The sequence below is a fragment of the Spermophilus citellus genome (assembly GCF_964194105.1).
Source record: "Spermophilus citellus genome assembly, chromosome: 4".
NCBI classification, from domain to species: Eukaryota; Metazoa; Chordata; class Mammalia; order Rodentia; family Sciuridae; genus Spermophilus; species Spermophilus citellus.
This window is the reverse complement of record NC_138185.1, coordinates 26,654,825-26,938,082: the sequence shown is the minus strand read 5'-3', so window position 1 is coordinate 26,938,082 and position 283,258 is coordinate 26,654,825. Positions and strand designations below refer to the sequence as shown.

General features: G+C 48.8%; 8 protein-coding genes across 15 annotated transcripts; 5 read left to right on the top strand and 3 right to left on the bottom strand.

Moving 5' to 3' along the window:
- Nucleotides 1-9,104: 9,104 nt before the first annotated feature.
- SCRT2 (scratch family transcriptional repressor 2) lies at nucleotides 9,105-21,443 on the top strand (the record flags this gene model as incomplete). The annotated part of the gene is made up of 2 exons (XM_081291484.1): nucleotides 9,105-9,237; nucleotides 19,607-21,443. 2 exons carry the CDS (start codon nucleotides 9,105-9,107, stop codon nucleotides 20,395-20,397), a joined length of 924 nt encoding a protein of 307 aa, XP_081147610.1. The 3' UTR covers nucleotides 20,398-21,443.
- A 7,773-nt stretch (nucleotides 21,444-29,216) lies between these two features.
- SRXN1 (sulfiredoxin 1) lies at nucleotides 29,217-34,011 on the top strand. The gene is made up of 2 exons (XM_081290124.1): nucleotides 29,217-29,562; nucleotides 33,346-34,011. The coding sequence occupies exons 1-2, from the start codon at nucleotides 29,362-29,364 to the stop codon at nucleotides 33,547-33,549; spliced, it is 405 nt and encodes a 134-aa protein (XP_081146250.1). The 5' UTR covers nucleotides 29,217-29,361; the 3' UTR covers nucleotides 33,550-34,011.
- Nucleotides 34,012-66,375: 32,364 nt separating this feature from the next.
- On the top strand, nucleotides 66,376-71,866 carry TCF15 (transcription factor 15). The gene is made up of 2 exons (XM_081291308.1): nucleotides 66,376-66,978; nucleotides 71,446-71,866. Exons 1-2 carry the CDS (start codon nucleotides 66,460-66,462, stop codon nucleotides 71,518-71,520), a joined length of 594 nt encoding a protein of 197 aa, XP_081147434.1. The 5' UTR covers nucleotides 66,376-66,459; the 3' UTR covers nucleotides 71,521-71,866.
- Nucleotides 71,867-122,647: 50,781 nt separating this feature from the next.
- CSNK2A1 (casein kinase 2 alpha 1) lies at nucleotides 122,648-184,722 on the top strand. Of its 4 annotated transcripts, XM_081291555.1 has the most exons (15): nucleotides 122,702-122,791; nucleotides 139,135-139,221; nucleotides 154,899-155,108; nucleotides 157,446-157,557; nucleotides 161,647-161,748; nucleotides 162,263-162,313; nucleotides 163,495-163,554; nucleotides 165,369-165,452; nucleotides 169,213-169,323; nucleotides 170,165-170,266; nucleotides 171,380-171,480; nucleotides 172,170-172,318; nucleotides 173,110-173,196; nucleotides 174,219-174,367; nucleotides 184,215-184,722. In XM_081291555.1, exons 2-14 carry the CDS (start codon nucleotides 139,199-139,201, stop codon nucleotides 174,332-174,334), a joined length of 1,308 nt encoding a protein of 435 aa, XP_081147681.1. In that variant the 5' UTR covers nucleotides 122,702-122,791; nucleotides 139,135-139,198; the 3' UTR covers nucleotides 174,335-174,367; nucleotides 184,215-184,722. The 4 variants fall into 4 exon arrangements, with proteins under 4 accessions (XP_081147682.1, XP_081147681.1, XP_081147683.1 ...); XM_081291556.1 differs by lacking the exons at nucleotides 139,135-139,221; nucleotides 184,215-184,722 and having other exon boundaries at nucleotides 122,648-122,791; nucleotides 174,219-174,571; XM_081291557.1 differs by lacking the exons at nucleotides 122,702-122,791; nucleotides 139,135-139,221; nucleotides 154,899-155,108; nucleotides 184,215-184,722 and adding an exon at nucleotides 161,483-161,567 and having other exon boundaries at nucleotides 157,448-157,557; nucleotides 174,219-174,571.
- A 7,004-nt stretch (nucleotides 184,723-191,726) lies between these two features.
- TBC1D20 (TBC1 domain family member 20) lies at nucleotides 191,727-212,765 on the top strand. The gene is made up of 8 exons (XM_081291559.1): nucleotides 191,727-191,920; nucleotides 201,496-201,681; nucleotides 203,059-203,139; nucleotides 207,465-207,651; nucleotides 207,896-207,997; nucleotides 208,702-208,843; nucleotides 210,224-210,411; nucleotides 210,627-212,765. The coding sequence occupies exons 1-8, from the start codon at nucleotides 191,851-191,853 to the stop codon at nucleotides 210,880-210,882; spliced, it is 1,212 nt and encodes a 403-aa protein (XP_081147685.1). The 5' UTR covers nucleotides 191,727-191,850; the 3' UTR covers nucleotides 210,883-212,765.
- Nucleotides 212,766-214,830: 2,065 nt separating this feature from the next.
- On the bottom strand, nucleotides 214,831-230,239 carry RBCK1 (RANBP2-type and C3HC4-type zinc finger containing 1). 5 transcript variants are annotated; one of them, XM_081291546.1, is made up of 13 exons: nucleotides 230,109-230,239; nucleotides 229,417-229,505; nucleotides 228,335-228,479; nucleotides 224,989-225,082; nucleotides 224,691-224,889; nucleotides 223,371-223,489; nucleotides 223,125-223,298; nucleotides 222,131-222,291; nucleotides 221,079-221,190; nucleotides 218,287-218,466; nucleotides 217,446-217,672; nucleotides 217,161-217,338; nucleotides 214,831-215,406 (listed from the first exon to the last, which is right to left on the bottom strand). In XM_081291546.1, exons 2-13 carry the CDS (start codon nucleotides 229,436-229,438, stop codon nucleotides 215,326-215,328), a joined length of 1,692 nt encoding a protein of 563 aa, XP_081147672.1. In that variant the 5' UTR covers nucleotides 229,439-229,505; nucleotides 230,109-230,239; the 3' UTR covers nucleotides 214,831-215,325. The 5 variants fall into 5 exon arrangements, with proteins under 5 accessions (XP_081147672.1, XP_081147675.1, XP_081147676.1 ...); XM_081291549.1 differs by having other exon boundaries at nucleotides 217,574-217,672; nucleotides 230,109-230,237; XM_081291550.1 differs by having other exon boundaries at nucleotides 217,161-217,304; nucleotides 217,574-217,672; nucleotides 230,109-230,236.
- A 5,300-nt stretch (nucleotides 230,240-235,539) lies between these two features.
- TRIB3 (tribbles pseudokinase 3) lies at nucleotides 235,540-245,654 on the bottom strand. The gene is made up of 4 exons (XM_081290240.1): nucleotides 245,396-245,654; nucleotides 241,244-241,534; nucleotides 239,529-239,821; nucleotides 235,540-236,989 (listed from the first exon to the last, which is right to left on the bottom strand). Exons 2-4 carry the CDS (start codon nucleotides 241,532-241,534, stop codon nucleotides 236,497-236,499), a joined length of 1,077 nt encoding a protein of 358 aa, XP_081146366.1. The 5' UTR covers nucleotides 245,396-245,654; the 3' UTR covers nucleotides 235,540-236,496.
- Nucleotides 245,655-262,879: 17,225 nt separating this feature from the next.
- On the bottom strand, nucleotides 262,880-270,079 carry NRSN2 (neurensin 2). The gene is made up of 3 exons (XM_081291473.1): nucleotides 269,260-270,079; nucleotides 266,455-266,649; nucleotides 262,880-264,381 (listed from the first exon to the last, which is right to left on the bottom strand). Exons 2-3 carry the CDS (start codon nucleotides 266,638-266,640, stop codon nucleotides 263,956-263,958), a joined length of 612 nt encoding a protein of 203 aa, XP_081147599.1. The 5' UTR covers nucleotides 266,641-266,649; nucleotides 269,260-270,079; the 3' UTR covers nucleotides 262,880-263,955.
- Nucleotides 270,080-283,258: the final 13,179 nt, after the last annotated feature.

The window sequence follows — 283,258 nt, the reverse complement described above, 5'->3', positions numbered from 1 at the left end:
CGAGGGACCCCCACGAAGGTGACACCAGACCCTGGGACTCCCCGTCAAGAAAAATACTTTATAAAAAGCCCCCAAATCAGCCGGGCCCCGTGGCACATGCCTTAATCCCAGAGGCACAGGAGGCTGAGGCAGGAGGACCGTGAGTTCAAAGCCAGCCTCAGCAACAGCAAGGCGCTAAGCCACTCAGGGAGACTCTGTCTCTAAATAAAATACAAAATAGGGTGGGGAAGTGGCTCAGTGGTCGGTTGCCCCTGAGTTCAATCCCAGTACCCCAAACAAAAAAGCCCCAAATCCTATTGGGTCCCTCCACTGCCAACACCACGGAGCCCCAAGATGAGAGTTTGTGCCGCCAACACCAAAGCTGGATGCTGACCCCAGGACCTTTGTCCCTGCTGGACACTCAGTAGCAGTCACCACCTGCAGCCAGTGTGGCACAGGCTCCCCTGGGTCAGGGACGCTCCCTTGGCTGCAGAGGAGGCTGGGAAGGCAGTGTCAGTTCCATTAGGTGGATTCGGGGGCTCACAAGGCCAGGATGTTGGAAGGTGCCAGGCAGCCAAACAGAAGGTCCCCTGCCCACTCCAGCCACCAAGGATCAGGGCCTCTAGTGCCCCAGCTCTCCAGTGCCCAGTGGGACCTGTGCTTCTCTGTCCCATTTTCCAGAGGAGAACAGGGAGGCTCAGGGAACCCAGGTCCCTGATCCTCTTTGAACTCCTCCCCGCGGGGCAGGCAGTGCTTATTATCCACTCTGAAGCTGACCCGGGACATGGAGCTCTGGGAACCCCCAATCCTGGGATCCTGGAGCGTGCCTGACCTACAGGGTCACCCTGGGTCACGACCCATCACTGCACTCCAGACTCTATGCAGAAGAACAGCCCTCCCCAGGTCGGAGCCCCGTGTCACCTGTCCTCGCGTTGCTCCTTATGACGCGACATTGGTGTACTTGCTGACTGTTGGCTCAGCAGCCTGTGGGCTGGAAAAGGGCATCTTTGTCTTACCCACCGCTATGTCCCCAGCCCTTAGCACGGAGGCTGGCACATAGTAGGTGCTCAGTGAACACCTGCAGCCCTACGGCTGCGAGCCCGAGGGCAACGTCTTAACCTCTCTGTACCCAGCATGATTCTTTAATGACGATAATCACACAATCTACCCTTCAAAGTAGCTGTGGGGCTGGAAGCGGTGGTGCACACCTGTGATCCCAGCGGCTCAGGAGGCTGAGGCCAGGAGTTCAAAGCCAGCCTCAGCAACTTAGACCCTGCTTCAAAATAAGATATAAAAATGGGTTCAGTGGTAAAATATAAAAAAGGGTTCAATCCCAGGTACCCAGACAACCTCAGATTCGGCATTAACAATGGCTGATGTTATTAAGCACCAACTGTATGCAAGCACCTCTCATCTCCTGCCTGCCCTGTAGCTGCCAATAGTCCCAACATTCCTGAGAACTGAAGAAAATGAGGTCCCCAGGGATCAGCAGCCTGCCCAGGGGACAGCCTGTCGGTAGCGGGCAGAGCAGGAGTCCAGCCAGACGGCTGAGCATCTAACCCGGGGCCCCCCTGGCCTCTGTGGCTGGGTGAGCAGGAGAGGGCGGAAGGGGAGCGTGGAGCACTCTGGCGCCTCAGGAGCCCCTCCGCCCACCGAGTCTGAGGTCAAGCATAGGTCAATACTGATAGTCCCCTGCCTCCAAGCACGCGGGCCAGCCGATGGTTCCCAGCTGGTGCCCCAGCAGAGGCAGGAGGAGAGCCGGGGTGTGGAGCGGGCGCTTCCTCGGTGCCAGGAGCCCTGGGAGCCGCAGCGCCCGCTCTGCAGCTACAACAGCTGCCGCAGCAGCATCTGCCAGGGGTGGCTCTGGGCTCGGCTGGTGGGGAGGGGAGGGAGGCGGCAGAGGCCCCCGGGAGGTGAGCGAGCCGAATGTCAAAAGGAAGGCACTTCCCTGTCCCTTGCCTCAGTTTCCCCAGTGTCAATGGAGGGGAGGGTACGGAGCCCATGTATCTGAGGCTGTGTAGGCGACATCCTCATTCACGGCAGAATGGCTCTTCTCCAAGCCGCATGGAGTCCTGTTGAGCAGGTGCTGGCACTGACTTCAGTCTACAGAGGTGAAACAGGCAGGCAAAGTGACCCAGCCAAAGTCACACAGCTCCCAGAGGCAGAGTTGGGTCAAAGTTTGGCTCAGGATCACCTTGGCCTTAACTCTGAGCTACCTCACTTGCTTGAATAGGGAGCTCTTGTATGGGAGCTTGTCCCAAGTCCCCTGGCCCCGCAGGGAACCTGGTGATCAGATTCCTACCAGCCAGTCTGTCCCAGAGGTTTCAGGGAGCTGCTTAAGATGCAGCCTTGTCAGAGACAGGAATTCGCTCGTTCAGGAAAATCTCCAACTTTGAAGGTGACACTTTAGTGGGGGAAATACCAATCTCTGTGACAGTCAAAGTGGGGACTCGGTCAGCCCCAAAGCAGAGGGAAAACTCAAGGGTTGACAAATCAACCTGGCGCCGGACACAGGAGTGTGTAGTGAGTGGGGAAGTTTTTACTCATGAGGGTTTTGTGTGTATTTACTGAGCACCTACTATTCACCCAGCACTGAGGAGGTCTGGGTCACCTAGAGAGAGGGACTCATGGTTTAAGATCAGGGCTCTGTAGACAGACAGCCCCACCTAAATACTGACACTGCTGCTTCATGGCTGGGTCTCCTTGAGGAAGTCACTCTGCCTCTCTGGGCCCTGGACTTCCACCCTGCAGGCTGTTAGGATGATAGAGTGGAGAAAGGATATAAAGGCTTGGACTCGCCGCCTGGCTCATAAGTGCTCAATAAGTCGGCATTATGATCCAGAGAGACCTTGAGACATGCTCCTTCCCAAATCACCCGCCCTGGGCTAGGTCCTGGGGTCAGGCTGGGAGGTGATGGGAAGAGGAGCTAACTAGGGAGGAAGAGAAGGAAGAGTGGGGGGCAGTGGGGAGGGCACCCTCAGAGGCCTGGTGGCTGAGGTGGTACGGGGTGGAGTGCCCAGGGGTGCTGTACCACTGAGCCCCATCCCAGCCCTTTTTATTCTGAAGCTTAGAATCTTACTTAATTGGCCAGACTGGCCTCAAACTTGCAATCCTCCTACCTCAGCCTCCTGAGTCACTGGGATTACAGGCATGGGCTACCGGGCCCAGCTGGATGAGGTGGGAGAGTTAGAGAGAGCAGAGAAGGGGCTTCAGGTGGGGCTGGGACCTCCCTTGTCCTCAGCCACCCCCAAGTCTGTGCAGGCTGCGTGGCCCTGAGCCAATAAGAAATGAAAATGGAAAAGTCCCCAGGAATCTCTGCCAGGGCCTTGTGGCTGGAGAGGAGACGGTGGCAGAGACGTGCGGGTACCGCCTGGGGAGCAGACTGCCAGGTTGGACTGGTGGCTGGCAGCCCGCTGCCTGGGAAACCTCGGGCAAGCCACGGGACCCGTGCGGGCTCAGTTTCCCCCTCCATAAAATGGGACCCACAGCAGCGTCTGCCTCAGAAGGCGGCTGTGAGGAGTAATGAGGTGATCTCTGTGAGGCGCACAGACCTGCACCTGGCACGTGGCCCAGAACTCCACGTTTGTTAAATGAGTAATGGAAGACATGTGGCATCCACAGGGAGGGGCACTGGGGTCTCCTCTGGACTGCGGTCACAGGCGTCCTCCAGCTGAGCCACCTTCACTACCCACGGGGACACCCTGGCTAATGACTGAGCGCAGTCAAGGACCAGGTCTGGCCTGTCTGCCCGGGCGGGGCTCCCCTAGTGGAAGGCGGGCCCCGTCAGGCTGGCCAAGACTCCCTGATTGGTGCCACGGCCTGCCACTCCCCCACCCCAGCTGCCCTTCTTCCTCCCCTGGCTTCCTGGTGTGGCTCTGCACCCCAGACTCCCCTCCTGGGTTCCTGACTATCATCCCCAAGAAAGAAAGAAGGCAGCACTTAGCAGATTGCAGGGGACCCACCCGGGCCTGGGGCTGCCCATCTCTGTGACCCTGGAGCTGAGAAATGGGCCCAGCCTCCTTCTCCTCCGGCCTTCTTTCCTTTGGCTCAGAGGAGAAGGGTCTAGAAAAAAAAATACACCGAGAAACAGGGCAGAGTAAGTGAGGCTTACCGAGAAAGAGCCCCGTCAGCCGGGAGCGGATGCATTTGTGGCCACTCTCCTCCTTGGAATTCGTACAGAATTCCATTAACAGCTCTGGACAGCAGCTCAGGGACCATCCTGTCCCATCCCCACTCGACAGACAAGAAGCTGGCCCAGCAGGAGGGCAGAGGGAGCGCAGCCGGGCAGGGGTGGGTCCCTGGGTCCAGGCAGCGCTCCTTCCTCCTGCCCTAGAGGCAGCCTCAGAAGTGCAGGGGGCACCAGCCTCTCCTTCCACACGTGCAGGGGAGGCTCAGATCAGCTCTGCGGCCGCAGAGGGTCGCACAGCCCTGAGACTCACACCCAGATCCTGGGAGGTGCCCTCCTTCCTGACGAGCAGGGTTGAGATCTGGAGGGTACCAGAGCGGGCTGGGCAGGGCAGCCCCCAGCCAGGCCCTCTTGCCAAGGCTGGACCTCCGGAGGAGGCATCCAGGGGGCCTGGTGTGGGACCCTCCCCAGCTCCTCTGCTCAGTGACCAAGAGGCCTGAAGCCGGTCACTTCCCCCATGTCTGTAGAACAGGCCGATAATAAAACCTTCTCCCTGGGCGCCATCGAGAGGCCGAGATGGGTGGAGATGCATAATCATCAGAGTCGGCGAGTCACCCAGTCATGTCACCCCGTGCCAGGCCACATTCTTAACATCACCACCCAGTCATTACCGCAAGCTTGGGCGGCAGACTCTAGGTTGACCCCACTTTACAGAAGAGAAAACTGGGGCACCCAGAATCACACAGCTGGGAAATGCTAGCACAGGAATTTGAATTGAAAAGAAATGAAGCCCAGGCCCCTTGAACTAAGGCCCCGGGCAACCCAGAGACTCAGGAGGCTGAGGCAGGAGGATTGCAAGCTCAAAGCCAGCCTCAGCAACTTAGCGAGGCCCTAAGCAACTCAGTGAGACCCTGTCTCTAAATAAAATATAAAATAGGGCTGGGAATGCGCTCAGTGGTTAAGCCCCCCCTGGGTTTGATCCCCCACCACTGTCAAAAAAATAAATAAAATAAAAGCCCGAGGCAAGTCCAGCTTCTCCTAGAGACCAGTGCTTAGCACAGTGCCTGGCTGGAGCTGTGGCTTGGCATGTCCCTGGTGCAGCATTAATGGTTGCCACCAGCTGTCTTCTCCAAGGCAGAAGAAGGGATCATGAGTATCCTGCAGGTTTTTACTGAACTTCATCATTTCTTTCATTGGGAAGTAAACAGATAGTGAGCAAGTGTTTGCTGAGCTGAAATACTTTATAGACTTTGGGGATGATACAAAAAGAAGAGGGGGAGGCCCCTGCACGGTTCCCCAAGCCCTTCACTTTATTTTTGCTGGGGATTGAACCCAGGCCTTGTGCATGGGGCAAGCACTCTACCAACTGCGCTACGTCCCCCGCCCCCAGCCCTCCACTTTGCCAGGCATGTTGTTTTTTATTTTGGTTTGTAGTTGGGGACACGCTGCGAGAGATTCCTGGGTTCTTCACCCTCCACTGCACATAATTCCACGAGATTTTATGCCCTATAATAATAACTTTTTGATAACTTTTAATGATAATTTTAATGGTGATGGAATATTCCACCGAGTGGATGTTTTCTTCCCAACCCTCTGCCCACTTCCTGCAGCTTGGGGTTTTATTCTAATTTCCGAGGCTGCAGCAAACTTTCTTGGGAATAAAGTTATTTCCTTCTTTGCTGTGACTTGGAGAGATGAATTCAAACAGAAGACTTTCCGAAACTCGTAAGCTGGTGTGGGGGGGGGGGAGGCTCAGGGGACAGAAGGCCCTTCTTTGGTGCCCTAGTGATGAGACGATGGCAGCCATTGTGCACCCCTCCAAGTTGAAGTCTTCCTCAGGAGGGCAGAGGTGAGCTCCGTGGCAGCAGCTGTCTTCTTTATCCCCAGTAGAGAAGGCCCTGGTGGAGGACAGTACCCAGCACAAAACCCAAAATATGCCAGGCGCCGGGGCACACGCCTGTCATCCTAGCAGCTCAAGAGGCTGAGGCAGGAGGATGGCGAGTTCAAAGCCAGCTTCAGCAACAGCCAGGCACTAAGCAACTCAATGAGACCCTGTCTCTAAATAAAGTATAAAAAAGGGCTGGGGATGGGGCTGCATGGTAAAAGCACCTCTGGGTTCAATGCTTGGTACAAAAATCCAAACAAAACCATGGCTACACCATAAATAACAGTCAACAACCGAATAACCAAGCAGCCACCTCCCTGCAGGAGCAGAAAGTTATTCTCCAACAATGGCCTTGGGCTGTAGGCGGCACCTCCCTACCACCCTCTCCCACCCACCTCTGGGTGCAGTGGACACCCTCACTTCTGGCCCCCCAGCCACTGGGCCTCATCTCCTTCCACCTCGGGCTATTCCTCACTTGGCCCAGGCTCATTCCTGCCTTTGAACTTTGAAGACTCCTCCTGGAGCTCCTCGGTGGCCTGCTCAAGTGGCCCTTCCCCCAGGAGACTTGCTGGCTGCGGTGTCTCAAGGCGCCATCACCCTCCTTTATCTCGCCCTGGGCTGTTCCTCACAGCCTGCTCTGTTCCTGGGAAGAGCAGCACAGGCCTGAGGGTTTCCTCTCCCTCCTTAGTGTCCATCCACTCTCCTGGGTTGCCAGCTCCAAGGCTGCAGGGCCCGGGGCTGTCTAGTTGACACTGATTTCACAGAATCCCACAAACATGGGCTGGGTGAATGCTGGATGCTGCGGGCAGTGTCATACACGAAATCCCAGCACACTGAGCACCTACTACATGCCAAGTCCCTTGTACACAGCAACGCTTGTAGTCCTCCCAATGACCCCGAGGCAGCAACAGGTATTGTTCCCATTTTATAAACGGAGGGACCAATACAGAGCAGTTGCCCAAGGCTCCAGAGCTAGTAGGCAGGAGAGCTCAGCACACACAGTTGAGAGTGGGCCAAGGCGCGCGCGCACACACGACCGAGTCCTCCTGCTCAGGAACCCAGGGGCTAATGGGCAAGATGGCTTGGTCTATGGTGAAGGCAGGCAGGGACAGCTCCTGGCCAGAAGTCCTGCCTCAGCCAAGGCCTGGCGACCAGCAGGAGTTTCCTGGGATGACAGGGAGGGAAGGACCAGGCCTCCAGGGGATAGTATGGAGGCAGAGGCGGAAGGAGGAGAAGCAGGCTCAGGAGCTGGAGTGGGGAATACAGGAGTGTGCCAGGCGTCCAGGGCTGTGGACCCCTTGGTGACCAAGGTTACAAAAAGCCCCAGGGGGCAAAACAATATGACTAGGAAGGTGATCAGAGACTCCCCGATCTTACAGAGCCCTGGCAAGATCAGGGGTCCAAATTTGATTCTGAAATTTCTAAGCCACCATTCAAAGACTGTGATAAAGCCTTGACTCAGGGGTGCCCAGAAGACATTGAGGTCTCTGGAAATTGCTGCTGACTCACTGTGTGACCTCAGGCACCACTTTGCCCTCTCTGGGTCTTACACTCCTGGTTGGTATTGGATGACACAGTCCCCAGAGGACATCCCCACTCCATCAGCTTTGCCACCATCTACAGAATGCCGGAGACCAGAGAGAGCCTGGCATCCCTAGAGTCTGATTCTGGGACTCTTGGGCACTGACCATCCCACACTTGGTGAGTCTGGCCCACCACCCTGGGGCTCTGCCCAGCATCCTCTGGTAAGGGACTGAGTTCTCCTGCTCCTTAGTCCTGCCAAGGCACCCCCCCTCCCCCAGGTTTGGGTTGGATTGTGGGGGGGTCTTCTCAGATCCTTCCAGAGACAAAGGAGCTGACCTGCGGAGTTCCAGCAGGAGTCCCGCTCCCCCTCCCTTCCCCCCTCTCCCTTCCCAGTCCACGTGTCTCTATTGTCTGCTCCCCGCTTCAGGGAAAGACACAGCCTCGGATGTGTCAAAACCACCACCCCCGGCAGCAGGGAAATTAATTACTGGACGATTTTCACTTCCTCTGGCAGCGCTCGCCTGAGCGAGGCACCGGAACAGGACCGGCTGAGCGGGCTGGGCATCGGCCTGGGGGTCTCGCTCCCCCCACCAGTTCTAGGAGAAGAAAGTTGAGCCCCAAACCCAATAGGAGGCTCCGGCAGGCACGCGAGCAGGGAGTGGGGGGACTTCCTCTAGTTAAAGCTGGGTGTCCACACTGGCCCCTTCAGAACTGGGGCAGAGGGAGCACACTGCAGGCAGGAGGGCGGCTGCCGGGGACTCACTCTTTTTTTTGCGCCCCCTTCCCCGTGTCCCCATGTTCCTGACCCCGCCCGCTCAGGACTGCTCCCCCTCTGCGCCCCTCAGTTTCTCCCTCTCACTTTTCTTTCCCTTTCTTTGCCTGCCGGGGGGCTCCCTTTTTGTGTGCCTGGATCTCCCTTCCTCCCGTGGGTGCGGGAGTGCGTGCGGCCACTTTCTCAGGCTCTCTTTCTTCTCCCTGTTTGTCGCTGGTGTCTTTTTGTCCTTATCTTGGCCCCTCTGCGTGCATCTCTCTCTTTCTCTGCATGTTTCTCTCTCTCTCTCTCTCTCTCTCTCTCTCTCTCTCTCTCTCTCTCACACACACACACACACACACACACACTCCCCTTTCTCCGTCTCTGCGCCTTTCTCGCCCTCACTTTCTCCCTCCTGCCTGCTCGCCGTTCCCCGCGCCTGGCCTGCCCCCACCGCCGCCGGTTCGGGGGAACGTGTGCGGAGCGATTGTCCTGGGGGACATTTGATGGATTAGAGCGCTGAACAGTTCCATTGCTAGGGGACCACCTGATCTCCTCCAGCCTGCGTCCCATATAAAGCCGGCAGCCGGAGTGCTGAGCACAGCTCCAGCGACCGCCTGTCTGCACGCCGCCGCCGCCGCCGCCGAGCCCGAGCGGGAGCCCGAGCCGAGCCGGGGCCGCCGCCACCGGGGCCGGCTCCGAGAGCCGCCCGCCCGCCGCCCGCCCGCCGGGAGCTGTCCAGTGCTGAAACCGCGCGGACAGCCAATCGCGCCCGCTGGCCGCCTCCCCCCACCGGGCCCGCGCCAGTGCCCCCCGCCGAGCCCCCCGCCAGTTGCGCCATGCCGCGCTCCTTCCTGGTGAAGAAGATCAAAGGGGACGGCTTCCAGTGCAGCGGGGGGCCGGCCCCCACCTACCACCCCTTGGAGACTGCCTACGCGCTGCCCGGCGCCCGGGGGCCGCCCGGGGACAACGGTGAGTGGGACCGGGCGGGGGCGGGGAGAGCGGAGGGAGCTCGGCCCTCCCCAACTTGGACGCGAGGAGGGGCGCGCGCGGCAGGGAACCCCGGGAGGAGATCGCTCCGGCTGCCAGCGCCTCCCGGACTCGCCGAGGGCCGGCCGGGCGGGCGGGGCTGGGGCCAGGTCGTACAAAGGGAAAGTCACAGGGTCGGCCCATCCCACAGCCACGCGCCAGCCGGGACTTTGAAAGTTGTGGCCCTGGAACGGGCTGGAGTGAGGGGGCCGATGGGAGACTGCGGACAGATGGGGAGCTCAGGACCGCCGGTGCTGGGGGGCTCCTGCACAAGGCAGTTTGAGGGTACCCCCTCCCCGTGGGAGGACGGAGGCCAGCTGGCTGCCCACTCCCGGTGGGGAAAGTAAAGGGGCCTGACTACCAGTCCCCGGGGAGGTGGGGTCGGCTCCCTGGGGGTGGCTGGATGCACCCCCTTCCTTCAAACCTGCTCCCCCTGGTGATGCCAGGCGAGTGCTCTCAGACCCCCTCTCTAAATAACTCTTTTGTTACCCTCAGCCACACGCCTGCCAAAGGCTGGGCTGTCCTAGGGACTGCAAAGAAGAGGGGATTTCTGGGAGGGGTTCCCCCAAAGTGGTTCCTGGTCCCCTGAGCTGCACTCCTTCCCCATCGCCAGCTTCTTGCCCCCTCCAGAGCCAGCCCGGCTGCTCCCCGTGAGCCTCCCCGGCTGCCTGCCCCACCCCCACCCCCACCCCTTCTTAGAGCAAGTTCCCGCAGGGACAAGGGTTTGGGGGACGAGAGAGGTCATCCTGGCCGCAGAGGGGGTGATCTCTGGAGGCTAGGGAGGAGACTGTTTCTGTGGGCCCCCATCTCCATCAAGGGTATCACAAAAGGCCTCCCCTCTGATGGCCCCCTCCAGGGCAGGTGCCTGGAGAGGAGGAGTCACTTTGGTAGTGACAGATCTGACATCAAGTGTGGCATCAGCTTTGGGGTGTGTGTGTATGAGAGAGAGAGAGAGAGAGAGAGAGAGAGAGAGAGAGAGGGAGGGAGGAAGAAAGGGCTAGGGATGAAGGATGCTGAGATGGCAAAGACAGGCATCCTGGAGGGTGGGGGCCCCCTGCCTCGGGATTCCAAGCACTTTGCTCATGTTCCCACACTTTGCCAAGCCAGGTAGAGAGAGGGTGCTGGGCAAAGGGCCTTGTGACCTCACCAAGGTCAAAGAAGTTAGGGAGTGATCAAGGACACAGCTTCAGCCCCCAAGCCCCTGGGCTCCCCCAGCTACCCAACACATCCCCCTTCTCTTTAGCCACACACCCCTTATTCTACTCTCCTCTTCTCTTGGCCCTGGGCTCCATGGGGTGGCGGGCAGAAGCTGAGGGACATGGCTGGGCTGAGGCTGGTAGGACAGAGGGTGGACCTGGGGCCATGCCAAGGCTGGGGAGTATGTACCGGAAGCTGGTAGAATTGGAAATATCTGCAAGATGAATATGGATCCCTTAGGGGGTGACACAAAGCTCCAGGATCCCTCCCACTGAGGTCCCTTTGGTCCTACCCCTATGCCAGCTGAGGAAACCCAGAGAAGCTAGAGAATTTCCCACGAAAAGCCAAAACTGTGGGATGTTTCTTGGAGAATGCCTGGCCTTGAATTCAGTCCAAACAGGTTTTGAAAGGAACCCCCGAATGAGTGGTAGGAAGCAGGGTGGGACAGTGGTATTACTGCCGAGATTCCGTCAGGTTTGACACCCCAGAACCCCTTATCTTTGAACCCCTTTCCCCCAAAGGACTCCAGACCAACTCACTGGCCTCTGGGGAATCCTTGGACTGGCCGGATAGCCTAGCCTGAAACACAGGGGGCCTGGACTCTAGGTCTCTCACCTGCTGTGTGACCTTGGGCAAGTGTCTTCCCTTTTCTGGTTCTCAGCCTCCCCGGCAGTGAAAGGGTTTGGATGTCATGCACTAAACATCCTTCCAACTTTGACGAGCTCAGCTTCTGTGAAGGTCAAGTGTGGTTGTGAGAGACACTATAGACACCTGGACAAGGGCCTAACCAAATGCTGGGAGGCCATTGTCAGGTTCCCTTGGGGCTCTGGGAACATATGCCCCTGGTTGAGGGTGGCAGAGTTTCTGCAACCCGGCATTTTTCTTAGTTTCTTAGTCTCAGCAGGCTGCCCACAGTGAGGACAGGCACTCTGACCTGGCCACCTCAGCTGTGTCTGCGAGGGACAGTCAGTGGGGGGGCGGGGGCGCTCAAGGCCGGGAAACACAGGGTCCGCCTCGTCCTGCTTTCAGGAGCATCTCCCTTCCTGGGGTGTGGCCAGACTGGGCAGTGAGGCCCCCGTCGCTCCAGGGCTGGGTGGGGGTGGGAGGTCCTGGGGGGTCCTTGGAGACCCCGCTGGCTCCTGGTGGCCCTGTTGTCTCTGCTCTGCCGGAAATAACCTTGCTGAGCGGTTGAGGGAAGTGTGAAAAATTGCTGAGCCGACGTTTTTCTCTCTCCCAGCGTGTGTAAGTGTGCTGGGTAAACAAGGAGAAAGGAGGGGGAGAGGAGCGGAGGGAGGAGGGGGAGGAGGGAGGGGGAGGGCCTGGGGCTGGGGCTGGAGATAGTTCCAGTTATTAGAAAGATCCTCTTACAAGCCCTTCCTGCAGCTCCCGCTGCAGGGTCAGGATGAGGCTGGTGGGAGGAGAACCGACTGGGGTGGGGGGTAGTGGGGAGCTGTCAAAGTGCAGGTCAGAGGAACCTCAGGTTCCTAACTGATAAAGATGCAGGACCCCAAATTAAAGAGGTGTGCCCCAGCTCCAGGAGCCCCCGGGATTGCTAGAGAATTCCTGGAGGTTCCTCCCACACAGGCGCACAGGCGCGCACACCCTGAGGCCCGCCCTGCTCCGCCTTCCCACGCCCGCCTCCTCAGCCTCCGCCTCCTGGCTGGGCACAAGGCACCGCAGGTGTACCTGGACTCCGGGTTGCCCCCAAACCCACAGAACCTCAAAATAGGAAGGGACATGCCCCAGTGGAGAAAGCTCTGGGTCTCTCTGCAGAGTTCCTGAGGAGGAGGGGCAAGATCCAACGTCCCTGTCCCCTCCAACGCAAGGCCTCCTGTCTCCTGCCTCTCGGGCTCCTCCCCTGCCCCTGCCCCCAAGGACCCTCGGCTTCCTCTCTCTTCCCCTGGTGATTCTGAGCAGCCTGCCTTTGAGATGCCAACCCATATCCTCCTAACCCCCACAGCACCTCCCTCCGCCTCCACCAAGCCCAACCTCCTCACAGCCCAGCCCTCCCCCCAGGGTGACGTGGGGCCCTCCACCACCCCCAGAAGGCGGCCATTCATGACACTGTGTGTAGTGGTCTCCACGACCCCCTGAAAAGGACGTCTCCTAGAGCGTCCACTTCCGCCTCACCCTCACACTTAACTCTGAACTCCAGCTGGGAGTCAGGGTCCCTCCCTCTGCACCCCAGCTCTCCCCTACCCCCAAACCCTCTCAGCGCACCCGACCCAGGCAGAGGAAGGATCAATGCCAATCCAATAGCGCAGCTGTCTGCCCTCTGCAGCCACAGGAAGCCTCCCAGCAGGCCGAGGAGCGCTCCTGCTTCTACCCCTGGGTCTGTCTCGCTGACCACATCACACCAGCACTCCCCTTGATGGCGCCGAGTTGTCGCTCCAGGCCAGGCTTGGGAGCCGGCTGAGGAGCCCCGGTTACTGCACATTACCTGAGGAAGTCCACCTGGGGAACAGGGATGAAAAAGGGCTGCCCCGATCCCCTGACAGGGGTAACCCAGAGTAGGCTGGGGAGGCGCCTGAGGACACACAGCAGAGCCACCAGAGTCCTCTATAACCACAGGCCCCTGGCATCTTCATCTTGGTCCAGATCTAAGATCCAGATTAAAGACATGTCGGAAGTCCAGATCCGATATCCGGTCCAGTATCCCAAACCAGATCTGAGGTCCAGGTCCTATGTCTATGTCCAACTCTAGGTCAAGGACCAGGCCCCAAGTCTAGGTCCAAGATCAGGGTCTGAAGTTACAGGTACAAGTGTGGTATCCAGGGCAAACTCCATGTCCAAGTTCAAGTTTCAAGGTCTAGGAATTGGTCCAGGTCAACCTTTTGGGTCTGGGATCAAGAGCCAGGTCCAATTTCCAGTTCAAGGTCATATCCAGATTTATTGTCAAGCCTGACTGACTAGTCTTAGCTTTGGTGGCCTTAGCCAGTCTTCCCTGCCCCAGCCTCAGTTTCTCTCTCACGGAATTGAGCAATTGAACATGACCTCTCACAGCTCTTTCTGGAGGCGTGGAAGTTTGACTTTCTTACGACCCAGCAGGGTTCAGTGGGACTGTGGACATCGGGGGCCCACAGTCCCCACCAAAGCCTGAGGTTCCGAGGGAGATGCTGCAGGCCCACACTGAGCTGCCCCACCTTGGACAGTCTCAGCCTGTGATTCTGAAGGGAGATCAGGAGAGTGCCCAGAGTCCCTTATGACAGCCAGCAGCTGACATCCCCGAGGCCCAGCCCCACCCCCACCCCCCCACACACAGTGGGCAGAGGGCGGGAGGGCTGGGAGGGTGCACTGCACCCAACAGAGGCAAAACTAGGCATCGAGGGTACCCCAAATCACCAGAGCATAGGTGTTCCCCCCCACCTCTCCTGTGGGTGCTTCACCCGTGTGTTTTGGGGACCCCTCAGCCTGGAGGTTCTCCGGGATCACAGTGAGATGATGCTGGGCACGGTGAGGCCCTAGACCTCTGGGCTTCCTCCCCAGCTGCAGTTTCCCTTGGAGAAAAGTGTTCCGGCAGCCTCTGGGTAGCAAGGGTGTGGAGTGCCCCGCCACAGCACCCTCCTGGGGCAGAGGGAGGGCAGGGCAGAAAGCAGGAGGCCTGCAGAAGAGGTGGGGCACTGCCACACACCCATCCTCAAGAGGAGGCCCAGCAGAGGCCAGCCAGAGACCCTCCCAGGGGCGGAGGAAGCTGCTCTTCCACCCAGAGCCGAGCAGCTCAAGACCTAGAGAGGTTCCCTCCCATCTCCAGACCCCTTGAAAGGCTTTCCTATGGGTTCCTGCAGAGCTAGGGACCTCCCTGTGGGCCACAGGAATTGGGTCACAGGAAAGACCAGAATATGGGGAATACCAGAAGGTTAGGAGGACATGAGGAGGGGTCCTGGAATTCTCTAGCAGCTCCCTGGGTGTGGGTCAGTGGGCAACAGCCCCATAGCCCTGGTCAGGTTGCGCCTACCTCCCTAGACCCAGGGACCCCTCCCTGTGGGCAGATGCACCAGCTGCCAGGCCTTTGGAGGAGGTGGGTGTCATTTCTGGTCCAGCGCCCAGGGAACCGGGAACAAAGATGCTATAACAAGGGGAGGGGGAGGTACCGGCCCCTGTGCCCAGCTCTGCAAGCAGACAGGAGAAACTATTTTTATCCCGCTTTGCTGCTGACAGACCTGGCTTTCTGCTCAGCTGGCTGGAGCTAATTCTCGAGGCCCGAGGCCCTGGCACAGCAAGAAGCAGCTCTAAATATACCCATGCAGCAGCCCCCATCGCCCCCCAGCGCAGGCCAGGCCTCCTCAGGAAACCAGGCCACCTGGGAAGCCGTCTCCCACTGGGCCCCTCTCTTTTCCTGCCCATCAGGACAGGGAGGATGGGGCTTGAGTTGCCTCAGGCAGCCTGGCACCCTGGGAGTCAGGGAGATACTGGGGAAAGGAGCCCGGGCTGGCTCCATTAGGAAAAGGAGACCACCCTGACTCTGGTGAGAAGTTCTGTGTGACCTGAGGTAGGTCAAGGGCCCTCTCTGGGCTCGGGCTTCAGCAGAAGGGCCTGGGAAGACTTATCTTAAACTTGAGCTCATGTGCATGAAGCACTTAGCAGGGAGCCCTGCACACAGTATGTGCTCAATAACTGTGAGTCATTACTGTTAAATATTATTTACAAAAATTCACAGGGTGCTGGAGCACTTTCTAGAACAACAATTTCTCCCTATTCCAACACCCCACCGCCCCGCGGGATACCACCTTCCCTCCCCAGCAGGCTCTGCCCTCCCTGGGCCTCTGGGGCAGTACAGCATGGTGCCTGGTGCACAGGGAGGGCTGGTGCTAGCTAGAAGGCAGGTGGTCCCAGGATCTGTTATGGGTCCCCACTCCCATCCAGGGGGCAGAGCAGCTGAATGACACAGTATCTGCAGAGGACCCAGCAAATTGATTTTCATAGATTTCCTTTTCCAGAACTCCTTTGGCCATATATATATATATATATATATATATATATATATAAATGGATTCTTTTTTTTTTAAATTTCATTAGTTATTGACGGACCTTTATTCATTTATTTGTTTATATGTGGTGCTGAGAATCGAACCCAGGGCCTCACACGTTAGGCAAGCGCTTTACCACTGAGCCACAACCCCAGCCCCATAAATGGATTCTTGATCTTCAGTCTAAAACATCAAGACTCTTGGGCAGGAAAAACCAAAGTCATTCTCAGGTCACATGTGTACATCTCTGTGTTTCTGAGCCCTTCCCATGCCCCTACATAACAGGTGTAAATCAGGTAACCATCTCTCAAATGGGAAATTTCAGTCCAAAGAGGCAGCATGACTTGCCAAGGGTCTCACAGCTAGGGTTCTTTGTGCATGGGCCAGGGTGACAGCCAGGTCTCCTTTCTTTCAAGTTCCAGCTCTTCTGGGCCTCTATTAGGACCCAAACAAAAGGGAACTGTCTCAACCTAGCAGCCAGGAGACAGGCAGCTCAGCCCTCTAGTCACTCCTGAGACAGAGAAAGCACCCAAAACCTGTCTGTATTCCATGCACGGGGGAGAACATGGTTTAGAGTGTCCTAAAGGATTTTCCAGGGTTGAGGCCCAGAGAGAAGTGGCTTTCCACAGTCACAGAGCAGCTTGAGATACCTCTGTGTATTTCCTACTCTCTGGCAGATTAGGATGTCACCAGAAAATGTAGAAATAATATTGATCCTAGCAGCTTGAGAGGCTAGCTATTATGGGCCTGGCCTTGTACAAAGCACTTCACCCCCCATTAACTCATCCGGTCCTGTTAGGAACTCCCATATACAGATGTACGAAGCAGAGATTGAGGAACTTGCTCAAGCACACACAGGGAGATGTCTGTGGATCTGAGAAAAATGAAGTCGAGTTGAAGGAGCAGGGAGTGGAGAGGACACAGGGGATCACTGATTCATCCACAATGCAGAAAGTCTTCAGAGCATCCCAACCTTCTTCCCACAGACTGAGCCCAGAGAGGATCAGCAACCTGGTCAGCCTCAAAGCAAGTTTGAAGCGCCTTCTAACATGACCAAACTTGCATACGATGCCCCCAACCCATGTCAAACTTCTCAGCCACTGGGCAATCAGGTCTGCCCTGAAGGCCACCCTGAGGCTTGTTCTGAGGCACCCCTAGTTCTATAGAAAGACATCAGCATCAGGAGTAAGGAGTTGCAGTGCTGCCATCTGCCAGCAGAGGGCGCCGTGGGCCGCACACTCATTCTAGTGAGGGCCCCAAGGTTCAGGAGTTCCTGTGTACCAGAAGTTTTCTCATTAGCATGGGAGGGAGGAAATGACCCATTCTGGAGGAGGAAACAGGCCCAGAGAGCAACAGCAGGTTTATCAGAGTGTACATCAAGAAAACTGAAGCACAGACATGCAGCCGGGGAGACTGTCATTGTGACTGGTAATAGCTGACATGTGTTGTGGGTCACTGGGGGCCAGGCAAGGGGCTGCAGTCCTGGATCTGACTTCCTGCTGCATGACCCTAGGCATGTTGCTTAACTTCCTTGCGCCTTGGGGTTCTCATCTGTAAAATGGCAGGGTCAGGAGAGGAAAACACACTCGTGTGTGACAAGTTAGTGTCCTTGGAGCGTCGGTATTATTCACTTATTGCTTGTTCACTGGGGGACTCCTTAGTGAAAAGGTAGAGGCAGACAGAGGGCAAATCGTTTGTCCAAGGTCACACAGCTGGGAATGGTAAAGCCAGAACTCAATCCAGGCAGTCTGGCACCAAAGTCGTGCTCTTTACCAATATGTCATTCTTCTTTAATAATAGAACAGTGCAAAGCCCGGGACACATGATCATTCACGGCCTCCGAGCGGATCCCATACTCTCCTCATTTCCAGAAAAAAGACCCCAAAGCACAGAAAGATGGACTCGCCCAAGGTCATCACCTAGATAGAATCTGTGTTGGGGAACCAGGTCGTCCTCACCTTTCAATGGCCCGGGCCACGTGAGGTGCAGACCTGTCCTCCCTACAGCAGACCCTGCTGGGCTGCCGGGCAAGTCTTTATCATTCATTCCTCAAATACTTATCAAATGCCCACTGGCTGGGTCCCTCGTGGTAAGTGGCAGCTGAGTCACAGACCCTTCTTCAGGACCTCCAGGGGTGTAGGACCTCAGGGGGAGCAGTGCACCTGGGCAATAAGGACCACCGCCACTTGTACCTCAGGTTCCTTATTTGTAAATAAGGACTGTTGGGGTGATATGGGTGGGGATGGGAAGGAAGCACTCAGCCCAGAGCCTGGCACCCATCGTGTGCTCGGTCACCACCATCGGTGATTACCATGCAAGAGGACTCAGGAGGAGGAGGGGGTCTGGAGGCCTGGCAGTCATTCAACCCAGTCCCAAGCAAACCCGATGCACGCTCTGGGAGCTGAGCACCAGGCCACTACCTGGCATGGGAGGTGGGACAACCTCGACACCAGAGGCAGGTGGAAGCTGGGCACCTCCTCCCCCTTGGATTAAAATCTGCCACCACCACTGCCCCCACCCCGCTTCTGACCACAGAGCACCTTGCACCTGAGTCACCCATGCCACAGCCCACAGCCACCTCTAAGCATAGGGCCCTGTACCAGTTGCTGAAGGGACGGGGAAGATAAGAGCACACCCTCACCTTCAGTGCCGGGGAGACTTTGCCCCGTGCCCACCCAAATGCCAAACAAGAGGCAAAACCCTAAAGGCTGAGTCAGCCAGGCCCCGTGACTAGAGGCCCAGCGGAAGTCTGGAGGTCACAGGAATCGGGCCTCAGGATTACAAAGCCCAAGTCTCCCACCTGCTCCCTGGAGAGGGGGCGGTTACAGATCTCAGAGGTCAGATGCAGAGGGTCCAATGGGATTTGCCACTCCCAGGCTGCAGAACCTCAGAAAGGGGTCCCGACTTCTATTGTTCTCTGCAATGAAAGGACAATGGGAAACGCTGGGTAATTAAGTGCCAGGATGATAAGTTTGTTAATGCCTGCCAGAAACCCTCCAGGGAGCCCAGGGAAGGTGTGGACCAGGCAAGGCCACCTGAGGCAGAAACAAGCGGAGGTGGCCCCTATCCTCCAGAAGCCCCTATGGCATCCCCTAGGGAAGAGCCAGCCTGCCCATCCACCAGTCACTCAAACATGTGACAGACAGGATTTCTGGTCCAACTCCAGCCAAGGGCAGGAGGAGGGGGAGGCGATTGTCATGGGGGCTCAGGAAGACTTCTAGAGCGCAGGGCAGAGCAGGTTTGGGAGCAAACACAAGGAGGTTCCCTCTATGCCAACAGCTATTACATGCCACACACTCGACCCCCTGTGAATCCTCCAGCAACCCCAGGAAGTGGGTCTCAAAGGAGTGCAATTGGTCTATGCCACACCTAGTCATGGCACACCTACTGGGAGCCAGACACTCTCGCACAGATCCAGCCCTGGGAAGCTCAAAGCATAGAGCAGGAGGCAGACAATTAAATAGTCTTCAGCGAAGTCACTTTTTCAAGCAAGTAAAAGGCATAATTATAATAGCTAACATTTATATAGCAATTATTGTGTGCGCTTTCTCAATTTCCTTACATGTAAAATGGGGGCTCTAATAATACCTACTTCCTGTGGCAATTAAATAAGTTAACGTATGTAAAGCATCAAGGCAGAGCCTGGCATACAGTTAGGGCTCCATACAGGACACCTTCACTGCCATCATTTACTTGGTCCTTCCAACGACGCTGGAAGGTTTTTAAGTGAAACTTGTAATTCCAGCCTGGCCTGGAACTCCTGGGCGAAAGTGATTTTCCGCTTCAGCCTGGAGAGTAGCTGTAACGACAGGCATGCACCATGTTTGGGTGGGAAAGCTGAAATCCATAGACGATATAGGACTGGAAAAGCAGAATGTTCTTGGACAAAGAGAACACAGGGTTTGAAACTTGGCTCCACCTCTCACTGCTGTTAGTTTAGACAGATTGAATGCCTTGCCTCAGTTTCTTCACCTGCAAAGTGGTGTAATAACTACCTTCAAAGCGTGCGACACTGTCTTACAAGCGGCCATCATTCTCCAAGTGCTGCCACGGGGTCTCGGAGCTAGGGGGCGCCGGGACGGACGGGGTCAAAGAGGAAAGCCTTCCCCCGGGGCCTCGGCTCAACATCCCTCTCCTCGCCCCTCCAGGTTATGTCCCGCACTGCCTGCCCCCAAGCAGCTACGATGGCGACCAGAAGCCAGGCCTGGAGCTGGCGCCGGCCGAGCCCGCGTACCCGCCCGCGGCGCCGGAGGAGTACAGCGACCCCGAAAGCCCGCAGTCGAGCCTGTCCGCGCGCTACTTCCGCGGGGAGGCGGCCGTGACCGACAGCTACTCCATGGACGCCTTCTTCATCTCAGACGGGCGCTCGCGACGGCGGCGGGGCGGGAGCGGCGGGGATGCGGGGGGCGCGGGGGACGCCGGGAGCGCCGGGGAGCGCACGGGGCGCACGGGGGCGCCGGCGGGCGGCGGGCACCGGCACGCGTGCGCCGAGTGCGGCAAGACGTACGCCACGTCGTCGAACCTGAGCCGCCACAAGCAGACGCACCGCAGCCTGGACAGCCAGCTGGCGCGCAAGTGCCCGACGTGCGGCAAGGCGTACGTGTCCATGCCCGCGCTCGCCATGCACGTGCTCACGCACAACCTGCGCCACAAGTGCGGCGTGTGTGGCAAGGCCTTCTCGCGGCCCTGGCTGCTGCAGGGCCACATGCGCTCACACACCGGCGAGAAGCCTTTCGGCTGCGCGCACTGCGGCAAGGCCTTCGCCGACCGCTCCAACTTGCGTGCGCACATGCAGACGCACTCGGCCTTCAAGCACTACCGCTGCCGCCAGTGCGACAAGAGCTTCGCGCTCAAGTCCTACCTCCACAAGCACTGCGAGGCCGCCTGCGTCAAGGGTGCCGAGCCTCCCCCGCTGCCCCCCGCTGGCCCGGCCAGCTGAGCCTCTCGCCCGGCCGGGGCGTGGGAACTTGCTCTCCACGCGCCCCGGGCCCCCCACCTGCGCCCGCAGCGCCCTCTCCAACCCCCAGCTGCGTTTCCCTGCCCACGCCCCTCGCGGCGACCCCCATCCTGGCCCGGAAGTTTGTTCTTCAGCCCCCAAACTCACACCTCACTTCTGGAACTGTCTCCCCCAGCGCGCCCTATCCATACCATCCTTTCCTGTCACCGCTTGGACCTTGACTCCACTGTCGGCCTTCAAGGCTCCCAACTCAGGCACCAGGTCCGCAAGTCTCCCAGGTCCCCATTCAGACCTTGCACCGCTCTTTCAGACCTTTCTTCTCAACAAAGTCTCTGACCATTCCTCTCTTGAAGTCCCCAAATCGAAGGCCTAAACCTACCCACGTCTGCCACAGTTTCCCCTAATCACATTAACTCAGGCCCGGAAGAACACAGTGAACCCCAGGCCATGCCCTGGGCCTCCCTGCTGGGTCTCCCTGTGTATTTCCACCTGGGGATCTAGTTTGAGAACCCTCCTTTGGGTCTCAGTCTGTTCCATCCCCTCCATGCCAGGGCCTTAGATCTAGCTATTCACTCACCCCCACCCCTTCCATTTCTCACCTTTAATCTTGGGGGGGTCCTCACCACTCATCCCCACTTCCTGCTCTGTCCGGATCCCCTCCCTCTACAGCTCTCATTCCCTGACTTTACCTAACCTAGAGCGGACCTGAGGGGCAGTTCAGGGCCCTGCCCGCTCATGTAGCCCATGTCCCCAGGACAACCCCTCCCTGGGCTTCAGCCTGGAGTTACCCACTCCCCAGATTCTCTGAGCACTTTCCTCCATCCCCAGGACTACAGGTACCCCTCCTTATTTTCGGAATGGGGGACGCCTGGAACACCTCACCAACGTCCCCAACCTTTGTCCAGCTGGGCCCTTCCAATTATTTATTTGTGTATTTATTTATCTATTTATTTATCTATTTATTATTCTATTTATCTCTTGGCCTCACCCAGGGACAGTCTGACTTCCCCAGCTGGACTGGGGGGTCAGGGAACCAGGCAAGGAAAGGGACAGCAAAGGCTGCCCCTCCCCTCCACCACACACACACACACACACACACACACACACACACCTTCTGGTCTCGGGAGAAGCCCCACCCTCATCAGAGCCTGCACTCAATAAGGAAGAGGGCCCCAGAATGAGAGGGGAACCTGCTGACCCTCAACTGGCAGGGAGGGGCGGGGAGGGGGCACCAGGAGATCCTGTCACGGGGCAGGTCCCCGCCCTCCTGAGTCTTCCACTCCTGTCCCAGGGAGCCCGGAGAGAGGAGCCTCCTCGTTTTCTTATTTATTCCTCTTCTCGAGGGACCCCAGGTTCCAGGGACCGACTGAGCCCCGGACCCCTCTGGGGCCCGCTCCCCGGGAGGAGCGCTCTCTCCCGGCCACGTCTATGCAACTCTCCCGGGCAGAGGGCCTAGGGCTGCCAGCCGCCGGCCCGTTGGCTGCCACTACCTCCTCCGCCGCGCTTTTGCATGCCCGCGTGAGGACCGAAGCACACACCTCCACGCGCACGGGCCCTGGCGCCCTCTGCTTTAAGCACACGCCTCTGCCCCCTTCGCGGGCGAGTCCTGGACTCTCCCACCCCTCCCCCTCTCTAGCCGCAAAAGAGGGTGGAGACTGGCGCGGCCCCAGCTGCAGGGGCCCCTCTCCAGGGCTTCAGAGAGGTGGGCGGAGCTTTGTCCTGCTCCAGGCCCCCTGGGAAGGGAGACTGCGGGGACGGTGGGAGAGAGAGGGGTCGCAGAAGCAATTATGGAGGGTGTTGACCCTGTAAATAGGAACTTCTGACAGCAATAATTTTCCATGCATGCTAAGCCTTTTGGCCATATTTTGTATGAGCGCTTGGCGCTCCCCCTCCCTCCCCCTCCAACTCATCCCCAGACCCTCATCCCTTGCCCACCTTCAGCAGTATTACTTGTAACACAATTCAGGGATATTAAAGGGACTTTGGCCACTTGCCAGCGCCTCCAGACCTTGTGATTGTGGGGTAGGGGCGTCTGAGAGAGAGCTGGATTTTCCCATTCCATTCCCCCTCTCTGGAAACTGACCAGCCTGTAGCTGCCACCTGGGGTTCCCTGCGTGTGCAAGTCCCAGGCATTCTCAATCCTAAATATACTTCAAAGAAGGGTTCAAGAGCCACATTAACAACAAGTGAATGAAGCCAGTCCCCGGAGGACATTAGGGAACGGTGGAGCCTGTGACTAATTGGAAAGAGTGTGTCTCCCCTCCAACAACTGCAGTTTGAATTGCACCTGACAAACAAAGCCAGCGGTGGGCGTGTTTGTGCCTGACAGCCCGCTGATAACCCATTTTCTTCCCCACTTTATCCCCAGATCCACACATGTATATGGTCATGCGGGCAGCAAATGCAAGCATATAAAACTGTTGGCTTTGGCTCAGCAGTCAACTAAAACCGGCAAGATGCCCCTAAAGCTTTTGAGCTACCTATCACCAAAAGTTCAGGAAGCTGTCGAACAACCAGATTCTTGGTGATCTTTCAAGATACAAATCTGTCCTTGCCTTACTAAAAAACTTCACTGAAGCTCAGTAGTAGAGTGCTTGCCTGGTGTGCCTCAGGCCCTGGTTTGAGTCTAGAAACACCAAAAATAAACAGAAAAACAACCTCAGTGGGACCACAATCTCCGGCCACTAGCCCCCAGTCCCAACACAGGCTCACCAAGAAGTTGGGCCCTTGTGCCTTGAGGGGGTGTTTGGCCAATGCCAGGCTGGACCTACACCTCTGCTGGGCCTCCTTGGGGTTCCTCCTTTTCTAGCAGGGCACTCACTTTTTAACCCCTCGCCCTGGTGCCCTTCACACACTTCAAGACAGGTGCTGCTCCCTGAGAAGTGTGCTAGGTGTTGCCACCAGCAAATGTAGGGCTGGGGCTGGGGCTCAGTGGTAGAGCGCTCGCCTCGCAGGTGTGAGGCGCTGGGTTCCGTACGTAGCACTGCAAAAATAAATAAATAAATAAAATTAAGGCATGCTGTCCATCTACAACTACAACAAAAGCTAAATAAGAGCAGAATAAATGGTAATGGTATCACATAAAATAATAATAATAATAATAATAATAATAGCAGATGTGGGGCCACCTCCAGTCCCCAATGGGGTCTTGAGGGGCAGGGCACCTGTTGTATTCTTCAGCCCTCCACTCACAGCCCTCTGCACCTGCACACCGTCCTGATCAGCTGTTGCTTCCATTATATCTATTTTAGGGGCAGGGAAGGGAAACCACTCTAGATCAAATCTTATATGCATGTATTAGATCCCTGTGAAGCAGAAAATGTTTAATACAAGGAACTGGCTGCTGACTAAACTGAACTGACAGATGTAACATCCTCAGCTGGACATCCAGAACTCCACATCAGAAGTCCAGTAGCCAGGAGAGCTACTTCCCCTTCCACAATAAGAAACGGAGGGGAGTCTGCAAAGCAACTCTGAGTTCAAGGCCACAGCACAGGACACACGAGAACACAGGGTCCGCATCCCTGGTCAGCACCAGAGATGGGGAAGGCCCTGCCACGGGCTGGGTGGCTATCTCCCATTGTGCTGTGGCTCAATGCTGCAATGCAGCTATAGAGCTCTGCAGCATCTCCAGGGCCATCCTCAGAGTAGCAAGAGTCAAAAGCAGTAGGAATACATTCCCTGCCCACTTCTGCCATCCAACTTTCATGGAAGCGCGTCCGACTGGCAGAAGTTAATTCACTGCTAGTAACCTTGCCGCAAAGCAGCCTGGGAAATGAAGTCAGCTCTCCTCCCAGGCATCTGGAAGGCACCCTACAGGGAGGTGGGAATGGATGCTGGTGCCCCCCAGCAATGTCCAGCCCAGTTTCAGGGATGCAACACCCACTCCATCCCTCTCCCTCCCTGATTAGCAGCCATGCAGTCTGGGGACTGACATCAGCTAAAGAGATGGTCTTGACTGGTCTATGAGTAAGAACATCCCCCATGCGCTCAGAAGGGCATGTGAACCACGTCTGACCAATGAGATTTCAGAAGAGGATTCTGGAAGCTCATGGAAAACTTTACTGCTGCCTTTCCCCTCCCTCTTTTTGTTACTGGAAGCTGAACACAGAAGCACTTTAGTGCTGAACTGCATCCCCACATCCCCATACCTTTTTCAAGTTTTTGAGACAGGGACTGACTAAATGGCTGAGCCTGGCCTCGAACTTGCGATCCTCCTGCCTCAGCCTCCTGAGATCACCCTCACTGGGATGACTGGTATGTCACCAAGCCTGCTGCTTCCTCTATCTTAAAAGAAAGGTAGTCCAGGGCTGGGATTGTGGCTCAGTGGTAGAGCGCTTGCCTAGCACGGGCCGGACCCAAGTTCGATCCTCAGCACCACATAAAAATAAAAGGCATTGTGTTGTGTCCATCTACACCTAAAAAATAAATATTAAAAAAAAAGGAAAGTAGTCCAGTCTCTCTTCCCCTTGAACATGAACAGGGAAGCATGTCTCCTGACCATAAAGGGAACCAGCCTTCGCCCGAAGCCTACACCATGAGTGATACAGCAGGGCCACGGAGAGAGCCTGGGTCCTTGGTGACCTCAGGGAGAAAATGAAAGACCACCCTGAAACTTCACAATCTATGAGGAGTGGCTTTATTGTTTAACCATTTTGTTTGCTCATCCTAGATGTGGATGCCTATGAAAACTTAAATGTAGTGTATAACGTATAATTGTATAATGTATAATGTAATTACCCAAGAGTAAGAATATAATTATAATATTAGTATATATCCAGGGCTTGTGCGTATCATCAGTCATAATAATCAGCTCTCGGTGATGACATCCAACCTATGTTGATGCCCCTGTGTCGATTTCATCAAAATATTCACAAAACTGAGTGGTTAAGGGGTTCTGACGGCTGAACGGGGACCCTGTTACCTGCAGCCCAGGGCAGCTCAGCTGGAATAGGGATGCTGTCCCCTTTCACGGTCCCCTCGAAGAAGCCGCAATTCTCCTCCAGCGATTCCGCCCCTGAGTGGTGCCAGCATCACCCAGACTGAACAATCTCTGAACTCACTTTTCCTGGAGGTGCAGCTTCACCCACCGCCAAGGGGCAGCCTGCCGCCATCAGCTGGTTCACTTTGGCTTCTGTCACTTACAAAGAAGAGTCTGAACTAACGCCTCAAAACTACTCTGGAAGTGCAGACATGGAGATCGCCGAGATCTGTCCGTCATTTAAAATGTTCAGGATGCTTTGCACTTTCCTAAGGACTTGACTTCACATCATCTCTTCTTATATCTCCAAGACCCCTCAGATGAGGTGACATCACGCTGTCCACTTTGCAATCAGGAAACTGAGGCACAAACAGGTGACTGGCCAGAGATCACGCACCTGAGTTTTAAGCCAGGCAAGGTGCAGAACCAGAGGCGGTGACCCCACGTCACCTGCCCCTTTGCCTCAGTTTTGGCTCCCTGATAGCAAAGTCTGGGTCTTGAGTGCAAGGTGTTTACATGGGGGGACCCCAGAAGGCAGAAATGAGGGGCAAGAAGAATAGGGCAGAGGGTGTGTTAGTGAGGCCACTGTTGTAGCCAAGGGCTGCCGACTGCTGGTCTTGGAGAAGGTTCTAGAAAGGTCCAAATGGTCTAGAACACTCCTCAAGTTGCCCACCTGGGATGGCAGAGATCAGCACCTGGAGAACACCTGCTGTCCCTCTCTGGTGTGTGCCTGTGTGTGGGCAGAGCTCCCCAAGGATGGGGATGTGAGGACACAGGGGCTCAAGTCTGAGCTTGCATGGAACTTCGCAGCACAACTGCAGATGAAATCAAAGGTGAGTCGAGGGGGGAGCCAGTGACAGCAGGCCTGGTATTCATCGGACATCTGCCCATTGCTTAGCCATGTGCAGGTGGCTCAGAGCAGGCTAGCCCCAGGAGGATGACTAAGGGGTCCCCTCTCAGCCCTCACAGTCATCCCAAAGAGTGCCAGGCCCCTGCACTCCTGTTTAAGCAGCTCAGCACATGGCATGTCCCAGGAGGATGTGAGTAATCTTGGGCAGTCACATGACTCAAGCTGGCCAATCAGACTGAACGGAGGAAGAATTTCATATCACCATTGCTGGGAATGGATTCTCTCTTTCCTCCTGGATGTGAACAAAGACGGAGATTGTCCCGTTGGTCCTGGAACTCATCTTGTGACCATAAGAAGCAGCAATGGAAGAGCAAACCTGCCTCAGCACCCCAAGGAGCTGCTCAGCGTGCACCCAAGATCCCAGAGGAAGAGGCAACTCTTCTACGTGAAATTAAAACAGAACTTAGGAGGTCAGCAGAGGGGACGAAGATGGAGAGGAAAACAGGGAGACAGGGGGCCGCTCAGGATAAGCATGACGGCTGTGGTGGCGCCCGCCTGTGATCCCAGCAGCTCAGGAGGCTGAGGCAGGAGGATCGCAAGTTCAAAGCCAGCCTCAGCAACTTAGTGAGGTCCTAAGCAACTTAGCGAGACCCTGTGACTCAGCCACCAAGTCTCCCAGCTGCTGAGTCACCTCCCTGCCATGGCCCAGACACTGGAGAGAAGAAACACTAGTCCCCCGCGTTCCCATCTGAGTCACTGACCCACAGAATCTGGGGATAATAAATGACTGTTTTATGACACTGATTTTGGAGTGATTTATTTTGCAGCAATAAAAACCAGAACAGCTCCCAAATAAGCCACCCACACACGTCCTTACATCAGGGTCTGCTTTTGAGAGCATCCAACCTAAGGGACAATGATGTCGGGTAGATGTCAGAGTTTCTCCGGCTTCCGGTTCTAGGCCTGTGAAGGTGAGATGCCCAATTCATCCCAACAAAAGGATGATGTCCGAGTCACATTGGCTTGGGGACACACAGACCAACATAAAGGAAATGCTGACTGGGCAGGGCAAGTCAAGTCCTCTGGCCCGCCCCCCAACCCCAGAAGATGGGGTTGCCTTGGCAACCACAGGGTCCCGAGAGTAGAGGGAAGGAGGAGCCCACAGGAGAACTAGGTTGCTGCTACCAGGCCTCCTCAGTTCTGTTCTGAAATCGTGGGTCATGCATTTCAGGAAGGGCAAACCCTTTTGAGCCCAAAGGTGAACACCAGTCAAGCTAAGGCAAACATGGTAATTTTACTCCCCTTGCCAGGGATTGGTTTGGACATGGACATATAATTCTTGATCCTGAAGGGGCAGGAAGGGGAACAACAAATGATAGGTTTATTCACTCTTAAAAAGAGGCATAAAGGAATGTCCTAACTTCCATCTTTAAATGTTATATAGTTATGTGATACTTGGAGCTACAGCAGCCACCTTGGGACCATGAGGGGTAAACCTAAGGAAAATGGTACCAAAAGATGAACAGAAGAACCTGGATTTTTGATGACACTTTTCAAATTTGGATACAGCCACCTCCAAGCTTTTGTTATGTGAGAAAACAATTTAAGCCAATGTGACTTGGGACCTGGGTGTCTCAACAGAATTTGATACCAGGATCAGGGCCTCACTGAGGAGGCCCCCAATGACAGAATTGGGTCAAATCTCCACTTTTCCACTCCAGCAACTATGATCCTGCCTTCTTTACCTCCTATACTGAGGAAGTAGTTTGGGAAGGGACAGCTTCTCGTTGAAATTTGCCAATTCTCCATAATCCTGGGGCTAAGAGGATCCGCTCTTTCTGAGATAGGGTGTGATTCAGTGCTCACAAGGATTATGTTTGGGAACTGCAGAAAGGGAAAGGTCAAGGTCAAAGTCGTGAGGACTTCAGGGTTCCAAAATTTGGTGAGAGACCCATAATGCACCAGGAAGGAGCTCAGGCAGCTCAAACATCCAGCTGCATTCTCTGCTCACACAGCTTTGAGGGATGGGCAGTGTGGCCTCATTGTACAGATGGGGTTTAGAAGGTGTTGTAACAGAAAGGCCCCCGGCCCTTGAGCTTCACCCCGCTCCCTGCATCTCTGGTTTTCCCCTGCTGCCAGGGTGGGTATTATGCACGAGAGTGTCCACAGGAAGAAAGCCAAGCCATCCACGTCCCTGCTTGGAGCTGGGGGCTAGGTGGCCTCCCCTTTGCCCTCAGATAACTTCTCATTTCAGCTGATCTACTTTGGACGCGTGTTCCGAAGCCAGGCCCACTTCCTAGGTGGCGTTTGGATGATGGGATGGGACACTGTGGAGCTCTGGGCAGCGCCAGCACTGTCCAGAATGGCTCCCTGGGGCAGTTACTGGTGCTGAACAGGGAGCCAGCGGTGGAGCGGAGAGCGGCCTCGAGGGCCAGGTAGACAGGATTTGAGCCCTGGTTCCGTCACTTATCTAGCTCTGTGACCCAGGGTAAACCGTGTAAACTTCTCTGTGCCTCAGTTTCCTCTTTTGCAAAATGGGAATGATCATCGTCCCTACCTTGCAGGGCTTGTGGTGGGGGGGGGGGCGTAAATAAATCAATCCACCCGCAAAGTGTCCCGAACTGCGCCTGCACGGTCAGTGCCACGTCCCTACCGTTCCTGGAGTCGCCACGGTCTCACCTCGGTGGCAGGCGTCCCCGAGGCTCCGACGCCGGGGGCGGACGCGCCCGCGGTTTTGCCGACTCATCCTGGCTCTGCAAGTCCGGCCGCCGCCCCCTCCCGCCCCAGCGGGCCTGAGTCACCCTCGCTGTGCGTCACACTCGCTCCTCCCGCCACGCGACCTGCAAACTCACCCTGAGTCAGCCCGCCCGGGCGCTTCCACTCCCGGGGCCGCGGCCAGCGCCGGCGGAGGGGCGCCCCCCAGCGGAGACCCGTGATCGCGCGGGTCGCGGGCGCCGGGGGAGCGGGGCGTGTGCGGGTGGAGACCGCGGGGACCGGCCGGACCACTGCGGGCCCGGGGGAGGTGCCTGCCTGCGGCCCCCACCGGCGGCGCTGAGTGGTACGGCCCGGCCGGAGGTGAGGCCCGGGAGGCGGCTGGGCTAGCGGCGACCGCGCGATGGGGCTGCGCGCTGGCGGCAGGACTGGCGCCAGCCGGGGGGCGCCCGAGGGTCCCGGGTCGGGCAGCGGCGCGCAGGGCAGCAGCATCCACTCGGGCTGCATCGCTGCGGTGCACAACGTGCCGCTGAGCGTGCTCATCCGTCCACTGCCGTCGGTGCTGGACCCGGCCAAGGTGCAGAGCCTGGTGGACACGATCCGGGTGAGTCCCCGGGGAGGCCGTCCGCGAAGGGAGGGCTCGGGAGGAGGGAGGTCGCGCCGGACGCCAGGTGGGACTGGTTCCCAGCGTTGGCTGTGTGACCTTGAGCAAATGGCCGGGCCACTCTGGGCACTCTGTTTCCTCGTTTGAGCAAGGAGGGGATTGTAATAGATGATTAAAATAATGATCGCTAACTTATAAAGATAGCGCTTGCCGTGACGCAGGAGCTGTTTTAAGCCCTTAGCTTCTTGTGCCAACCCTGCGAGGCAGATGCTGTCCCTAAAAACGGAGGTACAGGCGGATTCCAGCAACTTATTCAAGGTCAGGCACTTGGAAAGTGGCGCAATGGGAATTCACACCCAGGCCGCCTGGCCCCAATACCCAGCTGGCGGCCACCACCCTATCCAAAGATAAGCCATGACTTTCCACCTGTGACAGGGCAATGGAACTGGGTGTGTCATGTCCGCGGGAGGGCCCCGTCTGGAGGAGAAATGGGAGAGGACAAGGGTTAGCTTCATCCCAGAGACACAGTGCTCAGGAATGCGGGAGTGGAGCCCTGGCTGGGAGACAGGGCCACTGGGCTCCGATTGGGAGGCAGAGCTCGAGGCTGTCTGAGCAGTTTAGCAAGATCCTGGCTCAAAAAAAAGTTAACAGTCTGGGGGTGTGGTCCGTGGGAGCCCAGACACCTAGCTGGTGCGAGGCCCTGGGCTCCATCCCCAGTCCTGCCAAAGGCAAAAGAGGGCTGGGGTGACCCTCCCTGCAGGAAGGGGGACACTCAGGAATATGTGTCACATTAGGCCCAGGTGGCTTCCTGTCCCCTTCTCCCAGACCCTTGGAAAGTGAGGGATGGAGGAGATGAGGGGTGGGGACACTTCTAAACCCCACCAAACACCTATACAGCCAGCCCCGAGTCCTAGAATGTGCACTCTGTCCCCACTGCCTAGAGCCACTGCTGCGGAGAGCCACAGCACCTGCTCCGCTGCTTGCCATAGGTCTCTGTCCCCTTGACCACCTTGCAGATGGAGCCTTGGCCTCTTGCTCCCCCCGTTATCCTGAGGTGTTGTGGATAGCACTCATGTCCACCAGAAATTGTGTGTCATATTGTTCTGTCTCCGTTGTGTGAACTCCACAGGAGCAGGGACTCTGTGGTCTTGGCTGTGGCCTCAGCCCGGCCCCAGGACCTGGCTGTCAGTGGAGGAGGTCCAGCCCTGCACACCCTCCCCACTGCTGGGCCTCTGTGGGGCCTCTTTCCCTGCGGGAAACTCTTGTGCATAGCCTCTGACTCTCCCTCAGGCCTCCTACCTCAGGGTCAGCCTCTTTCCTGCCCTCCCTTGCTGGATTAGGGGTCCCCTGTGTCTGGAAGCCCCCTGTGACCCCACCAGCATGGCTGTGGTCCCCCTGGTTGAGACGCCCATCTCTGGTGCTAACGGTAGCCTGGGTGAGGCAAGGATCGGCCTGCCTCCGCTAACTTTCTGACTGGACTCATTTTCTTCGGCCTCAGTAGCCCGTCACCATAGAGTTCCTGGCTTAAAGCAATGCTGAGGTCCTGCTTCACAGTCCTGTGGTTCACAAGTCCAGAGTGGGTTCCACTGGGCTGAAATAAGGTGTCAGTGGGGCTGTGTTCTGGAGGCTCCCAGGAGAGTCCGTTTTCTTGCTTTTCCAACTGTGACACTGTGAGGCTGTCCCCGCTCACTGGCTCTTGGCTATTTTTGTTGTTGTTTGTTTGGGGGTTGAGCCTGGAGGCGCTTTAGCATTGAGCTACATCTTTGTCCTTTTTGATTTTTTTATTCTGAGACAGAGTCTCACTAAGTCACTTAGGGACTCGTGTAATTGCTGAGGCTGGCCTGGAACTTGCGATCCTCCTGCCTCGGCCTCCCGGGCTGCGGGGGGGTTACAGACATGCCCCTGTGCCTGTGACTCACGGCCTCTCCACATTGCTTCACTCCAGCCTCCACTTGTGCCACCGTCCTCCACTCCTAAAAACCCTGGTGAGTCCCTTCAACCCATCTGGGACATCCCACCATGACCTTCTGTCTTAAGATCCTGACCTTAAGTCCATCTGCAAAATCCTTTCTATCCTGTAGGGTGACATATTCACAGGCTTTAAGGATTAGGACTTAGACATCTGTAGGGATCCTTATTGTGCCCACCCATTATCCGCCTGCAGGGCGGTGTAGACGCTTCCACTAACATCTCTCGGGCACCCACTCACCACCTCCTTAGCAGCCACCCTGGTGGGTGCCTCAGTCCCACCTATGGGTGAGCAGCAGTGTTCAGAGTTGAGGCCAATGCACAGGATCCCCCAGCCGCTCAGAGCTGAGACCAAATTTGGGTTTTCCTGGTTCCAGAGCACTGGCTTGTGACCGCGTGCCTCATGCTCACTGGGGCAAGGTGGGGTCGTGAACCATCAGCCAGCTCCAGAGGGGTCCTGTGGGCCAGTGGCAGAGGCCTTGCTTCTAGGCCAGTCCCACGTATCAGGGTCTCCCTAGTGTGCTCACCCGGCTCCCTGCTCTGCCCCAGGCTCTCCCCACCTAGAGGATACCCACCCGATGCTCGGGCCCTACTGGGAAATCGCCTTCGATCCTCCTCTTTCTCTTGCCCTCCTAGCCACCCTCTCTGCCTGACGCCTCCGACCTGCCTCCTACACAGGTCCCAGAGCTGTGCCCTCTCCCGGTCCCCCCACACCAGCAGCCAGGACAGCATCTTCTGCTGATCACCTCTGGAGGCCTCTCCTCTGTCCACCCTGCTAAGTGGGCTCTGGGCACATTTCTAGAATGGCATCCCATCAGGTTCAAAATGCTCCAGCCCTCCAGGTACAATGGGGCCTGCCTGTAATCCCAACCGCTCCGGAGGCTGAGACCGGAGGATCGAAAGTTCAAGGCCAGCCTCAGCAATTTAGTGAGGCCCTAAGCAACTTAGGGAGACCCTGTCTCAAAATTAAAAATAAACAGAGCTGGGGATGTGGCTCCATGGTTGAGCACCCCCTGGGTTCAATCCCTGGTACAAAAACAAACAAGCAAAAACCTCCTGACTGCACTCCTTCACTCTGCCTCATCTGGCTTCTGCTTGACCTCTCTGATCGCTCTGCCTCCTTGATGCTTTGAATCCACTCTGGTCACACTGGCCTCCTCCTCATGCCTCCACCACAGTGGTCCCACCCCAGGGTATTGCGTTTGCTCTTCCCGCTGCCTGGAATGCTGTTCCTCAGGTAGAAGCCAGCAGACATTATGGCCCGTGGAACCCCGGAGCTGCAGGAGGTGTGTCTGCGTCTCCATCCCCATTTGACAGGGCAACTGAGGCACCAGTGAACAGCCCGAGTAGCCGAGCTCTGAACCCAGGCAGTTCGTCTAAACTGCTCCCACCGCTGGCTTCCCAGATGCATCTCTGTGTCACTGTCCCCTCTCAGAGCCCTCAAGGACCCCTTCCCTGTCTTGTCACCTGCATTATTGTCTTCCTAGCCCTTACCACGCAGCGATCCCTTCTTGGCTCCACCTGTCCCAGTAACCCACCGCCCCGTGTGCACAGGGACTGTGTCTGTCTTGGCTGTGCCTCGTCCCCAGGGTCTAGGACAGGGCCAGATGTGGAGTGTAGGTAAGTGACTCCCCACCGGGGCTCCTGGCAGCTGCCCACTGCCCTGGCGTGGACCCTCTCCCGAGGCCGAGGCTCAAGCTGCCCTCGTGGCGCCTCCAGCCTGCACACCCTGGCCTCGCCCGCCCGCGTGAGCTCCCTGTTGGAGCGCCACTCTGGCCCGGGGCCGTGCTCACTGCCCTGTGCCCTTCTCTGCAGGAGGACCCGGACAGCGTGCCCCCCATCGACGTCCTCTGGATCAAAGGGGCCCAGGGGGGCAACTACTTCTACTCCTTCGGGGGCTGCCACCGCTACGCGGCCTACCAGCAGCTGCAGCGCGAGACCATCCCTGCCAAGCTGGTCCAGTCCACCCTCTCGGACCTGCGGGTGTACCTGGGGGCCTCCACTCCCGACCTGCAGTAGCAGCCTCCTCCCACCCCAGGAGCCCAGAATTCCATCAGGCCCAGCAGGCCCAGCAGGTGGGGCCACGCAGAGGATGTGTGTGGCTTCTTTGTGCCTTGGGGGATCGGCTGACTCTGGCTCTGCCTTTGCTGACGGCCAGGCCTTGGACTCAGGCAGAACAGGGTGGGAGCCCCAGTTGTCACCTCTGAAAGTATGATCGTGGCCTTATCCTCTAAGGACTGTTGAAGATGAAAGGAGAAAAGAGATGGACTTGGAGAGCTTCGAGCTGCTGGGCTCCAGAGTCCCAAGGACAAGGCCCTTCTCACACTCTTCATGATACCTTGCTCTGTGATTACGTTCGGCTGCAAGTAAAGGAAAGCCCAGGTTCCGGTTAACAAGGAGAAGTTTATTTTTCCACACAGCACGAATTCTGGAGACAAATGGCCCAAATGGTGTCATTTCAACAGCACAGTGAGAGCAGGGCTTATGTCTCTGTGATCCTTTTGCCCTGTCCTCCTTGTTTGCTACTTCATGGTCACAAGATGGCTGCTGTGTCTCCAGGAATCGTGTCTGTCTTTAAGGGAGAGGTGCTGCTAAAGAGGAAGGGACAGGTCACCTGGGCTGTCAATTTCTACCAGAAAGTCAAACCTCTTCCAGAGGCTTGGGTCCTGCCTGCCCCCTCCCCTGCATATATCTGCTTAGGTCTCCTGGGCCGGCCGTACGTAACTGCAAAGAAAGGTAAGGCAGCAGGGAACAGAACTGTCATGGTTGAGCACACCAGTCATGTCCCATCTTCTGAGACCGGCATGTTGCCTGCTGAAATAAAATTGGGATGCCAGGAGAGAGGAGGAGCAGGGTATTGGTGAGACTTCACTGTGTCAGAAGCCTTCCGTCCTTAGCAGCCCAAAAGTTATTTCTTTACGCATAATTCTGTGGGTTGGCAACTTGGGCTGGGCAGCTCTGGTGTCCTGCCTGGGGCTATCCTCAGCTGTCACCTAAGCCGGGGCTGGATGGGCTGGGTTAGCCCTACTTGCTTGTCAGGCAGATGACTGGCTGTTGGCCGGGGTAGCTTGATTCTCTTCCAACAGGCTAACTCAGGCTTGCTCACCAGATTTTGGCCTCAAGATTCCAAAACAGTGAGAACTAGAACTTCTAGAACTCTAGATTAGGGACTGTGACAGTGTCACTTCTAGGTTCTTTTGATCAGAGCAAATCGCAAGTCTTTGTCCAGAGTCAAAGGATAGAAACCACTACACCTCTCCTTGCAGGGAATTGCAGAGAACTTGGGGCCATTGTTCATCTATCACAAATAGGTGTCAAATAACTCCTCCTTCTCTCTCTCTCTCTCTGTCTCCCCACACACACCTTGGCCAGTCTTATGTCACTAAGACGATGTCTTGGTCCTCAAAGTCTAGGGGACGAGGTGATAAGGCAGAATCTGGGTCTCCAAGGGCCAGATCCACTCTAGTATGGGCATCTCATCAGCATGGGTGAGATGAGATTGGCCACGTGGAACATTCCAGAAGAATTCCAGAAGGTTGCAGAGTGAGGTGGGGCTTGCTCTCGCTGGCCTTAGGCAACTCAGCCACTTGGCAACTCCAAGCCTCAGTTTCCCCAGCTCAGTAGTGAGGACAACAGCTTTCCCCATCCATTGGTGGGCGTCCTGGGGAATAGGATTGGAAAGGTACAGAATGCAGTATGGCATCCTGGATTAGATCTTGGAACAACAATGACAACCAAAAACAAAAGACATTAGCAGAACAGCTGGGAATCTGATGATAAAGTCTGGATGTTAGTTAATACTATACCAATGTCGGCCTTGGTTTTGGCAAATGTACTGTGGTCATCCGAGAAGTCAATTTATTGTGAAGCTGTTGGGGAAGGCTGTGTGGAAAGGGTGGGATCTCTTTGCACTATCTCTGTACCTTTTCCATAAGTCTAAAGTCATTCCAAAATAAACGTTTATTTAATAAAATTAGGGCTGCAGTTGCCTTAGTTGGTTCGGACGCTCAGGCTGGATTGGTGGACTCCACCCCAGCAGGTCCGTTGACTCTGCTCAAGAATGTGCACAGCTAACAAATTCCTGGGTGATGCCAATCTGCTGTGTAGGGACCTCAGGCTGAGAACGGCTGATTTAGACTGCCTCGGTTATTTTCCAATAGGGTGACACCCCACACACTGGCGCTCCCAGGGCAGAGGCAAGACCCTTGGTGGGGCCCAGGAGATCTGGGTTCTGAATCAGCTGGTGGACCCACTCGATGGGTGACATTGGGCATGTCTTTGCCTTCCCTGGAGGGTTTCCCCAAGCTGTCAAATAGACCGTCTGCCCCTAAGTGTGCAGGAAGGACGTGTCCCGTAAACTGCTGCTTTGAGATGCCGCTGCCTTGCATGAATGAGCCCCTCAGGCCTCCAGGCTGAAGTAAGTGAGGCTGGCCTCTCCCTTCTGAAAGGACTTTTCCTTTTTGTAGAGAAGACCCAGCCAGGCAGGCCCTGAGTGGGTGGTGCAGAACACATCAGGTCACACTTAGGAGGAGCTGGGGTTTTAAGGGTGTGACCTGATGGTGCTCCGGAGGCGGCCTGAGAGCTGCATTTCCCACTTAGACCAGCAGGTGGTGCTGCTTCCCAGCCCAACCGAGCAAGGCTGGGCCTCTGGCCCACAGATCAGCTGCTGGCTGGAAGGGCCTGGCCAGGGACAGCAGGCCACTGGGGCTCAGAGAAGCTGGGGACCTCTGGGGACCTCGCTGGGAGTCTGGAGCTTCGGGTTCTGTTCATCCCTTCTGCACTTGCTCTGTGGCTTTACACATGTCATGGACCCTTCCAAAAGGAGGCACTTCCTCCAAGAAGCTTCTAGACCCTTCCAAGCTGGGCTATGGTGCCTCTTTGGGGCTCCCATGATCATGTGGGTCCCCTCCCCAAACAAACCCCTGCCCCCAGGAACCTGGATGCAGTGAAGGCAGTGTGTGGGGAACCCCTGAGGCCCTTCCATGCTCTAGAACCCACAGATGGTAGATTTTAAATCAGTTTTAGAATTCATAGCTACTTAGTTATATTTAGTTACACAGTTATATTTAGGTTAAGATAAAACAATAAGGTATTGAAATGTTAAATAAATAAAATTTAAAAAATTAAAATATCAAAGCCTTCCATGAGTGCTGGTTCTGGTTGTCCCTGTGCCCTTTGGGGACATTTACCTTCAGGGATTAGGCTATGCCCTTCCTGCCTTCCATCTGCCCTTGCAGTAGTGAACATGTGCGAGTTCCCTTGCAGATTGCCCCTGGCAGCGTGCCCTGGCCACCTGCCCCATTGGCACTGTGCTCTTCTCCCAGAGTTCCCGCATTCTGGTCTCTGCCCAAAAGTTACTTCTTCTGAGGGGCTTTTCCCCATCATTCTGTCCCTGTCCCAAGTTTTATTTTCTCCATAGCTTTTATCACTCTCTAAAATGATCCTCTGTGTCTGTTCCTATCTGCCTCACCCACTAGAATGTGAATTAGTAGTGGTACTAGTAGTAGTACCAGGGATTGAACCCAGGGATGCGTAACCACTGAGTTACATCCCCAGCCCTTTTTATATTTCATTTTGAGACAAGCACACCCTAAGTTGCTTAGGACCTCACTGAGTTTCTGAGGTTGGCCTTGAACTTGTGATCCTCCTGCCCAAGCCTCTTTGATCAGCTGGGATTACAGGTATGTGCCACCGTGCCTGGATAAGGATTCTTGAGGCAATACTGGGCCTGTGTAAGAAGCCAGCCAGTGCTTCTTACCCTTTTTTTGTTGGGGGAGGGCTGGGAACTAGAGAAAGCCTTGAGCCCTTCCCCCAGGAAAACAAATACATACTTCGGGCAATTTCTGGGGCTCCCTGTACCTGATAGCCTGCTCCCCCCCCATCCTGATTCCAAACCTAATTGTCTCATGGGGTGGGGGCATATGCAGATGAGTGTGTGAATGAATTAATGAGCTCTAGTTTCTTTTTTTTTTTTTTCTTTTTATATCAGGGATTGAACCCAAGGGTACTTAACCACTGAGCAACAACTCTAGCCATTTTTATTTTAAATTTAGAAACAGGGTCTCACTAAATTGCTAAGGCTGGCTTTGAACTTGCAGTCCTCCTGCCTTAGCCTCCCGACCAGCTGGAAATACAGGCATGCAGCACGGGCCTGGCTGGGCTCTAGTTCTGTAGGGAGTAGAGGATAGAATTCAGACTGTGACCTGCTTCCAGTCAGGGGAAAAAAAAAAAAAAAAACCCTCTCTGGGTGGTTTCTGCCCTTCCTTACCCTCTGTCAGTCAATACCAAGGATGGACTCCACCTGGTCCCTGGGCCCAGCCTGGGCAGTTCCACCTGCCAGTGCTGGAGGAGACAAGCCAAGCCTGGCATCCAGGATCAAATCAGGGAATTGAGGAGAGGTCCTGGCTGCCCTGGGTTGGAAAGGACCAAAGACATCCATCCCTGCCTCTAAACTCTTACACTGTGTGTGACAAACCACACTCACTCCCAGTGTCCCTCCCAGCCCCTGGCCCCAGCCCTCCCACAGAGCAGGAAGTGAGGACCCACTCATTATAAAAAGGATGTCTTGCCGGTTGTGGTTGCGCATAGCTGTAATTCCAACCTCGGGAGGCTGAGGCAGGAGGATGGCGAGTTCAAAGCCAGCCTCAGCAAAATCGAGGAGCTAAGCAACTCAGTGAGACCCTGTCCTAAATAAAATACAAAATCGGGCTGCGGATGTGGCTCGGTGGTCAAGTGCCCCTGAGTTCAATCCTCAGTACCCCCCTCCCCGAAAAGAGCCGTCTTCATCCCCCATCCCCCTATCCCCACCACCCCCCAGGCTGCCCTCTCCGGTCACCTGCACCAGCACCAGCAGCAGGACCTCCCTGACTGCCCTAGTGGAGCCCCAGAGCAGACCCGAGAGGTGACCAGGTACCAGCAATGACCTTCCGTTGGACAGACGGGTAAACGGAGGCCCAGGCGACCTGCTGCGGGCCCAGCTGGCCGGCGGGGTCCCGGCCCCCCACCCGGACCCGCGGCCCGGCGCCCGCCCCGCCCCTCGCGCTGCCCGCGCTGCCTGGCCCCTGACCTCCGCGGCCGCCAATCCATTGGTTCCAGCTCCAGGGGGAGCGCAGAACAAAGCGCGCTTTGTGGCGGGCCGTCCCCTGGCCCCGCGCGTCCGCCGCCGGGAGCCTCCGGAACTGGGAGCGACGCCCGCGGCCGACAGCCGTGTAATGTCTTCCAGGCCTCCCGCCACCAGCCGGCCCGGGAGGCTCTGCGGGCGCCCCGAACCTGCCCAGCGGGCGGCGGGAGGCGGCCACCTGGTAACCTGTCCCCGACCCTCGGCACCGATCGCAGGCGGCGCTGCTGCTGCTGCTGCTGCTGCCGCCCCGACGCGGTGGAGACAGACTTTGGTTTTAGTGCAGGGCCACCGACCACTGAGCCACATCCCAGCCCTAGAGTTCTTATTTTGAGACAGGGAATCACTAAGTTGCTTAGGACCTCGCCACGTTGCTGGAGCTGGCTCTGAACTCGCGGTCCTCCTGCCTCAGCCTCCTGAGCCCGAGGTTACAGGCTGTCAGTCACTTTAGATGGATTGACCTAGGTTTCAGTTGTTGATGCCACCTAGGAGCTGTGAGAGCCTGGTAAATTCACCACTTACAACAACAATAATAGCCAACATTTATGGTGCACCTACTGGGTGCAGGAGGGACCCAGTTTGGAAGGGAGGAGTTTTAGATGTTTCTTTTTCAGGGCAGGGAATGGACTCTCCAAATAATCTGGAGCCAAAGTCACCTCTTCCAGCAGTTTCCTTATCTGCAAAATAAGGACAAACATAGGAAGTCCCCATGGGCTGTCTTACCTGTTTCCAGATGACCACAGGTGCTCTCAGGCTTATGGGGGAGGGAGGCTCTACCCAGCTGCCAGAAACCTCTCCCCCAAGGACAAGGGACAATGTCACAGCCCTGACCTGCTCTGGAGACTGGGGGTGTGGGAGAGACAGAGAAGAAAGCCACTGCCAGAGACGAAACTGAGGGACCCCAGAGAGGGCAGGACAGGGCTGTCCCGGAGTGACTGTTCCCACCATCACACACCTCCCTGACATTCCTGCTACAAATGGTCACAGAATACACTGCCCCAGGCACCAGGCCATCTGGAGCCTAAGCAGATGAAACCCCTGTTCTCTTGAAGTCCCCCCCCGGGGGGGAAATGGGCAGTAAGAGGTGCCCAAACTGGGTATAGCTTTTTCAAATCTAAATTTGATTTTGTTTGACTTATTTTTTTTTTTAATTTTTAAGAAACTTGAGATATTTGGGGGGGGAGGAGTGCACACCTGTAATCCCAGTGACTGGAGGCTGAGACAGGAGGATCAGAAGTTTAAGGCCAGCCTCCGAAACTTAGGAAGGCCCTCAGCAGTTTCCCTGTCCCAATTGAGAGAGAGAGAGAGAGAGAGAGAGAGAGAGAGAGAAAGTCTGCGGATGTAGCTCAGTGGTAAAGTGCCCCTAGGTTCAGTCCCCAGTATCAAAAATAAAAAATAAAAATAAACTTGAGATAGCCAAGGAAAATTGGTATCAATGACATAAATAAAGGTAGCCACAAATGCAAACGATATGGACCCAGCCCCATTATTAACTCCCTCCAACCTGGCATAGGTCACACTGCTGACTCTCAGTTAGCAAGTGTCAGGGAGCCCCACCCTACAAGATGGGACTCTTCCTGCAGGAATCAGGAGAGGAAGCCATTGAAAAGGGATCTGTCACCTTGCTCTTGTGTCCTTGTCCTTCCTCATCAGATGTAACAATCAGAAAGCACTTAGGATGTCCTGAGCCACCTTAGAGATGAGAAAACAGGCTCAGGGAGGTGGGGCCTCCCAGGCCATCACAGTAGGGATGAGGCAGAGCCAGGGTTTGTCCTGGGCAGGCGCTCTCTGGAGGCCACTCATCTGGGCACCATACGACCCTGTCTCTTGAGGGCAGATCAGTCCCACTTCAGGAAGGCTGAACTATTGGAACTAGAAGGTCTTCAATTCTAATTTAGTAAGTATGTATTGAGCATCTACTAAAATTTATGTCACACCATATTGTATGAAAGTGTTTGAGAATCAGATTTAGAAAACAATCTGGGCTCTTCACCATCCACGTCCTAAATGACTGCCCTTCCCCAGCCAGTGGCCTCCAGCCCACCCGGCTGCCTCATAGTTCCCACTGGCTTTCTGACCCCAGGGCCTTTGCGCTTGCTCTTCCTCTGCTTTGAATGCCCTTTCTCTGGTTCTTCTGGTGACTTTATGCATCCTTAAGGTCTCAGTTCACATGTCACCTCCTTAGAGAGGTTTCCCTCGCCTCTCTCCCTCTGGTGGTCTCCCTGGCCCTCTCAGTCTGTGTGCCTTTGTGTTAGCTTGTAGTCATTCTATTTGTTTGTCCATCCACTTGTCTTCTGTCTTGCTGCCTCACCAGGTTGTAGGCTCCAGGCGAGCAGGACTTGGTGTGCATTATGGCTAAGCCTCTGGGGTGAAGGACTCGGAGAAGAGCAGACTAGAAAGGGAGGGCATTTGGGCTGCCCCAGATAGAGGAGCAGATGAGTCTGTGGGTGGGGTCTCCAGGATGATCACCTTAGCTCTGGGCAGGACCACCCAGTGTGCTGGGGCTGTGCAGAGCAGATCACCTCCATAGGGGGGCGAGGCCTGGGTTCCCTGGCCCCCCACCCACTCCCCGGCTCAGTCATTCCTTCACCCACTATGTCTCCTTTTTCCCTTGTTCACTGACTGCAGACTTTTCTGTAGCAGACAAGCTTCCTGGCTAGGGCCACACCCTTATGGCACCTGCACTACTATTTCTTTAATATCTTGAACTGGAGTTCTTCTTAAATTTAAACACATGCACATTAAAATAAATTTGGAGGTTACATGCAATAAAAATGCACCCATTTTCTGTAATCCCAGCGATTCTGGAGGCTGAGGCAGGAGGATCGCGAGTTCAAAGCCAGCCTCAGCAACTCAGCAAGACCCTAAGCAATCAGCAAGACCCCGACTCGAAATAAAATGCAAAAGGAGGACTGGGGATGTGGCCCAGTGGTTAAGCACCCCTGGCTTCAATCCCTGGTACAAAAAAAAAAAGCACCCATTTTAAGTCTGATCAGGAAATACATCCTGAGAAATGAACCCAGCCATGTAACCACGGCTGCAGTTAAAATACTAAACATCAATCACCATGTTGGGCGGGGGGGGGGGGGGGGAATAAAAATCTTCATCAGAAGGTACCAGCGTTTCTTGGGAGTGAGGGTGCTGCCTCCAGCCCCCACTAGCAATTTCCAAACATCAAGTGAATCATCAGAAACCCTCATTCCAATTAGAAGGTAATTGACCAAAATAAACCAAACGATACTTGCCTGCATCCTATTCTAGCTTGGTCACGTTGTCCGCAGTCAGAGCCGAAGCAGGACCGGCCATCTGCGGGCCGAGGGAGGGAGAAAGCAACGCTCGGAAGGTCACGGCTTCTTGGTCTGTGAGGACCGGGGACACGGCGTTCTCTCTGTGGGTCGGTTGGGATTTAGGAATTTCTGGCTGCTCACCCACATCATCTTTGATTCCCTCCCCACCCCACCCCGTGACAGGTTGCACACCCAGGACATGGTACACAGCGAGGCCCTCCTCACCCTCCGTCCCCACCCAGGCGTGCATTCATGTGACCAGGGTCTTTAGTAGCTCCTCAGGCTGCAGCTGGCGCTACGGACAGAAACTAGGTGCCACGTACTGTCAGCCCTAAGGGTGGCACAGTGCCCGGCCCACGGCCAGCAAGGATCTGTTGGCTAGACGACTGTGAAATCAGAGACGCGATACCCAAGTCCCCCTTGCGATGCTAAAATGTTACTCTAACAAATCAGCCTGGAGCAGTCTGGGAAGGCTTCCCAGAGGAGGGGACCCCTGGACAGAAGCGTGATAGTTCTTTCTCCTTCCCCTCATTGAACAGATAGATCTCCATCTGTCAAATGAGGCACAGAGAGGTAAAGTGACTGGTTCAGGCTCACACAGGAAGAAGAGAGAGAAGCAGGAGTTGAATAGAAGCCAGGACTCAGGGCCCAGCCCACCATTTCTCCCAGGGCCTGGGCCAGGTCCCCGAGCAGCCAGCCAGGGAGCAGCCTGGGGAGGGGGCTCCGGGCACTGTGTCTGGAATCCATTTGCTGGGGGCCCTGCAGTGTTTTCCCAGGGAGAAGTGGGAGGCCCTAGCCTGCCCCTCCCAGCCCCCCCCCAACCATCTGCTCCCTGTTTATTTATTTATACTTAAGTCTCACCTCCCAACCCTGCCGGGGACACCAAACATACTGGCATCCCTGCAGAGAGGGGAGGGGGAGAGAGGAACTGTCAGCCCATCACAGGGAAAGCCCAGGCTCACATCCCAGCTCAGCTGGTCCCTGGCTGTGCGACTCCTCGGTGCCTCGGTTTCCTCATCTATAAAATGGGGTCAATACCAGAGGCTCCCTCATGGGTTGATAGAGAGGATAAACACAGCACCCTTGGTGGACGATTCCATCGTCCCTGCAGCGGGCAGCTTGCGGCTCCATCTGAGGGTCCTCCGAGCCTAATGTCCTCAGGTTTGTGAGGGCCACAGCCCCTGTCCACTCCCCAGGAATCCCAGCTCAGGCCTAGGCCTAGGACAGGAGAAACATACCCGTTCCTTCCCTCCAGTCAAGATTGTCCTTCTGCCGTCTTCTCATCTGCAGGGAAGGCAAAACCACATGGAGCCAGCGATGTCACCTCGGCACCCTAAATGGCCACCCCGAAGGCTGGCACTGGCTGCTTTCCACAGCGGGGCTGATGCTCACTCTGCATGCAAATCCAGGAGCCCAGCTGCTCATTAGCAGTAATTAGCTCAGGCCCGTCAGCTGGGAAAAACTGGGGCCGATGCTCCCCAGGGCTTTGCTCCAGAGCTGCCAGCCCCCAACCCTCCACCTGCGCAGCCCTCCTCTCCCTGAGCTGTGGGGGCCTGTGTGCCCCCCCAGGGATCCCCCCTCAGTGCCACTTCTGAGCTTTCCTCCCCTTAGCTGAGTCCCCAGCCTCCCTGTGCCCCGTTGCCCTCTGTGAATCTATGCTACCAACCCCTGAGCTTCACCGTCTCTCTCTGCGCCTGCCGTCCATGTCATGTGGGGCTCACTGGGTCCTGGCTCCTCTCAGGCTCACATCTCCCCCTGTCCCCTGTCTGGATTGGCCTGTCTGAGAGCCCAGGACTCCCCGGTCCCCCCCCCCCCACCCGCACACAGCAGCTACTCGGTACCCACTTGAGATGCACGTGCCATCTGAGGGCCTTTCAAGTGTCACCGGGCATCGAAGCAGACCCTGCCTTCTGGGGTCCACTCCGCCCTGGGGAACCGCACAGCTGATGGCAAGAAGGGACAACTTCTGACAGGCGGAGCCATGCGGCCCCTTGGGCTGGGGACTTCCATAGCAGAAAGGAAATGTGGAGTGGGGTTTGCAGAGGCCGTGAAGGACATGGAAAGGGCCCTGGCCGCGCCCTGTGGTCTGCTGGGGACGCTCATCTCCTCCCCACTGTCCTGAGGAAGCTGAGGCTCAGGAGGACCTGTTGGCATCACAGGAGGGAGGGTGACACCACGAGGAGACCAAGCAAGACCCGCTCACACCCCGGGTCCCCAGGCCTGGGACAGAGAAGAGCTGTAGGGGGAGCAGCAGCCCCCAAAAGGGTGGGAGCCCGTGGGGAGGGAGCAGAGGCAGGTGTCTGTGGGATGCTCCTGTCCCCATCCTCGAACTGCGTCCCCTGCTCCAGCGGGCCCTGGCCCCCAGCCCAGCCTCATCTGGCCTCCATGTGCCAGAGCCTGCACCTGAATACACACTCCAGCCCATCCGTCTTGGGCTGTCAGAGGATCAATGGGGCTCCCAAGGCCCGGCCCAGCAGGGAGCTGGAGGGGGGTCCCTAACTCAAACTAAGAAGGGGCCGGGGGGGGGGGGGGGGCGGGGAGGGCAGGGAGAAGCCAGGCTGAAAACTGGGGCATGAGCTGGAGCCGGCATCTTGTAGGAAGGCCCCGAAGGCCTGGCTCACCAGCCTGAGACCTGCCCACTGTCTTGTGCGGGAGTCCACAGCTGCTGTCCAGGTCCGTTTGCCTCTGACCTTAAAAACCCAGTCCTGCCCCACCCTGGGCCTCAGTTTCCCTAGTTTTTTAGTGGAAAGAGATTTCACTGGCCTGGGATTGCCTCTTGGGCGGATTAAAGTTTCTAAAATTGGTTCTAGATCTTTCCATAGGTGCAAATGTAAAATGGTCTCCAACTGTTCATTGAAATAAGGCAACAGGGGCTGGGGCTGGGGCTCAGAGGTAGAGCGCTTGCCTGGCATGTGTGAGGCCCTGGGTTCGATCCCAGCACCGCATAGAAATAAATAAATAAAATAAAGGTATGTGTCCAACTACAACTAAAAAACTATTTTTAAAAAGAAAAGAAATAAGAGGCAGAAAGAATGCTGCGTGTGTTGAGCTACCTTCTGGGTGCTCAGAACTACCAGAGGATGGTGTGGATTGAAGCTTGTCCATGACATGGAATTTTCTGGAAGGACATAAGAAAGTACGAACAGGGAAGGACTGAGTGCGTGGAGATGGGGGGGCGGCCTTCCACCACCTCGGTTGTGCTATTAGAGTATGACTCCCTACTTCTATTTTCCTTGGTCAAATAATAAATACATCTAATGTAAAATATATCATCCTGTTCATGTGGGCGTGAAGGAGGAAGAGAAACAAGGAATTTACTTAGTTTCAATGTGTCTCTCCAGATTTTAATTAGTTACAAAGAAAAAGAGTCACTACAGTGGAGAAATCTTGCAGACGCCACCTTAAATAAGTGGTCCAAAAAAACTTGTTAGTAACAGAGCAAACCCACATCACGGGTCCCCAGATTCTTTGCATTGTAAAGGACATAGCATTATTTCTGTGGCATTCTTGCCCAAAGCAACTGATCTGAATTTAATCATAAAGAAATAATAGCAGAATCCAAATAGAGACTATCTATAAAACCACCCCAGTCTATACTCTCCAAAAAATGTCAAGGTTGCAAAAATCAAAGAAGTAAAGAGCTACTCTAGAAAAAGGAGATTAACAAGACATTAAAAACTAAATAGCCAGGTGTGGTGGCGCAGGCCTGTAATCTTGGCTATTCGGGAGCTGAGGCAGGAGGATCAAAAACTTGTGAATCACACCTGTCATCCCAGCAGCTCAGGAGGCTGAGGCGGGAGGATCGAAAGTTCAAAGCCAGCCTCAGCAAAAGCCAGGCACTAAGCAACTCAGTGAGACCCTGTCTCTAAATAAAATACAAAATAGGGCTGGGGGTGTGGCTCAGTGGAAGAGCACCCTGGGTTCAATTCCCAGTACTGGAAAAAAAAAAGAGAAATAATATACATGAATTAACTCAGAGGCAAAGAGGTATCCTGTCTGCAATTTACAACAGTTCAAACAAAAATGTAAGCAGAGAGATGAAACAAGAGTAATAAAATGTTAATATTCAAGGAATCTGAATGAAGCATGTACAGGAATGAATTCTTTGCACAGTTTTTATAACTTCTCTGTGTTTCTGAAATCATTGCAAAATAAAGTCCAGTATAGACACGTCATTGTCATGGCTAACAATCAGTGGGCATGAATGGTGTCCAGGACCTGCACTGCTGGCACACACGGTTTTATCCTCGAGACCACCCATGAAGATGGTGTCACTGTCCCCCGTGTTGTGCAGATGGGGACAGGGTCGTTAAGTGTCTTGTCCCTCATCACCCAGCAGGAAGAGGGAATGCCCAGGGACTCTCCTTCAGCAACGTTCTCTTGCTCTAGAAAAGAAGGTCTAGGAATCCCAGTTCTACTACGTGAGATCCATGATGCGCTGGGAATTGTTTTCTCAGCCCTGGGACTGTGCTGCTGTTGGAAAAGTGGCCTTGGTGTCCGTAGTGATCTTTCCATCCTTCCTTCCTTCCCCCATCCATCCCTCTGTCCATCACACGTGTGGAGCACTACGTACCCGGCTCCCACCATGTAGCAGGCTCTGGGGCCCCGCGGGGACTCAAGAGATGAGCCCCCCAGGCCCTGCTCTCTGGAGCCCACTGGACACAAGTTGGTGGAGTCAACCAGAGGACAGAGGTGCAGAGGGCTGTGGCGGCCCAGAGGAGTGGAGGCTAGAAACTGGTGTCACTGACGGGAGGCCGGAGGCTGGGTTTTGGTGGATGTGTAGGAGTTCCCGAGCGCGTGGGAGGAGGCAAGGGTGCTCTCACTGAGGACAAGGCCCAGGCAAAGGCTCCAAGGTGGAGCAAGCAGGCTTCTGGGACAGGGAGAGGCTGGAGACTGGGGGAGGGTCAGGACCAGACCCAAGAAGCCCGCTAGGGGAGGGCCTGGGGCCCAGGGGCTCAGGAGGACTGTGATCCAGAGGGTACAGCCGAAACGTGCTTTCTTCCCGCCTCTTTTCCTTCCCCTCCTCTCCTGTGCCCCCTCCTCCTCCCTCCTCCTCCTCTTCCTCCTCCTCCATCTTCTTCCTTTCCTCTTTTATTTCTCCCTCTCCCCCTCCCCCCCCGTTTCTCCCCTCCCCTCCCCCTCCTCCCCTCCCCCTCCTCCCCCTCCTCCATGTCTCCTTCCTCTCCTGTTCTCCGTCCTCCTCCCTCCTCTCTCCTCCCTCTCCTCTCTCCTCTTTGCATTAGGTGCAGGGAGCCGAGTTGACCCCATTCTCAGATCCAAGCTCATTATCACCACATCCTCATTTTCATTTTCTCCCTCATATCCCCCTCCCCCCAGCCCCCAGCCATCATGGTGCCCACGGACGGGAACAGACGCTGGCAAAGGCATCGCAGCAGCCGGTGAAGCGCTCGGATTCTGGAGTTGGACTGTCCAGAGCCGAAACCTGGGTCTGCCTCTTGTCGGGGTGTGACCTTGGGCAAATGACTTAACCTCTCTGTCCCTCAGTTTCTGAATCTCTGTAAAATGCTGATAATGGTGGTAGGACCTGTTATCCCAGGTCAGCTATGAGGAGTGAGCAGGTTATTATTTTAAAAACACTTAGAAGCCAAATGGACTGGCTCAGGCCTGTCATCCCAGCAACTCAGGAGGCTGACGCAGGAGGGTCACAGGTTTGAATCAGCCTCAGCAACTTGGCCATGCCCTGCCTCAGAGTAAGTAAGTAAACAGGGCTGTTAGAGTCTGTAAACAAGTCAGGATGGCGCCTGGCATTTTGCCAGGGGGAGTGGTTTGTGAAGTAATGCCAGCGAGCCATTAAGTGTGGAGATTCCTTATTGGTTGACTGCTGTATCTAGTTTATGTTAATTAAGATAAGCTGTGTGGAATGTATATATACCCCTCCTGTCCTACAATAAACGGCTCCCACTCCAGCTGTATCAATGTACACAAGTTGCTCCTCACCTCCGGTTAGTTTGCTGCAGCAGGACTGCGGCACAGGGCTTGGGATTTAGCTCCGTGGTAGAGGGCCCCTGGGTTCCATCCAAAGTTTAAATAAATAAATACCTTTAGGGGGGTCTAAGTATCTATTTAACGTGTCACAAAAGCAGCAAGTGCTTGGATACACCCACAGAAGACCTGTGTCTGACCCCTCGGTTCTCCCTATTCCTGCCCTAAGAGCCCGCTGCAACCTCCTGGGAAGGGCTCCCAGTGGGTGTCCCCAGTCCAGGTCCCCTGCACTGCTGCCTTGACAATCCCTGTCCAGACCCCTCTCCACACCAGCCATCTTCAGTCCTGCCCGAAGCCTCCAGGTCACCCAGGACCGGTCCTTCTCACCTTTAGATCTATCAGCAAGTAGTAAGGGGTCCACCACCAAGCAGATCCGTGACCCAGCCAGTCCCACTGCTGACCAAGCCACCTCCTCCCCGCCAGGATTGTGGTGGCGTCTCTGTGGGCTCTTGGCTTCCGACCTGTCTTTCCCATTATGTTCACAAAGTGACCAAAGGAGGAGCATCACAATGTGACTCAGTAGCAGGGTGCTTGCCTAGCATGTGGGGGCTCTGGGGTTGGTCCCCAGTGATGCAAAAAAAGAAAGAGGAAAAAAATCTGATGGTGTCATTTGTCCACTCCAAACTCCCAATGAGCAAGTGTCATTGGGAGGAAAAAAATGGGCAGAATAAATGCTAGGTTCCTTCAAATGACCCCTACCCTGGGCCCTCATCACCTCCTGCTTGCCCCTTGTCATTGGGTTGAAGCAACACCTGCCTCTTTGCCACACCTCTGCCACACCAGGCACCTCTCCCACCCTGGGGCCTTGCACATGCTGTTCTCTGTTCCCTGGAGCCCAGAGGGAGAGACCCTCTTGAATTCACCAAATTCCCCTCCACCCGTGTGCCTGGGAAAGTGCAAGGTGCTGGTTTGGAAAGACCTCAGAAATTCCATTAGAGCTGAGACCCCCCAGAACAGGAAGTTGCCATGGGAAGAGGGTGGAGGGAAACTATGTTACCTGCACCGTTGTTTTTCATAGCAAAAAAAGGACCAAATGTCCATGAACATAGGCTTTCTGATAAGGTCTTGTGGTCTATTCATCTAATGGACACGATCCGGTGGAAAAGGGGACCCGCAGCTGCTGCCTGGCAACAGATAAGTCTCAGAGGATGCTGTGGAAGGGCAAAACCCGAGTGGCCGGGGACCCATGTCGTGAACAGAACAGGAAGGCCCTGGAGACGGACATCTGGGTGCTCTTAAAGGGATCCACAGCCCCATGTGCTGGGTCAGGATTTATAATGTGTAGTAAAAGTGGAAAGACTGACAGGAATGACAACGTCAGGATGGTGCTTCCTGGAAAAGGGCTGTTACTGGGGAAGGATGGCAGAGGGCGCCTCCTGTGGGCGTCCACCTGCAGAATGACCTCCAAACACGGTGTAAAGCGTCGGTGATCTTATATCATACCTGCTGGGCCTGGGGGTCGGGAATTGGAGAGCGCTCAGCCGAGGGAAGGTGGTCCTCTGGTTGCACCGGGGAGCAGTGCAGATGCCCGTGACAGAGACCTGACTGGCTGGAGCATCCTGTCCCGGGGACTCATGTCACGGCAGGCCCCTTGGAGCTGGTGATGGCCAGGCTGGGGAGGATGGAGAGGAATCAGTTCCTCCCCATACCTGCCTGTCCGTGGGTTCCCACTCCATCCCATGCGGTGGCTGAATCCCAGAGTGAAGGCTGGGAGACAGGGGGGTGGACACAGGTCCCTTTACCCAGCCTGGCCTCAGACGCCACCTCTGCCTCGCCGTCTTCACCAGACACGGGCGTTCAGTGCAGTGAGTCAGAGGTGGGTGGATTAGCGCTCTGTGAACATATTTGAAAACCACTACCCCCTCGACTGTATTTAAAAAGTTGATTTCCAAAACTGGGGAGTGGGCACGTGGGCCCCATTACATTATTCTACATATGTGTGTGTTTAAATCCACAGTGGGGCCTGGCACACGCCTGTGATCCCAGCAGCTGGGGAGGCTGAGGCAGGAGGATCTCCAGTTCAAAGCCAGCCTCAGCAACTTAGCAAGGCGCTAAGCAACTCAGTGAGACCCTGACTGAAAATAAAAAAAAATAAATAAAAAGGGCTGGGGATGTGACTAGTGGTTAAGCACCCCTGGGCTCAGTCCTGGATACCAAAGGACAACAACAACAACAACCATGCTATTTGCATATAACCCACACATCCTCCCTGTGCTGCTGCTGCTTCTTCTTCTTCTTTTTTTTTTTTTTTTTTTTTTTTTTTGCTGTGCTGGGGATGTAACCCAGGACCTTGCACACTTTACCACTGAGCCTCATCTCCAGTCCCTCCCTATGCTTTAAATCATCTTTAGCTCACTTATAAACCCTGGTACAATGTAAATTCTATGCAAATAATTGTTACACTGCATTGTCTATACATATTCAGTATAAAAGCTATTTTTTTTTCAAGTAGTTCTGTTGCCTGATTGGTTGAACCCATGAGTACGAATCTGCAGATACAGAGGGCTCACTGGATTCCTTTCTTTCTTTTTCTTTTTTCTTTCTTACAGTACTGGGGATCAAACCCAGGACGTTGAACCTCTGAACTTCACTCCCAGCCCTTTTTAGTTTTTATTTTGAAACAGTTTCACCAAGTTGCTGAGGCTGGCCTTGAACTTGCAATCCTCCTTCCTCAGCTTCCTGAGTCACTGGGTTACAGGCCTGTGCCACCATCCCCCTCCCCATTGTCCAGGCCCTGTGGAGCCCTCCTGGTAGACCTCCGTGTGTTCTGTGGTGTCTGGATCTTCTTGTGGAACGTGGTGTGCTGGCACGTGACTGCTGCTTTCTGTGTTTGCATTTTTATTTCATCTCATCTCCTGTTGAACACCATCTGTCTGTGGGGTGACCTGGGGCCCCCACTGGCTGACTAGGACTTTGTGTACCTGCCGGGCTCTCCCACCTGCCACCTGGTCGTGGTCACCTGGATGGCCTCCAACCCATGGCCCATCATCACAAAGGCCGATGACCGTTGTCATACACGTACCAGGAGTGCCATTGCTAGCTCCTGGAGCATGTCTTCTGGTCTCCTTCTGGGCCACCCTAGCTCCCCAGCTAGGAGGCGCAGTACAGCCACTGTGTTCTGTGCATGATTTGGTGGGTGAGGAGGTCGGGGAGGGCTGGGCGGCTCGTCCTGCAACCCTGGGGCCTCGGCTGGAGGTTCCCACCCAACACGGCCTCCTCACTCGCATCTGCACCTCGACACGTCTGGCCTCTGTCCCCCCTCCTGTGGGGTCTCTGGTTCTAGGACTCCTCCCAGCACCTGGCTGGACTCCCTGAGGTGTGGAATCTTGGGGTGACTGGGCTTCTTTCAATGGCAACTGGTTTCCCCCAAATAATCGTCGGTCCAAAAGTCCCAGGGCAGGCCCGAGGGTGGGTATGTGGACCCGCAGACGAGGGCTTGTCAAAGACTCGGTGGCCTTCTTGCATACCTGGCAGTTTGTCCTCCAGATGGACACCCCGTACCGTGTCCACCTCCCTGCCCACACGAGGCGCTGTCCAGCCCTCCCACTGGGGCAGCCTTGCCCGTGCAGCAGTTCACACCTGTGCACGGTGAAATGCAGGACAAGTCCCCGAAGCAGGCTTGCTAGGTCAAGGGGCATGTGCAACAGCGAGGTCAGGGGACACTGCCCACCCTCCCATGACCCGTCCCTCTCCTTACCTCTGATCTGGAAGCTGGGGCCTCTCTTTTCCTCCCCCCACATGGCCTGGTTCGCGCTGCCCTCCTCCCAGGCCCCAGAACCCCCCTGACCCCCATGGTCCCCTCTCCACAGGCAGCCGGGGAGTCCCTGCGATCCACGAGCAGATCCTGTCCTGCCTCTGCCTAGAGGCCTCTGACGAGCTCCCTCCTCACCCAGGAAGAGTCCTGCCTGCGCCTCCAAGCCCAGCCCACCCGATCCCGGACCCTCTCCTGCACCGCCCCTCTGCTGCCCACCCTGAGCTCCAAGATGCGCGCTCAGGGCCTGGGCAATACATGCCCTGTCCACCGAAACCATCTCTCCCTCCGTGTCTCCATGGCTCACGGTCACTCCATCCCCGCCTCAGATGCACCCCACCCTCCTGGCTCACACCTTCCATGACCCCCTCTGAGCTTCCTCAGAATACCCCTCCCTCCCCTGCACCGCACCAGGGTGTCCGTCTCCTCTTCAGATCCCAAGTGCTGGGCTAAGGGGCTTCATGGGAGCACCCGGCCTTGGGTGGGGCTCTACAGAGGAATCTTGGATGCTTGTGGGATTCCATCTCCCTCCCCGGAGCCCGTGGCCATCTGCACCCCCCAGTAACGCCCGAGTCTCAGTCACTTGGACTCACCCCCCCCCCCCACTGCCAGACTCCTGCCCTGGATTTCCACACTCCTGCTCATACGTGAGTCTTGGAGACTCCCTCTCACTGTGCACGGTTTATCTCAAACAAGGCCTTTTAGTGGAATTCAGAGCCATGAAGTGACACGTTTAGGGTCCACACGGGGAGAGGGCTGCGTCCTGGATTTGAACCCTGCACCCAGCCTCCTCTCCCAGAAGGCTGAGAGGCCTCCTGGGGTTCATTTTAAGAAAAAGATGTGCTCACGGGTATGGCCTTGGGCGGGGGGAGTGGTCACCTTGACCTTGGGCAACAGTCTCTGTGACCAGACTGAAGTAGATACAGGGCCGAGTCCACATCCTCTCTGGGCTATGAGCTGAGGCTCCTGGGCTCCCGAGTGACCCTTCATTAGCATCTGATCCCTGCCACCACCGTCAGTCACGGCTAATGACGACTGGCGGCTCCCGCCCTCCCCTGGGTGCTGGGGATTGTCGGGCACCGTGAATCCCTGGGCAGCTCTAGGAAGGTGGCGACGCACATTGGCCTCATTTTTCCCAGGAAGAGAGAGCTCAGTGGCGGAGTGAGACTTGTGCCCGTGCCCCGGCCCCTCAGCAGGCCTGGGAGGGCCTCCATGTCCACAGGCCTTCCCACATATCACTCAACCTGCCAGCCACTCGCGCCACCCCCACCCCCCATTCCCACTGCGCAGGACCCTCAGGGCCACAGGGCTCCCTGCAACGAATCTCTCTGCCTCACTCCCCGAGTCAGTCCAGGATGGCACAGTGGGAAGGGACTGGATTGTAGCGCGGGAAGGAGCAAGTCAAGGCCTCCGGGCCCTGGCAGGGTTCTCGGCCGTTGCCCCAGGATCCTGTTTCCTGGGAGAGGACAGAGGCACAGAGATCAGGAAGGAGGGAGGCCCCGGGAGAGGCGTCTTCAAAGCCTGGTCCTGCCTCTCCGTCCTCGGGCCCCAAAGGAGGGCAGTAGGTGGTCACAGCCAGTGTCCTCTGGGGTCCAGCCACTCACTGGTCAGCACCAGGCACTGCTTTGGACACCAGGGAAACATGAGAGAAAACAGATTCTTGCACTGTGGTGCTGGGATTCTGGGTTGAAGGAGGCAGGACAGACAATCAATAATATACACAATAAGTAAAGTGTATAGTGTGGTCATTGTGAGGGCCACAGAGAGATGGCAGCATGGCATTAAACAGTTCAGACAAGGAAGGCCTCAGGAAGAAGGTGATAGGGACTGGACAGGAAAGTGTTCCAGGCAGTTGAGCACCATCCACAGCAAGTGCAAAGGCCCTGAGGCAGAGCATCTAGCATTGGAGGAGCAGCAAGCCAGCTAGTGTGGCTGTAGGAGACAGGACAGAGAAGCATGGAGTAGGAAAGGGGCCAGCCACATAGGGCCTGGAGGACGTTGTCAGACTTTGGCTTTTGCTAAGAGTGAGTTAGGAGCCAAGTGAGGGCTTTGTGCAGAGGGACACGTACGTGGTCTTGTGTATGAGTTGGTTGTTAATCGGCTTTTCATTGCTGTGACCAACTGCCTGAGGAAAACAAGTTAAAGGAGGAAAGGTTTACTTTGGCTCATGGTTTCAGAGGTCCACAGTCAGCCAGCTCCACAGCTCTGGGCCTGAGTGAGGCGGAGCATCATGATGGAAGGGCGTGGTCAAGAAGGTGGTCAGCTCACGGCAGCCAGAGAGCAGAGAGAGAGAGAAGGGACTGGGAACAAGACGTGGGCCCCAGGGTGCACCGTGAAGACCCACTCCCTCCCGCGAGGTTCCCCAGCTCCCAATGGTCCTTCCAGCGGGACCCTTCCACGCACTGATCCCTGACGAGGTCGGAACCTTCACGGTCCAACCTGGCAAGTCCAGTCTCTGAGATGGCTGCCCTGGGGACCGGCCTTCACCACACGAGCCTTTGATCACAACCAGGTCTGGAATCGCCTGGAGGCCTCCGGGCGGGTTGACCTGGGGACGGGAGCGCCTCTGCGCACAGCCTGGCTCCAGGTCAGGACTCCAGGAAGTAGCCTCAGAAGTCACACAGGACCCGTCTGCCTCCTCCTGTGGGCCAGAGCCCGCCAGAGCCCCCAGACTCCAGTGAGAGCCACAGACCCCGCTGCTCCAGGGGCACTTAGAATCTTCCAGATAAGTTGAAGTTTGCTGGTGTTGGCTGAGGCAGGGGGCAGGATGGAGAATCAGGACAGGCTTTGCCCTCCTCCCCCAGGGGGTTCACAGCCCAGTGAACAAACACAGTCACCTCCCAGGACTGTGGGCAGTCAGAGAGGGTCCCTGCCCAACCAGCCTGGCCAGTCAGGGCAGGCTTCCTGGAGGAAGTGTCGCATGAGCATGAGCCGAGTCTTAAAGAACGAAGACGTCCCAGGGCAAGGAGAACCGGGACTGCGTGTGTTGGGAGGCAGGAGAGAGGACACTTAGGGTCGGGTTCTGGCGCCCACTGTCAGGCTGGGATCCGGTGCTGCCTGTTTATTCACCTGTAAAACAGGTGACACTTCACTGCTTTCCTGGCAGGAAATACAGGACGGTGCCTGATGGATAGAGAAGCTCACGATGTCATTCAGTCCCACGTCCAGGTGGGCACAGATGCGGAAACCGGTGGAGACTTGCCCAGTGTCGGGGGAAAGTAGGGAGGCATGTCCCTTCTTCCTGACACCTGCTCCCCAGGAGTCCAGAGAGGTCTCCAGGGGAAGTCCCCTGACCTGCAGGTGGGGCCTTACGAGGGGTGTTCTCTGCTCTGATAAGATGGTGGTGCAGGGGCGCACACCTGTCAGCCCAGCATCTGGGGAGGCTGAGGCAGGAGGATCGCCAGTTCAAAGCCAGCCTCAGCAACAGTGAGGCCCTAAGCAACTCAGTGAGACCCTGACTCTAAATAAAATACAGAATAGGACTGGGGAGGTGGCTCAGTGGTGGAGTGCTCCTGAGTTCAATCCCTGATACCAATAATAATAATAATAATAATAATAATAACAACAATAACAATAGATGGGTGGTCTCTGCTCTGATCAGGGCCAGGCCAGACCCCCGCCCCCACCTGTGTCCCCACCTCCCTGTGCAGCAGGAATTCCTCGGGCAGCGGGCAGTTCCGGGGGTTTTATGGGCAGCCACTAGCAGACAAACGGAGAAGAAAAATATCCCTCCAGAGCCCCGTTGGGCTCTCAAATCCGACTTCCGCTCAGCCTCGAGGAGGCCAGGCGGCTCTAACCCTCTGTAGGAGGGGCCCCTCCCTGCCTGATGCCCCACCCTTGGTAAAACTGCCTGGAAGGCCCAGGTCCCGGTTTGTGTCGTGGTCAGCACACCCACTCCCCGTGGGCCAGCTGCAAGCCGGGCAGAGAGCCCAGCACCCGTGGGACAGGGGCTCCAGGCAGGTGTGGCCAGCGAGCCGGGAACACTGAGATCCAGTCCTAGGGGGAAAGGCGTGTGTGTGTGTGTGTGTGTGTGTGTGTGTGTGTGTGTGTGTGTGGCTGAGCCCAGGGCACTCTACCCCTGAGCACACCCTCAGCCCTTAATTTCCATTTTGAGGCAGGGTTTTCCTGAGTTACTGAGGCTGGCCTCGAACTTGTCATCCTCCTGCCCCAGCCTCCCAAGTCGCTGGGAGGATAAGCGTGTCACTGTGCCCAGCTCGTTTGTCAATGTCCAGCAAAGTCCCTAAATCCTGCCAGGACTCAGCTTCCTTTTGTGTAAACTGTCCTATAGGGTGGTGTCGAGGACTGACCGAGATCAGGTACGAAAACCGCTCGGCTTGGGGTGCCCAATAAATTGAGCTGCTGTGGTCACTACTCTTTCCCTCCAAATACGTGATGGGGGCGGGGAGCCTTGTCACCCACGTTGGATAAATGAGAAGAGGGAAGCTCTTGGGACTCTTCCTCACCCACCTGTGTCCTGCCTTTCCAGTTACCAGTCAGGGCCACAAGCCCTGAGCCTACTAAAACAGAGTCCATCCTTCCTCCCAGATTCCACCCAGTGTCTTCCCTGCTAGCTGAAATGTATCCCCAGATCAGTGCTCGCTGGCGTTCTCGTGGTCGGCAGCGGACCTGTGAGGGGTGAGGAAAAATCTGAGACTCCCCATGCATGTGTTCCCCGCGGCCATCAAACAAACTGACACACTGTCTTCCTGTTGGGGCTCAGACCATGCACAAGTGTCCCTTTGGCAGGCTATTTTTTGCCACATTTTGCAAGTTTCCATGCTTTTCACGGTGATTTTGCGTTTTAAAATGGCCCCGTGTGCCAAGTGCCGTGGCGCACCCCGTTATCCCTGCAACTCAGGAGGCTGAGGCAGGAGGATGGCAAGTTGGAGGACAGCCTCAACAATCTAGCAAGATTCTAAGCCATATGTCTCAAAAGTAAAAAATAAAAAAGGCTGGGGATGTGGCTCAGTGGCGAACACCCCTGGGTTCAGTTCCCAGTACCGAAAAAAAAAAAAAAAGCCCCATGTGTGTCCAAAGTGTGTCTAATGTCCCTGAGCACAAGAAGGCTGTCAGGGACTACAAGCTGCGTCGCCTCCCTCCTCACGGAGGATCACATTTGCCAGAGTCCTTGGTCAAAGGAGCCAGGAGCCCCTCAGATTCAGAGGAGGGGGAACAGATCTGGACCTCAGTGAGGGAAACGGGGGTCGTGACTTCAGACCTCTGTGACTGTGAACACAGACCAGGAGAGCCCAGGCTCAGAGTGGGCGCGGCCCCTCTGCCCACCCGGCAGGCCTGGACACGCCCCTCACCTCTCAGCTCTCGAGTTCCATCTCCTGTAACACGGGGATGATTTCAACACGGACTCTAGGACGGTGAGGATGAAACGAGACGCAGGGCGTAAAGCAGTGTGTTCAGCACCCGGCGCGGTCACGGCACACTCCTTGAGCATTGCAGACCGGCATATACTGATAATGGCTTGTATTCAGCTGCATGTAACAGAAACCTAACATAGTGGCTTCCATCAAATAGGAGTGTTTCATTTTTCAAGAGGTTGGGGACTCCTGTGGCAGCTCAAAGAAATCATTAAGGACTCAACTACCCTGCTTTCCACAGTGCCGTGTTAGCATGTGACTTTTATCCTCATAGCCCCAAACTGACTGCTATACCACCAGGAATTGCATCTCCATTCCAGGCAGGAAGAAGGTGAAGGATAAAAATCAAATAGTTTCTCAGGTGACTGTCATTTCATTTGGCAAGTAAGCCCTCCCTAGGAACTTCCATCTTTACGTCACTGAGCCACGTGGCCACCCTTTGCTGCACGGAAGGCTAAGAACAAAGATGATTTTATCGAGGCCCACTACTGACCCAGACCAATTGGGATTCTGTTGATGGAGGTGGTGATTGTGTAGACAGACAGTAGTGTTTGCCTCCAACCCTGAAGAGCAACCCACAAACGCATCTTTTGTGCCAGCACTGCCAAGGACCTCTCAGGATAGACTAAAAAAAAAAAAAACTTCATAGGGGGCTCCCTCGTTTGAGGTAGCTAAGACCCCCCTTAACTTGATCCAGGCCACCTCCCTCAAGAAGCTCTGGGAAAGAGCCTAGGAGAGCACCTGGCACATTGTAACCTCTAGATGATGTTATTACCTGAATTGACATTGTCCTTTCCTTGGGAGAAGCACAGGAAGCGCCTTTTTCTCTGGTACGTAAAACTCCAGTGATGTTCTAGCATCCCTAGGGAGGAGGACTCCAAGGATGCCTAGACATCCCCCTGATGGCCTTCCTCTCCGGCCACCGGCACCCACAGGCCTCTCCCACCTTGCACCTATCAAACACGCTCTCGGGAGAGAATAAGAAGCCAGGTGCGGTGGCGCACACCTGCAGTGACTCTGGAGACAGAGGCCGGAGGATGGCAAGTTCAAGGCCTGCCTGCGCAACTTGGTGAGACTGAAAAAAAGAGAAAGGAAGGAAGAAAGAGAGGGGGAGGGAGGGAGGGAGGGAGGGAGGAAGAGGAGACAGACAGACAGACACAGGATTCCCACCAATGTGGATGTCACCCATAACAGCCGGAGAGGTGCTGGGTAGCTGTGCCGCTTGTTCTGTCAGGTGTGTGGGCACAGGGTGTCTGTGGTCGTCAGCCGGGAGAACAGGCGGAAATGAAGGGTTCATTGGCTGCAGGACCTCTCAGGCCCTGTACCAGGCACACGTGCTGCGGCTCTCTGGAGAGGGGGGCAGCAGCCCAGATCAGCTTTTTTTTTTTTTTTAATATTTTTTTTAGCTGTAGATGGACACACAGTATCTTTAGTTATCTTTACGTGGTGCTGAGGATCAAGCCCTGGGCCTCACACCGCCAGGCAAGTGCTCTACCCCTGAGCCCCAGCCCCGCCCCCAGATTCGCTTTTATCATGGAAAACCCTGGGCATCCTCCAGAACAGGCCTTCCCAGGAGTCCACCCTGGCTTGGCCCACAGAGGAATCCCAGCTGAGGCAGGAGGCTCACAGGTTCGAGGCCAGCCTCCCAACTCAGCGAGATCCTGTCTCCAAATACAAAATAGAAAGGGTTGGGGATGTGGCTCGGGGGTAGAGCTGTCCTGGGTTCAATCCCTGGTACCAAAATAAATAAATATGAAAAAAAGAAGAAAATATGCTCGGAGGGACTCGGAGGGACCCTGGAGGGACGCTGGAGGGACGTTGGAGAGCCCCTGGCGGGAACCTGGAGGGACGCTGGAGGGACTCTGGAGGGACCCTGGAGGGGCCCTGGAGGGACTCTGGAGGGACCCTGGAGGGGCCCTGGAGGGACGCTGGAGGGACCCTGGAGGGACGAGGGACGCTGGAGGGACCCTGGAGGGACGAGGGACGCTGGAGGGACCCTGGAGGGATGCTGGAGGGACCCTGGAGGGACCCTGGAGAGACCCTGGAGGGACCCTGGAGGGACCCTGGAGGGACGCTGGAGGGACCCTGGAGGGACGAGGGACGCTGGAGGGATGCTGGAGGGAACGTGGAGCGAACCTGGAGGGACCCTGGAGGGACCCTGGAGGGACCCTGGAGGGACGAGGGACGCTGGAGGGATGCTGGAGGGAACGTGGAGCGAACCTGGAGGGACCCTGGAGGGACCCTGGAGAGACCCTGGAGGGACCCTGGAGGGACCCTGGAGGGACGCTGGAGGGACCCTGGAGGGACCCTGGAGGGATGCTGGAGGGACGCTGGAGGGACCCTGGAGGGATGCTGGAGGGAACGTGGAGCGAACCTGGAGGGACCCTGGAGGGACCCTGGAGGGACCCTGGAGGGACGCTGGAGGGACCCTGGAGGGACCCTGGAGGGACGCTGGAGGGACCCTGGAGGGATGCTGGAGGGAACGTGGAGCGAACCTGGAGGGACCCTGGAGGGACCCTGGAGGGACCCTGGAGGGACCCTGGAGGGACGCTGGAGGGACCCTGGAGGGCTGGGTCCTGGTGGGGAATCTGAGGCCTCAGCCCATGGAGAGAGGAGTCTCACGGACAAAACAGCCCCCAGCCTTTCTCCGCTCTGACGGTTTGTAAGTTCATCCAACACCTTCACTCAATGGCTGTGTCTGGAGGCTTTGAAGGCCCTGATCTGGGCCTTGGTTTTCTCCTCTAACGATTCCAGTGGAGGAGGCGAGATGGGAGAGCGCTCAGGCCAGCTTCTTATCCCTTTAAGAACCCTGTGAGGATCAGACAGCCACCAGAAGGAATGTCTGCCCGCCCACAGCACTGCAGGACTGTCCTACAAGCACTGCGGACAGAGGACAGACAGGGGCTCATTTCATCCTCACGGCAACGCTATGAGGGGCGACTGGGGTCCTGGATTCCCAGATGGGGAAACAGACCACTTCCCAGGATCACCCGCTCATAAGTGGCAGAGCTGAGACTTGAGGCCCATCGGGCTCCCAGCTCTGCCAACGGACCCATGTGACTCTGCATCACCTCCAGAGATGACCTGGTGGTACAGATTGCTGTTGTTGCCCAACATCCGTATTTTCCTTTCCTTTTCCTAAGAGAAAGCCAGAACTCCACTGCATGCGCGCCACCTGCACTCAACACTGCATTTTCAGCCTCCCTTTCGGTCACAAGTGGTCTAATGACAAGATCTTCCCATTGTGATGCAGGTGAAGCGAGACTGTAACTCTTCAAAACCCAAAATAGCTCTTCCTTCTTCTTTTTCTGCCAGCTGGGATGCAGACAGAATGGCTCCAGCAGCTGTTTTGGTCCATGAGACACCTAGGGAGTAGAAATCATGTATGCTGGAGCAAAAGGATATACAGAGCCTGGATCTCTGACCCCGTCTGCTTTAGTGATCTAGTAGTGCATTTTTAAAAAAGCCTTAAACTAAGACAAGAGCTAAGATTTTTTTTAGCAGTGATAATAACATACACTAGCTGGGTGCAGTGGCGCACACCTGTAATCCTAGTGATTAGGGAGGCTGAGACAGGAGGATTGAGAGTTCAGAACCAGCCTCAGCAAAAGCAAAGCTCTAAGCAACTCAACGAGACCCTGTCTCTAAATAAAATACAAAATCAGGGCTCAGGATGTGGCTTAGTAGTCCCCCGCAAAATAATAATAATAATAATAATAATAATAATAATAATAATAATAATGACATATGCTGAATTTAAAATCTATTTTATTATAGAAAGATCTGTTTCTAACAAATAAAAATGTATTACCTGTTCCTCAATCGTGTAAATAATATTAAATTAATTAAACTGGGAAAAAAATCCTCACTCTTAGGGGTTTGCACCCTCAAGGATACTTGATTGTCTTAGGCGCTGGGCATGGACAGACAGTGGCAAAGCCAGGACACCACTGAGCCTCTGCGCTGCGTGCACATGTGACCTACCTGGGCAGTCCTCACCCCAGGAACCGCAGGCTGCTCAGTGACAGCCCTGACTCCCAGTCCCACGCACTGGGTGGAAGATTCAATAATGACACACCTGAAAATTCATGATTGTGGTTATTTATCATCTTTCCCTTTCTTCCTTGACCTTCCTTGATTGTCTTTGTCACTTTCCAGGGTCCCTGAAGGTCAGGGATTCAGGCTCCACATCCAAGATGGTCACTCCTGTGGCTGGAGAATCGGTCGGTGCTGGCTGGAGGCTGGGGCCTCCTTCCTCTTCATACGGCTCTCCATGAGACAGTGTGAACTTCCTCATGGTTGGTGGCTGTTGTCCCCAGAGGGAGTGATTCAAGAGAATAAGACGACAGAAGCTCCATGTCTTTTTTAGGGAAAGGGGGCATAACTGGGATTAAACCAGGGGCGCTTAACCCCTAAGCAAGGTCTCCCTAGCCTTATTTATTTATTTATTTATTTATTTGGGGGGTAGGGGTACTGGGGATTGGACTCAGGGGCACTCGGCCACTGAGCCACATCCCCAGCCCTATTTTATATTTTATTTAGAGACAGGGTCTCACTGAGTTGCTTAGCGCCTTGCCCTTGCTGAGGCTGGCTTTGAACTCACGATCCTCCCGCCTCGGCCTCCTGAGCCACTGGCGCCCACCACCACACTGAGCTGAAGTTCCATGTCTTCCTGAGTCCCCTACTGTCCCCTCTGCCATACTCTTTTGGATGCAGAAGTCAGATCTGATTTGGTGGGGGAGGGTCTGTACATGGAGTAAATGCAGGAGGCAAGGATCATGGGGCTCCCTTGGGGGCTGGCCACCACACCGCGGAGACCAGACCAGCCCTGCCAACAAACACCTGGAACAAGAGAGAGAGTAGGTTTGTGTCTTGTCTGGTGAAACCTGAGGTCTGGGTGCATGTACCCACGAGTTGTTGACATAGTGGGTCCTCCCCAGATGCTGTCACTAGGGTTTTTCTTCTAAGCTGATCAAGATGTAGGACTCGTTACAACCCCCTGTGCACACATACACATATCCCCTGCTCTTTAGGCAGAGGTTTGGTACAAGGTAGGTGTGGGGGGATCGATGGTAGCTGTGCATCACTCATTCACTCACTCATTCTTGCCCACAGGTGCCAGACCCTGGTGCTGTGAGATACAGTGGAAAACAACCTCCTTTTCTGCCATCAGGAAGCCGGCCGATTCCAAATGCCAGGGGTAACGTGGGCAAAGGGGCCTCTCATGCCCTGCTGATGGGCGTGTGGACAGGGACAGTCACGGTATAGTGCAGTTAGATAATACTAGGCTACGGATGTGTATTCTCTGGGCTCCAGTCATCCTGCCCTGGGTGTGGATTCTGCATAACACGCACAGGAGCCCCTGAGAGTCACGCACCAGCCTTTGCTTTAGGAGGAGGAAGCTGCAGGTAACCAGCATCCAGTCCCTCACCACAGAACGGGAAGAGGAGGCTGGTGATGTTCAAACACCACGCAGGCGAGAGTCAGCAATCAGAAGCAACACACTCTGGTTAGACTCCGCACAGTGAGCAATATGGAGGACACAAAATAAAACAAAATAGCCTAAGAGAAAGATCTATGGAAACTACCACTGTGTATATTCATGACCCACTCACGCAAATTAGACCATCTATGTTTTATAAAGACCCACACACATCGGAAGACATGCACCCTGAATATTAGCATGGACCTGTGCACATTGCAATTTGGGAGGCTGAGGCAGGAGGATCAAGAGTTTGAGGCCAGCCTCAGCAACTTAGCAAGACCCTGTCTCAAAATAAAATATAAAAAGGGCTGGGGATCTAGCTCCGTGGTAGTTCAATCTCCAGTTCCACCCACCTCCCCCAGCCCCCCAAAAAGAAAGAAAGAAAAGTAAGAAAGAGAGAAAGAAAGTAGCATGGGTCCTGTGGGAGGCGGGAGTGGAGTCAGGATGGAGGTAGTCACCGTGTGACGTGATGCACACCCCGAGACTTTTCACCAGGACACAGGGACAAGAGCTGCGGAGAAGCCACCAGGGACCTTGGTGGGGGACCAGGGCTGTCTGGTCTGAGGCAAGGGGACCGGCCTCACCTGGGAAGGACAAAGGCTCAGAAGTGTGCAAAGCTGGTTCCTCAAGAAAACACAAGTGCCTCAGGAGCACAGAAGCCCCGTGCCCACGACCCAGCGGGAGGGCAGTCCTGCGCTGGCCCGGTGGCCTGTAGGGCCCTCCTCTTCTTGCTCAGCAGACTCCCACTCAGTTCCCAGAAGCCTGTGGGCTGCCACAGAGGTCACGTCATGGGGAAGAAACAAGAGCTCTGCAACCAGACCAACTTGCCCCCACCCGTCCTCTGTCCCACCTTGGGCAAGTCCCTCTCTCCTTGATGAACCTCAGTTTCTCCATCTGAAAAATGGCAGAACCACAATACCCACCTCAGAAGGGTGCTATGGGCAGGAAGAAGGTGAGTAAAGTACCGAGCTCCTGCTGCATGAAGCTTGTATTCCAGTGGAGGAGACAGGTGGTGGGCAAAAAAAAAAAAAAGGGGGGGAATTGTTCACTGCTCTATTCCCAGTACCCAGGATGCCTAGCACATAGCAGGTGCCCAATTAAAATTCTGTAGAATAAACAAATAAGTAAATGAAAGGTGGTGATCAATGCCATGGAAAGACAGCAAGCCGGCTAAGAGGAGAAAGGAGGGCCCGGGATGCCAGAAGGTGGGAGGGCAGAAACAACCTGAGTCCTGGAGGTCTGGGAGGAGCTCCTTGAGATGGAAGCCAGGGAACACACTGTGGGTACACCCGGTGACGGTGGTGCCAGGCAGGAGCGGGCTCCAGGGATAGAGAAGAGGCCAAAGGCTGGAACAAAGTAGGGGAAAGAGAACGGAGGCACTGAGGCCCCTGTATAGGTGGACTGAGAACAGGGAGGAGGTCTCCCATTCTCCACGCTGCTCCCAGCCACAAGGGCAAGAGCCCTGCGCCATGCTCAGCCCTTTCCCGGGTGTCCCTGGGGCCAGACCCCAGCATCCTTGGCACACACTCCCAGCACCTCACATCCCGAGAGTGGGGATGCTGCTCCCCAGGTTTGTTTCTGGTGTTGCGTTTGCATTTGTTGCTGGAACTTGAACCCAGGGTGCTCCACCCCTGAGCTACGTCCCCAGCCCTTTTTATTTTATTTTATTTTGCTAAGTTTCCAAGGCAGGACTGGAACTTGCCATCCTGCCGCCTCAGCCTTAAGAGGAGCTGGCTTTACAGGCTCCGTGTTTGTCCCCAGCTTTCAAAGCAGGAAAATCAGACTCCAAGAGGTAGCTAACCTTGGAGCCGGCCCCGGGTCTCCCAGGCCAGACCCTGACCGGGTTCTAGCTCATTGTCCTGAAATGCTTTGTTTACAGCGGGCCTTCCCCTGGCTGGAGCCGCCGGCCTCAGACTCATTCATGGTTTTAGTTTACTCCCAGGGTCCCTTGTGTCCAAACCTGCCCAGGAGCAGCGAATGAATGAAGAGCCCACCAGGAGCCCCCTCCCGCCTTCCGGGCCAGTTCACGCCCCGTTTGACGTCCCCAGCCCTGCGCTGGCCTGGGGAGGGGGCGAGCGGAGGAATTTTAAACAGCCTGGGGGTCAGGAGCCCAGAGCAGGGGGAGAAAGCGAAAGTGGAGGGGGCTGGGAGCCCCCGTGAGGAGGCGCAGACAGGGAAGGAAATCTCCCCGTAATAACTCATCGGCTCAGGAAGCAGCCGCAGGCCGGGCTGCGTGTGGGGCTGGCCCCGAGGGACGGGGGCGTGCAGACTCCTCCTCCCCAGCTCAGCCCGGCTGGGGTCACGGTCAGGCGGTGTGGGAGGTGGGAAGCCAGGTGTGGGAATAGTCTCCCGCCGACCTTGGGTTCTGGGAGTTCAGGGACCCCTCTCCCGGCAACCAGGGAAGCCCTCCTTCCCCGCCCTCTGGCCTGGGGCTGGGAGGCCGGGAAAGCCCAGCGCGACCCAGGGGCAGGCATCTCCAGGAAGGAGGCTCAGGGGAGACCAAAGCACCTCAAAGCCCCTCCGCTCCCGTCCGCATCCTCTCTCTGCCACACTGGCAGCCACTGCAGCTGAACAGAAAGTTATTTTCCAAGGCCCAGTGGATGCCGACTTGGCTAGTCCCGGGATGGAGCTGGGAGACAGTCTGGGTGACCTAGGGCTCCCAGTGGCCATCATCAGCCCAGTTACGCTTCCCTGGAGGGAATGGGGCAGACATGGGGTGACCAATCAGAAGTTTCTCCAAGACAGGCACACTGGAGGGACGCAGCCTGTGTGTGAGGGGGCGGAGGCGGATTCCGAGAGGTGGTGATGCCAGGCGGGTTGAAGCTGCTGTCCCCGCTCAGCTACCTGTAGCTAAAGGCCAGCTGTCTTACCTGTGAGTCGGGGTCATGCGACAACCTCAGCTGGGCACGGTAAAGTACTCAGCGCTGAACCCCTGAGTCTCCCCGAAGGCAGAGAGTTTATTTCGTTCAGATCGGAATCCTCTGATCTAAAACCGTGCCTGACACATAGTAGGGCCAACTAATATTGTTGAACTCATCAATGAAAGAATGGAACTACTGGAATTTGTGTTGTTGTTGTTGTTGTTTTCACAAGAGTTTTTAAATGCACATCCTTCCATAACGGAGAGAGACCGATTAGTGTGTTTTGATGTATTTTGTGTGTGTGTTTTTATCTTGGCGTGTGTGTGTGTGCGCGCGCGCGCGCGTGTGTGTGTGTGTGTGTGTGCGCGCGTGTGTGTGTTTCAAAACTGTCGTAGGGGAGGTGATACGGTCGAGTCCTTTTTTGGAAAGGTTATAGTTTTCCCCAATGTTCCCCACGGACATCAACACCATTACCAAGGGCTGGTACAAAGTGAGATTCCTGCGTCGTTCCAGAACTGCTGGGTCACAATGCGGGCGATCTGAGAAGCTCCAGTGTCAAAAGTCCCTTCCCCAAATCACACGCACCAGAAAGTTGCCAAACCACTGATTGGAATGTGAGGGCGGGAAGTCGGCGACAATCGCTTTCCGAATGAGGAAACAGGGTAAGCGAGAAGGCACTCGCCCGTGGACTCCCAGCCGCCGAGGCTGAGGACCAGGAGGCCAGATCTGAGTTCCACTCCGGCCACCCAGAGCCCCAGCATCTGTCCGGCTCGCCAGTGGAGACCCAGAGCCTTCGGGGCAGGCCTCGAGCTCCCGGGGAGCTTTCAACCGGAGGAACTGGGGAGACCCGCGCGTCGCCATTGGCCGGGGCACGTCGGGCGCCTCCCCATTGGCCCGGGCGGAGCTCCCCGCCCCCGCCCGGGGCCGCCCCGCGATTGGCCCCTCCCCCGGCTATAAGGCGGCGGCCGGCGAGGCCGTGGGAGCGCGCGGGAGCGCACGGCGGGCGCGGCCGAGGCAGGGACACCGCTCACAGAGGGACGCGGCCGGGCGCCCATGGCGTTCGCGCTGCTGCGCCCCGTCGGTGCGCACGTGCTGTACCCGGACGTGCGGTTGCTGAGCGAGGACGAGGAGAACCGCAGCGAGAGCGACGCGTCCGATCAGTCGTTCGGCTGCTGCGAAGGCCTGGAGGCGGCTCGGCGCGGCCCGGGCCCCGGGGGCGGGCGGCGGGCGGGCGGCAGCGCGGGTCCCGTGGTGGTGGTGCGACAGCGGCAGGCGGCCAACGCGAGGGAGCGGGACCGCACGCAGAGCGTGAACACGGCCTTCACCGCGCTGCGCACGCTCATCCCCACCGAGCCCGTGGACCGCAAGCTGTCCAAGATCGAGACGCTGCGCCTGGCGTCCAGCTACATCGCGCACCTGGCCAACGTGCTGCTTCTGGGGGACGCGGCCGACGACGGGCAGCCGTGCTTCCGTGCGGCGGGCAGTGCCAAGGGCACTGTCCCCGCAGCCGCCGAGGGCGGCCGCCAGCCGCGCTCCATCTGCACCTTCTGCCTCAGCAACCAGCGCAAGGGGGTGAGTGCACCGCGCTCCTGAACGGGGCGGCGAGGAGGAGCAGAATTAGTCGGGGATCGAGTGAAAGAGGAGCAGAGTCCCCCTAAGGCGAGGGAGAAGCGACGTGGTGGGCGCGGCGTCCCAAACCCAGGGCTGAGTGTGGAACTGAGCCACTCAAGGTCCCCCCAAAGAGAAAGCGTTCAGGAGCCCAGAGCCCGGGTCTGATTTTATTAACTTTGAGACATCCCCACTGCAGCTAAAGGTGTTGCGGGACATCCTTTCTTCTGGGAAGAGGGCAGGAGCAAAGAATAACTAAGACCATCATTTATTGAGCTTTTGCTCCATGCTGGCTCCGCCAGTGCACTTTTTTACTTGGACCAGAATCCAGTCTGGCTTGCCCGTTTCCCCTCACTTCATCACTAAGAGGGACCTATGGCTCAGAGTGACGAAATCGCCTGCCCATATTCACGGGATGCAACCCTGGGTTGATTGGGTATGTGTTGCCGTGGGCTACCACTTTGTATTAATTGTCCCCCATTGTAAGATCTGATCCAAGAGCAGGAGACTGAAAAGAAATGGAGACACACACCTCCCACTTGAAGTACCCAGCGGATGAGCAGTTGGAGGAAGAAGGGTGTCCCCTGAGAGCATCCAACCCCCAATAGAGGATGTAGTGTTGGGAGAAGGCGCCTTTGGGCCAGCTGGACAGAGCTGGGGTTAAGAGGCTTCCCACAGGGTGTCCAAAGTAATGCTGGGAACCGGGCTGCAAGGCCTGGGTAGCAGCAGCGGTGGCTGCCAGAGGGCCTCCTGGCTGAAAATGTGCCCAGGCTCCGAGGAACCCGCTTCATCCCCAGTCCCTCTGTCTTCCTGGCCTTGGCTCCTCCGGCAGTAAGGAGGCTTGTCTGGTGTGACAGTGTTGGGTTTCAGTAGCTGCTGTTTGCATTTAGGGAAACTGAGACTCAGAGAGTCCTGCCTGGCCTTCGATGGCCAATGAAAGGGTCCTCTGACTCTGCCGGAATTTGGTTCTTGTAGCTGACATAGGTCCCTTGCTCCATGCTGTGCTGGTGATGAGGCCTCCCTGTTCAGGTCTCAAACCATCTGCTTCCGGTTCATCAGACTCTCAGGTGGCTACTCACTCCTGGGTGCCTCAGTTTTTCTGAGTCAGTCTTCTTGGCCTCCGATTTGTACCCTCTTCAAGGGTCCCTGCTGGTCCTTGCTGTGGTTAGGGCCGCTGACTGGGCTGGGAACCCAGGGAAGGTCTTCAGGCCCATGTGTGGAAGGCTGACTGGGCCCTCTGCTATTCCCCTGACCACCGGTCACCTCCATTCAGTTCGGCAACCCTCAAGTTCCCAGCAGCTGGCGTGTGTGGGCTCTGAGGGTGTACCCCGAGAGGCAGGCGTGGGTCCCCATCTGGCGGTCAGGGCCAGGGTGGGGAGATGAAGGTAAGGGTGCTGTGGTCTGATGGCAGGAGAGGGGGAGCACAAAGGGACTGTCAGAAGAAGCCCAGGCCTGCGACGAGAGGTGAGGGGCCTCTGTGCTGAATCCTAAAGAATGCCTGGGGACAGAGACAGGCAAGGAAGGGCAGCGCAGGGAAGAGTGTTCTAGAAGCTGGGCTCTGAGGAGCTAGGTCCAAAATCGTGGGCTAGAGAAAGGAATGGGAAGAAATGAAAGGTAGTGGGAGGTGGAAGGCGCTCATAGATGGGCCAGTGACGTGACAGCTGTCTTCTGCTAAGTCTGAGTTACCGTTTAGACACCCCACACTGTCCCCGCCTGCTTAGAGATGCTGCCACCACTTCAGAGACCCACAGCCAGAGAGGGAGTCAGGATTCGAACTCAGGCCTGACTGACTGGGAAGTAGGAGAGGTTCCACTGGAGGGCCCCGCACCTGCAGGCCCTGGGGAAGGTGTGTGTCCTATGCCTCCCCCCTGGCAGGCAGGCGGGGGGCTCCTGCCTAGGTCTCTTTGGCCTGTCCTGCAGCTCACAGGACCTTGCCTGGGCCTGGCTGCTTCCCTGGAGTCAGTCTGTGTGACCAAGAACCCAGCCAAATTTGGCTGCAGAAGCCACACTCAACTCCAGAGGCCCCTCTGGGAGTAAGCGAGGAGGGTGATCGTCGCCAGTTCTGGTCCCTCCAAGATGCAGCTGGAAGAAAACTGGTTGTCGTAGTCCCCCCCCCCCCTCCTTTCTGAGCTTTGAGGCCCAGCAAGTTCCAAGGTTCCGGACCCTATCCCTTCACCTGGGGCCACCACCTCCCTCCGTGGCTGGTCTGGGGCTGGGGTGGCTAGGGAAACAGTTCCCTGGAACACCTGGCTAATTAGGGGCGAGGCGTGGCCCTCTGTAGATGGGAGGGGTTCTTGGGTATGACCCAGTTACCCTTTCGTTACCTGGGGTGGGAGCTGGACAGGGTGCTCTTGTGAGGCTGCTAATGTGCCCAACTCAGGAGGAGGTGGTGGAGAGGCGACAGGGGCCAGGAAGTGTCATGGCCAGATGATGCTGATGATCATATTGTGGACATTTACTGAACAGTGGCCGTGTTCCTGGGCTTTCCCTGTTGGGCTGAGGAGCCTTTGTTAACCTGTACAATCTTACACAGCAACTCCCCCTCCAGGTGAGGAAACCGGGGCTCCCTGAGCTGAACCACTTAGCCAGGGTCCAACAGGCAGCCCACGGCAGGAATTAAAGGCCAGGAGTGTCCCTCTTGAGCACAGGAGTGTCCCTCTTGGTCACAGTGCTTCCGCTAGACCCTTGGTGCTAAGTTCTCATGGGACACACGGGGCCCAGGAAGGACATCTCACACGGCTCTCTTCACATTTGACTGTGGCCGGGGCAGCAAGGAGAATGATCTGTCCCCATTTCATAGATAAAGAAACTGAGGTTCAGAGAGGTCCCAATATTCTAATGGGACCAAGTCTTCGGAAGATCTTCAGACTTGGGGTGGGAGGTGGCACTCCCCGTCCCTGAGGCTCAAAGAATGTTCCCAACCTCAACACTCTACCTCCCCCACCGCCACTGCCCCTGTGCCTAGCCACCCTTCGCAGCCACTCCTGCCAGAGTCTGTCTGAGAAGCCCAAGCCCCAGGCTCTGCTGGGACTATGGCTTCAGCCCTCAAAATAGCCCTGCCTGTGAATGAACATGCTGTCCCTGGGCCCAGAGAGCCTCCAGGGAGGCTGGGCTCACATCTGGATGGATCTGCCCCAACCTGAGCCCAGTGAGGGGGGCAGGCGACAGAGCTCCCAGATGGTCGGTCGCTAGTCCTCTAGACGGGCCGAGAGGCCGCCAGGTCCGTCCTCTGGGCGACGAGCATTTACAGTGAGATTTCGTGCAGCCTCGCGTCCTGGAGACAGAACTGCTTGTTGGCCACATGGATTTCTAGGCCTGCTCTTACCAACTGACTGGGTGGCTCTGGGCCAGTCACTCAACGCTGGAGGCCTCAAAAAAGGGAGGCCGTGACCTCTCTGGCTTATGTGTATCCACCTGAGAATATGGATGGCAGGGCGGGTAGAGACTGCCCCTGTCGGGCGAGGGACTGGTGGCTTCAGGGGCTCCACCATTAGCTCATCTTCCAATGGCCACCACTGCTTCCAAGTCACCTGCTGGTGCTTGCTCTGTGCCAGCCCCTGAGCTAGAAATGGAGCCTCAGAAGGGAGGCCTTCTCCTGCCACTCCCAGCACCTCCAGCCAGATGGGGAGCACGGGAGACCTGTCTTCCCTTTCTGTGTTTTGCCCTAGTGAATGCCCCCCCAAAAAAGGCAGGAAGTACTAAGTGATTCCAAGAGTTTAAAAAAAAAAAATCCCAGGGAGACAAGACCTGAGAGCATATTCCCAGCCAAGGGAGACCAAGAATGGAGGTCATGTTTCAATTTCTTTAAGGCAATAGATCATGTGGGGAAGGATGGGAAAGGTAAAACACACACACACACACACACACACACAAAGTGAACAGGCCTCCCCCCTCTCCTGTCTCCTCATCATGAAATCCCCGTCCTCTAAAAACTCCCACTGGCCATTTCCCACATGCACTTCTCTCTAGAAACCACAACTTACAGAAGTATTTACTCAAGCCGGGCACTGTGGTGCATGCCTGTAATCCCAGCAGCTTGGGAGGCTGAGGTAGGAGGATCACAAGTTCAAAGTCAGCCTCAGCAACAGCAAGGTACTAAACAACTCGGGAAGACTCTGTCTCTAAATAAAATACAAAACGGCTGGGGATGTGGCTCAGTGGTCTAGTGCTCCTGAGTTCAATCCTGGTACCCCCCACAAAAAGAAACTATTCACTCAGTTCCGCCCTTGATTTACCCTTGAACAGTGTCCCTCCACAGCCTTCCCTGACTGTGCATAGGGTTTCTTCTGCTTTTTACAACAGAGAACTTTCTTTAGTGAATGGCTAAACTATGATTTACTGATCCAGTCCCCAACTGCTGGACATAGAGGTTAGTTCCAGTGTTCACAGTGGGCCAACTCATCTCCTAACCCTCTTTGTTCCCTCCTACAGGGTGGCCGTCGTGACCTGGGAGGCAGCTGCTTGAAGGTGAGGGGAGTGGCCCCCCTTCGAGGGCCACGGAGATGAGCCAGGGCCCCTGCGGAATTTGCTCCAAACAGGACACCAAAGGAGGCCAGGAGTCAGCCATTGGCTGCACAGGGGAGAAGACCCCAGAAGCCGAACCCACCCCTTTGTGTAGGGACCAGGGACAACGGCTGGGCAGGGCCTTTGGGACGTCTCCACTCCACCCTGGAGAGCTGTGAGGACCCATTCAGCCCACTGAGGCCTGGCGGGTCAGAGACAAGGTGGAACTTTGGGGAAAAGACTGTTGGTGACAGAGGTGTCTGCGTGTCTGTGTGTGAGTGTGGCATGTGTGAGCAAGAATTGGTAGCTTAAGATAAAAGTATTTTTAAATAAAAGATGTCGTTCCCAACTGAGGAATGAAGGGCCTGTGGACAGTGGACTCCTGGGACCCTGGGTGCGGGCGGGGGCTGGGTTGGGCCGGGGCCCCTCTCCAGAAGTAGAGATGGCCAGTCCGTCCTCCCGACTCCCGTTCTCCCAGTGTTGGTGAACAACCTTCAGGTGTCTGGTGTGCTGCCTACAGAAACCCAAACTTTATTTATTTCTGAATAAGGACTAGATCCATGGTTTAAAAATTCAAAAGGTACAAGAGGACATAAAGGTGGAAAATCTCCCTCTCCTATCCTCCCAGAGGGTGTCCCCCGACACCAGTTTTTTGTGACCTCCCCATTCCCTACGAATAATCAAGCAAGGACACAGACCATAGCTACTGTATGACTTTCTGCTTCCTTTAAAAAAACTTTCCTTTGACCCATATTGTCCCACCGCCCGGATATGGAACACCTGTGAAAACTTAAAATTGAGCCACAATAGCTTAAGGGTAACTTTGAAATAATATTGGAGTATTTATTCTGTTTGCAGAATTGAAAACTCGGGACTTATTGGGTTAATGAGGCCTGCTCCCAGCCCACGTGGGGACAGGAAGGGTGTCCTTGTTCCGTTGTTAGTTGCTTCACATTCCCTCGTATGACTGCACCGTTCTTGAACCTGACCTTCACTGACTGGGAGGCCGGCAGGTGTGCCGTCTTCTGCGTGTGCAAATGGGTGTGTTACAGTGGACATTCTTACCTTGTTTTAGCTGAGATGATTGAGGACCAATGACACCCAAAGGCACATGGTGGGGTGACACGCCACCTTCAAAGCTCAGAGCAGCTCTTGCCCCTGCCTGGATGGAGTGCCAGCCCCCAGGGCCCTGAGCGTACCCCCAGAAGCCCTGGGAGGTGGGGACCAGGTTTACCATTTTAGAGTCAGTTGAGCCCAGAACTCTAGGTGCTCTTCGTGAGGCCTGTGTCCCTGGGAGACCAAGGTCAAAGGAGGTCAGGAGGCCAGAGGGAGGAGGAGGCAGGGAGAGGCCCGAGCTGCCTTAACCTAGCAAGGTGCATCCACATACCTGGTTTTTATTTTTTATTTTATTTTTTCTTTTCACAAACACTTGTGTGGGTCACGGGAGGCAGTCCTGCTCCACCGTCCACGCCCATGTTCCCTGCGCCTGGCACCCCCCTCCCGTGCATTTGCCCTTCTGACCGAGCCTGAATCGGGGCTGCCCATTTTGCAGATCAACAATTTCCCAGCATCCTGTGCACCATTGCTGTGCCAATTCGCCACAGGACAGAGCCTGACCCACCTGGTCTTTGTCACTGATGGACTAAAACCCAAGCAGGCAGGGGAGCGGTCAGAAGTGCCAGTGCTGGTTGCAGCCAGTCCTGAAACCAGCACACCTAACCCCTTTTGCATGCGATGTGGAGCAGGAGGATCCCAGGGGCCTGTCCACCAGAGAGCTTTCTAGCAGCTCTACCTCACTTCCCTGGTGTGCCAAGGACCCTGGTCTTGCCCATCCTGTGTCCCCATGGGCTGCACTTTCCCTTGGTAGCATACTGCTCTCACTGCGCCTACCCTGATCCAGGTACAGGCAGCCTCTGGCAAGGCCACAGGAAAAGGACCGTGACCTTGTCAATGGCAGGAAACCTGGGATGGGGGCAGGGCAGACACTTGGGTGCTCTGGGCTGGAGGCCCACTTCTGCCACCAGATTTGCTGGGTGACCCTGGGGTTGTTGCTTGACCCCTCTGAGCCTCCTTGGCCCAATCTCTAGCCAGCAAGAGCAATTACAAAAGAAAGAAGAGTGTTTATTTTGCTTTGTTAAATAGTTTTTAATAGATTATTTATGCACTGAGTAAATAGTTCAAGTTCAAATTGTATCAGATACTAGGCAGTGAAAAGTCCATAACTTCCCTGAGGCCCCTCCATAAAGGCCTCTGCTGTTAGCAGTTTCCTGTGGGTCCTTCCAGAAAGCTCTACACTGATTACTATGTCTGAAAAAATATTTGTAGGTTTCTCTGCTTATGTCTTCATTATAAAAAGTTCAGACACGGGGCTGGGAAGGTAGCTCAGTGGCCAAGCACTTGTCTATCATGTGCTAAGGTCCTGGGTTCCACCCCCAGCACCACAGGATGGGGAGGGGAGTTCATAGGTTCATATGTTCCAAATCCTAGAAATCACCACACTGTGGAGCCCATGGGGTTTTCATTACGCGTACACTCTACATCTACAGCATGCTAAGTTAAAACTTTTTATCACACGCCTATACTCCCAGCAGCTCGGGAGCCTGAGGCAGGAGGATCTCGAGTTCAAAGCCAGCCTCAGCAAAAGCGAGGCGCTAAACAACTCAGTGAGATCCTGTCTCTAAATAAAATATTAAAACGGCTGGGGATGCGGCTCAGTGGTGGAGCACCCCTGAGTTCAATCCCTGGTACCCCCTCCTCCCCCCAAAAAAACACAACTTTTTATCAAATCATAACATATATTTGGGAAAGTGCACAAGTTGCCAAAGCACCGCACAGTGAATTTCCGCCAACTCAGCGCACCTGTGTGCCCAGCCAGCAGGTCAAGAAATGCAGTTAGCAGCTTCCTGGGATCCTGGGGCCAGCACTCCTGCTTGTGCTGGGTTTTTCAATTGCCTCTCCTTTGACATGGATGATACACTTGCAGAGCTCAAAATCCAAAAGCCACAAAAGACAATAAACTGACAAGAAGTCTCCTCTGCTCTCAGCCACTCAGTTTAAGTTCTCAGAGGCAATTACTGTGATGCAGGGACTTAGGAGCTCCTGCAGGGAGGATCAGCAGTTAGGGAAATCATGTACGTTATATACATTATACAGATTTTTCACCCAAGTGAAAGCATGTTAGGTTCTTTGCTTTATAGTTGGATTTTTTTTCTCCTTTACTAATACTTCTTAGAGACCCTTGGTGTTCAAGGAACTGGTCCATACTTTTTCACAGCTGCATAGTGCTCCACGAGGCACTGGAACTGTCATCCTGGACAGGGGACAGTTAGTGTCCTTGAGTGAGCTGAAGGTCAGTTCCATCCATGTGACTTGGGAGAAGCACAGCTGTGGACCAATACCTCTGGGGGTGATTTTCCTAACACTGCCCCTCCCCCACCATCCACGCTTTCCCCCTCCAGGATGGACCAGCCCAGCCAAGGTTCTCCAGGCCAACTTGGGGCCAGAGGAGCAACGTTGTTCAGAGAGAAGAAAACCAGGGCTGAGGGGACATGGAATAACCAACCCCAGCCAGACCACCTCACACGCACTGCCACCAAGCACAACACACTGATCATCTCACACGCACTGCCCCCAAGCACAACGCACTGTTTCGAGGGCTTTCTATAATTAGAGCGTCTACAGAAGCATCAATTCTGGGAGGTTCATGTTGATACCTTCCTCATCCCACCTTCTCCTCCTGCTGTCTGTCTGACCTCACGTGGTTCTGATATCCGAAGTCCAGACCTGACAGCTACATGCAACGCATGCCCTTGAACTGGATCCTGTGCTATGGGGTGGGGGATGCTCCAGGGGACGTTATTGGTTGACAAAATTAGAATGTGAGCAACAAAATGTTGTATCAAAGGTGAATTTTCTGAATTTGCTAACAGGACCGTGGTCATGTAAGAGGATATCCTTGTGCTTAAGAACTAAGGATCCTTCGGGGACACAGGAGCTGAGGTAGGCCACATACTCTCAAAAGAGTCAGGAAAAAGTAAACTGTGGGCAATTGAGAGAAAAGGGATAAAGCAACTGTGACCACTGGTGAATGCTGGTGGCCCTGGGTGAGGGCGTAAGGGACTTCTCCACGCTGCTCTTGTCACCTCTGCATGTTTGTAAATGCACAATGAGGAGTTAGAGAAGCCAGGACCTTGGCCCACTCAATTCGAGGTCTCCCAAGAGGTCCCCTGGCCCCGCTGACCCACCCTTCAGCTAATCTAACGAGGACAGATAATACTCCCAGGGGACCCAGGCTTCCCTGCTCCTGACTTTCAGGCCTCTGTGGCCCTCAGGAGGCTAAGGTGGTCCCACCCCCCGAGCCTCCTGCCACCATGATTTATGTCCCTGTGAGCCTCAGCAGCTGTGAGCTCAGGTCCCACCGGGCGGCCAGCTCGGGTGGGGGGCAGCAGCCTTTGCTTCTCAGCGTGTCTAATCCAGACCAGACTTTCAGACCCCACAGGCCTGGGATTGAGCTCCCAGGGGGCCCAGGGTCACAGGTCCGGCCAGTAGGGCCTGGAAACCCAGGAGGCACTGAGGGTGAACCAGCTGGAAGGCAGGTCTAGCCTGATCTAGTTTGGCCACTGCTCCTGTGTGTCCCAGAGTGGGTTCTGCCTCTCTCTGGGCCTTGCTTTTCCTTAGCTCAGGCTGCACATGGTGAACCAGAAGGACTTTGTCAACAGGACACACCCACCTTGAGGAGGGACGGCTGGTAAAATAGGAGTTGGCTTTTTCTGAACACCAGATCCCCCAGGCTTGGGGAAATGCTTGACTTTTTGAGAACCTACTATGTTTCAGGCCTCAATCTACATATTTGACATAAAAGAATTAATATAGCTTTCAAGTTTGCCAGATTATATACTATTGTTGTGGCATTTTATAGATAAGGAAGTTGAGGGACAAGATTGTTAAAGAACTTGCCCAAGGTCCCGCAGTGGTTGGTAAATAGATTGATTTGAATCAGGTTCTCTGGCTGCTCATCTACCACCCCCACCTGGCCAAACAGGTAGGTGCCTCCTCCTGCCACTGACAGGGCTGACTAATTGAGGTACTGCCCTGAGTGACTCTCACTTATGGCTTCACTTAATCTTGCAGCAATGCACAGAGGTAGGTCCTGTTGTTACCCCCATTTCACAGACTAGAAAACCAAGCCCAAGCTCACTGGGCTAAGCAATGATTGGCAGAGCCAGGAATCAAACCCAAGGGACCAGGCTGAGTCACTGGAGGAGATAAGACTCCCAGGAGGCACAGGATTGAGTTTAACATCAGGAACAACTTAAGGTAGGCTCAGCCTGTCAGTCCTCAGTCAACACACATGCATGGAACTTCAGGGACCAGCAAGGCTCTAGGGAAGATGAGAGAATAGGACAGATGTGGTGCCCGATCCTGAGATGGTCACAGCTTATGGAAAAAGCAGACTCTGAGCAAATAATAAAAATGTGGAGGCTGAGGATGTAAATCATTCACAAGGCCCCGGATGGGATCCCCAGCAAAACACCCCACACATACACACACAAAGTACGGGGTGGGTTCCAAGGCATGAGGGAGTATGTGACCGGGAGACCAGAGGTGTCATTTGGGATGGTGCTGCCAAGGTGGAGAAGGCTTTACCAAGTGTGGAAGATTCTGCTGGGTGATCTGGCCACTTGTGCATCTGCATCAATAATGGTGCGTCTGCGGGGCCTTGAGTGTCCCCTGAACAGAACCCAATAATCCCCAACACATCTCCTTGAGCGTCCAGAGCATTGGCCCAGAGCAGCCGGTGGCCATCAAAGTCACCCAAGTCCTCTCGAGGACACTAGCACTCCCAGCACTTCCTCTGTGCCAGGCACTTCTGAGCCCTGGAACTCATTCTGTCACTATTCTTCTGGCTCCGCAAAGTCACTGAATGACAGAAGCAGATTCAGGAGGCAGGCTCGCTGGATCAGAGCCCTTGCTCTGAGCTCCTTGCTCGCTGCCTCTGTGCTGAACACAGAGGTTTCCAGGCAGGAGGCGAGTCTCTGCAGGCCACAGATGGACCTGGAGCCCACCTTCCGGCTGCCACCTCTGCGGAACCTGCCACCTCCCTTAGTGCCCGCTGGTGGCCGGTGCTTGTGGAGGGTCTGGGTTTCGCTCCGCCTGCACGCCCTGCTGCAAGATGGGCTTGACCCACTTCCCAGAGGTCACTTCCCAGAGGTCACAGCCAGGAGTGCGGAGGAAGACCCCGCTTGTCCCATCCGCAGAAGGGCCAGTTTGGAAGATACTGGCAAGGCGCCTCTAGCCAGAGGGGAAGGCAGGGTGGGCCCGCGGTTTGGAGAGGGAGAGGCGCTGCGAGGTCCGTGGGAAGGTCTCTGGCCCCCCCACTCCGCCGCCTCCCCAGGCAGCGGCCAGGGCAGGCGAAGGGTGGGAGCAGGGGGCGGGCCCCGGACCCGGGAGCGCGCCGGGCGCGCCCCCGCGGGCTGCGGGCGGAGCCACTCCCGCGCGCCCGGCGGGGCTTCTGCGCCTCTCCCGCTCGCTCCCCGTCGCCCTCCCCGCGGCGCTGGCCCTCCGCCGCCCAGCAAGCCCTGGAAAGGCCGCTTTCCCTGAGACAGGAAGGTGTCCTCAAGTCTCAGGAAGGAAAAACAGTCAAGCTGAACCCAAGACCGTCTCCAAGGGGCCGGGGCTGGCGCCGCGCCAGGACTGACATCACCTGGGAACCGCCACGACTGCAGCTGCAACCCGCCTCCTGGGGGGACGCGCTTTTGCTATTTAAAAAAATAATAATACTACTAAAAAAACTTTTCCAGTCTGGTGTTTTGAAATGTGCTTTTTATAGTGGGCCCTGGGGTGTGGGCGTTGGGCGGCCTCCCTCCTCCCTTTCCTCGCCCTCCTGGATTCTGGCAGCACACGGTGCCGCCTTGGACCAACCACGGCCAGTTAACTCCCGGGGAGTGCGGGTGGGGGCTCTTTCCAGGCCCCACACCCTCCGACTATCTTTTCTCTATTTGGATATACTCAATTTCAACTTTTAAAATATGGTAATAGCGGAGCACGCTGACACACACCTGAAATCCCAACCATTCAGGAGGCTGAGGCAGGAGGATCACGAGTTCAAGGCCAGTCTAAGCAATTTGGAGAGTCCCCAAACAATTTAGCGAGAACTTGTCTCAAAATAAAAAATAAAAAGGACTGGGGTGGGGCGGGTGGCTCAGTGGTAGAGTGCACTGGGTTCGATCCCCAATAGAAAAAATAAATAAATAATATTCACCCAAGGTACAAATTCAAAAGGTACATAAGGGTATCAGGTGCAAAGTCTCTCCCTCTACCCCCTAGTCATCTGGTTCTTTCCTTTTATTTTATTCAACAAAATCTTCTTGCTGTGCTTACTGTGTGCCAGGCTTTCTCCTGAGCAATTAGGTAATATGAACTCATTTAACCCTCATAAAAACCCTATGAGGTGGAGTTTCCATTGGTTCTTATCTTGTGAGTATTGCCAAAGATGGCAATACTCCCTTTAATTAATCTACTTATTTATTTTTGTGGTACTGGGGATTGAGCCCTGGAAATGTTTTACCACTGAGATTTTTGTTTTGTTTTCTTGTGCCGGGGATTGGGGGATTGAACCCAGATGTGCATAACCACTGGGCCACATCCCCACCCCTTTTTATGTTTTATTTTGAGGCAAGGTGTCCCTAAATTGCTGAGTCTGGCCTCCAACTTGTGATCCTCCTGCTGGTATTACAGGCGTGCTCCACCGCCACAGGTCCTAGCTGTGGAAGATTATACCATAACATATATACTGCTACACTCTTGGTGGACATTAAGGAGGTTTTCAAGTTTTTTTTTCTCTTGTGCATTACACTACAATGAATGACAGGTTGAAACCCAACAGTTCAATACTCAAAAACACTCCCTTCATTCAAAGGGGCAAAAAATTAAAGGTTAGCAAGAACGCCTCTAAGACTGACAAAAAAACAATGGACTTGCTGGGCAGTGGTGTGCCTGTGTCACACTGGGACATCCACATTAGAAATGATGAACTTGGGCCGGGGTGTAGCTCTGGGGAAGAGCGCTTACCTAACGTGGAGTTCCTGGGTTCAATCCCTGGTACCTAACAGCAATAGCAAAAGATGATCTTGTCGCACACAATCCATGGGCTGTGTGTGTGAGCTATGGGCATTTGAGCATCTGAGGGGACTGGTCTGGTCTTACATGCTGATTGGGCTGTGTGACGCAGATGTGCCTTTCCTCTCGCTCTGCCTATGATCCCACACAGCACCTGAGATGGGTGTGACTTGCCAAGATGTCCATCAATCTGTGACCACATGACCTCACCAAGCAAGACTCCACTCTTCAAAACCCTACCCCTTGCCTTATTGGGGTGGAATATTCTATCAAATGTCTTCTCCCCAAAATATAGGGGGATTCCGGGTGAGCCTGCTCTCTCTTGCTCTTTCCAGTGCTGTCCAGCGTGGAGCTGACTCTTGGGGGTCACCGAGCTGTCCTGCTCTCTTTCTTAGAAACTCATGTTTGTGTGCTCCATGGCTTCTTCGCTGTTTTCTTAGTTATTGATACAGCCAGCTCCTTTGAACCCAGCTAATCTAGCCAGCCAGCTGGCAACCCGATCTCAATTGGGTAGTGGTCATGAAGGTGCAGAAGACAGCAGCAGCCAGGAGAGCTTTCCAGAACCATAGGTGAGATAACCGCCCCAGTTAAGAGACACATCAAGTGCACAAGAGGAAAGAGTTGACTAGAAAAGGCCAATTCAAGTCCCTCCTCTGCCCAACACACCAATGACTTTCTGTCACCTTCATAACCCAAGTCCAGAGTCCTGTCCTGGCGTGAAAGCCCCCCCCCCTCCTTGGACCACAGTAGGCTCACTCCACCCCCACAGCCTTTGCCCTAGCAGTTCCCTCTGACTGGAATGCTCTGCTCCCAGGTATCTGCAGGGCTTGCTAAGCCCCTTCATTCAAAGATCTGCTCAAAGTCACCTCTGCAGAGAAGCATCCCTACCACCTTAGCTAAGATAACAACTTTTTTTTTTTTGGGGGGGAGGGCAATAGTGGAGATGGAAACCAGGAATATTCTCCCACTAGCCCTTTTCATTTTCTGAGATGGACCTTGAACTTGCAATTCCCCTATCTTGGGCATCTGAGCAGCTAGGGATGACAGGAGTGTGCCACTGAGACTGGCTCTCTCTCTACCAAGCCTTATGCCCTTAATGTTCCTTTGTAACAGTTACTGACACTTTGATACTGTCTTTGTCATGTTTACTGCCTGTGTTCTTCCACTACACTGGAAGCTACCCCAGGACAGGGACTTTGCCTACGTGTCTTACCAGCCCTTGGACAGTGTCCAGCCCATGGTGCGTGCTTAGTAAATGACTGTGGATAAAGTAACCAATGAAGGGCCATCTTCCAGAGGAGGAGGAACACACTGGCTCTCTGCGCTGCTGGGCACCTCCCTCCCCTCCAGTCCCTCCCACCACCCATCCTCTCTCCCCTTCTCTCCGACCACATTGGATTCTCCACCTCCCTGGACCGTCTACCATCGAGGCTTTGCCCAACCTGTGACCCTGATTGGAAATACTATCCCTTCACCTTCTCCAGGTATCTCAATTTCTCCATTTTTCAAAATCCTACTCAAAATTCACTTCTACCAGGCAGGATTCCCAGAAAACTCCTCCCAGGCTCCCAACCCCTCTCCCTTTCCAACATTCCCCTGACACTCTTTCTGCCTGGAATTAGCCAGAACTTCCTTTGGCTGTGACAGAAATCCTTCTTAAGGTGACTAATAAAAGATAAGCTGTTGGCTTCTAGAACTAAGTTCAGGGGCAGCAATCTCATTGCTGAATCCAGAAGGCAGCCATGCGGTAGCATGAGAACGCCATGGCTGTCTCCGCCTCTCCTGCTTTCCTCTCCCCTTCATTTTCAGAGAGCCTCGCCCCTTTAGACCGCAAAGATGGCTGCCAACAAGCGCGGGTGCAATGACCTGCTTAGAAACCCTGGGCAGTGGGTCCTGTTGGAGCAAAAGTCCCAGGGAAGGCCCTCATTGGCCTGCCTTAGGTCACATGCTCAACCCTGGGCCAATCACTGCCGTAAGATGGATGACGTGCTCTAATTGGCTGGGACTGGTCATGTGCCCACCTCTGAAGTGGGTGTGGGGTTTGTGGGGCAGAACTACAGGAACTAAGAGGGGATCATTTCCCAAAAGAAAATTGCCCCTCAGCTGCCCAAACTGCAGATGTCATTAGAGATGCCTCTGTTGTACCACACTCCCACGGGGAACCTGAGCTATTTTTATAGGAGGTGCCTTCTCTCTCAATCTGTGAATTCCCTAGAGACAAAGTCCAGTACCCAGCCAGGGTCTAGCATGGTCAGTGTCACGTAGCCAGTGCTTGATAAACACCAAATCCTTCCCTCCTATCCCTTAGGCCCCCAGATCCCTTTGTACTCAGTCCATGAGTTGGCCTGCCGTGGGGGACCCTGGCCAGTGGATGGGTGCAGTGGACTGTCCAGAGGGGGTGCACTCCAGTCCTAACTTCTCTTCTACCCCACCTGGCACAGGACATCCCACAAGGGGACCAAGGGGTCAAGTTCTTAGCCTACAACATCAGTGTGACCTTGGAACAGTCTCTTCCCCTCTGAGCCTCTCTGGTTCGCTCAGTAAACAGGGGCCGGGCCAGGCATCCACCCCAGAAGCATCTCCTTCTTTTCAGCCCTTGGCGCACATTTTTAATATTTGTTCTCTCTCTGGTACCACCTGTGCTGCCAGTTACATAATATTTTCAAACGCAAATATATTATTTCAAAAGCAAACTTTAGATCCCTCCATAAATGGAAAACCAGTATCTCATGCCATAAATAGAAGGTAACCATAAAAATAAGCACAATGAAAACAAAACAATGTCATTCAATTCTGGCCAAATCCGGTTGCCTGCTCAGGGCTCTGGAGGCCTATTCTCTGTTAAAAAGGGAAGTAAGTATTACTAGAGGTGTTAAAACACACCGGAGCTCAACAGGGACTTTCTCTTTAATAACAAGTTGAAGGAAAAGTGGAAAGGGAGGAAGGTTCCGCCTCTGGCTTTGATGACCCGTGGTTAGCGTGGCTACTGCCCGGGTTCGATCCAGCCTGTCCCGGGAAGCCCTGGGTCTGGCCATCCTTCCCATGGAGGGGCTGCCCTTGGCCCTCACAGGCCAGGGGAGGCCAAGCCCCACCCAGGTTGAGCCCGGGGGGGGGGGGGGGGGGGGCAGGTCCAGTTCATGTTCATGTTCCAGGGTCGGGTGGACAGTCGTGCTCCCCTGAGGACCACTGGCTCTCTGTCGTTTGGATCTTGAATGTTCCCCAAGGCTCAGGTGTCCAAGGCTCTGTGGGCAGCCAGTCCACTGGGAGGTGGGGCCTAGGAGAGGGAAGTGAGGTCACTGGGACATATTGGGAACTAGGTCCCTTTCTTTTCCTTTTCCTTCTTTTCCTTTTCTTCCCAGACACCCCAAGGAGAGCAGCGTTGCTCCCCATGGGCTCCCGGCCATGCTGGCCATGCTGCTCTGACTTGCCACAAGTGACCGTGGACTGAAACCCTGACACTTCCTTGAACCTTCTCTTCTTTTGAAGTTGATTGTCTCGGTGTCGGTTACAGGAATGGACAGCTGATCCACTCAGTGGCTGGGTGGCAGAGGCAGCAGGATGAACCGCCCAGGGGTGGACTCGGCCCCCACAAGGCGCTGCGTATGTGCTCCCAGCTCCACACCAAGCCCAGGCTGGGGTGACAATGGTTTCTTTCTCTCTCTCTCTCTCTCTCTCTCTCTCTCTCTCTCTCTCTCTCTCTTTTTGTTCCAGGGATTGAACTCGGGGGAGTTTAACCCCTGAGCTCCATCCCCAGCCCTTTCCATTTTTTATTTAGAAACAAGATCTCACTAAGTTGCTCAGAGACTGGCTAAATTGCCCAGGCTGGCTTTGAACTCAAGGTCCTCCTACCTCAGCCTCCCAACTCGCTGAGATTACAGCTGTGTGCCACTGTGTCTGGTGTTTCACTTGCATAAATTTATATAAATTTGCATGAAGAGCTTCTGGAAAGAAAAAAAAAAAGTGGTGATACCAACAGCTCAGCTTGGGAGGCTGAAGCAGGGGAATTGCAAGTTCAAAACCAGCCTCAGCATCTTAGCAAGACCCTGTCTCTAAATTTAAAAATGCAAAAAAGGACTGGGGATGTGGCTGAGTGATTAAATGCCCCAGGTTTAATCCTCAGTACCAAAAAAAAAAAAAAAAAAGTGGAAACCAGATAGGTGAAAAATGGAGTAGGAAATGAGACTCTTCACAGTTACCTTTTTTTTGAGGGGTGGGGGATTACTGGGGATTGAACTCAGGGGCACTCAACCACTGAGCCACATCCCCAGCCTTATTTTTTATTTTATTTAGAGACAGGGTCTCACGGAGTTTCTTAGTGTCTCATTGTTGCTGAGACTGGCTTTGAACTGGCCATCCTCCTGCCTCAGCCTCCAAAGCCGCTGGGATTACGGGCGTGTGCCACCACACCTGGTTCCTTTTATATTTTTTGAACCATATAAATACCTCGCTCGATTTTTATTTATTTGTTCATTTTTTTAAGTACTGGGGACCCCGTGGACACTCTACCAGTTTTTATTTTTGATGTTGAGACAGCATCTCACTAAATTACCAAGACTGTCCCTTAAAGTTGCGATCCTCCTGCCTCAGTCCCCCAGTCACTGGGATTACAGGTGTGTGCCATAGCTCCCAGTTTCAAGTTTCAAACAATAAAAATGAATATTGGCCTCTGTCAGTAAGCAGACCTGGTTTAGGCGCCAAGGTCGCCCGTTCATTGTTCTCTCCCAACTGATGGTTGAACAAGCATCAGCGCAAGCCAGGCAGGGAGCCCAGGGAAGGCACAGGGGCTCTCTCATTCCATGAGCGCCTTCCGGGGTTCCGTGACCGTGTCCATTTGTGTGGGGTTGGAGCCACGAGAACTCTGGTCTCTCAGGGGTCGCCGTCTAGAAGGGGGCCGGTGCCCTGGCAGACGAGAGAAATACCAGACGGTAGGCGCAGCCTGGGCGCAGGTGGGGACAGAGAAGGTTGAACCTTACGCCTGGGGTGGGGTGGGGTCTTGGATGCTAAGTTGAATCCCACACAAATCCTGTCCCTGCAGGACCTTGGTCCCCATTGCTCCCAGAGCTCTTAAAGTCACATAGGACGTTCAAGTGCCAACTCCCCAGGTTGTGTCTCCATTGCATCCGTGCTCCACCCCTCGGCAGCATTTGACAGAAGCGGGACCAAAACTTCTGATCGTCCTCTCCCTCCTCCCTTTTTACTTTAGACAGAATCTAGCCATGTTGCCCAGTCTGGCCTCAAACTTGCGATCCTCCTGCAAAGTAAAAAATCGAGCAATAAGTTTATATGGTTCAAAAATATAAATCTTGGTTTCCAGAGTAGCTGGGATTAACACCACCAAGCTGTCATTCCCCAGGAAGTTGGGAGCGGTGCCCCTTCACTTCTTCCTTCTCCCTGCTTACTGGAAAGCAGCTACAAAAACTGGAGCACCAACCGCTATTTTGTATCAAGAGGTGACCTTGGTAATAAAAGCCACTCACAGTGGAGCCAGAGCCCAGGTTTCTAAAACCCCGGGGTGCCTGACCAGCTGTAAACTGTCTACCTCAGGGATTAATGGATGTGAGAGGGAAATAAACTAATTTTATTAAAAAGGCAATTCTCAAGTTCTAATGTCATTTTTAAAAGGCTTATGCTAATATGTTAAGCAGCTGAATCCAAGACGAAGTCACACAGTTGCCACCCAACAACATTTTCCTCTTTTTCTAAGCTGGCAGATCTTCACTTTGTTCTTGTGTCTACCCCTCTTATCTTCTCTTTCCTTGGAAAAAGTCTGACTGTTCTAAATAAACATGGTGATTTAGAGATGGATATATGACCTATTTCTGGCCAATGAGACATGAAAGGGAAGGACTTCTCAGAAGGTTTCTTTAAAAACAAGAAAAATATATGGAAGAAACAGCCCTTCTCTGCATCTGTACATGGCTGGGTGAGGATGTGATGTCTGGATATGTGGCAGCTATCTTGCAACTATAGGGAGATAGCTGAAAACAGTGGAAAGATGGGGGGAAAAACCTGAGTTGCTGATGATATTGTTCAATTAACCAAGCCCTGAATGCCCTACATCTGGGTTTCTTCTTGTATGATAACAAATTCCCTTTATGTTGAAGCTATTCAGGTTTGTGTTAGTACTTGCATGTGGAGATATTTTAACTGATATATTTTCCTTTTTAAAACATTCTCTTCTTCTTTCATTTAAAAAAGAAAAAAAAAAAAGCTTTTAGAACTAATAAGCGAATTCAGCAAAGTTGTTCTATCTTAGCCAGGACGCAGAGAGGGAAGAAGGGAGGAAGGGCTAGACTTGCACCTTTTACAACAATCCTCAGGAGGACACCTTAAAGCATTCTTAAAGCATTTGCAGGGCAAGGACCCAAAGATCCAAGGACCTCCCACTAAGTCCCACCTCCCACTAAGTCCCACCTCCCACTAAGTCCCGCCTCTTAAAGGTCCCACAACCTCTCCCAATCTCCCTGTTCTGGGGACCAAGCCACCAATCATTTGAATCCTTGCAATAACCTGAGCCATATCAAAACCATAGCGAAGGTCATGCCTGTTCATTTATATTGCCTATGGCTGCTTTCCCACCCTGGGGGCAGAGCTAAGAGCTGTGACAGAGACAGGATGTTTTGCAAAGCCTAAAATATTTACTATCTGACCCTTTACAGGAAATGCTTGCTGACCCCTCATCTAAAGAAATCCTTCCCGCTTCTCAAGTTCATTCCCATTGCCAGTCCCCATTCTCATTTCTTACATGGCACTTAAAACAATCTGAAGTGTGTGAGTGTGTGTGTGTGTGTGTGTGTGTGTGTGTCTAATTCAGACACAAAAGCATTTGGAAAATGTTATGGTTTAGATATGAAATGTCCCCCAAAAGCTCATGGGTGAGATAATGAAAATCCTCTTAGAGGATGATTGACTGGGTGCTAAAAGGTTCAACCTAATCAGTGCATTAATTCTCCTCATAGGGATTCAGCTGGTGGTAACTGTAGGCAGGTCGGGTGTGGCTGGAGGAGGTGGTTCCCTGAGGGCCAGGCTTTGGATCATATTTTGTCTGTTTTGAGCAGATCCATATCCCCCCCGCCCCGCACTCTGCTTCCTGATCATCATGGGAGCCACTTCCCTGCACCACACTCTTCTGCCATGACTCAGCCTCACCTCAAGCCCTGAGGAATGGAGCTGGCCATCTGTGGACTGAGACCTCTGAAATTTTGTCTGATGGTTATAGTCTATTGGCATCCCAATGGAAAGATGACTCTGTTACCATACCTAGCACACGTCTGACTTGGATCAGGAAAAAGCATAAAAGACTTTGGAATGGGCCAGGCTCAGTGATGCACGCCTATAATCCCAGCAAATTGGGAGGCTCAGACAGTAGGATGGCAAGTTCAAAGCCAGCCTCAGCAGCAGCAAGGTGCTAAGCAACTCAGTGAAACCCTGTCTCTAAATAAAATACAAAATAGGGCTGGGGAAGTGACTCAGTGGTTGAGTGCCCCTGAGTTCAATCCCCAGTATCAAAAGGGAAAAAAAAAAAGACCTTGGAATGGAAAAAGAAAAGAACTCAGCCTCCCAAAGATCACTGGATATGCGGATGTCCTGTAGAAGGCCTCCCATCATCTCCACATCATTTCTGGTTAGATGATTCTTTGGTGGTTAATGTCAGGCTGACTAATACAGCTGTGTTCAAATAAAACTTTATTGACAAAAACAGGTGGGGGGCCAGATGTGGAACATGGGCCGTTGTTATTTTTGAGGTGTTGTATGCATCTGTAAATTTTAACAAGACTGATAATAATATAAATAATTATTGTCATAGAGATGTAAATAAATTCTATCTGCTCACCATGTAATTAGTTCCCCCCAATCCTTCTGCAAGAAAAGTTTTGCATCTTCAGCAATTTCAGCATTCCTGGGGCTGGGGATGTGGCTCAAGCGGTAGCGCGCTCGCCTGGCATGCGTGCGACCCGGGTTCGATCCTCAGCACCACGTACCAACAAAGATGTTGTGTCTGCCGAGAACTAAAAAATAAATGTTAAAAATTCTCTCTCTCTCTCTCTCTCTCTCTCTCCTCTCTCACTCTCTCTTTTAAAAAAAAATTTCAGCATTCCTCATTACTTATCTGTCTTTTCTTTGGATTCTCCTTACTGGCTTCCTCATAAATTAAGTTAAATAAAATATTTTCATAATTTTTTTAGCTGCAGATGGACACAATATTTATTTATTTTTATGTGGTGATGAGGATCGAACCCAGTGTCTCATGCATGTGAGGCAAGTGCTCTGCCATTGAGCCACAACCCCAGCCCTAGATAAAAATCTTTGACATGCCTTCATTTTATATTGAAAAAGAGACAAGACTTTATGCTTCTGTAAAAATTATCTTCTAGCACACATAATCCCTTTTATTAAATATTTGTTTAATGAATGCTGGAATAAATAATGTCTATTTTCTCATAGCCCCCTGTGTTTCTTTGTGTGTGTGTGTGTGTGTGTGAGTGTGTGTGTGTGTGTGTGTTGGGGATAAAACCCAGGGCCTTGTGCATGGGAGGCAAGCATTCTACCAACTGAGCTGTGTCCCCAGCCCCCAGCCCATATTTCTATAGTACTAATCGATGATCACATTGAATCATATAGCTATTTAGCTATTTGTCATTTGTGTAATAGCCGTTTTTCTCTCTTTTAAAAAAATTGTTCTTTTTATATATATATGACAATAGAGTATATTTTGACATATTTGTACAAACATGGAGTGATAGCTGTCTCTCTTGACCATAGCTTCACAAAGGCAAGAATCTTGTCTGCCTTGCTCACCACTGTGGTCCCCTGTGACTAGCTGAGTCTCTCCTGTCACATAGCAGGTAATCATTTGCATATAAGGATGTGTACATGTTTCATTGTGATACATATCCTTGGATGTACATGTTTCTATGTGTGCATACATATATCCTGGTTTAGGATAGCCCCAGACACCTCTTTGAAGCTCACAGTGCAAGACGGAATCTTTTGCCAATGCAGTGGCACATGCCAGTTTGCTTGAGAAGTTGAGGCAGAAAGATGACAAGTTCAAGGTCAGCCTGGGCAACTTAGTGAGCTCCTGCACCAAAAATTTTCAAAAATTAAAATGGCTGGGGGTGGAGCTCAGTGGTAAAGTGCCCAGTTGGTGGGATGGAATCTTTAGGGAAGATGGGAGAACAAATGGAATAGAGGAGGGGAGGGGAGAGAGAGGGGGCGGGGAGAGGAGCCAGAACACCAAGAAGGAAAGAAGGGAAAAAAGAAAAAGGAATGCAATGCCCCTCGGCAGGGGGCTGGCACTGCAGGGGCACCCTCCCAATCCCCACTCTGCTCCAGGTGTCATTTGTCCTCACAGCGAAGTCACAGGCCAAGAAGCTCTGTGAGCTGCTGAGCATTCTGTTTGCTGTGGGGAAAACTGAGACTGTGAGCCGAACTGCGTCCTCCTTTCCTTATTCTTCTCTGCCCCTTCACCTAACCCAGTCCTCCTGGTGCAGGTCGCCTTCCTGTGTCCTTCCACCGTTGCTGGCTGCCACCCAGACGCCCAGCCTGACCTCTAGCCCTCTCCAGTTTGGTCATTTCCAGGCAAAAAGCCTCTGACCCAATTGTATCTGGTTCTGTCAAATCATCCAGTCTCTATCCAGGGCTCAGGACGTCTTCTTCCTTAAGTCTTCCAGGGACCACAGGGTGATAATGCCGCCCCCCGCCTTCAGAGGGTCTGCAGTCTATGGCAGAGGTGATTTATGTCCCCATGGCACCTCCACACAGTGTAGAATATGGGTGCCCACGCATCTTCTCTTCCATGCTACAGATCCCCCTTTCATGCACTGTCCCCATCTCCTATAGAAATAAAACCTCTGACCTTCAGCTGGACACTTGGCAACGCAGAAAAAACACTGCACTCCCCGGTCTCCCTTTGCAACAAGTTAGAGCCACATGAACCTTGGCTGCGCCTTGATGCTCTCTTGCCCAGTGGCTCAGCCACCTGAGATCATGGGGACCAGGGCAACATCCAAGAGATGTCAAAGTGCCAGACAGAAGGCACTTGAGCCCCAGCACCATCAAATCAGCCCTGGGATATTCACACCCAGTAAATTCTATCTTCTTTATGCTCTTACTTTGGATGTGTGTTAGGACACGGTCCTACCTGCCCTATGTTCTCACAGACCATCCATTTGTCTTTGTGACAGAATCCAAGTAAAACCCAATATTTATTTCTTATTATGTGCCAGGTGCTGTCTCAGCATCTGGGGACACAGAGGGACTCTCCATCCAGTATGATGAAACACACGCTTTGGTAAATGCACAATTGTGTCTGAGTCGTCTGTGGCTCTCCTCTTCCTGCTCCCCCTCCTCCTTCCTCACTTGTCCCCCTTGACAAGTGGGGACATTCAGTAATTAGCATAACCACACACCCTGTCCAAAGAAGGATCCATCAGTTCGCAGAGAGGCAGCAGAGAGGAGCAGGAAGGACATGTAATGTTTAGTCACATGGACGATGCTTAAATCCTAGCTTAACCTCCAACACTCAGTTTTCTCATCCATAAAATGGGCACAAGAGTAATAACTTTCTCAAGGTTGCTGAAGGTGAAGGATGAGATGATATCATGCATGGAAAACTTAGAGTGTTAATACTCTTCCGCCCAGTAAAACGTGGCTGCTGAAGTAGCAATGATCTGAGTGAAGGTAACAGGGAAACACTCTCTTCTGAGCCAACTTAGATTCTAAGAATACAGCACTTAAGAGTCCCTCACCTCAGCTGCTCCCTGCCTCACTTCCTCCTTCCCAAGGCCGTTATTTTCTACTCTTTGTCAAATCTGCACCGGTTCCTTGGGCTTCTGCTGTCAGCTCTCCTTGAATGGGAAGCTGAGGTCTAAGGAAATCCCCTTCTCCGCCCACCTTCAGCCAGAGCCTGCAGCAGCTGCCCTCTTGCCCCACCTTGAGGGGGCGTCCCCTGCATAACTGCACTGTTCCCAGAAGGAAGTGGCCACGGGGCTAGTCAGGAGGCTACCGACCCTGCTGCAAGTCTCTGCCCAGTAAGAACCCTCAGTTGGGTTGTACACGCTCACTCCCCGCCTGGGGACTCGCTTTCCCCTACAAAAACACCAGCCCGCTGCTCCTCATCCTCCAAGACCCAGTTCACCCGCCCGGTCTCGGGGACCCCTTTCTTTCTTCCCTCCCATGTGGAATTTGTGGCTTTCTCTTCTGTGATCCCCCTGGGGCACGGGAATGGCCACTTCTCTGGTCCAGCAGCCTTCGTGTTATGGAGACCTGCTTCCTGTCTGTGCATCTTTCTCTGTTAGACTCTGAGCCACTTGAGGACAGCTGGGAGCTTCTTCAGTCTGTGTTACTAGTGCACATTATCTGGCGGGTGGGATGGAAAATGGACCTAAGAGAATGGATGACTGGACGGGAGGATGTAAACAGATGACAAGATGATTAGATGAAGTGTAGGCAGTCACACAGATGGCAGGTACAGGGACAATGACATACGTGGATGACAGATGACAGATATTTAATGAAAAAGCAAATGAAGGATGGATGGTGTATGGAAGAGAAATGGCTGAAGAATAAATTTATGAGTTGATGATTGGCTTGTGGGTGATAGATATGAAGAGTAGATGTTGAATGAATGCATGAGAAAGGTATGCAAAAGTGACCAATGGATGGGTGGATGGGTGGGTAGATGGGTGGATGGGTGAGTGGATGGGTGGATGGATGGATGATGAGAGAATGAATGAATGGGTGGGTAGATGGGTGGGTAGATGAATGGGTAGGTGGATGGGTAGATGGATAGATGGATGAATGGAGGATGGGAGAATGGGAACATGGATACATGGATGGATGGATGGATGGATGGGTGGGTGGGTAGATGGGTGGGTAGATGGAGGGTGGGTGGATGGGTGGATGAATGGATGGGTAGATGGGCGGATATTTGAGGAAGAAATGGATAGGCACATGCAGAATGTTTGGGTGAGGAACTAATGAATGCATGAGAATGATGAATAGGAAGTGAATGGCTGGTGACTGGTGGATAGATGGCTGATGAATGGAAGGTAAGTGGATTGACAGATGGAAGAATGATGGCTGGCTGGAGATCTGGCTGAGTGGGTGTATGGATGAGAAATAGATTGACGAGGGATAGTGCGTTGATGGATGGTGGGGAAGCCACAACGATGGATCAGGATAGATGGAGAGCGAAGGGTGAATGGGCTGGATGGGTGATGAATGGGTGGTGAATGGATGGTTATTTAAATGGAGGTATAAAAAATGGGTAAATAACAGCTGCACAGATTGATGGATGGTGTGTGAACAGTGCGTGAACAGATGTGTGTGTTAAGGCAGGAAATCTTCGAGGGTCCTTCTCACCCTGATATTTTGTGAGCACCCTCTCTTTGGGGAAAAAAATGACATTTGATGCGGTGCCAGGACCAGGCGCCCTCCTGAATGCTTGACTTTTGTCATCTCCAATAATCATCCACTGCACAGCAAGGGCCACTTTACCCATCAGGAAAGCAAGGCTCAGGAAGAGGAAGTGATTTTCTCTGCCTGGCTCCACCTTGACCTCGGTTTGCTTCCTCCTCCTCTTGAGAGGTGCTGCCTCACATCCTCCGCCAACCCCTTTACACACCCTACCCCTTCCATGGCTTGTGTCTCCAAAGCCTCCCCATCCCCTGCTCCTCGGGATGGCTCCTTCCACACCAGAGACCTCCTGGCCCTGACCTTCCCCACCTTTCGTTTGGGGCTCAGCCTGACTCAAAATCAGCACCTGAACCATCAGCATGTATTGAGTAACCTACTGTGTACTTGGCACTGAGTTTGTGCTCTGTGTACGTGACCTCATATCATTTCCACGAGAACCTTAGACATAGCTGTTGTGACCCTCCTTTTAAATATGACGAAACCGAGACCAGAGAAATAAAGAGACTTGTCCAAGGTCACTGGCTAGGTGGTAATGAAGACGGGGTTGTCACTATGGTCTGTTCAACTCCAAAGTCTGTGTCCTAGACCTCTGCGTTGCATTTCCTCTTGGCTCCTTTGATGCTTGATGAACCACTTTGTCTGTGTGTAGGTGCGTGTGTCTGCCCCCGGGTTGTGGCCGGTCCCCCCACGGCGTGGACTAGAGACACTTTTAGGGCACTCTGCCTGGCCCTCCACTGCCTCAGTTCGAGAACCAAGGACATGTGAAAGAGCAGCCTTGAACCTGCTGCAGTTCCACCCCTCCACGTAAGGTCCCCAGGGCTCTGAGAAGGGCTGTACCACCTCAAGGCCACCCAGCAAGTTGGGGGCGGGGCTGGGACCTGAGCCTGGGTTTTTATGCTCAGCAAAAATTTATGATAAAACTCAGCCCCTACGTAGGCTCCTGGGCCAGGCTCCAGGAATAATAATATAATCCTAATAAAAAGTGAAGCAGGTACGATGCTCAGCCTGTCCCCAAGATAAAAAGTCTCCCTTCCAACAGGTGTCAGAAGCTCAGTCTTGGTCAATTCTGGGTGTCTTCTTTCACTTCTTCCCCTTTGGGTCACTTCCTGCCCCACCTCTTCAGGGTACAGAAAGGATCCCGCACACCCACGCAGGCAGGCGTCAGGCTGGAATGAGGCCCTGGGTCCTGCCCTTGGATCCCATCAGACCACACAGGTTTCCATTGTTTTTTCAAGGTCACACCAATGTCTCCACGCTCCTGTTTCCTGTACCTGACCTCTGTATCACTTGGGATGTGAACTCAGCCATTGCTTTCCCTCTCACTAGCCAGCAGAGGGTAAGGAGTGCAGGCCTGGATGGGTCCTGCGTGGGCTTGCTCTCGTCCAGCGAGATGGTCCACGGAACAGGGTACAGGAGAGTGTGGCTACGGAGTCGCTAATCAGGACTTCCGGAGACCAAGCAGGAAGCAGGTCTGATTTTATTGCGCAGTTACTATGTGCGTATATATACTCAGGCAGTAGCCAAGCAGATCACAGCAGCCACCAGTGCAATGTCTGCTAACTGTCCTTGCAGCCACCAATCTAGAAGTGGGCCATGGAACAAGCACAGGGACTGCAACATGGCCTCACGCCCAGGCTGTGCCTGCGGGGTTTGCCGCTCACACGCCTAGCACGAGGGAGTGGTTTGCCACTCAGACGCCCTTAACGTATGCCATGTGTGCAGTACTCCATGCACTTGTCCCCACAGGGTCCCAGGTGTTCAAGAGCCTAACCCCTTCCACGCTGCTGTCTGGCATTCTTAACGTTCATACCCTCCCATCTTGTGGCCCAGGGTGGCTGCTCCAGCTCCTGACACCATATCAAATGCCACCTGGCAGAAAGGGAGTTGGATAGATGCCCCTTTGTTTCTTTCAATGCATGACCCAGAATTGCATACACCATTTGGTAGCCATCTCCTGGATGTGTGGCCACACCTAACTGCCAGGGAGTCTACAAAATGGACAATAATAATTTCTGTGTGTTTATATGAGACAGGGTCTCGTAAGTTGCAGAGGTTGGCCTCCAACTTGTGATCCTCCTGTCTCAGCCTCCCAAGTCGCTGGGATTATAAGCATGCACGGCCACACCCAGCAAAACGTGCAGTCTTCTGCTACATGGCCCTCTGCAGGGTTAGAAGGGAAGTCAGATAGATTGCATGTCAGACAAGCATCTCTGCTATACTTCCCTTCTCCCACCATGCAGATAATCTTGTTTCCTACAGACAGAAACCAATTTTGACTCATCTATTTCTCTCAATCTATGTATGGCATAAATTGTATGCCCTCAAATTACTCAGGGCTGTGACTAAACTTCCATTGCTCTGATAAGCCAAAAGCCATGGCCTTTGGGAGTCAAAAGGAATTTCTTCCATTTCTGCCTTATTGTTCCCTTCCCTAGGTGACAGAGGGTAGGCCATTAACAAACAGGGGAAAGAAGAAGGTTACAAAGACATGCAGGAGATGCTTCCAAGGCTACAAAATGCTTCACAGCTGTAAGCATCACCTGCTAAACCTTTTGGAGGTTTCCCCTGACCTTGAACTTGACTTGAATGATAACGACTGAAACTTTCTGTGCTCACTCGATTTGCTTCCTTCATAGCAGGCATCTCAATATGTTTGTTATAAATATATACACATCATTTGGCTCATACATGACATGAGCAATTAGACCACATCTGCTTTTTAATCTGTGTGTTTGGCACAATGCCAGCACACAGTAGCTGCTCAGCAAAAATATATATGATGGAATCACAGTTTTGTATACCAGAGCCCCAAGAGATACCAAAAATGATGAAATATTTTACCAGATGACTGAAAATTAAGGGGCTGTGATTTATTATAGTTGGTGGCCCAAGAGGAACAAGGTCAAAATATCAGCAGGGGCAGGGCTTTCCCCAGTGAATGCCAACAGGGCAGAGGCATGTTGGAGACCAGAGGTGCTGGAATATCTTGAGAAATTCGAGTCACGGGTGACCCTCTTTTCAATAATGACAAGCTACCTCTATCCATTTAGGACTTAAGTCAAAATACAAGGAAGGAGAGGACTGAGTACTCGATCTAGTTCAAATTAGAAATAACTGGTTTTGTCTAGATTTTATTGCATTTTTGCATTTTCTGGCATCAGGTTAAAAAAATATACATAAGCTCTAGAAAATCAAAATTCAGTTATAGCCAGGCGCAATGGCACATGCCTGTAATCCCACTGATTTGGGAGGCTGAGGCAGGAGGATCTAGAGTTCAAAGCCAGCCTTAGCAATTTAGTGAGGTCCTAAGCAATTCAGTGCAACCCTGTCTCTAAATAAAATATAAAATGGGTGGGGATGTGGCTCTATGGTTAAATGCTCCTGGGTTCAATCCCTGGTACAAAAAAAAAAAAAATCTGTTATAGAGAACAGAGTGTTATATTTCCTGTGTGCGTGGTCAGTGGGTGTATTTTGACCACCTTTAGAGCAACATCCATCTAGAGTCAGAGATGAGTTAACTTATGAAAATTTGTAATCATAGAGTTAAAGTCTCTAAATCTTAGAATCACATAAAGTTAGATTCATAAACTGTACTCAGAAGAGTGGGGCCTGACTCTGTTCTGGGTTCTTCTGAAAGCAGAGCCTGAGTCTAGGATTTGGAGCCTGTAGCCCAAGAAGCCAGAGAGACCTGGGAGAGCAAGACAGGGAGAGGAAGCCAATTAACAAAAGGGGAGTTGCTGAGCCAGTTTCCAAAATGGGCAGCCGTGCCATCTCACTGCAAAGAGGACTGAAGCTCGGATGTTTAAGGAGGAGGGCTCGGACCCAGAAACTCCCATCTGCCAGTGATCAAGGGTCTTCCTGGGACCTTGCTTGTCCCAGGTCCTGGCTGAGAGAGTTCCCAAGGCTCCAGGGAAGCAGAATTACAGCTGAGCACTTGAACTGAAATGCAGTGTGACCTGGGAACCGCCCACTTGGGTACAGCTAAATCAGAGGTGGACTGATCCCATTTCCCTCCAGAAAAGCTCTGGACACGGTGTCTATAGGCTGCATCAGTCTGGCGGATTCAGGATGTTTGAATAGCACCAGGTTGAGCTGTCTGGGTGGGCAGAAGGATCCCAAGTTCAAGGCCAGCCTCAGCAACTCAGTGATGCCCTAAGCAACTTAGTGAGACCTTGTCCCAAAACTCCTTTTTTTTTTTAAGAGAATTTTTTTAATATTTATTTTTCAGTTTTCTGCGGACACAACATCTTTGTTGGTATGTGGTGCTGAGGATCCAACCCGGGCCGCACGAATGCCAGGCGAGCACGCTACTGCTTGAGCCACATCCCCAGCCCCCAAAACTTCTTTAAAAAAATAAAATAAAGGGCTAGGGATGTGGCTCAAGCGGTAGCACGCTCACCTGGCATGCGTGCTGCCCGGGTTGGATCCTCAGCACCACATACCAACAAAGATGTTGTGTCCGCAGAAAACTGAAAAATAAATATTTAAAAATTCTCTCTCTCTCTCTCTCTCTCCTCTCTCACTCTCTCTTAAAAAATAAAATAAAATAACATAAAAACGGCTGGTGATGTCGCTCAGTGGTAGAACACCCCTGGGTTCAATCTCCAGTAATTAATTAAAGAAAATTAAAAGGGCCGGGGATAGAGCTCCGTGGTAGAGTGCTTACCTAGCACGGACAAGGCCCTGGGCTCAGTCCCCAATACTGGGGAGAAAAAAGAAAAAAAGGAAAAAACAAGAATAACACCATATTGAAATAAAATCTGAATCTAAAAGCCTTTGGAAGATCTAGGTAGTCACACTTTGCCAAATGCCCCACCATTCCCAGTTGCTTGCACGCCTTCAGATTTCTGTCACCTGCCTGGTCCTGAGGCATTTGACTGGGAATCTCCTGCTCAGGGTCCCTAAGGACAAGATCCCCCTCCCATGGAATCTCCAGTTCCCGACACGCAGGCCAGGCCCTCGGAGCAGGCAGCCTCCCTGGCCGTGCCCCTGCCCGGTGGCAGCCGCCCCCAGCCCCGCCCCGCCCCCAGGCGTTCCCAGCGGGGACTGGGGGTGAAACTCGCGGCTGGGGTGAGCAGCAGGTTAATTTCCTCCTGGAGCTTCCCTCGGCAAACAATGAGACAATGGCGAGCCGGAGGTGGCCTGCGTAAGACAGCCGCGGAGGGGAAGTTGTAATCTGTGCGTGAAGCCAGCGGGTGGGCAAAGGGGCGAGGAAGGCAGCCCCGCCAGACTGGGCCCTCCGCCCAGCAGGCCCTAGGGACCCAGCGGGCCCCAACCTGAAGGTCACCTGAGTCGCCCTTGAGGAAAACAGCCACAAATTGCCATCCGTGGGGAGAAAACAAGGATGGGTGGGGCTCGGTCCAGCTGGTCCTAGCTCCTCCCCAGATAACCCCAACTGCCCACCCTCTGGGCCCAGCTTACAGGGAGACACCCCCAGCAGAGACCCTCTGGTTCTGACTGTGACTGTGTGACCTGGAGACAGGTCACCTGCCTTCTCTGTGCCTTTGGTTCCTCATCTGTAAAGGAGGATCCTCAGGTTGTCAAGAGGACTTCATTCTTCCATCCCCCCAAAGCATTTATTGAGCATGTACTAGGTGCAGGCACTGCGCTGGATGTTGGGATACAGCTGTGAGGGAGAAAACATCTCTGCCCTCATGGGACACACAGTCCTGATATGGAGGGAGTCAGCAACCTGGTGGTGGCAGTGAGACATCACGTGAAATCACAAGTGACAGGTGTCACCAGGAGAGGAGGTGGCAACAGAGAGGTGATGTGTAGCATGAGACCCAACCCAGTCTGCAGGTCAGGGTGGGCGTCCACTGGCAAGAGGACTTTGATGGAGCTGAGCCGAGTGAGTGAGAGATTCCTGGGTCTATGGGCCCAGAAAGGAAAGAGGGCTGCAGACAATTCAGGGATAGCTCCACTGCAGGTCATGGCCTCTGATGTCATGCAAATCTACGCAGCCACTGGCCTAATGTGGGCTGAAGAGTAGCTTTTGACTCTGCCCCAGAAAGTGGCTCCACTCCTAGGAGGGTCTAGAGACAGTGGCTCCCAGCTGGGCTCAGTGCAGCACACGCCTGTCACCCCAGCAGGTTAGGAGGCTGAGGCAGGAAGATCTAGAGTTCAAAGCCAGCCTCAGCAACTTGGCGAGGTCCTAAACATCTTAATGAGACTCTGTCTCAAAAATAAATAAATACAAAGGGCTGGGCATGTGACTCAATGGTTAAGTGTCTCTAGGTTCAATCCCCAGTACCAAAAAGAAAAGCAAGAGCAACTCCCACTCATGGAGGGCTGCGGCCGTGCTCTTCCTACCAATCACCAGAGTGCCACGAGCACACTTATTATTTATTTATCTGCTACTAGCGATTGCACCAAGGAGCACTCGACCACTCAGCTACATCCCCCTACAATTTTATTTTTTGAGACAGAGTCTGGCCAAGTTGCTTGCGACCCTCCTGCCTCGGCCTTCTGAGCCACTGGAACATCAGGTGTGGTTCACCAAGTCCAGCTATGAGCTCACTTGACCAAGAGGGAAACTGAGGCTCAAGGACACAAGGCCTCACACCCCATCTATAGACCTGAGGAGGAGCAGCATCCAGGTGCCAAGCTGACCTCAGAGCCCCCTGCTCCACAGGTCCACCACCCGTGGGTCTCCCCCCAACCACAGAGGGTTATGCTATAGCTGTTTCAGAGCTGGCTCAAGAGCCCTTGGGCTTCCCATCAATGGAGCCAGAGCCCCTGTGTGGCCCCAAAGCCCCCAGCCCTTTCCTTCCCCCGCCTTTCTTTTTTTTGGGGGGGCAACTAGGGATTAAACTCAGGGGCACTGAACCACTGAGCCACATCCACAGCCTTATTTTGTACTTTTCTTAGAGATGGGGTCTCACTGAGTTGCTTAAGGTCTTGCTGAGTTGCTGAGGCTGGCTTTGAACTCACAATCCTCCTGCCTCAGCCTCCCAAGCTGCTGGGATTACAGGCCTGCACCACTGCACCCAGCCCTTTCCCCACCTTGGACTGCTCCCTCGGTCACTGCCCAGAGGCCTCCCCAGCACCTCAGGACCACCACCCTGCCCCTGGTTTCTCTTTCCTTGGAGTACTGCCCCCAAAAGGGGTTTGTGTGTTTGCTGTCTGTGAACTCCTGGGGCACAATATAGTGATCCAACAAATATTTGTCACATGAATGAAGGAAGGAAGAAAATTTTTAGTCCTGTCCCCAAGGCGTCCCAAAACAGGCATCCCCAGCTGTCCCAGGTCTGGGAAGAGCCGTGCACCCTCATGGCCTCACTGGACCGTCCCACCAGCCTCAGCTCAGAGGGCCCTGGAGCTGAGATTCTCCAGGGGCGCAGTCACTGGCCTGCAAGCAGAGGGCCCGGTGGAATGGGAACGTGGGGACTTGTCCCCTTCTCCAGCGAGGCCCAGCGATGTTGGGAGGGGGTCCCCGGCTGCCAGTGGCTTCCCCCCTCCTGTCACGGGACTCCAGCTCCATGTGTTCCAGGAAATCCAGGCCACATTTCCCTCCCTGGAGCCGCCGCCCAGAGGGACCCTCTGGGGAAAGACACAGCATTTTTGAGGAAAAGGGGTGGGAGGGGTGTGGGAGAAAAAGTCATCAAAAAAAAAAAAAAAAAAAAAACAGTGGCTGGGCCAGGAATGTGCCGGGGTGAACCGGAGCCAAAGGTCCTGTCACATCCACAGCTGTGCAACCAGGGCGGGGCCGGGTCACTCCTGGGACAGGACACCAGCTGCCAACCTGCTCCTGGCTGGCCAGTGAGCTGAGCTCCCTGCCACTGGGCTGGTCCGGGAGAGTCAGGGAATAACCCAGCCTGGAGTGGGCACGAGTCTCAGCCACCAGCAGGGCAGGATGATCCAAGTCCACTGTCAGGCTTCCCAGCTGCACCAAGACTGGGGGAAATGCTGACATTGGGTGACTTCTCCATGACAGACGGGTTGAATTCAGAGAGGGACAGTGCATGCTTATCATCCCAGCGGCTCAGGAGGCTGAGGCAGGAGGATTGCAAGTTCAGAGCCAGCCTCAGCAACTTAGTGAGGCCCTAAGCAACTCAGCAAGACCCTGTCTCTAAATAAAATATGGAAAAAGGACTGGGGATGTGACTCAGTGGTTAAGCCCCCTGGGTTCAATCCCAGTATCCCCCCCCCAAAATAAATACATCAATAAAAGAGAGGGAGGGACTGACACATTTTTTCAGCATGGGTTCTTGAACTCAGGGACTCTATGAAGTTGGAAGGGGGAAAAATAATAACTTTGTTTTTATTTAATTTTATTTTCTTGGTACCGGGGTTTGAGCCCAGGGGTGCTTAACCACAGAGCTACATCCCCAGTCTTTTTTAAATTTTTTTTTATTTAGAGACAGGGTCTCACTAAGTGGCTGAGGCTGGCCTCAAACTTGTGATCCTCCTGCCTCAGCCTCCTTACTTGTTGGGATTACAGATGTGTGCCACACGCCTGGTAAAAACATTATATTCACTAGCTTCTCACTGAAATTTAGCACTTCCTTCAATATGAATGTGAAACACATGAGTCACGACAGGGTTGGCAGTGGCTCTGTCAGAAGCCAAGATACTTTAGTTCCACAACACAGGGGTGGGAGACCCTCCACATCCTACTGCTGAGGACCTCTTCCTTTCTATATGCTGATTAAGAGGCTCCTGTAGCCAAAGGCTCACCTGTAATCCCAGAGAGTGGGGAGGCTGAGACAGGAGGATTGCAAGTTCAAGGGCAGCCTGGGCAACTTAGCAAGACCCTGTCTTGAAGTGAAACATAAAAAGGGCTGGGGATGTGACTCTGTGGGAAAACACCTGCAGGTTCAACCCTCAATACTGGAGGAAAAAAAAAAATGAAGAAGCTCACGTATCACCGTGTAGCGCACCCCAGTTAATATTACAACAATCAGGGCTGCAAATGTAGCTCAGTGGAGAGCACGTGCTTAACAGGTGGAGGGCCCCGGATTCCCTCCCTAGCACCAAAAAGTAAAGTAAAATAAAAACAAGCATTTCGGCACTATTGGCTTCCTTCAGAATGGTATGCACTGTATTTTATGCATTTTAAATACTGTGATAATAAGAAGTCCATCCTTTCACCAGGTGGCACAGAAATTCCCAGGACAAAAAGCAAAACATCCCACTGTACAAACAGCCATTTTTATTTTTAAATGGGAAAGTACTAGGTACATTAATCTGGAAAATAGTCGCGCACTCTGTTAAGGCAATACAAAAAGCAAGATGCAAAGTAGCGCGTACGGCCAACTATTCTTTGTGTAAGAACGGGGCTGGGTCCTGAGTTTGCTAGATATACATGAAATACATCAAGGAGCCCCAAACTGGCACCGAGGTCATCTCTGGGCTCCAAGGAGAACCATCACTGGACTCCTGAGTGCTGATGTTTTTCATGTGCATATATTTTGGGAAAGGGTCAAGGTTCTGGGGAGCACGGCAGGGGCTGTGGTATAAAACAGGTTTTGTATCTTTCCAAGTCCCCACGTAAGAACGTGCAAAGCAATAAGATAGCAAAACCAAAGCCCCATGAACAAGATTGACAGCAAATCTCGGTGACAAGGATCCCCCACAAGCCACCCCCCAAATATAAGCGGCAGAGACAAACTTGCAGATTCTTAAGATTTGTGTGGGAAAATACATTTGTTAGTCCTTGTTGGGGGGAAACAGAAATTAATAAAAACCAAGTCTTCATCCCTGCTCTAGAACCCACGATTGGTGGGGAACACAGAGAATCAACCAGACACATGTAAAACTGCAACTGTGACCACAGAAAAGTAAGTCTACAGGTTCAAGATTCTGATAAAAAGAATTCACGTGTGTAATACGGTCAGAGTTTAAAAGAACAAAGGAAGAGAGAGAAAAAGAGGCTGGGAGACAGACAGGTCTCAGGGCAAGTTCGTTCCCAAGGCCCAACCTCCCAGCCATCTGAGACCAGCTGGTCATCTGCAAAGGCAGCAGGGGCCCTGCCCAGCCCCCAGCCCAGGCCTCAACACCTACTGCCCTGCGTCTTCCTTCGTGATGAACCATGTGTTTGTGGACTGAAAGGCAGGGTTACCCCAGCCAGGAAGTCCTTGGAGTCATCAGATGGTGGCAGCCCCTTGAAGCGGAAAAAACACAGCCCTCAGAGGCCGGAGACGCAGGTTCGGGCCCCAGCCTGGCCTCATAATCCACAGGAGTTTGCAGATCTGAGGACAAGGAACAGGTACCTGTCCCAGCAGACCGGCAGAGGGGCCCCTCCAGCTCCCCTGTGGGGGAACTGGAGATCCTGGGCACCCACCCTAGTTAGGAGGAAGGTAAAGTCATGTTACACCCTCCGCTTGGTTCTTGGGGTGCTCGGACTGCACCCACCACGAGCAGGACAAGAACAGAGCCCTCCGCAGCTAGGTAGCCTTGTCGCCACTTCACAGCTGAGGAAGTTGAGCTCCAGGAGGAAAATATCGAGGCCTATGGTCACACAGCCCTCACACGCTTTGACCCTGGTCACTTGGAGGGGACACCTTGGTCCCCAGGGCAGTTCTGTCCTGGCAACCCCAACCCCACGCCCAGCGCTCAGGGGTGGGGCTGGCTCCCTGTGAACAGGACTATTTTTAGAGTGGACAGCAGGGGCCAGGGGCCGCAGCCAGGAGTGACAATGGGGGGAAGGGGGTGGGGCTGCTGGCGGCCGCCCCCGCACCCAGCAGCCGCCCCATTTCCTCGAGGAACCAGGCTGTGCACAATACAAGGAAAGCCGAATGGGGAGCGGCTGGGGGCTCCTGTTGTGGGGGCTGACCTGGCCCATCAGGGCAGCTGGGGGCCCGGCGGAGGCCCGTGGACCAGGGGAAATGGACCGTTAGTCCAGATGCCTGGCTGAGCAGGGAACTCCGGCTCCGCACGCACGCACAGCCTCACACGTTCCTCCCGGCCTCGGCCTCGCCCTCGCCCTCGCTCTCTCCCACCCCGAGCGCACGTTCCACTGATGCCTGGGCAGGGGCATGACCCCATCTCCAGTCTCCAGGGTAGAGAACTGGGCCCCGGGGACCCAGCGAGTTAAGTCAAATAGAAATGGATTTGGGGGACCCGGTGGGAGCACCCAGACACTCTGTCTAGGTCCTGATTTGCCAGAAGGGGTGTCCCATCCGGAGAAGGTGCTGGCCTGAGGCTGGAGCTGCCGTCCAGGGGCCCTGTGACTACAGCCAGAAGGGGGTGTCCTCAGCCTTCCCAGCCCCTCTACCAAAGGGTCTCTAGTTGTGACATCTGTAATCCCAAGGGCTCTGGGAGGCTGAGACTGGAGGACTCCAAGGTCAAGGTCAGCCTCAGCAACTTAGTGAGATCCTGTCTAAATAAATAACGGGGGGGGGGGGGGGGGGCTGGAGATGTGCTCAGTGGTTAAGCGCCCCTGGGTTCAGTCCCTGGTACCAATAAAACCCTTATGAAAAGGTACACTTAAAACAGGAAAAAATGGGTGCCTTTGATTTGATGTTAGCTATATCCTGACACAGTTGAGCTTTAAAAACTGGCGCTGTCTTTCCAACCTTGAGAATCCTATGCTGCCTTCTTCTTTCTGGGGCCGCAGTGTACATGCCTCATCCCAGCTGACTTGTGAGGCCCAACACCAAGGTTGCATTTAACTATCTGGTTAATTTTTCTCCAGGGGTGGGAGGGGAGCTGCAAGGGAAGGCAGGGAGCTGGTTACCGAGCTCCTCCACGCCAGCGCTGAGCTTTATGCACAGGTAAGGCACATTCTCCCAACATCCAATGAGGAGGGTGTACTTCTTATTTCAACCCGACAGAAAAGGGAAAAGGTGGGAGAAGGGAGGTCTAGCCCAGGAGACTGCAGCCAGCAGGTGGGAGAAAGGAACTGGATCCAACAGCCTGGTTCCAGACCCCCATCCCTACCCCATACCACCCTGGAGGAAGATACTGGGGTCATAGTGCAGCCTTCTCCCTTGCCCCCCACGCTGGGACCAGGAGTTGAACCCAAGGGCAGTTTATCATTGAGCCACATCCCCAGCCTTTTTATTTTATTTTTTTATTTTGAGACAGGGTCTTGCTAAGTTGCCTAGGCTGGCCTCGAACTTGCAGTCCTCCTGCCTCAGCCTCCCACGCTGCTGGGATTCCAGGTGTGCGCTCACACACCACCATGCCTAGCGCGCAACTCAGCCCGCTTGATGGTTTCTTTTCTCTGGCCTCAAGTGTCCCACACCCTTCCATAAAACAGGAACCCAGCAAGCGATACAGACCTCCCCTCCCTAGAGGGCAGCTCCGCAGAGCTATCTGGGGGTCCCAGAAAGGGGCTCAAACCCATCCTTGACAACTTGTCCATATGTCCCTGCCAACCCCCATGGCTGGCTTGTTCCATTTCCTGGCTGTGTGGCCTGGGGCATGTGACTTCTTGGCCTTGCCTCTGCTTATTCATCTGTAAAATGTGGATAAAAACACTATCTACCCTTAATGGATACGGAGTTTTCTTTGGGGGTGAGGAAAAGGTTTTGGAGCTAGATGGAGAGGTGGCTCCCCAGTCTTGAGGATTTATTAAATGCCACTGAATCTTACACTATAAAGGGGTTGATTTGTGGGACGTGAATTTCACCTCAATCTTTAAAAGACGGTGGGATACAAATAGACATAGATACACAATTTTTAAATCTACCTAAAAGCTGTATTGAGGATTAAAAGAATATTAAATATCAAGTTCTTAAAATAGTGCCGACCCATAGCAAGCAGGCGATATAGAAGTGTTTTTCTTTCTGCTGGAATTTAACACCCCAGATTGTTGACCAAGCTGCCGCCCCCACTGGCCAGCTGCACCAGCTTCTCTGCTGGGCTCCCCGCTGCCGCCCTGGCCAGTCCCATTCTCCAGAGGCAGCCAGAGAGTTAGCGTGATCCTGACAAGACCAGTCTCTCCCGCACATTCCTCTGCTCAAAAGCCTCTGGTGTCGGTGGCTTGTGAGAAATAGCTTTGAGACCCCACAGGATCGGCTCCCCTGACCCCCATCCCATCTGCTCTCCTCTTCATCACCTTCCTCTCACCAGCCACCAGCTGCACTGGCCTACCCACTCTTGCCCTCTCCCTACTCCCTGCCAGGCCTATTTATGCCACAGGGCCTTTGCACTTGCTGTTTCCTCTGCCAGAAACCCTCTTCCCCCAGGCTCACATAGCTGCCACCTCACCTCTTACTAGATCTCTGCTCCAAAGTCACCTTCTCAGATAGACCCTTGCTGGCCATCTTCAAAACCAGCTCCGCTCCAGCCAGTCACATCCCCTGCCCAGCTTTCCAACCCTGAGTGACACAGAACATTGATTCACTTTCCAGTGTTTGTCCACCTCTCCCATGAGTCTGCAGGCTCCTTGGAGAAGGGGTGAGCCCCTCTTCAAGGGACTTCGTTTCCTGTCGGGCACCCAAATGGCAAGTTGAGAGCTCGCCACGGATATGTGTTGGATGAATGGATGAGTGAATGTCCGACACCGTGCAGAGGCTCACCTGCTCATTCAGCTGGACCCTGAGGATCAGAAGCCTGGCTCGATGCAATGGCCCCTGCGTGGACGAGGGAAGGCCCCTGCCCAGGGCAGGGTCCTGCCACCTGCTGAAGCTGGGGAGGCTGGGGCCTGGGACACAGAGCCCCAGCCCACCCCCACCCCACCCCGGCCTCTCCCTCGGGACTGGGGACTCTTCCTCCCTGTGCAGCTGTTCCTTCCGCCCGCGGCCTCTTCCCTTCCTCCCCATCTTGGCCCCGCTACGTCTCCCCAGGCCTTTATCTCTGCCCTCAGCTGCTCCAGGGAGGAGCGGGTGTTCCGTTCCCCTCTCCTCCCTGCCTTCCTGGCCTGGGCCCTGCACCTCCCTCGGGCTCAGCACCCATCCCACCTCTCCCCGACCCCTCAGCCACTTCCCGGAGGGCTGGGAGGAACAGAGGTCACGCAGGAGTGGCCAGGGGAGCCCAGGGTCCCTCTTCCCAGCCTCCAACTTGCTGTGTGACCATCGCTTCACTCAGAGGCCAGCCTGGGAAGAGGCCGTTAGAAGTCCAGACCTAGCTCTGGCCTCGGCTGGCTGTGAAGTCTTTAGCAAGTCCCAAGACCTCTCTGAACCTCAGTTTCCTCATCTGAGAAATGAAGGTCAAGGCAGCACCTACGTGGAAGGGTCCTGAAGGAATGAAAGAAAGCAGAGAACCTGTCTTAGCACGGGACGCAAGGCCAGGAGGTGGGAGGACTTGGAAACTGCCAAGTCCTGGGCCACCCTTGGCAGTGTCTTGGGCCACATTCCTGGCACAGCGAGCCTGGAATCTGAGGGATTCCTAAGCTGATTCCGACATTACCTGCCGTCACCATCCTTAACATGACACGATCGTTAACGTCCTCAGGGTCCAGAAAGGCCAGTGGGGTCAGCTCCTGGAAGCACTCTGGAATGGCACCCCTCCAGCTGGGCCCACTGCCCACAGGGGCCACAGGATAATACAAACACAGAGTTGTCATCGTTCCGTTTCCCACATCTGGAAGCTGGAGCCCAAAGAGCTTCAGGTGGCCTGACTCCAAAGCCAAAGCTCTGTCCCTGTCCCTGGCCGGCAGACTGCAGTCCCTCTCCTGCCTTCCACACCCGCTCCCACGGGGGCACACGTGGGAACTCCTTTGCCTCCCCACCACCACCTGCTGTGCAACCCCCTCCCCGAGTTTCCCGGGCACTTGCTCCTCCTCCCAGGACACCTGGTCCAGGCTGGGGAAGAACAGATCGGTGGCTCTTTCCCTCCTGACTGCAGAACGGAAGAGGCAAGGGAGAGGCTCGGGTCCCTCTTCATGGGCTCCTACCCCCAATTAAGCTCTGCCTAGGGCCTCCGAGCTAGGGTCTCCCCTGAGATAGAGGGGAGACCAAGGTCTGCCTGACTCCAAAATCTCTGACATCGACCTTGGAATAGGTGGGTGACATTGGGCAGATATTTCTCAGCTCCATCGCCTCCTCTCTAAAATGGAGATAGTAATAGTTCATGGAAATCATGGGGATTAAATTGAACAAGTTTAAAAAGTGCACAGAGCCAGGCTCCCTGGAGCACTCCCTGGAGGCTGGGTCAGGAGGACTCAAGTTTGAGGCCAGCATAGAACACCCTGAGTTCTGTCCCCAGTACTGAAGAAAAAAAAACTATTTGTATAGATATATATGTGTGTGTGCATAAAGATTATATATATATATATCACCCCAAGAGCTCCAGGTGTGGTGGCTCACACCTGTAATCCCAGTGCCTAGGGAGGCTGAGGCAGAGGGATCCCAGTTTCAAAGCCAGCCTCAGCAACTTAGCAAGGCGCTAAGCAACTCGGCAAGACCCTATCTCAAAATAAGACATGAAAAGGGCTGGGGGTGTGGCTCAGTGGGTAAGCCCCTGGGATCAATCCCTGGTACCGAAAATAGTCCACAGAGCTGCCTTGGGCACATGGGCATGATACCACTGAGGCATGGGGGGCTCTGGGGTCAGGCAGATCTGGGTTACGTGCCAGCGGTACCCTTTGGCAATTGGAGACAATGATTCTCCTTCTCTGAGCTTCATTAAACCCATTGAAAAGCAGAAATGATTATCCTACCTCACTAAGATGGCCCTAGAGCCAACAATTTTGTGTGTGTGTGTGTGTGTGTGTGTGTGTGTGTGTGTGGGCGTTTCCTGGGGATTGAACCCAGGGACCAGGGGTACTTATCCACTGAGGCACATTCTCAGTCCAATATATATTTTTCTTTTTTAATTCTAGAGACAGGGTCTTGCTGAGTTGTTCAGGGCCTCTCTGAGTTGCTGAGGCTGACCTTGAACTCGTGACTCTCCAGCCTTAGCCTCCCGAGCCGCTGGGATTACAGGAATGCGCCACTGCACCTGGTTTCAATGCATCATTTTTTAAAATTTAAAAATATGATCCTCCTGCAAATAAAAAGTGAACTCGAGCTGAGACCACAGGCACCGCAACAGCAGGACGGTGAAGCTGCTTCAAGAAGCAGAGAAGGCCGGGCTGGGGCCCAGTGGTAGAGCGCTGGCCTGGCCCGCACGAGGCCCTGGGTTCGACCCTCAGCACCGCATGTAAATAAATAAATAAAAGATCCACTGATAACTGAAAACTCGCGATCCTCCTGCCTCAGCCTCCCTAGGCGCTGGGATTACAGGCCTACGCCACTGCACCCAGCCGGGACTAGTTTTTTCTTAACCTGAGAATGCAGTAGTGGAGGGCAAAGGGACTTATAAATTTTAAAGTACCGAATCGTCTTTGCTTAGTTGTTTCTACAGGTTTCTGTCCACTAACTCCAGATCTCTGAGGGAGTCCCACTGTCCAAATGAGGTGGCAGTCAACTAGGAATCCTCACTGGATATAAAGGGTTTGCAGACATGGTCTCATCTTGATTTCCTCTGGACCCCTCTGGGCCCCTGGGCAGGGCATAGGCGAAGGGATGCTGAACGTCACGTGGTCTGTGGGCACCTTGTCCGTGGAGTCCTTTCTCACTCTCTGGCTCTCTGGGAGAACCTGGGAAGTCTTTATTTTTCATAGGCAACTAGTATTTCCTGGGGTCCTGCTTGATGCCAGGCACTGTCTTGGCACTTAGGGTGAAGCAAAAAATAAGACAGACTGGGTCCCTGCCCTCAAGGGTTAAGAATCCAGACAGTAGACATGCAACTAACCAAGATAGGAAATAAATAATTACCGACTGCATTAAGCCACTATAAGGAAAGGGACAGTGATTAACAGGAGGGGGAGCTTCCCAGAGGGTTGCCAGGGAAGCCTGTTTGATGAGGAGACACTGAAGTTGGGATTTGAGGAGCAGAGGAGAGGGCCAATGGAAAAGTTGGGGGAAACCCATCCCAGGCAGGACACATCATGTGCAAAGGTCCTGGGACAGAAAAGGCTTCAAGGAACAGAGAAAGTCCATAGTCATTGTTTAGACAGTGGAAGAAGATAAAGTGGGGAGAAGATGTCAGGACCTGTATTGTGGTGGGTGTGGACGGGCGACCTGGTAAGAGACCTGGGTTTCATTTTGAATGTAACTGGCAGGATAATGGTATAATGTTTGTGTCAGACACCTCCAATATGGTGACATGGGGAGGTTGTCCTGGTTTCCACCTCAGGGTTTCAAGCAGAGAGTCTCAAAGTGGGGTGCCTGAGAAGCATGGCCTTGCCTGGTACTTGTTAGAAATGCAAACTGTTGGACCACCCCAGAGCTACCCATCAGATGCTCTAGACCTGGGACCTGCAGGAATCAATCCAGTTAGAAACATGACCCAGAGTCTCCACCTGGTGGTAGTTCATGGGCACTACCGCATAGTCAGTGCGTTTCCTGCTAACCCCGGGTAAATAGGACATTTGCTGATCAAACTATTGCAGACCCCAATCATGCACAGCAGGGCAGCTTTGGAATGTGCCCAGCCCCTTCACTCACTTGCAAAAGCACTCAGCATAGCAGGGCTCCCACTCTGAATGACCAAATGCCTTACACAGTCTGGCCTTTCCTAATCCCTCTGCCCTCACTTCCTCCTCTTTTCTCTCTTCCTACTAGCCATACTGGCCTCCACACTACTTCCCCTTTTAAAAAAATTTTTGAGGGCTGGGGCTGTAGCTCAGTGGCAGAGCACTTGCCTCGCATGCATGAGGCACTGGATTCAATCGTCAGCACCACATGAAAAGAAATAAATAAAATAAAGGCATTCTGTCCATCTACAACTACAAAAGGTATTAAAAAAATTCTTTTTTTTTTTTTTTGATCTGGGGATTGAACCCAGGGGTGCTTTACCACTAAACCACATCCCCAGCCCTTTAAGTTTTTTTTTTTTTTTTTTTGAGACAAGTTCTAGCTAAATTGCTTAGGATACTAATTTGCTGAGGCTGGCTTTGAGCTTGGAATCGTTCTGCCTCAGCCTCCCGAGTTGCTGGGATGATAGGCATGAGCCCCTGCTCCTGGTCTGACATTAACTTACACAGATGATTTTTGTCTTCCTCATGAAACCATGAGCTCAAATGAGGCAAAGCTGTTTGTCTGTCCCCCCCTCCCCCACTGTTGTATCCCCAGTACAAACACAGGTGCTCAATAAATATTTATCAAATGAATAAATAGACTCCATGAGGCAGGCGTTAACACCCTTCCTCCACCAACGGGGAGAATGACACTTGGCAAAGTGACATGACTCACTCAGGGTCACCCAGTGCATAGATGGCCAGGATCTAGATTGGAGGTGGGATTTCTGGAAACAAGTGTGAACTGTGTCCATGGTGGCACCTTGAGATTCCTGAGGCTGGGGGACTTTTCAATCAGGACATCAAGTCTCCAACACTAAAGATCAGCAGATCGGTGGCTGAGGGTTCTTAAGAATGTTCCTCATGCTTAGAGGGACAGAGGGCGAAGACAAACATCCTCCTGGGCAGCACCTCTGGGAGTGCGGGGTGGTCTCCAGAGACGGGGGCACCCTGGGCATTCAGAAGGAGTCCTGCCTCCTCCATGTTCAAATCTCCCCTTGGTTCACGCAGGTGACAACCTGGTTTTTAAGGATTGGAGCCTCAGACAAATGGTTATTTTCCATGTAAACACAATGTGCAGAAATTTGGTTTCATTTTTGAGGGTTTGGGGGTGTTTCGTTTTGCCTTGTTGGAGACAGGGTCTCGCTATGTTGCCCAGGGTGACTCGCCTGGACCTTCCAATCCTCCTGCCTCAGGATCCCAAGAAGCCGGGATTGCAGGTGTGCCTCACCCCATGTTTGGGTTTTGGGGTTTTTTTTCCCACTTTTAGTTACAATGCCTTTATTTTATTTATTTTTTTATGTGGTGCTGAGAATCGAGCCCAGGGCCTCACACATGCTCCGCAAGCACTCCACCACTGAGCCACCACCCCAGCCCAACGACATGTTTTGTTTCCAATCTTTAATTGACTTTTATCTTTTAAAGAAGTTTTAGATTTACAGAAAAATGGCACAGACACTTGCAGAGCGTTCCCTTAAACCTTCTGTCCCCAATACGCGATTTCTCCTACTGTTGGCATCTTGCCTGAGTGTGGCCATTTGATCCACTTGATGAGCCAGCACCTCTGTGTCATTAAGTCACGCCCACAGTTTACATCGGGGTTGACTCTTCGGGTTGTACGGTCCCGTGGGTTTTGATGAACGCGTAATATCCCGTATCTACCATTACGGAATCAGACGGAAGAAGGTCACTGCCCTAAAAGAGCCCCTCCCCTCCCTCCCCTCTGCCTGAGCTCTGGCAGCCACTGATCTTTTCATTATCTGAAGCACTGCCCTCTCCAGCACGATGGGTCTTGGCTCGGTTTTAATACACAGTGACTCTGCCAGGACAGCGACCTTGCACAAATTGGTGTCTTCGTCCATTCAGGTTGCTGTAAGAAACTACCTCAGGCTGGGCGCAGTGGCACACGCCTCTCATCCCAGTGGCTCGGGAGGCTGACACCGGAGGATTGCAAGTTCAAAGTCAGCCACAGCAATTTAGTGAGACCCTTAGCGACTCGGTGAGACCCTGACTCTAAATAAAATACAAAATAGGGCTGGGGATGTGGCTCAGTGGTTGAGTGCCCCGAGTTCAATCCCTGGTACCCGTCCCCCAAATAAGGAAATAAATCACCCAGACAAGGTGGCCTACAAAGTGCAGATACTTATTTCTTGCAGATCCGGAGGCTGGGAAGTTCAAGTGTCGGCTTCCAGATTCACAGGTGGCTTCTCTGTGTCCTCACGTGGTGGAAGGGGCGGGGAAGCTCCCTGGGGCCTCTTTCCTATGAGTATAGATCCCATTCATAAGGTCCCCACCCTTGTCACCAGTCACCTCCCACAAGTACCCCTCCTAATACCAGTCCCTGGGGGATGCATTTGGGGGAGACAGGAACATTCAGTCAACAGTAGTTGGGAACAAACAGGGCTTGCATGTGGCTCAGGACTTTACCTAGAACCGTTCCGTCTTGGACCACTGCAGGCTCACAGTCACAGTGCTCCGGTTGCCAGAGTGGCACTCCAGAGCCACACCCTCTGCACTATTTAGTGCTGTATTTTTACATATGCACCAAAACCCTTGTACATTAATTCATTCTAAACTACTCCCATTTCCTTTTCTCCTGAATCACAATGGAGACGTTGTTCTGTGGAGGCCATGTGTGTTAGAAAAGCAAAGAAGCATTGCAGCCACCATCACAGGAAGCGCTGGGTCTGTGGGGTTTCAGCCCGCAGTCAGACCTCGTGACCGCACAGCGGCTGCAGGTGCTCACAGGATCAGTAAGTGACTTGCAGGAGTCAGCGCCACATGGGGGCAGACACCAAAGACAGCCCCAAGGGGAGGAAGCCACTGGGGGGAAAGTGGAAGGCAGAGGAGGTCCCTGATGGGATCCATTCACCAGCCGACGTGAGGCCACCTGCGCCAGTCACCAAGCTACATGCTGGGGACAGCCAGTGGACATCAGGCTGGCCAGAGGACAAGCTTTGAGCCACTCCACCCCGGCTCAGAGCCCAACTCTATACCCTAGCTGTGCAAGCGCTGTAAGCCACTAAACCTCTCTGAATGTTTCTTCCTCCCCATTTCCAGCCTTGAGAATTAAAGCCATTTTTTCTGGACACGCTGGGGACTCCTTCTCCTCTCTGGCTGAAACTCACTGGTTGATGCCTGCGCTCTGTGCTTGTCCCCCGGCAGTGGCACGTGGCTGGAGGAAAACACCACCGTGTGGCCCGGTCTCAGTTCATGTACAGGATGGCTGGCCTCCAGGGGTCTTTAGTGCTGCTGGGCAGTCACCTGAGGCTCCTTTGATCTCTTCATTTTCCCCAAGCCATTCCTTCCCATCTTCTCACACCTCCTTCACCTTCTCCAATGTCCTGCGCCCAGGTGAAGAGCTGCCTGTTCCTCAGGGGAGCTGCTGCAGCCCTGTCTCCCAGCTCCGCCACACAGCACCCACCCACCACGTTGCACCCGATCCTCTGCCCTCCCTTCTGTGACCGCGATGAACCACCTGCTCTCCAAAGTCGACCTCCCACAACTCTAGGGTCCCTCCTGGGGGGGGGGATGTCTTTCTAGCCCCCCTCTCTCTCTCTCTCTCTCTCTCTCTCTCTCTCTTTTGCGCCATCAATTTCCTAATCTGCTGAATCATTCTCATCAGCACAAAAAGGCACTAATATTTCTAAATTTAAAAAATGACTCTTGGGTTGTGGCTCAGCGGTAGAGCACTCACCTAGCGCATGTGAGACCCTGGGCTCCATCCTCAGTACCACATTAAAAAATAAATTAAGAAATTAAAGGTATTGACAACTACAACTGAAAAAATAAAAAAATATTAGAAAAAACTACTCTTGGGCCGGTTGCAGTGGTGCACGCCTATAATCCCAGCAGCTCGGGAGGCTGAGGCTGGAGGATCGCAAGTTCAAAGCCAGCCTCAGCAACTCAGCAAGACCCTGTCTCTAAATAAAAAATAAAAAGGGCCAGGGACATGGCTCCGTGGTTAAGCACCCCAGGGTTCAATCCTCAGTATGAAAACAAGAAGCAGAAAACTTCTCCTGGCCGCACTTTGCTCTCCATGTGCCAGGCCACCCTCCGTCCTGCTACAAAATCCCTCAATATCTTCTCTGAACTCACTGCCACATTGTCTCAACTCCCAGCCCTTCCATTCCTTGTAGACTTGACTTTGACAGAAGGTCATCCACGATTTATTGTTTCCCCCTGAACTTGAATTTTCTACAGTAAGGGGCAAATATAATGTCCTATTATCCCTAAAAACCAATGGTTATTTCCTAAAATCAAGGTCATTCCCTTATAGTAACCAAAACCAGGAAGTTTTATATTGATGCAAAACTATTATCTATCTAACCAGTAGACCCTATTCGAATTTCACCAGTTGTCTCATTAACATCTTTTATAACAAGTGGGAATGATATTTTTTACTGGTGTACAGCCTTACATTAGTTGTTTCTCTTTAGTCTCCTTAATAGAAATGTCTCTTAGTCTTTGTATTTCATGAGTTCAGTATATCTGTGTGTGTGTGTGTGTGTGTGTGTGTGTGTGTGTGTTTTAGTACTGGGGATTGAATCCAGGGGTGCTTAACCGTTGAGCTACATCTTCAGCCATTTTTTTTTAATTTTTAATTTTGAGACAGGGTCTCACTAAGTTACTGAAGCTGGCCTCAAACTCATGATCCTCCTGCCTCAGCCTCCTAAGTCACTGGGATTATAGGTGTGCACCACGGTGCCCAGTGAGCTCAATATGTTTAACGAGCACAGGCCAGTGATTTTGCAGAAACATCCGCCACTTACGGTTGGTCTAATGCTTCCTCATGAGTCACTTAGACATTTTCCACAGAAACACTGACGTGATGGCAAGTCCCTCTCAGCGAGCGCCTCATCCCAGGGGACATGCCATGTGGATTTGCCCCACTCTTGGTGGTGTCCACTATGGCCACTTGGGTGATGTGTCTGCTGGGCCTCTCCACTGTCAAGTTACTATTTTAACCCTTGTGACGAGTAACTGTCTTGGGGAGAGATGCTCTAAGACTCTGCAGACGTCCTGTCCTGTTTCTCATCAAACTTTAATCCCCTCTGCAGCATCCATTAGTGAATCTCTTCTGAAACAATTAGTACCGTGGTGGTTGCCAAGCGGTAATTGTATAACTCCTACTCTTCTGCATTTTGTATTTCACCTTCTATTCTTTAAAAAAGAGTCTTTCCTGCCTTTATCTCCTTTTTTCCATGCTTTTTAATTTTGTCTGCCCTCACTTTTTGTGTGTGTGTGTGTGTGTGTGTGTGTGCGCGCGCGCGCGCGCATGTGCAGTACCGGGGATTGAAGCCAGGTTGCTCTACCACGGAGCCACATCCTCAGCCCTTTTTATGTTTCTATTTTGAGACAGGATCTCGATAAGGTACTGTAGCTTATCGAGATGTAGCAGCGATCCTCCTGCCTCAGCCTCCTGAGTCACTGAAATTACAGATGTGTGTACTCCCCCACCTCCATTCCTTACTCTCTTAATTCAATCGCAATCAGATTTTATTCCTGCCAGTCCACACACACCCTTTCCTGTCGAGGCAGCAGTGCGTGTACTTTGCTACATCAATTCTCGGTTCTCATTCCTCCACCTTTCAGTGGCATCTGACATGGGGGACCTGTCCCCGCTCCTGGAGATGCTTTCTCTGGTTCCAGGACATGTGCTGGCTGCTCCTTCTCAGGCACATTCGCTGCTGCCTTGTCTCCTAATGGTGCTGCCCCAGGGCTGGCCCGTTCATCTTTGCCTGGACTCGCGCCCTTGCTGGCCTCACGCAATCTCCTTCATTAGTTGCTCTGGCTGCTGTAGCAACGTGCCATAGACCGAGGGGCTTAAACATCAGAAATTTATTTTCTCACAGGTCTGGAGAGTTCAAGTGCCGCAGTCTGGCTGGGCACAATTCAGGAGCCACTTGTCAAAAGAAACTAACTTTATTATTAGAACTACACAGGCCAAACAAAACCGCTCTTCAGGAAAAAACCCTCAGAGCCCAACTGCCACCACCGTCTTCCCACAAGCCTCTCACCCCCACCCCAGCCTCTCCACCTCCCACAATCCTCCTGCTCTTGAGGCCGATTGGCTGGGTTGCATGGGCGGAGCCAAAGAAGTCCCCCAATGAGCAGCTCCGTGGTCTGAAAGGGCAGGGAAACAGCCCAATGAGCATCACAGCAGAGGAGCCAATCAGCTAGATGTTGCTGGGGCGCTGTGAGCCAATCATCAGCCGGCAGCTGGAAGTTTGCTGGCAGCTGGAAGTTTGCTGGGGCCCCTTTGGCTGTGGCTCTCAACATTCAAGATCAAGGTGCAGGGCAGGCTCCTAGAGAGGCCTCTCTTCTCAGCCTGTGAATGGCTCCCTGCCCCCAAGCTGTCTTCACCAGCCTTTCCCTGGCTTGTACGAGGGCAGACAGTGAGTCCCAGTGTATTAGCACCCGACACCATAACTTCATTGAACTTTCTATCTCCCTGTCTCCAAATACAGTCACATTGGGGGCTAAAACCGCAACATAGGAATGGGCAGCGGGCATGATCCAGTATGTGACAATGCCCAAAGTCAGGTCTCTGGCCTGGGCCTCTCTCCTGGGCTGTCATACATCTAACTTCGGTCCAGGGCCAGCACCTGGCAAGTCTGATGGTCACCTCAAATTTAAATGCTAAGTCTTCTTCCCGACTCGTGACCTGAAACCTTCTCTTCCTATAGTTCCCATCACTTATTGGCAAATTCCTTCTTCCAGATCCTCAGACCAAAAACTTTGGAGCAATTCTAAATTCTTTTCTACTCTCAAATACCTTATGCCCGACCTCTAGCAAATCCTCCTGGCTTTACTTCTGATATAACCCTAGAGTCTAACTTGTGTTAAAACCATCACCATCCCTTGTCCAGATTATGGCAGTAGCCTCTTTCCTGGTCTCCCTGCTTTTGTCCTATCCCCATCCATGTATTCTACCTTCAGTCCCGATAGATCCTATAACAATGCAAACAAACAAACAAACAAACGGGCCCTGCCCTGCCCCTGGTCAAAACCCTCCCCACCACCCAGATCTTTCCATCTCACTCAGGGCAGAAGCCAGAAACTCTACAATGGCTACAGGCTGTGCAGGAGCCAGCCCCTATGCGTCTTGGGTACATGGCCTTCTTCTTGCTCACTTAGTCAGCCACCTCCTCTTCAGTCGTTCCTTAAACCCCTTAGGCATAGCCCACTTCCTGAAGACCCTGTCTTTGCCCATCCTCTGTTCCTCTGCCTGGGACAATCTTCTCCCACAGACCCCCACGGCTCCCTGCTTCCCCCTCCCAGGCCTTTGCTCCTCCCGCCCAGTGAGGCTTCACTACTGACCCCTGGAAGCTGCTGGGAGCACACACCTCCGCTCCATTTCCCCCATGGTGCTCACCGGCGCCTGAGATCCAGGAGGACAGGGGTTTTGTGTGCCCGCAGTTGTGCCCCACTAATAACAACAACTCTCATGGAGCGTACCTTTGCTGTGTGCCAGAATATTTTAAAGGGATTTACTGTGTTCATTCATCAATCCTGACGAAAGCACTAAGAGGTGAGAGTAGCATTTAGTTATTGCTATAACCATGTTGCATATCTGCACACACCCCCCCCCCCCGAAAAAAAGCTCTGTGACTTGCAGAGGCAAATGTTGATCTCTCCCCATCCCACCTCTGTCCTTTGGGTTTGGCTCTGCCGGGGTTGGCTCCAACTCAGGTCTCCTCCCGGGGTCTTCTGTTCTTCTTGGACAAGCCTATCTAATGCTGGGGGTAGATAGAAGTCACTGCTTCCTGAAGCTGAGACTGAGCATTCTCTCCCTACCTGTTTAGTTTCCTGCCATTTAAAAGAGATGAAATTCAAGAAAAACTACAGCTTATATTTTAATACAGACCACACACTAAAATACAAAGCTATAAGACTCTTATCTCAGACCTGCCCACAGCACCTTCGATGGGTCCTCTGTTTCAAAAGATAGGGTGCACCAAGGATGGACCCCTTCACGGCAAAGGAGGAGATTCCGTGGACAGCAACTGGAAACACAAGAGGCTAGGCTGGGACTTAAACATGGCCACTTCCACCTACATTCTGCTGGCCAGAGGGACTCACACGGCCAAGCCTAATATCAATGGGCTGGGAAGTAGCAACCACCCGTGCTTAGGGGCCATCTGATTTGCCTCCACATGTGTAATGCTATTTCTTTCTTCCTTCCTTCCTTTCCTTTTCTCCCTCTCCCTCCCTCCCCGTCCCCTCACTCTGCTTTTCTCTCTTTTCGTGGTGGGGATTGAACTTAAGCCTCAAGAATGTAAGGTAGTGCTCCTCCACTGAGCCACATCCCCAACCCCGCTTTCAAATTTCTTTTTAACAGACGAGGAAACTGAGGCTCAGAGAGGTCAAATAACTTCTGCAAGTTTGTACTGCTAGTAAGTAACAGCTGGAATCCAACCAAGCTGGAGTCTCCTCTATAAACGCCCCGTTCACCAGGCCAAAGGGTTTGGACCTTCTCTGCAGGCAACACAATGCCATAGAAAACTCTTGGGCAAGAAGGGAACAGGGTGGGAAGTCAACTTTCTTCCAGTGGCAGCCAGCCTGCGGTCCGCACTGGGGAGAGGGGAGGAGCCCCGAGGTAGTCACGAAAGTTCGGGCCAGAAATTGATAAGGAGTGGAGCTGGGTGGTGCCAAAAGAAAAGAAACAAATAAATAAAAGTAGAAAACGACAGAGACAGGGACAAGGTGAAGGACATTTTAAAAACACTTTTATCTTCATGGAGTGTTAAAATAAAAATTCATGTTTGCTATAAAAAATTCAAGCAATGCAGATGGATGCGTTGAAAGAAAAAGTTTCCTCCTCTTCCCCCTCTTCAAAGATAAGCTCCATCAACAGTTTGTGGTAAATTCTTCCTGAATCTTATCTAAAACTCTAGAACACAGATACATCAACTCATTTCTTTTCTTCTTTTTTTAATATTTATTTTTTTAGTTGGACACATCTTTATTTTTATGTGGTGCTGAGGATCAATCCCAGGGCCTTGCATGTGCTAGGCAAGAGCTCCACCGCTAAGCCCCAGCCCCAGCCCTCTACTCATTTCTTAATGTGTTTCAACCAACCAAACTACTGTCTTGTTTCTTGCTTTTGGTTATGTAACAGTATGTCAGAGATGTCTTTCCATGGCAGGACCTACTGCTGTCCTCATCTCTATTATTTATTTTTGGTACCAGGGATTGAACTCAGGGGCACTTAACCACTGAGGCACATCCTCAGCCCTTTTTTGTATTTTATTTAAAGACAGGTCTTGCTGAGTTGCTGAAGGCCTTGCTAAGTTGCTGAGCTTGGCTTTGAACTTGAAATCCTTCTGCCTCAGTCTCCTGAGCCCCTGGAATTACAGTCATGGATCAGGGCACCTGGTTTCTTACTCTTTTTAAAGGCTTTGTCACTTGCTAACTGTATGACTTTGAGCAAGTCATTTAAACTCTCTTAAGACCTGGTATGCTTAATCTTTAAAATGGGGATAAAATGTACTTACTTCAAAACGGCTGTTGTGAGGATTAAGTATGTTAATATATTGAAGGTATCTTATACAGTGGCTGACACACATTAACTGCTCAAAAACATTAGCCCGCTGGGGACAGTAATGCATAACTGTAATCCCAGCGGCTCAGGAGGCTGAGGCAGGAGGATCACTAGTTCAAAGCCAGCCTCAGCAAAAAGCAAGGCACTAAGCAACTTAATAAGATCCTGTCTCTAAATAAAATACAAAAGGGGCTGGGGATGTGGTTCAGTGTTTGAGTGCCCCTGAGTTCGATCCTCGGTACCAAAAAATATATACATATTTTTTTTTGTATATATGAGCTCTCCTTGCTGGGAATAGCTCCATGTTTAGCTGTACCATGATTTACATAACCAGTTCCATAACTATGATTACTTAATATAAGATAATGTTTACAAATATGGCCACAAAAATTCCATCCTTTCTGGTACATGTGACTCTGTGAGATGACTTTGATGTTTTCTTCATCGAGAGATATTATCTATTTCTAGTCTTCTTGAATCTGAGCTGGTCAGTCTCGTGCAACTGGCTTTGATCAATAAAATGTAGTAAAGGTGATGCTGGAGCATTTGTAAGCCTGTGTCTTGAGAGGCCTTGCTGCTTTTGTCCTCTTCCTTTTGGAGTCCATCGTGTAAGGAAGCTCAAGCTGGTTGACTGAAGAAGCCACCTGGAGGAGAGCCAAGGAGCTCCAGCCGCCAGCCCCAGCTGTACTTGTCAACAAGGCCACACAGGACAGGTCAGGTTACTGACCTGCCACCTAACTGCGAATGCAGGAACAACCTCCTCCAGATGTGTGGAACAGAAAAGAGCCTTCCTGGCCAACGTGTCCAAGCTGCAAATGCACACAAACACAATAAATGGTTGTCACTGGAAGCCACTTTGTGGGGTTACCTGTTAAACAGCAACAGAACGCTGATACACTTAGGTTGTTAGTGCAGTGATTGAGACTCTAATGGCCCAGGTTGGAATGCAGGCTCCATCTCTGCTATGTGACCGTGGGCATGGCCTGTAGCGTTGCTAAACCTGTTTACTCACTGGTACCATAGGATGCTTTGGGTTCCTATCTCATCAAATTGCTGTGAGGATTCAGTGAGATAAAGACTGGGTGTGTGTGTGGTACAAGGCCAGTCCTCCCAATGTCTTCACAACTGCTGCTGCAGTTATTGTTGTTTAAGGAAGACTAACCTGGAGGGTCAGGGAGAGTGAGTGTTAAGGGTAAGTATTCAATCCATGAGGTGGACACTGGGGACTGAGAGCCTCTTGGGACCAGAAACCCATGCTAGAGTAGTCTAGGAAGTGGCAGCAGTTGGGCAGCAACTGTGTTCTGCGTGAGTATGAAGAGATGTACACATATGTACAGGTGAGTTCTCTGAATGAGGTCATGGGTTAAGGTCAGAATGAGGAAGAATGGACGCTGTAAGGGAACTTGAGACCACTGGAAAGGCATGAGGGTTAAGCAGAGGGAAGACTTCACTCAGATGAAAGCCCAGCTTCCTGACCATGACCTGAATGTCCTGGCCACCTCTCCTTCATATTCCCTATCCTCCTCCTTACTTACAGTGCTTCAGTCACCATGGCCCCCTTCAAACTTAGCAAGCTCTTTCCTACCTTGGGACTTTTATACTTATTATTCGCTTCCCCAAGAGAGTCCCTGAGCCACTCAAGCAAGAGTACTCTATTTCAGATGACTTCTCTGTTTCCTTCACGGTGCGTACAGCTATCTGAAGCTTTTAGTCTATTTCACAGCTACTTACCTTCTTCCTTCCTTGCATTTATTGCTGCCTGAAATTATTGTGTTGATTCATCTGTTTCCCACTTTAGCAGGTGAACTCCACCAGTGAGGAACTGGTATCTGTCTTGCTCATACCACATCTCTAGCACCTAGCTCCTAGCACAGTGTCTGGCAAGCAATGAACGACAGTGAGTTAAACAAACATGAATAAAAGTTGGGAAAAGGAAGCCATACTCCAAGAGGTAAGAGGATGGGCAGTCATTTCCTGGAAGAGGGTTTCACAGAAAACGAGGAATCACCTTGTATAACGTCTTCATTCCACAGGAAGGGAAACTGAGGCTCGGGGAAGAGGGATGGCTGGCTATCAGGCCCCCAGAGAACAAATTTCTAAGGAAACTGAGGCATTTGGGATTCAATCTCACAGACCTGAGTGGTGGATGAGGTCCACAAAAGGTCAAGGCCACCCCTCTGAGGTCATCACTGTAGGTCTGTAAGCCACCACCATTCTCATTCTGTCTCTTTGAGATCAGAGGTGCCAGTCAGCTGAAAATCTGAAAGGCGAGCTGGGGAGGGCAGAGAGGCCCATTCCCGGAACAGGCATTTTATATTCTGAGGTAGCTGGGGATAATGGCTTTTACAGAAATAACCCAGCCTCTTCGCCCTCCTTCCAGCCCTCACACCTCTGCCCTCCCAAAGGTGAGGCTTAACACTTGAATTCCTCTCAGCAACACTTACAGCTTTCACAGGGCCTGCAGGGAACAGGGTGATCATCAGAACCATCGCTGTCCACTGGGGGCTCACAATCTGTTGAAGGGAGCAGAGTAGGAACTTCAAGCTGCTAAGTGATGGTGCTTGGGTTTGGGGGAGCTCGCGAGAGAGATCCCCAGAGGAAAAGCGCCCTGAAATAGATGAACATACAAAAATTACCCAGTCCATGAGGTAAGAGTAACAGAAGTAACTGCCAGTGAAAAGGGTGGGAAGCAACACAGCCAAGTTGGAGGAACTGTTTGCAGTTTCAGTGAGTGGAAGCATGAGGGATTTGAGAGGGGGGCCGCTGAAGAGGAGAAAAGAAAGGAGTTTGAGCAAATGTGGAGGGTCTTGAATGTCAAGCAAGAGTTCAGTGTAGGTGTACAGAGAGAGCCACCAGAAATTTTTGACCAACGGACCAAGATCAGGTTTGCACAGTACCAAGTGCCCTGTTTTAGAAAGGTGGGCAGGGCCTGAGAATGCGGGTAGGGTGCGGTTGGGGGGCAGATGGAAAGGTAGAACACCCTATGGAATTCTGGATGGGCAGCTCGAGGTAGGATCCCTATAGGAGGAATGAATTGAGCCTGGGTCTCTACAGGGCTACTATCGTCACTTCCCGGCCTCTTGCGCCATGCCCATCCTGACACCCAACTTTCGCCCATTCGTTTCAAACTCCAAGTCGGAGCAGAAAAAAAGCTCTGCTGGAACCCTAATCCTAGACGTGAGGTCGGAGCAGGAGACTTCAGCTCCCAGGATGCTTCTCCAGCTCTGCAGATCGCGCAGGCTTCTTTTCCAGAAAGGAGGGGCGACTCGTAGGCTGGTGGGACTCGCCGCCTGGGCAAAGTGCACGAAACCTGGGGACCGCCATCTTCACTGGGAACAGACCAATCGCACACGGAGTGGGAAATTCGTGCTCATCTCTCTCGTCATTTAGTATGGATACTGAAATAAAATGCGTCTAGTCATTGGAAGCCTCGTTATTATGAGTTACACCGAGAATTCATCCCATTTTGCGCCTCAGACTGGAACGGCACCCCCAGGAACACAATAGGCCAGCCCAGCATGGCCGCACTTAGCCGGATTCCATTGAGGGCGGAGTCGGAAGCGGTCCTGCCCCGCCTCCCGGCAGGAGGGGGCTTCCGCTTCCGGCAGCGGAGGCTGCAGCCTCGCTCTGGTCCCTGCGGCTGGCGGCCGAGCCGTGTGTCTCCTCCTCCGCCGCCGCCATATTGTCTGTGTGAGGAGAGGGGAGAGCGGCCGCTCCCGCTGCCGCTTCCACCACAGGTACCGCGGGAGCCACCAGGCGAGGTCGTTGGGGGTTGGGGCTGGGCCCAGGATGGGGCAGCCGGGCGCGGCCGCCTCCCACGCTTCCAGCGGACTCCCGAGTAACCCCGTCGCCTTCCCCTGCCCCCCCTCCACACACACACCAGCCGAGGCCCCTGCAGTCTATAGGGGAGGCCCGGGGCCACCCCCAGGGCTGGAAAGCGAGGCTTGGGCTTAGAGGCGGATGTGAGGGTGGGAAATCGTTGTCGGACTCCAGTTTTTTGCAAGAGAGGGGTGCTGGACTGGGCGGAGGCTAGGGGGCAACTTGGAGGTGGGGTCGCGGGGGGGGAGGGAGCTTGAGGGGTGGGGCCACGGGGGGGATGGTGGGGGGAGGGTGTCGAGGGAGTGGTGCCTGCTGGGTAGGGTGGCGTGAAGCCTCCGGGGAGAGGGGCAGCTGGAGTTAGGGCCTTCCTAGGGTCCCTCTGGGTGGAGCTGAGCTTCCCACCTGCAAACTGGGTGCGAGGTGGAGGGGTCCCTGGGCGGGCTTGCTGGGGAGCAAGGGAGATGGAGCCGTGAAGTGGAGCAGAACGGGTGGAGTTGGAGTTAAGGGCTACCTGCCAGCCTGGGGGGAAAGGAGAGGTATGTAGAACGAAGGGTTGGCTAAGAGTTACCTGTGTTGGTGACCTTTTAAGTCAGTAGGACTTTTAAATTTTGTTTCTTGTTTATTGCAGTGTTGGACCATATCTAGGTTAGGCAGGTGATGGGTGGAGCTTCTGTAGTTTGTTTTGGGGAAGCAAAGTCAAGAGTCAGGGGAATTGCTTTGTGGCTTTTGCTTTTGTGGCAAAGGAAAAGGTTCTGAAAAGGAGGTGACAAGTTATTTGGGAAGACTTGATTACCTTTTAAGTGCTAAATTGTATGAGAAGGGGACTTGGGGGGAGGAAATGAAAATAAAATTAGTAAGGGAAGATTCCCCCCCCCCCCCAAGAGCTGAAGAGCTCATTCCATTTAAGGAGTGCAGTATAGGCCAGTGCTTAAGAACTAGACTTCCTAGTTTCCAAATATCAGGGCCTCTGTAAGCCTTTGTTTTCCTGTCTATGAAATGTGGATGATACATCCTAGCTCAAATTTATGGCAAGGAAATAAATTAGATAATTTGTATCAAGTGCTTACCACAGTGCCTGGAAGGCAATAAGCACTCATCAGTTCTTACTGGACACTGTTATTAAAGGGCGTACCTGGTATATTTGGGGTGTCTCCTGTCTAGATAAAGTTTATTCAACAATCTGACTTCAGAAACTATCTTTTAGTTACTGTGAATCAGTTGACCTAACTGGCTTCATAGACTTGGGGCTGAAGTTCCAGGACCAATACTAGTTCTTTTCCATATCCTTTGGGAAAGTTCACCTGCTTAAGTCTTACAGAGCAGGTTTGTCCTTCTATGATTTAGAGATATTTGACTTTCATTTGTTATTGGAGGAGGGTATGTGATTTGAAGAAAGAAGATTGGATGTTTATTTAGATTGGTTTTATCATTTGGTTACAGAGTTCAGTTACCTCATGACAACTTTTCTTTAAAAACTAGAACAACAGGGCTGGGGATATGGCTCAAGTGGTAGCACGCTCGCCTGGCATGCATGAGGCACTGGGTTCCATCCTCAGTGCCACATAAAAATAAAATAAAGATATTGTGTCCACCTAAAGCTAAAAAATAAATATTTGGAAAAAAAACTAGAACAACAAAGCACATATGCCTAATTAATTAATTAATTAATTTATTAATGGAGAACAAGAAAAGCAGAGTACATATTTAAGGGGGAACATGGGTCAGTTTCTGAATTATTGTGGGACTGCCATGGTGTTCGAGGATGAAACAGGTGCAACTTCTTTTCCACAAGGTGTTTTTAGTTTTCCTGTTGCTTACACACACGCACACACACAAACACACTCTTCCAGGATGGGACTTCGCTTTTATTTAAATATCTTTAAATGTATACCTTTACATCACATATGCTTAAAAGGGTATTTTTTGTGTGTGTGTGTGGTGCTGGGGTTCAAACCTTGGGCTTTATTCATGCTAGACAAATGCACTGCCACTGAACCATATCCCCAGCCCTGAGATTTTCTTTAGAAAGTGAGTTTAAAGACTTACATCGGGTTTCCGTTTATAGTTGGCAGAAATGACACCGTCACCCTGCATGATGTCCATACTTTAATCCCCAGAATCTGTAAATAAGTTATGTTACAAGGCAGAAAGGGCTTTGAAAATGTAACTAAAGTTAAGAATCTTAATAGGACCTCCCAGTGGTGGCACACACCTGTAGTACCAACTACTGTGCAGCCTGAGTCAAGTGGATTGCAAGTTCAAGATCAGCCTGGGCAACTTTGTGAGGCCCTGTATCAAAATTTTTAAAAAGTGGGATTGGGCCTGAGATTGTAACTCAGTGGTAGAGCACTTGCCTGGCATGTGTGAAGAGGTTCACTCCCCAGTACTGCAAAAATAAACAAATAAGAATCTTAAAATAGAGATATTATTCTGGATTTTCTGGGTAGGCCCTGTCTAATCACATGAATCCTTTAAGGCTCAAAGAACTTTCTCCAGCTGGATCAGACAAACATAAGGGAAAACCAGAAATTTAAAGCATGAGAGGAACTGTATTTGCTATTGTTAGATAAGAGTCACATGGAAAGCATAAGAAGGAATGTGGGCAGCCCCTAGTATCAGCCAGTGAGGAAATGGAGACCTCAGTCCTACAACCCTGGGAACTGAATTCGGCCAACAACCTAATGAAGTGAGAAGTGTATTCCCCAGAGTTTCCAGCAAGGACCAGCGATGCACACACCTTGATTTTGGCCTCAGAACTCTAAGCAAAAGATCTAGAAAAACCTACCCAATTTACAACCTGCAAAATATGTGAATTAATACAATTGTGAGATTTTAAATCACTACCTTTGGGATAATTTGTTATAGAAATAATAGCACACTAGTATAGATTTTTGTTATTGGGAATGGGGTACTATTACCTAAAAGTGAAGTTGACTGTGGGTGAAGTCTGGAAGAATTTTGAGGATCATGGTAGAAAAGACTTAGAACAGACTGTTGGTAGTAATTTGAATGTTAATGACTGCTGGTGAGGGCTCAAATAGAAGTGAGGTACCTGTTGTTGGAAACTGCAGAAAGGCAGTCCTTTGTATTTACAGAGTGGCAAATAAGCTTAGTAAAATTGTATCCTGTGGTTATACGGAAGACATAATTTGTTAGAAATAAACCAGATATGTAGCTGAGAAGATTGTCGAGCAGAATATTGAAGGTGCAGGTTTATTTGTGGATGTCTAAGAGAGTGAACCTTGTGAAATTCATGTAAAGCCCCCTAGATTCTTGATAATTTTATGCCAGCGGAAACAATGCTGTCTTCAATCAAAAGAGATGGAAATTAAATAGGCTTGGTAGACCCCTCCCAAATTCTGACAGGAAGAAAGTGGAGAAAACTATTCACATACTTGCACGTGAATGTGCTGCTTTTTCATAAAAAAAGAAGGGTGACTCAGAGGTGGAACCAGGAGCCCAGAGGGGCGGAGCTAAAAGGCTCAGAGGATTTTTCCCAGAATATAAAATAGAATGAATTTTAAAATGACTTTGCCGGTTTTCTTTAATGTTTTATTGTAGATGGACACAATACCTGTATTTTTATTTATTTTTATGTGGTGCTGAGGATTGAACCCAATGCCTTACATGTACAAGGCAAGTGCTCCACCATTGAGCTACAACCCAGCTCTGAAAATGACTTTGAATGTGTGGCTCTCTTTCCCCTTAAATTTTCTTCAGTTGAAGTAGAATGCCTGTGAAGTTATTCTATACCTGTCTCATTATAGTATGTTGGAAATAGATAACCTTTAAAAAAAATAATGGCCCAGGTATTGTGCTTAATTTTATTATATACAGAATGTCCTATACCTGAATTAAAGGATGAGAATTGGGACTGTCTGAATTGATAAGCTTTAGATGAGATTTTGGGACTTTGAGTTGATACTGTAGTGATATGAGACCTTTGGGAAGCTTGGGATGGGATGAATGTATTGCATTTGGGAGAGATTTGAATCTTTGGATGTCAGAGGGTAGATGGTGGTAGGCATTATGCCCTCCACACCAACTCCCATCCCTTTGTCTGTTTTAATCTCTGGAATCTGAGCATGTTATGTAGCAGAAGGAACTTTATGGGACCTTTAAGCTTAAGGATCATAAAATTGGAAGATTATCTTGGATTTTCTTAGTGGGTCTAGTCTAATCACATGAACTCTTAAAAGCAGATAACTTTTTCTAGCTGGAGTCAGAGAAATAGACAGAAGTTAGAAATTTGAAGCATGAGGAAGACTCAACCTGCCCTTGTTGGAGGGGGCTACATGAAAAGTATACAAAATGCAGCAGTCTCTAGAAGCAAAGGTCAGTCCCATTTGACAGCTGCAGAGAAATGGGGACCTCAGTCCTTCAACCACAAGGAACTAAATTCACCCAACAACCTGAATGAGCAGGACAGAGTGTCCAATGATGAATGTAACTGGTGAAAACCCTGGTTTGGGGGCTTTCAGAACCCTAAACAGAGGACCCACCTAAGCCCACCTAACTCTGGCTCTAGAAACTGAGAAAATAAATTTGCATTGTTTTGTTTGTGGTAATTTGTTACAGCAACAATAGAAAACTAATACAGGGCCAGGCATGGTGTGCATACCTGTAATCCCAGCAATTCTGAAAGCTGACGACAACAAATTGAAGGTAGCTTCAGCAATTTAGCAATATCCTGTCTCAAAAAGATCTAGGGATGTAACTCAGTGATAGACTGTCCTAGGGTTCAGTCTCTGCTACCACCAAAACGGGTAAAAAAGCTAATGTTTTATTTTAGAATTTTAAAATCCAGAGCACTTTGGTCTGAAAGTCTTCACAGAGTATAATGCCAGCAGTGCATGAGGCTGAGGCAGGAGTATCCCGAGTTAAACACCAGCCTCAGCAACTTAGCATGGCCCTGACTCAAAAAAAAAAAAAAAAAAATTGTAGGGGGGGAACTGGGGATGTGGCTTAGTGGTTAAATGCCTCTGAATTCACTCCCCAGAACCACAAAAAAAAAAAAAAAAAAAAAGACTTCACAGAAAAATGGTGTTGAGTAAGGCCTCTTCCTGAATGTTTAAATATTCCATTACTAGATTCAGTTTGAAGGAGATAGATGACTAGATTGGTAAATATAGATTCTAGAACTCTGGCCCATTTTGGTAGGATTTTTATAAATTGGTAATTTTTCCATGTCTATAATAAACTTATTGTCTAAACAGCATAATTACTTCCTTAAATTTTGTTACTTGATTAAATAGTAGGTTTATATGACCTAATGATGCATTTTTAGAGGACATGGAAATGGGTAATATGTTTTTAAGAATTAATAACCAGTTATACATTGATCTATATGTTGTATCTTCCACCCTACCCCAGCTTGATGTTGTAAGACCTTTTCTCCCTATCACTGTCATTTGGGGTTAAAAGTCAGATTTAGGAAGCATAACTACATAATGGAGCTTCTAGATTTTTTTGTCCTATTTAATTTTTAGCACTGGGGATTGAATGTGGGGATGCTTTACCACTGAGCTACATCCCCAGGCCATTCTATTTTGAATCAGGTTCTAAGTTGCTGAGGGTCTTGCTAAATTGCTTAGGCTGGCCTAGAACTTGCTGTCCTACTATAGACTGCTCAGTTGCTGGGATTATAGGCACATACCACCATGCCTGAATGAGTTTCTTTTAAGAAAAATCTTTTGTTTTTGTTCTTTAATAGTATCCTGTTAATTAAATGGAGGAAATGAGATTATAGGCGTGCACTACCATGCCTGGTTCACTTTTCAAAAGCATTACTTAAGACTAGTTACTTTCTCTTTTTCTTAATAGGGTCATTGTAAGGATTAATGGAGATATATATATATTAACACATTTAATATGTTACCTAACACATAAGTGTCTTCAAAATATTAACTGTTTATAACATTTATGATAGCTGTTTTGACAAACTGTACAGCAATTTTTTCATAAATATTACAATTTGTATGAGTTCAGAAACTGATTTACCATTGAATGAAGTAAGGGCTTTGCATTTTCAGGTAATAATAAATAACGCTTATAATACTTGATTTAATGAGAAACTGGATTTGATCCTTGGTCTGTCACAGTTTACTGGGTGACCTGGGCCAAGTTTGTTTCATAGGAGTATTATTGTGTTCTTACATCTAAATTTCTTTGGGCTCCTAAGATGAATAATTTCAAAAGTAGCATATAATTTAGTTATTTTTTAATAGAAATCTAGGCCAGCCAGCTTTTCAAATGAAGAAATTCCTCTAGGATTATTAAGGAAAAGTGGCTGCTGTCATTGTAACAAAGGATATATTTGCCTTGGGTTAAAGACAATGGGTAGTTTTCTTGTGTGTGCTTTTTGTGTGCTTCAGAGTAGAATTCAGCAGACTTAGTATACACACAGTCACATGTAGTATATCTTTTTTTTTTTCTCCTTTTAATGGGAATCAAGGATTGAGCCTTTTAAAAGTTTAGGGTAAAATAATTCACAGTATTGCAAGATAAAGCTTGGAGTGGCATTTTCTGGGTCCTAGAAATTCTGTGTCTTCAGCCTTAGACATAAAAAAACCTACTTAGCAACAGTTGCTATCATGGGAAAGCTTTTTTTTTTTTTTTAACATTAGTGATGATAATATTGTCTTGCATAGAAAATGTTATCTAAAATGAGGGTTTTGTGTTTAAATAACCAGGATTAGGTTAATCTTTATAATTTTGTATGTTTATCATCTTAAATGCCCTTTATATTGGCTGTTCTTTTTACACTTTCTGCTTTTGTGGGTTTTTCTGACAAGATTTTTATTAGCTGAAACATTTTAGATTGCTTGGAATAGTGAACACTTGGAATTTTTCTGAAGTTATGACTAATGTTCTAATGGGCATTTCTCAATTTAGCTATCTCTCTAATGTTCTAAATTTTAAGAAAACCACCCTGTTATAAATGAATGGGTAAATTATTTTCTAAAAACAAATTGTGTCGTTGTCAGAAAGTACAAAATAGCCATTGTTGGCTATTGGATTTATAACCAGTCAAAAGATGTTCATTCAGCAGGTCCTAAATGCCTGCTACATTTCTTGCAGGTACTGTGCAAAAGATCTCCAGATTGTCCCTGCCCTCAAACTTACAGTTGACATTTTGTCAGATATATTTTGCCACCACCTAGTAACATTTGAAGGTGTTATCTCAATGAAAACTCCTATACTTTGTGTCTTAGCTATACTTTCTAAAACAGCTACAGAAATGAAGGGGTGAGGGTGGGAATGGGATCAGGAATTAGTTGAGATGGCCAGCTGGTGGTAGAAGGCAGCGGGATAGTGGGAAAGATTCGGGAGTTGGGGGAAGCTCATTTAACCTCTCAAGCGTGGTTTCTCATCTCTGCCTCAGTAACTTATATTCAGTTTCTTCATCTGTAAAATGGGGTTTAGTATTTCCTACCTCAGGATTCTTAATGAAGATTAATAATAAAAGCACCATCTAATATTATCATCTCAGGATTACTGTGAGGATTAAAGGAGATAATTTATAAAATGCCTGACCCAATTAGTATTTGTTCTTTCCCTTCCCTGTCAATGAAGACACTATGTTTATTGCTGAGGCTGCTCTTTATTTTCATTTTCTGCTGCCAAGCATTCTTAGTTTTAATGAGACTTTTGACTTGTACTTCCTGTTTCTGGTGTGGCCTGCTAGGTAGGTGAGGTACTTAATTGCTGATTAGGGGTGGATCTGTATGTAATTCAAGGACCAGTGTAGATTGTTTTAGTTACTCAGGTACTGTGTATATTGCCAGAGGGTATATTGTCTTGATGAGTCTAGGATCCTCTTGATTCTAAATAGACAAGTTTTTGTCTCAAATTCAGGATTAAGTTCTAGGTTTGCTCTATAGATGTGGGGTCAGAAATTATTTTCTGTAGTACTTTAGTGTGATTTGGGAATTGTTTGAATATCATGTGATAGGGATATGTTTGCAGGAGGACTTCTTCCTGCATTAACATCTTCTCTAAGTCCTGCTCACTCAGATAATCCACTTAGTTTAGTTTGCTCTGGTTGCTGTCATTTTTTTCTGTGTGTGTGTGTGTGTGTGTGTGTGTGTGTGTGTGTGTTTTGGTAGTGATAGTGGTGATTAAACCCAGGGACTCTGCTAAGCATGTGCCACAATCTTAGCCTTGCTCTGTATTTTTAAGATATAAATTCCTTGGAGTAGGAATTTACCTTTATTAGTACTTATAAAGTGTGTATTTATGATCATATTGAATAACTATAAATGACCATTCGTACTGGAGTTGTTCTCCCATCCTTTTTTAAAAAAATAAAACAGACTTTATTGTCTGGCATTTAAAATAGTAAGTATTCAAAAGTGCATTTTTGTATATAATTTATTGTGAGATTATCACTATCAAATAAAATGTTTTCATCATTTGCTTGTATTTATCTGTGCCTGACCAGTTCATTTTTCCTTCTAAAATGTTGCATGCCACACTTAAGGCCATGAAGAATTTTTCAGAAACTGCAACTAAGGACTTCACCGTATACCTGTAGCTACTTATATGCTCTTGCTACATGTAGTGGGTTTTTTTTTTTTCCCCCCCACAACCTATCTCTGACAGTTTTGGGAAACTTTTACCAGGATGACTTTCATACATCTTAAAAACTCATAGGATTTGTTGCACCTTAAAGAAGTCAACACCAAGGCCCATAGATCCTGCCACCTAGCTAGTATGGGGAGGGCGTATCTTGTACCCCTTCCTCTTTCCCCGTCCCCCTTGGCAGTCACACAGAAAAGCTTTTCCATCTTTTATTTTATACAACTGTGGCCTGGTGACCAGCTTATAGTGTTGGATTTAGTAGAAAGAACCTGTTTGGGTCTTGAGTTCAAAATCCACCTAGGTTCAAATCTCGCATCATCGGTTAGTGAGCCTGTGATTTGGGGCAGGTTTTTTCAGCTTTTGAACTTGTTGACTTCTAAAATGTAAGTATGTGCTGTGTGCAGTGGCACTCATCTGTAATCCCAGCACATCAAGAGGCTGAGGAGGAGGATCTCTAGTACAAAGCCAGCCTCAGCAAAAGTGAGGAGCTAAGCAACTCAGTGAGACCCTGTCTCTATATAAAAGTACCAAATAAGGCTGGGGATGTGCCTCAGTGGTCGAGTGCCCCTAAGTTGAATCCCCAGTATCTCCAAAAAATAAAAAATAGAATGGAAGTATGCCTCTCATCTGGTTGTAAGGGTCATTCATATGGTAGCAGTAATTATTAAAGACAAATCCTGGATTACGCTTTTGATTACTCTAGGTCTGAAAGTTTTCCATCTTTTGGTTCCATTGGTTTGGGCCATTGGAATAGTTTCACATTATGACTTTTTTTTGCTTGTGTTGCCTGATCAAAAGGTACAGTATGCAGATGATGATTCCTGTCATTTATTATATTTTGTATTATAGAAGACAACGCTAACTTCAAATTTTAGGATAGAACTGTGTTAACCAAATCAAACTGCTTGGTAATGCCTCACTTCATTGGAAAACCTTCCATTGTTGCTGTGTCATCTATGTAACATCGATACTTTGATCCTTCTGACTTAAAAGTAGAGAAATGAAATTTTCACACAGAGAGCCCAGACACTTTTAACGTTTTTTGTTTTGCCTTACTTCTTGGTTTATATTAGAAATATTGTATGTATTGGCTTTTAAAATAAGACTTTTGTATACTTAATAGGTAGGAATAAAAATAGAAGCCCCAGTGATATGAAGGATCATAATCTCTTAAAAGTTAAATATCCTGCAGGTTCACATAAGCAGAAATGTCATAAATTCAGGATTTATTATGGATATTTATATTCCAAATTTCAAAGAGCTTAATAAACCATGGGGGAAAAAAACATTATTATCTTGACTTTGAACAGGTTGTTTTCTTAATTCAGTGTGCGCCTGCAGTCTTGGAATTTGAAGGCTAAAAGAGTCAGGAAGTTGTCAGGGAGCTAGTTATTAACCTCTGGAGATATATTTTTATTCTCAATTTATAAACCAAAGCAAAACTTTTCTCTTTACATGGCATTAGTTTGATATGTGAGGGAAAATGCTGTTGGCCATGATTACCGATAGCATTAAACATCTCAGCTTAAATTAAGACAGGAAAAGAGAATCAGTATTAATTGGAGGAGCATATCTGGCAAGGTGGCTGCAACTCTGGAGTCTGAGTCAGGAAGATTGCAAATTCAAGCCAGCCTGGGCAACTTAGTGGAACCCTATCTCGAAATAGAATTTGAAAATAAGGATAGTGGCCAGGTGCCGTGGCACACACCTGTAATCCAGCAATCTGGGAGGCTGAGACAGGAGGATCACAAGTTTGAGACCAGCCTCAGCAATTTAGTGAGGTCTTAAGCAATGTAGGGAGACCCTGTCGAAAAAAATATAAAGGGCTAGGGATGTGGTTCAGTGGTAAAGCGCCTTTGGACTAAATCCCCTGTACCCGCCAATAAAATAAAGTAAGCGTTGGGGATGCAGCTCAATGATAAGAGTGCTTGGCTGGTGTGCGTGAGGCGCTGGGTTTGATGCACAGTACCATAAAAAAATTAAGTGGGAGGAGGAAAACTTCATTTACTCATATGTATTTTTTTATTGTAAGGTTTGTTTATTTATTTATTTTGTAGTGCTGGGGTTTGAACCCAGGGCTTTGTGCATGCAAGGCAGGCACTCTACCAACTGAGCTATATCCCCAGCCCCACATGTTTTATCCTATTTACTTTTATACTATCTACATTATCTTATTTACTTTTTACTTACAAGCTATGGTTTGGAGGTCTACTTTGTGATTGATGTTTTATTTTTGTGCTGGTGACCTTCCAGACCTTCTGGACTATACTTGGAAGTGTAGAAGGTGATTGCATGTGTGTTGAAATAAAGGTGATTATGAAATAATGTTCTTAACCTCTTCTGCATGGTTTTGACTATTCAGGTTAGGATCTCCACAAGTTATATAAATCAGAATTTCTTAACCAGTATACTTTAAATGAGTTTGAGATGAAATGAGATGCTGGTCCTTTAAGACCTGGTCATTTGTGTGAGGTACAGTGTAGCCACATGATCTAGATCCAGAGTATTCTTGATCATTTACTCCAGTGTCCATACAAACAGTATTTTTTTTTCTCTATATCATGACCTTTTTAAAAGGCTGAAAGCACTGATTTAGAAGGTTCAGTAATTGGGTGTCTTAACAGTTTTTAAGATTCAAGGGATCACTAATCTGAATTTGGCTTCAGGTTTAGAAAAGACCATTTTCAGGTATCTATCTAACTCTGAAATAATTCTGTTTTTCACAAATGATTCAAGGAATTTTTTTTTTAAGACTAAATGATTTAATGTTGGTCACTTGTGAAGAAATTCAAGTGTTTGTTGTTGTTTTGTTGTATGAGGGATTGAACCCAGGGGTGCTCTATGACTGAGTTGCACCCCACTTCTTTTTATTGTTTAATTTTGAGACAGGGTCTCACTAAATTGGCCATGCTGGCCTCAAAACTTGTGATCTGGTCTGGGGATATAGCTCAGTTGGTAGAGTGCTTGCCTTACATGCACAAGGCCCTGGATTCAATCCCCAGAACCACCAAGAAAAAAAAAAGACAAAAAAACCTGTGATCCTTCTGCCTCAGCACTCCAGATCCCTGTAAAGGCGTGTATCACTATGGCCAGCTCAAGTTCGTATTTTTTTTTTTTTTAATTTTTTTTTTTTACTTTTTTTTTTAGTTCTCGGCGGACACAACATCTTTGTTGGTATGTGGTGCTGAGGATCGAACCCGGGTCGCACGCATGCCAGGCGAGCGCGCTACCGCTTGAGCCACATCCCCAGCCCAAGTATTTTTTTTTTTAAAAAGAGAGAGAGAGAGAGAGAGAATTTTTAATATTTATTTTTTAGTTCTCGGCGGACACAACATCTTTGTTGGTATGTGGTGCTGAGGATCAAACCCGGGCCGCACGCATGCCAGGCGAGCGTGCTACCACTTGAGCCACATCCCCAGCCCCTCAAGTTCGTATTTTCTTAAGCAGTACTGTGAGGCAAAATAAAGTTAGCTTCTGTAAAACTTGTCCTCACCTGACTCTAAATGCCACTGTATCTTTCCTGAAGCTGACATTTTGTTAATCATTCATTCATCAAGCTTGGGTCTAGCGCTGGAATATAACTTGAAGCCTAGGCTACTTTGTCTTTTCTTCCTTTGGGAAAGGATGAGATGTACTTACTTTGAGCGACTTAATTTTAAAAATATTTTATGTATATCATCAAGTTAACCTTTTAAAATGGATCTTTTACAATGTTAAAAATGTACATTTCCTGCCTGGGGATGTAGCTTAGCACATGATTAGCATGTGCAAGGCCCTGGGTTTAATTCCTAGCAAAACACACACACACACAAATGCTGATTAAAATGTGCATTTCCTGTTTGTCTAAGTGGGTAATTCTTTTTTTTTTTTTTTTTAATGGTTTACAGATTCCTCTAAGCCTGTAATAAATTTTTCCTCAAAATATATGTGCACATGCACTTTGTATACATTTTCAGGGAGTTTATAGCCTCTGATCTCATTGGTGAACTTCATTTTTAGTGCCATATCTTGTAGTCCAGACAATTGTTTCACCTTTTCATTACTTTTTAAATTTATTTATAAATTTATATAGTATAGAGCAAAGATTGAAGCTCAAGTGTCTTCAAGAATCAGTCCAGTAAGGTAAATGAATAGAGTTGTCCAGGTTTACTAACAGCATCTCTAGTGGGTGGGTTTTAAAAGAGCCTGTTGTTAGGGGCTGGAGTTGTGGCTGTATGGTAGAGCGCTTGCTAGCACGTGTGAGGCACTAGGTTTAGTCTTCAAAATATGTTTTTTAAAAAAATGCCTATTGTTGAATAGGCAGATCTCAGCAGATCTGATTTTTGTCAGTGCAGGAGGGAAGAATTCATTATTGCTAGACAGGTAGACCTCCCCACCTTTCACCTTTTTTCCTCCTTTTGACAAACTAAAAAATAAACTAAACTGTTACTTTTTAAAATACTTATTAAAAAAATAATATATAATTCAACTGAACAGGTTATTCATTTTTAAAAAACATGAAAAACTCTTACACAAATATTTAATAGCAATATTATTCATAGTTATTATATATTTTTTTTTCTAAAGAGAGAGTGAGAGAGGAGAGAGAGAGAGAATTTTTAATATTTATTTTTTAGTTCTCGGCGGACACAACATCTTTGTTGGTATGTGGTGCTGAGGATCAATCCCGGGTCGCACGCATGCCAGGCGAACGCGCTACCGCTTGAGCCACATCCCCAGCCCTCGTAGTTATTATAAACAAACATAGTTAATATAAACATTATTCATAAGCAAAATGTGATTTACCCATATAGGATTCAGCCATAAAAAGGAATGGACCACTGATAAAATGAAAGAGGCCAGACGCCTAGATTTGGGGCTTGCTGGTTTAAAGGTGATAAGTCTAAAGAGTCAGGGACTGACATAGGGATTCATATATTTAGCTTTGAAAGCTAGCTCACTGTTTGCTGCCCCAGTACCATCCTATTTTCTATCTTTGGCAAGTTAATACAACCCACTCTGTTAGCCCACATATTGATCACCTGCAGGGAGAATGGTTGTCTTCTGTGTAACCTACCTCCCGGACAGTAAAGGAATGAGAGGGTGTTAACCCAGCCGCCACACAGCCTTGTAGGTTCAAAACAGGAACTCCTTTATTCCCCGCACTCCCGTGAACGCCACTCAGCCACTCACGCTGCCTTCTCCCGGGACACACCACATTCCAACCGGAAATCCTTACTCCCACACTTCCCCAACCAATGGGAACTACGAACCAATGGGCTCCAAAGGCCAGGCGGACAGCAGGGGTCTAATATACAATTGAATACACAGCTTAAACATAACCATCCTCATCTCAATGGCTTGCTGGGGTCACCTCTCAACCACTCTGGCAAAAATGCCAACTGGGCTATGGCTCTCAGCAAATTCCTTTGTTCCCAGTTTTCTCACTAATTAAATAGGTTAAATGACATACTTCAGGTAATATCCAGGGACAATTCAAGCTTTTCATTTGCATGTCAGTTTTTTCTTCTGTGTCCCATTGGGTGTCAGAGAGTTGTTCATAATATCCTTTCACTAGCTACCAGGCCTACAGTGATGTATCCTTTACTGTTCTCTTAAAAAAAAATTTATTTTTTTTTTCTTTTTCATTCTTGATATTGAATGTTTTTGCTAATTTGTTGTCAGTCACACTAGCAGTTTTTAAAATCAAGTTTTTTGTGTCTTTTCAAAGAAATAGTTATCTTTGTTGATTCTCTTTGTTTTCTTATTTCTGCTTTTATTTTTTCTTCCAAGTTTCTTTGGGTTTATTTGTTTTTTAAGTTTGAGATGTGTGTAACTTCTTAATTTCTAGTAAGTTATTTTTTCAATGTATTTTTCTTGTTTGTTTTGAGATGGGTTCTCACCATATTGCCCAGGTTAATTTCAAACTCAGTGAGCTCAAATGATCCTCCCACTTCACAGACTCATGAGGCATGTACCACTGTTCCTGCTTTGAGATGAATCTTTTAGAAAGCTTATGGTTGAATTATTTTCTTTTTGAAAAATTGTTTTTCAAATTAATGTACAGTAAAATATACTCCTTGTGCATCATTATATGAATTTTAACACACACAGATTTAGATAACTGCCTTCACAACCAGGACACAGAACAATTATGTCTTATCACCTTCTGCATGTTAACTTTGGTAGTCAGTCACACCTATTCTTTCACCACTAGTAATCTCTGGTAACCAGTTTTCTGTTATGGTTTTATCTTCTCAAGAATGTCACACAGTGGTATTCCTTGGTTCAGTATCTTGTCTTTGAGATTCATTATATTAATGTTTCTGTCAGTGGTTGGTTCCCCTTTTTTTTTTCCCGAGTATTATTCCATTGTATGGATGGATCAGTTTAGCCATCCATCTTTTCTTTTTAATTTTTTTTTAAGTAATAGATGGACACAATACCTTTATTTTGTTTGTTTATTCTTATGTGGTGCTGAGGATTGAACCCAGTACGAGGTAAGCGCTCTACCGCTGAGCCACAACCCCAGCCCTAGCCATCCATATCTTGGAAGTATATTTTGGTTTTCACTCTTCGTTGATGATGTATAGAATTGCTATAAACATGTATATGGGCTTTTGTAAATATAAATTTTTATTTCTCTGTGGTAAAATTAATTGTGAGTGGGATTGCTGGGTCGTGTGAAAAGTATGAGTTTAACTTTTTAAGAAACTGCCAAACTGTTTTCTAGAATGGTGTAATAGAGTTATCTAGAGACACAAAACCAATAGAAAATGTATACATATGTATGTATGATAAAAGGGCCTTTCTTAGAGCAGCTTAAATGATGAGACAGATGCTGGATAGTTCCATAATGACTGTCTGCATATGGAGAGCCAGAGGACCAACTTTGCTCAGCCCAAGAAATTGGAGCCTCAGAAAAAGAGGCACCAATGACATAGCCCCAGTCTGAGATTGGAGACCTGAAAACTCTTTTGGAGAATAGCTGGTGAATGTTATGGGACTAGTGAAGAAGCTGCAGTCTGCTGTCCATGGGCATTGGCAGAAGCACTAGATGTACCTGCTCAAGAAGAATCCAGCTTGCACCTGCTGAGGCTTCCTCCTGCTTTTTGTTCCATCTGGCCCCCAGCCTACTGGACAATGCCACCCACATTTAGGATGGGTCTGCCCCCTTTGTTTACTGTCCCACATGCCACTCTGGAAACGTCTTCATAGACTCCCAGAATTCTCTCAACCTAGGAGGGTGTCAGTCCTATCAAATTGACAGACCAGATTTAACTATCACAAATGGCTATACTATTTTGTATTCCTACCAGCAATGTTTGAGTTTCAGTTGCTCTAATCTTTTCTAGCACCTCATATTATCAGTATTTAACTTGTACTGTTGAAATAATTTTAGATTTAAAAATAGTTGCAGATATAAAATTTTTATATACCCTTTGTTAACGTCTTACGTAGTCATGGTACGTGGTTAAAACTAAGAAATTAACATTGGTACAATGCTAATGACTAAATTGTAGAATTTAATTGGGTTTTAACCAGTTATGTCATTTTTCTGTTTAAGTGTTTCATTCAGTATACCACATTGCAATAAGTTGTCATGTCTCTGAAAATGTCATCGTCCATTCTGTGATTTTTATGACTTTTAAACATTTGAAGACAATTGGTAAGATTTTGTGACTATCCTTTAATTTAGGTTTGACTGGTGCCTTCTCAAACAGATTGTATTTATGAATTTTTGAGAATACAACAGAGGTGAAATGCCCTTCTCATCACATATCAGGTATATTATGTCAGTGTGACTTTTGGTATTTCAGTAATGTCTCCACCATTGAGTTATTTCTTCCTTTTCACACTTACTCATTAGAAGGTCATTCCTAAGTTCAGCCCACCTTTGAAAGGGAGGAAAATTAAACTCCATCTCCTCAAGGGAGGCATATCAAATAATTTGTGGGCATACATTAAGACCATAATAGTAATTAATAACTATCCTGGAGAATATGCTTTGAGGATCTGCATATAATCCTGTTTTTCGAAAAAGCTTTACTCAGTAATTTTGTATTTGTCAGTGGATCTTACCTACAGCAATTACTGATCTCATGGTGATCTCCTATTTCTTTGTTTCTACGTGTTATTTGGAATTCTTACATAAGGAAGGTTTTTAAAAATTTAGTCATTTATATAGTATGGATATTTGCTTTGTTGTTCGGGGTTACAATCCATTACTGTCGTTTGTTTTTGTTCACGTTGTTCCCTCCTTGGACATTGGCATGCTTTCAGATTGGCTCTGGTATCCTTTGACAACAAGATTTGCCAGGCTATCTTGTATTTTTCCTGCCTCGATCTTAGAATCAGCCATTTCTTCAAAGAGTCCTTTTTCCTTTTATTGGAGTATTATATTTATAAGCCGAACTCTGCAAGTATTCTTTTTGCTACTCAGTGTCACTACTTTTATGTCCTCCCAGCAGACAGGGCTAGGTATTTGGGTCCAGTAATGTCCATTTTGTGGTGTGCAATACTATGAATTTTTATAAAATCATCTCTAGAGTATAGTACTAAATAGAACTTGCCATGATTAAACACTCATTGTTTTCTATCTCTGTTTTTGTTTTGTTTTGGTTTTTGTTTTTCTGGACTCGTAAATGAAAGTATACAGTATGTAAAAACAAAATACATGTAAAATATATCCACATTGCCTGGCAGTGGCACACGCCTGTAATCCCAGCAGCTCAGGAGGCTGAAGCAGGAAGATCACAAGTTTGAGGCTAGCCTCACCAATTTAGTGAGGCCTAAGCAGCTTAGCTATATCCAGTCTCAGAATTAAAAAAGGGGGGTGGGCTGGGGATGTGGCTAAGTGGTTAAGTGCCTCTGGGTTCAATACTCAGTACACTTCCCCGCAAATAAAAAGATTTATCCATGTGTATAAATTGCTTCCTCTGAGGAATATTCCATTTTGTGGTTGTGTTACCATTTGTTGTCCATTTACCTATAAGACATTGGTTGTTTTTATTTTTTAATTTTGAGAGGGTCTAACTTCATTTTTGAGACTGACCTTGAACTTGGAATCCTCCTGCCTCAGCCTCCAGGGCACTACGTGGGGTTCATTGTTATTTTAATTACCTTATCTCTATCTTTTTGTGAAGTGTCTGTCTTTTGCCCATTTTTTAATTTGGTTATTGGTGGTGGGTTTTTTGTTTGTGTTTGTATTGGGGATTAAACCTTGAGGTGCTTAACCACTGAGTACCTCCCCAGCTGTTTTTGTGTATTAGATAAAGGGTCTTGCCCAGTTGCTTAGGGGTTTGGGGGCCTCTCTAAATTGCTGAAGCTGGCTTTGAACTTATGATCCTTCTGCCTCAGCCTCCTGAGCCATGGGGATTACTGGTGTGTGCCATGTACCTCTTTCTTGAGTTTTTTATTTATCAAATATGATTTGCAAATATTTTCTCCTTGTCTCTGTCAAAAATCAGTAGCTCTATTTGTGTGGATATGTTTGTATTTTTTGATTCTGTTTTAATTGATCTTTTGTATCCCTTTGCCAGTCCCACATTGTACTGATAGCTGTAAATTAGTAGAAAGTCTTACAATAAGACAGTATGATGCTTGTAGACTTATTATCCTTTTTCAAAGTTGATTTGATAAGTCTAGTTCATTTGGTTTGTGTTTTCTTTTTCTTCTTTTTTGAGATGAGACCTCATAGTATTGTCCAGGACTGCCTTTGAACTTCTGGGCTTTGTTGATTTCTTCCACCTCACCCTCCCAAGTAACTAGAACTATGGTGTGTGCCCCCACCCCTGGCTGGATTTTTAATCTAGCCTGATAGTCTTTGTCTTTTACCTAGTTGATTTATTTCATTTATATTTTATTAGTCATAATTCAGTTTAAACCCCCAACCTCAAATTCTTGTCTTCTGGATTTATTTATTTTTTTTAATTTTTTGGTACCAGGGATGAACTCAGAGGCACTTAAACACTGAGCCACATCCATAGCCCTTTTTATTCTTTATTTTGAGACAGGGTCTTGCTACATTACTGAGGCTGGCTTTGAACTTTGGATATTCCTGCCTCAGCTGCTGGAATTATAGGTGTGTGCCACTGTTCCTGACTATTCTAAAGTTTTTTTGGAAAAAAAAAAATACCTTGCCATTCTTTGTATTTTTTTTTCTTTCTAGTTTGGAAATGTATGCTATTTGTGTTCTGTAATTATTGTAGATATTAAAACTTTGTAGCCATGACTTATTAGCATGCAATATTACTTGATAACTTTATCCTCTTTATTTTTATTTTTGGTACTGGGAATTGAACCCAGGGGTGCTTAACCACTGAGGCACATCTCCATCCCTTTTGTGATACTAGGGATTGAATCCAGTGAGATCCTCGTGCCTTAGCTTCCCAGATAGTAAGTTCTACAAATATTGTTATTCTTTTATATATAGTCTTCCATAAACCTTCCACTTTTTTGCTCTTTGTTTTCTCTTTCAGCTCAAGTCTTCCAAATGGGATTCTTTATCCTTAGATATTGCTTGATGATAAAATGTTTTTTTTATAGTAGTAGAATTTTAATTTTGGATTTTTCTTCTTCAGCACACTGCAAATGTATAACTATCTTGAATTCATTGTCAATTTTGGAATATAAGCTGTTCTCACGTTATTCAGATGAAATCATCCCTGCTTGTTTTCAGATTTCTCTTTTGACTTTGTTTTTTTCTATATCAAACCCTTTTACCAAATTATTTCTCACTTTTCCATAGTTTTGACTTTTGCTAATTTTTATCCTATTTTTCTTGGTTCACTTTTCTTTTCAGCTTTATTGATTTTATTATTGCAATATATTTCATTTGTTAATGTCAGTCATCCCTGGGGGGGTGGTTCCTATTGTCTCTTCTGCCAGTTCTTTTGGTATATTCAATTCCTAGTTATGTTTTATTATAAATTGGACAGCACTTTTTTTTTTTGGTCAGGCATCCAGAGAACACTTTACAAGCGTAAGATATTCTCTCCAATAGAACTTTAATTCCTCTGTGGATCTTCCACTCAGCACTACACTAAGGGTGTAGCTAGCTCTCTGAAGTTCCTGGTACCTTTGGGAAAGGTCTCCTATTAGACTTCTCACATTGTGACTCTTGACTGTGACTTAAATCAGAACAAAATTCTGCTTCTTGGGGATCAACAAAGGTCCTTTAGATTTCCTTGATTTGCTTCTCTAGGCTCTCATTTTCTTTCTTTTGGCTATAATTGCTCCTCTTTCTTATTTAAGAATGAAAGAGCATGCCTGTGCACATTATCTTTAGTTGTTCTCAGTGGAATGGTGGGTCCAAATAACCTAGTTCACCATTAATGAGAAAAATCTTGGTTTCTTACTTTGGAAACCAAGCTCTAACCACATTTTTTAGAGATCATCTCTACACCTTTAGCTACTTGCCTTTCTAGGCATTTTGTTTTGTGACCTGTGCAGTAAAACTGATTTGTGTGGGGAATGAATGGATAAAGGAAGAAAAAAAATTGCAATGACTGTGAATTAATGATTTTGTTTGTTTTAAACACAAATGGTCTTGGTTGAATGTGGTAGACTAATAGTCTCCAAATCAGATACAAAGTTTTTGCTTATCTGATGAGCTTCTTATAGGGAATAACACAATACGCTAGCCTTTGGTCATTTTAGGAGACAAACTGTAGCTCTTTAAAATTCTTAATTTGCTTAAAAGTTTGTTTGTTTGTTTTAGTGTTTTTCATCTGAATGCTTCCTATGCAATCTTTAAAACTTAAGCTTAGATGTTATTTTTTCCCTAATAACTTTTCTTCAAAACATTTTAGGTACTTTGTAAATATTCATTGATTGAATATTAAGTAGAGCACCAAGAGTTAATTCTTTAAAAAAAATTTTTTTAGTTGTAGATATACATAATGATATGTATCTATCTGTTTATTTTGTGGTGCTGAGAATCGAACATATGAGGCAAGCGCTCTACCACTGAGCTACAACCCAGCTCCGAGTTAATTGATTCAAGAACTAATTACTTTAGATTATAATGACTAGTTTTCTTTATTTGAGGACTGAGATACTTTCTCTTTGCTCTCCAGGGTCCAGTCAGGCACTCATTTTCTGAACATAGTAAATGTTCAATAAATGTTTATTACTAAATGGCATTCTGCTATTAAATTTGAAAGGAAAAGAAAATCAGAAATTAAAGGCAACTATGAATATTTACAACATGTAATTCAATATTAGTTACTTATGCTTTTGTGTGTTTAGTTAGCCTTCTATTCATTGCCACTTTTGTAAAGGAGAAAAGGCAAGTTTGTTCCCCAGATTTTGTTCACCTCTTCCAGTTCGCTATCTGCTTGTTAGAAGAACAGTTCATTCTCTGCAGCAGGGCTTAAAAGGTGTTTTCCTCATTGGGCTACCTTTTGTCTAAACAAGTAGTCCTAAATCATGTCATCTGTGTAATCTGAGCACATTCCTCATTCTTTTTTTTAATTTTTTTAATTTTTTTATTGGTTGTTCACAACATTACAAAGCTCTTGACATATCATATTTCATACATTAGATTGAAGTGGGTTATGAACTCCCAATTTTACCCCAAATGCAGATTGCAGAATCACGACGGTTACACATCCACATTTTTACATACTGCCATATTAGTGACTGTTGTATTCTGCTACCACATTCCTCATTCTTTACTACAGAAATCCTTATCCTGTCTGGGTGATTATGAGGTTTGTTCATTCAGTGTGGATGATCTAAGGATAGGAACAGTTATTTAGTTTTGCTTTTGATGTAGACTAATATAAACACTAGGGTTTGAAAGAATTAATGAAGGTAGGTGTTATGTTGCATGCTTGTAATCCCACCTAATTCAGGAGGCTGAAGCAGGATAGCAAGTTCGAGTCCAGCTGGGCAATTTAGCAAGACCCTGTGTCAAAATAAATAATGAAAAAGACTGAGGATGTAGGTCAGTGAAAGAGCTCCCCTGAGATCGATCTTCCGTCCACCCAAATACACGGAAATTCTTCAGTAAAAATAAAGTAGCAGAAGTGGCCAGATGCTGTGTGTGGCACATGCCTGCAATCCCAGCAATTTGGAAGGCTCAAGCAGGAGAATCACAAGTTCAAAGCCAGCCTCAGCAACTTAGCAAGCCCCTGTCTCAAAAAATAAAAGGGGGTGGGGAATGGCACCCTTGGTTCAATCCTGGTACCCCCCCACCAAAAACAAAACAAAACACCAATAATGACTAATTGGACTTGTGTAATAATTGTCTGGCACTGGATAATAAGTCTCTGGTTTTCTTTTTAGTTGCCAAATTGGAGGAAACCAGAGCCACAAAGGCTGGTTAAGGACAAGAAGAGTTTACATTGAAATTGAGTCTATATACAGTTGATGATGTCAGTAAATTTAGGATTTTGGCAATGCGTAATTTAGCTTTGTGGTTTAATGGAGTTTTAGTTTAGTTATATTTTATTAAATAATAGTTTTGCAGATCCATGTCATTGGCTTTGGTATTGTGTGACTTTAGTAAGGGAAAATTTGTTGACAAAATATTCTACATTGAGCAAACAAGACTTAGCCATGTCTTCAAAGTCCATCTTTTTAGTCAGCTTTTTTGCTGTGACTAAAGGACCAAACCAGAACAATTATAGGAGAAGAAAAGTTTATTTGAGGGCCTTCAGTTTCAAAGATCTTAGTCCATAAGAAGGCTGGCTCCAGAGGGAAGCAGCTTACATAATGGAGATTAGGAAGCAAAGAGACTCTACTCTCCAGATCCACAATATACCCCAAAGCCACACCCCCAATTCCCACCTCTTCCAGCTATACCCTACCATTTCATTTACCACTCAGTTAATCCCTATCAGGGGATTAATTTACTGATTGGGTTAAGACTCTCACAACCCAATCATTTCTCCTCTGAACCTTATTGCATTGTCTCACACATGAGCTTTTGGGGGATACCTCACATCCAAACCATAACACAACCTGAGGGCTTTGAGATATATAGTGGTCTTAAATTGTCAGCTACTAGAAATATACTTCCTTTTATGTAGCAGTGGGGAGTCAAGTAAAGTAATTTAAAATGAGAATAATAGGAAAGAATACTTTTTCTGTAGTTTGGATTTTTAAGGTACATTTGTATTATGAACAAGGGATTGGAGAATTGACCTTCCTGTTATCCTGTACTCAGTTACCTTTTCCTAATTTCCAAATAAACTATGTCAAAGTTACTAAAATAAAATTTTTCCAATAGTTTCTTAATTTGAATTATTTTGGGGAGAGAAAAACAAATCTTATTTTTTTTTTAAAGAGAGAGAATTTTATTTTAATATTTATTTTTCAGTTCTCGGTGGACACAACATCTTTGTTTGTATGTGGTGCTGAGGATCGAACCCAGGCCACGCAAGCGCGCTACCACTTGAGCCACATCCCCAGCCCTAAATCTTAATTGTTTATAGAAGAAGTTATAGTATAGAGAGAGACTTATAGAAGAAGTTATAGTATAGAGAGAAAGAAAGCAGAAGGATCAATTAACTTAAGAACTTATCGCTGGGTCTGGGGTTGTGGCTCCATGGTAGAGTACTTGCATAACATGTGTGAGGCACTGGGTTCGATTCTCTGCACCATGTTAAAAAATAAATAAAAAATAAAGGTTCATTCACAACCAAAAAAAAATTTATTGAAAAAGAAGAACTTATGGCTCAATTTTTTTTTCCAGTTTTCCTGATTTTGCACCAGATAACCTGAAGTGCACCAGATAACCTTATACTTTGATTGATGGCTGCTTCATTTTGTTTTATTTAAAAAATATAAAACCAGGACCTTCAATAGATGAATGGATTAAAAAATGTGGCATATATATATATATATACACAATGGAATATTACTCAGCAATAAAAGAGAATAAAGTCATGGCATTTGCAGGTAAATGGATGGAGTTAGAGAAGATAATGCTAAGTGAAGTTTGCCATTCCCATAAAACCAAATGCCGAATGTTTTCTCTGATATAAGTAGACTGATTCATAGTGGGGTAGGGAGAGGGAGCATGGAAGGAATAGAGGAACTCTATATGGGGCAGAGGGGTGGGAGGGTAAGGGAGGAGGCATGGGGTTATAAATGATGGTGGAATGTGATGATCATCATTATCCAAAGTACATGTATGAAGACATGAATTGATGTGAATATATTTTGTATACAACCAGAGGTATGAACAATTGTGCTCTATATGTGTAATAACAATTGTAATGCATTCCGCTGTCATATATAAATTTTTAAAAATAATTTAAAAAGGAAAGAAAAAAAATATATATAAGACCTGGCTGGGGATATGGCTTAACAGTAGTGAACTTACCTAGTATGCAGAAGGCCATGGATTCCACCGTGGTACAACCAAAAAACAAAAAGATAAGATTGATTGGTCTTCCCATTAGCCAGGTGTTTTTGGTGCAGTCCTGTAATCCCAGCTACTTGGGAGGCTGAGTTAGGGGGAACATAATATGGGCTAGGTGCTATGAATTTTAAAGGTGATATTGGACGATGGAGTCTTGATTTTGGAAAGTTAAGATCCAATAATGAAATTAAGATTTGAAGACTCTTATGTGGTAAAAAGCATCTAACTTGGCTTGAATATCAACTCCATCTGTACTGGGTATTCTTGATCAAGCTGCTGAATTTTCTTGGGTTGTTTTCTTATTTGTACATTAGCGAAAGTAATGCGGCTTCATAGAATCATTGAGAGGATTAGGTATTTAAAGCTAAGAAACTCTTATCTAACTATGTTCTAATATCTAACTATGTTCAGAATATCTTTTGAACATCACAAAGCCATTTTTACATTAAGACCAAAACTGTCTTGTGAGTTACTTTCCAGAATTTTTTGTCTCCTCAAATGGCACCAATAATCTGTTCAGCCAGAAATCTGAGTGGCTTTCCACCTTTCAAACACATTTTCTAATCTACTCAGGGTGATTGAGTTTACACTACAAATTCTGTTTTACAGGGCTGGGGATATGGCTCAAGTGGTAGCACGCTCACCTGGCATGCGTGTGGCCCGGGTTCGATCCTCAGCACCACATACCAACAAAGATGTTGTGTCCGCCAAGAACTAAAAAATAAATATTAAAAATTCTCTCTCTCTCTCCCTCTCTCTCCCTCTCCTCTCTCACTCTCTCTTAAAAAAAAAAAAAATCTGTTTTACAGATTCTTCACCTGTCTCCATTGCTGCCATCTTAGGTAAAGCAGCCATCATTCTCTCACATAGGCCACTGTAATAGCCTTCTGTCTTCCTAAGTCCTGCACCGTACCCAGGACTTTTTTTTTTTTTTTTTTTTTTTTTTTTGGTTGTTGTTTTTTCAATACCTATAGGCCACTTTTCTGCTTAAATTTTTTTCAGTGGATTTCCATTTTTCTGAGTCCACAGATAAATCTTAAATAAGTCTAAATTTTCTAACACCTGATTTGCCTTGCTCATTCATTATTACAGTTAGCCCTGTGTATCTATGGATTTTGCATCTGTAGATTCAACAAGTCAAGGATTTAAAAATACAGTATTCAGGGCTGGGATTCTGGCTCAGCCATAGAGCACTTGCGTAGCATGGGCGGGACCCGAGTTCGATTCTCAGCACCACATAAAAATAAAAGGCATTGTGTTGTGTCCATCTACACCTAAAAAATAAATATTTTAAAAAATACAATATTCGGAAAGATAAGTTGCATCTGTACTGAATATGTGCAGACTTTTTTCTTTTTTCCTAAACAAGACGGTGTAACAACTATTTATGTAGCATTTACATTGCATTAGGTATCATACATATTATACATTGCAGCATAAATAAGGTAGATCTAATTAAAAGCATTCAGGAGGCTGTGCATAGATTATATGCAAATGCAGTGTCATTTTAGATAAGAAATTTGAGCATTTGTGGATTTTGGTGTCTGCAGGGCATTCTGGAACCAATCCCTTGAAGAAACTCAAGGACAGCTGTATTCCTAAATCCTAGCATAGTGCTTTTCATAGTAGATGTTTATGTATTTATGGGATGGACAAAGGCTCTTTTGAATGTTTGAAAGAACCAAACTAGTAATTTAAGAAATTTAGGCTGTTCTTGTTTTCCTTTCTGTTAAGCTGCATATGAAATATACAAACACTTTACATAGGAGCAAATGAAATACTATATCTGAATAAAATAATGTTTGTTTTTGATGACATAACCTGTTTGTTGCCAACCCTTTCTTTTTCTTTTTTTTTTTTCTTAAGTTGTAGACACAATATTTTTATTTGTTTTTATTTTTATGTGATGCCGGGGTTGAACCCAGTGCCTCATGCATGCTAGGAAGTGCTCTACCACTGAGCCACAACCCTGCCCCCTCAACACTATCCCTTTCTTAGCCTTGTATTTCCACTTACCTGAAATTGCAGAGCCACGTTTCAGGAATCCTATTTTATTCCCCCCCCCCCATATAATTAATGAAGGCCAACCATTTGAAATTCATGTGAGTATCTTTTACTGAAAGCAGACTATTTAGTTTTCATGAAAGTAAAGAGAAGCATCTCTTTGGGATACTGCAAAACAGTAGCTAGTCAGCCTCCCAATGGAGAATCAAATCCACCAGTTCATAAATTAGGTCCCAGTTAATGAAACCCAGAGCTGTACAGGTCATTCAGAATAGTACTTGAGAATCTCAAGAGGTTCATTAGTAATTAGTCATACTGTGCTCTTCACAGAGAATGTCAAGGCCTAAAGAGTGCTGTGGAAGACTGGATGGTAAGATTGCAATAGAAGCATGGACTAGTGAATAGATATTGAGGAATAGTTCCACTTATTTTTGTAAAGTTATGTTTGGCCACAATTTACCCTTCACAAGCTAAAAGTTCCTGTACTTTTTGTATTTTAAAGAAAACAAAAGGGACTGGGATTGTGGCTCAGTGGTAGAGCGCTCACCCAGCATGGGTGGGACGTGGATTCTCAGCACCACATAAAAATAAAGGCATTGTGTTGTGTCCATCTACACCTAAAAATAAATATTTTTTAAAAAAGAAAATGAAGATAAGTTCCTCTTTATTAGTTTTCACTAAAGAGCTATGTCATGGTAATCATTTAATATTAGTATTGTTTCTAAGCCCTTTCTGGAAGATCATCTCACTTGCTCTTCCCTTTACTCCATAAGTGCAGTTAGGTGAAAACTAGAAGAAGGCCAGTACAGGTTCTTACCAGTTAGGGAACACTACTTGTTCTAATCGTTCTAATGCATGTAGTCACAGTTACTAAATTGGTGGTGTTTTATAATTTCTTTCTTTTCTTTTTGGTACCAGGGAGTGAACCCTAGGGGTGCTAAATCACTGAACTATATCCCTAGCCTTTTTTGTTTTTTGGAGACAGAATCTTACTAAGTTGCTGAGGCTGACTTTGAACTGGTAATCCTCTTGCCTCAGCCTCCAGAGCCATTAGGATTACAGATGTGCACGCGCACTACTGTGCCCATTGGCTTTACAAGTTCTTAAGCTCTTAGAAAAGGGGCTTTGAGAGCCACAAATGAAGGGTGTCTTATTGGTTTAAAAAATAACAAGCATCTGGCATGCAGGCCTGTAACTCAGCTACTCCCAGAGGCTGAGGTAGGAAGATCTCAAATTCAAAGCCCCCCTGGGCAACTTAGTCTCTGCCTCAAAACAAAAAAAGATTGGGGTTATAGCTTAGTGGTTGAGCACTTAGCCTAGTTTATGTGAAGCCTAGGGTTTAGTCACCAGTACCATAAAACAAAAACAAAAAGTGCAGGAGAGTAGAGTGTCTATAAAGATATTTAGATATCTGTTCATTTAATGCTGCTTTATTATTTTGGCTGTTTTAATAAGCACACACACATATCTTACCTGTTTTCCTGATGTCTTCTGCCTGCTGTCAGTGCAGGCGTAGTAGTTATCCTATAATTCAGATGATATGTCTTTGGGAAGAAGGAAAATAATAAGAAAAGTATCTGCTTTCGGTATTTTGTTTGTTTGGTGTGTGCCTGTTTCAATTTGCACTATTATTGGTAAAATCAAAGAAATATTTGAAAAATTTTATAGACTGTTTTAAGTATGACATATACCTATAATCCCAGCAACTCAGGCTTAGACAAAAGGATAGAAAGTTTAAGACTAGCATCAGCAACTTGGTGTGATCCTGTCTAAAAAATTAAAAATTCGAAAAGCTGGGGATATAGCTCAGTGGTAGAGTGCTCACCTTGCATGTTGAAGGCCCTGAATCCAGTCCTCAGTATGCCTGAAGGAATGTTGGATGAGAAGGGGATGTAGCACAGTGGTAGAGTACCCTTGTGTTCAATCCCCAGTACTGGGTGGGAGAAGTTTTGGTACTTTGAATGACTTTGTTGTTGTTTTCTGGCCATTGAGAACATACATTTATGTAACACCAGAGGTTGGGGTTTTTTGTTTTGTTTTGTTTATTTATATATTTATTTATTTATTTGGTTTCAGTTTTTGGTACCGGGAATTGAACTCAAAGGCACTCAACCACTGAGCCACGTCCCCAACCCTATTTTCTATTTTATTTAGAGACAGGGTCTCACTGAGTTGCTTAGCACCTTGCTTTTCCTGGGATTCTAGGGGTGTGCCATCATGCCTGGCACCAGAAGGTTTCTGTTGGACAGGAGAATTCATAGTAAATACATGATTTTAATTTCATGTATTTGGGGTGGGGAGCCCTGATATCATTGATTGTGTTTTTCATACATATGGAGCATAGCATTGCTCACCTTCCGGTCTCATGCTATTCATCTGAAAGCTTTAAGCCTTTGAAACCATCAGAATAAGAGGCATCTTTTCTGGCTTATCTTCCTTTGGTAGCTAAACTCTAGCTTAAAACTTCACAGATCTCACAGCTTTCTTTTTTGGTGGGTGGGGAGGTATCAGGAATTGAACCCAGGCCATCTCTAGCCCATTTTTGGTATTTTATTAGAGACAGGGTCTCACCTAGCTGCCTAGGGCCTTGCTAAATTGCTAAGCACTGGGTTTGACCCAACTCAAAGTCCTCCTACCCTCCTGAGTGGCTGCAATTACAGGCATGGGCCACTGCACCAGGCTCACAGCTTTCAAATAAGCATAATCTTAATATTTTTACATTAATTCCAGTCCTTCCCTACAAACCTATATGGTAAATACAATTAATTCTTTGAAAGTCTGAAAATAGGCCAACAGGGTATGAAATACAGCCCCTTGTTTTTTTTATCAGGTCACTTAACCTTTCTTTACCTCAGTTTCCTCTATAAAAATGAGGATAATGGCAACTTCCTAACTACTTCCTTATGGTAAGGATTAAATTAAATAAATCCTTATAAAGCAATATATGGCACATAGTAAATGCTTATAATTATATTGTTATCTAACTAGTTTATGATTATTTGGGGAGAGAGATCACAGTCACAAGACAGAGACAGAAATTTGATTTTTGATTCTTGCTACTGCTATCAAGTGGCTGTGTGTTTATGGATAAATTTTCCTTTATGGCCATGAGGTTTTTTTATACTGTTTCAAACTTTCATTGGAAATAACTTCAAATTTACATAGGAGAAAAAAGTTAAAAGTAGAATACCTGTGATACCAAAAACAGACAACAAAATGCATAAATGCTTTGAATAGACATTTCTTCAGAGAAGATATACAAATGGCTAATATGCACATGAAAAGATGTTCAACATCCCTAATCATTAGGAAAATACAAATCACAATCAATAATATACCACTTCATACCAATTAGGAGAAATTGGAAACTTTGTGTACTGTGTAGGAACCTTTGTGTACTTTGGTGAGACTGTAAAGTGATATAACTGCTTGTGGAAAGCAAAATGGTAATTCCTCAAAAAATTAAGCATTAAACTACCATTTGAGTGAGCATTCCTACTTCTGGGTATGTACCCAAAAGAATTGAAAGCTGAGTCTCAAACAGATATTTGTACATCCATGTTCATCGTAACATTATTTACAGTAGTAGAATGTGAAATCAACCCAAATGCCTGTCAGCAAATGAATGGATAAGCAAAATGCAGTAAATACAGCTGGGTGTGGTGGCACATTACCTGAAATCACAGCTGCTCAGAGACTGAAATAGGTAAAGGAAAGCACCTCCGGGCTCAATCCCTAGTACTACCCCCAAAAATGGTGGTGTATAAATTCCAGTTATCGTTCATCTTAAAAAGAAATGAAATTCTTAAACATGCTACAGTGTGAGTGGGCCTTCAAGACATTGTACTAAATTAAATAAACCAGGTATTGTCTTGTTCTGCATGTACAAGGTACCTGAAGTAGTCATCTCATAGAGCAGAAGATAGAATTGTAGATTCAAGAATCCAGAGGTGAGGTGCTAGTGTTTAATGGGTACAGTTTCGGTTCAGAATAGTGAAAATTTCTAGAAACAGATGGTGTAGTGATAGTTGCACAAGGATGTGAATGTGTTCAATGCTACTAAACTGTATACTTTAGCATGGTTTAAATTTTATATTTCACATATTTTAACACAATTTTTTTAAATGTTTGCACAAAAACATATAATAGTACAAAGGATGTATGTATCCCCTTAAGCCAGATTTATTATTGTAATATTTTATCCTGTGTTTTAACATTTGTGATTGTGCTTTCATGTGTACTTCATATATACACACATGTGGGCACATTTATTTCTGAACCATTTAAGGGTATATTATATACATCATGAGCTTTTACCTTAAGGACTTCAGGAAAAGTTTTTCTTCTTTGCACTGGGGATTGAACCCAGGGGCATTCAACCACTGAGCCACATCCTCAGCCCTATTTTGTATTTTATTTAGAGACAGGGTCTCATCAAGTTGCTTAGCGCCTCGTTTTTGCTGAGTTTAGCTTTGAACTTGCAATCTTCTGCCTTAGCCTCCTGACCTGAGCTGCTGGGATTATAGCACTGTGCCTGGCGTCAGGAAAATTTTGTAAGAATAGATGATATTCTCTTAACTATCATAAATAAATCTGTGCCAGCTTCATAAATTTTATTAGCACACTAATCTCTCATCCATGCTCCATTGTTATCATTGTTGTTTTCATATCATCCCAACTCTTCAGTACAGTGTACAGTCTAGAATAATGTATTACATTTACTCATATGTTGCTAGCCTTCCTTTGTCTTTTCTTTTTTTTGTACCAGTTGAACCCAAGGGTGCTTAACCATTGAGCCACATCCCCAGCCCTTTTTTGTATATTATTTAGAGACAGGGTCTCACCAAGTTGCTTAGGGCCTTGCTAAATTGCTGAGGCTGGCTTTTAACTTGGAATCCTCCTGCCTCAGCCTCCTGATCCACTGGGATTACAGGAGTATGCCACATCATCCAGCCCTTTTTCTTTTATGATAATAATATTACTTAGGACTATAGATTCTCCCTTTCTTTTAAAGATGCTTTCTCATTTTCTGTTTGTCCAGTGTTTCCTAATAATTAGATTTGTGTTATTCAGTCTCAACCAGAAAACTACATAGAAGATGTGTTAATTATCATATAAAGACTCAGTACAATTTTAATTAAATACATAGTAAAGGGAATCAATGGATGCTGTAGGATTTTCAGAGAATGAAGATAAAAGGTTGGAATAGTCAGGGGATGCATTTGATTTGACTTGATAGACTGATTTGCTAGAATCATTTTGTAGTAGCTTAGCTAATATACCTAATACTGTGTTTATTAAGTTTCTATATTAAACAAAGCAAGAGGAAATTACTGATTTCTGTTTTTAGATTTAATGAAATCAAACGTCTTTCCAGTGTTCAAATGTCTGCTAATTATTATATAAGATTCTTTGAATGATTTGGATCAGTATAAGGTAACATTGAAGATGTATGACATTATTTTCTTTCTGTTTTTCATCAGATATTAAAGTCAAACTGACAATTTGTATTCTCAACTTTGCCACCATTCTAGAACCTTTTAGCACTCCTTCTTAAGTTGTAGAAAGCTGCTGAAAGGAAAGTACTGTTCCTGCCAGTACTTTGTGTAATGTGTGAACAGTGGTAAATGCTGATTTATCTATTCTCAATGCCATTTTTGCCTTTTCTAGACTATTTTACAAAGAACATTCATTTCATACAGAAGTTATAGACTGCTTTGCAAAATATGATTCGGACCAACATCAAGTTTTAGTATCTATCTTAGGGGTTTTTTCCCCCTCCATATTAATAAGAACATTGTGGGGCTATGGTTGTGGCTCAGTGGTAGAGCACTCGCCTAGCATGTGCAAGGCCCTGGGTTCCATCCTCAGCACCACATAAAAATAAAATAAAGATATTGTGCCCAACTAAACTAAAAGAAATTTAAAAAAAAAAAAAGAACATTAGTTGGGATTTATTCATGGATTAATAGGTAGAAGAGCCTAAGGTATAATTAAGGCCGTTATTATTGTAAAACTTTTTTCTTCCTCTGTACTTAAAAAAATAATAATTTATTGGACTTTTTTGCATTTTGTTTCTGTAGTTTGAAGAAAACAGGTCTGAAACAAGGTCTTACTCCCAGCCATCTCTGCACACAGTTACTGCCAGATCTTCAAGCCTCAAGTTCAGCTTTGTCCGCCAACCTGTCTGACATGTCGGGACCCGTGCCAAGCAGGGCCAGAGTTTACACAGATGTCAATACACACAGACCCCGAGAGTACTGGGATTATGAGTCACATGTGGTGGAATGGGGGTAATTATTCCTATTTACTTCACTGTCCTCACTCAGAGTACTGAGTCTTGTGGATTCATTGAGTCAGTAAATCTTCCCAACTCTGCTTCTCCAGACCTCAAGGTTGAAGTTCAGCTTGTGATTTCTTTTTTTTTGAGCTGCAAATTTGGTTCTGTAGTAAAGAAGCAGAGCATTGTTTTGGTAAGGTAACAATTTTGAAGGACTGACTTTAAAAATCATTTTCTATGTTTTCTTTTCTCTCATTTATATATTTTGTACATGAAGGTGGTAGCTATGAGCTTGTGTCTCAAGCTAAGGTTATTGCAAACAGGTGAGAATTAGTGCCTGAGAGACTGAAAACACAAAACTCTTACATAAAGTATTTTTGAGGTCAGTGAATGTTGTCCCATGCTGATACTAAAGGATGGAACAGTTCTCCAGAAAGGTGTCCTTTTTGATGAGAAGCAAAATTAAATCCTTAAACATTTGCCCTTATCATGAGACTAGGCATTTTTAACATGGAATTCAGCCCAGATTCCATCTTGAACAGTTGTAGTCTGCCTGAACAGCTGTGTTTGCCCTTCTGATTCTCTGTGCAGACTCATTTAAATGTTTGCATTTCCTGTCCCAGTGTGGCATTACATTTAATTGATCTGATCATAGTTTTGTGATAAAACTATTTTGACATTCAAGTGCAAAAGAAAGCACGAAAGCTCATAAAGATACAGCTCTGATTACATAGCCTACATAAGTGGTTCACAACTGTCTCCCTGAATTGTGTGAGGTTGTATTCTTTATAGTGGTTATGCAATGATTCTTAGCAGTAAATACTTTTGTCTCTGCATAAAGAGGCACACTGTGTGCTTTAAAGATATCATCAAGAACCAGAGGCACAATACCAGTAAATGTGTGCCAGACTTCAGACTCTAGGTAATATGAACCACTATTTGCAGATTGAGTGCTTTACATTTAGTTCTGCTTGAAGTGGCACTAAACAGTCCGTTGTCATTTTTTGGCATGGTGCCATTGCTTGCTAGGGTTTGTTTTATATGCCCTCACACAGGAGGAGAGCTTTAATGAGAACTAAGAAAGGTTCCTTCCCCTAGACCTCCAGGATTATTACATTGTCTGTTGCTCTTAGTACCTTTGCCTTCTCTTTTCACTCACTTGTTTGAGCTTTCTGAGGGAAATGACAGACTGCTATGGAAAATAATACATTCTAAGAGTAAATGAAATTTTGACCTGTTGGGGAAGCCATGTTTTTCATTCTTTACAGCATAGCCTCTAAGTTGGAAGCAAGGGCAGGAAAGGGGTGTCATTTCCCTTTTTTTTTTTTAACCTCTGTTTATGACAATTGACATTGCTTCTTAATGATGGAGTATGAGTCAAAGTAGAGAATGGGACCCCTAACCATGGTTTATGGTCTGCAGTGTGGTTTGTTAACTTTGTAACATGGATTATTCTCCGTGTTTGCCTTGGAGAGCAAGTGGGAAATCAAGCTTATGTATTTAAAGCCACTTAACCTGCAAAGAGGCCCATCTCTAAGAGAAATACTTGTTGAAAACATACGTAACAAATTCTAATAAGAACTAAACATTTGTGGAATGTCAGTAAGGGCATAAGCAGTTTGGGATTTGAAGAAATCATTGAAAGGCTTCATTTTTCAATTTCTGGGATTTGGTGCCCCCATCCCCACTACTGGGCTCTATATTACTGAGCTATATCCCCAGCCTTTTTTTGACACAGGGGTTCTCACTAAATTGCTAAGGCTGGCCTTCACCTTGTGATCCTCCTTCTTCAGCCTCTTGAGGCACTGGAATTACAAGAATGTACCCTGGTGCCAGGCTTTTGCACTCTGTTTTTAAAAATTAGGCCAATTAAAAATATGTGGAGCCTGTTATAGTTGTGCATGCCTGTAATCTCTGGCAATTTAACAAGACCCTGCTTCAAAATAAAAAGCAGTTGGTGCAGTGGTATTGCCTGTTATCCTAGTGGCTCAGAGGGTTGAGGCAGGAGGATCACAAGTTCAAAGCCAGACTTAGCAACTTATCGAGATCCTAAGCAACTTAGTGACACCCTGTCTCTAAATAAAATATTTTTAAAAGGACTGGGGATGTGTGGCTCAGTGGTTAAGTGCCCTGGGTTCAATCCCAGTAGCCTAAATAAGTAAATAGCACTGAAGATGAAGCTCGGTGTAGAGTGCTCATGAGTTCAATCATCAGTACAAAACCAAAATACAGTACAACATTTGAAAAATCTTTTCTAATTCCTACTATAATAGAATTTTATAAGTTGACTTGCTGCTTGATAATTTGAACTTTTTAAATCATTGTGACTTTGACTTTTTTTTGTCTACAGAAATCAAGATGACTATCAGCTGGTTAGAAAGTTAGGCCGGGGTAAATACAGTGAAGTATTCGAAGCCATCAACATCACAAATAATGAAAAAGTTGTTGTTAAAATTCTCAAGGTGAGTATAAGAGAGGATTTTAGAGGTATTTAGAATGTAGGTTTTTAAAAATAATAGTGATGCCTTTTTATAACCTCATTTGAGAGGTTTTTGGAGTGCTTTCACCCCTTTATTTTATTATATTCTCTGAAGTTGATAGAACAGGTAATCCTTGTTTGACAGATAATGACCTGAAGCAAAGAAGTGATTTGATTCAAGTCGTATAGTTATGCTGTGGCAGAGAATGAAAGTAAACACATTGTCTCCTAGGTTTTGCCTAATATTCATTTCCTAAATTTTTAATTACTGTCTATGGTTTTGTTTTCAATAAATAAATCATTACCTCTACTTTAAAAGGATGAGAGGGCACAAAGGCAGACCTTAAAGAGACAGGCAGAGACATCAGTGCATCTAGTCAGGTATAATTTCCTGTGTTGAGGTGATGTGATAGGGACTGATGCAAATTGGGAAGCACGTATCCCTTCAGAAGGAGGTCGCTGCTTCTCAGTCTTTGTTTTCTTTTTGCAGTACAATTCTATTGTTGCTTAATTTCTGTTTTACAGAAAGAAGCCAGAAACTGTTGTTAATGTATGAATACCTGATTATTTAAATGACTCAAGATTTAAAAAAAAAAACAAATCTGCACAGTCCAGATTTGGCCAATGGGCTACTAATATGCAACTTGTAATTTAGTTATTACTATAGTGTGCACTATTGTTGGGAATTTATTCCATAGTTCCTTACTACAGGTAACCAACTCAGTTACAAGCCAAGCTGTTTCTAATTTACAGCAGATACATTTTTACATTGTCTAAATGGTGTTTTGTTGTTGTTCTTTCTTTAGGGTAATCCTAAGCCAAAAGAAATACCTAATGGTTCTGTATGTTAATAGGAACTTTGTTCAAATAAATAAGTGATTGTTATTTCTTTAAATTTTTATGTGTTCTTTTTAGTTAATAAATGACAGTAGTCTATTTTGAACTATTTATACAAGCATGGAGTACATCTTATTCTAATTAGGATAATAAAGTGATTATATTTAACAAGTTGGTGGCCATCAAGAGATTGATACACATTCATTAAAAGAAATAATTATTTTATTCTTATGTAACCATAATTGATTGCTATTGAGATGTGTATATTTCACTGCTTCTCAAATATTGGGATCTGTGTGGACACCACCATGCTCATTTCCTGGTCTACACTGACTTTTTGCATAGTACTTGCTTTTATCACAGCAACAACCTGAAAACCCAGCTTCATAAAAATAGGTCCTCAAATGTTGAAACTACGATCTACCTCAGGCTGGTAATGTACTTACTGTCTTGCTAATATCAAGTGTGATTGATGAATTTCCCTCAAAATTTAAAGCATTCTACTGTGACCCTGGGAATTTGCTAGGGTTCTTCATTACCATTTCAGAACCAGTGTTTAAATATTTATATCTGACATCACATGAAGAAAGAGAAGTAGGCTGGAAATCAGAACACTTGTGCTTTAATCCAAACTCTAATAGCAGTCAACCATGGTAGTTCATTGTGAAAGTGAGATAATTTTGTTTTACCTACCTTTCTTAGGCTTTTTATAGGGATCCGATATGAAAATGTGTATGGTGACTTACTTGGTGCCTGAAATTCTGTTATTGTAAGATGGTGTTCATACTGGAAACTATATGATAGAATGAGAGAATGTTATTTATGTCGTTTTTTTTTTATTGCTAAGAGTTGCTTTGTGGCCTAAAATATGGTCTATTTTGCAGAAGGTTCCATGAGCTGCTCAGAAGAAAGTGTTTTCAGCAATCTTTGGATGAAATATATGTCTTTTTTTTAAAGTTTCTTTTTGTAGTTGTAGATAGATAGCATACCTTTATTTTATTTATTTTTATGCAGTGCTAAGGATTGAACCCCAGTGCCTTACACATGCTAGGCAAGTACTCTGCCACTGAGCTACAGCTGCAGCCCCTGTATATGTATTTTTTAAAATATTTTTTTAGTTGTAAATTTACACAATACCCTTATTTATTTTTATGTGGTGCTGAGGATGGAATCTAGTGCCTCACAGTGCAAGGTAGGCACTCTACCACTGAGCCCCAGCCCCTCTTTATATGTCTTTTAAGGAGATGATAATACTTATTATATATATTTGAGAGAGAGAGAAAGTATACTATACAGTATATAGTTAGGAAAACTGGGCTAAAAATAAATTTCTAAATCACTGTTCAGTCATGACCACCAATGGCTCTCACCTTCCTAGAAAAGATAATTTCTGAATTTCCTCACAGTCTTAAAAGGTAGATGTATAAATGTCCTTCACAAACTATATTTAAAATTTTTAGGACTGGGATGTAGTTCAAATGTAGAGTGCTTATCTAACATGCATAAGGCCATATTTTGATCTCCTCAACTCAGAATTTTTTTTTCCTTAAGAAAAATTTTAGTCTGTCCTTGTTTTATCCAGTAAAAGTTACAGTGATCACATTGAACTGGGGTGTAAGTCACCTACCTGGTCCATATTAAACCAATTTTAGAAGTTAGGATTAAATAAAAGATTTGTAGACCAATAGTTGTTGGTTGTTTTGTTGTTGTTGTTCTTGTTGTTGTTGTTGTCGTCTTGCCATAGATCAGCTATTGGGAAATAGTAATGTAATAGAAAACAAGAGGGGTGGATTGATGGGTTTGTCTCTGGAGGGGAGAAAATCTCCCAGATAGGCCCACAGATTAAAAAGATCTGATCTGGTGAAGCAAAATGGGAATACTGATCACCTTGCTTCCCAGCCAGCCAGCTAATGTACTGAGTTCTCATAGGAGCAAGGTAAAGCTTTGAGTTGAATTGAATGTGGACTATATAAAAGTGACTATAAAAAATACTTCTATTAAGTGTCATCTTTGCAATGGGACATACATATCACAACAGCTCTGAGGGAACTATAGTCCTTTTCCACCAGTAATAAAAATAAAGTTGAGAAACCTTTAGATGTTTTCCCCAAAGCCATATAGCTACAAAGCTAGGCTTTTAGGACTGTTTCTAAAACCTGCTTGCTTCCTGCTGTACCAGAACTAGAACTTAAGGTTAAAAGAGTTTTATAGTACTGTAGTTCCTGGACCTAGATCATCAACCTGGGGACTATCTAAAAATACATTCCCAGTTTCATCCTCAACATTCTGATTTAGGCTATGTGTGGTGGTGTATGCCTGTAATCCTAGAAATTTAGGAAACTGAGACAGAGGATCCCCGGGTCTAGGCCCGCCTCAGTAATTTAGCAGCACCCTAAGCAACTAGACCTGTCTCAGAATTTAAAAAGCAAGGGGCAATAAGATTTTGAATATGAGTTGAATAAAACATACTTTTAAATTAATGTCTATTTTTGCTTATTTGATGTGACTATTGAACCTTTAAGATTACACATGTGGCTTGCATCATATTTTTCTTGAGCCAGCATTGTTTTAGACTCTTCAGATAAGGCTAAACATGTATTTTCTGTGTTATGCCCAACCATGTTCTGAGGTCTTTTCAGATAACCTCATTTGATTCTTGCTGGGTCCTCTTTTTACATGTAATGAAAGTCTTAAAGAAGTTAAGAAATTTGCCCAAGGGTACACAGCCAGCAGGAATGGATATGGGGCTGGCACCGATGGCAGGCATGACTATGAAGCTCACACTTGACCCACAGGTTATGCTGCACAGAAACAGTTTGGCTGTCCTTGCTGTTGCTCCTGTTTTCTTCACATAGGGTCACACACTTAGAGGAAGGAATGAAGAGAATCAGTGTTTCATCCTAGAGGACAAGAAGTGTTTTTACAGTATACCTTAGGATTACCAGCCATTTAAACTTCTAGTGTGTAAGGTTTTAAAGACTGTCAATTGAAATTAAATGTTAATTCTGTGGAAATTAGCATTTAATTCTTTGGAGTGGAAATCTTTTCCCCTTTAATTCAACTTTTGTAAGTACCTGCAGAGTGCCTGGCACAGTGGTAGGAGAAGGGGATTCAGAGACGAGTCTGACACATTTCCTTCCTTCAAGGAGCTCATAAGTAAGCCATTTATGTATTATCCTACCTGTTAAAATACTCTGAAATAATTGTTTTTGCTGATATACGTTTACCCTTTCAGCCAGTAAAAAAGAAGAAAATTAAGCGAGAAATAAAGATTTTGGAGAATTTGAGAGGCGGTCCCAACATCATCACACTGGCAGACATTGTAAAAGACCCTGTGGTGAGTATAGTAGGTGTTAGCAAGGCCCCCCGGGGCTGAGGTGGTCTTGGAACTGGAGCACAACTTGCCTCTTTCTATTCTCCCTTTCACCATTCAGTCTGGCATTATAAGTGCTTAATCAGATATACCATTTAACTAGCTTAGGTCTTTCTTTCAAAGAGACCTCCACCCACAGACTATTTCTTATTCTTCTAGGCTAAGAGACTGATAGCACTGGAAACTGAAATGTGTTAATCCATTTTGCAAACTCAGGTCCGATGCCGATGGGCGATGGGCGCAATGTCGGGCTGCCTAGAGCCTGGTGAGACTTCAGCTCCATGTCTTCTGTTTGAAATCCATCCCAAAAAATGACCTAAGTGTGGTGACAATCAGAGTGGGGGGGCTTGTAGCAATAAAGGGTTCCTTACTTCTGAGGCAAGGACTGCCAAATTCACCACACAGCATCCACAAACTTTGTGCCCACAAAAGCTGCCAAGGCTATTACTAATGTGTGTTTTCTTTTTCTCTCCCCTAGTCACGAACCCCTGCCTTGGTTTTTGAACACGTAAACAACACAGACTTCAAGGTATAACATATAGCCAACCATTTTAAGCTGTTGGGTTTTTAGACCACATGGAAAACGTTTTTGGGGGTGATAGTTAAAAGCACTTGCTTCTTAGTGGTTTTAAATCAGTTTTTCATCCTTATGATGCAAAATGTTTAAGACTTAAGAAAAAAAATTCTTATATGATTAATACCCACTTTGCATATTTTGCCCTTTTATAATGACCCCCGTGTTTTGATAATCACTGGGATTCCTCAGAAACTTTGGGATCTCCTTTCCTCCAGGTGGTACTGGTGATTAAGCCCAGAGCCTCAAATCCCTAGATAAGTACCCTATCACTGAGCTACACCCCCAGCCCCTTGGGCCATAAATCTTAAGAGGTGAGGAATAAAGAAGGGTGTAGTCAAATTCTACCTCTACAACAATGTCTGAATCCTAGCTCATCCAGAGACTTACTTGTTTCACAGTTCTTAATTCCACTACAACGGAAAATGTAGGTACTCTATTACAGTACAAGTTGTAAGGGTATTTCACCTGTCCTTGTACCAGTCATATGAAGACTGTTATTAATAAATGTGTGCATTTTATTGAGAAGGAGAAAAAAGAAGAGGAACTATTTTAGAATCAGAACAATAACTTCAATATAAACTTTGTCAGAGAATACCACTAATCATTTAAAGATGTATATGTAAAAATTCTGCAACCTTTTGGAGACTGGAAAGATTATATACAGCTGTTTGAATTTATTTTCAGCTTGGGACAGGAATAGTTCTTTTAAATTGGCTTAACTGGTTTGGCATTGTGCCATCTGTATGCCCACTAGTGATTTGTGGTGCTGACTGTGTAAGTCAAAGATGGTTATTTCCCTACTAAAGAAGTTCTGTCTTTGCCAAAATGCCTTTTATAAAGGAGGTCTGAAGGTAAAGGAAAAACAATTAAATTGTAAACATGTATTAGTATAGTAGATTTAGCTTCAGCAATATACTTAAGTAAGTAATTCTTCACTTTTACATGTAGAGATGAAGACCCAAATTCTCTTTAAGTGAATGTTATGTTGGAGATATAGAAAGCAATGAACAGACAGATCTAAGAACAGTGGCAAAGGAACCAAGTCTTAGTTTGAATTACAATGAGTGAGAGTGAGAAATTGCTTTCTTCTTAGCATTATTTTGTGGCTCAAATATTGCATTTGTCTTTGACAGCAATTGTACCAGACGTTAACAGACTATGATATTCGATTTTACATGTATGAGATTCTGAAGGTAAGGATCCTTGGATGTCAGATATCTTTTTAATTTGAATTGGTCTTACCTTTGTAAAATAGTCCCACTGATGGTAGAAAAGCCAGTGAATAAACTTTGTGAAGTGTTTTGGAAAACATATTCATTTGTATTTTTTCAGTACTGGGGATTAAATTTGGGGCCTTGTGAGCACTCTACTGCTGACCTACATCCCTAGCCCTTTTTATTTTGTGACAGGATCTCACCAAGTTGTCCAGGCTGGCTTTGAAAGAGATGTTTGTAAGAACTGAGTGTGAAACAGTTGATGTGATAGCTTCTGCTTTACTTTTATTTCACTTATGATTCAACAAGTAAAACAGCAAACATTAACTAAGCCTCAGAGGGTCATTGTCCTCAGGATTATATAAATCTCTGTTTAGGGATTTATGATTGAGAATGAACTTTGATTTCTCAAGTGGGATCATCAAATATCTTGCTCTATCAATTTTATAGAGGAGAGAGTTGCTAAGACTTGGCTAAGGTTTCTTATTAAACAGGGTTAACATCAAGCCTTTGGAGATATTTGATCTGTCCATTGGCCCATGGAGTCCTATGGCAAGTAAGGCTTCAGAAAGTTATGAATATGTTTGCCTAGTCCTGAGAATTGTGGGAATCCAAGTTGCCCTTAAGTTAGGACAAGAACTTGGGTGAGGATCACAAGTTCAAAGCCAGCCATAACTAAACAAGGCCCTCAGCTCAAATAGGGCCAGGGATGTAACTCAGTGGTAAAGCGCCCCTGGGTTTAATCCCTAGTACCAAACCACCCCCCCCCAAAAAAAAAAAAAAGAACTTGGGTAGTGATATCAGTAGACCAGAATTAATGAACCCCAAAGATTATTCAGTTCATCTTAATTTGGGGTAGGAAACTTTTCAGATGGGATTGGATGACCTAGATCATGGGTTTGCAAAATTCATTAAAAGGCTGAATGGTAAATATTTAGAATTTATGAGCTAATGGGGTCTTTGTCACACCATTTGGCTCTGTACTTACGAACATAAAAGCAGTCATGGGGCTGAGGTTGTGGCTCAGTGGTAGAGTGCTCACCTAGCATGCATGAGGCCCTGGGTTCGATCCTCAGCACCACATAAATGTAAACTAAAGATATTGTGTCCACCTAAAACTTAAGAATAAATATTTTTTAAAAAAAGAAAAGAAATAGTCATGCAAACAAACAGATGTGACTTTGTGCCATAACATATTATCCACAAAAATGGACAACAATCCAGATTTGGTCCATAGGCCTTGGTTTTCCAATCTCTGTTGTAAACTCTTAGCTGCTAAACATGTATTCTTCTTCAGATATAAGGTTTACATATAGGCTGGTTTTCTTTTGTGAGGCCTATGTTTATGGAAATAATCTAGATTTTGGATAAGAGGTAAAATTGAAGTGGTGCAACTGGTATATACTTTTGGGTCTTTCTGAATAGAAAGGTAGTTGAAACAACTGTGTAAAGAACAGAACTTGAGGGCTGAGGTTGTGGCTCAGCTGTAGAGTGCTTGCCTAGCATGTGCAAGGTCCTGGGTTCAATCCTCAGCACCACATAAAAATAAATAAAGGTAATAAAAAAAAAAAAAAAAGAACAGAACTTGAAGTTCAGAGACCTGAGTTTGCTTGACTATGGAATCCTGGGAAAAGTCTCTGAAAAATAGCTGTAGAAGTGATTGTCCTAATCCTGATTCCTAGGGGTGTCTCCAGAGGATAGGAGGAAAATTTAGTTGGAGAAAAAAAAATTAAAGAACTGTATTAAAAAAAATGACTTTAAAGAAATCTGACTTTTATCTGCTCCTTCCACAGGCCCTGGATTATTGTCACAGCATGGGAATTATGCATAGAGATGTGAAGCCCCATAATGTCATGATTGATCATGAGCACAGAAAGGTAAAGAGATAAACAGATTTTATTTATCCGCATGATGGAATCTTCAACACTTTATCCCTAGTATCTGTTATGGTTACAGGTGCTTGTTTTTGATAAATATTTGGTAACTGACTAGATTAATTAAATCACCATTTTTAAACCATTGTTTATATGCCTAGGAATACTGTCAAGGAAACAGATGAGTATAGTGGACAAAACATTTGTCTAGACCAGGAAACTTTGTTTCTAGTCTTTCTTATTGAATAATTTGTTTCTGAGAAACCCTTTTCTCATTTGCCTTCTTTTTCTTACCTGTGAAATGAGTGTAATGGGGCTGGAGATGTGGCTCAAGCGGTAACGCGCTCGCCTGGCATGCGCAGGGCCCTGGGTTCGATCCTCAGCACCACATAAAAGATGTTGTGTCCCCTGAAAACTGAAAAATAAATATTAAAAAGAAAAATGAAATGAGTGTAATGATTGCCTTGTACACCATTAAGTTAAATGTGAGAATTAAAAGTACATAGCTGTGAAGTGGCTGAAATATTTGAAAAATGCTAGTTTGGTTAATAAGCATCCAAGGCCTCACCCCTACTATTGCTTTACGTGGGAAGTGTAACGGCCACATTTTTTGAGGTGACCAAAAATTAAGGAGTACTGAATGGCCAAGGGTGTTGCTGTTTCAAAAAAGGGTTAAGAGAAGCTTTCGTTGGAAAGGTGACAGAAGAATCCCTGCCATGCTGTCTCAGGGGAAGTATGTTTCAGATAAAGGAAATAGCAAACACAAAAGCCCTGAGGCAAGAATGTGCCTTCCTGAACAGAGATCACTTCTATAACCCCCAAAAGCGTGGGGATTTGTTCCCACCAGTAAGCCAGTAATTAATTCTGCTGCAGACAACATCTGGACATTCTCTAATTTGATTCATTTCTGACCTGAAGATAACCTTAGATTCCAAGATTGCCCTCTTCCCTTTTTTAGCTACTAATCCCAAGCCCCAGGTTGTTTAACATTTTGCTTCTGACTAACTGGCTTTAACTTGGACTTCCCACAACCCCTTTCTCAGAACTAGGGGAAACACATTTACTGGTTTATTATAAAGGATATTACAGAAATAATAGGTGCACAGGGCAAGGCATGTGTGAAGGGGTGCAGCTTCCATGCCATCTCCAGGCACACCACCCTCTTGGAACCTCCCCATGTTCAGCTGTTGAGAGTTTCTCTGAACCCTGACCTTTTGGACTTTCATGGAGACTTTATTGCATAAGTGTGATTGTAACATGGACAACTGTATAGCAAAGTGATTGGACAGAAAGAGTATGGTCTAATGCTAATAGACTAAGAGGAGAAACTCATCAAATCCTGTCTGTTTGGATTCTTCTTGGCCTTTCTGTACAGTATTCCTCCTAGAAATGGCATAGGACCTCTTCTGAAATAGTGGTCTTAGGGTTGGGGTTAGGGTTACGGTTAGTGTTTAACTGGAGTTCCCACAACTCTTTCTCAGAACTCTTGCAATGTGGCCAGCTCAAACAGGTTTTCAGTTCTGTGATTCACCTTAAGAGAAATTCAGTTCTGTGGTCTTCATTGAGGAGAAAAAGGTATAAGAAGAAGGAAAGCAGCAAGAAATCTTGCTTTCTAAGTCCTAAAGTACCACAGCATTAATTGTCTTACCTGTATTGCTCTGAAACTGCTTCAGGAACCAAGCACAAAAGGCCAGATACTTCAGCAAAAGAGATACTCTTCATTCTAGTTATTTAAGGAATAGGTATTATGGAAATCATGAGCAAGGAACTATGGAAGAAAACAAGCTTATGTGTGTGTGTGTACATACACATATATATATGTATGCACATGTATGTATGATAATGTCACAGCCTCACATGTTAGAACAGCAGTAAGGATGCAACTGGGATACAATGGAGAAAAGAGGGAAATGAGATCAGAGCTAAAGAGAATCAAGTTATGCACATCTTAAGAGGTAATTGTCAGTCCCTGTCTCTGAAAATGGAGAACTTTTTCAAGGTCTGAGCAGAACATTGATATATTCTCACTTGCGTTTTAATGTTCATTGTATATGTATTAGAACAGCTAAAATTTTAAAAAGCTGGCAAGGTTGTGAAGAAACTTGATACCTTGCTGTTGGAAATACAAAATTTGGCATGTTTGTAGTTTGTCACTTTCTTAAACTAAATATCTGCATACCATATAATCCAACTGTGTCATTTATCTCAAAAGAAAAACACTTGGGTCCACACAAAAAACAATATACATAAAATGTAGCTTTATTTGTGATAGCTCAGAATTGAGGGAAAAAAACATGCTTCCATGGGTGCATCTCAAAAAGTTACATGCTAATTCTAAAAATGAAAGAACCAAGGAGATTGAGAACACAGGTTACTAGGAATTGACATCACATGAAACATCTCCATGGTGATGGAACACTTCTGTATCTTTTGGTGAAAGTGATGTGATTAAAATTGTATAGAACTGCACACATGTGCATACATGCACCTCCATAGTGCATTTAAGACTTATGAATTATTCCAGTATCAATTTCCTGCTTTTGCTATTGTACTTTAGGTATGTGTGATGTTGCTATTGAGAGAAACCCATTGAGGGAACACAGATTTGCTACTATTTTTGCAACCTCCTGTGGACCTCTAATTGTTCTAAAATAAACAGCTTTACAAGAAATGTTCTGGTTGCTGTGTAGATGATAGAGGGCAACAGTAAATGCAGGGATATTACTTAGGAAAAGGGGCAAATGCAGTAAATCAGACAAGATGGTGGTAGAGTGGATTGAGGAGGTAATGGTAATGGTCAAAATATGGTACAACAGCAGGACTTGTTGACAGATTAAATAGGAGGTTTGAGGGAAACAGAAGTCTAAGGTGAATCTTAAAATTGGCCTGAATGGCAAGTTGCTTGAAGTCATCTTTTACTGAGAAGGAAACTGAATGGAGTTGATTTTCAGGGAATAATCAGGTTTAGATTTGAGATGTATACAGTGACTTACTCCAGAGCAGTCAGTCATTTTCCCTCAAGGTGTGCTGCTCACACCAGAGTATGGTCATGCTTTGCCTATGGTCAAATAGGGTTATCTCTTGTCTCTACTTGTCCTTTTTTTACTTTCAGGACACATTTTGGTAAAAGTTTTATTTATATATGTGACTTTTGTAAAACTTCATTCACTCAGCAAGTATTTACTCAGTTTTTTTTCCTCCTGTGTACCAGGTATTGCGTTAAATTCTAAAAATTACAAAGGTAACTAAAATAGTTTTAACTAACTCAAGGAGTTGACAGTCCATATTTAAAATGAAATGTGGAAAACAGACAATAAAGAGTTAAAGAAATATACCTAAGGTTCAGGGAACTAAAGGCAATGGTTTCTTCTACTTTGGGTGATTAGAAAAGACTTCATTGAGGAGCTAACTTAAGTATCCCAAAAGAAAATATTCACTAGTAAGTTGAATAGCAATAATTTAGTCCAATGAGATGGGCTGGGGATAAAGTTTAGGGATAGAGTACTATACCACATGCCAGGCCCCACCCAGTAACACAAAAAAGAAAGAAATTTGGAGAGACATAAAATTAGAGTGTCTTCATAAACTAGATCATGGGAAAAGCTGAATGTCAAGCTAAGTTTAATTATTATAAAAGCTAGTAAAGGAGTTTCAATAAAGAGTGACGTAGGTGATGTTTTTTAATAGAATACTCTAGTGGCCCAATGGAAATAGCTTAGAGGAAGATAAAGTTGCTCATGGTTTATTCTCTCTTTCCTTTCAGCTACGGCTAATAGACTGGGGTTTAGCTGAGTTTTACCATCCTGGCCAAGAATATAATGTCAGAGTTGCTTCCCGATACTTCAAAGGTCCCGAGCTACTTGTAGACTATCAGGTGAGAAGGGAAGGGCAAGTACAATTTTGGTCCTATGTTAGTTTGCACATAATTTACAAATTACATCACTTTGAGCCTTTGAATAAGCCATTTATGTACATCCATAGCAGTCCCTTTTATGTGAAATGTAACATGAATCACTTTATTTCTCATAATTTGTGTTGCTTTTGTTCTCATAATGTTGGTAGAATATCAATAGGTCTGTATTTGATCCTAAATTAAGGGAAAGTATATCCAAAATATTTTTTCTAGTCAGAAATTTCAAAATTTTTGAAAATTATAAGCGAGGTTTAACCAATCTTAAGAGTAAACTTAAAAATGTTCCCTTTGCTTCTCCTAACTTGCACCCTGAATATAAAGATACACACACACACACACAAAGGTAGTGGAGGGATACCTAAATTTACCACGTTCTAAAAATCTGAAAATTCTTTGAGGTACTTTTCACGGTCATTCTTCCTAGGTTATTATCAGATGCATTGAAGAGTTTCAGACTCTGGGAGTGGGGATGTAGCCCAGTACTAGAGTGTTTGTCTTACATACACAAGATCCTGAGTTCAATCCTCCGAAGTGCTGTTTAAAGTGGGGGTAGAGGATTTCATAGACCAGGGATTTTCTTATGTAAGTTTTTTTTAAAAAGCAATTTAAAGTAGTATGTGCACATTGTTATAAAATTGCATGAATGCATAAATAGAAAAGATAATATGCCTCTGGTTTTTCTCAGAGGAATGTTTTTTTTGTTTGTTTGTTTGTTTTATTTTTTAATAATAGACAATTTTCTGCTTTAAAGTCAAAAGCCTGGGCATTCACATATGATAACATTTACTTTGTTTTAATACAGATGTACGATTATAGTTTGGATATGTGGAGCTTGGGTTGTATGCTGGCAAGTATGATCTTCCGGAAGGAGCCATTTTTCCATGGACATGACAATTATGATCAGGTGATATACATTGTTCCCATTAAGAAACTTATGTAGTGATGACCAGACCTGCATCCTCGTTAGAAACCTCAGTGGACTTGTCTAAAATACAGATGCTTAGCCCTCTATCCTATCTCTGAGGATAGAGAAAAGTTTTCAATTTACTGCTTGTTCAGTCAACATGACATTCATCTTCAAGTTGATGCTTGGTAGCCACCAACTTAGCTTTTTGAAATCAGACAGTCTTTTTTCTCTTCTGTCTTTTTAGTTTGCAGTACTTGTTTTATTGTGAAATATACATATGAATATTAGGCATGTGTATATTTCAAAGAATTATATTAAACCAATCATGCAACTGTTATTCAGATTAAAAAGTGTACATTACCATAGAATCTCCTACTGTAAGCTTTCATTAGAGTTGGAAATATTCTCTCTTATATGTTGATTTATATGTAATATTTCTGTGATCCATTTCTTTATATGGATTGAATTGATACATATCAGTAGAAATAGAGATGGTGTTTTTTAGACTAACTCCACTTCCCCCTTGAAGATCAAGGGGCCATTTCATTCATGAGGAGCTAGCATAATTGTAGCACCTTGTAGAAGGCACTGTTGCCTTGTTCCCATTGAGTATTCATTTCTAATGAATGATAGAATACAACCTGACAAAGGCAGTAACTGTCAGGTGCCACGCAGGACTCAGTCTTTATCAAGTATTTCATAGAGCATCTGTAAGAGAATTAAACAGATAAGGAAATTAATTAGAGCTGTAACTGTCAGAGTACCAAGGTACAAAGACAGTGGTGGAGAGTATTCTTCATGTGCAAGGTCAGCTTCCCAAAAGAAGTGATATCTTCAGTTGGGTTGGCAGGGTGAAGGGTGCAGTTCCAGTAGGGGAACATTTCAAGGGGAAAGTTAAAAAGCAGTTTTTTCTAACATTTTCACATTGAGTTGATTTGAGAATTTTATGTCAATTCATTCCTGCTGCACACAAATTTGAACCACAAACTATTAGGAGGTAACATTCATACCTATAGGCATAATGGTACCTTTCTGTTAATTTGGTTGTGGTTGTTGATTTAATCATGTAATGTACTTGTGGTCTGGGTTTTTGTCTTTCTTTAATACTAGTTGGTGAGGATAGCCAAGGTTCTGGGGACAGAAGATTTATATGACTATATTGACAAATACAACATTGAATTAGATCCACGTTTCAATGATATCTTGGGCAGGTAAGTCCATAAAATCTGTGCATCTCTAACATAATTGCTTAGGTTTGAGCTGACGCTTTGGATTCTTGAAATAGTTCTGTTGGTTTTGCCAGCAATGCTAGAGTGCCCATGTTCTGGTGCTGCAGGATGCTGCATTGAACAGGCTTGTAAAGCATTGGGTTGAATGACTATTTCTCACATTCACTTAGAGGATTTTAAGTATGAGGATTGTAATAAGAGAATTCCTATGAAATTAATGAAACGGGTTTTAGAGTAAGGGTTACAGTTGAGGCACAAATCAGAATCTCTCTTGATTTAGGTTTAAAAGAAATTTGTGGACTTTCCTAATGCAAGGGCTTCTGCTTGCCAAGTGGCAAAGTTGTCGGGGATGTGTGTGGGAACAGGAAAGAGGTCTAGTTAGCTCAGTGTTGCTGCAAGGAACATTCACAACATCCTATAAAATAACCTGAATTCATGGATCTTACAATTGGAGGACTCTGATTTCTCCTTTTTGTAACGCTCCTACTTTCAGCCTCCAATTAGCTTTGTCATCTTCTCACCCCACCCCACCCCTACTGTGGTAGAGTGGTACAAGACTGCTATCTTGAATTTTGCCTTTCTTTTCTGTTGGCTGAGGAAGATGTAGCAATGAAATATTGGGCTTATTTATCCCTGTGATCCATTTCTCATTCTCCCTTTTGTCCTTGTAGACACTCTCGTAAGCGATGGGAACGCTTTGTACATAGTGAAAACCAGCACCTTGTCAGCCCTGAGGCCTTGGATTTTCTGGACAAGCTGCTGCGGTATGACCACCAGTCACGGCTCACTGCAAGAGAGGCCATGGAACATCCCTATTTCTGTGAGTCTTAACTGCACACAGCCTGTGGAGGCTCTCCCATCACTTCCCAGCAGAATGTGAGAAGTGAGGCAGAGTGTATGCTGTGAAGAAAGCTCTGCTCCCTTGGTCCCCTTGGAGAGAGCTACAGTCTAGCTCCTGTTAGCTCCCTGCAAGTTACTTGGCCCACATTGAGCCTCGGTATCTTCAAGTGGACATTGATGGCAACCATTGTGCAAATTTAGGGGGAGGTTTCAAATCTATAAATTTACTGTTTAGAGGGTGGTCTGGAATAGTTGAATTAGAAATGAACAGTACTACATCTGTCCTTTCTCTGGTAATCATTTGTTGGGGAGACCCAGTAAGGCTTATAATATTATAGGTAGACTTTGATTTATGTTTATGACTATAGCTAATTGTGCTGTCCTGGATTAAATGCTGCTACAGTGACACATCAGTGTTGGATTGTTCCCTGAGGAGTGTTGTCTTGATCAAGTTAGTCTGTATTTGTTTCCATTAAGCCCCAACTTCATCACTACCAACTTAACATCTTAAGTTAGTGCTATTATGGTAATTACCTTATCTTCCTACGATTTGGTTTCAGAGTTTACCTTTGTCACCGTTGGACAGAAAAGGTATTTCTGCTTTAAGCTACTTGTCTAATTTATGGTGAAGGCAATTACTACCTTAAGTTTCAGGAATAATATGGAGTAAGATAAAATGCAAAGTTTGAAGGTGGCTACTATAAGGCCCCCCAAGGCTGGTTAGTTTAGCCTTCAAACAAAACAGAGCCTAACCTTTTGTCTCTTTTCTAGACACTGTCGTAAAGGACCAGGCTCGAATGGGTTCATCTAACATGCCAGGGGGCAGTACACCTGTCAGCAGCGCCAATATGATGTCAGGTCAGTTTGTTGGTATATTCCCATTTAAAATGTAGAAGTCCATTACTGTTAGTTTCATGCCTTCTTTGGGCCTGATTTCTTATGTATCTTCTCTGTGGGATGTCCTTGATGACAGACCGGCCCATGTGGCTTTTCCCATCAGGTCTCAAGGTGCATTTTGTACTTAAATTTACTTTAGTGACACTCTCTTGACTATGGAGTATAATTCATACAAAATTGTTTTCCATTATTATTAAACTGTGGTTTTGTGATTTTTAATAAAATGTACAATTATTCAAAAGTATCTATAGGTCCATACCCTAAGAATTATGCATTCAGGTAACATCCAAGTGGATACACTGGTGATTATAAGGCATTTACTCATATATCCTCAAATGATTGCTGTATTCTTTGTACTGGGGACCAGTGATACCCAGGGCCACATGCATGTGAGGTAAGCATTGTATCAGTGAGGTACATCCCCCAGCCATTTCTTTTTTTTTTTTTTTTTTTTCCTGGTGCTGGGAATTGAACCCAGGAGCACTTTACCACCAAGCAACATCCTTGGCCCTTTTTTTATCCTGAGAGTCTCAGTAAGTTGCTAAGGCTGGCCTCAAATTGCAAACTTCTGATCTCAGTTTTCTAAGTACCTGGGATTATAGATGGGTGCCACTGTGCCTGTCTCAATTCTTTTTTTTTTTTTTTTTTTTTTTTTAAAGAACTAGCTGCCGTTTATTTTTTATCCTCTTAAAGTATTTTACCTATGTGCACAATAATGTATAGCCGAGATTACTTACTTGAAAACAGTTATCAGTAGGGAACTGGTTAAATCAGTTATGGGGCATCTGTTCAGTGGGATATCATGTGGCTATAGAAAAGAATGAGTAAGTGTTTCATGTTCTGTTAGAGATCTGATTCCAAGATAATGGGTAAAAAATTGACCAGGAGGGAGCCTTCATTGAAGAAAAGAGTCCTAGGAAAAACTAGTGACTGCTGTTGCTGTGCTTGGTATCTCTGACTCACTGTTAACTGTTTTCTTTCAGGGATTTCTTCAGTGCCAACCCCATCACCCCTTGGACCTCTGGCAGGCTCACCAGTGATTGCTGCTGCCAACCCCTTGGGGATGCCTGTTCCAGCTGCCGCTGGTGCTCAGCAGTAATGGCCCCATCTGTCTACTGATGCCTGAGCAGAGGTGGGGAAGTCCACCTTCTCCTTGATGCAGCTTGCGCCTGGCGGGGAGGGGTGAACACTTCAGAAGCACCGTGTCTGAACCGTTGCTTGTGGATTTATAGTAGTTCAGTCATAAAAAAAAAATTATAATAGGCTGATTTTCTTTTTCTTTTTTTTTTTTCTTTTTTCTTTTACTTTTTTTTTTCTTTTTTCTTTTTTCTTTTTTGTTTTAACTCGAACTTTTCATAACTCAGGGGATTCCCTGAAAAATTACCTGCAGGTGGAATATTTCACGGACTGATTTTTTTTTCTCCCCTTCCAAATTCAGTTCCTCATGACTAAAGAACAAAGATAAACCAGCCTCAATCCCAGCTGCTGCATTTGGGCGGAGATTTCTTCCCATTCCCACTGTTGCTTCCCCCATCTTCCTACACTTTGGGGGGTGTATCTCACGCTCTTCTCCAGAGATTACAAAAACGTAACTTCTCAGGAGGCAGGAAGGAAGAGAGGCAGGGCGGACCCAATCTAAGAGCAGTGTACTGCTGGTCACTTACATCACTTTACTCCAGAAGTGCTTCAGTGTGGTTATCCTGGCGACTCTAGTGGAAGCGTGTCTTATGTTGAGATGTTGAAAATCTACACAAAGTGCAGACAGATCCTAAAAACTTCTGTTTAGTATGAATCATGTCTTACTGACCTAACCCTAAATCCAGCTCACTTATAATTTTAGTTTTAGTTTAGTTTAAAATTGTGATACCTTCCCTTCCGGGCTCCTTACTACCTTGATCTTTTCGCCTTTCACCTCCCAACATTCTGTGCTCAATAGCTGGTAGGAGGGAGAAGGCAAAAATCTTTTCATTTTCTTTGACTTGGCCATGTTGAAGTCACTTGGTTACTGGGCATAACTTACTGCTTTTCTCAAAAGAAACATTTTCTATGTAGGTTTCATGATAGCAGCTCTTGAGAGCTAATGGGCGGTGAGGCCACGCTGAGTTTCATTTTAAGCTTTCTACCTTCTTTTCCTCCTACCCTCCCTTCCTTTACATGCCATCCAATGAGAAGACCTGTTCCTCGGTCTTATAAATATATCTAAAAGGCAGGAGCAGAGCCACTATTTCCAGTGAAACAGAAATGGTAGACCTGTAATCGTGGGCCACTATCAACTCTTGTTACAGCCCTGCCACCCCTTGCTGTGTGTGTATATATATAATACTTTGTCCTTCATATGTGAAAGATCCAGTGTTGGAATTCTTTGGTGTAAATAAACGTTTGGTTTTATTTATCAAGGTTAGATTTAAGTTCCCTGTGTAAAGGTCTCGCTGGGTGGGTGTTTCACATTCACATCTGAGGGGCCTGCAGTCCTGTACCATGGAGGCTTCCCAAAGCCCCGGTTTTTATACACCCCTTGTTTGACCCATGGTACTGGGCAGGGCAGAGAGGCCTTAAAAAAGCACCACAAGCCAAAGCGTCTCTGGGGATTAAGGATCCTTTGCCATAAAACTCATTTTGTGTCAGCAGTGCAGGGATTGGGGATGGGAAGTCGCCAGTTTTTGTGTGTTTGTGTGTGTGTATAAAGTGGACTTTCCACTGTACTCCAACCACCTAAGTTTATCAGGTGCTTCACTAAGGAAGCCTAGTTTTTTAAGCACAATAGCAAAACCATCAGCTCTGTATTTTCTCCTGTTATTTCATTACAGTAGCTGCTTATGGGGACTAGGAAAAAATTCTTCCAACGTATTTTAAGGCCTAAAATCTTAGTTCCCCATTCTCCTACTTTATAGATTCACGAGCCTTTCTCACCTGGGCATCATAAATAAGCAGTTGTTTAGGGAGTTGACTTTAATGAACTTATCTAACTTTGTAATCCATCTTGGTTTTAGTAACTTTATCAAGATGGTGGCTTTGGGGAATATAATGGTAAACTCTAGAGGAAGCCGACGCCTCCTTTTATAATGCTTCTCAACTGTAGGGAGAGCTGAAGGGAAAACATTCTGACTGACGGGATGATTTTCTTCCTTGTAGCCACTTACAGTGATTATTTATTGTACTTGACCCTTTGATGCCCTAGAATGCTGTGAGGGTTACCATGTTGAACTTGTGCAGAAGCTAAAAAGCACCAGATGTGCCAGAGATGCAATTTGTGATTACGTTTGCACTGGATTGTGCTTGAACAAGACTCTTATGATTAATGAATTTTTTTCATTTGAGGTGGGGGAGGAGGGTTGGAAATCAAGGCTTCACACCCCAGTCTTGTAGCTCAGAAATCTAGTTGTAGCTGAGATTGATGTGGAGAGCTACAGACAGTGGACCTCCTCATACCTCTCAGACTTTGTGAGAACTGAAGGTGACTGCAGAGGACTCTGAAGTGCCACCAAGAGCCTTTTAAAATACATAAATGTTTTTAAAAATGCTACTTAAGGAGTCATTGCAGAAGCATGGAGAGAGGGTTTTTTTTTTTTAAAGACCCATTTGGGTGGGTGGGTGGGGCAAGGGTTTACAGAGTAACAACTTCTGTGTTGTTGTAAATTACCTCATCTGCATACCTTGTATTGGGACACTATTTCTCAGCACTACCTGTGTCTGCATTGCTTAGATGGCAGGAAATGGAATGCCAATATAGAATGGCTATGTTGGCAGTTACTCTGAAAGGGTTTTAACATTTTTTAACCTTGTTTGAAGTGGTCTCTTCACCCCACCTTTTTAAGTTTAAAGTCAGAAATCCTCCCTCACTTTGATTTATTGGTTGTAATTGTATTGTAATTGGTATAACTAAATCATAACTGTGCTGGGAAGAAGTTGTGCCATGAAGGTCTTTAATTTTTTTTTAAATAAAAACATTTAAATAAATGAAATGTCCCTGCAGCCTGAGCAATATGCTTCTCCACCCGACACCGTGTGTGCTTAGATAGCTTTCACTTGGTTTAAATTTAGTATTGGGTTGATAGAGATGACAAGTGGAATTGAGATTGGTTGAGAAGCTCGGCAGTCTGGGAGTTTTTGAACTCAGGGTACCGTGAATGGAAAATGATGTTGTTGCCAAACAAGACTGTTCAGTCCTCCCCTTCTCACATACTTGGTTACTAGGCAAACCACTTCACTTCTGAGTTAGTTTCATCTATTAAATGGAGCCTCTGATGCCTTGGAATTTAGTGACAGTATATGTCAAGTGTCTGGCACCTGTTAGGCCCTCATAAACCTTATTCCTCTGGCCCTTTGCTATGGAGTATTAGTCCTTGGTCTTGACTTGAACTGTAATTCCCAGTACAATCTCTGGCAAAGGCCCTTCCTTAGTACCTCTGTGTGTATTTAAGCTCGGGGAGACTGAGGGGTCTTTTGAGATCTTTTTCATCTCTGACACTAGTTTTACGAAGTTTAGCGCTTAAATACAAAGGCTTGTTTTAGCAGAAAAGACCAGTAAGTGGCATAAGTCCTATGAAGGGTCATCTTTGCAGATAGTCCAGCCCTGGAGGCCACTTGTTAAGTCTTGGGGACCTGGATTGAGTGTGTGCTGGTGGGCTTGTGGGAACATACTTGATGACTTGAACATAAACCATCAAAAGGCTGGGGAAGAGGTAAAACATGTCACTGGCTTATCAATACCAACTTAGTAAAACCCACAAAAGTAGACTTGAATTGCTTTTAATTCTCATTTAAACACAGTTTAAGGGCTGGGGATGTGGCTCAAGCGGTAGCGCGCTTGCCTGGCATGCGTGCGGCCCGGGTTTGATCCTCAGCACCACATACAAAGATGTTGTGTCCGCTGAGAACTAAGAAAAAATAAATAAATATTAAAATTCTCTCTGCCCCTCTCACTCTCTTAAAAAAAAAAAAAAGTTAACTCTTTAAAAAAAAAAAACACAGTTTAAAATTTTGAAATCAGAGAAAATATTAGTATCCCAAATATCTAGTTTCCTTTAAGTGTTCCCTGTGTACTATTATTTTATGGTCCTGATATGTTGAGGTTGAGATTATTGGGAATTGAGAAAGGTTTGGATATAAGGAACTCTTGTGTAATATCTTGTATTTGAAATTATCCCTCAGGATCCAACTTTTTGAATGTGTACATGAGACAAGACATTACAGTGTGACTGTCAGATACAGTATATTTGATGAAATAGCTCTTCAGAATAGGGCTAAATTACTATAGTCATAAAATAGTAGAGAAAATCGGAGATTGACACAATTGGGGGTTTTCATTTTCTCTTGCTCTTGAAATTTCATTTTCACCTATTAAATACAATTGTAATTAGAACTGACCATTGAGTACATCCTGAAAATCTACTTTTGTCACCACCACCTGCAGATTCCCACCAGCAGATTCTCTCCCAAGATTAGAATTGGGTGTAAGGAGTTGTTTATTAATCACCAGCCCTTGCCTCCCTTGTGCTTCAGCTTTAGAGACTATATGGTCCTAGGTAACCCAGGCTGGCCAGGGCCTATTCCTGGTGAAGGAAAAAGTTCACCGAAAGGCTCTGAAGTGGTCTTCAGTCCTGCCTCAGAGAATGTGTCTAAAAACCTTGATCCTAACTCATCTAAAGTGATCTCCCCTGCTTTTCCCACTGCCGTTTCTACCCATGTTCTTTTTCTTCATAGCATGTGGAGGCAAGCACTCTACCAACTGAGCTATATCCCCAGCCCCATACCTAAACTTTTATAGGATTATTGTTTCTTCTGGCCATAAACTTTTCATTTAATACCTGGCCTATAAACTTTTCATTTAATTATCCTCCCACATACAGGTACACTTGATTACCTTGCATGTCTTATCTGTGCATCCTTATAAAAAGCTGCTTCTTTTTAAAAAAAAAAAAAAAAGAAGAAGGCCCATCATCCCTTAAGATTTAAGAGGACTGGATGGAAGAGCATGATTCTTAAAAATAGGTAGTTCCTCCTACACTCCTACTGTCACCGTCATTGATTCCCCCCACACACAAAATAAGTAAATGGAAGTATTGTCGCATAAAGAGCAGCTCAATATTATAAGGTGATATCCTTGCCCTGAGGTTTGTATCTGTAATTATAAGCCATGAAACAAGCTAACATAACAAGAAAATATTTCATTAAATGATCTCTAGTGAAATCATAGATGACTAAAGGCTTAGCAAAGATCGTAGTCAAATTAATAGACTAAAATTCTGCAGTCTCCCTACTTTCTACCACTTGTATGTAGTAAGACAGATGTACAGAAGGTGTCAGGATATTTTGAGTCGGAGTTCATCTTGTTTTATTTTGGTGCTGGGGATTGAACCCAGGGGTGCTTTACCACTTAGCTACAGTCCTCCTTATTTTGAGACAAGGTCTTGCTCAGTTGCTGAGGATGGTCTCAAACTTGTGATCCTCCCTAATTGCTGATATTAAGAGCATGGGCCACTGCACCCAACTTGGAATTCATTTTACATAGATAAGTACTTTATAGACTGTGGTGAAATTAACCACTTCAGAGAAGCAACTTAGTAGAACCACAGATTCCCTGCTTCTAATCAGCTCTGGCTGGATGATTTGGGTTCAGTTACTTAACCTCTCTGAATATTTACGCAAGTGACTTATTATAAAACATTTTTACATGTGTATCAGATTTTAAGGAAAGCTGTAACACACCCATAAACCTGCTACCCAAGTTAAATCCTTATTACCAATACAGATGGGTCCTCATCTTCCCTTTCTCGTCCTTCTTGCCCCAGAGGTCCTAATATTTTCTTCAGCATTAAAATTAGGGCAAAGATTGCTGTTTTATACTTTGGTAGTTCACATTTAGATGATAAATATGGAAAGTGTCCAGCACAGTGTTAATCATACAATAGAATTGGACCAGATTTTCCTTTCTACTTTGATTTGTCTAGTTGTGTAGAGTATGTGTTGAAAAGTATGCCTTAATTGTAAAGATCTCATGATTTGTGTGTTTGGGATTTTTCTTACTATTTTCCAGGAGATGGCAGTATTTGCCAGAAAAAAAAATAATAATAATTTGCATTAAACCTGACGGGTTTTGAACAGATGTTAAGTCAAGTTTCTGATTTGTACGAAGGCCACCATTGTCCCCTCTTGAAGTTCTGTCATTCTGAATTTTAAACTTCTCTGCTGAAAGCCAAGTATTTTTTCGCCATAGCTAGCTACAAACAATTTGTCTCCCTGTGGCCACAATCACCAGGGACTCTTACTGACCGCAATGTAAGAAACTCTTCCCCAGGTACCTCCAGATTGCCAATCTGTTTCTTGGAGAAGTACCTAAGGGATTTGAATATTTCTGAGTCAGCAACAGTCTTGCATCACCTGCTTTGACAGAGTTGTCTTGGCTCCTCTAATGAGAGAAAGGAAAAATGCAGCAGCTGGTAAGTGGCATCCTGATCCGGCATCTTGTGAGTCGCTCTCAGCAGCCATAGAGCAGCATTTGTATTCAGACCTTGCTTCTGTGTATTGAGCAGTTGGGAGCTTCACAGTGAAATTTTTACAAAGAAGCCTAATTCCCTTCATTTCTTCACACCCTATTTTGTTCCCCATTTACCAGGGTTCAGCCAGGCTCTTAACCCCGCCCCACGCACCCCCCTCCTTTGACTGGTCTTTCCAGAGTTCATTTCTATATGAGATGTCCTTCAGCAAACATTTGCTGGTATCCATGAGCTTGGCCCTGTGCTGAATACTGGGGTGTGAGGGATGAGGTACAAGCCTGTGGGGAAATGTTCTATTTTTAAATAGAAAAGTGATATACGATTATGTAGATGAGATAGTCCAGCTTGCTTAATTCCTTAGGAAGGGCTGGGGATGTAGCTCAGTAGTAGAGCACTTGTGACCTGGGTGAGGCCATGGGTTGACCAATCCCCAGCAACACAATCAATGTATAAATAGATTCCCTAGGAAAATTGCAGATTTGCAGTCAGTGTGGTAAATTGAGTGAACTTGCATAGGTACCCACTTGTATCATAAGCACATTGCCGGTACTAGTCAAAATACTTTCAAATAAATAGCGCATTTTAAAGAAAGAAGTCAAAATTCTCAGGTGGCAGAGAGGAAGAGAATTAATTTTGAAGGTGTTACTAGTGGACTCCAAACAAGATACCAGGCCTACATACAGATGAGACTCAGGCCAGATGATAAAGTTTGAATGTCCCCAGGAGGTGGGAGGCAGCCTCAAAGATGTTCAGGGCAGAAACTGAAACAGTCCCCTGATACTTAAAAAAAAAACTTGTCTCCAGGGGAACAAAACTGGAAGAAAACAAAGCATTAACTATAGTTGCCTCTGGGAGATGAAGTTAAGATAGGTGTTGTGGGAAAACTCACTAGGAAAGAGCCCTGAACTCTTAGAGAAGGGAGAAAGGTCACAAAAGCATTTTCAGGAATAACTTCCTGTGTTGCCAGGGAATGGCCCAGATTTAAGAAGCTCAGGCTAGGGCTGGAGATGTGGCTCAAGCGGTAGCGCGCTCGCCTGGCATGCGTGCGGCCCGGGTTCGATCCTCAGCACCACATACCAACAAAGATGTTGTGTCCGCCGAGAACTAAAAAATAAATATTTAAAAAAAAAAAAAAAAAAAAAAAAAGAAGCTCAGGCTACCTGGGCCCACATCTGAGGTTGGAACTCCTGGCTCATTTTTGCTGTCTTCCTGTGCTGCTTTTGCCCAGCTAGGCTGCCAGGATCCTTGTCCAGCTAGCTTGCTTGCTTCCTTTCCTTTCTTTTATTTTGTTGTGGTTATTATTTGTTTGTTTGTTTTGGGTGCTGGTAATTGAATCCAGGAGTGCATAACTACTTTGTCTCATCCCTCAGCCCTTTTTTATTTTTTTGAGACAGGTTTTCACTAAGTTGCTGAGGCTGGCCTCAAATTCGGCAATTCTCCTGCTTCAACCTCACAAGCCACTGGGATTACAGGCATGTACTGTAACAACCAGCCCTTGTCCAGCTTTCTAACCATTCACAAGAGAAACATTTTCTTTCTCTTGATTTTGTTCACTCTCAAGTCTTGTCTTCACATAACTCTCTAGATCAACAATAGTTCAGCTGATCAAGACTGGGTCCAGCCAAGCAACTCTGCCTCAAACTGATGATTATTTAGTTTGGGCAACTCCATGAGAATTGAACTCACATTCACTCCATGTGGTTCCTCTGGGTACCATGCCGAAGCTGATGCTGCCCAGGACATGCTCTATTCAGGATAGACTGCTGAAGCACAGAAGCCAAATGAAATCACATAGGCACATGTCAAGGATTTGCCATGTCACATGCACTGTTATCCCATTGGTCAGAGCAAGTCACATGGCCAAGCCCAACAGCAGTAGAAGAGGGAGGTACACATTCCACACTGGGTAAACTAGAAGTTACAGGACAAACAGTATGTATATATAGTTTGTTATAGGGCAGTGAAGAATTGAAACCAGTAATGCAATTGGCCACAAATAACATTTGTATGTATAGTATACATGAAAAGGATTATGCCAATTCTTAGCTTGTTAGCATTGAGGAATAGGAATTGTGGGTATTTCTATTTAATTGTATTACCTAAGTTATACATAAGTTACATATATAGTCATCCCTTGGATCCATGGAGGACTGGTTCTGGGACATGTACACACCCATACTAAAATTCACAGATACTCAAGTCCCTTATATAAAATGTTATAGTATATAACCTTATCATTACCTAATACAATTTAAATGTTATGTAAATAAATATTATGCTGTTTGGGCATAATGACAAAATAGAACATATATGAGTCCAGACATATTTTGTTTTTCTGGATTTTGTTTTGTTTTATTTTGTTTTGACTGGGGATTGAACCCAGTGGCACTTTATCACTGAGCTACATCCTCAGTCCTTTTAATTTTTTTTTTTTTTTTTTTTAAGTTTTGAGACAGGGTCTCACTAAGGCTGATCTGGAACTTGGAATCCTCCTGCCTCCCAAGTTGCTGGGATTTCAGTTGTGTGCCACCACCCCCAGCTTTCCAAATATTTTTTGTTCTGGGTTAGTTGCATCCATGATGGAGAACCCATAGTTATATGGGATCGACTATGTATGTATATATCAGGGACAATTATTGTTTTCAAACAACAGAGATCAAATCAGGCTTTGATGCTTTCCTGAAACAACACAAATTCTCACTGTACAAAGAAATCTTCTGGGGGCATGTAGCGTTCTACTTATTGGGGTGGTGGTTACGTGTGGTTTTTCTCTGTAATTACTTGTTAAACTATACATTCATGGGCTGGGGATGTAGCAGTGGTAGACCCTGGACTCGATCTCCAGTAACACACGTACACACACAAATCCACTATACATTTATGTTTGGTAAATTTGTTAAAATTCATCAGTTTAAGTTTTTAAAACAGACAACTAAGCAAACTAAAACCAAAAAAGTGATTATTAATTTTACGTATCCTTAGTGGAAACACTAAATATTGATCTAATCAACATAATAATATTCCTTAGAGTAAATCTGGAAAGTGTGGGTAGCTGTGATAATGCTGGTAACAGGATAAGCAGTTTAAAAAGCAATAAGTCGTCTTTTATAAGGAGGAGTAAATAATGACTAAAATTGAAAAATCAAGTAGTACTATATGCATGATATTATGGGGTTTTTTATTTTTAACATTGTAGCACTATTTTAAAAACTGGTTTAAAAAAGTAAACTATTTTTATTTACATATATTTTTGCAACACTGGGGATCAAACCTTGGGCCTTTTGCATGCTAGACAAGTCCTCTACTACTAAGCTATATCCCCAGTCCAGTAAACTAAATTTTAATAAAAAATGTGTATTTATTTTGAATGTGTCCACTTCTCACCATTCAACTTACCAAATCCCACATCCAGGCTACCATTCTCTCTTGCCTGGATTATCACAGCTGATAACAGGTCTTCCCTTCTCTCTCTCTTGCTTCCAGATTCATCCTAAACTGTGCAGAGAAATCTTTCAGAAACAAATCTTCTCATCTTTTTAAAAAACCTTTTAAAGACTCCTCAGTTGCATGTTTCCTAAGTCATTTTATACACGTATTGTGTTCAAAATGCCAAGACAGGGAAAATCTTAAAATCAGCCAGCAAATAAAAAAACATTATGTACAGAGGATGCTAAGAATTAGAGACTTGTCAAAAACCACATAAGCTAAGAACAATGAAGTGATTTTAGTACTGAAAAGAAAAATTTGTCAATGCAGAATCTCAGAATCCTATACTCAATGGAAATGTTTTTGAAAATGAAGGAAAAGTAAAACAACACTTCTCACACTGAGAAATAGCTGAAGGAATTCATTTCCAAAAGACCGTTCTGTAAGAAATATTGAAGGAAGTTCTTCAGGGGAAGGAGTATGATATCGGAGAGAAACCTGGATCTGCACAACCAAAGTAAGAGCACTGGAAATGGAATGAAAGTAAATTTTTTTTTTTTTTAAAGAGAGAGAGAGAGAATTTCAATATTTATTTTTTAGTTTTTGGCAGACACAACATCTTTGTTTGTATGTGGTGCTGAGGATCGAACCCGGCCGCACGCATGCCAGGCGAGCGCGCTACCACTTGAGCCACATCCCCAGCCCCAGAAAGTAAATTTTTTAATTACTTTTAAAATAACTAAAGTCTATTGGGTTTTTTGTTGTTGTTTTTCTAATTTGGGTTCTGGGGATTGAACCCAGACCTTGTTCATGTTAAGCACACATTATACCACTTAGGTATACCTCCAACCTCCAAAATAGAATAAAGTCCATAGTAAAGTTTTTGCAAACATTTCTGTAAAAGAATATACAGTAAATACTTAGGGTTTTGTAGATCATATGCTCTCCCTATTGCCACCACTGACCTCTACCCTTAGAGCACAAAAGCAGTCATAAACTACAAGTAAGTGAATGAACATGACTATTTTTAGTTTAAAAAAACAAAAACAAAACACTATGAACATAGATTTGAACTTCATGTATATGTGTGTACCAGAGTTTGTACCCAGGGGCACTGATCCATATCCCTAGCCCTTTCTAAATTTTTTATTTTGAGATAGGACCTCACTAAGTTTCTGAGACCGGCCTCAAACTTGTAATCAGTCCTCCTGCCTCAGCCTCCCAAGTTGCTGGAATTACAGGCCTGTGCCTGGTGAACTTCTTATAATTTTATATGCCAGAATGTATTCTACTTTTGATTTTTTTTCCCCCACCAGACATTTAAAAACATAAAAGCCTGCCAGATACAGTGGCACATGCCTTTAATCCCAGTGACTCCAGAGGCTAAGGCAGAATTGTAGACAAGTCTATAATTCTTAGTATCCTCTGTACTTACTAAGTTTGAGGCCAGCCTCAGCAACGTAGCAATGACCCTGTCTCAAACTAAAAATTTTAAAAGGGCTGAAAAAAAGCTCCGTGATAAAGTTCTCCTTGTTTAAATCCCTAGCACTCCTCACCCCACCCGACAAAATAATGTAAAAGTCTAAATTCATGAGCAATGCAAAATCAGGTAGACTGGTTTTAGCTTTCAGTTGGATCAGGCAGCTTTTCCACACCTTTTTAATGGCCAATTAGTATCTTTTTCCCCCCCAGAGAGATTCAGAAGCATGCTGAGTTGTATTTTATTATGTGGACATACTGCAATTTATCAGTATTTAAAATTTTTACGTATGTTATAAGATACACAATCCATCCAGGCATGGTGATGTTTAAAGCTAAAACATCAGCAGTGGGGGCTGGGGATGTGGCTCAAGCAGTAGCGTGCTCGCTTGGCATGCGTGCGGCCCGGGTTCGATCCTCAGCACCACATACAAACAAAGATGTTGTGTCCGCCGAGAACTAAAAAATAAATATTAAAATTCTCTCTCTCTCTCTCTCTCTCAAAAATAAAAAATAAATAAAACATCAGCAATGAAATGTGTGTGCGTTTTGTTGTTTTTCATTTGCAGTGTTGGAGGCCAAACTACATCCCTAACCCTCTATCCCAATGTTATTTTTAATTTTTATTTATTTTATTTATTTATTTTTTTTTTTTGAGACTGTCTCACTCTGTCACCCAGGCTGGTCTCCACCTTCTGGGCTCAGATGATCCTCTTGCTTCAGTCTTCCAAGGAGCTGAGACTACAAGTGTACATCACCATGCCCAGATTAATTGTTTTATATGTAAAGATTTTAAGTATTGATAAATGAATTGCAGTATGTTCACCTAATAATAAAATACTACTCAACCATAAGAAGGAATAAACGATTCATGCAGCAACATAGGTTGCTTCAGAAATAATTATGCCGAGTAAAAGGAGTCATGAAACAAACAAGGTACAATGTGGTTCCATCTACATAAAATGCTGAAAAAATGCAGACCCATCTATAGTGACAGAATGCAGATTAGTGATTGTCTACAGGGGCTCTGAGGGAGAATGGTAGAGGAGGAAAGAATTTTAAAAAATGAGGGGAGAAGATTGGACTCTACTGTGGTGAGGTCTTTATACCACACATAAAGCCAGGGTAGTATCTGAAGGTAACATGTGTGGTATTGGAGCTGCCAGCCATGTAGTGACCCCAAGGTCTGTTGGAGAATATAATCAACATGAAGAATTAGTCGAGAGATGGAGAGGCTGAATTAAATGAGCAAATAAATGCCCTTTTTGTGGATGCCTGTTTGGGATGGAATATTTACTCACTGTATTAAGTATAAATTTAACATCTTCAAGTGATACACATTTATTATTCACTTTCAGTGGATCAGGAGTCAAAGTGCAGACTATCTGGGTCCTTTGTTCCAGGTCTCATCGGAGTGAAGTCAGGGTATCAGCCAGGATCATGCTCTTAGCTGAGGCTCAGGCCCTCTTCCAAGCTCACTATTAGCTGAACTCTATTCCTCTGGTTTGGGATTCCCCTATGAGCTTTCTGCCATTCTCTGTCATGCAGGAAGGCCTGGACCCCCTACTAGAGGATTAACTTGAATAACTACCTTTGTTATATTGCAAAAGCCCCTCATCTTGGTCATATAGCATGACTTCCTCACCAGGGAAATCTTACATTCACAGGTACCGCCTATAATATACAGGCAGTCATATACGCTGAGTGGGAATCATGGGACTCTTAGAAATCCACTTACCACAGAGACCTGGCCCATTTCCCTGTGATCTGCACTCAATCTTTTTTCCTTTTTACCATGTGATGTTTTATTTATTTTTTTTAAAGAGAGTGAGAGAGGAGGGGGAGAGAGAGAGAGAATTTTGAATATTTATTTTTTAGTTCTCGGTGGACACAACATCATTGTTGGTATGTGGTGCTGAGGATCGAACCCGGGCCGCACGCATGCCAGGCGAGCGCGCTACCGCTTGAGCCACATCCCCAGCCCCCTACCATGTGATGTTTTAGATTGAACCCAGGGCCTTGCACATGTTAAGTGCATGTACATTAGGTACAGCATTTCCCTGCACTTACTCTTTTTTGCAGTACTAATGATCAAACTCAGGATCTTGCACGTGCTAGACAAGGACTTTCCCAAGTGAGCTGTACTCTAGCCCCCTGCACTTAAGAATCTGGATTTCTGGGATTTTCCATGTTCTCCCAGTCTTTTAGTTTGTCCCCTCCTTAACATCTCTTCACTTGGCTTTATAGCTGCCTGGTTACTTGTCTCTCCTATTAAAAAAACAATTCATCATCTGTCACTCCAAGTCCCACCTCAGCCTGGCACAGGTTTGATGTTCCCATAAGCAATTGTATGGATAAGTGGAAGTGATTTTTTTTAAAAAAAAAAAATATTTATTCACAATACCTTTATTTCTCTCATTTTTCATGTGGTGCCGAGGATCAAATCCAGGGTCCCAAGCATGCGAGACGGGTGCTCTGCCGCTGAGCCATAACCCAGCCCCATATTTTATTTATTTATTTTGAGGTGGTGCTGAGGATCAAACCCAGTGTTTCACATGTGCTAAGCAAGCGCTCTACCACTGAGCTACAACCCCAGCCCAGAAGTGGTTCTTACATGGAAGTGAGGATTAATTCTAGATGACCTTGAATGCCTCATCAGTGCTGAAGCACTGCTGTCTAGCTGGTTCCATCCAGTCCTGACTTGAGTGTGGTTCAGGAGGACCTGCCTGGCGTCCCCCTGCACACCTACTTGCCCTACTCTAGAGCCAGAGTCCACTTTCATACTGTACTGCAGGCCATTAGACACTTCGGTTTCTAGACTCTTAATTCTATACATGGGCTATCTTCTCGGTCTAGAATGTTCTTAACTACATTGTTGATTTAATGTACCCAACCCTCTTTATAAGACATCACCTCCCCAGGTAACTTCATCACCCTCCCCTGCCCCAGTATGAGCTTTGTTGTCCTTTTGGCTTCTACGACTCTCTAGGTGTCTTCCCCCTTTCCTAGAACTTGTCACCCTTTGTAAGTAAATAAACTTTCTCTCCTAGCAGCCAGGGCTGTTCTGGAGTCCAGAACACAATGAAATTTCAATATTAGGTCCCAGCATAGGCTTGATCTTGGGTAAGGATAGTGATTATCTGTTGCACAAACAACTGAGTTCAGTAATCTCCATGTTTGTTATTCAAGATTTTGATGTTCATGTCCTGGGCCCTGTGGCAGGCCAGCCTAACAGACTCTGGCTCACCTGCAAGCCTCCAAGTCCAGGCCACAAATTCTTACCTGATACCCACTCTACTTTCAAAAAGACACAGCATGGGAATAGTGAGCAAAGAAACTAGTATTCTTGGTCATGATGTTCAGAGCTGCATAGTGATGAAGTACAATTAGGCAATGGGCTTGCTTCCCAAAATGTGGGGTGCCAACCTGGGACAGGAATTATCTATGAGATACTTGTTCTTCACCTTGCTGAGCACTTGACAGGAGCTTGATGGTCTCTCCCTTTTTCCTGAGAGCTAGCACTTCCTGGTAGTACAGAGGGTAAGGGCTGACTAAGCCTCATGATGAGCATACAACTGATGAGCTCCTAGACTTGCAGTGGTGAGGAAGAGAGGGGCCACCGTCCAGTCACTAGCAAGAATCCAGCTGGCTCACTCTTATTAACTAGCTCAGTAAATTGTAAAGGGAATAAACACTGTAACCCAAAATGCTTGAACAGGTTATTCCTAAATTAGGATGACAATTCTTCAGGGAGCACTAAACATCTTTTAATCTCAACAATAGTTTGTAATAAAAATTAGACAAGTCAGACTTCCAGCATTAATATTTTTTGCATTAAGGAATCTGTAAATGTGATACTTTAAATCCTTACAGTTTCTTTAAATCCTTACAGCAGTGACTGGGGATGTAGGTAAGTGGTTGAGGGCTGGCCTAGCATGTTTTAGGCCTGTGTTTGTCCCAGAAGAAAAAAAAAAAGATAAATTCTTATAATGCTTAAGATAATTCAAGGGGCTGGGGATGTGGCTCAAGCGGTAGCGCGCTCGCCTGGCATGCGTGTGGCCCGGGTTCGATCCTCAGCACCACATACCAACAAAGATGTTGTATCCGCCGAAAACTAAAAAATAAAAAAAAAATGTTGGTGCATTTAGAATCTAATAAAGATGGCCCAGCCAATCAATGAGAAGAGATTGGGTACTTTAAAAAAAAAAAAAAGATAATTCAAGAATTTTAACATTCTTGGGGTAGTAATTACAAATGTGTATTTATATAATAGATTTACACTTGTGATTTAAATTGAAATTTTAAGTTTGTATTGACACATTTTGCATGCCTAAAATCCCAGCAACCCCCAGAGGCTGAGTCAGGAGGATCTCAAATTCCAGGCCAACCTAAGCAACTTTTTGAGCCCCAGTCTCAAAATAAAAAGGCCTCGGGTATGTAGTTCAGTGGGAAGGACTCCTGGGTTAAATCCCCTGTATCACCCCCCCCTCCACCCCACCCCTGCCAAAAAAAAAAAAAAAAAGTTAAAAGCCTAGCGCAGTGGTCCCCACCTGAAATAATCTCGCCACTCCAGGCCCAATCAGGAGGCTAGCAAGTTCCAAGCCAGCCTCCAAAAACTTAAAAAGACACTGACTCAAAATACAAAAAGGGCTGGGGATACAGCTCAATGGTAAAGTGCCCCTGGGTTCAATCCCCAGTTCCAAAAAGAAAACAAGAAGAAAAGGAAAAATTAGGTTTGGGAATTTCTGATTTTAATGAATATTAACTTTAAAAGTCAAAGTATAACTTCAGAGTAATCTTTTCCGCTCATGAGGACCTTTTAAAAAAGGACTTAACCATGTACTAGTGAAGCCAGATTTAAAGATAGGTACTTAGTGTAGTTAGGTAAATGGGGTCTAATATCTAGTAAAATCAAGAATGAAGGCCACATTGAGAATAGAGTCCAGGAAATGGGGAATTGAAAATGTCCACAAGGCCCAGAGCCCATCCAAGGAAATGTTAATGAAGCAGCTGTCCCTGCCAAGATTACTCCTTAAACTCACCTGTCCCCCACCCTTCCCACCTATATTCCATCACTGCAAAATAACACAACAAAGGACAGAAATTCGGGAAAGCTGAAAAAACACCTTAGCTATAAAAGAGGGAAGACCTCCCCTTTCCACAGCTTCCACTCTTGGGTCCCCTTCTTCCTCAGGGGAGAAGTCTTTTCTGCTGTCCTTTAATAAAGCTTTTACTTTCCACTCTAAACTTGCCTCGGCGTGCTTCGTCCTTGTTATACTGCATCATGGGGAAGCAAGGACTCCTCACGGGGTAAAACAGTGGTAACACTAGTGAACCCTGAAACCGGGACGGGACAGACATGAAATCAGGAGGAGCCAGTAATAAGTCTCACCATTTTTTGGTGGAGGTTGGACTATGAGAGTTTTCAAGCAACTTGAATCATGAGGACTTCATACTCTGCGTTGGAGATTTGGGAAGTGGGGTATTTCTGGCCATTACAATATCAGAGGTGTGATTGGGTGTGTAGCATTGCAGAAGAAGGAGTGCAAGTGGAGATGAGAAGGAAATCAAAGACCAGAGAAGCCAGGGTTATTTTGGGCAACTCAAGGCGGGAGCACTGTTCCAATAGCTGTATTCATGGCGACCCCTTGTACTGTGCATTGCGCGGCTCGCCGTCAGCAATGGTCCTGCTAAATCCCGAAGTACTCAAATGCATAGAACGGGAGTTTGCGCGGGAAAGCGACACTAGAGGTAAAGTCCTTGTTAAGCAAAATAGCTCGTAATTATTCAGTACAGTATTTACCACGTGGGTAATGGTCTAAGCACAAGCACAATAATATTCTCACCACTACCATTCTAGAGATTATAAAAGCCAAAGAAATGACAAAATCCGATCCTGAACACACGACGTCAAAAGCACCACGCACCACAGTTGGAATTCAAACAATTCCTCAGCAAGATGCCTGCTCTTTCCCCACCATCCGCGCCCGCCGCCCAGGGCGCAGGCGCGCGTGCTCGGCGACCGTCGCCCGCCCTTGCGTGTCGTAAGGTTACGTGCCGGCGTGGGGCGGGGCCACCTGCGCGCCTGCGCGCCGCGGGCTGACGAAACCAAGCCTATCCCACGTAGTGGGCGCAGCGTCCTGCGGCCGGAGTCGCGTCTCCTTACGGCTCCGACACCAGCCGGGGCTCGGGCCGGGGCCCGGGCCCCCGGGACATGGCCCTCCGGCGTGCGCAGGGCGACGGCCCCACCTCCAGCCGCTGGGTCGGCGGCGCCGACAGGGCAGGTACGGAAGCCCGCCGGGGCGCGGGGGAGCAGCCTCCGAGGACGGCCTGAGGGGCCAGAACCGGGTCAGAGGAGCGGGCCGAGGGCGGGGTCGCGGCGCTGGGAGAGGAAAGGGGCGAAGGACCTGGCTCACTTCAGAGGGGGAGAGGGCCTGGAACTGGCGAGTCCTGAGCCGTCGGAGGAAGAGCCCTGGCGGGGAAGTTCCGGGGGCCGTACGCTGCGGCCTCCGGTACCCCGGGAGAGGAGAATTGGGACTCCCGAGGGCTGAGGCCAGGCCTCACCCCGGCCCGCGGCTGCCGGGCCACGTCCGCAGATTCTGGGGCTTCCTTCCTGGTTGTTGGGCAGGTTTCCCAAACTTCACTCGGACCGACCGGACTGAGGCGTTCCTCCCGTATCTTTAAAGTACCATAGAATTCCCCCTTCTAAAGCGTCGAGTTCAGTGGTTCTTGGTTCTCTCGCAGAGCTGCAGGCACCGCCACTGTCCAGTTCCGGACCTCTGGTTCCAAAAGAAACCCTTGTCCGTCAGCAGTCACTCCCCGTTCCCCCGTCGACGCACTCCTGGCAACCGCTCCTCTCCTTGGCGCTCCTAATCCTCCCTTAACGTTATTTAATTGTGTAGAAAGCGATTCTGCTTTTTATACTGTTTCAGTCTAGTCAGTGCTTTCGGTGAAATCATGGTCTTGTAGCACCTATTCCCAAGACACCTTCCATACCATAAATAGGTGGTAGTTAAAATTATGAATGTTTACCCTGCATCAAGTGAAATCTTTTTCCCCTCTTGGGAAGGCTGAAGTAGCTATCCTCCTTTCCCCTCTTCTGATGAGTGGTGCCCTAGATAGAACAGTGGTATTTTGATGAAGTTCCTGGTATCCACATCATGTTTCTAGGGCTCAATTTTCTGTTATCCCTCTTTTCTTTTGGTTGGAACTGGAGCTCACTACACATGTTAGTTTTCTGGGGTCTTTGTCATTGCAACATTTTGCTGGTGTTTGTGTGACATCTATCCTCGTGGCATAATAGTCAATGTCCCAAGCAGCATGGGTTATGTGACCTGTTGCAGTGCAACTGAATAAAAGACTTACCTCCTTCTGTATCCTTGACTTTGCTTCTTTGGATGAAAAGGAGGAACTTAGAGATGAGGGGCTTGGGGGGAGGTTGTTTGTTTTGGATTTTTTTTTTTTATTATTTATATTGGAGAATTGTTGACAAAAGTTACTAATGCTAGAAGCTGCCTTTGTAAAGGATGGTTAGATTAGTTTACTAGACTATCATTCTCAGTTGTAGGAGTAAAGCACCTTTTTTTTTTTTCCTTTCTTTCTTTTTGGTGTTCTTAACCACTGAGCCACATCCCCAGCCCTTTTTTGTATTTTATTATTTAGAGACAGAGTCTCACCAAGTTGCTTAGCACTTTGCTTTTTTTTTTTCAATTTTTTTTAAAGAGAGAGTGAGAGAGAGAGAGAGAGAAAGAATTTTTTAATATTTATTTTTTAGTTATCGTCGGACACAACATCTTTGTATGTGGTGCTGAGGATCGAACCCGGGCCGCACGCATGCCAGGCGAGCACGCTACCGCTTGAGCCACATCCCCAGCCCGAGCACTTTGCTTTTGTATTGTGCATTTACCACACTATTCAAACTGTATGCCTAAAAACTAGCAATTTTATTATATATAAATGTTACTGTAACAATTGTTAAATGTACTGTTTGGTTGGGGTTGGGGGCTTTTGTTTGCTTTGTGCTCCTGGCGTTGAACCCAGCCCTTTTTATTTTTTATTTTGAGACAATGTCTTGCTAAGTTGCTGAGCCTGGCTCTGAACTTTCCATCCTCCTACCTGAGCCTCCCAAGTCCCTGGGATTACAGGCATGAGCCCCCATGTCCAACAGCATCTTTTCTAGATGCCTTTGTTATGGTTCAGATAGTTAATGAATCTCTTTTTGTTTGGGTACTGTTTTCTAGAAACTAATTAGGACTGCCAAAGACAGAAGCTACTATATTTTATTTTACTTTTAATGGGAATCTCACCCAGAATAAGATATTATTTTCCCCTTCCATTGTCTGTCTCAGGTACAGACATGAAGTCTGAGCATAAATTTTCAAATTAATTTCTCATGTCCATATTGGGAGTTCAGGGTAAGTATAGGGAATATCTCTGAATAGGAGAATCTCTCTCCCTCACCCTCTCTCCCTCTCCTTTTACTCTTCCATAGTGATAGAAGCTATCATTTTTGAGTTTAGCTTCAGTTTAACGACTAAAGTTTTCTGGATATGAGGCATATACTAAATAATCAGTATGGAATTTTGTGCTCTTGCATAAGCTTCTGTTTTACAAATATGTGTGTAGATCACTTACCAGATTCAAGTCACTAATTATTTTAGGGCTATAATTAAAAACTCTTAAGAGGATTCATAAGTGTGGTCATCTTTAGTCATGGCCCTTTCCCTCTATATTAAATTCCTGAAGCCAGGGACTTTTGGAGATATCTGTTACTCTGAGGAGGTAGAAATCTATACCTGGGTTCTGTAGCCAGTGTTGGGAGACACCTCAGACAATAATGGGCCCAGCCATCTTTATCTGAACTGTTAAGAAATACTGCTTCAGTGGCCCTTATTTTAATAGAAAACAGGCCAAAGTATGCCTGTATCATTTTTCCTTGTTGAATGAATTGCTTTTCAGGCACTAGGAATTTATTTATAGCAGCCTTACGTTTTATAGCCAGCTGTAGGCAATCATTTCACTCCATCATGGTTATGATAGCCAAGTCCTCTACTACAGAAGAATTTGAAACATATCAGCTTTGGAATATATACAGTACACCTTTCTTATAAGTGAGGCAATAAGTTGGAGAGCAGAGGATTCAGGGAGATTAGAATGACATCAGTGATACTTTCAGATGAAATGTGGGCTTTAATATCAAGCCAAAATACAGCATGATCAAGTCCAAAAATATGTGTCCTACCCTAAAATCTATACATAAAATTTACCTTTAAATAAAATAGATAGTAGGCATTCATTTCAGTCTTTTTCTTTAACATCCAAGAATAGCTCTGTGATTTTTTTGCTTTCTTAGATAAAAACAATGTGTGTGAAGTATTTGTTCAGTGAAGTCCCTGCTAAAACTTTTTGTAATGCAGTAATTGACCTTCTCACCTTGGAGTTTATGTACCTCTAGCTCATTGAATTTTCTGTTTTATCTTTCTGTATCACAGTGAGAGAGTATACATTTGATGTAATAAAATATCCATGGGGGTGGTACATGTAGGAGTGCCTTCCTCATCTGCCACTGACATTTAACCACTGGAATGTGGGGGTAAGGAAGGCAGTCTTGGGGCTTGAAATAGCAGCCACAATCCACATTTGAGCAGCATACTGGGAGCTTTATTTTATTTTATTTTATTTTATTAAGAGAGAGGTGAGAGAGAGAATTTTTGATATTTATTTTTTGGCAGACACAACATCTTTGTTTGTATGTGGTGCTGAGGATCGAACCCCGGGCCGCACGCATGCCAGGCGAGTGCGCTACCTCTTGAGCCACATCCCCAGCCCTTTATTTTATTTTTATTGCTTCTTTTTTTTGGGGGGGGGGGGGCACCAAGGATTGAACTCAGGGGTCCTTAACTACTGAGCCACATCCCCAGTATGCATGCATGTCTGTCTGTTTTTCTTTCTTTCTTTCTTCCTTTCTTGTTATGCTGGGAATTGAACCCAGGGTCTTGTGCATGTGAGGCAAGCACTCTACCAACTGAGCTATATTCCCAGCCCTAGTTATTTATTTTGAGATAAGGTCACACTAAGTTTCTTAGGGTCTTACAGAGTTGTGATGCTGGCTTTGAACTTGCAGTCCTCCGGCCTCAGCCTCTGAAATTGTTGAGATTGCAGTTATGCACCATTACACTGGGCCTTGGGAGCTTTAGAAACAAACCAGAGTGCTGGATGTGGTGGTATATGCCTGTAATCCCAGTGGTTTGGGAGGTCTGAGGTAGGAGGACTGTGAGTTCAAAGCCAACCTCAGCAACTTAGTTAGGCCCTAAAAAATCCAGCAATACCCTGTCTGTAAATAAAATATAAAAAGGGCTGGGGTTATATAGCTCAATGGTTAAGCATCTCCTTTAATCCTGAGTACCAAAGAAAAAATAAATAGACCAGAATCTACAATTTATATTTAGAATTCTACAGTGAGCATACTAACAGTAGTATGGGAAAAGTATCATATACTTTAGGCCAATTTTTTCCAGAGGAACAGTAACTAAGTAACTTATTCAATGTCCACACATTTATGGAGTTCCTACAGAGTGGCAAAAACAGGAAGATACTAAATTTTGAAATGCTGGATTAAAAATAGAATCAGTGCCAGGCCTGTAATCCCAGTAGCTCTGGAGGTTGAGACAGGAGTATCTCAAGTTCAGAGCCAGCCTCAGCAACAGCAAAGTGCTAAGCAACCCAGTGAGACCCTGTCTCTAAATAAAATACAAAATAGGGCTAGGGATGTGGATCAGTGGTCAAGTGCCCCTGAGCTCAATTCCTGATACCAAAACAAACAAACAAACAATCAAAACAGTATTAAGAGAAACAAGTGGTCAGGCACAGCCGTGCATACTTGCTATGCCAGCAATTTAAGAGACTGAGGCAGGAGGATTGCAAGTTTGAGGCCGGCCTGGGCAACTTAGACCCTGTCTCAAAATAAAAAGGGCTGGAGATATAGTTTAGCAGCAAAGCACCCTGAGTTAAAAGTAAAAAATAAAAAAGAGTGAAAATAAGTATTAGAGCCAGGATTTTGGTTCAGAATTAGTTAACACTCTGACAGATTTTTTGCCAAAACCTCACAGAAATCCAGCTGATTACAAACAGTGTTCTCCCCGAAATACAAGCAGCAGTTTTCCTTTTCCCCAATTGCTGAATAGCCTACTTGGAAAGAGGAGTGGGGGTGGTCTAAACAAACTGAGGAAAATTGCCCTATGCTTAACAAAGGGGGCAATGCAGTTTCTAAATGTCAGCCTCCCTCAAGTAATACTCAGTATTACCATGTAAGTGCTCTTAACTTGTGGTGTATGGAAAGTGCAATAATACACAAGTTTAAAAAAGTTAGATTTTTTTTCCTTGTGGAAATTAATTAAATTCCTGCACTTATTTTGTCTCGGCCTGTGTTGTCATATAAAAAGTCTTCTTGGCGTCTGAGGATGTGGCTCAGTGGTAAAGCCCTTGCCTACCAACCTCAAGGCCTTGGGTTCAATCCCCGGTACTGCCAAAAAAAAAAAAAAAAGTTTCTTCTTGAGCTGGCGTGTAGCTCAGTGGTAGCATGCATGAAGCCCTGGGTTCCATCCCTAGCCAGGGGAGAAAGGCAGAGAGTCTTCTGCTTCCTGTATGCCTGTGACCCCTCTGAAAACATTCAGCCTCTTCTTCCAAAGGAGGAAGTCCCTGCAGGGTGTTAACCAGACTTCCTGCAGGCTGAGTACAGCCTGATCTTGATTAGCCTCACTTCCTTCAGTGCCCCTGCTTCTGCACTCCTCCTGTACCCAACTCTGCTACATGTCAGAACTCCTCTGTTTCCCAGACATGCTGTTGGTGTTTAGTTCATGTGACAAGGTCTTTGCACATACTCTTTCCTCTGCCAGGAATACTTTCCCTTCAACACACTCTTCTGTGTAGCCAAGTTTTCAAGAAGATACCAGACTATTCTTGGTGAAGCCTTTCCTCGTTGTCTCAGAAGTAGTCATTCTTTCTTCTAGGTTTTTATAATCCTTCATGATTCTGTAATATCCTATGTAATAAATGTGTTCCTCTCTACAGTGATATACTAAAGGTCTGGGTGGGAGACATATTAATCTCTTTATTCAGTACAGTGCTTAGTACAGATAGTCACTCATTAAATGATGGGCTGATGGGTGGGTGAATGGATGGAAGGAAGGAGGAAATGAACCCAAGGATAGACACACCAGAGCTAAGAGCTTGACACACCTCATAAACATTTAATTTGCTGACAGAGGGAATTGGGGACTTGATTTTTCATGATTTCTGGGTAAAGCAGCCATTTAATTTAGTATCCAAACTGGGCCAGTTTTGCAGGTTGCAAGAGGAGTTAGCTGTGAACAGTTACATCAAGACTCCAGTTGTAAATCAGGAAGATCTCAGACAAATGATCACCCTCCTAGGCTATCATTGTTGTTAGGAGAATAACAATAGTTTGGCCAAGATAACAGGGTACCTGGCAAAAAGTCACTTGTGTTATTTTACTGTCTGCAACTTCAGTGGCATGTGACCCCAGTCCTCTATTTGTGTGGTTTATATGGCACAGCTCTCACAGGCTCCTAGTACCAGTTCCCATTTCTGTTAATAATGTGCAACTTTCTCATGGAGACAGTTTGAGACAGACTTTTGTCTCAGAATAGAACATTGCTGAGGAAACCTGCTTAATGACCTTTCTGAAGTCTAACCTTTCTTCCAATGTTACCTTCCTTCTTACATTAATTCTAGAGCCTTGTATCTAAAATTTATTCCATAATATTTTTTAATGAATCCGTTTGCTATCCAAGAAGAAGCCCAGAATGTATGTTCAAACCTTCTATTCTCTACTAAATCCTCTTTTTAAGTTATGCTTCTTGGCCTGACTTGTTAAAATCACTTTTGGGTTCTTGGCCTTCACTGTCTGTGTACACCTTTTTTTTTTTTTTTTTAATTATAGGACAGTGCCTTGTAACATTTGATGTTGTCTTATTTCACTTTTCTTGTGTTTTGTTTCATCTTCTCAGTGGTACAGGCAAAAGAAAAGAATCTAAATATACCCATCATTCATTTAACTTCAGCTAGCTATTCTAAAAGTAGCTATTCGTTTGGATACAGTGGTGCATGCCTGTAATCCCAGCAACCCAGGAGGCTGTGACAGGAGGATTGCAAGTTCCAGCAAGACCCTAAGTAATTTAGCAAGAGTCTCTCTTGAAATAAAAAAGGAGCTGAGATGTAATTCAGTGTTAAAGTACTCTTGGATTAAATCTCCAATACCAAAAAATAAATAAAATAAGTCATCTGCTTGAAAATTCTAAGATCCTATGACCCCATTATTTTAAATAGAAGACTAATAGTGACAGATATCAACCATAAATTCCCAACCTATATCCTAAAAAGTAATGTAAACACAGTAAAATGCCTGTAAATAACAGACTATCACATAAGAATGTAAGATGCTTAAAACATTACTTTCTGATCACCAGTAATTTATGTGGCTGTTGAGAAATGATTGCTTTGTGTGCAATCAATATCTCTAACCTCCAGCCACACTAGAAATCCTAGTACCCTTTGACACCTCTTGCTTCTGAATCTGTCTCCGCATGATTCTGATGTTCACCAATTATATTAACTGGTATATGTAAAAACTGATATGTGTAACTGGAGACTTCTCTATGTGATTTTGTTAAAAATGTAGTATTGAGCTTCACACAGTAAAACATGCCTATAATCTTAGTGATTCAGGAGGTTGAGGCAGGAAGATGGCAAGTTCAAGGCCAACCTTGGTAACTTAGCAAGACCCTGTCTCAAAAAATAAAAAGAACTGTTGATGCATGCCTGTGATCCCAGCAACTCAGGAGGCTGAGGCAGGAGGATTGCGAATTCAAAGCCAGCCTTAGCAACCTAGCAAGGCACTAAGCAACTCAGTGAGACACTGTTTCTAAATAAAATACAAAAAAGGAGCCAGGCAGGATGGTGCAGCACCTGGGGAGGCTGAGGAGGAAGATCACAAGTTCAAAGCCAGCTTCAGCAAAAGTGAGGCACTAAGCAACTCAGTGAGACCCTGTCTCTAAATAAAATACAATATAGGGCTGGGGATGTGGCTCAGTGATTGAGTGCCCCTGAGTTCAATATCTGGTACCAAAAAATGAAATAACATAAAAAGGACTGGGAATGTAGCCCTATGGTGGCATAGTGCTTCTGGATTCAATCCTCAGGACTGCAAAACAAAACAAAACACATGTGTATTGAGGCATTACAGAGCTACACCCCCAGCCCTAATACTTAGAGGGTTTTATTTTTTGTTTTTGTTTGTTTGTTTTTTTTAGAGGAGGGAAAGTTGGGCTGGGGATGTGGCTCAAGCAGTAGCGCGCTCGCCTGGCATGCGTGCGGCCCGGGTTCGATCCTCAGCACCACATACAAACAAAGATGTTGTGTCCGCCGAGAACTAAAAAATAAATATTAAAAAATTCTCTCTCTCTCTCTCTCTCTCTCTCTCTCTCTCTCTCTCTCTCCCCCTCCCTCCCTCCCTCCCTCCCTCCCCTCTCTCACTTTCTCTTTAAAAAAAAAAAATAGAGGAGGGAAAGTTTATTTGGTGCTCACAGTTCCAAATGTCTCAGTCCATAGATGGCTAACTCCATTGCTCTGGGCCTGAAGTGAGGCAGAGCATCATGGTGGAAGGTTATGGAGGAGAAAAACAATTTGGGACATGGGAGTCAGAAAGCAGAGAGCTAGGACTGAGTTTTGAATTACCTTTTTCCTACATAAATGATAGGAAATTTTTCCTAAATTGAGATATGAGTGTTCTTTGAAGTTTGAGTACTAAGAAAGAACAGGAAAACATTGCCACTGACTGATAAGCCTGAATTTATTTACTGAACATTTATTGTAATTCTGATTCCTTGCTTGTTACTTATATATCTCAGTAGAATTTTATACATCATGTGCTACATAATTATTCGTGGCTTGATTTTTTTAAATCTCTGCTGTTTTAGAATGAGGAAGTTAACTAATATTTAGTAAATATCACTGTGATCATTGTGACTGTCCTGACAGACACAGTTTTGAATAAGACTCTACTCATCAGTCTGAACTTATTTTCAGAGTGGGCTCAAGGATTTCCTAAAATGTTTTTGATTTACTCATCTACTCTTGGTTGATCATAAAAATCAAGGATCCCAGTATTATTTTCAGAGGACCAGAGAGGTGAAATAATCTGCTCAAAGTTATTTGAAGGGATAAGTGGCAGACCCAGATGTGAACCATGATCTGTCTAATGTTAACACATTCTTTTTTTCTGTCTGATGTTAATGCATTCTTTTTTTCTTTAAAGAAAGATGCTCTGTACCTATGATCATTGATTCTAACCTATAGAATAAATCACCTTCTAAAAAGGTAGTGCACACCTGTAATCCCAGCTACTGAGGAGGCCGAGGCAAGAAGATTTCAAGTCTGGGGTCAGCCTTAGCAATTTAGCAACACTCTATCTCCAGAAAGGGAGAGGTAAAGTAGGTAACTCCTGTTAGACAGGAGGGACTGCAGCTCAGTGGAGAACGCTTGCCTAGCATGCATGAAGCCCTGGGTTTAATCCCCAGTACCAAAAACGAAATAAGTAATTTTTAATTATTTTATAATGAATGCCCCCCCACAGGATTAAAAGCACTTGGCATGAAATTTTGAGTGTCTCTGTCCATGAGATTTAAATGCCAGCTTCTAACAGGAGGTACCTACCTTACCTCAACCCAAATAAGGAGAGGGAGCCCCAAGCAGAAAACTACACATGCTGAATGTAAGCCTCACATTCCCCACATACACCTTTTTTTTTTTTTTTTTTTTTTTTTTTTTTTTGTAATTTCAGGCTTTAGTGCCAAAAGGAAGAAGAAAGTGGCAGAGATATATCAGGCTCTGAACAGTGATCCCACTGACGTGGCTGCCCTCAGACGCATGGCTATCAGTGAAGGAGGTCTCCTAACTGATGAGATCAGACGAAAAGTGTGGCCCAAGCTCCTCAATGTCAATACGAGTGACCCACCTCCTATATCAGGTAATGGGGTAAGGGCCCAGGAGGGGAGCTTGTCCGGGAGGTGGGGAGAAAATAATACTGGGATCCTTGATTTTTATGATCAACCAAGAGTAGATGAGTAAATAAAAAACATTTTAGGAAATCCTTGAGCCCACTCTGAAAATAAGTTCAGACTGATGAGTAGAGTCTTATTCAAAACTGGAATGAAGCCAGTCAAGGTCACACACATCTATAATCCCAGCTATTGGGGAGGCTAAGGCAGAAGGATCACAAATTATAGGCCAGCCTGGGCATCTTAGCGAGGCTCTGTCTCAAAACAGAAAGGGATGGGGATGTAACTCAGTGGTAAAGCGACTCTGAGTTGAATTCCTAGTACCAAAAAAAAAAAAAAAAAAGGCATTGCTGTATTCATACTCTCAGTTCTGGGATGAAATTCTTCTGTCAGATTCCAGACTTCCCATGTCTCCTGATAAGATGGAATCAGTGTGTGGAAATTTACACAGCTTCCTCTCATACTTTTGATTTTGGTTGCAAAGGAAATCTGTGCTTATTATAGCACTTGTTGTGGCTTGAGGGAAATGGTACCCTTGTGTATATAATAGCAAGAAAATACTGCTGTACCCTTGAACTAGTTGGACTTACCAACCAACTGTCCACAAGTTCTGTCTCTTGTTTGCAGTATCCTAGTTTTAGAATTTCAGGGCTGAGGGGTGTCAGGTTCATCTTTGTCTGAGTTTACTCCTTCTGAACAGCTCAGGATGCCTACGATCTTATAGATGTTGGAATTTTTTTCATTGGTCTATGACTTCCACATTCATAATTTTATTCAGTACTTTTAGTAACCTGAAAGGTGCAAATGGAAGGGAATATCATCATTTTGTACACATGGGCTATTCTCTGGTGATTATCAGTGGCAGCCTGAACAGACCCAGGCCTCCTGACTTTTCTGGTGCTGTCTCCACCCCACTGTGGACAGTCTGTTCATGACTTGCATTAAACAGCATGTGTTTGTCCATACATATGATATATGCCTATAATCCTAGCCAGCGACTCAGGAAGCTGAGGCAGGAGGATCACAGGTTCAAGGCCAGTCTCAGAATTTAGTGAGGCCCTAAACCACTTATTGAGACCCAACTCAAAACTCAAAATAAAAATGACTTGGAATGTAGCTTAGCAGCCCTAGGTTAATCCCCAGTACCAAAAAACAAAAACAAAGAAAAAGAAACACTCCAGCATGCATTTAAAACTGAGTAGGGATTCCCTTCCACACGTATCTGGAGTTGTATACTTTTCAGGAAAAAGCTGCATTGTATCCACCAGGGCTTGAACGTTATTCCAGAACATTTCCTTATATGACTTCCCAGACATTCCTGCAGTAACACATTCTTTTTCCAATAGGAAAGGACCTACGTCAGATAAGCAAGGACTACCAACAAGTGCTGCTGGACGTCAGGCGGTCTTTACGGCGGTTCCCTCCTGGTGAGACGCTCTTCCTTCCTTTGGAAGTCTTTCTGCCCTGTTGCACTTCCCTCTTGTGTTGGTGCTTGCCAGTCTGAGGACTTTCCATCCCAGTCCACAAAGGCCCAACATGTAGGACCCTGCTTCTCAGGCATTTGGGGTGCTTTCAGTCTGCTGAGTCATTCTTTTGATGACTGGGCCACCATCAAGCCTTCTTTGTGAAAGCCTAAACCTGACATAATGTTTCTTGGCCTGGTGGTGGTAATGAGAGAAGAAGAATTTTTTTTGGTCTTTTTTTTTTTCCTTCATGCCACAGAGAGGTCTTTAGAGATTGGTAGAGCCATCAGTCTGGCTTTAGAGAGCAAATTGTCTTAAATTGGATACTAATAAGAACTGTTAATATCATCATCTAACTAGATTTTTAAACATACATGTATTAGGTCCCTTAGACTAGAGGGAGGCCATTCCCTTCATGTTCATAGAATCTATTCTTAAAATTGCCTCCCTTGGCTGGGGCTATAGCTCAGTTGGTAGAGTGCTTGCTTTGCATGCACAAGGCCATAGTTTCGATTTCCAGTACCACCAAAAAAAAAATGCCTCCCGCTTCTCAGGAAGAAAGAGAGGGATCCTTATCATTTCCATTTTCACAAGGAAGGAAACTGGACGACAAACCTTATATATATGACCTATTTCTCTTCCTCTAATTACTCCACTTGGAAGTCCCTGGAAAGAGGAGAGCTGCTGAAGGGAACTAGAGCCTCTAACCCTGTTTTTCACTCATCTGAAACCAAGCTCTAGCTTGGATTTGTCTGTTAGGGTCTTCTTTCCTGCTTGTATCCATGTTCCCTAGAGAGGCCCTTGTGACTCCCTTGTAGCCAGTAGCCTGCCAACTTTGGTTTTCTTGTTGTTGTTGTTGTTGTTGTTTTCCTGTACTGGAGTTTAAACTCCAGGGCACGCTACCACCAAGCTGCATCCCCAGCCCTTTATATATATATATTTTTTTTTTAAATTTTGAGACCGGGTCTTGCCATGTTGCCAAGGCAGACCTCAAACTTGTGATCCTCCTGCCTTAACCTCCCAAATAGATGGGATTACAGGTGTGTGCCACTGTGCCCAGCTCTAACTTGGTTTTGTTTTGTTTTATAATTATAGATTGACACCATGCTTTTATTTTGTTTATTTTTGTATGCAGTGCTAAGGACGGAACCCAGTGCCTCACACATGCTAGCCCAGTGCTCTGCCATGAGCTACAGCATCAGCCCTTGGACTTGGTTTTGATAAGATTTGTACCCATGATCCAGTCCCTTTTTCCTACCTCTTAGTCCAAATGAGACCTCTCCGAGCGGATGGCTCCCCTTGCCTCCCCTAGTAAACTGCTTTCCCTCCGAGCCCTCTGTTCCTCTTCCATTGTGTCACTTCAGTCTGTGCTGCTCTGGCAGGCTGAACTTTTGTCGTGGCTTTGTGGTCTTTTCCATTCGTTTTCCGCTGGGCTTGGCTGAACACTCTTCACTTTGGAAATTCAAATAGGGTTTAGTTTTGACTCTTACTGCTTTCGTTATTTTACCTATCCATAGTTCTTGGTTTATTTCTTTTTTGTTGTTATTGTTTTATTGTTTGAAATACGACTTTTTTTTGAGACGTGGTGGAGGAAATGTGGGCATGAGGTAAGCTTTACTGTCACCTTGCACCTTTTGTTCAGTGAGATCTGAGCCCTTAAGTGAGCTGTTTTCTCCCATATCGGTTTTTAACAGTGAAAGTTAAGCTACTACTATATTTATAACTCAAACTTCGGGAATTCAAAATTAGCATCCTTGCCTGTGAGCTTATTTTTTAGTTTTAGATGGACACAATATCTTTATTTTATTTTTTTGTGGTGCTAAGGATCGAACCAAGTGCTTCACGCATGCTAGGTGAGCGCCCTACCACTTGAGCCACAGCCCCAGCCCGTGAGCATCTTACACCTGAGTTGTGCTCTTGTGTTCCACATTGTTCTGTCAAGCTTTGTCAGAGTGAACCTTTATGAGCAGCAGCCTGCTGTCCAGCTTCAGAGTCTCTTACCCATGTCAAGGGTCACAGCCTGTACAGCTGTCCACATGCAGCTCTCAGGACATATTTGCTTGTTTTTCCTATGGCTTTTTCAAGTTGGCTTAGGTGCAATGGTCCTCTGATCATGCTTCCTGCTGAGCTTTATCTTAAGTTCACAGACTAGCCAGGGTTGGATTTTCTGGAAAGTTTTCAGCAGAACTAGATCAAAGATTGTGATAGCTTTCTGACTACGGCCCACTTTAGTCTCTTTGGCTATGGTGGCATTCAGCTCCCTTAGCTGAGCCTTGAGGTCTAGCTGGATTCATCTCTTGCTCCTGAACTGCCCGAGAGATGCAGGACTCAAACCTACTGGGCTTCTCACCTTTGGGCTGTAGTCTTGCCATTCCCGCTGAGCACAGCCCTCCCCTTGCTGCTGGCTTAACACTAAACACCCAGATGAGTGAGGAGTTTGCTGACCACTGCGGACTGGCTTCATCCTCTGAAAGAGCTCTGGAGACAGGCATCCCCGTTTCCAAGTGTATTTTCGGGTGGAGGAGATCAGTCTTCCCTGGAATATTGGTTTAGTTTAGAGGGGAACATGCAGCTTTTTCAATTTTTAATTTATAATTTCATTCCAAAAAGTTGCAAAAGTAGGACAAAGAATTCTCCAGATACCTTTTACCCAGATTTCCTTATGTGTTTTACCACATTTGCTTTATTAACTCTTTGCTATTCTTTCCTTCTTTATACATAGAAATGAATTTTTTTCTGAGCTATTATTTAAGAGTACAGTGGGATCCTAATTAGAAAAAGTTATACTCCATGTATAATATGTCGGAATACCCTTTACTGTCATGTTCTCTAAAAAAAAAAATGATATTTAAAAAAAGAAGCTGAACAGGCACAATGTAGCAAGCCTATAATCCCAGCAACTCAGAAGGCTGAGGCAAGAGGATCAAAGCCAGTCTCAGCAAAAAGCTAAGCAACTCAGTGAGACTCTGTCTCTAAATAAAATATTAAAAAGGCCTTGGGATAGGGCTCAGTGGTCAAGTGCCCCTGAGTTCAATCCCGGGTACAAAAAAAAAAAAAAAAAAGCTAGGCGCCATGGTGCATGCCTGTAATCCCAGCAGCTTGGGAAACTGAGGCAGGAAGATCATGAGTTCAAAGCTAGAGTCAGCAAAAATGAGGCACTAGGCAACTCAGTGAGACCCTGTCACTAAATAAAATACAAAATAGGGCTGGGGATGCAGCTCAGTGGTCGAGTGTCCCTTGAGTTCAGTCCCCCGTATCAAAAAAAAAAAAAAATTCATCGTAAACATGGTCCCTCTTTAACCAAACTATTTCAGGATGTAGTTCTAAAATTAAGGTTCTCACCAAATCAGTGGCAACATTGAAAAATACTGTTATCTAATCTAATCTAATTTTTGAGATTTCACCATCTCACCACTTATCCTTTATAGGAAGAGGAAATACAAATTCACCCATCTCCCATTCAGCCATCATCTCTTTAGCCTTTTTTTTTCAGGGAGGAAGTATAGGGATTGAACTCAGGGGCACCTGACCACTGAGCCACATCCCCAGCCCCTTTTATTTAAAGACAGGGTCTCACCAAGTTGCTTAGCACTTTTCTTTTACTGAGGCTGCCTTTGAACTTGCTGTCCTCCTATCTTAGCCTCCTGAGCTGCTGGGGTTAGAGGCATGTGCTACTGCACCTGGCTTCTTCAGCCTCTCTTAATCTGTAGCAGTTCCTTTGTATTTTATGACAGCCTAGTTATCCTGCTCAGTTTTCCTTACTTTGGCTTTGCCTGGTGTTTCCTCGTTGTGAGATCAGGCTTATGCACCTGATAGGAGTTCCACCCGTGTGCCACAGAGCTCCTGTCAGCACATCATATCAAGAGGTGTATGCCATCCCACCATCCCTTGTGGAGGATAGTAACTCCAATTAGGTTAAGTTGGTGTCTTCAAGTTCCCCCGTATGTTGAAGGTGTGGCTCTTTTCTGTGTGTCAACTTGATAGATGTTACCAACTTGTTTTATTTTATTTTATTTTTTTGAGAGAGAGAGAGAGAATTTTAATATTTATTTTTTAATTATCGGCAGACACAACATCTTTGTTTGTATGTGGTGCTGAGGATTGAACCCGGGCCGCATGCATGCCAGGCGAGCGCGCTACCACTTGAGCCACATCCCCAGCCCCCCAACTTGTTTTAAATCCATTTTCTTTTATTGGACACTTTCTCTGAAAAATCCATTGCTGGCCTTCTTCCTAACCTCCCTGTTACTGGGCTGCTTGCTGTTTTCAAACGTACCTCCTCTCCACAGGCATGCCAGATGAACAGAGAGAGGGGCTCCAGGAAGAGCTCATTGACATCATCCTCCTCATCTTGGAGCGCAACCCTCAGCTGCACTACTACCAGGGCTACCATGACATAGTGATTACGTTTCTGCTGGTGGTAGGCGAGAGGCTGGCAACATCCCTGGTAGAAAAATTGTCTACCCACCACCTCAGGTACCCCTGCAGAGGGATATAACAGGAGGGTGTCACTCCTTAAGCCCAGCCCTCTCAGGATAATTCCTTAGTCCTTTTTTTCTTCCTTTGGGCACTGGGGATTGAACCCAGGGGTGCTTTGCCACTGAGCCACATCCCCAACTCCCTTTGTCATTTTCTTTTCAGTTTTTTCAGTGGTCACACCCTCCAGCCATGATATCTAAGTGGTTGATCTGACTAAGCTCATTGAATTGTCTCACTCTAGGGACTTCATGGATCCCACAATGGACAACACCAGGCACATTTTAAACTACCTGATGCCCATCATAGACCAGGTGAACCCAGAGCTCCATGACTTCATGCAGAGGTACTCGATGCCGCCTTCATGCCCGTCTTGCCTTTGCTCTCCTGGCTCTTGTTTCTTCTTCACAGATCTTTTTCCATTTCCTCATATATTAGGTTGATTCATGTTAGTTGTCCCTTCCAGTCACCAGCAATCTGGATGATTCGGTTCTTTACATAGTCTTAGAGCCCTCTTTCGGGTCCTGGAATGCAAGGGGGAGATGACCCCTGGCTTGAGGAATTCACATCTGGTAGGGAGGAGGGGTGGCATCAGTTTACCAACTTAGACTTGCTCCAAGATGAAGTACGAGTTCTTGGAGATTGAGATAAAAGGACAAGGCCATCCATGAGTGATTTTATTTCCCAAGTTCCAAGGAGAAGAAAATTTTCTGCGCAGATATCAAAATTGTCTCAGAAAGAAAATCACAATATAGTTCTCTGAAAATACCTCCTTATTCCTATAGTTGACATCTGTTGAGCATTAGAAGAGCGCTTGGTGAGATAAGGCAGGCAGCATGCTGTTGTGGTATGAGTGTCATGCTGCAATTTTAAAACTTTGTATTTTTTGAGGAGAAAATGCTAAGTTCTCAGGTAGCTGGATTTAAAAAAAAAAAAAAGTGTATTTCCCAAATGCTTCCTTCTCCCCAGCACTGAGGACAAAGAAGGCTCTGAGAGAGGGAAGGGGTGACATAACAGGGAACCTAACATTTGGATTTCCTTTGCTCCTAGTGCTGAGGTGGGGACCATCTTTGCTCTCAGCTGGCTCATCACCTGGTTTGGGCACGTCCTGTCTGACTTCAGGCACGTTGTGCGGTTATATGATTTCTTCCTGGCCTGCCATCCACTGATGCCCATTTACTTTGCAGCTGTGGTAGGTACCCACCATAAGCAGCACCCAAGCTCTCCGCCACCCACCCTAGGTTGACCATCTTCCCTGCAGGGGTCTGGTGATCATGAAAACATGCAAGAGATGGCATTTCCTAGGCAGGTGTCCCTCTTCTGAACAGTGAAATGGAGGTGTTATGAAAAACAGAAAAAAAATTACAGAGATTTCTATCCTGTAAGACTCTTCTGAACCTTTGAAGTGCCAGTGTGCATTGTTAATTGTCATTGTTCTGCAGATGCCTTCTGGAACTATGTTCACCTGATACCTCATAGAGAAGCAGTCTGCACAGCAGCTGCCAAAGGAGAGAGCTGGCCTCAGGCTATAGAAGCGAGGTGGCTGGTGGTAGTGGTGAGGGCTGCACTTACTAGAAGGTGACGCACACCTGTAACCCTGATAAGTCAGGGGCTGACGCAGCAGGATCACAAGTTTGAGGCTAGTGGGAACAACTTAGCAAGATTCTGTCTCAAAATAAAGTTAAAAATTTTTTTAGGGCTGGGGATGTGGCTCAAACGGTAGCGCGCTCGCCTGGCATGCGTGCGGCCCGGGTTCGATCCTCAGCACCACATACAAACAAAGGTGTTGTGTCCACCGATAACTAAAAAATAAATATTAAAATTCTCTCTCTCTCCCTCTCTCTCTCTCTCTCTCTCTTTAAAAAAAAAAAAAATTTAAAAAGGGATAGGGGGGCTGGGGCAGAGTACTTGCCTAGCATGTGTGAGGCACTGGGCTCTATCTTCAGCACCACATAAAAATAAAAAACAAATAAAATAAAGGCATTATGTCTGTCTACAACTACAGAATTAAAAAAAAAATAGGGATGTAACTCAGTGGTAGAGCACCCCTGAGTTCAATCCCTTGTATGGGGGGTGGGGGAAGCACAGGCCTGAGTAATTTGTAGAGGTGGGGACCCAGGAAGTTCTTCACAGATCCCTTCAACAGCAGTGGATTTGTGGGCCAGCAGTCAGAAGGAAGATGTTTAAAGAGAACGAGACGATTCCTTCTACGATTTTGAACCATTTCTTTGCTGAAGCTCCAAGAATCTCCCCATGATCCCTCTCCTTTTCTTCATTTCTTTGAAGACTCTTGAGAGACACTTGAGCAGACAAATGTGCCTGGAAGGACTTACTTTAATTTGTCAGTCTTTCACATCATGAGTGGCAGTGCGCTCCTAGCAGGAAGGCCCAGCCCAGCTGGAACAGCACTGAAAGAAATGTGCCTTATTCCTTCCTAGATGGATACAAGAGCTTGCTGAGCAGCTGGGCTGGGCTCTGTTCCCCGGTTTGAACTCATCTCTATAGAGACTGAGAGGCAGCTGGCCACGGCCCTGTGTGTCTGGTCTGTGATGCAAAGTCTTTCTTCCCACAGATTGTGTTGTATCGTGAGCAGGAAGTTCTGGACTGTGACTGTGACATGGCCTCGGTCCACCATTTGTTGTCCCAGATCCCTCAGGACCTGCCCTATGAGACGCTGATCAGCAGAGCAGGGGACCTCTTTGTTCAGTTTCCCCCTTCTGAACTCGCACGGGAGGCTGCTGCCCAGCAGCAGGCTGAGAGGTGAGCAAATCGAGGCACTAGTAGAGTTGGGGCAGCTGTAAAGGGCAGAGGCAGGGGAGACTGTGGGGTGAGGACAGGGCAGGACAGTGGCCAGAGCCATTCCAGCCGAATCCCCTTAGATTTCTCAGGTCTTTATCCAAAAGAACTTTCTGGCTCTACCGCTCCTCTTCCTCTTCCTTCATACCAGTCCTTATTTCTGCCTCCTTCCTCTGCAGAACCGCAGCCTCTACCTTCAAAGACTTTGAGCTGGCATCAGCCCAACAGAGGCCGGATATGGTGCTGCGGCAGCGGTTTCGAGGACTTCTGCGACCTGAGACTCGAACAAAAGATGTTCTGACCAAACCAAGGACCAACCGCTTTGTGAAACTGGCAGTGATGGGGCTGACGGTGGCCCTAGGAGCAGCTGCTCTAGCAGTGGTGAAAAGTGCCCTGGAATGGGCCCCCAAGTTCCAGCTGCAGCTCTTCCCCTGAAGCCCGAGCCATTTCCTCTCATAGTGCACCCGGTCTCGCCCTTTCCCAGAAGGACTGAGAAGATGGAATTTCCTTGATTAAAAGGGTTTCTGTCGAGGGTGCTCTGTTCCTGCCACCCTCGCCTGCCACGTTTGCCATGGCTTTGGAGGCCAGTCACAGAGCAAGCCTGACCTGCGGTGTCTTCCACGGACTTGAGTGTGTCTCTGCCACCTCCCCTCATGTTGGTGGAAGTGGGTTCTTTTGTTCCCAGCCATCCTGAGAACCTCAGGTCCTGGGCTTCCCTGGCTACTGGGGGACGTCCTGGCTACCCAATAGAAAGTAAGCCAGACCCCAGAATGCCCTCCTTGCAGCTCCTGGGGTTCTGTCCACTTCAGATAGACGAGGAAGGAGGCCTGCTGCTGAAGGAGTCAGGCCTTGGGTGAAATTGAGGGGCAGAGGACTCTCGCGTGGGAGCCCTTTTAAAAGCAGCTCCATTAGCTGGTCAGAAATCAGACATGAATGAGGTGACTGGTGAAATCCTACCTATTTTCAGCCTAGAAATCACGTGGGTACTTCCAGTCCAGCAGGAGAGAATATTACCTAGACTGGTTTGCCTGCCTTTTTATTTCTTCCTGTTCTCTTCTACAAGCCACATGACATTACTTATAAAAGACACTTTTATTACTATTTTTAGAATTATATACTCCTAACATGTAAAGTACTTTCACTTTAAAAAGAACCGTTCCTTCATGGAAAAAAATAGTTCTCATCAGAAGGATGAACTTGTACAACCCTGAAGTTTACTTTCTACTCAACTGCGTAACATTTCACTTCAGCCAGAGCTGCCATTTGTGGAGAGCCCCCCACTTCCAACCCACTTTGCTTCCTCCCTGTTCCCCACAGACCAGCCTTCCACTCCCAGCGAGGCGCCCACTCGCATCGTCTGGGCTTGATATAGCAGAGCCCCTGGTCTCTGCCTAGTGGGAAATGGTGGAAACTTGCTGGTACCAGAAAGGGACAAACTGTAGCATGAAGAGCATGGCAGGGCCTAGAGCAGCCAGTCCCGCCCCAGGCTTCTTGGAGGCCCCCCAGGCCTTGGGAAGAAGGGGGGATCCCACAGTCCTCTTGGGCAGCTTTCTGTGAGTGAAGCCAGGTTTGTACATTAACTCGAGCTTGGGGGGGGGGGGAAGTGCCTTTTGCTGCTTTAAAAATTGGAGTGCATTGTGTGGAGCAGCTGTGTACTTTTATTTTCCTGGTCTCTCCCAGCTGATGATTTCATTAAGTGAACCGGTCAGAAGCACTCCGCCCTCCTGCACGCCCACCATGTGCAGGGTGGGTGGTCAGCAGGCTTCCCGCCAGCATGCTGGAGAGTTCTGAGTTACACTGAGCACTTTAACCAATAGGTCTCAAAGCATGGTGAGCCGTGCACAGCAGGAGGCACGTAGAGTGAATGTGCTGCAGATGGATTAATCTAGAAAGTGGTGGGATCATTAGGACAAATGAAAATTCTTCCAGGATCCAGAGGTGACAAGAGATGGCAAATATTCCATCTTCTCCTGTGCCAAGTTTGTCCTCTTGCCATCTTTACAAATGGCAACAGCTCTGTGCCTCTAGCCGCAGCACGCAAACCTGTTTGTAAACCCAGCGATGGCAAGAGGTGGAGGAGCTGCTGACGACCCAAGGCCACAACTCTGGATCCCAGGAAGCAAGCGATGTTTGCCTGTGCTGTGGCTTAAGGAAAAAATGTGCACTGCAGCTTTGCTCACACCAGGATTCTCCCTAGCCACTGAGGAGAAAGCATTATCTATTTACCTTCAGGTGACTTATTTATTCTGTAAAGAATATGTGTAAATATTTTGTACAGAGAGCCCTGTATGAAATAAATAGCCATATGTGGTTACTAATTATGTCTATCATTTGTCCACACCCTCCTAGGCTACCCTTGAGCTACACCCCAGCCCTTTTTACTTTTGGGAACAAGACCTCAAAACTGTAGTCCTCCTGCCTCAGCCTCCATGCCTGACTCTTTGGCAGAATTTTGATAACTGGAGAGTTGAAGAAAGGGTGTGTGTGGTGTAAGTTATTTGGTCTTTGTGCAGGTTCCTGACCCAGGGTTCCTGCAACCCTTGGAATTGCCAAGGAGTGGATGATTCAGGAATGTCTGTCATTTTTAATAAACTCACCTTAGTTCATGCTAACCAGGTGACTTAAGTGAGACTCCTAAATGGCCTCATGACAGGGCTGGTCACTGGAAACACCAAGTGATTACATTGGGGAGATCTAAGAAAAACCAAATGAGGTTCTGTGAGCTGCCTGGCTGGTGAGTACGTGGATATGCAGGGGTCGTGACTGCACTTGACTGCAGGGACATGGAGGCTCACCCCCATCTTGTTCTGGTCACCTCCTCTAGCTGCAGGTCACTGAGTCCAGTGTTCCCTGTGAACATTAGTGAGCCCAAGGGGGAGAGGTCATGGAATTCCCAAATTCATATCTGGCCAGGCAGAAGTGTGGGTCACTGGGCACCCCATCTGTGCTGGCATCTGAAGTGCAGACAGTCTCTGGGCTGAGCCTTCTAACTGGGACCTGATGCGAACTCCAGAGAGCGGGAGAACTGGTTACTGGACACCCAGGTGACTTCAGAAAACCCCACCCAATGTGCAAGGCCAAGGAGGGAGTAGCCAGGGCACAACAAAGCTGACCATGAAGCACGGGGGTTGTGGGAGGGGGAAGCCCAGGCCTGGGGCTGGGTCTGTGGAGAGAGGTTGTGGCAGTCTGAAAGGCACCTGCAGGCTGGGCTGGAGCCAGCTCTGCCTGATCCTCCCCCAGGGCTGGGGAGGCTGCCAGCCACCGCCAGCCAGTCAGTGACCTGAACCCACACCAGCAAGCCAAGGGCACTTACCCACCCATGTTCTCTGGTGTCTGCTCACTGCCTGGGGTCACCTTTTGCTCTGGGCATCCAGACAGGGTGGCAGTGCCCATTCAAGGGTTGGAACAAACCCTTCCCCCAACATCCTCAGGCCCAGCATCTAAGCCTGGAGTCAGGCCCGGAGCAGCAGAGGCACCCCCTGCCTGCCCTCGTGATCACATTTGTGGCAGAGACTCTGCTTTGGGCATTAATAACCAGCTCTCAATAGGGGATGGGTCACAGCTTGGAGGAGAATGCACAAAGTGGACGTCCCCGGACCCTGCTTTATTAATATGACCAGCAGAGTGGGTACTAATGAATATCACTAGGTCAATACTTTGCCATCTTGCCTGAGACATTAAAATTAGGACGGACAAGCTGAGCACAATGGCACACGCCCATCACTCCAGCCACTCAAGAAATTGAGGCAGGAGGATCACAAGTTCAGGGTCAGCCTCAGCAGCTAGAGATGAAGTTCAATGGCAAACTGCCCCTGGGCTAGAATCCTCAGTACCAAAAAATAAATTTAGGATGGACAACCTCACCCCTCCAGCACAGCAGTCTTATCTGTTCTGAAATCTCTGCTCCCCACCGCTGGCTCCCCACTGAGAGGTCAAGGGGGACCAGCAAGACTCCCCAGCTGGCCTCAGCCTCCCTCCCCCAAAGGTCCCCCATGGCCCACTGTGTCCTTGGGCACAGAGATGCCAGCTCTGGTACAGGGTCCCAGCACTGAGTCACAGCCTCCTCTTACCACTGAAAAGGGCTGACAGATTACCTTCTTTTTTTTTTTTTTTTTTTTTTTTTTTTTTTTAAAGAGAGAGTGAGAGAGGAGAGAGAGGAGAGAGAGAGAGAATTTTTAATATTTATTTCTTAGTTCTCGGCGGACACAACATCTTTGTTGGTATGTGGTGCTTGAGGATCGAACCCGGACCGCACGCATGCCAGTCGAGCGCGCTACCGCTTGAGCCACATCCCCAGCCCCAGATTACCTTCTTGATGTCATTCCCAGAGGCCTCAGGGACCCTGGCCCATGACACTCCCTCTCAAGGACAGGACACGCACCCTTCCTGGAAAAGCATTTTAATCTGCTCATGCAGGCAACAGAGGGAGATGGTGGCGGTCAGACCCGAGGGCGTGCTCTCAGCTGGCCCGGTCTCAGCAGCTCCGAGCCTCCAACAGCAAAGGGGGAGCAAATTCACCCCAGAAAGCCAACGTGGAGGGGCAAGCTATGGCTAGCTGGTGACCTGCAGGCGAGGAGTGGGGGTGCCAGTGGCTCACAGAGCCCCTTTCAGAGTCTGGGCTGCAGGGACGAGGCGAGGGATGGACCGCAAGCCCGCAGGAAGAGGATAAAGGCACTGGGCACCGGTGACCCAACAGCGGGCTCAGGTGGGCCTCTACACCACCTGTCGCAAACAGGCCATCCCCACAGGGCCTCTACCTTGGCCAAAGCACAAAACGGTCTTTCAGCCCAGAAATCAGAGCCAAGTTCTGAGCCCAGCCCTGCCCACAACTGCCTCCGGATGTGGGGCTGGGTCAGCTGGAGCCCCGCCATCTTGGGTTCAGTGGCAGTTCTGACAGCTTGGGTGGCAAGGAATCCCATTCACACGGCAGCGGCAGCCCCCGCTGGTGTCTCCGGGGCCCTAGAGGACAGAGGGAAGCGTCCTTGAACAGGGAGGACAGCCTGCCTGTGCTGCTCCCTCAAACCCACCTGAGCACACCTGCCACTCGGGCCCTCGTCCCCGCAGGTCCTCCTGAGCGGCCCTCCTGGCTAGGCCACCTGGTAGAGGCGGTCATGCAGCTCCCCTATTACAAGAGTCGGGTCCGTCTGCCGCAGACCCAGGGTGGGAAAGGCTCGGACAGTACAGCACATCCAGGTGGACAGCGCTGGTGCGAGAGCAGGCAGACACCTCCATTTCGTCTGTGTCTCCTGTGTGCCACAGGAGCCCCAACTCCAGGAACACCCCCAGTGAGGACAGCTGACTTCAGCAAAGAGCTCCCAGGGGAAGCTCTACCTAGCAAATGCCTTTGTCATTTGATTCTGACAAGCCTGAGGCTCCACGGTTGTCCCAGGGGAGGAAGCTGAGCCTCAGAGAAGTGCCCAGTGTGGGGGGCCACGGAGGAGCCGCCCGACTCCTGACTGCACTTTCCCACTGTCCTCTGCAACAGGGAGGAAGAAGGTTCGTGTAAAGGCCCGATGTTGGGCACTGGCAGCCATATAGTTAGCCCCTGGGGCACCAAAGCAGCCAGAGACCGGAGGCCAGGACAAGAGTGTGGCTGGCCTCGGGCAGAACTGTACTGAGGACACTGAAATCTGGATTTCACCTAATTTTCTGTTTTCTGCAGAGTGATCAGGGCTGAACCCAAGGCCTCACATATACTAGGCAAGCACCTACCACTGAGGTACACCCCCAGCCTAGATTTCATATCTTTTTCACCTGTCATGAAATACTGCCCGCTTTCAATACTGTTTACACCATTTAAAGATGTAGTTGGGCTCAGTGGCACACGCCTATAACTCTAGTGATTCAGGAGGCTGAGGCAGGAGGATCCCAAGTTCAAGGCCAGACTCAGCAATTTAATGAGAGTTTTAGAACTCAGTGAGACCCTGTCTCACAATAAAAAATAAAAAGGGCTGAAGATGTAGCTCAGTGGTTAAGCACCCCTGGGTTTAATCCCCAGTACCAATAAATAAATATTTTTAAAATAAAAATAAATGGGCTGGGGTTGTAGCTCAGTGGTAGAGTGCTTGCCTCGAAAGCGTGAGGCCCTGGATTCGGTCCCCAGCACCACATAAAAATAAACAAATAAAAAAGAATAATAAAGATATTGTGTACATCTACAACTAAAAAAATTTTTTTAAATAAATAAATAAAAATAAATGATTAAAAAATAAAAATGTAAAAAGCTACTGTCATGTGTAACTAATTAGAACAAAATTTTTAAAAATTTTTTTTAAAGTGTAAAAAGCAAGGTGCAGTCGCACATGCCTGTAATCCCAGCAATGCAGGAGGCTGAGGTGGGAGAATCATAAGTTCGAGGTCAGCCTCAGCAACTTAGTGAGACCCTCTCTAAACAAATAATAAGGGCTACAGATGTAGCTTCGTGGTAAAGAGCCCCAAGGTTCAAAACCGGGTACCAAAAAAATAAAAATGGGCTGGGTATGTGCTCAATGGTAGCGCACACCTGCCTGTGTTCAGTTAAAAAAAAAAAAAAAAAAAAAAAAGATGTTAAAAAACCTTCTCCTGGGCCGGACTGGGGCTCGGTGGCAGAGCACTTGTCTAGCATGTGGGGCTTGGCACAGTCCCCAGGCTATCGTTTTTTCCAAGCCCCTCTCCCAGGCAAGCCCCACTCTCCCCACCCCACCCCCAAGCCTTCTGCTCCTTGGACAACTCACCCCAGGGCCCCACCGCGGGCCCTTGGTGACCCAGCAGATCTCGGTGTGGCAGACGGTGCAGCGGATCCAGTCGCACCCATCCTTCTTCTGCACCACAATATGGCACTGCGGGCAGTGCATGGCCTCGCCCTGCTGCAGCAGCACCTGGAGCAGAGGGTGAGTGGGCGGGGCCTGCCGCCTGCCCCGCCCACCCTTGGATGCTTCCAGCGCCCTCCCAGAACTTCTCTGGCCTCCTTTGTCACAGAGGTCCCCTGCCTCCACCCAGACCCTGCTCCTGCTGCTCACCACCTGACTCTGGGCCTAAGGCCCATCCCGGGATGGGAGTTGACAGAAGGGAGCTCTGCGCCTCCAGGGATCTGTGAACTCAGCTCTGAGAAGCCCCCGGAGCAGAAATCAGCCAGACCCTGGCTCACCCTCAGCATCTCCGTGGTCTGCCGGGCTGCCACGTCATTCTGAGCGCGCAAGGCCAAGTCGTCCTGATACTCCCTGCAGTTCATGCGCTCGTGGATGGCCTGCGGGGGTGGGGGGGCCAGGAGACAGAGTTCCCGGGGCTTCAGACTGGAAGCACTACTTCGGCACAACCAGAGAAGGTCCCTCGGTCTCTGCTTGGTTCTGACCCCACCAGAGGTCCATTGCTTGGAGACCCAGTTTGCCAAGCCTGAGTCTGGGCCCAGGCTCTGCCTGTCTGCCTGCTCATCACTTTAATGGGCAACTTTTGAAGGCCTTGGGATGTGCCTGGGAAAGGATGGGTCAGGGTTGGGTGGGTCTCAGTGTCTGGCTTAGCATGGGACCAGTTAAGTGTGCGGTGTAGAGCCTGAGCTGAGTTTGGGGCCAAGTTTGGGGCTCGCAAGGGTCAGGGCTCCATACGGGACCAGGATTCAGTCTGTGACTAGGGCCAAAGTTGAACTCAGCCCAGGACCAGCACGTGGTCCAGGATCAGGATCAGTACTAGGTTGTGCTGGGGCCAGTGCTGGGATTGGCCTCCCGGGTCAGGGCAGTGACATGCAGCTCCTCATCACAACTCCCAGACCAACATCACCACTCCCTCCCCATGGGAACAGGCGCTGATCTCTGATGCGGTGAGCCTCCCCAGGACCAGGGGAGGAGGCAGGGTGGGACCACGCACCTTGCAGAGCAGGCAGTTGACGTGGAAACACACGGGGCAGGTGAACTCATTTACATCATCCTCAAAGAAGCACCAGCCCTTGCAGTCTGGGGTCTTGCAGTGGTAGCTGAAGGCGCTGCGGTTCTCGGCAATAGAGACGCTCAGGTCCAGAAACCGCTGGTAATCCTCGGGGCTCAGGAGCTGCCAACATACCATGTCCTTGTGTTTGGGGTTCAGAATACCCGACAGATGGCCCTCTGTGCCACCAAATATCCTCCAGGAAGCCCCAGCCCATATAGTCAACCCAGTCCCGAGTACTTTTCTCCTATAACCCTTCTAGTGTTTAAAGGCTCCATGCAAGCCGGGCGCTGGGGTGCAGGCCTGCGATCTCAGCCACTCAGCAGACTGACGCAGGATAGCAAGTTTGAGGCCAGCCTCAGCAACTCAGAAAGATAATATCTCAAAATAAATGAATAAATAAGTAAAAAGAATACCCTGCCTCAAAATAAAAAATACAGGTTGGGGATGTGGCTCAGTGGTTAAGAATCCCTGGTTTCAATCCCTGGCATCAAAGTAAATAAATAAATAAATAAACCAAAAATGAAAATAAATTAAAAGGGCTAGGGATGTAATTAGATGGTGGAGTACATGTCTAGCATGCAGGAGGCCTAGTACCATGGGGAAAAAATAATAAGAAGCAATGATAAGGGCAACATAGTTAAATTAGTATCCTGGTACATCATACTCAAAAAAATCAATTTGGGCCAGGCATGGTGGTGCACACCTGTAATCCCAGCAACTTGGGAGGCTGAGGTAGGAGGATCACAAGTCTGAGGTCAGTCTCAGCAATTCAGTGAGGCCCTAAGCAACTTAGTAGACTCCTGTCTGAAATTAAAAAATAAAAAGGGGGGCTGGGGATGTGGCTCAAGTGGTAGCGCGCTCGCCTGGCATGCGTGCGGCCCAGGTTCGATCCTCAGCACCACATACAAACAAAGATGTTGTGCCCGCCGAAAACTGAAAAATAAAGATTAAAAAAGAAATTCTCTCTCTCTCTCTCTCTCTCACACTCTCTCTTTAAAAAAAAATAAATAAATAAATAAAAATAAAAATAAAAAGGGCTGGAGATGTAGCTCAGTGGTTAAGCCCTCCTGGATTAATTCCTGATAGTCCCCCGCAAAAAAAAAACCCAAAAATCCCAGTTTGGGCTGGGGATACAATTTAGCAGAGCACTTGCTAAGCATGTATGAGGCTCTAAGTTCAGTCCCCCACATACAAATCAATGTCATACACACAGAGGAAATGATTATTATATTATATAACATTTTTGTATTATATGTAAGATTCTTTAGCAAAATAATAAGTTGGTGCGTCTTTGCCAGTTACAATAGGTAAGAATCAGGCCTCTGCTCTGTTATCTCGACTGGGTGGTGGTGAGGGCTCTGGGTTAGGGTAGAAAGCTTGCCTAGCCTGGGGAGGGCCCTGGGTTTGATAACCAGCCCTGAAAAAGAAGAGAAGAAAAGAACTCATCCAGCTTCACAGTTACAATGGGTACATTTTATTGTGTACTAAGTGTAATTTAATAAAGTTGATTTAAAAAAAAAAAACATGTCTGCCAGAAATACTGGAGGAAACGGGACAAAATGCAGTTGGAGGATGTCCTGGGATGGGAAGAAACGGGGGTCCTAGGTGCATGTCTGGGAAGCATCTCCCATCTGGCCCTTGGCACCTCTGGCCCTGCCTCCATGTTTTGGCCTGCGAACCCCAGACACTCGATTCTGGGAAGGCCATTTTCTTGCAATTTGAAGTTGGTGAATCAAGCCCAACAGTTTACACTGTGATGGGGAAATGGAGGCCCAGAGGAGGGAAGGATTTGTTCAAGTCATCAGTAGCCAGAGGGGAAACTGACCCCTTAATAACCTGAACCACAGGAGCAGCAGCATGCACACAGGAGCCCCCACAGCACTGTGCTAGGCTGTTGCTCATGTCCCCTCCCACAGGGACAGCAGGCAGAAGAGAGCAGAGACTCGCAAGCACTCCCACACCCAGGCTCCCCACAGCTGCTCCTGGAACCCTGGAACCACCACCAAGTGAGCCCTGTCAGCCTGCAGGTGGAGAGGGGCCACATGAACCAGTCCACCTTAGTGGCCCACCTGTCAAGCCCAGAAAAGAGCAGCCTGGCCCAGCGCAGACAAGAAGCACCCCTGCTCAGCCTAACTGGAATCACTAACTTGCAACTGATCACTTAAATTGTTGGGAGCCATTAAATCTGGGGTGACTTGTTACACAGCAAAAACCAGCTGATAAAAGGGCTTGCCATGTGTCAAGTCTACTCTAACTTGTTCATGCACACCCTCCACCACAATCTCCACAATTCTTGAAAGGAACTCAGGGGCTGGGGATGTGGCTCAGGCGGTAGTGCACTCGCCTGGCATGCGTGCGACCTGGGTTCGATCCTCAGCACCACATACCAACAAAGATGTTGTGTCCGCCGAGAACTAAAAAATAAATATTAAAAATTCTCTCTCTCTCTCTTCAAAGAAAGAAAGGAAGGAAGGAAGGAAGGAAGGAAGGAAGGAACTCAGGTCATACACCCAGCCTCGGGGCCCAGAGCTCCCCACCCCAACAGCTCGCTCTCTTCCCTTCATGAAGGAAAAGTTACAACTGTCAGTAAGTTTCAGCTACTTCCCCCAAATCCTGTCCTGGTTGGACCCCAGCGCCCAACATGGGGGAGGCTCTTGAAAAATGTCTACTGAGACGTCAGCCAGCTTAGGCCAGCTCCAAGGACTCTGGGGCCTTCCTGCCCCCAGCCTTACCGCCCGGATCTCCCTCTCCAGCAGCTTGCCCGGGCAGGAGTAGGTGTTGTCGATGAAGGGGCAGGAGACCTCGGCCTCCTGGCAGTTGCGGATGGTGCCCTGCAGGCACTCCCTGGGGGGGAGGACAGGGTTAGGTCCTACAACTGCCCTCAGGGACTCTACCCTCCCATGGCGCAGCCTGACCCCAGAGCCCTAGCAGGGCTTCTCCTCAACACCCGACTTCCTTCCATCCAGCCGCCCCGCTGCTCTGACCCAGGCCCCCATCACTCCACCTGGTGACACAGCCTCCTCCCTGCCCCCACCTGGCCCCTAAGTCCACTCTCAGCACCGCAGCAGTGTCAGTGCCCAGGAGCTCCCCACCCCTTCCACCCCAGCACCCACGCAAACCCCCATGTGCTCGCTGAGCCGGGGAAGCCCAACCCCTCTGTCCCTCTCCTCTGGACACACAGGTCTCCTGAGACAAGTGAGGTCCAAGCCTGGGCCCAATCTTCTGCTCCAGGGACTCTCCTTAGAGGCGTCCTGACCGTCCCCAAGCAGGGCTTATGACCCACTGCTCAGCCAGCAATTATCCATTAACATAGGCCTCCTCCCGAATGTCACCTCCAGGAGGAAGAGGGGACCTGGCACTCAGTACAGCTGTAGCAATGACCACCCACCGTGGCAAAGGAACACGTTTTCCCAGCCCAGGGGTGGAAGGGCCACGATTGGGGTGTGGTGGGGGGTAGCGCCCGCCAGTAGAGGCCAGAGTTGATACAAGGTGAGGGGGAGGGGGGGAAAAGGCCCATTCCCCTCCCCTGGGCCTGGGTAGTTGGGGTTAAAATAAGGGCAGAAAGTCTGCAGTCAGAATGCCTGAGTTCATGTCTGGGCTTCTTACATGAGCTGTGTGGCCTTGGGGAGGTCATTTGGCCTCTCTGTACCTCCCATTGCTCTCTGCCCTTGGGGAGACAGGGCCTACCTGGAAGGTTCTGCGGGCGTCCAAGAAAATGAAAGCATAAAGGCCCACCCACTGGCCCTGCGAGGGACGTGCGCTGCTGGGTGGGGGCGGGGCGCACCTGCAGAAGGTGTGCAGGCACTCGCGCAGCACCACCGCCTCGCCGGGCGCCAGCGCCGAGTAGCACACGGGGCACTCGGCGGGCTCCGTGTTCAGCACCAGGCTCCGCTGCTCCAGCTGCACGTGCTGCAGGTAGTTCCCCTCCTGCTGCTGCTGCTTCCGCTGGGCACACGAGCGGGGCCACGGGACGGGTCAGGGTCTTAGGGGTGGTGAGACCAGGGTGGGGCAGGGTGAGGGAGAAGGGCGGGGCGGGCGAGCGTGGCCAGGCTGGGAAGCAGGTGAAACAGCGGTGGAAAGGACGTGGCCGGGGCCTGAGGGGGCTGAGGTCCTGCCAGGCAGCAGGGCGGGGCGGAGGCGCAGAGGGCACAGGTGGGGTCTGGTCAGTTAGGAAGGCGGGGCAAAGCCGGGAGCCAAGCAAGGCTACAGATGGGACCCCAGTGGGGTGATGGCCAGGGTGGGGCAGGGGCTGTGCGGGTAGGGAGAGGGGAACCCGGGGCAAGTAATCGGTGCTGTCACCACAGGGGGCTCCTGGAGGGCAGTCATTCCCCCAGGGAGAGTGAGGGGCCAGGGACGGGGTAGGAGGGGCCAGAGGCCAGGGGAGTTGGGGCCAGGAGGGGACAAGGTTGGGAGGAGTGAGGGTACAGGTGGAGAGGGGTGAGGTCCCTGCTCAGGCCTCCTCAAGGTCACAGCACAGATGTTGAGGTCACAGCTGGGACACTTGCGAACATGGGGGGTTGTTAAAGTGCAGACGGAGACACAGCCCACACAGGACGGAGCACATGAAGAAACTGGATGTGCTCCACAGCAGGAAGCAGAGTCCCGGCCACAGGGTGACCTCAGAGACAGGCAGCGCACAGTCAAGTGAAGGGCCACAGCTAGCGGTGAGGTCAGGAGGGCAGGGCAGTAACGAGGGAGGAGCGGCAGGGGGCTCCCTTCCTGGCCTAGGCCTCCCGCGTCCAGTCGGCAGGAGTCTGTCCCGGGACCGGCACGCCCACCTGCTGGTACTGGCGCAGCGCCTCCTCCTCGCTGGCCAGGCGCGCTCGCTCCTCCGCGTCCGGCTGGTAAGAGGTGGGAACCTGGTAGGTCTCTGGCCGCGCCTGGCAGCACATCTCGCAGCCAGGTCGAGTGGGCTTGTTGATGAAGGTGCAGCCAGGGCACTGCCAGCCCACCTGGGGGCAGAGAGCCATGAGCAGAGTGGCAGACCGGGAGGGGCAGGCAGGGCGCACAGGACTGCCGCTTACCGGTGGGGGCTCGGGCACTGCATCTGGCTGCTGGCCAGGCTCCTGGGGGGCCCCGGGCTTGGAAGGGTCTGGCTCCAGGGGACCCCTTGGCTGCAGCGTGAGATCCTTGAATCCCAGATCTGCAGAGGAGGAAGGCCAGCCGGATCCTTGCTATCCACTGTCCACACCCTGAGCCAGCCAGGCACCCCACCTTCAGCCTCTCTCCTCCCTGGACCTGTCTCCAGCCTTGTCCTGCCAGGTGGGCATTCTGGCTCCCCCAGGGATCAGATCCCTACCCCACCCACCATGCTCCAGACTCAGGCCTCCTGATGCACCCAAAGAGCTGCAGGGTCCCCTCTGAGGAGGCCTGAAAGAACACCCAGGGATCCATTTGTGAAGAAACCAAAGAAAAAGAAGGAATGGCGCCAGACTTCTCCAGTCAGCTCAGGGGAGTCAGGAACCAGGGAGAGCCCCAGGAGGAGTGTTGGGATGGGACTCCTTCTTTTGCCATGAAGGATATCTGTGGGGCTACTGGTGAAACCTGAGAGGGGCTGACTGTACTGCATCCATGCTGATTTCTGAATTGGAGAGCTGCACGTGGTAACACAAGAAAATGACCTTTTTATTTACAGAAATGACACTGAAGTATTTGGGGAAGGGGATATCATGTCTGACCCTTATTCTCAAATGGTTCAGAAATTAAAACCATTTTATATTTAGAAGAGAATGATTAAAGCAAAGCAAATATGGTAAAGTGTTCATATTTGGGAAAACCAAGTGCTGTGGCGCACATCTGTAATCCCAGAGAGCCGGGTGGCTGAGACAGGAGGACTGCAAGTTCAAGACCAGCCTTAGCAATTTAGCAACTTAGGAAGACCCTGTCTCAAAAAGGGCTGGAGATGTGGCTCAGTGGTAAAGTGCTCCTGGTTCAATCCCTGGTACCAAAAAATAAAAAAAGTACTTTGGAACTTATGTAATTCTTTGTGCAATTCTATAACTTTTCTGTAGTTATGAAATACTGCAAAAATAAGAAATTTAGAATAAATACTAGTTATAATTATCACCATACCCCGTTTACAGATTATAGAAACTGAAGATTCAGAGACAGGAACAAACCTGCCTGAGGTCACACAGCTCTGGTAAATGCCAGGGCCAAGGCGGAACTCCACCCCGCCCCACACCAGATGTTCTAAAGAAGGTTCCCTGTAGCGCTCTCTGCCCACGTCTCTGTCCTCCTGGGAGTCCCTGACCCCCTGTCCAGGCAGGCACTGTGCCCTGCTCGCTACGGCCTCAGGTGAGCCTGGCCCTGTGCGGGCCCCACTGCCTGGGCCAGGGCCTCACCTTCCAGCATCCGCAGCTGCCGCTCCCGCTGCAGCTCCCGAGGGTTAAGCGAGGTGTTGCAGGCTGTCAGCAGATAGAGGTAGGCACTGTCCCCATTCCGCCGCACGCCATGGGAGTGTAGAGTCTCCTGGTCCCGTGCCAACCGCTGCCCAATTACCCACTGCTGCAGTGTGGGTGGGAAGCCATAGTCCAGAAATACCTAGCAGGGGCCAAGAGAGGGGAGGGAGGGAGGAGGGGAGAGATGAGGAGAGGCGCGAGAAACAGGCCCTGCAGCGGCTCCCACCAGCCCCTCACTCACCATGTCCTTGAGGGAAGCCACGGTCATATCAGGGCGCACAGTGAGCCAGATGGTGACGGTGTGCATCTGGGCATCCTCCACGCTCACACACAGCCTGGAGGGGAGAGGGGGGCCACAGGTCCGCCATGGCCACCAGCTAGGACGTGTACACATTTGCTCCCATGTCCACTCACAAGATTCCCGTCTTGAGGAGACTCCCCTGGATTCCCGGGTCCCTCTGCTTCCTCCTCTATTAGGGCCACAGCCGAAGTCCCTCCACCAGCCCCAGGCAGCACTTAGCCTGAGCCACACTGGCAGCACGGGGACTGCCCTCCCCACTTCTCCAGCCTCTTCCATCCCTTCTCCAGGCCTTTCAGCCAAACCTCCAACAGTGGTCATTTACCATGAGCAGAGGCCCAGTTCGAACTGACTCTTAATCCTCTCAAGGAGCTCACAGGTGGTACTGTTGTCTCTTTTCCACAGATAAACATGTTACAGTAACTATGCCAAAGTACAAGGAATGACTGCCAGAGGCAGGATTTAAGGCCAAACACCATTATTTCAGTGCTTTTTTTTCCCCCTGTTGTTGGACATAATACCTTTGTTTATTTATTTTTATGTGGTGCTGAGGATGGACCTAGCATCTCAGATGTGCTGGGCGAGCGCTCTACTGCTGAGCCAAACTCCAGCCCCTATTCCAGTGGTTTTGTTGTTGTCTGCAATAGTGGGGACAGAACCCAGGGCCTCCCACATGCTGGGCAAGCTCTCTTTCACTGAACCTCAGCCTGATATTACAAATACCAACTTTCTCAAGGATCCTCAAACACTTTTGGAAGACTAAAAATACGAAAAGGAAGAGCTAATAGGAAAAACCAGAACTGAACTCCAAAGGAAACAGAGATGATGTAAAGTGCAGAACAATCTGATGAGCACTCTCTGACTTGGGAACACATTACATCTGCAAAGCAAGGATAGCAAGAACGAATCAGAAGCCAGGTGCAGTGGCACACACCTGTAATCCCAGCCACTTGGAAGGCTGAGGCAGAAGGATCACAAGTTTGAGGCCAGTCTGGGCACTTTAGCGAGGCCCTAAGCAACCTAACGAGACCCTGCCTCAAAATGAAAAATAAATAAATAAAAAGCACTGGGTTGTAGCTCAGTAGAAAAGGGCCCCTGGGTTCAATCCCCAGTACCAAAACGAAACAATAAAACAACAACAAAAAGCTGGCAAAAAACCTGTATAGGCAGCTATCCAAAGAAAAGACGCAAATGACCAACAATCACATGACAAGATGCTCCACATCATTAGGTAACAAATGATTAGGGAACTACAAGTCAAAGCCACACTGGGATACTACTTCAAACTCACAAGGGTGCTATAATCAAACCACACGCTGCTGGCCAGAATGTGAAATGGTGCAGCCACTTGGAGAACCAGCCTGGCGGTTCCTCATTAGGGTTAATGTAGAGTTACCCTGTGACCCAGCAATGCCACTGGAAGGTAACCCCAAGAGAAATGAAAACAAGTCCACCTGGTCACACACGTTCACAGAAGAATTATTCATAACAGCCAGGAAGTATGAACAACCTGAATGGCCATCAACTGACTAAAGACTAAAGACAAAGTGAGGGGCTGGGGATGTGGCTCAAGCGGTAGCGCGATCCTCTGGCATGCGTGCGGCCCAGGTTCGATCCTCAGCACCACATACAAACAACGATGTTGTGTCCGCCAATAACTAAAAAATAAATATTAAAAAAATTCTCTCTCTCTCTCTCTCCCTCTATCACTGTCTCTTTAATAAAATAAAATAAAATAAAATAAAATAAAATAAAATAAAATAAAGACAAAGTGATTTGTCCACACAGTGGATTGTTGTTCAGCAATAAAAAGAAAAAAGTTCCGATACATATGGTAAACATGGATGAATCTAGAAAACATGTTAAGTGAAAGATGCCAGACCAAAAAACCACCTGTGGTAAGATTCCACATATATAAAATTTCCAGAATAGACAAATCCCTAGAGATAGACGGCCCTGGAAAGAAGGTGGAGAGGGACTGACTACTAATGTACAAATTTTCTTTTTCTTTTTTGGTACTGGGGAATTGGATCCAGAAATACTTCACCACTGAGCAACATCCCCAGCCCTTTTTATTTTTTATTTTGACACAGGGTCTCACTAAGTTGCTTAGAGCTTCACTAAGTTGCTGAGGCTGGCCTCCCGGGTCATTAGGATTACAAGTGTGTGCCACCATGCCCAGCTGAATATGGGTTTTCTTTATAGGATAATAAAATGTTCTAAAATCGACTGTGGGGATGACTGCACAACTCTGACACACTATTACCTTACTAGGCAGCAATAAAAAAGCTGTAAAAAAAGAATCAGAGACATCAACATTTATTGAGTGATTACACTTTGGTGTTTCAGCAGAGATTAAAACCTCTGGGGCAAAGACTGACAGCATCCATTCTCCCTTGCTTCCCTTGCTAAGAGAACCCTGCAGTCTAGCTGGATACCCGGCTATATTTCACAGCCTCCCTGCAGACTGAGTGTGGCTGTGAGAACAATATTAGGAATGAAGCAGAAGTATGTGCAACTTCTTGTCTACGTTCTTAAGAGAAGTCTTCCCTTCTTCCTGATGTAATGGCTGGAGCTGGAACAGTCATTTTGAACCATGAGATGAACTTCATGAATAATGAGACAGAAGAAAGATGTGCCTCTGAGGACCATGAGCAGCAGAACCTCCAAATTTGAACTGGCTTTTTTTATGCCACTGTTATTTTTCTTCTATTATATGAAGCCTGATATCCTAACATACCTCCTAATAAGCCTATCACTACTGTTATTGTTTCATTTTAAAAAATGAGAAAGCAATCTCTGAGAGGTAAAATAACCTGCCCCACATCTCAGTGACAAACTGGTGTTTGAATCCAGGGACACTCGGCCACTAAGCCACGTCCCCAGCCCTTTTTATATTTTATTTAAAGACAGGGTCTCACTGAGTTGCTCAGGGTCTCGCTGAGTTGCTCAGGGCCTTGCTAAGTTGCTGAGGTTGGTTCTGAACTCACAATCCTCCTGCCTACGCCTCCCGAGCCACTGGGATTACAGGTGAGCGCCACCGTGCCCAGCCAAGAATCATTCTCGAGGGTGCAGTGGCACATGCCTGCAATCCAGAGGCTGAGGCAAATTAGAACCATTCAGTAAGACCTTATCTCAAAATAAAAAACAAAAGGGCTGGGGATGTTGCTCAGTGGTTAAGCACCCCAGGTTCAATACCTGGTGCAAAAAAGAAAAGAAAAGAACATTTGATAGGCTGCCCATGAAGGTTCAGGAAGCCCAAGTTCCTGGCTAACCACGCAGGCCTCACCTGATGTCCTGTGTCAGGGAGACCTCGGGCTTCAGTTTCACACTCACGGGCACCCGTTGCTCTGCCAGCCAGATGGCACACTTCATAGCAGCCTGTTCATCCCCACCAGCCACTGCCCGGGCGAGACTTAGGGCCATCTCCTCTGCTATTGTCAGCAAAATAGAAGCAGGTTAGCACAGGTTTACATTTGGGGAGGTGGGGGGTGAAGGGGATGAGGGACAAGGTGACCCCGTGTGCACACACGCAGCTCCCTATCTTCCTGGTAAACTACTACATATCCTTCTCTACCCAGTTTAAAGTCCCTTTCTCTGGAAGAAAGTCCCTTCTCTGACACTCTCTACTCCTGCCAACTTAGGCTCATTTGGTTCCATTTTTCCTTCCTACTCAAGACTTCCCATACTTCCATTCATTTATTTGATGAGCATTTACTGAGCTCCTACTGTGTGTGACCCTCAGTCCCAGGAAATGGGTAAAATAAACAGGGCCCCTCCCCTCAAAGATCTGCCAGTCCAGAGGAGAGGGAGAAATAAACAAATTTAACAGGACAAAAAAAGAAATCAGATTGTGGTCCATGTTGGCAAGAAATAAACAGGGTAAGGAAATCAGGGACGGTGCTGAGATCTGAGGAGGAGCAGCAGGGGGACGTGGAGGGTGGAGGAGGTGGTGTTCATGTGGAGAGGAGTAAGGGAAGGCGCAGCAGGATCAGAACAGAAGCCAGTGGGGCTCCACTACAGTCAGCAAGGGGGTGAGTGCAGGGAGAGGGGGTGGGGGTCACCCAGGGCTCAGGAGTTGGTTCTAAGAACACAGAGGCAAGGAAGGGTTTGCAGCGGGGCAGTGAAACGCCCAGGTTCTACAGTGTTGGGTGGCCTGGGCAAAAGAAGAGACAAGGAATTCTGATAGGCCCACTGAGGTCCGTCTCCGCACCCGCCCAGGTCTCATGTCAGTGTCCTCTGGTAGTGCCCGCCCACCTCCTATCGTAGCACAGAGGCGGCCCAGAATGCAAGGGAAGAAACTGAAGGGCAGGTGGGCAGAGAGAAGGCAGGCAAGGCTGGGACCCCTCCTCTCCCTCTCTAAGGGCCCACCTTTCTTGATCTTCTCGTCCATCTGGCTTGGCTGCGCCCATCCCCCAGAGGGGGGCTGTGGCTTCGTGGAAATGCTTCCTCCAGGCCACCTGGGAGAGAGCATGCGACCAGGAGCGACTCAGCCTCAGCCGGTGGCCTTGGGCGCCGGCCCAAACCCCTTCCATACTTTGGTGTCCCGGGCGGCAGCCGGGTAGCATCACACCACCCGGGGCCCGGGCCTGGCACAGGGAACTGGCCAGAACCCCACCCGGGACGGTGAAAGCGCAGGGGGCACCCAGCCAATGGGCGAAAGAGGAAACGGGGCCGGGGCGGGAAAGGAGGGAGAGGACGCCGGCGCCGCACGGCGGGGGCGCTACAGGTCCCCGAGGGGCGCCCCGCTTCCCCTGGGAGCGCCCCTGCGGTCTGGGACTGCGGCCCTACCCCAGCGCTCCCGGAGGTGCCTGTCATTCGGAAGCAGGGGACCAGCTCCGGCGGAAGAGAAAGTGAAAGTGGTGGCCCCGGAAGTGGGGCGGGGGGGGCCCGGAAAATTGTCTCCTCACCGGGACCCCCCGCCCGGCCCCAGCGGCAGGAGGCGCCGAGGCTGTCCCCGCGCCCCCGCCCCCGCGGGCCCGGCCGTCCCCAGCGCCCACCCTGATCCAGGCGATCCAGGCGGCCCCCTCATACTGACCACAAAACCCCCGACCCGGGCTCACCCGAAGCGCCGCGCCGCCGCCGGGGGCGGGGCCTGGGGGTCGTGGGCGGGACCTGGATCGAAGGACTGGGGTCTGAGCCGAGCCGGAGCCGGTCTGGAGGGCGGGGCCGGGGCCTTCTGGAGGGCGGGGCCGGGGCCTGTCTGGAGGGCGGGGCTGGGGCCTTCTGGAGGGCGGGGCCGGAGCCTGTCTGGAGGGCGGGGCCGGACCTGAAGGGGTGAGGGCGGGGCCTGGGCCAGGAGGGGCGGGGCTTGAGAGACCGGGTGGTGAGAGACCCGGTGGTTTGACACCACTGCTGACAGCTTTGGAGAGCTCTAAGCGGGCTCCAGATTGTTTCTGACCTTGTCAAGGTCAGAGAGGAATCTGAATCCAAACCTGGCAGGTTCAGGAACCCACCCTCAACCAGACCGGAGGCTGCCTCTAGGCTTTCACCCTCTACTTTTGCATTCGTTCATTGAGGAAGTTTGCATCCGCCTTACAAAAAAAGTCTGGGAGCCCGACGTACTCCAGGCTCCTGCCTCTTTAAAATTTTCTCCCACTTTTCATTCCACGGATCAGCAGATCCTGTGAGCTTCATCTGCAGAGTAGATTCAGAAACTCACCCCTGGCCTCCTCCATGCCCCATCCCGTGGCGCCTGCCTCAGTCCTCTGTCCTTTCCCAGTCGAGTCGGATTAGCGTCCTCTCCTGGCTCCTTGTTTCTTTTTCTGCCAGCCCCTCCCCGACCTGCAGGCACCTTCTGCCCAGGTACCAGAACATCCTGCTAAAATGTGTGTCAGCTCCAAGTCAGCCCACTCAGATACTCCCAAAGAGCCAAAGTCCTCCCCAGCCTGGCAGCTGCCACCCACAACCTCTGCCTTTGTCTCTGACACCCTCACTTGGGATCGCTGCACTCAAGCCTCATTGGCTTCAGGGTTCTGAGATAACTCAGCCTTTTGGAATCTGCTGCTTTAGAAGTTTTCCATAGGAAGAGGTTTCTGGTGACGAATGTTCATACTTTTTCTTTGAAAAAAAAAACTTTATTTAGGGCTGGGGTTGTGGCTCAGTGGTAGAATGCTCACCTAGCATGCTTGAGGCAGAGTTCGATCCTCAGCACCACATAAATGTAAAATAAAGATATTGTGCCCACTTAAAACTAAAATAAAATAAATAATTTTTTTAAAAAAACTTTATTTAGACTTTTTTTTTCTTTTGATACTGGGAAGTGAACCCAGGGGTGCTTAATCACTGAGTCACATCCCCAGCCCTTTTTATTTTTTGTTGTTGTTTTGAGACAGGGCCTGGTTGAGTTATTTCAGGGGCTCCCTAAGTTGCTGAGGCTGGCTTGAACTTGCGATCTTCCTGCAGCAGCCTTCTAAATTGCTGAGATTACAGGCTTGCGAGCACCACCATGCCTGACTCCTAAACCTCCTTCTTGAATGAGTTTTTAGCTGGGTGTGGCTGTTTTTTTCAGACTCTTGAAAAGGTACATTCATTGTCTTTCCTGACTTCCACAGGGCTGTTGACATTATCTGTCGGTCTGATAAATAGGGAACAGACAGATGAGGGTGGTGGGAACACAAAGTTAAGGGCCCCCTGTGCTGACCCCCACAGGCTTTCTCTTCCAAGAAGCGTTTCCCTGCAGCCCTGCCTGGCTTAGGTGGACAGGCTCTGTCACATTCCTCAGCAAACTACCTGTTGTTTGCAGGAGAAATGCAGGCCCAAATAATGTTGAATAAAGGAACCAAATTACCCTGAGGGGGAGACTTTTTGAACCATTTTCACAGACCGGATCCTGAAACTCAGGAAGATAAGCATAATTCCTCCTGATCATAAAACCTGTGAGAATGCATGGCTAAGAATCCAATTAGAACCTGTTGGTATGGACTAAAGTGACCTAGAGTTGCCATGGCAGCGGGGACTTGAAAGTGTGATGTCATGCTGTTGTCAGTCAAAAGCCAAGAGGTGGATCTGGGCAGACTGGAATCTCCAAAAAACTGGAGTGCAGGAGAGGCTCGTTGTCCCTCTCTGTGTCCCCTTTCTCTTTTCCTATCCCTTCAATAAGTTCAGGCCTGTTCCTCTGAGCAACATGTCTGAAGTCTTCCTGACTTGATTGCAGAATCGGGATTTGAAGGGGGACTTCGTGCTTCTTTAGTTTCCCGGAAGGCCCCAGTCCTGTAACATAACTGTTCTTCCTTTCACATCTTTATTGGGATACGGTTTATATACCATAACATTTGCCCACTTATGTATACACTTTAATGGGCTTTAGCACATTTACAGAGTCCTTCACCCATTTCCACAATCTAATTTTAGAACATATTTATCACCCCAAAAGGAACCCTGAATCCATTAGCATACATGTCCACTTCCCCACCCTCCGCCCCCCATGTGCTTATATGATTTTGTCTCTATAGAAGTTACCTATTGTAGACTTTTTTTTTCCAGTACCAGAGTTTGAACCCCACAGCGCTCTGCCCCTAGTTACATTTATTTTGAAGAAGGATCCTGCTAAATTGTCCATTTTACACCTTGGCTGGGGTCCACTGTTCCAAAGAGGGGTTGAAATGAGCTTTCAGTCCCCAAAGAGTCAGGATTTCTCTAACTACAGGGGTTCTCCAACTTGGATGCTCAGTAGCATCACCCTGTGAATTGGTTAAGATGCAGAACCCCCAGATGTTCTGATTCGGGAGGTCTGGGGAAGGTGCAGGAATCTGTATTTAAACAAACACCCAGGGGATGGATGCTCCAACCAATGGCATTTAAGAAATTCTGTTCTGGGCCAGGGGAGGTGCCACACATCTGAAATCCCAGATACTTGTGAAGCAGACTAGAGACCCCCACCCAGAGGATCCTTACCATAACGAAGCAGAAACCCCCACCATATTTGTAACATATATGTTCCTCTTCTTGTCAGAATATCAGCAAAAATTTTGACAAAAAATTCAGTGTTGGGGCTGGATTTGTGGCTCAGTGGTAGAGCACTTGCCTAGTATGTGTGAGGCACTGGGTTCCATCCTCAGCACCACATAAAAATAAATAAATAAAGTAAAACTATGGTGTCAATCTACAACTAAAAAAATATATTAAAAAAAAAAAAGCGGGCTGGGGATGTGGCTCAAGCGGTAGCGCGCTCGCCTGGCATGCGTGCGGCCCGGGTTCGATCCTCAGCACCACATACAAACAAAGATGTTGTGTCCGCCGAGAACTAAAAAAATAAATAAACATTAAAATTCTCTCTCCCTCTCTTTCTCTCTCTCTTTAAAAAAAAAAAAAAAGCCAGGCACAGTGGCACATGCCTGTAATCCCCATGGCTCAGGAGGCTGAGACAAGAGAATCGAGTTCAAAGCCAGCCTCAGCAAGGGCAAGGTGCTAAGCAACTCAGTGAGACCCTGTCTCTAAATAAAATACAAAATAGGGTTGGGGATGTGGCTCAGTGGTTGAGTGCTCCTGAGTTCAATCCGTGGTACAAAAAAAAAAAAAAAATTCAGGGGTTGGGTCTGTGGCTCAGTGGTAGAGCACTTGCCTAGCATGTGTGAGGCACTGGGTTCGAGTCTCAGCACCACATATAAATAAATGAAAAAATAAAGGTCCATCAACAACTAAAAATATATATTTAAAAAAAACTCAATGTGGGTTAGGACTTTCTAAAACCAAGTTTGGCCGCAGACTTGATGATGTCACTTCTGCTTTTGTTGTAAAACCTGACTAAGCTAAAAAATGGGATGAAAAGTAGTTTCTTACCATAGCAAAGCAGAAACCCCCATCATATTTTTAACATATATATTCCTCTTCTTGTCAGAATATCAGCAAAAATTTTGACAAAAAATTCAGTGTTGGGGCTGGATTTGTGAATTCAAGAAAAAAGATACTTTAGTGTAGATTCAAACAAAAATGTAAATCTCCCACCACCCCTCCAGTTTATACTTGGGTAGAAAGTTCCAAAATTTTCAGAATCAAGGTTCAGAGGATGTTTTAGGCGATAACCCCTCTGGACCTTGCAGCCAATAAATCTGCTTCCTGAAAATTCCTCAGGTGTCCGGCCTCTTCTGTCCTGGTCAGTGGGATACTGAGACAGGAGAATCGCAAGTTTGTAGCAAGCCTTGGCAATTGAGGGAGACCCTGTCTCAAGATACAACAAAAGGGGCTAGGGATGTAGCTCAGTGGTAGAGTCCCCAGGGTTGGTTCAATCCACAGAACCACCAAAAAAAAAAAAAAAATTCTGGAAGCTTCTGAGGCACAGGACAGAGGAGGCCACTAAGGTGAGAAGAGGCTCCAGGTCCTGCCTCAAGTGGCAGGCAAGGCTTAGCCACATAGAGAGAAGGGGACACGTTCATGGCCCTTGTTTCCTCAGGAACACATGCCCTACATATTTCACATTATGGATATTAGTGTATGCAAACCACACACACACACACACACACTTTATTTTTTGGTAAGTGATTGAACCCAGGGGTGCTCTACCACTGAGCTACATCCTCAGCTCTTTTTCTCTTTGAGACAAAGTCTCTCTAAATTGCCCAGACTGCCCTAAAACTTGTGATGCTCCTGCCTCAGCCTCCAGAGTTGCTGGGATTTCAGGCATGCACCACTGTGGCTGTACACACACACACACACACACACTTTTTACTTGTAGGTGGACACAATACCTTTATTTCATTCATTTATATGAGGTGCTGAGGATGGAACCCAGGACCCCACCCATGCTAGGCGAGCACTCTACTGCTGAGCCCCAGCCCTTCCATATATATATTTTAAAAGGCCACACATTTTCAGTTCCTCCCATTCAGAGAGAATCTGAATGACAGGGGTTGGCCGATGGACATGTGCCACAGTGACGGAAGCAAAACCTGCTCACTGGTACCTGTCCTCTTGTTGCTAGTGAACCAGGACTTAACCCTGGGCAGCCTGACTCCAGAATAGAGTCCTCAAGTGCTGCAAGGCCACCCCCCTTCTTCCTCTAATGTGGCACATGACTGCCACAGTCACTGTGCCAGCTCTTTTGGGCGACAACTGAGCGAAGGACAGAAGGAACTGGAGAGCAGCATCCTTGCCGACAGCTCTGAGAACCGACCCAACCCAGCCGACCTCACTCACTGGCATCTTGTTTTGGGTGAAATATATTTCTTTCTTTTTAAGCTTTTTTTTTTTTTTCTTTCCATGTTGAGGATCAAGTGGGGGCCTTGAGTGTGCGAGGCACATCCACCTCTACCAGAGCTACACCCCCAGCTGGCGTTTATGCTATTGGACTCAGAAACCAGAGAGTGTTCAGTAAAACCCACTGGGCTGCGGGGAGTGTGTCCTCACCAACCGCGCGTCTGGCCTTTCACGTGGAGGACAGTTTTAAAGGCAGGGAGAGCTGGCAAGAGATGGTTGTGAGGGTACAAGAAATCTCCCAGAGAAATAAAATTATTTCACAGGTTTTTTTTTTTTTTTAATTAGGCACAAGGTGAGAACAGCTACTCATAGTTCCAAATCCATGGTATTGACCCAGTCCTGAACCCTGAGTATGCCCAGAACAGGCCTGAGGCTTTCCAAATGGCCATGACACAAACCCTGTGTAGTCCTGACCCCCAAAGATCCTCAGGGGGATAAGGGGACAGCAGACTTGGAACCCCATTCCCGAGCATTCCTTGAGTCCAATGAGAACCAGCCTCAGAGTGGGATTCTTGTGTCCTTTGGGCCCAAATCTTTGACCTAGGCCTGGAAGGAGAGTGTTTGTTTGTTTGTTTGTTTCTCCTATAGAACTGGGGACTGAACCCAGGGATTCTCTACCACTGAGCTCCATCCCCAGCCATTTTCAAATTTTATTTTCAGACAGGGTCTCATTCAGTTACCGAGGTTGGACTCAAACTTGCAATCCTCCTGCCTCAGCCTCCAGAGTTGCTGGGATTACAGAGCAAGCCACGCGCCCCGTAAGGAGAACGCTTTAATCAGAAGCACAAAACAGCTAGAGCACCATTTCTAGCAGGGCTTGGGCTCTGCAGTTCTGAGGACAAAGGCTGGGACCTTTGGCATGGAGATGTGTCCCTTTCCTTGAAAGGTGGAAGATACAAAGGTAGCTGGGCTGTTTGGAAAAGGGACTGTCCTCGGGACAGAGGACCTGGCACCAGTACAAGTGGAGGCTGACCCTGGTACTAAGTGTGCCAGGCAGACACTGGCCTATGCCAGCTTGTCAGCTCTGCAAGCAAGGAGGTTTGTCCCCTTTGTTCAGTGCCCAGCACCATCAACGGGGCTTGGAAACAGGGAGCATCCAAGCAGGACATGTGCATATAGCACACCTGCCCTGCCTCCTCCTTTCTCCCCCCCAGAAGGCACTCAAGGGTTGGCTCAGTCCAAAGAAGTTGGGAAAAGTTTGGAGATGTCCCCCAAACTCAATCCACTGTCTGCAGCTGGCAGCCCAGGACGGTGGCCCTAGCCGTACAGACCCACCTCCCCTTGGCCCAGCTCCTCCTCAGCCTCCTCCAGCCCCGGCCCATCGGGAACCACCTGGTCAGCCTCCCAGAGACGGGAGCGGAATGGGGCTGAGGCGACGTGGTCCCCGCGTAGCCAGGGGTGCAGCAGGATGCCCGGGGCCGTGAGCCGCTCAGCGGGCTCCCGGCGGAGCAGGCAGCGCACCAGGCAGCGAGCGGGCGCAGAGAGGCCCCGGGGCAGGGCAAAGGCCCCGCGGCGGATCTTGCCAAAGAGCAGAGCAGGCTCCGTGTCCTGGAAGGGGTAGTGGCCGGCCAGCATGGTGAAGAGCGCCACACCCAGGCTCCAGACGTCGGCGGCCCTGCCCGAGTAGGAGGCCCGCGAGCTCAGGATCTCGGGCCCCACGTAGGCCGGGCACGCGTGCTTGTCCCACAGGGAGTCGTCGGGGCCCGTCAGGACGCAGGCGTCCTCCAGGTTCTCCAGCACCAGCCTCGTCCTGGGGCGGAGACAGAGGGGTTAGAGCCCCCTGGACCCCCCAGGCCACCATCCACAGTGTCGCCTTCAGGGGCACCGCCTTCCCTGGGATCTGAAGGCATTGGACAGAGCCCGTTCTGGGAGGGTGGACAATTCATCTCATCTCACAGGTGGGGAAGCCTAGGCTCCTGTGTTTCCCCGGGTCAAGGAGCAGTTGCATTTAGATAAGATTCCAACCGGGTGCAATCCCATGATAGTGAGGCTGAGGGAAAAGGGTCGCAAGTTCAAGGCCAGCCTGGGCAACCTAGTGAGACCCTGTCTCCAAATAGAATAAAAAGGCTGGTGGTAAACCTGGTGAGGTGGTGCCATCTGTCATCCCAGAGGCTCGGGAGGCTAATACAGGAGGATCACAAGTTCAAATCCAGCCTCAACAACTTAGTGAGACCCTAAGTAACTCAGTGAGACTCTGTCTCTAAATAAAATGCAAAATAGGGATGGGGTGTGGCTCAGTGGTCGAGTGCCCTTGAGTTCAATCCCCAGTATCCCCCCAAAAAAAGGGTCTGGGGTGTAGTTCAGTGGTAAAGGGCACCTAAATTCAATCCCCAGTACTGAGAGAGAGAGAGAGAGAGAGAGAGAGAGAGAGAGAGAGAGAGAGAGAGAGAAGAAACTGGAAGTGCATGGAACATCTCAGCAAGGTCCTGCCTCCAAGGGGAATGACCAAGTTATGCTAGCCTGCAGTGTCCATGTGCGCTGGCCCTGGGCTAAGCCATTTCCTGGCTCAGCTCATTTCACTGTGGCTACAATCTGTAAAGAAGACACCGTGTCGGAGCTCCAGGCTACGGGCCGGGATGGGAGCTCTGGCTCACCCCCACTAGGATCCAGGCTTCCAAACCCTCATGTTATTCCCATTTTCCCCGCAAAGCAGCCAGAAATCTTTTTGGCAAGGGCATGGGCAGCACTAGCAATCAAACCCAGGCCTCCTGCATGCTGGGCAAGCGCTCCTCACTGAGCCACCTCCCCAGCCCCAGAAATCATATTTTAATGAAAAGTCCAGTGTTTAAAATGTTGGCCCGCCATTTGCAGCTTGTACTTTATTTTGGTTTGGGCAGTGCTGAGGATTGAACCCGAGGCATTGCTGATGTTCCCCAGGCTCTCTACCACGGAACCATCCCCCGCCCCGCAATTTCTATTTAAACAGCTCCTACAGGGCACTCCAAATGGCTTTTTTTTTTAGCTTAGTTGAACACAATACCTTTATTTTTATGTGGTGCTGAGGATCGAACCCAGGTCCTCACATGTGCTAGGCGAGCGCTTTACCACTGAGCCACACGCTCAGCCCCCGATAACAATTATTCGATAACAATTATTCAATGACCACTGCAACTCATCTTCCTTATGGCCTACTTCCTGGTGGCCTCCAGACAGTTCACAAAAAGCTGACATCCTATGATTGCAGCCTGGGGGTGGGGCAGGGTCTGCATGATTGGCCCATTTTATAGATAAAGAAAGAAAGGCTTGTGCAAGTGAAGGCAATACTCCAGTCCAAACAAAAGCAGGTGAAAAGGCAGAATTGTCTCTCTGGATCCACAGACCCTCTTCTGCTAACTATTCTTTTTTTTTTTTTTTCCTTTTTCTCTTTTTTGAAGTACTGGGCATTGAAATTGGATCCAGGGGCACTCTGCCACTGTTATTATTATTTTATTCTGAGAGAGGGCCCTGCTAAACGGATGAGGCTTGCAATCCTCTTGCCTCAGCCTCTAAGTAGCTGGAATGACAGGTGTGCGCCACCACAGCCAGCTGTTAGCTATTCAAAAGAGAAGGAGCACTTTCCTCCAGAAGGTCTGGGGTGGCTGCGCTGACCAAGTTACGTACCAGTTTAAAATCAAGATAATTTTACATTCAACTTTTACTCAAAGGCACGCTGCTCTGATACAAAATGTGGAAGGAAGCTGGGGAAATGTAGAAGCGACTCTGGGATTACAGGCAGGAGGTCAAAGTCACCAACTTAGTGGGCCCTAAGCAATTTAGCCAGACCCTGTCTCAAAATTAAAAAAATTAAAGAAGGTCTGGGGATGTGGCTCACTGGTTAAGCATCCCTGAGTTCAATCCCTGGTACCAAAAAATAAAATAAGCCCCAGGGCCTCGCACATGCTAACCAAATACTTGCATGTTGTACCAAATTATGCTGCCAGCTCTGAGTTTCTCCACTTCTTGCTTAAGTTACTCTGCCTTCTAGATCTTGGTTTCTTTCTTTCTTTCTTTTTCTTTTCTTTCTTTTTTTTTTTTTTTTTTTGGTGGTGGGGGGTTGGGTACCGTGGATTGAATTTGGGGGCACTCCACCCCTGAGCCCCATCCCCAGCCCTATTTTGTAGTTTATTCAGAGACAGGGTCTTACTGAGTCGCTTAGCGCCTCCGCGTGGCTGAGGCTGGCTTAAGACTTAAGATCCTCCGGCCTCAGCCTCTAGATCCCAAGCGTGTGCCCCTGCGCCAGCCTGGGTCTCATTTCCTGCAGCAGGGGCCACCTCTTAGGTCTGTCTCGGGGACTCCTCAGCCGCACACACCTCTCACGGTTGGTGAAGACGAAGCGTCGCAGTTTGAGATCCCGCAGGACCAGCCCCTGCTGGTGGCAGTGCGCCACGGCGGCGGCCATCTGACGGAACAGCGCAGCGGCTTCAGGCTCAGGGACTCGGCGGCGGCTGCGAACCAGGCTGTGCATGTCCCCGTGGGTCCGAGTGAAAAAGACGTAGAGGTGCTGGGTGCCCACCAGGACCTCGGTGGGCCGTGCCACGTGCTCGTGGCGGGGCAGCTGCGCGTAGGGCTCCAACACGGCGCGGGAGTCACAGGCCGGGTACACCTGCAGGCGGGGTCCCCGAAGGGCAGGGTGGCCTTGTGAACAGGCCCGCCAACCCTTAGACACTCCTGTGCGTCCACCGTGACCACTTTCCAAGTCCCTCAACGCCCACAAAAGCCCCATAAGAAGGGTCACCCCCCCACGTCTCCCCTTTACAGTTAAGGAACCTGAGAGGCCACGGCCCAGCCGGGTCTTAAACTTATGGGCTCCTTCATCTGCCCTTAATTGCCACCCTGTAGGGTCTTCAACTTCAGAAAATTGAAAATTAACAGGTGAGCCAGCTGGGTGCAGTAATCCCAGTGAGTTGGGAGGCTGAGGCAGCAGGATCACAAGTTCAAGGCCAGTCTCCGCAACTAAAGGAAGCCCTGAACAATTTAGTGACACCCTGTCTTAAAAAATAAAAAGGACTGGGAATGTAGCTCAGTGTTAAAGTACCCCTGGGTTCAGTCCCCAGTGCCAACATATAAAAATTTAAAAAAAAAAAAAAAAAAAAACTAACCAGAAAAGCCTTAGAGCAGGAGAAAGCCAGAAGGGCAGTTTATGCTCCTCATCCTCAGAGCCACTCCTGGCACCCTTTCACTCAGCCAATCAGTTTGTATCTGGGCCAGCCACTGGGGAGCCAAATGACTGACAGCCACGGCCCTTGCTCTCCTGATGCCTGCAGTCCAACACAGGAAGCAGACAGTGCAAAAAAGTCAGCAAACTCAAGTACTGCTGAGTGCTTCCAGCCCAGAAAGATCCTAGAAGAAACAGTACTTTGGAAGCTGGCCCATTTTAGACAGCATGACCCAGAAGGAACTCTGGTCACCTGAAGGATTTAAAGATTCCCTTGGGAGAAGCTTCCCAAGTGAGGGGCACTGGCAATGCAAAGGCCCTGAGGCAGTCGAGAGCAGACGGGCTCTCGACACTCAGTCACAGGTCAGTGTGGCTGGAAAGGGTGGCGGGCAAGTGGTGAGAGTGGCCAGGCTGTTGGGAAATGTTTTAGGAGTTTATGGGCATTAAACATATATCTGAAAGCTGTGTTCAATTTTATGGAAGGTAAAATAGAGCTTCAGAAAAAGGAAGTGACTTGTTAGAAGCCACACAGCTAAACTGGGCTTGGTGGTGCACACCTTCATCCCAGCGGCCCAGGAAGCTAATACAGGATGATCTCGAGTTCAAATCCAGCCTCAGCAACTTAGAGAGACCCTAAGCAACTCAGTGAGACCCGGTGTCTAAATAAAATACAAAATAGGGCTGGGGATGTGGCTCAGTAGTCGAGTGCCCCTGAGTTCAATCCCTGGTACCCCCCCCCCAAAAAAAAAGGCACACAGCTAATCCCCAGGGACTCACTGGCTGCCTCCAAAAAGAACCTGGGAATGAAGGTGTTCTGGGGCCTCCGCACTCTGGCGAGGAGCCGGGAACCTCCCAAGGCCCCCAACATACCTTGCAGGTGTGCTCGGTGCCCGTGGGGCAGTGCAGGGCCCGGTAGGTTCGCCCGTCCTCCTCGGGCTGCAGGAGGACATATGGCCCAAGCCTGGAGGCAGGAGCCACCGTGGGAGCTCGGTCCGGAGCAGGGGGTGGGCTCGGGGGCAGCAGGCAGGGCGGTGGCCTGGGCTGGGACCCGCTTCGAGCTCGCTTCGGGATGGGACACTCCGAGTCTGGGTCATCTTTCAGCTCCAGTGGATTCTTCCTGGAGTGGGAACCTGCGGGATCAGCCAGGGGAGCAGCTGGCATCTAGAAAGAAGGGAGGAGAGCAGGGGAGAGGTGCTGGAGGCCCCTTCTTCCCCCGCTGGGGGGCAGGGTGCATTAAAATCACAATAGCAGGCACCTTTGCCTGGGGGCCCCCTTCTGGGAGTTTATCCTCCAGTTACACTGGCACCAAAACATTAAATATGTGAAAGGCTGTCCATCAGAGCCTGTGTCTAGTAGCAAAAGATACAAATATTCCCAAATTGCTGTAGTGGACGGCTAACACAGGCCAGGACAGCCGCGTGGTAGAATACTATATAACTCTGAAGAAGAACCAACAGACACTTAACAGGCTGATGTTTATTGATCATATATTAAAAGGGGAAAAAATACACAGAATTGTATATATACAGTGCTCTTATATTAAAAAATAATATATAAAAACAGCATAGGGGCACACACCTGTAATTCCAGCAACTGGGGAGGCTGAGGCAGAAGGATCCCAAGTTCAAGGCCAGCCTCAACAACTTAGCAAGACCCTATCTCAAAATGAAAAATACAAAGGACTGGGGATGTAGCACAATGGTAAAGCACCCCGGGTTCAATCCCTAGTGCCAAAAAAAAAAAAAAGTACAGTAACTGGGTGCAGCGGTGCACACCCACAATCCCAGTGACTCAGGAGGCTGAGGCAGGAGGATCACAAGTTTGAGGCCAACTCAATAACTTAGGGAGACCCTGTCTCAAAAAATTAAAAAGGGGATGGGATGTAGCTCAATGGTAAACCACCCTGGGTTCAATCTCTAGCAACCCACCCCCACACAAAGAGGAAGTTTAAAAAAAAAAAAGCTGAGTTGAGAGATGGAATTGGCAGCTGGGGAGAGGGAGGTAGAGACTGCAGGGTTCTGTTCCTCAAATCTCATAAGCATCTATTATCTACGACCGAAGGGAGGGAGGACAGTGAATGAACATGTGGACGCATGCTCTACAGTGAACCTATGTGAACAAAGTCAGCTGCAGAACAGTGCCGGGAGATGATCCTATTTAGGTTAAAAAAAAAAAATACCACCAGCATTTAAGACAAAAATACGTTCACATTTATAAGCACACAGGAAACGATTATGTGCCCACTGGCCACAGTAACTCCTGCCACCTAACTGCCTGGCCTAGAGGGAAAGCAGTTTTGGTAGAAAGTCAAGGGAACTTTCAATTTCAACATTTTTATTTTATTTTATTTTAGGTTATCTTTGATTTTGAGACAGAGCCTCACTTAGTTGCCGAGGCTGGCCTTGAATTTGGGATCCGAGTTGCTGGGGTTCCAGGCATGCGCTACCACACCGGCTCCATATTTTTAAATGAAGATTCTGCATCACTTATTGCTTGTGTTTCAAAACAATGTCGTTCTTTCTCCCTGGGGGGAGTTGCGGGTACTCTTCCCTGATGGCCCCAGAGCTCCCGGCATCGCTGGACACATGTCCACCAGACGGGGCCACAGGCAGATGCAGCTTCTGGATGGAGGGCAGCAGTGTGACAATGCGTGTTGGTGGAGGATGGGCAACGGCATGTGGAGGAGGGACAGTTTCTCCAGTGTCACACACTCAGGTTCCAGGCCGAGGGGGCATGAGGGTTAGAGAGGGAGACACCTCAGCCCCGTAAGGACTTCCCAACAGTCAAAGTGGCACCGCAGGGAGCATCAGACAGGCTCTCCTCTTCATGTGGCTCCCAAATGCAAGGGCAGCCTCAGGAGGGGAGGAGCCCCCTTGTCGAGTAAAAGGCCATCATCCTGACTTGCTAGAATGTAATGTACAAGGGACCGGAACACAGCTCAGAGGTAAAGCCCTCGCCCCAAGTGCATGAGGCCCTAGGTTTGACCCTGGGCATCTCATTAAAAAAATAAAAATTAAAAAAAAAAGTGTTTAAGTAGGCAATAAATGTACATGGCGGTAAGGTGTAGTCAGATGTTTCTAGGTTCTAATTCTGGCTCAGGCCTTTTCTGGCTGGGTAGCCCTGGGTAAGTTCCTCAACCTTTCTGTGCCTCAGTTCCTGTACTATGGGAATGAGAAGAAAAGCTCAAAGGGTTATTGCAATGGTGAAATAAAAAGAAAAAAATATAGCTGAGCCCTGTGGCTGCAATCTCAGCTACTCAGAGGCTAAGGCAGAAGGATCCAAGTTCAAGGGGAAGGAAGGAAGGGAGGGAGGGAGGGAGAGGGAGGAAGGAAGGAAGGAAGGAAGGAAGGAAGGAAGGAAGGAAGGAAGGAAGGTCGGTCCACAGTAGCATGCAACTGTTGCGACATAGATGTTAAAATGGTCACTACTATAGTTGCATCACTATTATTATTACTCATGGCTGAACATTTTAAGTGCCACCCACGGGGATCTTAAGAGATCTCCCATCGATGAGGCCAGGGTGACTCTCCTTACGACACAAGATTGTTCTGTCAAACAAGAAGATGCCTGGCTGTACAAATGCTGGGTTCCCTGTTGGCCGCAAGTGGCTCTGGTGGTGGGCATATAGTATCCTCAGGCCACCTTAATGGACCCCTGCATCCTCCCCATCTCAGAGCTGGGTGGGCCAAGCCAAGCTGTGCTGGACAGATGGGTTATCCAAGTCCACAAATGAGCAAGAAGTGTGCAGGCCACACTGCAGGACAGAGCCTCCCCTGCAGAAGGGAGGTCCCTCCTACATCTTGGGGTTCCCTGCCACAACTGGTCAGGGAGATGGAGAGCAGGTCACACCAAATACCCACCACACCACCCAGGGTCCACAGGTGCTCACACCCCTCAGAAACATGTCTCCCAGTAAGGCAGCCCGGTGCACGCCTGGAATCCCAGTGGCTCCAGAGGCTGAGGCGGGAGGATGGAGAGTTCACAGGCAGCCTCAGCAACTGAACAAGGCCCTAAAAAGTTTTCTAGACCTTGTCACCAAATAAAAAGGGATGCGTGTGGCTCAGAGGCCTTGGAGTTCAATCACACACACATCCCCTTCTCCCAAGCCAGCCAGGCACAGACACACAGAATCCAGGGCAGACGGGGGCACACACCTGGCCTTCCACATGGAAGGGGGCAAGCAAGTACGTACAGCTCCTAGGGCAGTCTGCGACCTCACCCTGCGCCACTGTCCCAGTCAGGCCCCGCCCTTTGGAGCGGAAGCTGCAGGAGGCGGATGTTTGGGATCAAAAGGCTCCGCGGAAATTGAGGGCAGGTCGGTGACAGGGAAAGGACGAGGCAAAGGGAGGGAGTGTGGGCCCCAGGGATGCGGCCCCGGGGGACCTGGGCCTTCGCCCCCACACCCGAGTCCGCACGTGCAGCCCACGCGGTCGCAGCGGCTCAGGCGCACGTGCCCAGGGCAGCTCGCGCGTCCCCTCCTGCGCTCTCTGCACCCGCTCCCGTCCACTGCCAGCTCCCCGGCTGCCCGACAGCGTCCTTGGCACAGCCAACCCTCCCCAAGGTCCCACTGGCAACACAACCCAAAGCCCCGAGACCCTCACCGAGACCCCTGCAGGCTCACGCCGAGCCCCGACACCCCACTAAAACCCACCCAGACCCTCCACGGTCCCCCAGCGCCCCCTACAGGTCCCGCACACACTCCCCTCGCCTAAACACGCCCAGACTACCGCCCAACCCTCTCCCAAGTGACAGCCGTCACCTCAGTCCCGGACACAGGGGACACAGCTGCCACGCCCAGTCGGTGGGCACCGTCGCGCCAGTCGGACTCGGTCATACTCGCGCGGACCCCACGCCCTGCCCGGGGGAACACCTGAGACCCGGCGGGACCCCCGACGGCGGAGTGTGACCAAAGTGGAGCGTAGTGGGTGCGTGGCGCGGGGGGGCTCCGTACGCACCCTCCACCTCCGCCCTGGCCGCCCCCTCCTGCCCTCCAGGTCCTTCTGGCCGCCACCTGCCGAGTACCTTGTCCTGAAGCCCCGCGCGGGTCCTGGCGTCTCGGGTACTCAGGGTCGCCAGAGCACCCGCAGGGGAACGCAGCCCCCTCCGCTGCGGCCGATCTCGGGGCCGGGTCCAGATCGCGCCCCAGCCACTAGCAGACGACGCGTGCGGAGCCTCCGCTGCTCCCGCCGCGAGTGTGCTGTGGGCGCCGGCGCCGCGTCCCGCTCCCCGGCCGCCGGGTGATGTAAACCTGGGCTAATCCGCCCGCGTCTGATGCCCTCCGGCGCCGAATTGCACCATCCCCCGCGCCCCGCCTCCCGGGTCGCCGCCCCAGCGCTCCGCCCCGGCCCCTCCCACTGTTCCTGGGTCCCTTTCCCTTGGCTGGCCCACTCGGGTGTCTGGTCTCAACTCTCTTCGATCGTGGAGTTTTGGGGTGCAGACACCTATCACCTTAGGGAAATGTTTTGCTTTCCCCAGCGACCTCCTCCCCGTTTCCAAGATCATCCTGCCTTCCCGGGGTGATGCGAAGAGAGAAAAGAGCCAGCCGCGAGGTCGTCATTGTGGCTCGATGCGCCTCTCTCGCGCTCGCTCCCGGGCCCGTCCCCTGTCTCAGTTCTTGGGATAGAACCCAGGGCGCCATGCTCGCTAGGCACACCCTCCACCGCGGAGCTGCGTGCCCGGCCTTTTTCCTTTGAGAGAGTTTGGCCAAGTGGCCCGGGTGCCCTTACACTTGCCACCCTACTGCCTCAGCCTCCTGAGTATCTAGGATTACAGGGGGGTTCCCGCTTGCTTCTCCTGTTACAAACCATTCCCACCCCCACCCTGACTGACTCTGGGCTCAAAGCAACCAGTGGCCTGTCCTGGGGAGGTCTGAGACCAGCTGAGCCTCCCAACATACATTAGATACAGGCAGCGCAGCCCAGCGGTTAGAGGAAGCGCCATAGAGCCATCCCACCTAAGTGTGCATGCCATCTCTGCTCCTACCCAGCATGTCACAAAGAAAAGCCACTTAAAACCCTGCCTCAGTTTCCTTCTGCAAAAAAAAAAAATGGACTCAGAACTCACTTCATAGGGTTTTCCTGAGGACTAATAACTTCATGCACATAAAATGTGTAGAACAGTGTGTGGCACATTGTAGGTGCTCAATAAATAGAGTGGAAACAATGGAGACTCACAAGGAGAAGGGACCCGAAACAGGGCTTGCCCCCCAGGCCTTAGCTGTTGGTGGAAAGTCCCTGAGCCCCAGGGATCCAGTGCCTTTCTTGGAAATTCCTTTTAGATCTTGATACCTGAGCTCACCTGTATCAAAGAGTACTTCCTCCAGGCAAAGTTGCACAGGAGGTAGGACAGAGTCATTTTATTTCCCTGGCTCCAGAACCCCAGGGACTAGACCAGCTCATTTGTGCCTCAGAGCTCTCTGGGCATACCAGGGATTCTGGGATCTCATTTAACCCGGGGGGCTCCCCTGCTGGGGAGGAGTGAGTGAACTTATTTTCTACACCAGAACTCCAAGGGGGGGGGGGAGATTCCACAGCCGTCAGAGGCCAGAGAAGGCAAGCACTTCTGCAAGCACTTCTCTGAAGCCAGCTTGGTTCATTTGGACATTCCTAACTTTGTTGTGTGCTATGTTAGGCTCTGTCCTAAATGCTGCGGCCTGGGGGTGACCATAGTGACCATCTCCACCCTCACAGATCTTATAAATCAATAGGGAGATAGATCACTATCAAAAACATAAAATCAATAACCAAGATCATTTTTAAAAAGTTATAAAAGTAGAATGTGTGTGTGTGCTGCCGTGGATTGAATCTAGGGTCTCCTGAGTGTTAGGCAAGCATTTTGCCACTGAGCAACACCCCCAGCTCCACTATGTGGATTTTTTTTTCTTGACATGAAAGAAAAAATAAAATTGGATAGATTTATTCTCTATCATGACTGAGAGTTGCTATTTTCAGTACAGCTCATCAGAAAGGTAATGTTTAAGGTTTTTAAGGAAAAACAGGGATGGGTGGTGCGAAGATGTGAGAGGGAAACATACAACAGCAAGTGCAATGGGCCTGAGGCAGGAATGTGAGTCACTTAAGGAGCTGTGAAATGGGGACTATCACCTCTGTTCTACAGACCAGAGGAGTCAAGATCAGGGGCTTACCCAGCTTGGCAGTATTGAGATTTGAATCCGGGGTAGCTGATGCCACTGCCCACACTGTGCTGGGAAATTTCAGAATCTTTGCAACTCCACATGAACTTGTGGTCCCTGGAATATCACCTCACGTGAGCACGGCGGCCCCCAAGAGGGCCTGTCTCAACTACAGCTGTCAAATCCAAATTTTCTACACCAGGATTTCCTAAAACAAGCAAAATCCAAACTGCTTATGCAATTTTAATTTTTTTTTAGTGGTACATTGAAGATAAGTAATAAGAAACGAATTATTTTAGGGGCCAGGGATGTAGCCCAGGGGTAGAGCATGTGCCTGGCATGCATAAAGCCCTGGAGTCCATCCCAACACTGCAGAGGGAGAGAAGGAAAGGAAAGAGAAATTTTAACTATCTATTTAATCTAATCTGCTCAAGCTGGGGATCTAGCTCAGTGGTGGAGAACTTGCCTGGCATACATAAGCCCTGGTTCAGGGGCTGAGGCTGTAGCTCAGTGGTAAAGTGCTCACGTGGCATGTGTGAGGCACTGAGTTCGATCCTCAGCACCACATAAAAATAAATAAATATACTGTGTGTTCATCTACAACAAAAAAATACATAAAAATATTTTAAAAAGAAAATAAGCCCTTGATTCAACCCCCAGCATCTCAAAAAAAAAAAAGTTTAAAAAAACTTACTTTAATCTAATATGTTCAACATATTATTATCTCAACAGATTTAAACAAATGATATTTTAACCCAGTGGCTTAACCACTGAGACTCATCCACAGCCCTTTTTATTTTCAATAAAAGCTGGCTTTGATCCTCCGGCCTCAGGCTCCTCTGGCCACTGGGATTACAGGCATGCGCCCCCACACCTGCCTGCCTGGTGACTTCTTTTTTATGGCAAATGATAGTTTTCCACGTGGGGTCAATGATTCAAAACTTCCATTCAGCAGTCTCAAACCTGTAATCCCAACGATTTCGGAACCTGAGGCAGGAGGATGGCAAGTTCCAAGCCAGCCTCAGCAATTTAGTGAGAACCTGCCTCAAAATAAAAATAAACAGGGCTGGGCTGTGGCTCCCTGGTTGAGGGCCCCTGGGCTCAGCCCCCAGTGGAGAAGAAGGGGGGGAGGGGAGGGGCTGGTTAAAGAGAAAACCTGGAGCTGATAACAGAAATGTGTTACCGGAGTGGAGCCAGTCAATTTGGGGGGACAATGGTGGGTGATTCAGGAGTCGCACCTCAGGGCCAGTGCTATTCTTGGGGAACCCTTAGCTAGGAGACGGGGCACCTCCCCCTGCTCTGCAGTCACCAGGGGCTTTGCAGAAGTCCTTCATCATCAGGCTGACACAGAGAAAGGCACAAAGCCCAGCCCAGCAGTGACCCAGTGGCAGCCTGGGTTTCTTCAGGGGGAAGGGGTCTTGTGCCTGTGGGCGGAGCATGGCCCTGTGTGGCCTCACATCGTCACATTGTCCTCAAACCTCCCCACGAAGTTGGTGCTTCCATCCCTGGAGACGAAGAAGAAGCCAGGCTCAGGAGGTGACATCCTTGTCTTATGGGGAAGGGACCAGTGGGATCCAGAATCCGTCTGTCTGGCTCAAAACTCACATGATTTCTAGTCTGCTGCCTTGGAGCACCTGTCCTTGTTGTGTGGCACTGCCAAGTCACATAGCTACTCCGAGGCCCAGGTGGGATGGATAACACAGTATTATCCTTCTACAGAATCACTGAACTGCAGCCTGTTGTTACTGGGAATGGCTATTGAATTAAATGATCCCATGGGCTGATATAGATCAAGTGCCTTTGTAACCAAAAGCTGGGTCCCTGTCCCTAATGCCAATCAATGCCAATTTAATAATGAGGCCACGGTTTTGAGAAAAAAGAAAAAGATTTATTGCTTTGCCAGCAAAGGAGAAACACAGGGGACTCCCGTCCCAATGGCTGTGACTCTTTCCATCAGGAGAGACAGGGAGGTTTTAAAGGAATTTTTCAAGGATTACATTCCAGTAGGGGGTGCCAGGGAACCCTGATGGCAGTGTTAGGGTTCACTTGTTAATTTGAGAGATATTCTCTGCCCAGATCCTCAGCAGGCATCTCCTTCCAGTAGTGGGTGTGTTGGGGGAGTTAACTGGGGGAAGAAAAGGGAACACTGCCTCCTAATCTTGTTAGGGAGGGAGAGGGGGAAGAAGAGAGAAAAAAAACATTTAAAAAATAAATAAGGGCTGGGGACGTAGCTCAAGTGGTAGCATGCCTAGCATGCACTGGGTACGATTCTGAGCACCACATAAAAAATGAAATAAGAATTTTTAAAAAAAATAAATAAATAAACCTTAGATCAGGAGGCTGAGACAGGAGGATCATGAGTTCAAAGCCAGCCTCTGCAAAAGGGAGGTGCTAAGCAATCCAGTGAGACTCTGTCTCTAAATAAAAAACAATATAGGGCTGGGGAGGTGGCTCAGTGGGCAAGTGTCCTGAGTTCAATCCCTGGTACCTAAATAAATAAATAAACAACCCTCAGAGCATTCAGAAGGTGAAGGGTCACCACTGTTGCACCTAGAAGGGTTCCTGGCATTGAACTTGAGGGCTCCATTAATGACTCTTTTCCTGGGGGTCCAGGCTGCTGTGCTGACCTCCCCACACACAGCCAGAGAAGTGGGCACCTCTCTGGGCACATACCCTCTGGCACTTCCTCACATGATCCCGCCCACAGTCCTGCCCACTGGGGATGGACTCAGGACTTGCACAAGCGATCAGTCAGAGAGAAGTCACCTGCCCAGGGTCACACAGAAAGTGGATGGTGTTTGAGCTGGTGTGGTTCCAAAGCTCCCCTTGATCCACTATTTCAAGAGCCTCAGTGAGACCGAGGGAAGGTCCAGGGGAAGCTCAGGGTGAAGGGTCCTCCCCGCCCCTGTGTGGGGGAGCAGGAAGGCAGCAACTGGACAGTCCTGGTTCTGTGAGGGTTGGAGGGTCTTGAGCAGCTACCAAGTCCCTCCCTGGGCTCAGCCATATAATTTTTTTTTTTTTTTAAAGAGAGAGTGACAGAGGAGAGAGAGAGAGAGAGAGAGAGAGAGAGAGAGAGAGAGAGAGAGAGAGAATTTTTATATTTATTTTTTAGTTCTTGGCGGACACAACATCTTTGTTGGTATGTGGTGCTGAGGATCGAACCCGGGCCGCACGCATGCCAGGCGAGCACGCTACCGCTTGAGCCACATCCCCAGCCCTCAGCCATATAATTACTGCCTTGTGTGTGTGTGTGTGTGGGGGGGGGGGGGCTGGAGGTGGGGGTGGGGTGGGGGCTGGGGATCTTCAAACTTGGGGGATCTTCTTCTCTTCCTTGCCTTCCAGCTGTGGGGGGGGGGGCTCCCAATCCCGCCCCCTTGCTGAGTCATCTGACCCCCCGCCCCGCCTTCCTTCCTGGGCTGCAGGTCTAGAGCTATCAGAGGCAGGGAAGGAAGAGAATTATTTGTGTTCAGCCCAGGCCACAGCCCAGCCCTTCCCTTTCTGAGAAAAGCGGGAGGCGGGGTGGGGGGGGCAGTGTGTCCAGCCGGTTGCATCAGAAAACCTTGCGCAAGGCACGTCCTGGATCCCACGGGAGCCCTGCCCCAGCCCTCCCCACCTGCTCCCCTCGCTGCCAGCATGGGTCCTGCGGACACCGAGCCAGGCCTGGCACTCAGGGAGTGCCCTGGGGAGGACCTAGGGATGGGGGGGGAGGGTTTGAAGGGTGCTGGCAGTGCATAGGCTTCCGGACAGCGGGAAGGTGCCCCTCAGGGGATCCAGAGGCAGCTCCATCTACAGAGAGGTGACCAGGCCAGTGTCCTGGACACTGAGCCCTGATCCTTCACTCTGCTCATAGGCTGAGCCCTGTTGCCTGACACTGGGCTCCGACTATCCTTGGACCTGAAAACTTGGCCATAGTCTGAGCCCTGATCATGCCCTGGGTCAGCCACGCTAACCACTGACCGGCCCCACTCAGCACTGACTTGGTCACTGACCTGACACCACCTTTTCCCATCTGGATCCATACTCTGAACTCCAATTCCGTCTCCGGACTGTTACAGTTTAGCTGTGTCTGATCTATAACGTTGATTCTAGTTCCAGATGAACTCCAGCTTGAGTCCCAGATACCTGTGTCACAGACTCAGGATGCCTGACCTTTAGGCTGCATCCCAGCCCTTTTCATTTTGAGGCAGGGTCTCGCTAAGTTGCTGAGGCTGACCTCCAGCTTGCGATCCTCCTGCGGGGGCCTTGGAGTAGCTGGGACCACAGGTGTGCACGGCCACAGACACTCTTTCTAGAACGTAGAGGGTCAGTGCTCAGGCCCAGGCATCGTGGTCCCTACTCCCCTTCCTTCCAGTCCCCTCCCCACCCTCAGGCGGAGGATGGCCCAGAGCTGCCATGAACTTGGAGCTCTGCTGAGTAGCCCAAGACTGACCCAGCAGGGTGGGCGCTGGACGTGGAGGCAGCAGAGCCACTGGGGCTGGGCTGGGGCATGTGCTGAGTCAGAGCGAGAGAGGGCAGGGTCCCTGAAGACAGAGCCCTGTGGGTGGAGAGGCTCTGGGCTGGAAATGTCGCATGGTGCTCCAGCCTGTCGGCACCGGGAGGTGAGGCAGTCCAGCCCAGGTCCTGTCCACCTCCACCTACCTGCTGATTCCCATCACTTACCCACGTTTTCCTCTTCCAGAGCATCCTGTGCCACCGGGAGCTGCCCTTGATGAATCCGGTGACGCAGGGGGCTCGACCAGTTACAGTTTCCTAGTGACTTGGGCGTTGTCCAGCTCGGGTACAAGGTGTGGCTCCAGGTGTAGGCATCACCTTTGGGGGCTGATTACACTCCCCTGTTCCTTTGTAACCCTACCCCTCTGCCCTTTGGGGGACAGAATGTTCCATGCAGCCTCCCCTTGTGTGTGCCCTATATAAGAATAAAGAATCCCAGTGGCTCGCTCTTTCCAGGGACAGGGCAGAGCCGTCCCTGGATTATTGAAAAGGTACTTCTGTGTGTTCCACTTTCTTTGTCGTGGTCTTGAGTTATTGGAATAGTCAGATTTTTGTGAACCCAGCATTAGGTGGCCAGCTAGGACAGATGGCGATACTGTTCTTCCCCATCATGACACTTATTGCAGCTGAAAGCACAGACATATTTTATAATGCTTGTTCGGTGAGTATCTCCCCCTCAGCTCCATTAGGTGCAGTGCCTCCTAGTTGGCTCCAACACCCGATCAGTGCCCAGCCATGCTAAGTGCCCGAGAACAGGAGCTGAGTGCACCCCTTCCTGCAGCCCACGTGCCGTGCCCACCCCTTATCAGCCCATGTTGTTATTCACCCAGGACCATCCCTCACCCCATCCATCAACTTCCTGTCCACTCTCTCATCTCCCTCGCTGAACAGGCATCTGTCCATCACCCACCCTCACAGCTCTCCACTGTCAATCATGCTACTCACACACTCATTCATTTACTAAGTCTTCGCTGTTTGTTAGACACTGTTCTAAAAGGAGGGAAATGATAGAGAAGGGCAGACCAAAGAATGGTACTAGAAACAATTAACATAATAAATGAATCATGATACACACTAGAAGGGGAGAATTTGGGGGAGGGGGGAGGGGAGAGTGTGGGGGGGAGTCCACAGAGGGGTGAGTGGAGGAGGAGGTAGGTCTGTGAGGTTTTAGTGGAGTGGTGGGGGATAAGAGACATTCAGAGAGGTGATGAAGTTCAGATCTGGAACTTTGGAGGCTTTTTTTTTTTTTTGGCATGGGGGTGGGATTCAACCCAGGGGTGTTTTACCACTGAGCCACACCCCCAGCCCTTTTTAGTTTTTTGAGACAAGATTTCACTCATTTGCAGAGGCTGGCCTCAAATTTGCAATCCTCCTGTCTCAGCCTCCAGAGTTGCTGGGATTACAGGAGTGGGCCACTGTGCCTGGTGAACTTTGGAGGTCTTTGAAAGGACTCTGGGGAGTCATGGGGAGAGGCCTTGGGAGGGATTAAATTGAGAAGTGGTCCAAAATAGATCACCAGAGCTGTGGGTGGGACAAACTGAAAGAGGCACAGGCTGGGAGATGAGAGAGCAGATGTTCAATGATTGGATTGGGTGGTGGAAGATATGCCTGGGTTCATAGTCCATCAGCGTTCCTGGACTCGTGATAGAGTTCTCTCCTGATAAACGCGTTGTAACTTGTAAATATTGTAGGTAAAGAAAAAAAAAACAACAACACAGGGCTAGGGTTGAGGCTCAGTGGTAGAGCGAGCGCTCGTCTACCATGCAAGAGGCACTGGGTTCAATCCTCAGCACCTCATAAATGTAAAGACATTGTGTCCAACTAAAACTTAAGAATAAATATTAAAAAAAAAGAAAAAAAACACACATTCAAGGAGGGCACAGTGGCATGTGCCTGTAATCCCAGCAGTTTGGGAGGCTGAGGCAGGAGGATCAAGAGTTCAAAGCCACCTTCAGCAACTTGGCAAGGCCCTAAGTAACTCAGTGAGACCCTGACTCTAAATAAATATAAAAAGGATCGGGCTGAGACTCAGTGGTCCACCCTGCCTCAGCCTCTGAGTAGCTGGAATCTAGGTGTGCACCAACACTTGGCTCAGATGGCTTTTTCCTTCCTATTTCAGAGTTTGTCTTGGGACTAGTCCACGACAACTCAGAAAGACCTGCCTCATGTGTTTGTGCCGCTCTGCAGGCCGCCGTGGAAGGGATGTGCTCGAGGAACAGCAGGTCCAAGGTCCGGCCAGTCTTTTGCTGCAGGTGATGCTGCAGGTCCCCAGGCGGTGGAGAGAACCTGAGGTCACTTCCTCAATGCAGAATTTCTCAGTCAAGTGTCTGCCACCTCCTGGCAGAGGAGCGAGGGCCTCTGTCCCCCAGCTTCCCTAGCCCGGGGTGTTCTCAAAGCTTTTGGTCCTGGCCACCTGGGAACAAAGTGCAGCCTTCCTGGGGCGCTCTGGTTCCCATGGATGGACCTTTCCACATTTTACAGCCTCAGAGTCAAAAGTAGGAGAGGAACTCCCAGGATCGGAGACCCCGGGTGTCTGGTGGCAGTGAGCGTCCCCCTCCTGCGGGACGTGGGCTGAGCAGGAGTTGGAGGCCCTGCCTGTGGGACCCTCGCCTCCGCCTCCTCTCTCCAGGCTCCCACCTGCTGCTCCGGACAGGAGGTGCCCACGGCTCTCGCCCTCTGCCGTCTGCCCATCTCGGCACCCCACAGCCACGAGGGAGCCACTTCCCTCTTCTGCCATTTAACTTTTCCTTGGCCCAGAGTGGCCGGAAGCGGGGCATGAGTGACATCCTGCCTTCTTAGGGGCCCAGGAGACCCCGGGGATGATGTTGGGACCTTGGGCTCCCACCTGTTCCCACCCTTCGTGGTGGGTCTTAGTGTGCGTGTGCGTGCGTGTGTGTGCGTGTGCATGCGCGTGCTCCCATGTGTACGTGCAATGTGTGGATGTCGGTGTGTATGGCAGGAGTGTGTCCCTGTGGCACCCCAGAGTAAAAGACAAAATGCTGGGGTTCTGGGACCAGGACAGACATGGGCTTGATCCCCACATGGCCTCTAATTTTCTGTGTGAGGTTGGACCAGCCGCTTGCCCTCTCTGAGCAACAGGTCTCCAGTCTATAAAGTGGGAGGATAACAAAGGAGGTGACCCCTGCCAGCCTTGCTGAGTCACCTCCCAGGCCTGCCTCCACCTCGAACTCCCACTTCACATCCTTTGGGGGTGGCCCTGGACCTTCCTGCCTCTCGGCCTTTGGTCTAGATGCTCTATTTTTTCCAGAATCTTCCTTCAGGTCTCAGGTGAAATATCATATCAGAAAGCGGCCACCTAAAAAGTGCCGCGCCCACTGCGGCCCCCGCAGTTTGTCTCCCACCTGTAATTCTGTCTCTTTTATCCCTGGCGTTTTTCATGGTTTTGTTACTGAGGCTTAGCTGGAGGCCTGAGATCCCAGCGGCTGGGGAGACGGAGGCAGCAGGATCAGGAGTTCAAAGCCAGCCTCAGCAACAGTGAGAGGTTGAGCAACCCAGTGAGACCCTGTCTCTATTTTATTTTTATTTTTTGTGGTGCTGGGGAAGACCCCAGGGCCTTGTGCATGGGAGGCAAGCACTTGCATGAGGTCAGGCCACTCGCCCCCAAAAACCAAATGGGAAAAGGGATGGAGAAAAGCACTCTGGCTACACAGGCAGCTAGGGAACCCCGTCCTTAGCCCTACCTTTGACAGAGAGACTGACAATGACTTTGGGTTTTAGAGAAAGGGGAATGAGGGCGAGGGTGGGGGTTGCACTACTGGAGGCTTTGGACAGTGGCCAAAGCTGGTGATTTTTTTTTTTTTTTTTATGTGGTACTGGGGTTTGGATCCAGGGCCCTCTACCACTGAGCCACATCCCAACCCTTTTTTATTTGTTTCTACTTTGAGACAGGGTCTTGCTAAGTTGCTTAGGGCGTCGCTAAGTTGCTGAGGCTGGCCTCAAACTTGTCGTCCTCCTGCCTCAGCCTCCTGAACTGCAAGGATTCCCGGGGGCATGACTGAAGCTAGTCTGAGAACACTGTGGCAGACGCCTGGGCCCTGCGCTCATCCACCTGCTCCCCAGACACACCACACACAGCCCTGCTTACACGGAGGAGCCATCCTGCCTGTACTGGTCCTCCTAGTGCTCAGCCCGACTGGTGTCTCCCAAGGCTTGGCCCTGCTGCCGGAGGGCTGCCACCCTGCCGTTCACCAAGCACCCCTGGGACCCACAGGCCAGCCAGAGCGGGCGCTGGAGATCTAGGAAAAAGGAAGCACTGCTTCCCGGCTTCCACACTCACTTATTTGTTCACTCCTGGGTGGGGCTAGAGCTCAGGGACAGAGCACTTGCCTGGTGGGCACAAGGACCCATGCCTCCATTCCTCCCTTTCTTCCTGCTCTCACCCTCTTACTTTTTTTTTTTTTTTTGTACCAGGATTGAACTCAGGGGCACTCAACCACTGAGCCACACCCCAGCCCTATTTCATGTTTTATTTAGAAACAGGGTCTGGGGCTGGGGATATAACTCAGTTGGCAGAGTGCGTGCCTCGCATGCACGAGGCCCTGGGTTCAATCCCCAGCATCACTGGGGGAAAAAAAAAAGAAACAGGGTCTCACTGAGTTGCTCAGCCTCTCACTGTTGCTGAGGCTGGCTTTGAACTCGAAATCCTCCTGCCTCAGCCTCCCCAGCCGTTGGGATTTCAGGCAGGCACCACTGCACTCAGTTCATACTCACTCTTCCAGGGCCTCTTGGAGCTAGCAAAGCTGCAGCCCCACCTGCCCCTCCTCCCCGCCCCTCTTCTAGCTCACAGGGCTGCTCCACTGAGTGCACATATTAGCTGCTGAGTCCTCTCAGCTCTTCCCCATTCAAACCTGGTCCATGGACCCTGCCCAGGTACAAAACCCGGAGGAATCTTGTGTTTCTCTCTCCTTCTAGGCCACATGTCCCAGGCCAGATGCTTATGAAATCCTGTGAGTGTCGCCCTCACCAGGTCCCCCATGGCCCAGTGCCCAGAGCTTGGCTTCAGTATGCTGGGACAGGAAATTCACAGTCCTGAGGACACCGACTCAGCTGAGACTTGGAGCAAGGCCAGGGTCACTGTCCCCTTGCCACACACATCTGTGGTGCACACCTGTCAACAAGCTCATGTGAGCATGTGGCCTGGACAAGGACATGGCATGTCAAGGCCACAGGGAATGTCAGTGTGGGAATCCAGCCATGGCACATCTAGCGCAGGGATACACCTCCACAGCGGTGGAGGCCCATGCCCTGTTTAATATAGGACCAGCCGGGCCCGGCAGTGCATGGACTTGGGAGGCTAAAGTAGGAGGATTAAAAGTTCAAGGCCAGCCTCAGCAATTTAGTAAGACCCTGTCTCAAAAAAGGAGGGGGGTGGCTCAGTTACATGCCCCTGGGTTCAATCCAAAAAATATACATAGGACCAGGGTTTATTTGTGGTACTGTTTGTTTGTTTTCCTGGTTCTGGAGATGGAACCCAGGGCCTTGTGTATGCAAGGCAAGCACTCTACCAACTGAGCCATGTCCCCAGCCCTGTTTGTATCTTGGGATGAAATCCAGGGAATACTTTGCCATTGAGCTACCTCCCCAGCCCTTTTATTTTTTATTTTGAGACAGGGGCTCACAAATTTGCCCAGGCTGGCCTCAAACTTGAAACCTTCCTACCCTAGCTTTCTGAGTTACTGGGATTACAGGCGTGCAACACCACACCCTGCTGGGTTTTATTTTTTATTTTTTTGTACTGGGAATTGAACCCAGAGGTACTTTACCACTGAGCCACATCCCTAGTCCTTGGTACTTTCTAAGTTGCTGAGGGTCTTGCTAAATGTCTGAGGCTAGACTTGAACTTGTGATCCTCCTGCCTCAGCCTCTTGAGTTGCGTGCCCCCACTGTGCCCAGTTTGTTTGTTTTTGAGACAGGGTCACTCTGTGTTGTCCGGGCTGGCCTCAAACTCCTGGGCCCAAGCTATCTTCCTGTCTCAAGCTCCCTAGGGGCTGGGACTGCAGGTGTGTGCCACTACCCCTTGCTCTTGGGCCAGTTTGAATCTCAGCCATAGATGTGTAACCCTGGGTCAACCACCTCACTTCTCCAAGCCTTATCTTTACCTATAGTAAGTGCTCAATAAATGTAGCTGCTCAATCAATAGCAGAGAAAGAGCCCTTACCCAGTGAGCCTTTCAGCGGCTGCCACCCTCACGGTAACAGTTTGCAGGCCTCTTGGTGTGCATGTGCACACAGGTCCCTGCCTGCGGGCCTGTAGGTTGACACAGGAATGCATGCATCTGCACGCCACAGGAGGCTGCCTATGTGGGTCTAGCAGTGCTTGGCTGTTCCTGGGAGCTTCTGAGTGCCTGCTTCAGGCAGGAGTTGGTTCCTTGGAAAAGACACCCAGGAGCTGCCCGTGTGTGTGTGTGTGTGTGTGTGTGTGTGTGTGTGCGCGCGCGTGCTTCTGAACATGACCTCCCCCCTTCTCAGGCAGCTCCATGGGCAGATTCTGCCGGGCCTGTCTGCACCCTCCAGAGGTATGGGGCATTCTGGGCCTGCATTGCTTGGGTTCAAATTCCAGCTCTGCCAACTGAGCAATTTTGGACAGAACTCGACAACACTCTGTGCTCAGTTTTTCTGTGAACTGAAGCTAATGGGAATTAAGAGGCCTGAACAGGCGGATCCTCAGAAAGTGCTGAGAACAGAGCCCAGCCCCGAAAGTGCTGTGCACACCGCTATTATGTACTGCTTTCTGAATGCCCCTGTCCCTGTGAGGTGACATTACATTGTTCTTCTATCATAGTGTTTACCCTGCTCTGTCTCCATTGTCAGTTGGCAGGACTGTCCTCTCTGCCAGACCCTGAAGTCCCTGGAGGGCAAGGTCCTGTCTGAGTCATCTAGAGTTTGAACCTGGTGTTGTCTGCTTATTCTGAACCTCAGCTTTTCTCTTTCATAGCATTTATCGACACTTCCATGTGCCTGACACTACGCTAAGCCCACCAGGTCTTTAAACAATCGCAAGAGATTAGGAGGCGGAGGCAGGAAGGCCTCATTTTGGAGGCCAGCCTGGGTGACTGAGCCAGACTTTGTCTCAAAATAGAAAATAAATAAAAATAAACAGGGCTGGGGATGTAACAGTGGTACTGGGTTCAATCTCTAGTACCAGAGAGAGAGAGAAAGAGAGAGAGATTGATTGATTGATGGAGCTTCCTATTCTTGCTACCCTTATTTTAGAGACAAAAACAAAAACAAAACAAAAATTTTAAAAATCCAAACAGAAGCTCAGAGAGGTTAAGAAATTCCTCAGGCTCACACAGTGCCTTGAGGGAATGAGACGTGGGGGCAGATTCTGGGGCCTGCCTGGCTGCTGGCTGGCTGCCCTCTCTCCCCAACTCCCAGGACACCTTCCTCTTCATCTTCCTCCTCGGGTGAATGCGGCTTTGTCTCTCTCGCCCTGGGGCACCTCGGCTCGCCCTGCGGGAGGCCAGGCGGTGGCCCCAGCTCACCCCTTCTGTGGTGCAGTTGGGGTGAGGTGCCAGGTTCTCTCTGGGTCAGCAGGGACGGGGGAGGGAGGGCGGCCTCCAGGTGCTGTGGGGGTTCAGGCTCTTGGATAAAAGAGAAGTGGGGCCGAAGGTGAACCCCACTGGCTGACTCTGCCTCTCTCAGATCTCTCCCACCTTAGAGAGGAGAGGGAGCCCCCATGGCCCCAGGAACAGCTTCTCCCAGGCCGGTCAGGCTTCCAGACCGCCCAGCTGCAACCACTTCCAAGGACACCAGAGGGCGCCCTGAGACAGCCGCGCTCTCTGACTTCCCCGGGTCTCCGGGACGACCCACCAAGGCCTTGTGTACCCTGCTGTTGTTGAGTGATCTCTCTTAGAGAAGTCACTTAGGGCAGAGTGATCGACAGCACTGATGGACTCTTCCACGTCCTCCATGATTTTCTGCCTACTTGTTCCATCGAGTACTGACAGAGGGGACTGACATGCAAGCCACATTCTGGAAACTGTCTCAGGGAAGTCAGTTTGGGGTTCATTTGTTTTTGGTCCATTCTTTATTTTTTCCACATTTTGGTGGGGGATACTCTTGATCCCTCTGCTATTCCGCCATAAGCAGAGCAATTGCATTTTAAATTTTTACTATGATTAGCAGAGGGTGGTGGCACAGGCCTGTGATCCCTGTAGCTCAGGAGGCTGAGGCAGGAGGATTGCAAGTTTGAGGCCAGCCTCAGCAATTTAGGAAGACCCAAAGCAATTTTGCAAGATCCCGTCTCAAAATAAAAATTAAAACAGGTTGAGGGATGTGGCTCAGTGGGAAAGCATTTCTGGGTTCAATTCTCTGTATCAAAAAACAAAACAAAACCACACACACACTCACACACACACAATTTTTTACTATTGTTATTTTTTTTTTGTACTGAGGATTCAATACTTTAAGGCTATGCAAATATATCATTTCACCCTAAAGTATTACCTATTTATTTTGTCATTTCTTGGTAGAATGGTTTTCTAATGATGATTTTCCTATTTCTCTAAATTCTACATTTATTAATTGGAACACTTTTATTAGGAAGATTTATCTCTTCTCCCTCATGTATTAAATGTATTTAATTAGTTGTGTTATTTAAAATTTTGAAGTTAATTATTTAAAAAAAGATTCACAAAATTCAAAACGAAAAATGGCTGGGCATGGTGGCGCAGGCCTGTAATCCCAGTGGCTCAGGAGGCTGAAGCAGGAGGATCGGGAGTTCAAAGCCAGCCTCAGCAAAAGTGAGGTGCTAAGCAACTCAGTGAGACCCTGTCTCTAATAAAATACAAAATAGGGCTGGGGATGTGGCTCAGTGGTTAAATGCCCCTGGGCTCAATCCTCAGTACCAAAAACATACAAACAAACAAACAAACAACAACAAAAACAATTCACACTGTTGACTCTGTTCCACCTGACAGAAAATATCTGGATATGTTTTTAGACCTTCAAACCAAGGGACAGTATAGTGTGACACCAACTGTGTACTCTGAATCCCAGATCTTCCCCTTATGAGCTGTGCTTCCCTGAGCAAATTGCACAATGTCTCTGAGCTTTAATGTCCTCATCTACAAAACTAGGGCTGATTTATTAAACAAAATTGTCCTGAGGCTGGGCGCAGTGGGGCATGCCCGTAATTCCAGCTACTCCAGAGGCTGAGGCAGGAGGATCACAAGTTCAAGGCAAGCCTGGGGCAACTTGGCAAGACCCTGTCTCAAAATAAGAAATAAAAAGGGGGCTGGGGATATAACTCAGTTGTAGAGTGCTTGCTCCTATGCACAGGGCCCTGGGTTCAATCCCCAGCATATAAATAAAAAGGGCTGGGGATGTAACTCAGTGGTAAAGTGCCCTGGGTTCCATGCCCTGCTCAATGCAATTTGTTTGTCCCCAACAAATTGCTTTGAGCATCTACTGAGCATTTGAGGCTCTGGAGCTGCGTTAGGAGGGGAGGCAGTGGAGCCTCCTGTGCTTGCAGAGCTCCTGTGGACGGGGTAGACAGGTAACGAACGATGATAAATGCTGTAAAAAAGTAGAAGCCAATAGCCAGTGTGCACAGGGAATGGGGAAATGGGGACATAGCCACATTGTCAGATAGGCTGCTTATTGAGAAGGTGACTTCGAGCAGAGTGTTGTTGAGGGAGGCCAGGCCTTGACCGTGGCCAACTGGTGAGAAGCATGCCAGCAGGCAGGGGGCCCCGCAGGGCCTGAAGTTGGAGCAACAGGGGGCTCAAGTGGCTGGAGAGGAGGGCTGGGACCGGGGGCAACAGGAGGCCCCCCGTCTTACTCTGAGTTAGTGGAGCTGGGAGGAATCTGCCCTAATTTAAGTCCTACCCAGACGTGTCAGGCTGCTGTGGGGAGGGCATGTGGGTGTGTAAAAGGTGGAATCCGGAGGCCACGGAGAAGCTGGGGGCCATCCGTGTGCGAGGGGCCAGGAGGCTGAGCTGGGTGCTGAGGGCGCAGCTCAGGGGAGGGATGGCGCAGGGTGTCCAAGGTCAGCTGACCACCTGCGGAGGCTTTGGTTCAGGGTGTGAGGAAGCAAAGGAAGATTGGGGAGGGGGAGGGTTGGGTGGAGGCCCGAAGGCTGGAGCTGCGACTGGGCAGGGGGCCCTGTTGGTGCAGGGAGGGGTGAAGGCTGGTTGGGGAGGACTGAGCTGGAATTCAGCCTCTAGGTGGATGGGGTTTGGGAACACGGGCCTGGAATTTAGGAGCCCAGTTTGGGAACAACAGGTCACCGTCACCTGTTGTTGCCAGGGTTAAGTGATTCAGGCCTGGAGAGCGCTGACAACAGGGCCTCCCCTCAGTGGGTCTTACAGCCCCGGAGACAACCCTCCTTGGGCTCCAGCTCCCCCTCCACAGAGTGCTGTGCTGCCAGGCGGCAGGTGCCCAGGGCCCCTCCCCAGCATCCCCTTTGGGGAGACAAATTTCCCTCCTCCTCAGGGCTGGGAGCTCGACTGTCCAGGGATGGGCCAGGGCTAGCTTCGTTATTGAGGGTGGGGGTGTGGGGGGTGCTGGGGATTGAACCGGAGGCTCTGGGCCACTGAGCTACACCCCAGCCCTAAGTTGCTGAAGCTGCCCCTGAACTTCATCCTCCTGCCTCAGCCTCCGGAGTCGCCGAAGTTCCAGCCTAGCATTTAAATCTCCCTTGGGAAGGCCTGGGAGGACAATTTCATCCCTTTGACCACTGGTGACTGTGCCTGGAAAAGGAAGAAAGCGACCCCTTTCTCCAAGGTTATCCTGAGGAGCAAGCTCCCGCACACAGTAGGCCCTCCTAACAGTGTTCCTTCCCTGCTCCCCCACGACCCGGTGATCCCGGAGAAAAGAGGCGAAGTCAGTGTCCGTCCCAGCTGTTTATTGAAGGGGAAGGTGAGATGGAAGGGGTGCAGGACCGGGCGGAGGCTGGGGACCCTCCCCAGAAGCCTAGGAGACTAGGGGCGGAGGACGTCCTGCAGCGGTCTTGGCGCGCCCCTAGTGGCAGAGAAAGGAGATGACGGCCTCTGGCTGAGGATCCTGTAGGAGGGAGGGGCTGTGCCTCCAGGAGGGACATTTGCTATCAGGGTCAAGGTCAGGCCGACAGCCAGTAGGCATTGGGGTCTGGGGGGCGGACTTTGAGGGGCATTTAAATCCACGTCCAAAGTAATTTCGGAGCCATCTAGAACCATCAGGCCACTGGCTAGTCGCTCTGGGCCAAACCTGTCTGCCATCCTGGGAATCCCCTGGGAACCAGGAAGGTGTGAGACTCTGCTCCAGCTGCAGAACCACAGCTGGCCCACAGCTGGCCCGAGAGAAAGTCTGAAAAGGCTGATTCTACTTGACAGATCACCTCTCTGCCTCCCACAGCCACCTCTTCTGTGAAGTGGGGGTGGACTGTGGGGCTCTGATGCCAAAATGTGGGTGAAGACAAGGTGTGAGAGGTGTGTTTTCACCTCATTCTGGAAGGTAAGTCCAAGCCAGCAACCTGGACGCCTTCTGAAGCATCCTGGCCAGGAGGACGTCCCTCCCCGTCCCTTGGCCTTAGTCTGGGGAGGGCAGTGCTCACACCCTGGGGGGAATGGGACTGTCACAGAACTCTAGAATCTGGCCCAGACCCGTCCAGGTCCAGAGGCAAGTGTTGATGGTCTGAAAGTACAAGTGGCTAGCCCCCGCCTCGGAGAGGAAAGAGCGGGGACAGGATGAGGGCAAGGTTCTCCGCCCCTGAGGGGTCTTGGGAAGGAGGGGTGGGGGTCGTCTGGGAGGTCTGAGAAGGGGTGGCATCTGGATGAGTTGGGACCCGTCTCCTGGGGAAGGAGTGAAGGATCTGGGCTCCAGGTGACCTGGAGCTAGGCCTTCTGGGGGCTTGGATAGAGGGGCCCTGCTGAAAGGAGACGCTGGGGGCCTGGGAAGTCGAGGTGCACTGGGGAGGATGAAGGGTCTGCTCCTCCCTGAGCTTCCACGCGGGCAGCTCAAGAGTCCCGCTTGGGCTGGATGGTCTGCACAGAAGACTGCCCAAAGGGGCTGGTGGGGGTCGAGAACCACGACTGACCGCTGGCATCACGGAAGATGGGGGACAGCCGGGGCTCTGGCTCGTCCCTGAAGACTTCCACGTGGTGGTCAGCTTCGGTGTCCAAGGGCTCTGCCTTGGTGTCCTGGCTCAGCCAACCCGTCATGGCCCAGAAGAGGCAGATGGCCAGCAGGACCCCAGCCGCCACACACAGTGCTGTGCCGGCCAGGCGGCAGGTGCCCAGGGCCTGGTTGTAGTCTGCTGCCCGCTGATCCAACGATGGGAACTTACCATCGCTGATGCTCTCCAGCTTGGGGGGCACTGCATAGCCAGTGGTCAGGGCCGCCACCCCCAGCAGCAGGAGCAGAGTCCCTGAGGACAGGCTGATCTGGAGAGGCAGACAGACCAGGAGACAGTCAGGGTCCCCAGGGGCCAGCAGCCGGAGGATCGCCTTGGCTCCCCTGGATTTAATAGTGATTCCATGATCCAACCTCAAGAGTCGGGATCACAGAACATATCTGCTGGCTCTGACGGACAGGAGCAGCTCCGTTTGGAATCTTGAGGCCCCAGATCAATCGCCTTCCCAACTCCCAGCTAGCAGTGATTTTCTCTGACCAACCCTGAGTCCCCTCCATCATTATTCAGGTCCCCTTTTATCCCCTTGTCCTTTCTGCCCTGTCTCTCTGTTAGGTTAACACCTATGCATCCTCAGACCTCATCTGAAACCTCCCTTACTCAGAGAGACTGGAAATTAAACCCAGGGGTGTTTTGCTAAATTAAATCCCCAGCCCTTTTTTTATTTTTTATTTTGAGACAGGGTCTCACTAAGTTGCAGAGGCTGGCTTCAAATTTGTGATCCTCCTGCCTCAGCCTCCAAAGTCTCTGGAATTACACACACTTATCACCATGGCTGGCCAGTTCTTTGATATTTTTCATAAGGTTTTGTAGTTTTCCTCATATTATGCATACTTTGTCATATTTACACCTATATTCCTATTTCTCCCCACTCCCCATACTAATGTAAATGGTAATCTTTTTTCCATATTGGAATTGAACCCAAGAGCATTCAACCACTGAGTGACAGCCCTAGCCCTTTTTTTTTTTTGTGTGTGTGTGTGTGAGTGAGACAGGGTATTGGCTAAGTGGCCCAGCCTGGCTTCAAACTTGCAATCCTCCTGCCTCAGCCTCCAGAGTCTCTGGGATTATTGGTGTGCACCACTACACCTGACAGTAATGCTTTGTTGTTGTTGTTGTTGTTACCATGGATTGAACCCAGGGACACTCAACCATTGAGCCACATCCTCAGGCCCCCCATCCCCCCCGCTTTTAAAAAATATTTATGGGCTGGGGATGTGGCTCAAGCGGTAGCGCACTCGCCTGGCATGCGTGCGGCCTGGGTTCGATCCTCAGCACCACATACCAACAAAGATGTTGTGTCTGCCGAAAACTAAAAAATAAATAAATATTAAATCAATCTCTCTCTCTCTCTCTCTCTCTCTCTCTCTCTCTCTCACAGTTCAGGACATCTGTTATTAAAAAAGTAAATAAATAAAATTAAAAAAATATTTATTTTTTAGTTTTAGGTTGACAAAGGTCTTTGTTTTATTTTTATGTGTTCTGAGATGGAACCCAGTGCCTCATGCATGCTAGGTAAGGGCTCTACAACTGAGCACACCCCTAATCCCCTTTTTTATATTTTATTTAGAGATAGGATCTCTCTAAGTTGCTTAGGACCTCACTAAATTGCTGAGGCTGACCTTGAACTTTCCATCCTCGTGCCTCAGCCTCCTGAGCCTCTGGGATTACAGGCATGGCCACCATGCCCAGCTGCATTTTTAACTTCTGGCTGGTTTCACTGTTTCTTTTATGAAGGAAATACAGAGGAGACTCTGACTTTCCTTAAAGGTCTGAGGCCAGCACAATAGTAGTTATTTGGGGGACATGTGGAGAAAGCGAAAAACTCATGGGCTATAGAGAGGGACAGCACCGGGAGCCCAAAGACTAAGAGAAAATGCAAAACCCTCCACGCGAGTGATGGTTTGAACTCCCGCATCAGACTTTGTCCAGAGGCACCCAACCTCCGATGTCTTCTACAAAATGAGCAATGAACAAACTTTACCGTTCAAACCTATTTGAGGTCCCCCCTCCCAGTAAGGGGATTGAACTCAGGGGCACTCTATCACTGAGCTACATCCCAGCCCTTTTTGTTTTTTGTGACAGGGTAGTGCTAAGTTGCCCAGGCTGGCCTGAAACTTGCGATCCTTCTGCCTCAGTGTCCAGAGTCGCTGGGGATACAGGCGTGGCCCCCTGCGCCTGGCTATCACTTGGGTTTCCTGATGCTTGAATGTGCAAGACCCTAACTACTCCACTGTTCCTCTGACTTCTGTTCTCTGACCCTCAAATCCATCCCACCTCCCCCATGTAGCCACAGGAATCACAGGAGTTGCTCCTGTTCCCTTACCTTCCAGCACAAGGAGGGCCAGGGTCGGCGGGGACACAGGACAGGTGGTCCCTCAGGGTCATCACTGAGGGCAGTACCTGCACAGTCCTCATAGAAGAGGTGCAGGTAGGAGCGCACCCCATACCACTTGCTTTCCTCCACACCAGTGCCATGGCCACAGGTGCAGGGACGACCGCAGCTCAGCATCGTGGATCCCTGTGGGGCAGGCAAGGGGCAGCTGACAGAGACAGGGTCAGTGGGAGCTGCCCATGGTGACCCTCCTACTCTGCAACCTTGTATCCCACACACTTCTCCCACTTTTTTTTTTTTTTTTTGTACTGGAGATGGGACCCAGGGGCCCTTTACCACTGAGCTACATCCCCCGCCCTTTTCATTTTTTTATCTTGAGCCAAGCTCTCACTAAGTTACCCTGGCTGGGCTTGAACTTGGGATCCTCCTGCCTCAGCCTCCTGAGTAGCTGTGCTCAGCCATCCTCCCGCTCTCCACACCTCACCTCTAGCATGGCCGGGCCTTCTGGAATCCTAGCTTGTGTTTCCCTAAATATCTACGAAGGAACCAATGACAGAAGCGCTTAGCCTGGGGACCTGCAAGTGCAGGTGTTCATCCATGTGCCCAATTACTTGGAATCCCACCCCAGACTCACCACTACCTCACTGTGTGACCTTAGACAAGTGCTTTAACCTCTCTGAGCCTTGGGTTCCTCATTTGTAAAATAGGGCTAACAATGATACCTGTTTCACTTAGTTATTGTGTCTGGTGCTGTAAAAGGGAGCCGTTATGATTATGACTAGGATTTCTTTGTTATTACGTCCATCCTGAACTTCTGGGGCTCAGTGTCTGGAGTGAGAGATCCTTATTTCCCCCTCTTCCAAATCTCATCCCCTCTTCTGGGCCCCTCGGAGGGGCAACTGTCATGGCCAACACTTGTCCAGTGGGGCCCAAGTCTCCAAGCTACAAGTTTTCTCCCAGGGCTGCCTCTACACAGCCTCCAACTTCCGCGGAGTTTTGGCTTCACAGGAGGTGGAACTCGGGGGCCCTCAGGATTAGGGGCTCTTAGGATTAAGGGCTGCTGATTTCCAGAGAACCCTATTTAAGAACCTTTTTTCACAGAAGGGAACACAGGTGTCAGGAGGGGAAGGTGCCCAAGGCTAGTTGCGGGGGAATTGAACCCAGAGCCTCCTGGAAGTTGTCCCTGTGTGCGCACAGGTAAGGCTAAAACTGGAGCCTGCAGGGGCGGGCTTCTGCCCTCCCACCCACCAGGGTCTTCAGAGCAGCTCCAAACCAAAGACGGGTAGACCAGTCCAGGGCCCCCTCACTTCCAATCAGATGTGACCCTCCAGTCCCTGCGTGGAGACTCACCAGCACTTTCATATCACACACAGCACAGAGGAATCTGCACACGCACAAACCACCAGGACACCACACCGAGGCCCAGACGGGCACAGAGACGACCACACAGACGCACGTGAACACACACGTTATGGACACACGCAGACACACACACAGGGGCGCTTCCTCGGGACCCCGCGGAGCCACACAGAGCGAGGGTTTGCGGCCAAGATTGCCTGTCCATAGATCGCGGCTGTCAAACTTCCTCAGTTACAATTCAGGTGAAGAAAGAGGAAAAAAGGGAAAAAAATAAAGTAACAGAGAATGAGAAATGGCAGAGACCCAAAGCCGAAAAGCAACAGAAGAAGGAAAGGGCGAGAAGTCTGGATGGAAAGCAGGGATCCGGCGAGGGGGCGGGGCTCGGCGAGGGCGTGGCCAACAGGGGGACCGCCCCCGCTAGGGAGGCCGGAGTAGGGAGGTGAACGGGGCCCCGAGGCAGTTAGGGCCTCAGAACAGGGGCCTTTAATTAAAGACCCCAGGTGAGGGGGCGGGGAGGGGATCGAGGAATTCGGGCCTGGGTTAGCGCCTCCCTTTAATTCACCGCTCCCCCCGCCCCCAAATGTATACAATCACTCAGTCCCGTAGACACTAGAGAAGGAAGGTGACCTTGACGGTGCCTCCCCCTCCGCCTGGTCCCTCCCCCTCCCATTTTAGGCTTGCGAGGAGGAGGTCTAGCTGGAGAGGGAGGGCTGGGAGGGAAAGGAGGCTGAGGATCCTCCAGGGTTGCCATGGGAACCGCTAGGGAGGTGTCCCCAGCCAGCAGCGGGGAAGAACTGGTGGGAACGCCGCGGGAAGAGGAGGGGGCTGCGTTGGCCGAGGGCGGGGGTGGGGAGACTGCGGAGGAGGCGGCGAGGGAAGGGAAACGTACACGGAGGTGACAAGTCTGAGGGCCTGAAGATGGATGGAATCTGTCGCATCTTGACGGCCCTATTCAGTTCCCCTTCCCAGACCCCCCAGCCCCGCCCACTCCAGCACCCTACACTGCCCCGGCGGTTATAAGGGGTACCCTCCTGGAGGGGTGGCTGGGGAAATCAGCCCCCCACCCAGCATCGCTCTTTCGGACTCGACCACCCTTCCCCTGGGTGAAATTAGCTGCGTCCTTTCCCTTAGAGGGAAACTGAGGCAGAATGGAGTAGGAATGGGTTTTTGGAGGGAGGCTGGGGGGAGATCTTGGCCATTGAAGCCTCCGCCCAGCCACCGACCCTGGGGTGTGGGGGCGTGATGGAGCTCCTGCTGTCTGCCCCCTGATACTTCCCTGGGACCCCCACCTCCCGAAGCTCAAGACCAGGGCGCAGATGTCCGTCCTACCCAGCCAGATGCGGCCGGGCAGAGGATGCGGGTAGAGGGTGAGGTTCTCTGGAACCCGGGAGACGGCCGGATAGGGGTCGGTGCTAGTGGAGCAGGGGCTGAGCTCACCTATCCACCAGCAGTCTCCGCCGAGCCAACGGGAGCTGGAGATGAGCAGAGCCAAAGCGGGTCTGGTCCGCGCGTGCGCCGCCGCAGTCCGGGGCTGGGGGCGGGGGGGCGGGGGGGCGGTACGGGGGCAGAAAGAGGAGGGGGGGCGCCGGCCCGCCCTAGGGGCTGGGTCTGCAGATGGCGGCTGCTGGAAGCTCCCCGAAGCCCTGAACCCTTCCCAGTTCCCTTCTCCCTCAGACCCCAGGCTCCTTCTGCAGAGCCCACCGCCTGCCTGGACCTCGGCCCCTCCTGCGGTCCCTCGAACTCCTCGTCTGAGCTCTCATCACTCCTCAGCTGCCAACTCCTCTCACTGAAGACCCATCACTGAGTCTCCATCTCTTCAGTGCCTCCTCTGGGTCTCCACCCCTCTCGTGAAGCTCCCCACCGGAGTGGAGAACCCTGCATCTCCTGGTTGACCCCACTTCCTTCGCCCCCTCCCATCTCAGCGTGCTCCCTCCTTGAACCCCGCCTCTCTCCCTGGGCACCTCCCTCCCAGGGGCACCGGAGTCCCTGATCTCTCAGGAGTCCTCACCTCTCGTGGAATCCCGTGGTTTCCTTCCATTCTCCCCAACCCGCCCCCGCTCCTGGGAATCGAACCGGGGGTACCCTACCGCTGCTCTGCATACACTCCCATCCTATTTTCTTTTTAAATTATTTATTTATTTTTTGGTACTCGGGATTGAACTCAGGGACGCATAACCCCTAAAGCCACATCCCCAGCCTTTTTTACTTTTTGTTTTGAGGCAGGTTCTCCCTAAGTCGCCCAGGCTGGTCTTGAAGTTGCGTTTTTCTCCCCCAGCCTTGGAGTTGCTGGGATTACAGACGGTGCCCCTGTGCCTGGCCTCTTTTCCTCTTTGAGTCTCCACCCCCGGCTAAGGATCAGTCCCTCTGACTTGGATGGAGCTGGAGCTCCATCCCGCCTAGAGGAGCTAGAGGTGGGGAGGAGGTGTTTGGAGAGAGGACTCTCGCCCTTTCCCCTCCGGAAGGAGCCAGTAAGGCAGGGAGCCCCGCCCTCCCTCCCAACCAGACTTGGTTCTGCCCTGGGCAGTGTGTGCCAGCTGCCACCTCCCAGACAGCTGCATCAGCTTCAGGCCTTGTTATGTGCTCAAGCATTTGCTGTGTGGTCTTGGGAAAGTCCCACATTTGGTGTGTGGCCTTGGGACAGTCATGGTACCTGCCTGAACTTCATCCGGCACCATTGCAGGAACATGCCTTGATGTTTTGAGCATGCATTGTCTCTCTGTGTGCCTGGGGACAGGGGAACGGGAATGAATGAGCCCTTCAAGGATAGGACCACATCTTTCTTGTTCACTACAGTATCTCTGAGCCTCCCATAGTGCTTGGCATGGAATAGACAGCTCAATAAATATTTACTGAACACAAACTAATAATAGTCTCAACATTTGATGTTCATTATGTGTTTAAAAGCTTTGTACTGAAGGACTTACTCATTGTGTGTGTGTGTGTGTGTGTGTGTGTGTGTGTGTGTGTGTGCGCGCACTCTGGACTATAGATGCAGGCAGAAGTGAGACTGTGGGTTTCAAGCCCTAGAGGGAAAAAAATTGGACTGCAATCTGAGGGTACTGTAGAGCCATGGAAGGTTGTCAAGAGAGTGGAATGTGGGCTGAGGCTGAGGCTCAGTGGTAGAGCGCTTGCCTAGCATGTGGGAGGCCCTGGGTTTGATCCTCAGCACCACATAAAAATAAACAAATAAAATAAAGGTATTGTGTCCATCTACAACTAAAAAAATATTAACAAAAAAAAAAAAAAGAGGAAATGTGATCTGATCAGGGGGGTAAAATGAACTGCAGGGAAACCAAAGGAAGGGACCTTGGTCAGACCCAGGCACCCCTCTGCTATGGATTGAAGTCCTAATATGGTGACATTTGGAAGTGGGCTCTTTGAGAGTCATTGGAGCCCCTGCTGACGAGACAGACCAAGCCTGCTTCTCCCTCTGCTCCCTGACTCAGAGGCTACCCGCAGAAGAGGGCTGTCTGCCAATCAGGAGGCAGGCCCTCACCTGGCAGCAGGTGAATCTGCTGGCACCTTCATCTTGGACTTCGCAGCCAGACAAACTGGGAAATGAATTTTTGTTGCTTAAGTCACCCCTAATATAGTGGCGGGAGCAAATTGAGACGGCTCTGTTCTGGTTACAAGACGGTGAACAGATCACACCAGAGGCTACCATTCCATCATCTTTCACGGTTTTTGTGGGTCAGGAGTGTGAGGAGGGTTCATCTGGGTGGTTCAGCCTTGGGGTCGCTTTTGTGGTAAGAGCTGGAGCAGCCCGCAGCTGGAGCATCTGGGGGTGGCCAGCATCTCTCTCTCTTTTCTTTTATAGTGCGGGGAGGCCTCTCCAGGAGGTCTCCCTGCAGGAGCTGATTTGATCATGGTGGCCTCAGGCAGTGAAACTTCTCCCACCCTGGTTCAGGGCTCCAGTGAGCCAGGCCACATTGCCCTTGTGACCCAGCTTCAGCAGTCACCATGGAATGGAGCCTGGTCTATGGTGGTCTGTCATTTGAGCCGTCACTAAGGTTGGGCCAGATTCAAAGGGAAGGGACATAGACTTATTACTCAATGGGAGACATTTTGGACCTGTTTAAAAAGGGTCATATCATTTGAAGAGATCAGGAGAGGCCGAGAGCCAGAGAAGCATCCAGAGAGCCGCAGAGGGTGGGGAGAGCAGCATCTGAAAGGGTGGGGCGCCCTGTGTCACAGAAACCAAGGAGACACTTCCAAGGAGGGCCTGCTCAGCCTGCCAAGTGCGGTAGAGGCGCAGAGGAGGACAAGAGGACTTAGATTTGGCACCAAGATCAGTGGGGATCAGGAGGGTGTAGGGTGTGGAGGGGAGGAAGCCAGACTGCAGTGGTTTGGGAGGTGAGGGGACAGGAAAGCCAGGAGCTGGGAGCTGTCTTGTGGGGTAGTTTGGAGAAAATGTGTGGGGAGGACCTGAGGGAGCCAGTGGTTATCAGAGAAGAGTGAATGAGGTTCTGGAGGAGATGGGAAGAAACGAGGTCGACTGTGCAGGCAAATGGGCCAACCTTGAGCTAAAGGAGGGATCCCCTGTCCTCTGAGGCCCTGGAAGGAGGGAGGTGGTCGTTGGCAAGAGATACAGCTCAGTGATTTTAGCTGAACTCGGGAGTCAACAGATCCAGGTTTGAATCTTGATTCTGCCACTTGCTGCTGACGTGACTTGGCCACTCTGAGACTCTGTTTCCCTGACTGTAACAGAGATTATGTAAGTATCGGCCTCTCAAAGAGGCCGGAAGAGTGAAATGAGATGTGCATATAGTGAGACGCTCAAAGAACTTGGAGCAGAGTGGGAACTCCTGGAATCTTGTTATTACCAAGGCAGTTCTGCCGGTTCACAGGTGAGTAGGCAGGAAGGTGAAGGAGGTGACACCTGGTGAATTGTCTGCTGAGAGAAACAAGACACCGTCCATTAGGAAACAGGAAGGCCAGGCTCAGGGCTGCACCCTTTAATCCCAGAGGCTGGGGAGGCTGGATCAAAGGCAGCCTCAGCAGTTTAGCAAGACCTTGTCTCAAAATAAAAGGGATTCAGTGGCTCAGTAGTTGAGTACCCCTGGGTTGAATCCATGGTACAAAAAAGAAAAAGAAAGAAAGAAGAAGTTTCTAGTTCAGCTGGAGACTTGAAGAGGGTGGTAAAGCAGATCCAAAAGTCCTGGCTGGATGAGACAGAGAGCTCCTCTAGTCCCAGCTACTCAGGATGCAGGAAGATCAAGTGAGTCCAGGGCTCCAGGTCAGTCTGGGCAACACAGTGAGACCCTGTCTCAAACAACCAAGTTCACATATGATATGACTCTATTTACAAGAAATATCCAGAGTTGGAAAATCTATGGTCAGAACCATCAGCAGTTGTCAGGGGCTGTGGGGAAGGAATGAGGGATTCCTATACAAGAAGTTTCCTTTTGGAGTAATGAAAATATTTTGGAACTAGATAGTGGTGATGGTTATATAGTATTGTGAATGTACTAAAAGTCATGAATGGCACATTTTATATTATGTGTGTTTTACTAAAGTTTTCAAAAAAGGAAGTGAAGAGTTGGAACAACCAATAATAATATGATAGGCTGGGGTTGTGGCTCAGTGGTAGAGTGCTCTCCTAGCATGCGTGAGGCACTGAGTTCAATCCTCAGCACCACATAAATGTAAAATAAAGATACTGTGTCCACCTAAAACTAAAAAAAAAAATACATATAAAAAATAATAATCTGATGATGGCAGTGACTGTGTTAAGTCAGTTTTCTGTTACTGTGACAAAATACCTGAGATAAACAACTTGAAAAGAGGAAATGTTTATTTTGGCTCAGAGCTTCAAAGGTTTCAGTTCATGGTGGCTTGGCCCAGTTGCTTGTGGGCCTGTGGTAAGCAGAGCATCATGGCAGAAACGTGTGGTGGAGGAAAGCTGTTCACCTACTGGCAGCCAGAAAGTCGAGAGAGAGAGAGAGAGAGAGGGGGGGGGGGGAATTTATAACAGAGTCCCTTCCCCCAAGCCCATTAAGCTATGAATTCATAAATGGATTAATCTATTAATAATGATGTTCATAAGGTTAGAGCCATCATGACCCAGCCACCTCCCAAAGTCTGCACCTCTAAAAACTGTTGCCCGGGGGTCCAAACCTTCAATATATGAGCTTTTGGGAGACATTTAAGACCCAAATCGGGGCTGGGGATGTGGCTCAAGCGGTAGCACGCTCGCCTGGCATGCGTGCGGCCCGGGTTCGATCCTCAGCACCACATACCAACAAAGATGTTGTGTCCGCCGAGAACTAAAAAATAAATATTAAAAAAAAAGACCCAAATCATAACAGCAATGGAATCTTGTGTTTATGTATTTGTCTTTGTATTTGTGTGTGCAATGCTGTAGATTGAACTCAGGGCCTTGCACAATGAGCTACACTCCTAGCCTTTTTAATCTTCTATTTTGAGATGGGGGTTTCACTAAGTTGCCCCAGCTGGCCTCCAATTTATGATCCTCCTACCTCAGCCTTCCAAGTGGCTGGGATTATAGGCATGTGCCATTATGCCCAGCTCATAGCTAGCTTCCTGCTTTATTCAGATCTCTGCTTGTAGGTCACATTATCAAAGCTTTTTTTATTTTTTTATTTCCAGTCTGGGGGTGGAAACCAGGCCTCATGCATGCTAGACACACACTATACCACTGAGCCACACCCCAGCCCTCAAAGGTCGATTCAGACACTGTGATGGACATAAACCGTTATCCAAATTTCTATGTTCTCCACATATATCTCCCAACCCTTCACAGTTAGGAAACCCGTGTGCCTTACTGGTCAGAACCGGTAAGCTACAATGCAGGTCATTTCTGGGCCAAAGCATTTATTCCAGTTGTTACTGCTACATAACAAACTACTCTAAAACACGTGACTTGAGACTATGACAATCGTTATTTTGTTCACAAACCTGCAACTTGGGCAGGCCTCTGCAGGAAGGCCCCAAACACTCCACCTGGCAGTAGCTGGGTGGCTTCATCTGGGACTTGACAGATCCTCTTCCAAGATGGCTCAGTCACGCTGCTGGCAAGTGGGTGATGGCTCTGGGCTTGTGAGCTCAGCCCACACCTCAGTCATCCTCTGCTTGTCTCTAGTTAGATGAACAAAACCTCCTGCGAACGCTTGGACTGGATCAATCAGAACAGAAACAACCAATTTAAATGTTACTAGAGTCAAAGAGCGACACAATGTCCCCCAGCTGATTTCTTGCTAGAGAGTTTAACCAGAAAGAAATGTTATGAACCCCAAATAGCAAATGATTGACATGGGATTTGACTTTCACAAAAGTTTGCCTGGAAACCTAAACTTCTCTTCTTAGAAAAATCCTATATAGAGTCAGGAGCTCAACCCTGGGAGTGTCACCTTCATCTCTTCTTTGAGAGGTGGCGGCGCCGGCTGCCTGCCTCTCGGGTGTGCATGCCTTTGTTTTGCTGTCCTTTAATATGTCTTTGCTTGGGCCTTGCTTTCAACACTCCGAAAGTTATTTTCAGTGATGCAAGTCAAGAAGCCCACCCAGGCGCGGCGAGGTCCCATTGCCCCCTTGGAAAACCTCCTGGAACTCTTGCCCAGTGAGATTCCTGCCTTTTTTTGGTACCAGGGAATGAACTCAGGGGCACTTAACCCACTGAGCCCCATCCCCAGCCCTATTTTGTATTTTATTTAGAGAAAGGGTCTCACTGAGTTGCTTAGGACCTCACTTTGGCTGAGGCTGGCTTTGAACTCTCGAACCTCCTGTCTCAGCCTCCCAACAACTAGGACTCCAGGTGTGTGCCACCATTCCTGAGGCTTCTACCCTAGTCTGTTGGTCACTGAAGCTACATTCAAGAGGAGGAGACATGCTCCCTACCCCTACGCAGGAAAAATGTCAAATAATTTGGGAGCCATCTTTTAAAACTTCTACAGTTGTAAACCCAGTGACCTGGGAGCCTGAGGCAGGAAAATTACTGGTTTGAGGCCAGCCTGAGCAACTTAGTGAGACCCTGTCTCAAAATAAAAAATAAAAAGGCCTGGAGATATATAGTTCAGTGTACTGCAATTAAATAAAGAGTAAAACGTCTTCAGCATTTAAGAGCCAGAACGTCACACACACACACAAACACACACACACACACACACACACACACACACACACACACGTTCTCTCTCCTCTGGCCATGACAATTGTGGGGGCTACGTGTGGACACGGTGGATTAGAAGAGGGAAGGACACAGGACTGCTGAGTCACCAAGTGGAGGACAGCTGCTCTGGAGGGTCACAACATCAGAGTAAGTTTCAGGAAGAAAGAAGTCTTTGTTGTGTTAATCCACTGTTATTTCGGAGTTCATTTGTTACTATGTCACCTCTGGCCTACCCTGACTGATAGACCTTGGTACCAGAAGTACACTTATGTAACCAAAATGTGCAGCCCAGACTGCTGCCCTGCGGTGGGCAGAAAGGCTGGAATCTTTGTCAGGCAAATGCATTTGATAAAATTTTTACTGTAGTACCTTGGAAAGCAGACTACATGGGCACCTTTGGCTGAGTTCGTCAAAATATTCAGAGGCTGGGTGCGGTGGCGCATGCCTGTAATCCCCGCAGCTCTGGAGACTGAGGCAGGAGGATCGTGAGTTCAAAACAAGCCTCAGCAACTTAGTGAGGCCCTAAGACCCTGTCTCTAAATAAATTACAAAAATAGGGCCGGGGATGTGGCCCAGTGGTTGAGTGCCCTGAGTTCAATTCCTGGTTTAAAAAAAAAAGAAAAGAAAAGAAAAGAAAAGGGTGGGGGGAGTGAGTCTTAAAATAAAAGTTGGTCTAATACTTCTAGATCTCAAAATAGAAAGGGATGAGCTTTAAAAAGGTGCTGAGCAGCCTGGCGTGGTGGTACCATCTTGTAAATCTCAGGGACCCGGAGGCTGGGGCAGGAGGATGGAAAGTCCAAGGCAGCCTCTGCAACTTAATGAGACCCTGTCTCAAAGTAAAAAGGACTGCGGGGGGGGGGGGGGGGGGAATGGGTTGTGGTTCAGTGGTAGAGCGTTTGTCTAGCATGTGTGACGTTCGATTCTCAGCCCCACATACGAATGAATAAATGTCCACTGACAACTTAAAAAAAGGACTGGGGACAGAGTTTAGTGGTAGAGCACTTGCCATGTATAAAACCTTGAGTTCAATCACCAGTAAAACACACACACACACACACACATACACACACACACAGAGAATGACAGAAAAAGCCAGCGTGCGGGCGCGGTGGTGTATACCTGCCATATCAATCCCAGCCACTAAGAAGGCAGAGGCAGGAGGATCGCAGACTGAGGCCAGCCTCAGCCACTTAGCGATGCCCCATCTCAAAATTAAAAGGGATGGGGATGTGACTTGATAGTAAAGTACCCTGGGACTAAAAAAAAAAAAAAAAAAAGAAATAAAAAGGAAAAGAAAAAAAACCACGCTGAGCATAGTAAAATCTATCAATTCATTAAAATGCTTCAGGGCAAAGATTAAATTTAAGGGTGTGACCTTCACACCAATTTTTAAAGTTTCCTCTCTCTGGAAAAAAGTATCTCAGGGCTAAAATCAATTAAAGTAAGAGATTGGATTTTAAAAAGGCTTTGAGCGAAAAATACCCTGTAAAACTTCTCACATGGATAAAATGATTCAGGGCCAAGATCCCATTAAAGGTGTGACTTTGCCACCTGTTATTCTTGATTACTGCCATTAGATTGAGAGAGAGGTTTAGGGCATGAAAGCAAAGCATTAAAGCAGACCTAAGGACAATGTATTGATTAAGTATAGCTAGTGTGGCAGCTAACCTGCAGTCCCAGCTACCGGGGAGGCTGAGGCAGGAGGACTGCTGGAACCCAAGATTCAAGACTAGCCTGGCCAATGTAGTGAGACCCTCTCAGAAACAAGGACAGAAATCATTACTGTGGCTGTGGCTTGTTTGGTGCTGCTGGGAATCCAACACAGGGTACCACAGACACTCAGCAATGCCTGGGTGTGGCTTCAGTATAAGAAAATGATAAGAACCCAAGTTAGTTGTTGTTTTCGGTGGTACTGGGGATTGAACCCATGGCTTTGTTCAGGTGAGTTACACCCTTGGCTCTTTTTGTTTTGTTTTGTTTTTATTTTGAGACAGGGTTTTGCTAAGTTGCCAGGCTGGCCTCGAACCTGCAATGCTGCCTCAGCCTCTGAGTAGCTGGGATGACAGGCGTGCAAAACCAGCTCCAGAGGAACGTGTTTTTGAGAGAACTGTTCTGACAAAAAAATCACAAGCATGAGCTATTTTTAGCCTGTGATTATTTGGATCTTCATAATGATCCTATTCATTTCATATCCAATAGGTTAACTACTATCAAAAGAAAAGAAGTACTGGTGGGGATGTGGAAATTAGAATGGTTGTGAGTTGTTGGTGAGACTGTAAAATGGTGCAGATGCTCTGGAAACAGTAGGGTGATCCCCTGGAAAACTAAAAATAAAATGACCATATGATGCAACAGTTCTATTTCCAAGTACATACCCAAAAGATTTGAAAGCCATGTACCTTGAAAAGGTATTTGTACAACTGGGTTCTCAGCAGCATTATTCATAGTGGCCAGAAGATGGAAGCGACCCAAGGATCCATGAAGGGATGAATGGATAAACAAAATTGGCCTATACATACACTGGAGTATTATTCAGCCTTAAAAAGGAAGGAAATTCTGACCCATGTTGCGACATAGAGAATTCATACAGAATTCATAGAAAAAGCAGAAAGCCAGGGATCAGGATTGGTGGGCAAAGGAGAGTTAGCATCTAATGGGTACAGAGTTTCCAATTTGCAAGATGAAAAGAGTTCAGGAGGTGGATGGTGCCACTTCTTGCCCAATAATGTGAATGTATTTGCTATTGAACTATATACTTGAAAATGGCTAAGGTGAGCTGGTTGTGGTGGCATGTGCCTGTAATTCTAGCAACTCAGGAGGCTCAGGCAGGAGGATCCCAAGTTTGAGGCCAGCCTCAGCATCTTAGTGAGATTCTCAGCCACTTAATGAGACCCTATTTCAAATTTTAAAAAGAAGGGAGGAAGGAAAGAAAGAGGCCTGGAGGTGTAAAAGCTCAGTGGTAAAGTGGCCCTGGGTTCAATCTCCAGTACCAAAAATAAATAAATAGATAAATTTAAAAAAGGGTTAACATGGGGCTGGGGTTGTGGCTCAGCCGTAGAGCGCTCGCCTAGCACATGCAAGACCCTGGGTTTGATCCTCAGTACTATATAAAAATAAATAAACAAAATAAAGATATTGTGTCCAACTACAACTAAAAAATAAATATTATAAAAAATGGAAGGAGGGGATGGAAGGGGAAATACTGGGGATTGAAATTGAGCACCCCATATTGCATGCATCTATGAATATGTAGAAATGAATGATGTCTAACTATAATGCACTAACCAAAACATTAAAAATGGTTTAGATGGTGAATTTTTTGCTATACCCATTTTACCACAACTTCAAAGAAATTGGGGCTGGGGTTGTGGCTCAGCAGTAGAGCACTCGCCTAGCATGGGCAAGGCCCTGGGTTTGATCCTCAGCACCACCTAAAAATAAATAAATAAAAACAAACATATTGTGTCCAATTTCAACTAAAAAAATAAATATTTTTAAAAATTATCAAAATATTTTTCAAAAATGATCCTGGTGTCCCCAGTAGGTAGGGAGTGGATTGAAAAAGCTGTGCCCCTCCCAAGGAGCCAGCGGCCCTCCTGGGCCTATTGTCCTCCAGTGGATTCCACTTTCCCTGCTCTGCAGAGCTGATGGGGGGGGGAGGGCTGCCCATACTCCCTCACTGACTTCCAGCTCAGCTCAGCCAATGAGAGGCACCATAGGGGTTGGAGAAAGGCAGAACCTGGACTTCTCCCCAACACAGCTCTGGTTTCCCAGCCTATCCTGACTAATATGACCAGCTCTTCATACTGTACCATTGTCACCTCTGTCATGACACCATTGTATTTATTTATCTGTTTATTCACTGTCTTTCCATCCACTAGAGTATAAGCTCCATGAGGCAGGGACTGCATCTGTCTTTTTCATTGATGGATCCCCAATCCCTAAGATAATGCCTGGCACATAGTAGGTGCTCAGTAAAATTTTACTGCAGGAGTAAATAAATTAGTAGCCAAACCAAACATATACAAGAGACGAGAGAAAGCCTAAGGAGCATGTGACAAGTAACAACAGTCTGAAATAAAAGCCAGAAAGGTTTTTCAAGTCAACAGCAAATCCTCCTCTGTCCTCCAACCCAGGCCTCTTTCCATGCTAGGTTTGTAGCCAGGCCTCCATAGAGGCCTTTGGCCTCAGATTTTCTGGAGCAGAACGAGCAGAACTTGACATTTAGTGAAAAGGAAATCCTGAAAGCAGCCGAGGGTGAGAAACTGGGTTGCTAAGAAACCCCCAAGGATGAGGCAGAGGGTTGATCCATTGCTAGGCAACTCAGAAGCAGCTAGACGGGCAGGTTTGCCCACAAACACATTTCTCCCTCCTTTTCATAGATCTGAGAGTGCCAGGGTGGGTTGCTCTTGGAGACTTCTAGTCCAACCACCCACTTGTACAGCTGGGGAAACTGAGGCCTCCAAAGGCAACACGAGGGCTGCGGCTGGGGCTCAGTGGCAGAACGCTTGCCTTGCACATGTGAGGCACCGGGTTCGATTCTTAGCACCTCGTATAATAAATTAAATAAAAGTATTGTGTCCATCTTCAACTAAAAACAAACGAACAAGAAAGCAACATGATTAGCCCAAGGCCCCTCCAGTTCCTCAGAGAGCAGAGCCAAACGGCTTGACCTGGAGTCTGAGAGCCGAGCCAGAGAAGGAGCCACTGCAAAAGGCCTGGAACTCCTCAAGGTCGGGAACTTCAGAGGTATCCTGGGGCGCTAGGGAGCCACAGAAAGTTTTCAGCCAGGGTCAAAAAGACCCTCAGGCTGCAGCGTGAGACCCAGGACAAGATCCAAACACCTTCAAGGCCCTGGTGGCCGCGCTGTCCTGGTCTTCCCTGACTGCACAGGAGTGTGGAAAGCCTCCTCCCCTCGCCCGCCTTGCCCCACTGTCCCCGTGACCACTCTTTAATTTTAGACGTGTCAAGTTTAAAGACAATAACAAGCTGCCCCAGACTCCCAAGTGGGAACAGCTGCCCTTTCATCACGCTCAAGATTCTGGGGCGGCTTTGACAACAGCGAAGTCCTCAGAGTGACCGTGAGAAGGGAACAGTGGTCGGATGGCAGCTCCAGGTCAGAGCTCCAGGTGGGGCCACAGGGCGGTTGTCAGGGCCGAGCAGGCCACGCTGATGACCTGGAGCCATTCAAAGACTGGAGCCCAGGCGGGACAGGGTCCAACTCATCAGTAGCCAGACCCCACGGGCGGCCCTGGGAAACAAGACACTAGGCACAAGGACAGGCGAGGGGCCAAGGAGGAGGCTGGTCAGGACGCCAGGCCAGGGCTGGACCAGGAGGACTTGGAAGGACTCAGAGGTGGGAGGGCTCCGGCCACATTTTTTTTTTTAAATATTTTTTTAGTTGTAGATGGATATGATACCTTTATTATGTATTTATTTTTTTTTTCATGTGGCGCTGAGGATCGAACCCAGTGCCTCACACATTTGAGGCAAGCATTCTGTCACTGAGCCACAATCCCAGCCCGTCCGGCCACATTTTGACAGATCTAGGGGATATGAAGCTCTGAGGGAAAGAGGAGTCGACAGCGCAAAGGCTGGCCTTGTAGTTCACGCTGGACCTGGAGACCAAGGCGGGGAGAGGCCTGGGGTCCCTGTGGAAACGAGCATTTTTAAACGTGTGGAGTTTGGGGCAGCGATGACACCTCCAGTGGACACGCAAGGCCGCGGGTCTGGCAATATGGGGGTAGGGAGACTCGGGAATCCTCAGCTGATTAACAGAATCCTAGGATGGCCCTCAATCCCCAGCCACTGGTGTTCAGGCCCCACATAGCCTGCTCCCCTTGAGTGTGGGGAAGTCTAGCATGAAGGATGTCACTTTATTTATTTTGGTACCAAGAGTTGAACTCAGGGGTGCTCTATCACTGAGCTACATCTTCAGCCATTTTAAAATCTTTTTTATGGAAACAGGGTCTTACTAAGTTGCTAAGGTTGGTCTAGAACTTGCCATCCTCCATCTCAGTCTTCTCAGTCATTAGCATGTGCATGTGTCACATGCCCAGCACCAGTAGACTTTCAAAAATGATCTTATACTGGATGTAGTGACACATGCCTGTAATCCCAGCAACTCAGGAGGCTGAGGCAGGAGGATTGCAAGTTTGAGTCTAGCCTCAGCAACCTAAAGAGGCCCTAAGCAGCTTTGTGATACCTTGTCTCAAAATAACAAATAAAAAGGGCTGTGGATGTAAGTCAGTGGTTAAATGCCCCTGGGTTCAACCCCTGGTACCACCACCACCACCACAAACAACAACAAACCATCTTAAAACCGTCTGTGAGGCAGGTGACTCCAAACAGCAGAAAGATTCTCTGCTATCTCTGACAAAGGGCAATTTTGTGAGAGGCCTGGTGACAGGGCCATGTGGTAAGACATTGTGAGCAGCTCTCAGGGCTTAAGGGTGGCGCCAGCTGACAGCCAGCAAAGTGCCAGGGGGCTCTGTCCTAAGACAAAGACCCAAATTCTGCCCACAATCACTTGAGTTGGTAAAAGGATGCTGAGAACCAGAAAGGAATGCACATCAGCCAATACCTAGGCAGCTGCATTGAGATCCTGAGCAGACCCAGCTAGCGCAGCCCACGCCTGACCCAGACTGGGAAACAGTAAAGGCATATATATACGTATGTATGCTTCGTTGTAGGTGGACACAATACCTTTATTTACTTTTTATATGTGGTGCTGAGGATGGAACCCAGGGCCCCACACATACTAGGCGAGTGCTCTATCGCTGAATCACAACCCCCGACACATGCACCTTGTTTTTAAGCTGCTAAATTTCTGGCAACTTGTGACACAGTACCCAATGTTAACATGTGGGTGTTTTTAAGCCTTGGAACTAAAATGGCTGAAACTGCCGAGGGAAGGGACTCGACCCAGCAGTGACTCAGTGACTGCTTGAATGGATTTAGTTCCTTATTGTGGGACACACCCCGACGCCCCTCTCCCAGCAGCCCAGGATTTGCTTTCTGTTCCTCTCTGCCGCTAGGTGTCCCCAGAGTCCCTGTAAGTTGGTGTCTTCCCTGCCTTTTAGCATCTGAAATGGAAGAAACCAGAGTAAGAGGTGGTGTGGAGCCGGCCCTTGCCCACTTTACATAGGGGACACTAAGGCCCTCCGAGGGAAGGAGACTTGCCCAGGCCCACAGCTTGGGCACTGTCTCTGGTCAGGCGTTTGCCTTCCCTCCCAGGCAATTACGAAGGGCAGACACCTTTTTGATCATCTCGTTCCCTCCTGCTCTGGGGAGGGACTTTGGGACTTTATG

What these genes read in the sequence shown, in the direction of transcription:
- RBCK1 (XM_081291546.1), bottom strand. Translation starts at nt 229,438, where the DNA reads ATGGACGAGAAGATCAAGAAAG. An exon ending in GGACGAGAAGATCAAGAAAG is followed by an intron (nt 228,480 to 229,416) that starts GTGGGCCCTTAG and finishes TGCTGACAATAG; the next exon opens with CAGAGGAGATGGCCCTAAGT. An exon ending in TCAACTGCCTGCTCTGCAAG is followed by an intron (nt 217,673 to 218,286) that starts GTGCGTGGTCCC and finishes CCACCCCCGCAG; the next exon opens with GCCATCCACGAGCGCATGAA.
- NRSN2 (XM_081291473.1), bottom strand. Translation starts at nt 266,640, where the DNA reads ATGCTGAGCTGCGGTCGTCCCTGCACCTGTGGCCATGGCACTGGTGTG. An exon ending in GGCCCTCCTTGTGCTGGAAG is followed by an intron (nt 264,382 to 266,454) that starts GTAAGGGAACAG and finishes CTGCCTCTCCAG; the next exon opens with ATCAGCCTGTCCTCAGGGAC.
- CSNK2A1 (XM_081291555.1), top strand. Translation starts at nt 139,199, where the DNA reads ATGCCCTTCTCATCACATATCAG. An exon ending in TTCAATGATATCTTGGGCAG is followed by an intron (nt 171,481 to 172,169) that starts GTAAGTCCATAA and finishes TTGTCCTTGTAG; the next exon opens with ACACTCTCGTAAGCGATGGG. An exon ending in CAGCGCCAATATGATGTCAG is followed by an intron (nt 173,197 to 174,218) that starts GTCAGTTTGTTG and finishes GTTTTCTTTCAG; the next exon opens with GGATTTCTTCAGTGCCAACC.
- TCF15 (XM_081291308.1), top strand. Translation starts at nt 66,460, where the DNA reads ATGGCGTTCGCGCTGCTGCGCCCCGTCGGTGCGCACGTGCTGTACCCG. An exon ending in TCAGCAACCAGCGCAAGGGG is followed by an intron (nt 66,979 to 71,445) that starts GTGAGTGCACCG and finishes TCCCTCCTACAG; the next exon opens with GGTGGCCGTCGTGACCTGGG.
- TBC1D20 (XM_081291559.1), top strand. Translation starts at nt 191,851, where the DNA reads ATGGCCCTCCGGCGTGCGCAGGGCGACGGCCCCACCTCCAGCCGCTGG. An exon ending in CTCCATGACTTCATGCAGAG is followed by an intron (nt 207,998 to 208,701) that starts GTACTCGATGCC and finishes CTTTGCTCCTAG; the next exon opens with TGCTGAGGTGGGGACCATCT. An exon ending in CCATTTACTTTGCAGCTGTG is followed by an intron (nt 208,844 to 210,223) that starts GTAGGTACCCAC and finishes TTCTTCCCACAG; the next exon opens with ATTGTGTTGTATCGTGAGCA.
- TRIB3 (XM_081290240.1), bottom strand. Translation starts at nt 241,534, where the DNA reads ATGCCAGCTGCTCCCCTGGCTGATCCCGCAGGTTCCCACTCCAGGAAG. An exon ending in GCACCGAGCACACCTGCAAG is followed by an intron (nt 239,822 to 241,243) that starts GTATGTTGGGGG and finishes CCCCGCCTGCAG; the next exon opens with GTGTACCCGGCCTGTGACTC. An exon ending in GTCTTCACCAACCGTGAGAG is followed by an intron (nt 236,990 to 239,528) that starts GTGTGTGCGGCT and finishes TCTCCGCCCCAG; the next exon opens with GACGAGGCTGGTGCTGGAGA.
- SRXN1 (XM_081290124.1), top strand. Translation starts at nt 29,362, where the DNA reads ATGGGGCTGCGCGCTGGCGGCAGGACTGGCGCCAGCCGGGGGGCGCCC. An exon ending in GCCTGGTGGACACGATCCGG is followed by an intron (nt 29,563 to 33,345) that starts GTGAGTCCCCGG and finishes CCTTCTCTGCAG; the next exon opens with GAGGACCCGGACAGCGTGCC.